The 286017-nt window shown below is 47.0% G+C and overlaps 5 protein-coding genes across 10 annotated transcripts; 3 read left to right on the plus strand and 2 right to left on the minus strand.

Moving 5' to 3' along the window:
• The first annotated feature begins 12880 nt into the window (after nucleotides 1–12880).
• Nucleotides 12881–34925, plus strand: Rab15 (RAB15, member RAS oncogene family). Of its 2 annotated transcripts, none has more exons than XM_063241494.1 (7): nucleotides 12881–13127; nucleotides 28647–28707; nucleotides 29506–29566; nucleotides 30036–30113; nucleotides 30987–31076; nucleotides 32188–32253; nucleotides 32458–34925. In XM_063241494.1, exons 1-7 carry the CDS (start codon nucleotides 13004–13006, stop codon nucleotides 32581–32583), a joined length of 606 nt encoding a protein of 201 aa, XP_063097564.1. In that variant the 5' UTR covers nucleotides 12881–13003; the 3' UTR covers nucleotides 32584–34925. The 2 variants fall into 2 exon arrangements, with proteins under 2 accessions (XP_063097564.1, XP_063097563.1); XM_063241493.1 differs by having other exon boundaries at nucleotides 12886–13127; nucleotides 32425–34925.
• Nucleotides 34926–37500: 2575 nt separating this feature from the next.
• Nucleotides 37501–41300, plus strand: Gpx2 (glutathione peroxidase 2). The gene is made up of 2 exons (XM_005004774.4): nucleotides 37501–38625; nucleotides 40662–41300. Exons 1-2 carry the CDS (start codon nucleotides 38404–38406, stop codon nucleotides 41010–41012), a joined length of 573 nt encoding a protein of 190 aa, XP_005004831.2. The 5' UTR covers nucleotides 37501–38403; the 3' UTR covers nucleotides 41013–41300.
• Nucleotides 41301–49465: 8165 nt separating this feature from the next.
• Churc1 (churchill domain containing 1) lies at nucleotides 49466–67492 on the minus strand. Of its 2 annotated transcripts, XM_063241515.1 has the most exons (4): nucleotides 67336–67492; nucleotides 59610–59745; nucleotides 57749–57819; nucleotides 49466–50574 (listed from the first exon to the last, which is right to left on the minus strand). In XM_063241515.1, the coding sequence occupies exons 1-4, from the start codon at nucleotides 67372–67374 to the stop codon at nucleotides 50482–50484; spliced, it is 339 nt and encodes a 112-aa protein (XP_063097585.1). In that variant the 5' UTR covers nucleotides 67375–67492; the 3' UTR covers nucleotides 49466–50481. The 2 variants fall into 2 exon arrangements, with proteins under 2 accessions (XP_063097585.1, XP_013010637.3); XM_013155183.3 differs by lacking the exon at nucleotides 57749–57819.
• Nucleotides 67493–98319: 30827 nt separating this feature from the next.
• On the plus strand, nucleotides 98320–220132 carry Sptb (spectrin beta, erythrocytic). Its single transcript, XM_063241051.1, has 36 exons — nucleotides 98320–98766; nucleotides 149940–150144; nucleotides 167974–168125; nucleotides 169366–169539; nucleotides 171151–171242; nucleotides 171625–171705; nucleotides 171990–172105; nucleotides 172434–172546; nucleotides 173333–173520; nucleotides 175383–175500; nucleotides 176118–176276; nucleotides 177508–177810; nucleotides 178470–178620; nucleotides 179209–180079; nucleotides 181047–181184; nucleotides 186803–187655; nucleotides 188076–188278; nucleotides 188372–188462; nucleotides 189559–189705; nucleotides 190496–190763; nucleotides 191118–191302; nucleotides 191683–191772; nucleotides 196183–196461; nucleotides 196977–197107; nucleotides 197936–198140; nucleotides 198400–198774; nucleotides 200075–200319; nucleotides 201692–201830; nucleotides 202185–202269; nucleotides 203189–203385; nucleotides 203614–203666; nucleotides 204154–204232; nucleotides 214583–214845; nucleotides 216829–217002; nucleotides 217221–217263; nucleotides 217344–220132. The coding sequence occupies exons 2-36, from the start codon at nucleotides 149997–149999 to the stop codon at nucleotides 217509–217511; spliced, it is 7077 nt and encodes a 2358-aa protein (XP_063097121.1). The 5' UTR covers nucleotides 98320–98766; nucleotides 149940–149996; the 3' UTR covers nucleotides 217512–220132.
• Nucleotides 220133–222318: 2186 nt separating this feature from the next.
• Nucleotides 222319–263396, minus strand: Plekhg3 (pleckstrin homology and RhoGEF domain containing G3). Of its 4 annotated transcripts, none has more exons than XM_013155315.3 (18): nucleotides 263143–263396; nucleotides 237028–237393; nucleotides 236029–236126; nucleotides 234923–234992; nucleotides 234483–234529; nucleotides 234218–234368; nucleotides 234003–234134; nucleotides 233675–233857; nucleotides 233431–233523; nucleotides 233101–233187; nucleotides 232899–232932; nucleotides 232510–232608; nucleotides 229694–229732; nucleotides 229362–229396; nucleotides 228537–228914; nucleotides 227950–228063; nucleotides 224105–225521; nucleotides 222319–223620 (listed from the first exon to the last, which is right to left on the minus strand). In XM_013155315.3, the coding sequence occupies exons 2-18, from the start codon at nucleotides 237352–237354 to the stop codon at nucleotides 222890–222892; spliced, it is 4035 nt and encodes a 1344-aa protein (XP_013010769.2). In that variant the 5' UTR covers nucleotides 237355–237393; nucleotides 263143–263396; the 3' UTR covers nucleotides 222319–222889. The 4 variants fall into 4 exon arrangements, with proteins under 4 accessions (XP_013010769.2, XP_063097122.1, XP_013010768.2 ...); XM_063241052.1 differs by lacking the exon at nucleotides 263143–263396 and adding an exon at nucleotides 258297–258315; XM_013155314.3 differs by lacking the exon at nucleotides 263143–263396 and adding an exon at nucleotides 247067–247456.
• Nucleotides 263397–286017: the final 22621 nt, after the last annotated feature.

Below are 286017 nucleotides of genomic sequence, written 5' to 3' on the forward strand. Positions count from 1 at the left end.
TATTTAGGGTAGTAGGTTGTGGGAGAAGAATAGAAAATAAAAGATGTTCTAGGGGCTGGGAGTGTGGTCTACTGTAGAGTACATACTTAGTATGTGTGAGTGCCTGGGTTTAGTCTCTAGCACCACAGCATGCACACGCACGCACACACACACACACACACACACACACACATCCAGATGTTCTAGATAGACATAAGCTGTGCTTCCTGCTTAGAGCATTTTACTGTCTTCCCATTCAATTCCAAGGTACGTACCTAAGGCCACGTGATATTTTACAACTGGCCATCCCTCTTTTCAGTCTCTGGTGATAAATGGAAGCTCTCAGAATCCATAGATGACCCTGGACAGCACAGTGTTCACATATGAGTGAACACTATCACATGCCCATGTTGATGATAGTGTTGCCCCATTGAGACTTCAGGAAATCAGAATGTTACCAAATCTGAGAGTAAGACCATGGGTTTTAGGATCATGGATGTAGCTATAAAACATGAAAATGGGGGGCTGGGGATTTAGCTCACCTGCCTTGCAAGCGCGTGGTAGTGAGTTCGATCCCTGGTACCAATAAAAAAAAAAACATGAAAATGTTTGATAATGTTAGGGTCATATCTAAGGACTCAAGCTTCTTAAAGAGTTCTTGTGCTTAAGAGCTAGAAAACTGCCGTTACAGCCCACATCATGTATCCTGAATGCAATGTGTACTTTTATCTTTGCTTTTACCCTCTTTTTCTGTTTATTTGGCCCAAGCTCACTCTGCAAAGCCAGTTTCTCTCCCACTCTTCATTTTTACTTTCTCAGATAAAGTTTGCCACTGCTTAAAAGAAAGCTAGAAACTTTGGGTTACTAAATAACCGGAGTGATTTTATAACAAATTGTTTTTAGATGTCACAGGTGTACTTGAAACAATTACAAATTATATTGTACAAATAGAAATTCATTTCTGAAATGCGCTGTCTGTGCAGTGGGTCCCAAAGATGCTCAATGGAGCCTGGCAAGCATCTCCTAGAAGACAGTGTTCACTCAATAAACAGTCATTGGCTGGGGATATAGCTCAGCGGCACAGCGCCTGTCGGTCCTGAGTTCGATTCTAATACCAAAAATAAACATTTGTTGAATATCAGTTATGTGCTGCACACTGAGCTAAGTGCTAAGGAAACCATGGTGAAAGTCGCAGTCTACCTGAGTCTCTTACCAGAAGAAACAGACTTCAGATAATAATTTTAGTATCGGTTGTTGCCTTACAGTTGGGGAAAATGGCACGAGGCAGAAAGAAGCATAGCATATTGCAAGATAAGAAAGGAAACCTAAGGTAATCTGGAATAACTAGAGAGGCTCTGATGAGAACACAGCTAACTAACCCAGGGGAGGGAAGAGTCAGGCAGAGGAAACCCACTGATGACCAAAAATCTAGGGCAACCAGAAGCAAAGTCAGGAGGAGTCTGTACCCTACATAGACACCAAGCAGACTGTTCAGCCTTGGCTCAGTGATGGGCTGCTGGTTGTCTTTCCTCCTCAGGGTTGTTTTTTCAAGAGGATAAAACCAAGGAAAATAAAACAATAAAATCAATCCAAATAAACCAGTGTAAGTGATACAGGTCTTCAAAACCTTACAGAATCAACAAAAGTTATCATAATGCCTTTTGTTGTCATCAAAATAGCTGCAGATACCTTCAGACATAGTAAAAATTAAACAGAACGGAATAGAATAGAAACAATAAAAACAAAACAATGCATTAAAGGACTTCAAAACAAGCCAACAGTAAATCCAAACTAGCTACCATAATATGTCTTACTATCTTTTAAATAGCTGCCATCAGATTTAACATAAATAAAACAAAACAAAAAAGAATAAAACCCAGCCCAATAAAACAATGAAAATGACATGGTTTCCAGTGGGGATGGCTTCCTGGTGGAGCCTTGTTCTCTCCCTCCACAGTCCAGGAATGGTGCTCACTCTCGGAGAGGCTCAGGTCTGGCTGTCCCCACTCCAGCAGTGGCTGCACATGGTGCTGCCTTCCAGGCAGGGATCACCTCCTGGTAAGAACTGGTCCTCTACCCCCACAGCCCGTGAATCCCCACAGGGTTTTATTAAACCACTCTTCAAGAAACAATAAACATCAATATTGGCGATGCTGCAGAGAATGATGTACTTACTTAGGAAGCGGAAGTCTTAGTAACAATAATTAATCGCAATTCCACTTTGGACTGAAGATGACTTGGGCTTATTTTACTCAAATGCTTGATATTATTTTTCTAAATTAAACTGTGAATTGTATTACTTTTAAAATAATATAAAATGTGGACAGTGCTAGTTTGCACTTCCAAAAACAAGGAAACAAGGACAAACAGGCGGTCTAAATGAACCGCTAGAGGTCGCTTCTGACCCTATGGCAAGTGCAGGGAGGCTAGCTCTGAGACTTCTCTGTAAGTCACTCACACAGGCCCTGTGCAGGAATGAAATGTTTCTTTTAATATCTTGTAAAACCATGTAGCAATACAAACTGGAACATTTGGAAAGTGGAAATAGCTCATCTAGCATTCTACTGGATAGTTAATTCCCTCACCAATCTACACTCGTGTCATTACCTGTGTCTCCCAACTCCTATGTCCTTGTCCTTCTTGTTCCCCAACAAAGGAATAACTGCCCCAGCTCCTGGCTAGATCCAGCCCCTCTAGTTCACCTAACACCCGACCCAAAGTCCAAACACGCTATTTTTCCATTCTTCGGTGGGATTTTTCTTTTAGGAAAGAGGTCTTACTATGTTACCCAGACTGCCTCAAATTCCTGGGCTCAAGGGATCCTTCTGCTTCAGCCTCTGCAGTGGCTTGGGACTGACTACAAGTGTGTAACAGCCCAGTATGTGGGTGTGGGGGCAGGAAGTGCATTTTAATCCTCAGTTCCACTCCTCTGGCTCCTCTGTGTTATTCACTTGCTTTCAGGGCAGATGTCCTTGAGTCAGTCCTACAAATGTCTTCAATTCCTCTCCAGCTCTTTTGAACCCATAGTAATCCGGCTTCCTAATCATTACTAAGTCCAAGACCCATTCTCAGTCCTCATCTCATATTCCCATTTGGCTTCCCAGCAGCCTTTGAATGGCTGATCTATACTTTCTGAGCGTTTTCTTCTTGCAGGGCCTCACACTGGTTTTCCTCCACTGCCCTGCCATTGGAATGCCACAGGAGTCGATGCTCCGCTGTCTCTCGGTCCACACTCACTGCCCTGTGAGCTCAGGCAGTGCCAGTGTTTTAAGTATCACTGGCAAGTTGAAAACTCCCTAATTTGCATCTCCAAACTGCAGAGTTCATATCTCATGCCTATTTTTGTCCCCACTGGGATGACTAATAAGCATCTCAAAATGAACATAACCACTACAGAGTTACTGGCTTCTCTTTCAACCTGTATACTCGAGTCATCCCTATCTCAGTTATGATAAATCCTTCTAGTTACTCCACATACTGTTGGAGCTATTATCAATGCCTCCCTTTCTCTTACTCTGCATATGTCCAGCATCTGAGCCCTGCCTAGCAATTCCACTGCTGCCATTCTGGTCCAAACCACCATTACCAGACACTGGATTCTTTTTTTGTTTTGTTTTGTTTTGGTCTTTTTCATTTTTATTGGTACCAGGGATCAAACTCACGACTGCCTGCTTGCAAGGCAGGAGCTTATGCCGCTGAACTAAATCCCCAGCCCCAAGACATTGGATTCTTACACTAATCTAATTGTCCTGTTTCTACTCCTGTCCTCCATACCCAAAGACAACGTGATACTCAGTGTTTGCATGACCTCCAGATTCATATGTTGTAACATAATCCTCAACATGAAGGTGTAGGAGGTACAGCTTTTGGTAGGTGAGTTCGTTATACGAGTGGAGCCCCATGAGTGGGATCAGTGTCCTTTTATCTTTTTTATCTTTGATTTTTGTGTTTTTGAGATGGGATCTGTCTATGTGGCTTAGGATGACCTTGAACTCACTATGTAGTTACAGACTGGCCTCAAACTTAGTGACCCTCCTTGCCACCTCCTGAGTGCCCACCATGCCTCCCTCAGTGGTGTTTTAAGAGATCACAGAGTTCTCTCGCCTCTGTTCTTTTACATGAGGACACAAAGAGAAGGTGCCGTCTGTGAAGCCAGAAGCAGACCCACTCCAGGCACCAAATCCACAGGCACCTTCATTTCAGATTTCAGAACCTCTAGAATGTGTTTTAAGCTACCTAGTTTATGGCATTCTGTTATAGCAGCTCAAAAGGACCAAGGTGAAACAGAAGCTGGACCGACCCTTTTAGAGCATAACCAAAGTCAACCCTGCTCTTCATCTCACTCAGACTCTTCTGTGACCCAGACACTTGTCTGGCCTCTTTTCACCTCCCCACTTGCACATTCTGCCCCCCCACATCCTGCACCATCACGCACATATGTGCACACGCACCCACACACACCCCTGGTCTCTTCCGTTCTTGCACAGCCTGCGCCAGCCTCAGAGCATCTGTGTCTGCTGTTCCCCGTCCCTCCAATGCTCTGCCCTCATTCTTATAGCTTTGAATGCAAATTCTTCAGCCTAACTCAAATTCCCTTTCCTTGAGGTCTCTTCTGACCTCCCCACATACCCTGGAAGTGCTTTCTCCCTCTAGGGATGTTCTGTCCCCTTCCCCTGCTTTCTTTTCCTCCATCTCACTTATTATCAGATCACAGAGTTTCTCTTTCATTTTGTCTGCAGTTCTGGAGATTAAACGAGGGCCTGGCACATGCTAGGCAAGCGCTCCATCACTGAGCAGCTGCAACTGGATGTATTTTATTTTCCAGTGGTGTTTCCCTTTCTAGAAGATACCATCTACAAAGCAGGGATTTTTGTATGTTTTGTTCATTGCTATAGTGCCTGGCACAAACTAGCCCCTGAATAAGTTAAGGATGGAATAATTTCCAGCCATTGTAATGAACATTTGAGATACTAGCGTTAACCTTCACTAGTAAATACAAAAAGTGATATCATTTACTATTATCAAGTTTGCTTTAAACAAATATGTTAAAAATAAAAACATAAAGAAAAATAGACCATAACACATATAAAAGATATGGTGGAAGAATATATAAAGAGTTAATTCTCATCTATTTAATGAAGATGGCCTTTTAATATGTAACATTTTTGCAATAAGGTAAATAGTCTCCTATAATAGTTTTATTTAAAATTTTCTAAATTTTAATTTCTTTTTCTTTTGCAAAGCTAGGGACCAAACCCATAGCCTCATGTATAATAGGCAAGTGCCCCACTACTGTGCTATATCTCTTGCCCACTAATAATTTTTAAATGATTACATTAGAATGTAGAAATTTATTTTTTGAAGCTGGGTCCTGCTAGATAATTCAAGTGGGCCTTTTACTCACTATGTAGTCCAGGATGGACTTGAACTCATGGCGATTCTCCTGCCTCAGCCTCCCAAGTGCTGTGATTACAGATATGCAACACCAGGCCCAGCAGAATTTAAAGATAGTGAGATTTTATTTCTGTTTGTATTTCTGGTAGTACACAACAGGAAATATAAAGTTTCTAACAGAATAGTTTTCTAAACATAAGTTTATGGCACAGAAAACAACAGTGCATGAGCTTTTCAGATATCAACAAATTACCAGCTTACCATACCTGCATTATTTATGTTGTTATATTGATATGAAATAAATCACATATGTCACTAATCACTATTCACTACTGACAACCATACAAAAGTATTTGCTCTCAGTCCTATTGTGAGTTTAGGATAGTGAAAACTATTTTGCCAGCAAATACAAAACTGTGGTCACCTAACTAACACTGTTGACACTAAAAACCTGGGAATAAGCTGGGGGTGTACCTCAGGGCTCCAGTGCTTGCCTGACAAGCGTGAGCCCTGGACTCCATCCTCAGCACTGCAAAACAAGCCACAAACAAAACAACCCTAGGAATGCCTTCTCAAACTGTTGAGAGGCAATGCCAAAAGAGTACCCTGAAGAGCAGATTGGTGGCTCTAGAGCCTGGTTGTGACTCAGGATCACTGGAGACCCTTTGAAGATGAAGACTCCAGCAGGTACCAAATCACCCTGCTGGGTCAGAATCTCGGGTGTGGGGCCCAGGCATACACACTGTTTAAAAGCTCCACAGGTGATGCTGAGAGGATCCACGTGAGGCTTTTTTACATGTGGCAGAAATACTTCCATGAGTCCTGCTCCTCTTCCACAGGGAGGTCTGCAGGTGGGAAGTGAATGGCCATGTACCCTCCGTGCACTTAGACCACTGGAACCCGGAAGAAGGATGCTCACTGTGGCAGTCAGCCCTTCCGTCCTTCTCTCTGAGGCTTTCTTCTTTCTCTTACCCTCTGCCAGCTGCATGCCAAGGCCATTGGGCAGCCCTCTACCTCATGGATCATGTTCAACAGTTACAAATCTCAGTTAACAAAGAGGTCCTTTGGTGATTTATTCCACTGGAAAAATGTTATTCCTTCGTAGATTTCAATTATTTTGCAAACAAATATCATGATGTCTTTTAAATGTACTAACACTTCTTTCAAACAGCTTTTCTGAAGTCTGCTAATTTAGGATTACAGGGTAGATTCTCTCCTGTTGATAGTTTTCTTTCCTGGTATATAATTCCCTTTTCAAAGGAAGCCTGGGATTTTGATGAGTGAGGGATGTGAAGGGTTGTATTTCCTTATCTTTGATGGGTACCTCTCTCTCTCTCTCTCTCTCTCTCTCTCTTTTTTTTTTTTTTTTTTTTTTTTTTGTCTTTTTCGTTTTTATCAGTACCGGGGATCGAACTCACGACTCCTGCTTCCAGGCGCTTATGCCACTGAGCTAAATCCCTAGCCCCGAAGGGTACTTTTCTCCATCCTTCTTACAAGGCAGATCTACAAAAAGCAGGGTCTTGTTTTTAAGTACAGCCCTTGTTGAAGATACCACAGATTTGTACTCTGGGTGCCTAAATGACCTTGTGGAACAGAGCTGCCCTTACCCTCCCCGCTTGTTGCCATTTAGAAGTGAGATCATTATCTCAAAAAAAAATTGTTGGGTGTGGTGGTGTACACCTATAATCCCAACACTTGGGAGGCTGAAGCAGCAGAATTGTTGTGAGTTCAAAACCAGCCTCAGGGGCTGGGGATTTAACTCAGCGGCATAAGCACCTGCCTTGCAAGCAGGCGGTCGTGAGTTCGATCCCTGGTACTGATAAAAATGAAAAAGACAAAAAAAAAAAAAAAACAGCCTGAGCTACAAAGTGAGCTCAAGGCCAGCCTGAACTGCATAGTGAGACCCTGTCTCAAGAAAAAAAGACAAAAAATAAAATAAAATTTAAAAAATAGGCTTTACAGGACAGGGAAAGAAACCTGTATGGTATGAACCCCCAAGTTTGAGTTTATGTGCTAGCATTACCTTAAGTGATACATACGATGACTCATTCCTACCTGCAGTTATATCTTGCCGCCCCAAACCAAATTTGAGTGAAAGTTCAGGATGACATACAGTGCATGCTTAATGGTTGCTAGTCCTGTCTCTCAACTCTAGTTTCATAAAGGGAAGGATCTTTCTTCTGAGACTTTCCCATTGCAAAATCCCAGATGGTCCCTATCTAGACCACCTGCTAGGAAATTGCATGAAAGACATCAAGGTTTTCATTTCTTGCTTTGCACGAATGAAGTGATTCCTAAAAGCTATATGTGCATAAGAAATCTGATGAGACTTCTGGTTTGGTGCTTGTTATAGGCTGAACTGTGTTCCCCCAACATTCATGTTGAAGCGTAACTCTACTACTGCTGCAGATGGCTAAATTAGGTAGAGGCCATCAGACAGAGGCCATCAGACAGTTCCCATAGAGAGGGAACAGGACCAAGACAGAGTCAGCAAAGATGAGGCCCACCAGGCCAGATTCAGTTGGTACAAACTAAGGCCCAAAATGGAGACAGGATGAGTAGCCCCGCCCCAGCCCCCAAATAAAGAGCAGGCCAGAGCTACTGTAACTAGCTTGGCTGTCCCTAAGCCTAAACAATGTAAAAAACAAGCAGAAACAATGTAACGCACAGGAAGCTCACCAAAACACTGTGAGGCTGCGAGCTGCCTCTTCCAGAAATGCCTTCCAGGCCAGGGGTTTAGCTCAGCGGCACACCACGAAGTCATGAGTATGATCCCTGGTACAGAAAAAAAAAAAAAAGCCTCTTTCTCCAAGCTATGTGCCCTTGTAATTCCGTAGTTTGTTCCCTTAGATCAATATTAGCTAAGTAACTGTACTTGTAATCCTGTAGGTTGGTTGCAGTCTGACCTCAGGTAACCTGTGATGTGATTTTACTGTATTAAAAAATAAATAAATAAAACCTACACAAAAAGCCTCAGCGGCAGCCCAATTTCTAAACTCCTCCTGCCTCTCAGGAGCTTTCTGTTAGTAAAACTTTCCTGCTCTTCGCCTCCTTTGTCCTAGAGTCCATTTTTTGGCATCATGAGACTCAAACTCAGCACACCAGACTGTATTTTAATAAAAATAAAAGTCAAAATGACTACAGAATGAAGTCTCAAGAGTTTTGCTGCCAGGAGGAAGAGCTCATTGCAGACACCCTGCTGAGAACTGAATCCACCAGGGGGAGCAATTTTCTGGACTCTCACACCACCTGCAAGGTTTGGGGAACACTGGAGTGACCAATTTTGCCTCTTAATCTGAATATTTCAATATACATATCTATGTCCATCCTCATTTATGACAGTTTTTAACCAGTGGACTTGTCAAGAGCTCAGTCCACTTGCCTTCAGCTGAGCCCTGGTGTGGTCTAGCCAAACCTGCTTTTCTGGATTTGCACATCTGTTCTGCAATAAAAGCTGAATAAAACCATCTTTGTTTTATTTTAACCTCTCTTCTGATTTCTTGGTTTACCATTTCTGGAGAAAGGATCTTGAAAGAGGTAATTAAGATTAAACAAAGTCATATGTATGAGGGTGGGTTCTAATCCACATGGCTATGTCCTTAGAAAGAGGAGATCAAGCTGGGTGTGGTGATGGCCTGTAATCCCAGCACTTGGGAGACTGAGGCAGGAGGACTGCCGTGGGTTTGAGCCCAGCCTGGGCTACATAATGAGTTCAAGGGCAGCATGAACTATGTAGCAAGACCTTGTCTCAAAGAAAAAGTTAATTAATTAAAAAATAAAATAAAAATCGAGACATAGATGTCCACAGAAGGAAGTGCCTGTGGGACATAAAGACAGCCATCTACAATCCACTTTCTTTTTTTTAATTTTTTTTTTTTTTTTTTTTTTTTTTTTGTCTTTTTCTTTTTTTATCGGTACCAGGGATCGAACTCGCGACTGCCTGCTTGCAAGGCAGGCGCTTATGCCGCTGAGCTAAATCCCCAGCCCCTACAATCCACTTTCTAAAGCCACCTGAGAGCCCCCAGAAGAAACCAACCCTGCTGACACCCCGAGCTCAGCTTGTAACCTCCAGACTTCTAAGAAAATGAATACCTGTTGTTAAGCCACCAGGACTGAGGTACTTTGTTATGGCAGCCATGGCAACCTGAGGCAGTCCTGAAGGTGTCATTAAGGACACCCTGAGATGGTGCCATGGATCATTTTGTCCTAACATGAATCATTGTCAGAATTATTTCCTTTGGTTCCCAGTCCTGAGTTGCATATGTTTTTGACATGTTGTTCTTTGTCACTTCAGAGTCTGTCTGCCCCATTCTCTAGTTACTGGATGGGGAGGAAAAAGGACGTGAAAGGAGAACATTCTGAGGTGATGGGGGCAGGTGCTGTGTTCTGTTTTCTTCTGAGTCAAGACAAGATGGGAATCCTCCTGCAAGGTGAGCATGTCACTGTCATGCAGGGTTGGCCCCTTGAGAGTGAGTCTGGAAGTCAGTGAGTTTGGCTGAGGAGCCTGTGGCCACCTGTGCCACCTCGTTGTGAGTGGGCTCCTCGCTGAGCGTCTCCCAGGTTCCGCCGTTGCTATGGCAGATCCCACAGTGGTGCCCTGGGGTGGGAGCATGCGCAGTGTGACTGGAGTGGGGGCGGGGTGAGTAGGGGGAATTGGATCCCTAGGAAAAGAATCCACTCAACTGAGTGACTGATTTCTTGTGGGAAAGACGTTCAGCATCCGCTCCTCAGATGTCTCTCAGTTCTACTGAAATTTGGCTCAGTTCATATTGACCACAGCTGGGGAGGATGTCAAACTGTCCCATTTGGTGACTGGAGAAAGGAGATGGATTTGGGTATTTCATTTACAAAGACCCTTTCATCTACGTAGTTCTTCTGCTAACTTTGTCCCAAAATCTTAGCTGAAATGGTGATGGCCGTACTCCCCACGCTCGGGGTCTCTGAGGCAGGAGGATGGCAAGTTCAAGCCCAGCCTGGGTAACTTAGTGTCTCAGTGAGACCTTGTCTCAAAATTAAAAATTAAAAAAGGGCTGAGGATGTAGCTCAGTGTGAAAGCTTTCAATTTTTAGTACCACAAACAACAGCAACAACAAAACAAAATTAGCTCCTCCAATCACAGAACACACACAGATGGGGGAAGTATGGGAGTGGGGAGAGAGCTGATCTAGGGGAAGATCTCCCATTGCTTCACAAGTGGTTAAAGCAGGATAAAAATGAATAACTGGGGCCGGGGACATAGCTCAGTGGCACAAGCACCTGCCTAGCAAGTGCAAGGTCCTGAGTTCAATTCCCAGTAAACAAACAAACAAACAAAAGAAGCTTGCACTTCTGTTCCATCCCCCCCCCCCCAATCTCTTAGACTGTTTGTTTTTGAGACAAGGTCTTACTTTTTTTTTTCCCCCCGTCTTTTTCATTTTTAGCGGTACCGGGGATCGAACTCCCAGCCCCAAGGTCTTACTTCTTACTACGCAGCTCAGGAAGGCCAGGAACAATGGAGATTAAGCATAGGAAAATTTATTGAGACAGCTTCAGAGAGACCAAAGGGGATCTGAAAGTGGGCTACCGGGGCGGGGCTGAGGATTTAGCTCAGCGGCATAAGCGCCTGCCTTGCAAGCAGGCAGTCATGAGTTCCATCCCCGGTACCAATAAAAAAAAAGGAAAAAGGCAAAAAAAGAAAAAGAAAGTGGGCTACCTTGGACCCCACCTCACAGAGGAAGTTTAATGGAATTAAATCCCAAGATGGGCACAAAATCATGAAGTGGGTACAAAGTGGGTCAAAACCATGATCAACCAATACGATTAGAAGTATAGCTGCTTAGGTAGTATTGATCCAGTGGGGAGGCAGTGAACATGGGAAAAACAACAACCTTTTAAGGAAGGGATGTATCAGGAGATCCTGGTCACCCATTTGAGTGACTGACGTCTAGCTAGACTTTATTGACCAAGTATAGTGTAATCTTCAATTACTACTTATCCCTTCAAGAGGCATGTAGGCCTGGTCATTTTGCCTTTATCTTGAGCCCTATTTTCGACAGATGTGCCTCTAGGCACAGTTATAGCATGATCTTGTTTTCGGTACTGACTCTCTCAAGGGCCTAGCCTTGTCTGACCACCTATAATATTTTTCCCTAACTCAGCTGCCTAAAATAAAGTGATATGCTAACGTTCTCTCTACATACTATCTTCTTCCATCTTTCCAACCATCTTATAACATTGTTACCTTTAATATAATAGTGCTGGTAATTGCACCCAGGGCCTTCACAGAGAACTACATCCCCAGTCCTTTTTTTATTTTTTATATTGAGTCGATCTCACTAAGTTGCTAAGTTACCTAGGGTGGGCTTAGACTTGCTTGTCTTCCTGCTTTGGTATCCCAGAATGCTAGGATTACAGGACTGGCTTACATATCTCTATTTTGAGATGAGGAAACCAAGGCTTGTGAGCTCGAGATTGCATGACTGAAGAGTGGATCCAGGACCACGCTGAGCGAGCCTACCTTAGAGCCTTAGCAGGTGCCGGAAGCCCAGAGGAAACCCTGCATGAAGCCTTGATGGAGCCCACAGGATCGGCTTCTTTACCTTCTAGTGTAACCAAAGTACCTATCAGGTTCAGGATTTTAGAGTTTGCTCTTCAAGTCAAGCCAGTGGTTTAACTTCTTTCCTTGACCTACACCTGAAAAAAAAATTTCCATCTAATATCCAGCCTGCAAGACAGACAGACAGACAGACACACACACACACACACACACACACACACACACACACAAACGCACACACCCATTTTCATTGCTTTTTAAAGATCGAATGGGAAGACATGTGCTCCCCTAACACTAGTCCTTAGGAATGGGAATTTTCTCAACTCCGTGGGGCATTTCGTTCTCTCTCTCCAGGGCTAACACATTCCCTGCCAGTAAATTGGGTCTCTAGAGAGAGAGGCCCATTCATTCCTGATGCCACTGGTGTGCGCCCGCATCCTAAATGTAAACTAGGTGGAAAAAACGCATTGGCATCCCAAGAACTGACCCTGAACAACTCGGATCCAAAGCAGACTCCCGCCCCGAGCTGTTCTGCAGGAGTCCGCATTTGGAAACGTTTTGATGGTCATCTATCTTTTCACCCTGGTGACCGAGACCAGCGGACATCTCCCCACACACCGCGTTTAACGACAAAAAATGGGCGCGGGTGTGTGTCTCAGTCACAGCGCTGTGGGGAGGCAGATGGCAGCGGGGGAGGATGGAGCCCGGGAGGAGGCGGCTGCAACTCAGATCTTGATCGAGGCCTTGCAAGGCGGGGTGAGCCCAGGTGAGGGCGGCGGGGGCCAGGTGGGGCGGAGTTACAGGGCCGGGCCGGGTGGGCTGGGGAGGAGCGCAGCGGCGCCCGCCCCCCCCCTCCGGGCGTCCCCGCCCCCCGCCCGCCCGCCCGCCCGCGTCCCGGCGCCCGCGCGCTCCCGGTGGCGGCCAGGCAGGGGCGGCGCCCCGCTGCGCCCCGCTCCTCCCCGCGCCGCGCTCCCGCCGCCGCGCTCCCCGCGCTCCCCGCGCCCGCCCGGCGAGGCCCGCGCCCCGCTGCTCCCTCCGCGATGGCCGCGGCTGAGCGGGGCTGAGCCACGCCGCCCGCAGCGCCCCGGGCCCGCCATGGCGAAGCAGTACGACGTGCTGTTCCGGCTGCTGCTGATCGGGGACTCCGGGGTGGGCAAGACCTGCCTGCTGTGCCGCTTCACCGACAACGAGTTCCACTCCTCGCACATCTCCACCATCGGTGAGGGAGGGGCGCCCCTGCGCGCCCTGCGGACCCCCGAGACGGGGTGGGGCCCGAGCCTGGGCAGCGAGACGCCCAGCCCCGGAGCGGGCAGGGGGCAAGCTCGGGCTGCGGGGGGCGGGGTGCGGGCCCTGGGGCGCGCTCAGCTCGGGGTGACCCGGCGTGGAGCCAGGGCGAGGAGGGGCGTCTCCCGGGCACCGGAGTGAAGGTGAGCCGCAGGGTGGGACACCTGGAAGGAGGCGTGGACGCTCGGAAGCCGAGGACGAGGCAGGGACTGTCAGGGGGCCGGAGCATTTGTTTCCGAGGAGGCCAGGAGGATGAGGAAGGTCAGCAGTGCCTCTACTGACCAGCGGGCTGTGGCCCTGGTCTGCCTCGCTGACCTGGCGGTGGTTAAAGGGACAAGGCCTGAGGCATCCTGCACAGTGCCCTGCGGAGGCCACCTATTCTGGCAGTAGCTCTGTGGCCGCTCCTCAGAGGGAATCTCTCCCTCACGGGTCCTGAAAGGCCCCCTCCTGTGGGAAGCCTGACTTGAGGGGCTTCTGTCCCCTGCGTGGCTAGCAGTGAAGCAGCCTCTTCGTGGTCCAGGCGCTGTTGCTGGAACACCTGATGGAGGGAGTGTCACCCAAAGCTCTCCTAGAAGCCCCCTGTCTTCAGGAAGGGCTCCAGCCCTCAGCTTCCTCCGGAGGATTCCTCTCCCCACTCCCCGCCAACACACACTCTGCCAAGGGAGAGGACACACGTAGCCAGGAGGAACAGAACCTTGTGAAAGGGAGGAAGAGAGGTGGGATACAGGCACCCAGCTTTGGGCAGGGAGGGCTGTGCGCCCCTGGGGAGGCTCCTCAGGGAACAGGTGTTGTGGAAAGGGGTGGGAGGGAGCCAGGGAGTGGCCAAGAGGGACCAGATGGAGGATGAGGGTATGTTGGTAGGCTTGGGGACAAAGGTCAACAGGTTGCCTCTTCCTGAAACTGGCAATGCCTATTTTGGATGTGAATCTGACGCCAGGAACTGGCGAGCTCTCTGCAGAGAACCATGGGCTGCCTGGGGCCTGGCCTTTCCTCGAAGAGCAGATGTTCTGCTTGTGCTTGGTGTTCTGGCCACATCCCAAGTTGCAGGAGTGACCTGTCTTTTCCCTTTGAGAGTTTCACTCCCCTTATTGCAGGTGCACTCAAGACTCCTTCCTAGTGTCAAGGGAGTTAGCTTCCCCTAGGAGACACATGTCAGCAGATGGACAAGGGAGCCTCTATTTCTGAAATACTAGGATAGACCTTCTGAGGATCCCTTGTCCCACTGTGCTAATCACTAACCCTTCTTGTGTCTTTATCCTGGAATCTCCCTTGTTAGATGCCTCCTTCCTGCCAAAGGTGAATGAGACAGAGGCCAGGAACTTCCCCAGAATCCCTCTGGGGAAGACCTCCTTGGGAACAGAGGTGAATCAGAAAGCTCTGTCAGGTCTGCTCCAGACCCTCTTCCACCCAGGCCCTTGGTGTGTTGGCAGGAAACCTGAAGAGAGTTCTTGGAATTCTGTCTCTGCTGACTGCCAGGTCCCCTGTCCACTGGATGCAGAGGAGGCCTTAGAAGTTTGGGTTCTGTGCAGAATGAAAACCACCTTTCTTCATGCCAGCCTGGTTAAATCTGCCCCATTGGGCTTCCTAAGTACTTTCTTATTTAAAGCTTAGTGAGGGCTTGTGATTCTTCCTCATTTTGGCCAAGTTTCTCAGCATTAACTAAAACCTAAGGGAAAGAGTTGGATGGTTAAGAAGCTTTTTCCTTAGGTGACTTGAAAAGTTTTCTGAGGACATGGAAGGGCAGCCAAGAGCCAAGGAAAATGGGGTGGCCAGGTCATATTCATTCTTGTATCTGTTTCCCAAAAAACAAGTGCTCTGTCTACTAGTGTGGAGGCTCCAGAATGAATAACATACCATCACCATAGTCAAGTTGCATCCAAACCACCTTTCCCCATGCTGGGCATCAATCTAGGTACCAATCTAGGGAGTGTTCTGGCGCGATGTCTTTTTATGTGTGTGAAAGGGGAAAACAAGGCAGTTTGCCAGTTACTGCCAAGGCAAAGTTCGGATTCTTGGCTCATGTGGATGTCATCTAGGCTGGCTCTTGTGTGAGCTGTTGTGTACTGTGCTTGCTGTGACATTTCATAGAAGAGCCTGCTGGGGAGCAGTGAGATCTTGTAGGTAGACAGAGGCACGGACTCTCCCTCCTGCATCTTTCTGGCCAGCAGGTGGGCAGGTGGCCTTCAGCTGGGTTTGTGCCAGTGTGATTGTCCCTTTCTCCTGCAGCTGTTTTCTCAGATGGGGACTCGTGCAGAGGAGGACAGTCAGAGCCTTCAGTTCTCTGCCTATTTCCTGACAAGACTGCCTAGCCTGTTGCAGTAATTAAGCATTCTACCAAGCACCAGTGTAGGCATTTTAGAGACGTACTGCAGTCCAACTTTTCCTTTTCCTGCCCACAAAAGCTTTCTAGTTGGGAAAGAACACACACACACACACACACACACACACACACACGCACGCACACAAGACTATTGCCAAAAGGAGGTAATAATCAGAAGTACTTGGTGAAGCGCTCTTCAATATACAGGATCAGCCATTAGCGCTCCTCTTAATGAAGGTCTCTTGAAAGGTCTCATGGTGGTTGTCCATGTGAAGCATGGAAGACGTGCCCTGATGAGAGGAGTGTTACTGCTTTTGGCAATCAGAGGAGAGAGGCCCCTGTGACGTCCAGCTGACCAGCGGGGAGGGCCGAAGCTGGGCCTGCAGTGTGGGCTGTCTGGATGGTGCCAGCAGAAGGGAGCAGATGAACAACAGTGAGCAGAGATAGCAGAGGTGCAAAGTGCGTGGGTGCTCCTGGACGGGGGCAGTCTGGCTGCAGGCAGAGGGAGTCTTTAAAGGAGGATCAGAACATTCCTCTGCTTATTGCTCTGTCTCCCAAATGATAGGTGCCTTGAGGGTAAGACCCAGTCTTATCCCTTTGTTTTCCTAGGCTCCCGTCCAGGGCAGGCCGGGTACCATCTCCATACATGTTGTTAAATCACAAAAGAATGCAGATTGAGCCATTGGCAGAGGCATGAAGGGCCTGGCAGTGGATAAAAGTGTTTTGGAGAAGGGTGCTCTTGATGTTGGTTGAAAGAGGTGGGTAGGACTCAAAGCAGGGAAACAGGTCAGGGGCTGTGCAGCTGTGCATCCAGGCTCAAGGAACCTCTTAGGCACTTCTCCTTCCCCTCCCACCCCATCTTATCTGGTGGTTCCAGTGCCAACCTCCACTGCTTAGATTTCCTTTCAGGTGAAGGAAGGGGCTCAAACCTGTCAAATGACCAAAGGGGCTCATCTGGCCTGTGCCGTCTACTCAGGCAAGAAGATGCCCTGCATGGACATCTTCATCCACAAGCCTTGTGATGCCCTTTCTGGTTGGTGACCCTGCGTGGTCTGTAAGCCACTAAACTAAGCTGGAGGAATTGCCCAGGGGCTGGTTTTCTCATCTTTGTCTACCCTGAATAGACCTCACAGGGTCTCTGGACCTTTTGTTTGAAAAGCCAAGCTTAGGCGGCTCCCCTTGTGGTTGAGGAATCTTCTTGGCTGTGACTTTCTGGCTGGACTGGTTGGACCACTATGGCCTGAGGCTGCTTTCTCAGCTGGGTCCACTGCTGCACCCTCAGCTTCCTGAGGAAGTGCTACCAGAACAGCTCCAGCTGCCTGAGGTGCTGGCTAGGTGGGGTGGCTGAGAGAGGCAAGAAGGGAAGGACCCGGGGCTAGAGCTGAGCAGAGCACTGAGTGACCCAGCAGGCGCTGGGGTGCCTGCGGGGGCACTGCAGCCCTGGGATCTCAGGAGTATGTACAAATGCAGGGCGATGTGGGGGGCAGGGTGAGGGCAGGCTCTGCGCTCTGCTGCAGGGCAGCTGGTAGTGACTAGGCTCTTCCCACCCTGCTCCCCAGTGGAGATGATGGGCCTGCGAGCTGTGGTGAGCAGAGGCCTGAGCAGAATGGAGAGAGCCTGGTAGGATAGGCACATTCTCTATGTCTTTACTGGCTCCATGACCTGCAAACACTTATTTAACATCTTTGTGCTAAGTTCTGAATCTCTAAATTGAAGACAGTAACAGAATCTTTCTTAATGGTCGTTGGGAAGATTACAAAAGCTAATGGATAAAAAGCACTTATCAGTGCTCAATAAAAAGAGAGCTGCCATCATTATATTATTATTCTAAACTCTTAAGAATGTTGCAGAGACCAATATACTGTCTGCACCGGCCATGAGGTCATCCTACTCATCCCTCATGGGCTCAGCGCTTACTTACTGAAGTGTCAGGTGCCAAGTGCTCAGAATGGGGGGATATGTGAATAGGATCTGTATTCACTTGTTTTTGCCCCAGTACCCGGCTGGCCCTGGCCATCCAGTGTCTGAGGAGGAAGAGGGACTTGGTGAGGACAGAGGTGGTGCTGCTTCAAGTCTGGGGCCCCTTCCAAGGCATCGCTCTTCCTCCAGCCTCCATTTGGGTTCCTCCTTTTAACACAGGCACAGACCTGGCCTCCCACACTCTTCCCCAAAGATGGAGCCCCTGGGAATGAACACATCTGAGGCCACAGAGGGTTTCCACTGATGTACACATTTGCACACCTTCCCAGATCTGCAGATTCCCTCATGGCCTTCCGGGTGGTTTTCCTCTTCCCTCCCTGAACTCTCTGCTTTCTGTTCCTCCTCCTCCTCCCCCTTCCTTGGCTGCTTGGTGAGGAGCTTTCTAACATGAAAGTCGATCTTAGGCCATTAGCCTTCTACCTTGATCGCCAGCTCTTCTCAGAATGCCTCCTTCTGTAATCTAATATTTGTTCCTGTTTCCCTGTAAAACTGCCAGTTTTCTGTGTGGGCCTCTGACCTCTCCTTGGCCCTTCTGCCTGGTCAGGGAGCTTTGCAAGGAGGCAAGGGCTTCCTGGACATTTAATTCCTCCGCTGAGCAGGGGAGGGCTAGTCATCCACGCTGCTTTATACCTGGGAAAACCAAAGCTCATGAGAGCTGATGACTGCCCAGACTAGAGCCACGGCCTCCTCTCCAGTTTCTCCAGACTGCTGCTGGGCGTGCCCGTCACCCCAAATGTCCCTCCACAGGTTGCCAAGTGGAATCTTTGTCCCACAAGCCAAAGGGGAAGGGTATGTGCCCTCCCCCAGAGCCCTGCCCCCTTTACACTGAGTCAGGGGTGAGGGGCCCTCGAGTGGGAATCTGAGTGTTGCCCCCTATTGCCATTGGGATGCAGAGTCACTGAGAACTCTGGTCTACCAGGAAAGCCAATGGTTGCTTTGAAATATGGATCGTTCCCTGACTCTCTTACCTGATTAAACTTTTCTTTTTTGCTGTTCTCACACTGTTTGTGTATGTTGGCTTCATTCTTTCACTCACTGATTCACTCACTCATTCATCATTTTCCTGTCATGTATTCAACTTCCTTGAAGAGTATTTCATGATCCACCTTCTGCTAAGCAATGAGAATGGGGCATGGAGAGGCGGCTGCTCTGTCCTCTGGGAGCTCATAGGGTACTCAGGGAGTCAGGCTTCCAAACAAACCGAATAATGTTACAAAAGGGATGTCAGATGCTTTGGTATCACAGAAGAATGAGAAGCCCCTCCTGGGAGCGGCATAGAGGTAGGGACATGTGGGTGGGATCTTGAAGGCTGAATAGGATTCCCCAGGGAACAGGGGTCCCAGGAGACAAACATCCTCTCTTGGGATCTTCTCACCAATTGGGGCTGCTTCTAGGGATGGGGCCAGCTAGTAGTGGCCGCACCATGGTCATAGCAGGTGCAATTCAAGTAGGCCCTTGCTAGGAGTTTGCTGTGCACGCTCTGTGTGAGAGCAGATGCGTCTGGAGGCCCAGTCTCTTCCTAGATGTTTGCTGCTGGGGCTCCAAGCTCCAGTGTCTCCTTCGCTGAGCCTTCAGTGGAGATGCAGGCTCAGGCACAGGTGGCTGGAGTGGGGAGTAGCCTGGCCAGTGTTGATCACCTTCACAGTGCCCTGTGAACACCCAGCACCAAGTGAGAGGGTAGCTGAGTACACTGGGATAGAGAGCAGACTTCTGCTAGAGTGAACTGTTCCCAGTGGCTTCCCGCTTTTCTTCTCAGACACATGTCATAGGAGAAGCTCAGACCAGGAGGACAGTGGTTCCCCTGATCCCCACGTGATCAGGTGCTCTGGTGGGTGCAGAGATGAAGAGTCAGTGCCTTGTTGGTCGGATGATGTCTCTTAGTTCAGCCAAGCTCCTGGGGTGACCTTTCAGGGCCACCTCCTCAGCCAGTGCACTCTGAGGAAGGAGGTTCTGGGGCTCCAGCCCTGGGGCCATCCATTCCTTCCAGTGTCTCAAGGGTCAGTGTTAGACTGGGAAACCCATTTAACAACAGCCCTCAGCTTCTGGGTCTTGTGTTTCCAAAGACTGCTTCTTCCAGGTTCTGTGTGAGGGTGACAGCCTCCAGAATGGTGCTATCCCCTTTTCACCGTGGCCCTTCTGTGAGGAGTATGTGTGTGTGTGTGTGTGTGTGTGTGCACATACGCGTGTATGTTTGAGTTTTGAAAAAGAAGGATGGAGTGCCAATGTGAAATCTCCAAAACTATTGTTGATGGACATATGAATCAGAGTCTTTGATCCCAGTACTTCTGAGGTCAAAACACAGCCTTGGCTGAGTCACGGGATCAAGATTCTGCCTGTCGAGACCTTCTTATAGATTTCTGTTTCTTGTCACTTGTGGAGCAGGATAGCGTGGCGCTGACTAATGCATTTTGCTCTGAAAGCCACGTGCACCTTTTTCCGGGCAGAAAGGAACACTTAGTGCCTGAGAGGGGAAAGTCAGCATGCAGCTCAGCCGACAGTGAGACCAAGAGTCACCCTACAGAAGGCAGAGGGAGGTGGCCAGTGGCAGGTGTGGGGTGGAATGTTCTTTTCCTCTCCCCTTGCCCAGTTGCCAAGAAGGATAAGGTGTGTGCCAGGATCGTTGGCCTTGACTCTTGGCTTCGTCTGTGCACTGTCCTCTGTGTTGTTTGTTGGCTGCTTTTCTCCTCCTGTGCCCCTTGGTTAGGGAAAATAGCATTATTGAGATCCTGAGAAATACTTTGCCCAGAGTTGGGGGTTTGGGGAGGGCGATTACTATGATGCTTTGTTTAGGTAGTAAAATCAGACAGTTGCCCCTACAAGATCTAATTTTGCCTGAAGCTTCTCTTGGTTGCTCTGGAATGACCTTGTGCCACACCCCAGAGGAACTCCCCACATCCAGCACAAGCTGGTCTCCTACAGGGGCGGGGGCCAGGGGCATTCCTGGGACTGGCACTGGGTAACTGGAGCCAGTGTGGCCCCAGAGATTGGGTGTCTGCCTTGAGTTTCAGATGTATTAAATTGTTCCTTGTTGTGGAGTCACATTGCTAACGAAAAGGCTCAGGTCACACTGAAGGTCCTCTGGGCTGTGGTTGATCATGGTGATGATATTTGGCATGCAGAGGCAGCCCTATTTCCACTGAGGCATGTGGGTGGCACTTATGTGGCAGGTGGTGGGCAGGCACCTGACATTAACCCATGAGGTACTGGCAGGAGGAAAACAGGTGCTGACCTGCCTACTGGCACATGGTAGCTCTGCCAGGATTTAGGCTATAGCTGTTAGTTCCACAATGAATGGCATTTTCTGTTTTGTTTCTGTTTTTGTGCCCACTCTTTGCCTTCTTAGCTCTCTGCCCATTCTCCTTCCTCTCCTGTCAGGAGCCCCTTCCAACCCTTAGAGTTCTTTCTGTCCCTTCAGGCTGAGAGTTTGGATTCCCACAATCTCACCCCCATGCCCTAGCCTTTAGCTAACATTTCCAACAGCTCAGCGTCGGAGTCATCACCACCTGCTAACAGTAAGGAAGCAGAGGCCAGGAGAGGTTAACTGGTGTTGCCAGGACACAGGTAATCAGTTTCTGGTAAAGGCAGGATTGGAACCAAACTCTGACCTCCCATGTGTACCTAGTGGCCATGCTCTTCTGTCTATCAAGCTGTACTCATGGTGTGCTTTCTAGGGCTTTCTTTGGAGGCACACAGCAATAGGAAGGAATATTCTTTCACCCAGTATGCCCTGTTACCTTCTTTCCAGTCTCTACTACCTGACCAGGGGGCAGTAAGCTCTTTTCTAGTTGTCTGTCCAGGGCAGGGTATCTTCAGGGCCAGCTTGCCTTCCTTCAGCTTGGGAGGCTGGGAGACCTGAGATCAAGGTGCTGGCAAGCTCAGTGTCTGGGGAGGGCTTGCTTTCTGCCACACTGTGGCTTCCGGCTGTGTCTTCCCATGACAGAGGCAAAAGGAGCCAACGAGCTCCATCAGGCCTCATAAGGACCACAGGGCCCAGAGGTGGGCCTCACCTGTCCTTCCAGTTCTCTGCTGGCAGTGCTGTCACTGTGCTCCTATACTCTAATTATGGCTTGGCAGTCACTGGGAATCGCTGCTGGAGGGGAGAAGCCATGCAGCTGGGACAGCACAAAGAGCTCGAGGTCTGGGGCTGCCCTGGGCTGCAGGTGCATGGCAAGGGCAGCCTGTCCACAGGCATTACCAGGACTGGCCGGAGCTTTTGCTGCCGGTGTCTGTGAAGTGCTCCGGTGACAGGAAACATCACTACCTTTGAGGGACAGGCTCTCCGGGGGTCTGGGACTCCACGTGTGGAATTTCTATTTTATGCCTGGCACTGTGCTTAGACAGAGGCAGAGATATTAAAACCAGCAAACAATCAGAAAGTTGGTCAAACACAAAATATATTCTCTAAACTTAGGTACTTTAGTGGGGATAGAAGACAGAACACAGGAGCAGGGCTCATTGTTTTTGAAGTCCTCCTCCTTGAAGCATCTTCCCAGCAGCTGTGGAGCCATTAGGTGGAGGTGGACAGTCACAGGCTGGATTCTAGGCAGTGCTGAGAGGCTCCCTGTGTCACTGAGGGGCCGAACCTGGGGTCCCATGTGGATTGACAGCAGTGCCAGGATCGAGCCCCCAGCCCCAACTCCGCCAGCATATTCATCATCCCCTCCCCTCTGCATATCTCACGCTCCTATTGTTGTGACCTGGCCAGTGTGCCACTCTGTCCCATCTGGAGGGAACTGGCATGTTTTCCTTTTGAGATGGGGTCTTGCTTTGTTGCTAAGGCTGGCCTCAAGCTTTTGGGCCTAATCATCCTGTCTCAGCCTTCCTCAATTTGAGATTACATGCCATCAGGCCTGACTTAGAGGGAGCCAGTCTGATTGGCTTAGCTCTCCTTGCTGTGCTTGTGGGCCAGCTCACTTTGATGGTCCAGATTGGAGCTGTTTCTCTACAAAGAACACATGACGCCCAGCTCTGCTTCCTGAGGAGGGAATATTAGCCTGAAAGGGCGCTGGTTGTGTCAGGCAGACGTGTCAGGTATGCCGGCACAACCACTAATGTGAGTACACAGTCTCTGTGGATGCGTCCTAATCACCTCCCAACACCATTGCACTGGAGAGTGCTTCACCCTCTGGATTCTGGGGGACACAGACATCCATACAGTAGCAGTGGGTTTGCTTCTTGTGTTGACTGCCTCACTCCTAGATGCTCTAAAATATCAGAACCGGGATAGACTGGGGCAGGGTGTGAGTGAAGACTTAGTAATTTCCTTGTCCTCAAAGGACAAAAATGCCTGGGTGAGTTTTAAGGGATCAGTGTCTCACCTCTGGCCCAGCTGCAGGATGTGAGGATGAGGGAGCTGGTCTCTGTGCCTTCCCAAGCAGTACCCTCTTACACCTGCTTCACGGGACTCTGTGACTAAGGAGTGTGCTAAGGCAAGCGTTTCTACGAGCCTTGGGTGTGGTTCTGCCGAGGGGTGTGCAGAGGTTCAGTGTGCATCAGATTTGGTAGGTCAGCAGAGTGTGGTGGCACACATCTGTAATCCCATCACTAGGGAGGCTGAAGCAGGAAGATCACGAGTCAGATGCCAAGTTGGGCTACATAGCAAGTTCAAGGCCAGCCTGGACTACATGGCAAGACTCTGCCTTAAAAACCAAAACAGAGCTGGGGATGTAGCTCAGTGATAGAGGACTTACCTAGCATGCACAAAGCTCTGCGTTTAATTCCTAATACCACAAGAAAATAAACAAATAAAAAGTAGGTCTGGGGAGCCCGAGGATCTGCATCTCAAGCTCCTTCATGAGGTTAGACGTGGCAGAGTAGCCAGGGCCTCGACTGGTGATGGGAAACCGCTCAGAGCTTTCAGTGATAACAGACAGCCTGCTGCAATGCGCGTGTCATAGGTTCGCCAACCTGGGCCTGGAGCATGTAAGGCCTTTCGGCATCAGCCTCCTCTGGGTTTCCTCGCCTGACTGCCCCCAGGGGAGTCTTCATTCAGCAGCGGAAAGGTAGGCGTGAGAACGAGAGTGAGTCAGGTACTTTATGTGCACTGTTTAATTATAGCCTAAACAAACCTCAGGTGGCAATGGAGTGCTCCTTCCACAGCGAAGAGTGGCCCAGAGGCACAGCAAATTCCCAAACCAGGATGCAGACTCAGGCTCTCTAACCCTGTGCCTGTCCATGTATCTCCCGCTACATTGTGGCTCTGACATTCTTCTGTGTCTGCTCACCTACCCTGCTCCCCAACACTGGTTAAAATACAGATTCCCGGGCCTCACTCAATTGTGATTCACAAAACTCAGCCTGAGAAGCAGAGATGTCCCTGCCACCTCTCCTGACGTCCAAAACCTTTGCTCAGATGCAGTTGTTGCCTGGAGGACTGCTTGCTGTGGACCCCAAGGGTCTGGGTCTGTAGGTATGAGTTAGGGCCCAAGTGTTTGCCTTTCTAATTTAAAGCCCCAGATGCTCAGGTCTGGGGACAGTCTGAGAGCCACTGTCAGTGAATTTTGCTGCTCACAGAGAGATCCATGGACCAGGAGCCTTAGCTTCACTGGAAGCCAAGTGCAGCTTGTCACACACCTGCTACACCCTGCTGCACCCGAGTCTGCATTTTCACGATGTCCCCAGATGGTTTGTGTTCACCCTGAGCGTGCCTTAGAGAAGCCAGAGAGAGCAAACAATGGGGGAGACTGACAGTGTCCTCTCTTCTTAAGGATCTGAAAAAGTAGAGGGGGGGCTGCTGGTGTGCATTGGGCAGAGGAGGACACTGAGTGGGCCCTGAAGGACAGGAAGGCAGAGAGAGCAGAATGGGAGAAGATGAGGTCAGCAGTGGGGCGCTCAGGTGGGAGGGCCGGGGCTGCCACCCTCCCCTTCTTCCCTGGGTCCCTCTCAGTCAGGGAAGAGCTCAGCTGTGGGGATGGGGAACCGCATCTGAATAGACAGTCACTGAGCGCCTGAGGACCCCAGAGCTGAGAAACCCAGGGATTCAGTGTGTCCGCCCTGGCTCTGTCTTGTGGAGCAGTAGTGGACGGACCAGCAGCCAAGCTGGAGGGAGAGAAGGTGAGGGCCTTACTGTGGCCGTGGTCTCAGCAAGGCTGACCTGCGTGGGATGGAAAATAGAAGAAACAGGTGCCCTGGGAAGATCTGTGGGCTCTGAACCCTTTTTTTTTTTTAACAAAAAGCTGAAGGAAATCCTTCATTTGTGTGTGTGTTTTTATATTTTGGTTTTGTAGTCCAGGCTGGCTTCAAACTCACAGCAATCCTCCTGCATCAGTCTCCTGGCTGCCAGAGTTACAGGTGTGCTCCACCACACTTCAGAAAATTCTTCAAAAGAGAGACGTACTGTTTCTTCCATGATATGTCTATGCATATGAACAGCCTAAATTGAAGCATTTAGGCTGGGTGCAGTGGCATATGCCAGGAATCCCAGCACTTAGGAGGTTGAGGCAAGAGGACTGCCGTGAGTTCAGGGCTGGTCTGGGCTACATAGCAAGACTGTGTCTCCAAAAAAAAAAAAAAAAAAAAAAATTGAAGCATTTTACTTCTCAAACATGATAAGCCAAAATGTATTGGATGGCCAGCAAGGTGGGGTTGTAGGATGGTGTGTGTTGGCGTTGCGGTGAGCCCCAGAATTCCCTTCCTGGCCGCACGAGGAAGTGAGCAGGAATCGAGCACTGCATTCCCCTCCAGGGTAGCTCAGCGTCTGCTTGTCCCTTCCACCTCTTCTGACAGCTGCTTTCATCTCTCCCTCCCTCCTTCCCGCCTCTTGTCTCTCTCAGGGAAAAGCCCCCTGAATAGCGACATTTCTCTTCCAGAAGAGCCCTCCTTAAGTTCCCACAGGGAAGCAAGAAATCAAGCATGGTTAAGTCTTCCGTGCCAGTCAACTCTCGCCTCTTTCCCCAGAATCAGTGCAGGAAGAGCAAGGGCTGGGACGCCAGGCTGACCTGTGTCTGAATCTCTGCTGCTTGCCAGGCCAATTGTGGGGCCGTTATTTCCTGTCCACGCCCTTGTTTCCATTCCTCTAGCCCTCCGAGTGCAAGGACCGTATGTTGTCTCTGCTGCTCTGTTGACACAAAGTGGTGCTTGGGGCACAGTGTTACCATAAACACTTGTGGAATAAAGAAGAGAACAGCATCTGTCTCCCCTCTGTCCTTGTGACTACTTTGGGTAAGGCACCCCCCAAATGTGAAATAAACTTTATTATTCATATAGTATATCACAAAAGGTTCACCCTGGAGAAGGGCTTGTGTTTTCTCTGGAGTGGAGTGAGGAAGGGGTTGGCGGTTTGGTGTGTTTTTCATGATCAGGAGTAGAGCCTGGATAGGGTACCCTTGACCTGCCAGTCAGGGAGTGCTTTGAAATTTCTGTGGGGGAGATGGCATTTGTGGACTTTCTTACCAAGTTCCCTGGAGGTGGGCCAAGGAGGAGAGGGGAGGCCTGAAAGCTATCAGAGGTCAATGTCAAAAGTAGAGCCTTTTTTTTTTCATTCTATTGGTGGTGAGCACATTTGTCTGTGCTTATTTCCTTACATGTGTTGATCCTCTTGCCTCAGCCTCCCGAGTGCTGGGATTACAGGTGTGTGCTACTATGCTCAGCATTGTGTGCATCTTGTCTATATCATGGTCTGTTTATTTGCCCATTTTTATTTTATTTATTTTTTTAAATTTTATTTTGAAAGTAGTAAAATGCAACAGCACAAGACAGAACAAAGCCAATCGAGACAATGCAGTGAAATTGGTACAAGATTTCACAGTAGGATGCTGGGATAGTAGTAATATGTACTCTGGTATATCTCTTTAACTTCACAATAGTTATCCAGTCAATTAGGTATAGCAAATTAGGGGCTGGGGATTTAGCTCAGTGGCATAAGTACCTGCCTTGCAAGCAGGTGGTCATGAGTTCGATCCCCGGTACCGATAAAGAAAAAGAAAAAAAAAATAGAACATTATAAAACCAGTTGAGAATACTGAATAGAGCAAAAGAAACATAACAAAACAAAACAGTGCAAACAACCTTTGCCTTCAAACAGAAGACAGAAGGAAATCCCCCATATTTGCTGTACTGCATATGGTCATCCTCCCAAGAGATGCTGAGACATCTATCCCCAGTAGCATGGGGGGGGGGGCGGGAAGAGGAAGGGTATTTGATTTTCAGCCCACGTGGCAGTAGGCTCACAGGTAATGGTTCTCCTCCAGGCCCACTCCGGAGGTGCTTACCAAGAGGGCGGGTGAATAAGCTGCCTGAGTCCCTCCATGGCAGGATCTCGGGAGTTATTGTTCTCCTCCTGGCCCACACTGCAGGCTCTTACCAAGAGGGCAGGTGAATCTATTTGCCCATCTTTAAATTGTGTTGTTTTTGAGAGTTCTATGATCTGGCTATAAGTTTCATAAATATTTTTTCCAGTAGTTTGATGGCGTGTTGGTCTTGGAAGGAGGTGCTATACCATCAAACAAAAATTTCTTGATTGTCTTCTCTGCCAGATACTAACATGAAGCAAATTCCTGATAACTGTTTGTCTGGGGAGGGAGCAAGCCTCCTCCTGCTACCACCAAGGCCAGGTGTCCCTCTCTTCCCCTCCTCCACTTGTCACTCTTTCTCTGTACACAAAAAGGATGCTGCCAGACACTGCCCATTTGGAAAAGTACAGCACAGTAGATGTGAATCAGCTTGGGCAGGCGAAAATGATTCATGCATGACCGAGTTTGCTTAGTTCAACTGGCCTGTTCTGAGTCTGTCTCTGCCTTCTAATTAAATGATGATTTGGCTTGATGTTGGGAAGGGAGGCAGTGAGTCTGATCTGTCTACCTTTGAGGAAAGCTGGGACAGGATGGATGAGAGGAAATATTTTCCCGCTTGGCAGAGCATGCTGTGGAGATTGAAGAGTAGTGGTGTTGGGAGGCTTTTCAGTGTGGTGACAGATGGTCCTCAACCCTGCCTTTCCCGTGTCCCCTTGTAACACGCACTCTGGACCTGCCTCTGGGAAATACATTAAGACTGGCTTATGTATGCTGCTAGACACAGCCCTTGAATACTGAGCACAGTGCGGGGGGAGGCCTGAAATATCACTGTCTTCCGTCAGTGTATATGTTGTAGGAGGGTGCGGGCTGCTTTTGCGGCAAAATTTTCTGAGTGTTTCTGCCTTGGGCAGGTTTGCAAATGCCTGGTGTTTCCTGCATCTTGGAGCTTAGCTCCTCTAATCCCTGGACAGAACTGCCCAAGAACTCGGCTTCCAGTGCCTTCCCCTGGACACTGCCTGCCACACTTCTTCAGGTGGGCGGGTGCCAGGGGCTCCTGTCCACCCACTCTGTCCACCCACTTTGCTAGGACCTGATGATGGCTGTAGTGGATTGTGCTGCAGGTGTTGGATTTCGCGTGGTCTGCTCAACAGCCGTCTGAGATGACTCACGAAGTCCATTTTTACTCCTGAGAAAATGGGGGCTTGAAAAATCAAGGTACCCAAGGTATAATGGTGAGTTAAGTGGCTAAAAATCGACTTAGGCCAGCCTGCAAAGCTCCTGCTCCGTGTAGTAAACAACAGCGCCCCCTGTGGTCAAGGGGGTGGGTCAGCAACAGAGATGCGCAGAGGCCTCCTGGTGGGCCTTTGCGGTGCTGTCTGTGCACAGCCTCGGGCTCCAGAACAGTCCTCTGGCCCAGGTCTTCCCCGGACTGGGATTGTGTCACACCCCCTCCTGGTTTTTAATGAGACAGAGGGGCCCAAAGGACACAGGCAAATGATGTGAATTGCAATTTCTAGGGATTCGGGAAGGATAAATGCAAATGTTCTCTTCAACAGTATAAATAAGAAGGGTTCGTGCGTCAGTAAAATGAAACACAATTCCACAGTCTCTGCCTCTCTGCTTCCCTCAAGTCCTTTACTGCTGGCAACTTTCAGTTCAGGAAGGAAGGGAAGCTCTGAACACTTCTTAGGATCAGTTTATGGTTCCAGAAGGCCTTTACCTTATTTATACCAATGGTGGCCAACCTATGGCACGCGTGCTGCAGCCAGCTGTTTGTTATCATTGACAGCTCTAAAAGGTTCACCATCACTTATCTCTACCACACTGAGTCAAAAGGAAATCCCTCGCATGTGAGCACCTCGGGGTCCTGATCAGGTCTCTGCAGGTGCCCTTCCTAACGTTTTTGCTTGCTCTCTTTCCTCAGGTGTTGACTTTAAAATGAAGACCATAGAGGTAGATGGCATCAAAGTACGGATACAGATTTGGTGAGTTGGGCAGGAGGAGGCAGGTATAGGGGGAGAGGATCCCGAGCTGCTCCTTAGCTGCCATTGCCATCAAATCCCTTGTTCCTCTGGGATAAGTGGACACCACTATGAAGAAGTCCAAAAGCCTGCTCCCAGGAGCTTAACCTAAGATCTCATTCTTAGGAAACTGTGGGATTGATCACAAGTCACAGAATGGCAGGGATGAGAAGGAATTGGTAAACTGCCCATCTGTGGGCTGGTTTTAGAATTTGGCGTTACCCTCAGGCTGTACCACACTGTGGTTAGGGATGGAAAGCTCCACCCCATCCCTTAAGGTGGGAGTCCAGAGTTCATCTGCGCTGCAGGATGCAGTTTCCAGCAGTAGCCACCAGGGGCTGCTGTGACTCTGGCCTGAAGGACTTGGGCGGACTTTTCGTTGTGGAGCTCGCTCTCTGTCCTAGAATGGCACAGGCATTACCTTCAGAGGTCCCATGGGCACTGCCTTCTGCCATATAACCAAGTGTGGTCACGATGGCCAAATTCCAGAAGAGAGTTGTTCAAAACTCAGTTATAACCGGTTGTGGGTCTGGATGTGGACAGAGGCCAAGGGCCTGCAGGTCTTGTCGGTGCTAGTAGATGAGACCGGACCCCTCACTACAGTCAGATATGTTCAGACCACTTTGGGAACCAAAGCAACAATGATTTTTCACCCTGTAGCTCCGCAGTTTCTCCTGCAAGGGCACAGTCTCCCAGTCCCCCTCCTCCTCCAATCTGTTCCTATGGTTCCTGCTCCTCTGAGGGACTTGCTTTCTACTGCAGGGACACAGCGGGCCAGGAGAGATACCAGACCATCACAAAGCAGTACTACCGACGGGCCCAGGTGAGCCGCCATTTTCAGGGTTTAGAGGTGGGAAGCTGCCACCTGCACACCCAGCTCTGGGGGTTTGAGGTGTCTCTGTCACTGACTCTGAAAATAGGGCCCTCAGCTTGCCTGCTAGCAGGCAGCCTCAGGGCAGTGTTTCAGTTGTTGGAAGATCATTCATTACATAACTGACTGTGTACTTACTATAGGCAGGTCTCTCTTTCTCCTCCCAATTTCCACCTTGGATTCTGGACCAAGGGGCCAGGTCACAGTGTGTGGTGCCTCCCTACCCGGCCAGTTCTGTGATGGTCGTTGGAGTGGCAGCTGTGGGGGCATGAGGGAAGTGGGCATTTTTGGATGCCCATGGGTCCTTGCACAACCCAGAGAGAATGGAGGGGTCCGTCGTAAGGGCCCCACTCCGGCCCCAGCTGCATTGCCTGTGTGCATCTCCCGCCCCCAGCTCCCTCTCTCTTTCTCTCCCTCTCAGGGAATATTTTTAGTCTACGACATCAGCAGTGAGCGTTCTTACCAACACATCATGAAGTGGGTCAGTGATGTGGATGAGGTAGGAGATGCTGGCTCGTGGCAGGGAGGGGGAGGCAAAGCAAGGGTCAGACGGGAAGAGTGAAGTACTCGGGATCGGCAAGTAAATGCTGCCAGGACATCTTACTTCCCACACCCCTGGTGAAGACTGGCTGAGTCAGTCATCTGGAGGAACTGACACCGCCCTGCTCAGTTCTCTGGGTCTCCCTGGAAAGGAGTTAGTTCCAAGCCTACCCTGCGAGCACCTTCCTGAACTCTCAGGAGCAGGTGGGACTGCAGGTGTGCAGGTGCTGTGCATACAAGCCTTGGGCCTTCGGGACTCCCTTGGGCCCTACTGCGCTGTCTCCCAGAGGGGGCTGATTTAAAGTCCAGTGTCCCTTCCACTTCAAATAGCATTTATTAAACCCAACAAGGCATTAACATCAGCCAGCGTGTCTTCTACTCTGGGCTATCCCTGTGACACTCTTGGGATCAGCCATGGCATGTAGTGCCCCTTACCCGCCAGGGAGACAGTCCAGAAGCCCAGGGGATGACCTAAGCTTGTCATCTACTGTGTTTTCTTATACATGCATAGCTATGATAAAGATCTATAACTACAATAGAACCATTATGATAACTAGTGAAGGTTACCAAAAACTTAGGAATTGTTTATTTCTGGGATTTTCTGGTTTGTATTTAGACCATGGTTGACAGCAAGTTGACTAAAATTGTGGAAAGCAAAACTGTGGAGGGGGGAAGAGGGTCTGTCCTCAGGACAGCTGGCACCTGCATGCAGCCAGCCTTCCTGTCCCTGTGCTCTTAGGCACAGCAGGGTTTGCAGGCTGGTGTAGACCCTGTGGGTGGGACAAGAGGGAGGGCAGCTCTCACCAGCAGCACTGCCTGTCCTTTGCTGTAGTACGCACCAGAAGGCGTCCAGAAGATCCTCATAGGGAACAAAGCCGATGAGGAGCAGAAACGGCAGGTGGGGAGAGAGCAAGGGCAGCAGGTGAGTGAAGCCCGTCCTCAGGTCTGCTGCTGCATGTCCAGCAAGCAGCTCCCCATCACTGCGTCCCCACGTGTCCACAGCACCCTCGAGCAAGGGGCTGGGGCCATCCTCGGAAGTCTGTATTCGGTCCTTCAGGACAGTGATACAAGGTCACACAGAAACAAACACCTCTCTGGCAGCAGCTCTTGTAGCGCCAAGTGCCCCCCAGCAGTAACCTCTGTGCGGGAGATGGTCCCTGTGGGAGAGACAAGGATGTGCATCTGGCATCTCCTCTGGCAGCACTGAGTGTAGCTACCACCTTCCAGGCAGGAGCCCCATCTCCCCTACGTTCCCTCTGTGACCCCCACCCCTCATGCCTGGTAGAGGGCTGGAAAGCAAGGGCGGGTGAGCTCATTGCTGAAGCAGAAAGGGAAGAGGATGGGGTGAAGTACTCAAGCACTCAGGAAGGCCACTCTGCCAGAGGACAGAGAAAGACTGATGCTGAGACAGGAGGGACCACCTACTCTAAGGGCCTCGAGGGTTTCCCTCACTCTCTTCAGTCAATACCATTCCATTAGCCCATAAAAGAACATTGATTTTGGGGGTGTAAAAAATAATACACGGTCACTGGAAAATGCCAAAGTAGAGGCGAGACTCCTGGAATAGTATTTATCGAGTGCTGTGTGTGTGGTACTGCGCTAAGTAAGAGCTGTCAGGTGCGTGGCCCCACTTACTTCGCAGTCCTCCCCTCACAGAGGAGGGGCTGGCTGAGGGAGGGTAAGTCTCCCCCAAGGCTGCTCAGCCTCGAGTGGCAGCACCAGTGACCAAGCCTGTCCTGTCCGCACACTCTGAACCTGGGTTTTCATGAATCAGGCTCACTGCCACTACGTTTTGCGTCTTTGTGTCCTAATGTCTGATGACGGTGTCTTAGGGGGTGTCTGGGTAGGTCGGGGGGATGGAGCGCATTTGGGGAGCACCCCCTCTTCTCTGCCAGCCTGTGTCTAAGAAGGAGCATTCAGTCTCTAGAGAAACTGTCACAGCACAGTAGGGTCTGCGAGAGCAGTGGCAGAAGTCCGTGCCAGGGCTGGGCGCCTTCTCTTGACTTTCTCTCAGCAATGTCCTCCTCTTGCAGCTGGCCAGGGAATACGGCATGGACTTCTATGAAACAAGTGCCTGCACCAACGTCAACATCAAAGAGGTGAGAGCCGGGGAGACAGCGCCCTTTGCTGGCTGAGTGCAGCGCAGGGGGCAGGCAGGAGGCGGAGGGGGCCCTAGGAGTTTCACTGAGGGGGGACTGGCCCCTCAGTCGCTGTGGGGCTGCCAGGGGACAAAGAGGGGACACTGGACTAACTGGGCCCCTGGTTTCCAGTCGTTCACACGTCTGACGGAGCTGGTGCTGCAGGCCCACAGGAAGGAGCTGGATGGTCTCCGCACGCGTGCCAGCAACGAACTGGCCTTGGCAGAGCTGGAGGAGGAGGAAGGCAAACCTGAAGGCTCTGTGAACTCTTCGAAAACCTGCTGGTGCTGAGGGACCTACGTGGGGCACCCCACACAAACCCCTTCCCTTGGGAGGCCTCTGGGGAGATGAGAGCCTGGCTTGGCCCACCGCTCCCCTCTCCTTTGATGACCTGTTGAATCAGTAGCTGCTACGTGCCCCTGCCTGGCCGAGAGCAACTCTGCTGTCATTTCCGAACAGCCTTGGTCCCTGGCCCCCCTACCCCGCAGTGCTTTCCTTCAGCCTGCTATGACCCTCACACCCCAAGCTCCTTGGACGGTGGCTGAGACTGAGTGGGGCCGGTTAAAGGCGCCTGCTGTCTCAGTGCATCTGGCCTCCTCCGCTTTCTCTCCTGCCCCTCTCCCCATCGCCTTCCTCCAGTGCTCTGTATTGAGGCCCTTCCTATGCACTGCCTGTGTCTTGCTGTGCAGCTGCCGAAGCAACTCCTTCCTTCCAACCCCAATCAAGGGAACAGACCCAGGCTCATGGGGACTCAGCTCTTGGCCCAGGGAGGACCCCACCCTGCTCGGGTAGGCCAAGGCTGAGGGTGCTTCCTCCTCCTCCCCTGCCCACTGCCCCTTGCTGTGCCATGCACCTGCCTCCCCGAGGACCTTGGAGGTAGGAAGGAAATGCTGTGGGGGTCCTCAGGCCTACGGCTCTCCTGCCTTTGCCTGTTCCCCGAGCCTGGGCTCTGGCCCTGCTGAGCTGCCCCATCTCTGGGGAACTGAGCTCAGAGGCTGCTTCAGAGGAGAGGAGAAAATGATGAGGGTGGCAGGGATAAAACGTCACCTCCATGCGCTACCTCTCACGCAGCACGTACACAACTTCTCTCCACCTGGGCTCCTGAATGTCAGACAGGGCAAGGAGAGCCTTGGGGCCGGTGACATGGTCAGGCCAACCTCACACTCTAGAAAGGGGAGGGCTTGAAAGTGAATGCCTAACTCTTAGATGCCAGAATGAGAGAAAACAGTCCAGGGGCAGCCAGTCACAAAGTAGAGGGGACAGGCAGCAGCAGGGCCTCCCGGGCCCCTCTTCCTTGCTGCTATAGGAACTTTTCCTCAGACCTCTGGCAGAAGTGAGAATGGCGTAACCACATCACTCTTTTACTGAACCCAGTCTTTGGCAACCAAGGCTTTCCTGGGCCCACACCGGTGGGGGAAGCAGCGGCTCCGCAGGAAGAGAGAAAGGCACCTGGTGCTGCCCTCGCCGCCTTCCAGACGAAGTGCTTATTGGGCCCTCCTGCTCCTCTGCCGGCTTGAGGGTCTGTCAACTGCACTGTGGCTGCCAGGCAGGGCAGAGGACCCTTCCTCCTAACTTTATGTTCAGGAAGGTTCTTTTACCCCTGTAGCCCAAGGGAGCTTGCAGGCCTCTGTCAGTTGTCGTGACAACTGTCAGCCCTGCTTGGGCTCCTGCTCCTTTCCAAGGTGGAGAAGCCCAGGGAAGAGGGTCATTCCTCAGCTGCACCGCATGGCTGGGGCTGGAGTCAAAAGGAGGAACCAGGCACTGAGCATTCCCCAGCCAAGACCTGGATCAGGAGCCACTTCCTTATTCCTCCAAAGAAGGAAGTAAAGACACAATCACAATCCTCCCGGCTCTTACCAAACCTGGGAAGAGTCAGCGGGAGAGGGTGGCTCAGGGTTTAGTGGGAGGGAAAAAGAGAACAGGAATAGAATAGAAATAAGTTACTGGCAAATGAGAATCTTAGAGCTGATGCATTAGGATGAAGCCATGACTGGCTTGGGCTGCTTCCGTGAGGGTTGGCTCATGCAGCCCTGTGCTGGAGGGAGCAGGGAGGGGATGGCAGGCCTCAGGCTGCCCTCAGCCAGGAGCCGAGGAAGGAGAAGTTACATCAGGCACTGCTCCCACCTGGGGGCCAGTGTCTCCGCTTTCTCTGGAGATCAGACAGCACCACTGTCTTTCTCCCCTAGCCCTCAGGAAAGAAGGATTATATATATATATTTTTTGTACCCTAATGGTCTGGGAGGGAAACCATGGACCAGTGAGCCCTCACTGTGAGGGCCATGGCTGGGAACAGGTATGGAAGCAAAAGAGGGCTGGGATTTTAGGGTGCAGCTGCACTCACCAGAACCAGTGTTGGCCTCTCACCCCTGCATTCCAGTCCAGGAGCCGGCTGGGCTGTGTCATTTGGCCGAGACTGCTGAGCAGGCTTTCCTGGCCTGTCTTGGTACCACCTCTGCCCCTGTGTCTTGAGACTCAGCCCAACTCCTGGATACGACCTGCTCCTGAGCCCCACCATCTTCCTGTGACAGGTGAACTTTGTGTACTGTGTCTCGGGTCCATTATATGAATCGTGAGCAGGGTTCATCTATTTTAAACACAGATGTTTACAGAATAAAGAATACTTCAAACCACAAGTGTGGCTGCCTGTATGAGGCCCAGGGAGGAGGTCTTGGTGGGAGCCTGCTGGTGAAGTGGGAGCAGGAGAGGGAGTCCTGAAATGAGGCCCAGAATCCTAAATCAGCAGCAACAGAGTGACAGTGGAAGTGGCAAATTATCTCTTCGGTTTTGTACCTTTCCTGGTGCCACCTACAAGGAAGCCAAAGCCCAGCTTCCATTGCAGAAATAAGACTAGGCACAGTTAAAGAAGTCAGGCATGGTGGTGCATGCTTATAATCCCAGCATTTGGGAAGCTGAAACGGGGGGATTACTGTGAGTCTGAGGCCAGCCTAGGCTATGAAATTAGCTGAAGGCCAACCTGAACTGCATAGCAAGACCCCATCTCAAAAAAAAATTTTTGTTTCAGCTCAATTTGTAAAGGTTTCAGTGCATCATTGGCTGGCTCCAAGGCAGGGAGGCTTGACAAAGGGGCATCACAGAGGAGAAAAACAGTTCATAGGGGCAGAAGGCTACAAAGTAACAAGCAGCAAGTTACAAGTGACAAGCAGCAACACATTCTGTTCCTTATATTCTGTGGAGGCTGCATGCCTTTAGGGCTGGTAGCCCTCACATTCAGGGTGGGTCAGTTTTAATCCCAGCATCATACCCTTGATACCAGCAGCACATACCCTAGATCCAGCCACCTCTAAAAGCTTCACTTATGACCACATGAGGCTTCTGCGGTGGGGATGGGGGACATTTAGACATAAGGCATAACAGGGGTCTTTAAAGCTAAGCAGTTTTCATCTGTCTGGGTTAGATGAGGAACAAATCTCCGTGAAAGGGAGGAAGGACTAAGTCACCTTGCAGGTTGGTGACTGGATGCCTTGAAGGAGTAGATGAAGACTTGGAACCTCACATTCTGTAGACAGAATTTCCTTTGGATATGGCATTGCTGGGAAATGGGCACTTGCAGTCTAAAAAACTTAACCATATTTTATAGTTTGTGACACTTCATCTCCTCTGATCCTAATGATCACTGTGTAAGAGGAGGGTGGAGAATTTTGAGATCAAGGATTTGCCAGAGGACCCTAAAAGTAACAGTAACAGAATGATTCCTGAAAACTACTGCCATGGCATCTCTGGAGTAGGAAGCTTTTGGCATTTCTATTTAGAAAAATCCCTATAAGCAATTCTCACTTGCAGTCAGAATTGAGGTCCACCCACCAAGCAGCCAGTGCTGCTTCCAGAGCAACCAGCACCCTGCAGAAGACTGAGGGCCACACAGCTGCCCGGGAAAGCTAGGCCAGGGGGAAGTAACACGGCAAACAGGTAGTGTCAGAGCACCCTCTCAGCTGTAGCTAATTGTAAGAAGTGGGAGACTTCAAAGTCAAGCTGGAGTTTCTAAAGGGAGAGCGTGTTCCCAGTTCCTCTCTCCTCACCCATAGAAGGCTTACAAAGGAGCAGCAAAGAGGATTCTCTGGAAGCCTAGGGTACTGGGAGGAGCCCTAGGCAAACACATAAACCTGGCAGATTAATGTTAAGGTGTCACCCACTATCAGTGCCAAGTCCCTCTGACTCAGGGGCTCGAAAGGGACACTTGTTGGCTGTCTCCAGGAACTGTACCCAACCTCAGCAGAAAACACACTTCACAGTGTAGTTCCTGTCACTACCTTTGGTAGCAAAAGATTCCATTCCACTTGGATAATGGAAACTTGTTTTTAGGGAGTTGCCAGCTGAGATATATGGTTCCCATGAACTTGAAAAGCCCTGGAACAAGCAACGAGATGGAAAAGCAGGGTACTCCCTGGTGGGTAGTTTTTCCATCTCCTCAATAAGTCAGCTTCAAGACCAGCTGCTCCCAGCCTTGCTTATGTCTTGTTCCAGGAGACAGTTCCCAGTGGATGGCTACTTGTGAAAACATTCTCTGGGAAACATCTGCCTTCCTACTGAAAATTTTCTCAAATTTTCCCAAAGCCTGGAAAGGCCTAATTACTGGTTTCAGTGATGGAGATGTCAGGCACTTTTAAATAAACGTGATTTTGAAAAGTGATTTGTTTAGTTGGAGGATGTTTGAATTATAAAGTGATATCAGGGTCTTTTTAGTTTTTGTAGGCATCTGGGCAGGGTGGGGGGCGGCTCCATGCTAGTCCTCAGCTGGTCCTGAGGTGTCCTGTGATACACTGCCCTCCTTGGTCAGGCATCTCAGTAGCTTCACGTCCCTGATAGATCCCCCCTCCCCTGTCTGAGAGACAGCACAATCATCATGGTGACTGTTCGAAACTGTGCCATGATAATGCATACCTCCTTCCCAAAAGCCCCTATGGCTTTTCCCTCCCAAAATTCTGTGCCAAAGCTCATGCATGTAAGGGTTTACCCAATCCCCTGCACTCTCACAAAATAAATCAGCTCCGTACCCGGAGCCCTCCCCGCATCAGAACCTGTATCAGGCAGAACCTGCCCTTTGTCTGCAGAGAGCCGCCACAGCAGTCTTTGTGGTGACGCCCTCTGTGCTTTCGTTAAACTCTTTCTTATTTGGTTGCCTCCTCTTTTTTAATATTCTGTGCTGCTCTAGATTGAGTACAAAGTTTCAACTCAATGAGTCCCCACGCACTTCCTTCTGTGGGGAGATGCACAGCACGAGGGCGCTCTGAAGTCTTGGATTGAAGCTTATTCTGAGGGGAACAGGGGTAAACGGTTCACCTCCAGAGTTTACCCACCTGTCCTGTGACTGGTCAGCATGATCCCAGCAATGGCTGCATCTTATGATTCTGCAGTGGGGGTCAAGGTGGAGGGAAAGGTGTAACAAGGAGATGGTAAGCATGGGGACAAGGGCAGAAGCGCTCTGCAGGAGATGGAGTGCCATCCCCTGAAAGACTTTTCAAGACAAACACAACTGCACCTTTTCTGCCAGGTGACAACTGAGGCATTTGAAAGTGACACATTTTCCTCATGGGCCCTTGGACGTTTGTCTCTTTGATTTTATAGAGAGCAACAGCTAATGAGAAACATGTGAACAGTTATATAGATTTTAGTGTTTCTCTTCCTTATCTTTCAGGTCTTGCCAGACTTTAATCTCTCACGGCACAATTCAGAGACTGGCACTCAATAAATGTACTCAATGTACCTGTGCCAAAGGAAAGTAACTTGCTGGGGCAAGCAGAAGTCAATCTTGCATTTCTCCCTCCCTTTTTTCCTCCCCATTTGACCTTTAGGGCTCTGGTTTCCTGCAAGTAGTGAATTATTCACATCTGCTCATAGATATCAAGCTGGTCTTTTCCAGGCTACCAGCAGGGTGGGGCAGTGAGGTGGCTTTGTTCAGTCTCAGAGGAGGAGGAGCAACCTCCTTGTTCAAACAACACACACAGGTGGGTGCTTCTTTTTGCAAAGTCATTCTGGGATCCTTCAGAGGCTCATTGTGTGATTCCTTTTTGTCCTTTGCAGCTCCTCCTCCTCCCCACCTTTTCCACAAACCCTTAAGAGGGCCCCACCACTCTGCACACTCTGCTCTGCACCATGGCTTACATCGCCAAGTCCTTCTACGACCTCAGCGCCATCAGTCTGGATGGGGAGAAGATAGATTTCAACACGTTCCGGGGCAGGGCTGTGCTGATTGAGAATGTGGCCTCTCTCTGAGGCACAACCACCCGGGACTTCACTCAGCTTAACGAGCTGCAATGCCGCTTCCCCAGGCGCCTGGTGGTTCTGGGCTTCCCTTGCAACCAATTTGGACATCAGGTGAGCTGATCCTCTTGTAGTACCAGGGAACCGGGCTGACATAGTTTGATCAGGAGGACACTGGAACGGTTTTGAATGACCATGTGTTTTAGAGTCAGGAGTTTGTGCCTTCCCAAGCTAGGATTTTAGGTGCATGTGAAATACCAAGGGGAATAGATAATTTTGAGGTTAAACATCGAAAGTGTGTGTTTTTATTATTGCCTCTCTGTTCTATTCCATGAAGGCTGGTAACGAGTTATGGTCTTTTCTCTATTGTGTTCTCAGTGGTAGTTGCAAAGGGTCTCATGAAGTATTTGTTGAATGAGTGGAAGAAAAAGAAAGTTAAGAATCAAACCAGGGGAGCTGGGGATTTAGCTCAGTGGCATAAGCACCTGCCTTGCAAGCAGGCAGTGGTGAGTTCGATCCCCGGTACAGAGAAAAAGAAAAAAAAAAAAAAAAGTAGAAAACAAAAAGAATCAAACCAGGATTGAACTGTCTCAAGAGATCTTAGTCCTACTCTTTAATGGCTCTGTCTTTTTCTTGGAAAGGGCACTCAATTTTTCTTACATTATTCATCTGTAAATTGGAGATAATATCAACTCCAAGGGCTATTGCGAGGTTAATGGGATAAGATATATGGAAGAAACTAGAAAAATATAAAATACTATGTGAATAAAAGTTCGTTATTTATTTATTTTTTATCGGTACCAGGGATCAAACTCACGACTGCCTGCTTGCAAGGCAGGCGCTTATGCCGCTGAGCTAAATCCCCAGCCCCAAAAGTTCATTATTTAGATTGAAGATTCATTTGTTTAAATCAGCAGTGGAAAGTGAATATGTAAAAGGGAGAAAGGTTTGCAGCAGGGATGTGTCTCCTCTGGGCATCACATGTTTGAGCTAGCTGGTTGCCGGAAGGAGTCCATAACCTACCAGGAGCCAGCCAACCATGAATTAGGAGATAAGAAGTCTAACAGAGGTTAGCTGAGGTTCGGGAGTGCCATGATGGCCCGGAATTGACTGTACTAATCGGTTGTATAGGTGAGAGGCAGAAACTTTCTCAGAAGGAGGTACTGAATTTCAGACTGGAGAGGAGAGGGCAGTAAATAAGGGTTCTTACAGGCCTGTGGGGATGTTGGAGTGCTATCGGTACAGGATAGGAATGGCTGTAGGGAGGGAAAGACAGGTAAATGTTTCTAAATTAAAGTGTTCATGGTTGAATATAGTGAGTGAAGATGCATAGCAGACTAGAAGTGGAAGGAATAATTAAAATAAACTTTAGTGCTCAAGCACTTATTCTCTCAGCTGCCACCCCCTCCACACACACATATTCTAGTGCCTTAAACTCTATCGTATTTGACTCATTCCTGTTGGTCACTATGCAGTTTTACATACAGAACATGTGTTACTGTCTCTAACTTGCTTTATCGTTATAGTACTGTTGTAGTTCCTTAGATGGACTACAGACTTGCTCCTATTTGCATGTGAGTTCTAGGACAAGGTAGGATGAGAGCTAGAAGCTATGAATCCCATTCCTATGGGCCTTACTTAAACCTTTGCTTTAAGAAGCTCAGTGGAGCAGAGTCAAAGATTGTACTCAACACATGCGATTAGGAGCAAGAAAGACCCAAACTGGGAGAGGACAGAAGTGTGTGTGTGTGTGTGTGTGTGTGTGTGTGTAGTTGGGTAGGTTCTAGGTAGTATGACCTGAGCCCCTTTCCTTTTCTTTCTCTGTCCTGAATTCAAGGTTCCTTGAAGATTCAAACAATAACTCAAAGACTGTCCAGGGACAGCTGGGGTCAGTTTGATCACTAAGTACAAGAATAACCAGGTTAAGAACTGTAAGAGTTCAGAAGTGGCCTAGCCCACCATAAAACAATAATGGGAGAGGGAAAATTCCAAGAGTAGGGAAAAGGAAAGACAAAAAGAAAGGGAGAAGGAAAGGAGTGGGAGGGAGGGCAGGCTAACGACCTTGGGAAGGGAGTGAAGGAGGCTGAAAGGTCTGCAGTGGCGGACCCTTCATTTCCCCCTCCCTTATTCCATGTTGTCTTTTCCCCCAGGAGAACTGTCAAAATGAGGAGATCCTCAACAGTCTCAAGTATGTCCGCCCCGGCGGCGGATTCCAGCCCACCTTTACTCTTGTCCAAAAGTGTGAGGTGAACGGGCAGAACGAGCACCCCGTCTTCGCCTACCTGAAGGACAAGCTCCCCTACCCTTACGATGACCCGTTTTCCCTCATGACTGATCCCAAGCTCATCATGTGGAGTCCGGTGCGGCGCTCAGACGTGTCCTGGAACTTTGAGAAGTTCCTCATAGGACCAGAGGGGGAGCCCTTCCGCCGCTACAGCCGCACCTTTCATACCATCAACATTGAGCCTGACATCAAGCGCCTCCTCAAAGTTGCCATCTAGATGTGAGCCGCTGGGCACACGGAAGCAGGGTGTCCTCGGGGCGCTGCTGGACCAAGCTTTCCCTCCATCTCACCCCGTTCACCCAATAGCCTTGCCCTTTCTGTCTCCTGTTTTCTTCTCCATTCTCCACTTTGTAGTTGGTGCATCCACTTGGAGCCCTAGGACAGGTGGCTCTGGGCCTTCACAGAATGACGGCACCGTCCTAAACGCTATGGGTGGTATCTGAGAAGTGTGAATGGCTGGAGCCAGCCTGCTGGATGAGCCCAATAAAGTGCAGGTGTGCAAATAGCCAGGCTTTTTGTCTCGTCTTCCTTGTTAGAGGCAAAGTGATAGCACAAACTGGGGGAGAGGTGCTGGCAGCAAGCAGAGGTTTGGTAGAGGGAGAATGATCAAGAGGATATACTAATTATGGCCAGAAAGCAGGTGTGGTAATGGTTTTCAGCAGCAGTTTATAGCGGCAATTGCAGGAAATGTGGATGTGTGATTTTATGACTCTTTTCTAGAACTGGGGAAAAAGAAGGTAACAAAGAGTAAAGAGTAGGCCCTTTAGTTGAACATATTGAGAAGCTGTTGGAAAACTGTAACTAGGAAGGCATCACATTACTGTGGGTACTAAGCCAACTAGATACCACCTTAAATTTTTTTTTTTTTTTTTTTTTTGAAGACAGCTTAGTCAGCTTTCGAGGACAGAGTGTAGTTACTGGGAACAGAAAGATCATTTTATTTTCTTGTTTATTCTATTATTCTTTATTCTATTATTGTTGAGTAATATAGCTTTGATCTTTTGCTGAACTGACTCTCACTCTTTAAAGTTCACAATCTCTTAAACCCATATAGTTGCAAATTCAGGCACAAGGCAAACAGAGGTGTGAACTACTGGGTTTGTTTTCTTCCTCCAAGAGGGTAGAGATGGAGGAAGAGCCCAGTAGCCTTCAGAGTCAGACAGTTCCAACCTGCCGACTGACTGCATTCATCGGGAGGACAGAGTGCGGAGTGGCTCTGGAAGAATGGTGTAACACATTCTCAGGCCAGCACAGCATATTCAGAAAGCATCGACACCCCCATGGCCAGGCTCTGTCATGTTCTGGAGAGAACAACAGCTCAGAGGCCAATGTCCTGTCACTTTTTGCCCCACAAAAGCTTCTTCCTGGAACCTCCTTATTCAGCTTTCCCTTCTCCCATCACTAGATGGACTTTCTGGTTTCTCTTCAATGAACACTGAAGGGACAGTTCTCCAAACTGCACCCACTATTTGAGAACCACTAGCTGAATGGGAAATGTTATTCCTTTGCTCTGCTCCTGATAACTGTTTTCTAAGCACTCCCATCATCTGAGAAGGAAATGTGAAGTAGAAGTTAAGGATGTCCACTGTTTGATTTTTTTTTTTTTTGTCTTTTTCATCGGCACCAGGGATCGAACTCACGACTACCTGCTTGCAGGGCAGGCACTTATGCCGCTGAGCTAAATCCCCAGCCCCCACTGTTTGATCTTTAACAAAAAGCTCTGTCATAGAGCTTGTTCATTTTGAAAGGATAACCTGAGTAATGTAGTGGAAATCTGCTGGCATCCTCTATAGGCCTTCTGCTAAATTAAGGCTGACCTTAATTTGACTCTTGACAGCTCAAGCCATTTGGATTCCTCCTTTTAAAGCCAACAGCTGTGGAGTAGGTTCTTTTGAGGTAAGCCACTGATTTCAGAGCAATAACTACAGAGACAAATCATTTCTCTGATTAAATGAAATAGGTAATTCACGTTGGGTGCTGGTATGATGTGTGCATTATCTTGAGTGCTGTACTCTGTTATACACAGTGGCAGAGCAGCTATCTCGGAGGTGGGCAATGTGCCACAGGCATTTTAGGGCCCCACAAGCCAGTTTGATGTTTTGGGTCTTTCCAATGTGGATCAAGTAGAAATAATTGTTTAGGGATTTCCAAAGAAATGGGAAATTCAGAAAAAGTGACTTTGCAGACACAGGCAAAGCAGCCTTGGGAAGGGGACATACCATCTGCTTCAGACAAGACCTGAGGGTCTGGCTCAGAAGACAGAAGAAACAGCCAGGAGAAGCCTGTTTCACAAAGATCATTGGTTTTATTTATTTTTTATTTTATTTTGAAAGTAGTAAAAATGCAACAGCACAAGACAGAACAAAGCCAATCGAGACAATGCAGTGAAATTGGTACAGGATTTCACAGTAGGATACTGGGATAGTAGTAATAGGTACAATGGTATATCTCTTTAACTTCATAATAATTGTCCAATCAATTAGGTGTAGCAAAATCAAACCAAAAATAGAACATTATAAAACCAATTGAGAATACTGAATAGAGCAAAAGAAACATAACAAAACAAAACAGTGCAAACAACCTTTGCCTTCAAACAGAAGACAGAAGGAAATCTCCCATATTTGCTATACTGCATATGGTCATCCTCCTAAGAGATGCTGAGACATTTATCCCCAGTAGCTATGGGGGGAGGGGGCAAAGGTGCTTGATTTTCAGCCCATGTGGTAGTAGGCTCACAGGTAATGGTTCTCTTCCTGGCCTTCCCAGGGGCGCTTACCAAGAGGGCGGGTGAATAAGTTGCCTGAGTCCCACTGTGGCCGGATCTCGGGAGTTCTGGTTCTCCCCATCATTGGTTTTATTAAATCTTTCCTTGTTCCTTTCATTTCCTCATCTTATTTATCCCTTTTTGTCCTCAGTCACAGCTTACGGTCATCAACAGAAAAGGCAAAGTTTTAATATTACAACTTTCCTGGATAAACACAATCATTTAATCAAATTTCCCTGGGGGCACTTAGAAGTAGAGTCTCATTAACAAGTTCTGCCAGAAGCACTGAGAGGCTACTGCTCGATTTAGGGGAATGACAGAGACAGTTGATTCTCTAAGGACTCTCAGAGACAACAGCTTGGAAGAAACAATTTTAGGTACTGCATAAAGACTGAAACTGGTGATTTTTTTTTTTTTTTCTCGAGACACAGTTTTGCTCTATAGTTCAGGCTGATCTTGACCTTGTAAAGATTCTTCTGCTTCAACCACCCAAATACTGGGATTACAGGCATGCACAGCCATAATTGGCCAGTTTTTTTTTAAAACAGGTCTCTCTATGTTGGCCAGGCTAGTCTCAAACTCATGATACTCCTGCTACAGCCTCTAAGTAGCTGTAATGGTGGGTGTGTGTGCCAACAAGTCTGGCACATTATTATCTTTATTATTATCTTTATGACTATATTGCCATAGTCCTTAGTGGCACTGAGCCAAGCCCTAACAGGCATGTCCAATCTGTGGTCTGACGATTGGACACACTGAGTTACACTTTTTTAAAAAAGGAAGATTTGTTACTTAGAAACATAAAGTATAGTATACATTTTATATGTAGCCTTCTTCACTCAACACGGCCCTGGAGGACCAGACATGTCTAAACCAGGAGCTCATACTGGACACAAATGCCTAGAATCATCACAACCATCATTGAAACTATAAATTACTTGGTATTTCATACTGTGCTGAGAACTTTATAGACATCAGATTATTTAATCCTCATACAGATCCTATGAGGAATTTTTATCTCTACTTGGAGAAGATAGTTGGGGGGATGCCTACCAAAGACACACAGGTGGTAATAATGACAGTTAAAAGCTAAAGCCTGGCCTGAGGATTTAGCTCAGCATCATAAGCATCTGCCCAGCAAGTGCAAGGTTATGAGTTCGATCCCTAGTACGCTCCCCCTAAAAAAGCTAAAGCCTGACTCCAAAGCCTCTAATCTTAGTCATAATAATGTTTTCTTCTAGTTCAAATTTTCCCTCATATAGACCACTGAGAGCCACCTGCACACAGCACTATACAAATTCAAAATATTCTTACTTTTATTTGATTTTAAAACTTTGAGGCATGTTTCCATTGTTCCTTTGGAGCAACTGAAGTACAAAGGATAACTTGCTATAATGCGCCCCCCCCCCCACTAACAAGCAGCAAAGCCAATTCTAGACCCAGCTGTCTTTCCTTTCTACCCTATCACTTTGTAACTAGTCAAGAAGTAACTAACCTCTCTCACAAAAATGAGTGAATGAAACCAAAAGGACTGGGGAAGGGGTTCCAAGAATCAAACACAACCTTACACTTGCCAGGCAGGTGCTGTACCACCTGAGCTAAATTCCCAGCCCCAAAAGAATTTTTGATATGCTGAAATAAAGAAATGTGAACATATACTGTTTAGTGATAACTTCAAGTAACAGATTATCTGGTTTTGTCCAAGCTGGTCACATAACGATTAATTAGTATTAGGAGCTAAGACCATCAGAGAAAGAGATAGCTAAACCAAAGCAAGACAAATACAAGGTGAGCTCTTAACTTCAAGAGCCTTCCTGGCCAGACATCAGACATGTGTATCATAGAGTAAAGGAAATGAGGGCTGGACCAGCCCACATTTCCAGTGACACTCACGGGTGATTCTTTTCTTCTAAAATCTGAGAGAGAAGTAAAGATCAATCCTTTTGTTTAGTTCCCCTTTATTTGATCAGAAAGTAAAAATCCAGTTAATTGAATTCAAGAGGTCTTTATTCCATTACTCAGAATTCTAGATGATAAAAATATCACAAGAGCAGGGTGTTGTGGAGTAGGCCAATAATCCTAGCACTTGGGAGGCTGAGGCAAAAGGAGCTGCAAGTTCAAGGCCAGCCTGAACTACATAGCAAGACCATTTACAAAACCAACTAACCAAATAAACAAAAAAACCAAAACAAACTATGAATAATTAAATAATGAAATGCATGGATAGGATCTTATGTAATAATGAAAGGATACATGGATAGGAGCTTAAGTTTTAAAATTTTACAATTTATAGTCTAAAACAGATAACTATACATTCTGCATTAGATGATGTCAGCAAGGGCACATAAAATTATACTCAACTTTTGACTAAATGGAAGTATTAGCAGACTTCAGCAAGGGACAATTCAAAGCTACAAGAGGCTTAGTGCTGCTATTTAAAGTAATGAAGCATTTTCTCTTTTTGGATTCATCTCACCAAATGATTTCCTCAGCAGGTCAGACATAGATTTGCAGCAAAATGGAAAATTTTTTCCAGGACTAAAACAACCGATCCCTATAGAGCAGCTGACTTAACTTTTCTAAGTAATAAATCTTTATCTGACACACCTGGATTCCTCAAAGCTGTCAGGGATATCATCAACCTCTTTCCAACTTCGCCAGATCCTTACATGTACCTCGTGTTTATGAAACAACCTTACTGAGAGGGCATCATATAGTATCTGTGTGATCTTAAGCAAGTTACTTCATGTCTGCATTTTTTGTCTCTAAAACTAAAATAATAATGGTACCTATCTCGTGTTGTTAATGAGGATAAAATAACTGCTTTACATGGTCTTGGCACACATGAAGCACTTAATAAATTTCAGCTAAAGCTGGGCATGGTGGCTCACGCCTGTAATCCCAGCACTTGGGAGGCTGAGGCAGGAAGATCGTTCTGAGTTCAAGACCAGCCTGGGCTACAAAATGAGCTCAAGGCCAGCCTGAACTACATAGTGAGATCCTGTCTCCAAAAAAAAAAAAAAAAAATTCAGCTATTATTATAACTGCTGTTATACAAAAAAAGCTTTTTTTTTTTTTTTTTTTTCCCCTGGTATCAACAATGAAGACCTTTTTTTTGAGACAGGGTCTTGCTATGTAGCTCAGCCTGGGCTTGAATTAGTTGTTTTTTTTAACATGGCAAAAGTAAAAATAATTTATTTGCCCAATACATTGAATATTTGGCACATACTTTGACAGTTTAAAACTACATAAATTGGAAACTTTAGATGTAGCTTAAGAATCTAGTTTGCATTTAGTTTTATTGCCTTACATGTAACTATTGTAGACTTCATGTTAACTACTAAGTATTTATTTTTCTTTTCTTTTTTTTTTTTAATCAGTACTGAGGACAGAACTCTCGACCGCCTGCTTGCAAGGCAGGCACTTATGCCATCGAGCTAAATCTCCAGCCCTAAGTATTTATTTTTGAGACAGGGTTTCACCTTGTAGTGCGGGCCAGCTTTGAACTCAATGGAGATCTGCTCAGCTTCCCAAGTGCTGGGAAAATAGGCATGCGCCACCACACTTGGCTCTTAACTAGTTTTAACCATCAAATCTTTCATACAGTTCTCTCTCTACTGTTTTTGTCTATTGGCTGCAATAAATAATTCAGCAAAATTTTCAGAGAAGGTTATTGATTGATAAGCTTTCTTAACCCTTAGGTATCTGAGAATGTCTTCGAGTTGCCTTCATACACAAATATCACAAATATTAACTTGGCAGGGTGTATGATTCTTGGTTCAAAATTATATACCCCTAAAACTCTGTAGATGTTCCTTTGGATCTGTGCAAACTTTTTTCTGTATTCATCAAATCAAATGAGGATATATTAAGATGCTGTCCTCTTTCATTAAAATTTAAAGAAACACTATAAGCCTTCTTCATTTGCAGGCCTACTTTGCTCTTCAACTTTGGATAGTCTTTCTCAATTATTTCCTTACTGTTTCAACTTCATTGCTTTGTGGTTTCGGGTATTCCTATTATACGTAGGTTCTATCTTCTGGAGAGGCTCTCTGTATTTTTTCCTCCTCTTTTCTCATTTTAATTTCTTTGATCATTTCCTCTGCATTCTGTGAAAATTTCTCACTTTGCATTTACTTCAGCAATTTTATTTTGTGACCGATCTTGCTTCCGTGCTTCCAAATGGAAGGCCACAATCTCTTCCATGTGGTCACATGTTGCCTGTTCTATAATTGAGCCCACACACAGATACTAAACTCTTTCATAGGACATTACTTTGTAGATGACTGCTGTAGACCAGTATATTAATATCAAGGTGTGTGGGGGGGTAATTTCTCAATTACTTAGCTCTATTCCTTTCTTCTGAACCGTGGTCTTACGATCTTTGAATAGCTCTTCACAGTATGGTCCAAAAATGTGCTTTTCCCAAGCACAAGTTGAAGAACCTGCACTACTGCAGCCCAGGCTGGCTCTGATCTTACGGTGATCCTACTAACTCAGTCTCCCAAGTGTGGGTAACACTTGTTACCCACCCATACTTGTGCCATGCCTGGCATCTGCTTTTTTTTTTTCCTTCATCCTCATAAAAGCAAAGCTTTAACAAGGAATTTCCAAATCTCTTAAATATGATGAACAAAAAACTTTGTTTCTAAGCTTGACCCATTTAATTTTGGAGAGTAGAAGCTACCCAATTGAATACTATGCTGTTTTCCAAAGTATATTAATGCACCTGAATCTTCTAACATTACTGTGAAGAATAGCCCATATTTATAGCAATGAGACAATGAAGTCTAGAGTAATGCTATGTGTAATGGTTACATTGGAGCCAAATGGCAAAGGCCTAAATCTCAGTTTATGACCCTCAAGCCACTGTTCTTTCACCAATGCAAGTTAAGATATCCTAACATCCCTTTGAAGCAGTTCTACTTGTTTATACAGTATTAACTAAAGTCCACACTTTGATTTCCCTTTTTTGGGTGCAGGGTCCCAGTAAGGACATCATGTCTCCTTAGGCTCTTTTTGCCTGTGATAACTTCCTCAGGCTTTTCTAGGTTCTGATGACCTTGACAGTCTCAAGGCATATTGGTCACATATTTTGCAGAATGCGGCTCAATTAGAATTTGTTTTCTTCTCATGATTAGAGTTATGAGGTTATGGCTTTTTGGAAGATCATGGGGTAAATGCTATTATTGTCACATCAATGGTACATGCTACCAACCTGGCTTAACATTGGTGATGCTATCACCGGGCTTAGCTATTGTTTATCAACTTTCTTCATTGTAAAGTTATGTTTCGTCTCCTCTGTACTTTTTGGAAACAAGTCATTATACACAGCACATCCTTAAAGAATAGAGATTATCTACGGAAATCATTTGGAATTCTGCAGACTTGTCTGCTCTCTCCCATTTATTCATTCATCTATCCACTTATTCATGTCAGTGTGAATTCATATTTAGTAAATGGTGTAGGTTATAAATCCACTCCCATTTTATTTGTTTGCTCAAATTGTTCTGTTGCCAATCAACCTTGGGTTCTTTTGCTCAATTCAGATGGAAACTGTGACTTGGCAAAGTGCAGCTCTGCTATAGCCCTGATGTCACCAGAAGATACCAGGTGATGCTGGATACCTACAGGTGACACAGCTAGCTGCTTGCTGGATACTGCTGCTGCTGACTACCACTGTCTGATGTCAGCTTGTGCTGGGCACTGTACATTGACTTTATTGGATGTTAGTTTCTGCTGCTGATCTTCATTGGTCGCTGGTCTGTGGAGCTCCTTACTGTTAACAGCTCTGGACTTTTTTTGGTCTTTCTTTAAAATGACTGCATTCCAAAGATAATAATCTCAAATAGATTCATAGAATTTTTGGAGCCCACACTACCCAAAAAAATAAATCATGAGCCAACTTACAGGAAAAACAAAACAAGTCTTTATTTTAACAGGGACTGTGCTACAGCACAGGGTGAGGCAAGTACATAGAAAGGAACCCTTTCAGATCAAAACCTGGGAAAAGGCTGGGGAATGCTGCTTATATAGCAGCTTGCAAGCCTATTTCAGTGAGGGTGAGGGCTGAAAGTGAGATATGAATGTTAGGTATGCAGAGGCTGAGATCCCCCTCCTTCCTAATCCTATCCCCTCCAAGGTACCCTCCCCGTTCTTTAGCATCGTATGAAGTGGCAGGTGTGGAGAATGGGCACCATGCTCTCTGGTTGCACTCATGCTGGACTGGAGAATGGTGGTTTGACAGTCAGTGAGGATACTGAAGCAAATTGTCCCAGTCCACTGGCGTGTAAGGGGGAGCAAAGAGAAGAATGCAAGAGAGGCATGCTGGTAACCAGCCAAGTCACGTCCTCCTTTCAGATGGCACAGGGAAAAATGAGAGAATCACACGTCCTCCTTTCAGATGGCACAGGGAAAAATGAGAGAATCAAATGCTTCTGTCTGTATCTGTTCCAGCTCTATAGTCACTGGGAGTTCCTTCAGCTGGCCCCTTTGTTTGACATATCCTCAATCACCGATTTAAAAATTTTCTTAGTACTTCACTTTTTGGTGGCCCAAGATGCTTCAGGCTTACCTTGCATATTTCCTGTTCTACTCCACCAATCATTTTTCTAAGAAGTCCTGGTTCTTTTTATGAGAAACCAAGACCTAAGCACTAAGTATGCATTCACTGAAATTCTTTCTGGCCAAATGACTGCTAACAAAAATGTTTCAGTCTGGTCGCACTGATGTGAACTGGCAACTTCAGCACTAGAACTCAGTTCTAAGGAACAACAATCCCTTGAATCACTTTTTCTTTCAAAGGACACGCAAGCCTAAGAAAGAAAGAAAATACACAAAGAACATTGTTTATGAGATAAAACTATCTGGCTTTCTGTATTGTAAACCAATCCAACATGGGTTCAACAGAACTGGAGGAGTGTTAGAATAAGAGAGTCATTTGTCGAGGGTCATCAGGGAGAATACTGATAGTATCTTCAGCTTTGCCACATAACAGACACAGCATGGTATACTCCTAGAACAAGACAAAGTGCAGAATTATCTCAAGGGACAGTAAGATGCTTCCTAACTCACTCTGGTAAAGTTCTTCTCTATAAATTGTTACAGATATGCTTTCTGAACATTACAGAACTGACTTTCCTTCCTTCTTTCCTTTTTCAGTGCTGTTGGGGATGGAACTCAGGGGTGTTGTACTACTAAGCTATATCCTCACATGGATTTATTTATTTATAAAATTTGAGGCAAGATCTCACTAAGATGCCCAGCTGGCCTTGAACGTGTGATCCTTCAAGTAGCTGGCATTACAGGGATTTGACTCCTCCTCCCAGTTTAGATCAATTTCTTCAGCTTCTTTAAGCAATATTTCAGGTTTATTCTGTAATCCTCCATCTTTTATTTATATAAGTGAATAGACGTTGATGCTATTGTTTAACATGTATATAAGAGTGACACCTTGGAAATACACGGGTTATTTCTTAGTCTTAGCACACACATTTAATTTAGTACTGTTATTTAAAATAAACAATTTGAGTGTAGGTCTCTAAGGACAAGTTTCTGTTCTTAGAACTGTTCTTTTCTAGAACATTTAACACTAATATACAATAGGAGAGAAAGGGGGAGAGAGAGAGAGAGAGAAAAGAGCGAAGAAAATTCTTGAATTGAAAATGCTACTTTTATCTATTCTAAAAAACTAAACCAGCATATTAAATTTACTAGAATACCATACCTGATACTTAACATCTAAGTGCCCACAATTTTATGTATTTAAGTAGTTTTATGTTTCTTGAGCTGAACAGATGTCCAGATTGGTGACAGAGGTATTTTATTTTTTAATTTTTTTTGATACCAGGGACCAAAGCGGTATTTGACTTTTTTTTTGTCTTTTTCCTTTTTATCGGTACCAGGGATTGAACTCATGACTGCCTGCTTGCAAGGCAGGTGCTTATGCCGCTGAGCTAAACCTCCAGCCCCCAGAGGTATTTTACTTTAAGTAAAAATCTTTAGAGCAAAGTTCTATTCTTATAGCTGTCCTTTTCAGGAATATTTAATAATGGTCATAAACTACAGATACTTGCTTCTTTTAAATGTTTTAATTAAAATTTTTTTCACTTCTTTAGGAAAACATCTGTGTTTAATCTATCAATATTGCTTCACCTAAAGCTGCTAGCTGTGGGAACTTAGCCAGTCAAGGCAGTCTGTGTTTCTTGGGTCTAGTGAACAATCACTAGAAAGGACTGTACAAATAAGCAGCAGCAGTGGTGCAAGTACTGAGAAGCAGACAACGGTTTTCCATTTCCTACCTTCCATTTTGAGGGCAAGCAGGGGAGCACAGCTGTAGCAATAGAAAGACTGCTTCTTTAACACTACAATTCTTAAGTTTATTTGTGGTGCTGGAGATTGAACCCAGGCCCTTGTTCACGTATTCTACCACTGAGCTACATCCCCAGTTCTTACATTGATTTTTAAGTCTATTCTATGCACACAGAGTTCAAGAAAACAAATACTACTCCTATGAATTAGAATAAAATAAAAACCCACACTAAGATCTTTTACTGTTCTCAAGTACTTCTACTACTTTATCCTATGACTCATTACTAGTGGGATGGCAGTCTCTTCTGAATAAGAAAAGTAATAGAATCAAAAAGGGAAAATGTGAGATGCTAGACAAATATCTGAGTTTTCATTCTAATCTTTGCCATGTTTATACTCAGCCCCTACAATGTGCTAGGTGCACTGGCAGATGTAAAAGAAGGCAAGGACTACATTTGACCTTACAAAATTTACAATTTATCATGGAAGAAAAAAATTAAATAAAATAGATGATAAAATCTGATAAGATTACTAAACCAGTGAAACTGATTACACCTGTAATCTTTAAAACTTATCAGTTATCTGGACAAATTGTATTGTATGTCTCCTGGTTGGAATTCAAAAACAGTTTCCCACAGAAATAATGTTATGTATATGGCACTTAGGTTTCCAGGAATATCTGAAATTCTTAAATTTCTAAGTATGAGTGCTATAGACTCTAACCATATATAGCAGTGCCATGTGGGAAAGTATGAATAGAATTCTAGCATGGGATGCCTGAAGCACAGCTCCCTGTGTTATCAGGATATGGGCAGGATTAGGCCACCTTTTAGCAAAACTGACCAAGTTGGGAGAATAAAACCCTACAGCCATCTAAGGGACCCTCAGAGGTGCCACCTTGGCAGGGCCCAAGGATAAGGACCTGGGAGTTAGAGTAGTAGGGTAAAGAGACCTCAGGGGAATGCCTTTGTTTATCTGGAAGGTCCTCTGGTCCTTTTCTCTCTATTCCTCCCTGCTCAACTCCTTCTCCTCCTTTCCTTTTGTAACCCATGGAGGACAGACAGCAGTTCCACAGCTCCCCCCTTGCTTCCAGGGTAAACACATAGGGTCCATTTAAGGGGTATTTACCAAACAACAATTATATTTTTCATTTCAACTCCATACCTCTGTCTCCACCTTCACTTTCAGTGTTGCCATCACTATGCAATAATTGTATTATGATTGTTTTAAAAATTGAATTCTTATCTTTTAGAGATATACAATGAAATATTTATAGAAATAGTGATATGTTTTGGATTTACCTCATGATAATCTTGTGGGGAGACACAAGAATGGTGAAGTACACATAAAGTAATCCGAAGCTAGCTGGTGGAATTAATATACCATTCTGTCTACTTTTGATTATGTGTGAATTTCCCATAAGAATGTAGAATACACCAAAAGGGTGGAGTTGAGGATGTGTCACAGCAGTTGAGAATGAAAAGTGAAGGGGGTCATCAGGCTGCAGCAGAAGTGCTCAAGTAACCACTCACTTGATTCAGGACCTGGTACAAGTACGAGAAAAGTTCAGAAAAGGGAGAACACAAAACAAGCTGTACCATTAAGGGCAAGAAGATGATAAAATTTAAGAGCCACGAGAAAGAGGTAAGATTTAATTGGGCTGAAGGTAAAGAGGACAGTTCAAATGGATGAAAAAGCATGAAAGACAGCAACACAGAAAACAGGAAGCAGATCCCACATGGAGTAAGAGGGAAAGAAGTTGCACTTGGAGCTTTGTTAGCAGGTGAGTGCGGGATGACCCTTTAGGAAGAGTAATTCCATGGCAGTGTGGAGGACTACAGTATATTAGGATTGAGTTGGTATGATCCTTCAGGTGGTAGATAGAGGCTTGGTGTCAAGCCTGAAGAAAGCAACAGAGACAAAGGATGACAGGAGAACAACTCAGGTGTTAGGGTCAGGGAAGGAGATTTGGAAGACAGCTCATCTGAGAGACTGAGTACTCACATGTAGCCTCCATGAGGGAGAATAGGGAAGTTTCAGACCAGAGAACAAACTCCAGAGAAATCAGAAAGAAATGAGAGAAAAAGCAAAGAAGCAGCACAGATGATTTAAAAAGTGTCAGTCAAGCACTATGGAACCCAAGGATTGAAATGCTACAAAAAAGTATAGTTAGGGCCAGGGATTTAACTCAGCGGCTTAGGCCCTTGCGTGGCAGGCACAAAGTCAGGAGTTCAATCCCCAGTTTAAAAAAAAAAAAAAAAAATCACAGGGTTTGTTTGGATTTTAGGAAACCTCAGGATGCCTTGTTTTAGTCAAGTAAAAATGAGAACCAGTTTGTAGGTAGTTAAGAGGAGTGTAAAAAAATATGGAAAACAGGGTAAAGATCTATTCAAGTAAAGAAAACAAAAGGAAGGAGACAATTGTGGGTACATTACAGAAGTATATGTGTAGAAGAATTAAAAACTTTTTTTGTTTGTTTTTTTGTATTTTGAGACAAGGCCTCACTATGTAATTCAGGCTGGTCTTGAACTTGTGGCCATTCTCCTGTATCAGTCCCCCAACTTCTGGGACTATGGGCATGTACCACTATATCTGACTTTTAAAATCTATTTTTAATAAAGAACTCATATATTCAATGATAAAAATAATTAAATCAGGATGTGGTGATACATGCCTATAATCCTAGCACCCAGGAGGCTGAGGCAGGAGGACTGCCCTGAGTTTGAGGTCATTCTGGGCTAAATAGTGAATTCAAGCCCAACTTGGACTAAGTGAGAGACTATTTAAAAAAAGAAAAAAAAAGGGGGCTGGGGATTTAGCTCAGTGGCATAAGCGCCTGCCTTGCAAGCAGGCAGTCGTGAGTTCAATCCCCGGTACTGATAAAAAGGAAAAAGACAAAAAAAAAAAAAAAAAAAACCCCACAAAAGAGGGTGCTAACACAGAAGATATGATTTTCCTCAGGAAATAAGGTAGGGTAGCATTGGTGAGGAAATAAAAACCATCCTATCTAAAAAGACAGAAGGATGCTGGTCCGATGGCAGTGGGTTATCAGAACTTATTAACATTAGTGTCACTAAAGTTGGTATACCACCCCCCTACTGCTAAATTTGACTGGAAAAAAAGAAAAAAGAAAAAAGAAAAAACAAATAAAAAGACAGAAGGAAGAGTCTAAGGTTGGGACAATGTTGCATATACAAGGTGTACTTAGGGCAGACTCACAGAAAATGAGATGTGAATGGAAACTGACACAGTCCAGCCAGTAGGGACTGTGGGTTAAGAACTCAGGTATCATATTACAGCCTGAACATCATTTAAGAAAAATCACCTGATGACAGTGTATAAAATCTGCCTGGACAGTAGATGTTCAGAGAGAAAAGACTGGAGGTAGAGAGCCTGGTTTTTTTTTCTTTTTTTGGTTTGAGAGACAGGGTTTCCTTTTGTAGTGCAAGCTGCCCTTGAACTATGTAGCCCAGGCTAGCCTTGAACTTGCAGAAATATCTTGCCTCAGCTTTCTGAGAATGTACTACCACATCCATCAAGAGTTTGGTTTAAAGAGTATTTTTAAATAATCTTTTGGTGGTACTAGGAATAGAACCCAGCACCTTCGAATTAAGCTATAACCCAGTACCTTTAAAATTTGTTTTTAAATATTAACACAGGGTCTTATTAAGTCACTAAATTACCTTGACTAGGTTTGAACTTGAATCCTCTTGGTTCAGCCTCCCAGGGTGCTGGGATTACCAGTGTGAGCCACCACACTCAGCTAAGAGTTTCTCTAAGGGAAAGTCACACTATCTAGGCACTGTAAATACTAATCATCTTCCTTTACATTTATCTTCTTACCCTATCTAGAAATCTCCGAGACACCTTTGAAAATGGCCACATTCAATCAAAGGAAAATTAAGCAGACTGGGATCTCATGGCAATGATTGATGGCAGGTCAGTGAGAACATAAGCAGACAACTCAACACACATTCAGGGCTCCAAAAGGTTCACACAGGCTTATAGAAAATTACTGTGAGTACTCCTTTCCTCTCAAAAAAAGGTAGAGCTATGTAAGTCCATGAAATGTTCACCCTTGTATTCTCTCTCTGCTCATTCATATGATCTTAATTTTTGCCTTAAACCACACATACCACATAAATACAGTGGCACCTCCATTAATGAACTTAATTCATTCCACAACTCTGGAAAAGATGGCCATGATTATGTTCCTGTGGGAAAGATGGCCACAGTTGTGTTTGTTACCTAATGCACAGTTCTCACACAAAACCAAAATTTTGCCAAGTGCTTCTGTTTGTAAACCAAAGTTGTTTACAAACAGAAGCATTTGTGAACTAAGGTATCACTGTATGGTTTTTCTGGGTGTGAGAGACTGAACTCAAGAGTCTCAAATATGCTAGGCAAGCTCTCTACCACCTGTAGCACTCTAGGTATTTTTAGTCATAAGTTTTGAATGCTGAATAGTTAGTACTTATGATATTGTTTAGATTAACTACCACATATCAGACCAATTATGATAGGTAGCTAAATACTTTCTTCTACATTAAAGAAAACATAAATAAGAGGACTTACACTATTTTATTACTTTGTTATGGAAGGCTTTTTCTTCCTTCTAATTAAAGTACTACACAAATTTGAAGGACTAAAAAGACAAAATTATCTTTATAGTTTCTTTTTCTCTTCTTGTCAGTGCTAGGGATTAAACCCAGGGCCTTGTGCATAAAAGGCAAGTGCTCTACCACTGAACTATACCCTCAGCCTTTCCCTTGACTGTTACAAGTTCTAATCTGGTAAGTTATTTTGGGTATTTTGAAACAGGATTGCCCTATGTAGTCCACCCTGGTCTCAAACTTGTAATCATTCTGCCTCAGCCTCCCAAATGCTAGGTCATAAGTGTGAGCCACCAATATTAGGTATAACCTAATGTTTCTATCCTATGGATAACTATGTACTTCATACAAAATAAAGTAGATTCATAATCTAACAGCTTGAAAATGGAGGTCACAAGGGAACCAAAGGTTCCAGTTTGTCTTGGCTACTGGTGGCAAACCAGTGGCACATGAGATGCAGCTGGCTGTTTGTCATCATTGAAAGCTCTATAAGGCTCGCTATCACTGTCCTAGGCACTGCCTCACTGTCCAGTTTTCTTGGGACCATGACATTTATGAATGTTCAACTTCAGGACTATACTGTAGGCCACAGAAGCCCATAGAATTCTTCTACTGCTCTCACAACTGCATGAAAACTAAACCTTATACTAAATTCGTTATTCTCTAGTAGTTCAGTTTTCTTCTTCTACACTTGATATACTCCCTTGTAATTTTACTAAACAAATGATACTAAGATATCTCTGTAGGCTGTACTATAACTACAGAGCAGTTCAACTCTACATGCCAGGCAGGAAAATAAAGATAACTTCTTTATCAAGACTTCCAAGGCCAGGTGTGGTGGTGCGGATTGCTGAGTTCTAGGCCAATCTAAACTGCACTGTGAAACTTTGTCTCAAAAAGCAAAAAAAAAAAAAAAAAAAAAAGAAGACAAGACAAGACTTCCATGCCCAGCAAGTATGGTGCTATGGAAAGGCCAAAACTTACAGCCAGCAATTGCATAGTGAGCAGAGAAAAAGGATGCACAATAATCATCTCACAAGAAGCCATTCGGGTTATCTTTTATAAATAAAAGACAGAACTAAATAAATAAATAAAAGACATGACCTTACAGATCTATCTACATTTGAGTTTTTGTCTCAGTCTGCATAGGTGGAAGAGAGGAATGGTCTTTAACAGTTATTAGTACTTCATTTATTAAAAACTATACCTAGATTTTCAAGGTTACTTTTATTATTCCCCCATGACAACCCATACTCTTACATTTACCTGAAATTCATCCATGATACTGAATGTATACTCATGCCTGGCCACTACATGATGACAGTTTTTACACAGATCTGCCAAAACAAAAAGATACTTACATAATTAAGTCTTGGAAAGCTTCTTAGAAGAGTAAAAATTGTACTCTCAGCAAGATATTATAAAAAGAATATTAGTTCTGTCACAAGTAACACAGCAGAAAACCAGTTATAATACTGACTTTCCTAAGAACTTCAGAATCTGTCACATAGCAATACTATAAAATTAGGATCTGAATTCAGAGGCATAATGTGCATACATTAATTCCCACCAAAAGCTCTCCAAAATAATCAATTAACAGACACATGAGTGTGGTATTTTTTTACATTTTTGTCTTTTTCGTTTTTATCAGTACCAGGGATCGAACTCACGACTGCCTGCTTGCAAGGCAGGTGCTTATGCCGCTGAGCTAAATCCCCAGCCCCATGAGTGTGTTTTTTAAACTAGCTGGATCTATCTAAGTATGTGAAAGATTTAATTCTCAGGAATGACAGTAACTGTGCTATCATCAATCATTAATAAAAAACAATGCTGGAAATTAAAGTGAATTTAATGGTAATGAAAGAATGGAGGAAAAACAATGCTGTAATAACTATGATTTATTCAGTATTTCCTGTGTGCCAGATTTTTTTTAAAATATATTTTGTGGTACTACAGATTAAATATAGCAGCTTTGCCCAAACCCTTTAGTGACAGGTTCTTGCTAAATTGTTAAGCTGCCCAAGCTGGGGTAAAACATAACTGTCTTATCTTGGCCTCCAAGAATGCTAGGATTACAGGTATGCCACCAGCACAAGATACTCTTTTAAGTATTTTTCACCTATTTATTCATCAAATCTTCTAAAAAACTCAATGAGTTAAATATTATTATTGATTTTTAAAAAAAATAAATAAGGAAAGAAAGGAACATGGTAGTTAAGAAAGTAAGACAACCACTAAGGGGTGAGGTGTTGAAACCAGAGTTCAAGCCCAAGCAATTGGGCTCCAAAGCCTCTCCTCGTGAGAACTGTGTGCTACTGCCTAGAACACAACACAGTTTCAGGAGAACATAAGCTTTGTATCTCTTTCAAAATGTACTAAAAATATGCCCAAGAACGAGGAGACAAGCAAGAAGGGAATGTGAGCAGTTTAAACACTATGACAATATCCACGCATACATAATGTATACATATGACTTAATTTACTCAGTCATTCTTATCCCCCGGAATGGAGTTATTTTTATTAATTTGGTTTCCCAATATTGAGGATAAGGAATAGCATGTGAAGATAACACATTTACAAAAGCAAACTCAAGAAACAACAGACTGATAACCAGATAGAAATAAAAAAAAAAAAAAAAAAAAAAAAATTCAAGCAACAAGTTATAAAAGCAAAAATAATAATGAAAAAACATAGCATCCTGGAGTCATCTAGTTTAGGGCAAAGAGCCCCAAACACTTTAATAATTGTTAGAAGTCATCACTGCATGTGTTATAATAGAAAGTGAAAACTCTGAGATGACTCTATAGGTTTAAAAAAAAAAAAAGTGTCTGTTTCTTATCTGAGGTAGTAAAAAAGTCTTTAACATGTTGCTGAAGAAACGATTTAATAAAAAAATGTGGTACCTGAAGCACAGGCTTCAGTTATCTGCAAAAATCATTTATGTGGAGAATCTGATAATATTAAATAATAAGCTGTTAACTACATTTTACTGTTAAAAACCTAACTAGTGACAGGTTGTAGCAATACAATATGCTCCAAAATATTTATATAACATATCAAACCTCCAAATCTGACACCTGTTAACAGATTTGCATTAAAACACAAACCAAAAAAGTAACCCACTTACGATCATAGGTCACTATTTCTTCTCCATCTTCCTCTTTTAGGGATTTGTTTGTGATCAGCATAAAATCCCGCTTATTGCACACTGCACAGCCTGTAAAGTTCAGTAAGAAAGATCCATTCTCCAGACAGGTGTTACCCTAAAATATTAAAAATAGGAATTTAATTCTCTTACTTTTTGATATCTTTTGTGAAAGTGAATAATAGATTTATATTCTCTAAAAGTAAAAAACATGGCCAGAATTTACTTGAAGTATGCATCAAGTAGTTCATCAGCTTTCCTAAAGACGTGCTATTCATGATTAACAAAAGCTGAAGTACTGTTAAGTCCGTAAGTCTCACAAGACAGCAACTGTACACAAAGGAGCAAATCGCAAGCAGACAGAAACACAATGAAATACCTTTTTCTCAAGCCTTAATAATATCACAAAACAAACCAAAGCACTCAGATCCAGAGATGTCAGTTTTGAAAGATACACGTGATTCTGGCAGAGAATACCAATTCCATGATGCATTAGCCTGATGTACAGCACTGAAGAAAGACAAGGTTTAGATTCACCACTAAGAAATAGTAAACAACTTACACTCCTGGCTTAAAGGAACTCTACTAAGGTCTTAACCGTTAAGGATGAAGTTGTTTTACAAATAATCTAGCCTAACCTATTTCTGGGCAACAAATTTAGAGTATTTAAAAATAGTAGGGGGCTGGGGATTTAGCTCAGCGGCATAAGCACCTGCCTTGCAAGCAGGTGGTCGTGAGTTCGATCCCCGGTACCGATAAAAATGAAAAAGACAAAAAAAAAAAAAAGTCAACGTGACTAAAATCATCTAAATCAACATTTCCCCAAAGCATTTATGTGCCTGATACTACGTAAAGCATCATGGAGGATTCAAGGACAAGCCAACAAGTGTTTTTACCTTCAAGGGGCTTAAGAATTAATCTCTGCCCTAAGACCTACCTTAATGCCACAATAAGTCTTTCTGGATTCCCGCACCACATTAATCTCTTTCTTCTAAGAGCCTTCTCAGGCCTATGTATGAAGGAAGAGATTAACCTTGGTGGGGGGAAATCAAGACACTAATATCTAGTTTAGAGATATTAAATCATTGACTTAACTACAAGTGGAAAAGAAAACCTTGGAATTAAGGTATAAACTTACTTGTAGCCATCAAAAACAAGTACTCTGACTTGCTTATTTTTTTAAATGTATACTGAGGTATCATTTACAGACAATAAAATTCACATATTGTAAGGACAGAGATGAATGAGCTTTTAAACAAACACATATATCCATATAGCCACAACCCTATCAAAATACAGAACATTTCTTCTTCCTTAGAAGTTTCTTCATACTTTAAGCATATATCAACTTCTATTCCATACCAGGGACCCAACAATCTGATTCTTTCTCTACATTCCTGCAAGTCCCACCATTTCATAAGGAGTATACCAGTGTACAAATTCATCTGTTGAGGGACACTTGGAACATCTTCAGTTCTGGATTATAAATGAATAAAACAACTATGAAGATTCGTTGGAGTACTACTCAGCCATTAAGAAGGATAAACTGGAGACTTTATTGTTGCATTAGTATGAGAAGCTGAAAGAAACAACATATGTATATGTAAAAGATAATTAACATAGTTATACTAGTGATTTCTGAGTTCACTGAAGAGGATGACTTGTGCTGGTATTGTTCAGACAACTGAATGCAGATGTTTTGTGCTCTGGGTTTTTGTGCAAAGTATGTACCATTGTTGCCCCTGATTGGTATGTTTTGAAATTTTTAGGATTTTTTTCTTTTTCTACTTGAAATAAAATGGATTTGGAAAAAAAAGATTTATGCCCAAGTGTGTGGGTGTCTTCTCTCAGGTATCTGGAAAGAGAATTGCTGAGTCCATCATCTGGTTAAAAAAGTACATTTAACTTTGTAAGAATCTGTCCAATGGTTTTCCATTTTAAAGGGCTATCAACAAGGTGTGAGTTCCACTTGCTCCAGTCTTTTTTACTTTACCCAGTCTCATTATGAAGTGGTAGCATCACTATAGTTCTCATTTGGGTTTCCCTCATGATTAATGATGTTGAGCACTTTTTCTTTGTGCCCACTTATGACTCCTTTAGTGAACTGTCTATTGAAATCACCAAGTATGTGTAGTCACCAAAGTATATGCTCCTTTTTAAAGTTAGGCTGCTTGTCTTCTTATATTAAGAATTCTATATATATCTTGGATACAAGTTTTTTTTTTTTTTTTTTTTTGCCAAATAAAACAAAGATTTTCTTGTCATTAGTTTTTTTTAAAAATGATGCTTTTTGAAAATCAGTGTTGAATTTTATAAACTTTATCATTTTTTCTTGTCCCCTTAGACATCTTTGCTTATTCCAAAATTGCAAAACTGCAAAGATTTTCTCCCGTTTTCTCTTAGAAGTTTTATAGTTTTAATTTGTAGGTTTTGGTTTATGATCTATCTTGAAATAATTTGGTATGAGGTAGGGATCAAACTTCCATTAAGATACTCAGTTGTTCTGAAAGGGTAATTAAAATTTTAAATAAAATCCTGTCAAGAAAGCCTGCCAAGACCAAGCAGACATGTCTGGACCAACCTGATAATAAAACATTCCTGTTTGTGTAAGCTGGTTTAACAGATGGCCTTGAAATGTAACTTGAAATGTTCCTCTGTGTAACCCGTCTCTACTGCCTTTCTATAATTGATGACCTTCCAATGCAACTTAAAGTGTAATAGGACATTGCTTCCTCTGTATAACCCATGCTCTGTACATCTTCAGCCTTTCCTTCATTTTCATTTTCCTTTTCTGTTTCTTTCCTTCTTTTTGGTACTAGGGCCCTTTATTGAGCTACATCCTCAGACCTTTTTTTCTTTCTTTTTAAAGATAAAGAGTTTTCCGTAAGTTGTCCAAGCTGGCTTCAAACTTGAAATCCTCCTGCCTCAGAGTACTGGGATCACAGGCATGTGTCACCATGCCTAGTTGAGACTATGGTTTTTAAAGAATCAACTTCATATTTTGTTGGGTTTTTTTCCCCTGTTTTTCTATTTCTTATTTAATTTCTACTTTATTTCCTTTCTTCTGCTTATTTTAGGTCTAGTTGGCTCTTGATTTTCCATTGTTGTAGTGTTTGCCTATTGATTTATGATTGTTCTCTTTTTATTATAGGCATTTATAACTGTAACACTTAAAAATGCAGAATAGCATTTTAAAATACCCAGTCACATATGTTTTATGTAGTTATATAGCCCACTCAGCATTTAATTAAAATTGGCTTAATCCTATCTACTAAGCAAGAATTTGAATACATGAACTCTGGTAGCTTACTTTTAAAATAGGTATAAAACACGTAACTTTTAATTTAAACTTATTCATTTATACTGATTAATCTAATGACTTATGTCTCCATTTCTGTCATATTATTTCAAAGTTTATAGCTAACACTTGAAATATATGAAATGTAGGTTTCATTTGAATTTGATTTGTAAAAAGTTTTGTTACAACTGGGTGTGGTGATGCATACCTATGATCCCAGCACTTGAGAGACTAAGGCAGGAAGATTGCTGGAGTTTGAGGCCAGCCTGGGATATATAGTGCGTTCAAGGCCAGCCTGAACTACAACAGCGACACCTCGTCTCATAAAACCAAACTTAGGGGTCAAGGATTTAGGTCAGTAGCATAAATGCCTGCCTGGCAAGTGTGAGATCATGAGTTTAATCCCCAGTACCAAAAACAACAAACCCCAAAAATTAGATTTAAAAAAACTTATTACAGTTTTGTTCTGTTCAGTTATTTCAGAAAATGCAATATGGTTCTAGTTCTAAATGGTTTTCTAAATACTTTTTTGAACAAAAAATATTTTTGGTTCACAGTTCAGTCTAAAAATTTAGCTTTAGAAAATTAGTATGGTTAATTTCCAACTATATTCACGTTTGAGTTCAAGTTCTCAGTGTAACACTACAAGTAGGGCAGAGCCCTGTTAGGAATTCAGTACTGTGTTATTTCTAGTCTATGAAAAACATCAATCAGTAAACCCCAGCTACTTTATGTAACCAAGGATAAATAATTAAATACCACTTACTTATTGAGCACTTACTCTCCCGACAAGCTAATCTATTTTCTCTGCCAATTTTTTTTTGAATTAGGGAACTATATTTGCTGCTTCCATTTTATTACCTTTTCTTTTGCTAAGCTCAAGCAAAGTGGCTTCTACTTTTAATGTCCTTAAAAGATGATTTCAAACTGAAGAGAGTCCTTAATATTTCAAACAGTACACTGAACAAGGGGGCTCAATTCCTCTAAGTTACCCATCTCATTTTAGAACATCTGCTAGCAAGTTCTTTATTCTGAGTCAAAGTCTATCATAACCCTGAATATCCACCCACTCACTGAATCTGCCTTCTGAAATTCCAAAGAAAAGTTAATTATTCATGACAGCCTTTAATTATTTCAGAACAGAATAAAACAGGGAAGTGCTTTGGAAAGGCACTTTCCTGGTTTTCCAATCATCTTAATCCTTACTCTTTCTTTAGATTTTAAATTTTTTTTATTTCTAATTTAATTTATTCTTTGAAGCTCAGTCTTTAGTTCTCTACATTGTTTTCCACAAGAACAAATCTTTTCTATTTTGACATTTTTATTTTGCCTGACTCATATTCAAACATATCTTCACAGCTCCTTAGATGTTACATTCTCAACCTCAAATGAAGCATGACAAAAAACAACTTCACCATCTGCAGCCCCAATTTTGCTGCTCCTTCTCATATGCCTCTAATGTCTGTGATATTTCCAATTGGCTGCCTAGTTTGGAAACTCTCAAGATCATATGTAGCTTTTCCCTTTTTCCTCCTACATGAAACAAAGTTCCTTCTCTGAAATTAGGCCTACACCTTCCCATGCCTACACTGTTGCCTCATTCTGTGGGGTCTCTTTCACACTCCAAACCCTATTCTACTGCCCCAATGTACAGCCATGATTTGTATTTCCTAACAACAGATTTTGGAATCATTTCCTATACAAAATCATTTTGATGGTTGCCTATAGCTACAAAAAGTAAAATCTAAACTTCTGAGTATGACTGAGTCTTTCACTTGGCTCTACTCTGAAGAATTCAACCTAATCTCTTTAGTAACCTCCATTGAAAACTTTTCCCTCATGGTCCCTGTAATATGCAATAGCCCTTTCTAAATTAAAAAAATGTATGAAATAGAATACAGAAAACCATGAGACATAAGCACACAGAGTAATGAATAATTGTGAACATCTGTAGAACCATCACTCAAATAAAACAATGCTTGCATACCAAAGCCTTGTCTTCTTTCCTGATCATGACCCTAATCTACTTAATCCAGGGGTTGCAAACCTGTGATACATGTGCTGCATTGGGCTGTTATCAATGAAATCTCTAAAAGGGTTGCTGTCATTGTCCTAATCCACTAGCAATAATCCACATCACCACTTTATGGTAAGTGCTTGCATTCCTTTATAGTTTTTACCACCCAGGAACATTTTCCTTTTTTTGGGCAGGAGTGTATGACTGGAAGTTAAACCTAGAGCCTTCCCACAGAGCTTACATCCCCACTCTTTTTCAAAATAATTTTTGAGACAGTTTCACTAAACTGCCAAATTACTCAGACTCAACTCAAACTTGGAATCCTCCTGCATCAGCCTCCAAGAGTGCTGGGATTATAGGAGTGCATCCCCAAGCCTGGAGTTACGGTTTATATTCAGATGTCCCCCCAAAACCCCATGCAGTCATGGGTGGGGCTTTTCAGAGATGCTAGAGTGTGAGATGCTGTGATCAAGGATGTGATGCTTGATTTATGGTATGATGCTAGCATTAAGGGTGTTCCACCCTGAGGGTGAGTGCTACCTGTGCTAAAGATGGGTAGTCTGGATAGGTTATAAGGGACAGAAAGAGGGCTGCTGCCGTTGCTGCTTGTCACTTGCTACTTTCTTGTTACTTTGCTGCCTTCCTGCCTACTGCTTGCCACAAACTGTTTCTCCTTTGCAGTGTCCCGCTGTAATGCCATTATGCCTTAGAGCCAGCCAACTATGAACTGAAACCTCTACAAACTGTGAGCTACAATAAATCTTTCCTCCTTTAGCTTTGGGTGTCAGGTATTTTGTCTCAGCAACAAGAAAAGTAAGACACCTGGCTTACCTTGTCTGTGTCTGAATTATACTTGATTTTTTTTTTTTAATCACACAGTACTGGTAAGACCAGGTTGTGTGTAACTTTCATTCATTTTAACTGTTCTAATTCAGTTTTCCTTACCCTCAGCTCTACTGACATTGGGTCATACAATTTTTTGTTGTGGCAGCTGTCCTGTGTATTATGGGTGTTTAGTAGCATCAATGGCCTGTATCCATTAGGTATCAACTGGTATTCCCCACTGTGACAACCAAAAGTGTCTTCAATTATTAACAAATATTCTCTGGAAGGCAAAACCGCTCCTGGTTGAGAATCATTCCTCTAATTCACTCACTTTTATTTCTTATTCTTTCCAAGTCTGCTACGGAATATTCTTATACAAATCTCCAGAAATATATGCACATGCATTTTTGCTAGAATAAGAATTATGGGGTTGGGACTGGGGATTTAGCTCAGCAGCATAAGCACCTGCCTTGCAAGTGTGTGGTCGTGAGTTCGATCCCTGGTACCGAAAAAGACAAAAAAAAAAAAAAAAAAAAAAAAAGAATTTAGCTCAGCAGCTCCAGTACTTGCCTGGTAAGCTCAAGGTCATGAGTTTGATCCCCAGTACAAAAAAAAAAAATTATTGGATCATTTTAATGTACATTCTAACTTCATTTGACATAAAAACCTTTTTTTCAAAAGTGGTTTTTGACAATTCATAGTATATAACTTTCTCAAAAGACTAAACTATTAAGAAGGTAGCAGCTGTAGAGAGCTTCTACCTCCCAACCAAAGCAAAAATTGTTACTTTCCTCCAGCTTCCAGCTCCTTTCCTACCCTAATGACAACTATCCTTCAAGTCATAACTCAAGTCCACTTTTTGGGGGGAAGTACAGTGCCATCCTATTCCCTATCACTTTCCTTTCTCTAAATTTAAATAGCATTTACGGTTTGTCCTATTCATTTCTGTTAATCACATCCACCGCCTTCCTCCCAACTTGTAAGCTTTTAAGTTATTCCTTTATGGTTAGCAAAGTAATCTAGCTATATACATCACATCTGCTGAAAGAATAAGAAGAGACAAGCTTTGAAACTTCTCGGGCCTGAGGGGAACAGAGACTACAAAGAAAGTCACAACTAGAAAAACTGAATTCTCATCTTGCCTCTAATATTATCTAGAATGTGACCTTGCGCAAAGGATTTCCCATCTCTGGGCTTTACGTCTCATCATCTGCAAAACTAGGTCAGAAGTTCCTTTTTGGGCGGTATGGAAACTGAACTTCATTAAGACCACCTCGAGGTTTACAGCGAGGGTGGGAATGGGAGGTTACAGTCCATTTGGGTGACGGTGCTATTTTCTTGGTTGTCCCCAAGGGCTGCCGAGAAAGGGAATGTTGGCCCATGCTAGCTGCCAGGACCGGGACTCGCGGGCACTGACTGCCACAGGCCGCGCCCGTGACCAGCGCCTAAGTATAGACAGGGCACCGGAAGGGGCCCAGCCTGTCTGCGAAGACCGGCCGTGACGTGAGGAGCCTCAGGGGCAGACCATGGGGCAGGGAGGAGAACGTTCTTGGTGCCTACTAGCTCACCCGGTTGGGATATTCCTTCTCCACACAGTCCCCACACATCTCTACGCGGCTGACCGGGAACGACCTCTAGCGCTTCCGGGAGACAAAACCTCGCGAGAGCTGAGGGACGGTGGCCGCATGCGCCTTAAATACTCTACTAGGTTCTTTGGCCTTGGTAATGTATTCGAAGTCCCGCCCCCTAGCAACTGTCGTTAGGGCAAGGAACACAGAAGTCTCTCCAGCAACAGAGGTAGGCAAGGGTTGGGAGCTCAGAAATAAATTTTGAGAAAGAAGAAAGTTCCGAAGACTGACAGATGTGGCCGGAAGGGGATGTACATCTCGGACCAAGGGAACTTCTAATAGGCGCCTTCCTGAGCTTAGACTGACGGAAAAGCAATCACGACTACCTAGAGAGGAAATTGTTTCTCACTGCCTCTGCTTACTCTGTGCATTAAAAAAATAGATAATGCCTTAAATAGCTTTCTGTATCATTTCTTAGAGCAGACAGACTGATCAGAGATCAGATCTCGGCGGGTGGATTAAACAATAACTGAAGGATTTTGGAAAGAGGCACTAAGTTCACAGAATCTCCCAAGGAACATGTTAAACAAGTGACCATCCTAGAGTCTTCTGAGGACATAAAGATGGGAAACTTCTTCCGCCCCCCCCCAAAGAAGTGTATTGGTGCTTGTATTGTCACCATGTCTCTTCCTTTCCCTTTGCGTTGAAAGCATTTTATTAATCACAACGACATAATTAACTTGAATCAAATCTCCAAAGTCTGTCTATGTGCTTTTGATAAACCTGTTTTCATCATGTTCAACTACTACACCATCCCTCCTAACAGTGCTATCAAATCAGGGAAGAAAAATTAGGGAACATGAAACTCTGGGATCTAGACTCTTCAAAGTAAGCCAGTTTAATTGGGTTTTCTAATGTAAGAATTATGTCTCCATTGGAGAATTTAAATTATAACCTTTAGTATCCCAGCCAATGATAAAGATCTGTAATGCTTACTGAAAATCAAAGATGTACTAAGAAACACTGCATGAAATAGAGCCACCAGAGTTTAGTTTATTCTTGGGATAATTATAATACCTTCTATTTACATGACATTTTCAACATTTCCAAATGCCCTCATTTAAGTTTCTAATTTGATGCAACCACAGTCCTGTAATATTGGTGAGAAGTGTGTCCCTTCTTTTCAGATGAGGGAAGGAAGAAAGTAAGTGGTTAAAGGTCTTGTTTGTGGTCCCAAAACTACTCAGTACTCAGCCAGGACTAGGACCATGATCCTATTCTCAGCGCAATTTCTAACACAAAACCACCGGCCACAAAGGCTATAAAGCACTTTAAATGTGACAAATTTGAACTGACATTTGTTGAATGTATACTAGATTTCAAAAAGTATGAAAAGAAGGTCGAACACCTCAAAACTTTCAATCAGTAGTTTATTTTTATGGTACTAGGGATTGAACTCAAGTCCTTTGCCCTGAGCTATATCCCCAGTCCCTTCCTTTTTTATTTTTTATTTTGAGACAAGATTTCCCTAAATTGTTAAATTGCCGGGGCTGAGCTTGAACTTTTAATTCTCCTGCCTCAGCCTCCCAGGAGTGGTAGAATTACAGGTGTGAACAATTACACCTGACTGCATCTCAGTATCTTTGATATGATTACGTTAAAATAATGTTTTTGATGCATTAAGTTAAACACATTGATTAAATATTTTTTGGCACTCAATGTGAAGTGGCCCAGAGAAAATGAGAAGACAAAGATTAAGAGCGGCCTTTAATGTGAGAGGCTGCAGAAAAAGTTCTCGCTGCAGCGAGGTCAAAGAAGTGTAGCTACTTTTATCCGATTTGGCTGGAGGAGGAGTTTGTGAGGCGGGCAAAATGACATATTAACAGCTGATTTGAAGGAGCATATGCAAAGCAGGAAACAAGGGTTTGCTGGGGAATGGGGATGGAACACTTGGGTATTTGTGGAGTCTTGGGATAGAAGAGGTCTCAGCGCACACACACAAAAAGGGAGCGGGAGGTTTAATGGAGTGAGAAGCAGAATGCAGAAGGTACTCTTGGAGAGATACGTTGTTTCCCTGGGTCTGGTACCAAGTTGGGCTGATGTCATGTTACAGATAGCTAAGCCCCAGGCTAACAAAATCTATCAAATATATTTTTGCTTTTTTTTCCAAATCCATTTTATTTCAAGTAGAAAAATAAAAAGAAAGAAGAAAGAAAAAGTATATATAATTGAAGTTAACTACATGTTTTTGTTTTAATAGAAATGAATATTTAACCCCCACATGCAGAGTAAGCAAAGCAAACATCATTACTATTCTTGATACATCAAACTGAATTCAAGGAATGTAATAAAGTCTGCTTTAGAAATATTACATATAAATCTGGGTGTGGTTGTGAACGCCTGTAATTCCAGCACTTGGGAGGCTAAAACAGGAGGATTGTTTCTAGTTCAATACCAGCCTGGGCTACATAGTGAGTTTAAGGCTTGCCTGAACTGTCTCAAAAAGAAAAATAAATATATAAATGAAACATTGCATAGCAAAAGATTGAATTAACAAACAATTGCATACTTTAGTTTTTTCTCATCATTATACATTGACGTCTACTTATAGCAATACTGAAGGTACACATTTTTAAAAAATATGAATACTGGAAAAATTTTAAGTACACAGGTAGCTCTCACTTTATTCCTATTAGACAAGATTGGTCTACACAGTTCCCTCATCTTTAAATTCTTTTTGTTTTTAAAATCTAATAACATCTTTTAACTTTACTAAACCCTGTGCCTATTCTCTTCATTTCTATAGATAGTTACTGAATGCATTTGATGTGTGCAAAGAATTGAGTAGACAAGATGAAAATGACACTGTTGTTTCCTACTTTACGGATTCTTAAAAATGCTCTGAGATATAGAATGAGCACAGACCACTATAAATTATTGGCAGATTGTGAAATAAGAAGACAAAATGGAAAGGCTACTGCCAGGTGGGGAAGTGGGAAAGAGGAATTTGATCCAGCAGAGTGCACAGCATTTGAAAAAGCGAAGTGTAAAAACATTTCAGGTGGACAGGGCCAACGGTTTTGGATCTTACTCTGCAGGTGCAGAGAGAGATGAGGATTTGAGCAAGAGAGTGACGCCAGAGTTGCTGTTGAAGATTATTGTTTTATTATTGTAAAACAATAATATTAGGTAAATAAAAAATTATACTGCAATCACAGATTTTGAAGATTATGTCATTTGACGTGAACCAATTTGATATTCTTGGGCATAAAATATAATCTACATATTTACAAGTGTTATTTTACCTTCCCAGGAAATACAATATCTTGTTATTAAAATGAGCAGGTAAAAAGGAAAAAAAGTTATCCCTATTCATATGCTCAGAAGTTGAAGAACTAAATGCTGTCCATTCAAGTCTTCCACTCAAATCTAGCCACATTCAGGGAAGAGAGGCAGCAAACAAAACCGGCGGGAGGAGGTAGACAGGATCAGAAATTTAAACATATATGAAGGTGATGGTTTATAGAAAGGAAAATAGAGGCTACAAAGTAAGAGATTAGCATCTAAAAGGAATGAATAGATAATGATGTAAAATAAACAAAACACTAATAAAATCTACTTTCTTTTTTCTTATAGGTAATTATATAAAATAAAGTTGCATGAATCCTTTAATATCATCTTCTACTAGAACTTTCTTTGAGACAATGCCTTGCTCATATGAGTCTTTAAAAATATGCAATGTGAATAGTGCACATCAAATATACCCAGGTGTTCTAGCTTGGGTATGAGATTCTCTCTTGATAAATGGAATCAATTTAGGAAACTCTGCATGTTAAAATGTTACTATTTGTTGGTTCAATTGCTAAACTATATCCCTGGGGCAAGATTAAAGCTTTCACTCAAAAGTGCAGTTTGAATTTCCTTTTATTATTATTTTTTAAACAGGCAAGAGAACACACAAACTTTATTACATGCCTGATGTGTAAGAGGGTGACTCTCCTTTTAATGTTTTCTCTTACTTTTTTTTGTTATGCCCGAAGCAAAGAAGCTTGAAGGATGCAGTGCTGATGTCTAGCCTGTCTATCATGTTAAAGACATGCTCCCCATCCCAACCTTCAAAGTAACAATTTTAGAACACTTTCACAGAAAGAGGGAAGGATGCTTATCTGCTTGACAAATGTCATTCTTCTTTCAAGGAAAGTCCAAGCTAGGAGTCTGTGGTTGTCTTTATCTGGTGACATCTGCCTGGCATGAATAACTAACGTGGCCAAGGACAGATGCACCAGACCTCCTAAAAGTGTAGGGTCTGTAGGGTTTTGATGTTGTTTGTTTTCTTAGTTCAGTGGCGTAGTTGGACTTTCTCCTCTTTAGGGCTCTGAAGGGTTGCTTTGGACTGTTTTCTCCTATTCAGATTGTAAACCTCAGTCTTTCAAACACATGGTTTCTAAAAGGATTGACCTCATTTCCCTTTGACTCCAGTTTACTCAGTTCTCTTCACTTTCTTTTCAAATACAGATATTCATTTTCATATAAAATTTTCATGATATATGTCAAAAATCTCTTTTAAGGAAATACTCTGTCAAGCCTTGCATGGATTGGAATGAATTTAATAATCAAAATGCAACTGGGTTACATTGATCTATATCCTTAACAGGATAATTAAATAAATAGCACTAGCAATTATGCTATCCATTTTCATGAGTAGACACAGATAAATCTGTATTTTACAACTAAAATTCCTACAAAAATCAAGCCCTAAAAGATTTTTCCCCTAAGAGAAAAATGTCTAACCTTACATTTTGGAGAGAGAGACAGACAGACAGACAGAGAGGGAGAGACAGAGAGATAGAGAGACAGAAAAAGAAAAGCCAGGGATGGTGCTGCGTGCCTGTAATCCCAGCCTTTAGGAGACTGAGACAGGAGGATCAGCATGAATTCAAGGTCAGCCTGAACTAAGACCATATCTCAAAAAACTAAAAGTAAATGAAAAGGAAGAATATTGATGAACTCAACAAGAAATATGTTGTATCCCATAACATTGTGTGGTCAGTTAGGCACATTATAGATAATGTGCCTAGTGATGATGTGAACAAGATAAAGTCCTGAGTACAGTGATTTTCATCTAATCAAGACTTTAGCTTGGCCAGGCATGCTGGTTTATGCCTGTAATCCCAGAATTTGGGAGGCTGAGGCAGGAGAATCACTGAGAGTTTTAGACCAGCCTGGGCTAGTGAAATTTTGTCTTAAACAAACAAACAAACAAATAAACAAAAGTCAACAGTCTTACTTGTAACTTAAGAGAATGCATGAAATTAATAAACTCTACTTGTCATAGATGAATACTGCATATTTTTCATAAAATATAAACAGTGTTCCTAGAAATTCCATGAAGCAAAACTCAAGTTTTTATATAAAAAGTGCACAAGTTTATCCTGTGTATAAAAGTCTCTTCATTTGTGTGCCTATTTAATCCAAAGTTATTCATGCCACTTTAATGTATTAAAAGACTATAAAGGCACACCAACAAAATATACGCACTAATAGCAAAAGGAATGATTTCCAAGGAGGCTAGAAATGAGGACAAGAGCAGGACAAGGACAGGGCCTCCGATATGTCCAGAGGATACTTTTTGATTGGCTATAAAAGCTGAGCAGTTTCATACACTACACTACCATAGGCCAAATTCTGTGGCCAAAAGCAATCATCATCCACCTGTCACCTTTAGACGTTGCTCACTTTATATCCATGCTTTCAAAAGGTTTTAACATTTCAAAGGGAAAGCAACAAAAAATATTGTGTATAGTAGAAATTTTAAATACAACATCCTGTTCTTCTATAATTCACCAAGAATTTATTGCTAGGTCATGTCTTTATTATACATCCATAAAAGGAAGATTTTGCCAAGGCAAAGAGATCATATGACCCCGTATTATTTCATTTAACACCTCCTTCCACTCTAGCAAATGATCTGTAAACTTAGAGTTCAGCTTGTCACCTAATTCCTAGAAGTTTAGCAATAACTTCCTGACTTCCACTGGTTCTTTACACTATTCCGTGTTTCTCTTTTGTGGATCATTGGATCCATAATGGTATGACTTTGGATATGGTTGGAATGTGTCCCCCAGAAGTTCATGTGCTTGGGATGGGGATGTGGCTCAGTGTAGAATGCTTGCTGAGCTCAGTCTCCAGCACAAGAAAAAGAATGTTTATGTGCTGGAAGCTTGGTCCCCAGCATGGCAATGCTGAAAGGTGATAGGATCCTTAAGAGGTAGGGAAGAGCAGAAATTAGCTATGTCACTGGGAGCCTCGTCCCGAAGTTTCCTATTCACAGCTTCAATTTTCCGGAGCAGATAGTGAGTTCAGAACTGTAGGAGACCCGTTGAGGAGACCTAATTGTCCTCCTCTGTGAGCATAAAGGAGAAAAGCAGCATGCAGGGATAGTGGTGTTGCAGGTTCTAGGGAAAAGTCAGCTCAAATCAAGTTAGTTTCTTGGGCAAGCACTAATGGATAATGGAAAGCAGATGATTCTTGTGTACTTTAGTTGCTTGCACCCATGGTTGAGGGAATAAAAGTAGATGAGCCAGATGCTTGGTGCTTCTCTGCCACTATAGGCAAGAGCCCCCTGGCTACCTGTATGCTAAACTGACTCTATGTCTTTGTCTTTTATTCTTGTTCACACCTGAGTCAGGGTGACACACTAGCAGGACAAGGCCCCCACAAGTGGCCAGGATTAAGGATTTTGCTTTTAAGGATATGATGTGCTCTGTATTACACTATAGATGGTATTTTATTTGGTTAGAATAAATTCTAAGTCTTCGACTCCTTCATGGGATCTATCTTTGAATTTCAAAAAACTTTTTATAGCATGGAAGGACAAAAACACAGGTGGGAAAAATATTGCTAAAGGATTCACAAGTGGTCATCAACAGGTGATTCAAATAGACGTAACCTCTTTCATGCAGCTGGACCCATCCAATCTCCTTTTACTGGGCCTTTGCACAGACCTATATTCCCAGCCCATTTTTTATTTTAGAAGGTCTCATTAGATTGCTAAATTCCCTAGGCTGGGCTTGAATTTGCAAACCCCCTGCCTCAGCCTTCCAGAATGCTAGAGTTAAAGGCCTGTGTCACCACACCTTGTTTGGAGTCCCTCACTGTACAGGCAGAGTACAGCATCTATAATTAGGGCAGACATTCCTGTAAGGAGAAGAAATCTCTAAACAATTGAGGAGCAGGCCTGGGGGCATATAAAACTCACTGGTAGCGAGCTTGCCTAGCAGATGTGAATCCCTAGGTTTCATCTCTTGTACACCCAAAGAAATACATAAATACCGAGGGGTTTGTTGGCTTACCTGGTTTTTATTTTAAATGTTTTCTAAAGCCCCTAACATCCTACATCCTGCTTTCTTGGCCACCATTCTTATTCAGGCCTCCTGGTGCTGAGATTACAGGCATGTGCCATTAGGCCTAGCTCAAAATATTCTTACCCCTTCCTATTATGAAATAAATATTTCTATTTTTATTTTATTTTTATTTTTTTGGCACTGGGAACCGAACTCATGACCTCACGCTTGTGAGGTAGGCACTGTGTCATTGAACTACATTTCTGGCTCAGTGTTTCTATTTTTAAATGTAGCATCTGTATATTCTTTACATGGGTATAAAAATATTACATGTTAGATTACAGGCAGCTAGGTGGCAGGCACTTTTTACCATTTAATGTAGCTTATAAAATGCTCAATCACAGACTTACATAAACTTATCCTTTAAAGTGTTTTATAGTAATAATTTTTTTTTTTACACTTTTTTTTTTTTTTCTTTTTTCTTTTTATCGGTACCGGGGATCGAACTCACGACCGCCTGCCTGCTTGCAAGGCAGGTGCTTATGCCACTGAGCTAAATCCCCAGCCCCTATAGTAATAATTTTAATGAAAATCTATTTACAGGTTATTTTAAGAAGTGATCTTAAATGAGGATAGGGTTACACATAAAATTATGTGTTTGTGTTATAAATGTCCATTTTTTTCTGGGTGAGGGTCCACAGATTTCATCAGATACTCTGGAATCTGTCTCCCAGAAAAGAGTAAGAACCATCCTTATGACTCAGTGCATCTACAGAAATGTTTTTAATTTGTCTCTTTTGATTATTGGCAAGAGAAATTTAAAAAGTATCAGTAGTTGTTCCACAGGTAACAGAATGAGCTGCAGAGGAAGTTTTTAAAGGATAACTCCTGAAGATGTTTCTACAGCTCTATCCTGTCCTTGCTTAGGCTCTGAATGTTGCCTTTGTTGGAATAAAGAATGGCATCATGCATGCACAGACCAGATGTTTGCAGCCTCACATCTGCCACCTACACCCTCTCTTTTCTCCTTTGTTTGGCACTCGAGACCTCTGTTATTTTCTTTTTCCTTTTTTGAGACGGGGTCTTGCTACGTAGTTCAGGTTGGTCCTGAACTCACTATGTGGCCTATCCTATCCTGAAACTCAGGGCCAATCCTCCTGCCTCAGCCTCTCCAGTGTTGGAATTACAGGTGTGCACCATGCTGTCTGGCACTCTTTGCTATTTTCAAAGGACATTTTTATCCATGTGCTCCAATATCAAAATCCCTAAGTGACTCTTCTCATGTCAACGCTGCTGGCTAATCCCACAGTCATAGTTATTAATTTACTTTAAGACAAATGAAAGCTCTTCTCACAGGGCCAGTCTCACACACTGGATCCATCAACTCTGACAGGTGAACTTTAGTAAAAGGGAACAGGACGTAAACTTTGGGTGTATCATTAAGAACTAGCTTCTTGATTAGTTTTCTGCAAAAACTCCTTCTTTCCCTTGACGATTATTAATGATTTTTCTATTCTTTCTCTTATTCTCTTTGACATGCATTCTTCCCTAGTGACTTAATTTAGTTAACATTCTAATTTTAGTACAACCTCCACTGCAGCAGATTTCCTGGGCTTTCACATTAGTGGTTTTCCATATGGTAAACTCCATTAACTCTATAAATATTCAAGAAAAAGGAAGCCCTCATTTAATGCAAAGGACTCTACCTGGTTTGCCCCGTTGTCTGGTCCAATTTTCTTGGCTATCCCAGAACTTGCTCAGCAGATTATTCCACCAACAGACAATTCAGGTTGAGCTGTGTCATCAAGGCTGGTGGCTGAATGAACTAGTGTTCTAGTAGGTACTGTCCACATCATAAATACAGAAGTATTTTTATACCCAAGGAAAACATAGTCCTTTGGAAAGGTTTTAATTTTTTAAACGCAATTTTCTCAGTAGCGATGTAGATTTGTCCTGATATATTCATCTTTTCCTTCAAATCTCCAAAGCTTATCCAGACACAATTGCGAGTATAGTATAATCTGGGATATAGACTAAAAAGAAATTAGATGAACCACAATAGACTATTTGAGTTGACATCCTAACAACAGTGCTTAACCTTGATGGTGCATTGGGATCATTTGGGGGGCTTTTATGAGTTGATGCTTGGATCTCACCCCCAGAGATGCTACTTTGATTGGTGTGGGTGCATCTTAGGCAGTGGGGACTTTTAAAAGCTAATATAGCTGCAGGCAAGTTGAGAACCCGCATTCTGAAGTAACCGACAGGATTAATGCAGTCTGCTTCAGTGAAGAATGTCATAATACTGTCAGAAGACAGCAGAGGGCAGAGTTGATTTAAATTTATGTAGAGATTGTTTTAGGAACTAGAAAGTAGTTAATAATACAATTTTAACTTTGTACTTTGCTGTTGTCTTTTGCTAAGGGTTTATTGACTGTTAAAGCCAAATTATATTTTATATATTGGAATTTACTGAGAAGGCTCTTGCTGGTGGCTGATCAATAGATCATTACACATTGTCTGAACCAGAGTGAAGTGGAACACTATTAATGATGTTGAGATAGTAGGTGCAAGCCAGGGTTTTCTTAGGTAAACAGGGATGTGTGATCACACTTTGGTCACCACCTCTCCTGTGGAGAAGAGCTAGAATTTGTAATGAGGCTTCATCATTTAAGGCAATAGGTAGTCGCTGTTCTGATTATTAAAATTTCTAGTGCTATTTTTATGTATGCCCATCTATCACTGCAGAAAAGAAATTTAAGGGAATTTTTTAAATGTCAAGAATTATAGGTCTCAGTTGGGAAGAGAGCTCTGATATAGGGTGTTGCTTTGGTTTAAAAAAAAGATAAGAACTTTTAAAAAATTCTTCAGGGAACAGTGTATGGCATATAAAAGAAATAATCAATTAGTAAAAAATACTATATTGAATTATGTGTAGGCTGCCTGTGAATCGGAGTGACTTTTCTCACAGTTTCCTGTCATGGTCCTTGTTTATTGACTCCAGTACTTTGGTATGTAGAGATCAGCTGATTTCCTCAGATGCTCTGGGTCTGAACCTTAGAAATTCTCCGCCTTATAGCCAAGCATGGTGGCTGTTGTAGTCAGGGGCTGTGCAGAGAACAATTAGAATAAGGACATGGAGTTTATAATATCATTTTATGATGGTCACCCAGAGTTAACACAAGAAACTGAAGGAAATCTATCCACAACACTAAAGACAGAATATTTAGCCAAGGGCCTGAATCCCACAGCAATGTTCCACATGAGTCCAGATGAAGACCCAGAGCTCATGACAATGCCTCCCATGAGTCCAACTGGAGATCCAGAGCCCACAAGAAGGGGACTCATGCCAGTCTCTTTTATGGATCTGTGGGAAGGCCAAGGTCAGCAGTGGAAGCCAAAAGTCCATGCCAGCATGGTGAAGGAGCTATACTGACAGAATGAAGATTCTATGCTGGAGCTGAGAAGTCACACTCACAACGAAGACCAGGACTATCCTGAAAAGCACCACCACCATCCTCAGTGACACCGAGGCCCCGAGCTTCTCCGATGATAAGCACAGTCAAGTACATGTCAGGAAGCCAGTGTGACGAGTTCATCCTGGAGACCAAGTGGCACACATCTTCCCCTCCAGAGCCAGGAAGCAATGCTTGATGTGAGGACCAGAGCTTCTCCAGGAGAACCAACAGTTCAAACAGCAGCTTGTAGGAGAACCCACAATGCCTCAACACCTCAGAGCACCTAATGTCTTCCTTCTCCTTCTCCACGTCTCTATTTATGTAGCAACTTCTCTCAGGTGGAACATCTACACTCAGCGCCATGCTGATACACTTAACGCCAGCTGGCATTAAGTTGACCACCAGTTCTTAATCCATAAGAGTGGCACATACCTGTAATCTGAGCACTCAAGAAGTTGAGACAGGAGGGTTGCTGCAAGTCTGAGGTCAGTCTCGGCTACATAGTGAGTTCAAGGGCAGCCTAAACTGCATATTAAGGGTCTGTATAAAAAAAAAAAAAAGATATCTCCCTTGTGAGCACAGCTCCTTTCCTAGGTATTTTCTCTAGCTACTAGATGGTTAGCCTATATAGCCATTGATTCCCCAAATCAAGGAATTTAATTTCAGTATGGAAAGCATGACATAATTCGTGAAAAGCAAATGCTATACCATGGAATTGATCATTGAAGTCAGAAACAGAAAGTACAGTGCACCAGAAGTGAGCTGTGATCTCTCATTCCATGCTGAGATCTCTCTATTGGGTATTGTGCACACCCCACATTTTCTGAATAATGACATTTATAAGGCTGACTGTATTTGTGACTGCCTGTGAAATACACCATATATCCACACATGCACATACCCCATTGGTCTTTACTTTGGGTCAAAACTGTCATTCACTCTTCTACATTTAGGAAGCTTATTCTTCTTTTGCTGAAATAGTTCCATATTTGATTCAATATATCTTCGAATATGGTAGCTCTGCATTTTTTCATGCTTACTTGAATCATAAATATAATTATCAAGATTGTTCAGACATCCTCAAGGAACTCAAATAATTAAAGCACAATAGTACAAAACACAAAGTTATAAAGATCAATCTATTGTAAAATGGGTAGGATTATTTCCTTCTATAGCCTCAGTTGGATCCAAGGACTGGTCAGATGGTTTGACTAATCTTTCCCTGCACGGGGAATGAAGGCCGGTAAGGAGAACAGTATAGGTCGGGCCAGTTCATCCCTCGACCTGTTGATGGTACCTCTGGCTGGGGAAGCAGAGCAGCTGTGCTGGGTTTGATTAAGAAGAGTTCTTGTTACCTTCTTAATACACATATATTTCATTGCTGGGTGTGATGGCACATGCCTGTAATGCCAGCAATCAGGAGGCTAAGGCAGGAAGAGCATCAAGAGTTTAAGGCCAGCCTTAGCTACATAGTGAATTCAAAGCCAGCCTGAACTACAGAGCAAGAGTTTGTCTCAAACTAAACAGAACAAAACCAATTTATTTCATTATCCAAGTTACTGATGAAATATTCAGATATCATTTTCCTTGAGTTTTTGTTATTTTGTTCTTGAAAGAGTTTTGCCCTAGAATAAATTACTGTATGGTTATGACAGTGGTCTAACATGGTGGAAGGCCAAAGCAGGACTGCTTACCACTTCCTGCTTCTCTTCCTCAGCCCTAATTGCAACTCCTTTCCTGTTTGCACGCACAGAGAATTCCCATCCGTTACTCACACGTCACCAATGCCCGCCCTAAGCACCACCCCGGGTCAAAGGTTACATACGTCCTACACCCCATATTCCTGTGGAAGGAGACAGCCCAGCCTCCATGGGTTGTGTGCTCCTTCCCACGTCCTCAGCTCAATAAACCTGTTCATTTTGTACTTTTGCTTCTGTATTGCATCAGAATAATCTAACAGTTCTTGCCCTGGTCTTTCCTGGTTATCAATATTTGTTTAGAAGAAAAGAGCTAATACTTCCTACTTGAGTTTTACTATATATTTTCCCACATTAAAATAGCTTTGTTGTTTATTTATCATGAAAATATTCATGATATTTCGGGGCTGGGGATTTAGCTCAGCGGCATAAGTGCCTGCCTTGCAAGCAGGCAGTCGTGAGTTCGATCCCTGGTACCGATAAAAATGAAAAAGACAAAAAAAAAAAAAAAAGAAAAAAAAAAAAGAAAATATTCATGATATTTTATGATTATAAATTTTATGATTATAAAATATACATACATTATGAAAAAATAAGGAAATATGAATTACTCCAAATCCTTCCATTAGAAATACCTCAATACTGATACAAATATTTTTACTAATATAAAATGTTTTCTTAGCAATTATTTGGAACTGTTTTAAAAAATTTCAACAGTATGACATTTCCCCTATCAATAATTATAAAACCAAATCATTATTTAAAACATCATTTATGTTTATGCCTATTTACCTTAATTGGTGTTAAAAGGGAAATGCCATACACCAATTAGATTAAGTAGAGTTCATTTTAGCAAAGAACAAAACAAAAATGATTCATGAATCAGACATATCCAAGCACTAGAAATCATTTTGAAAGAGAATTATAGTTAACTCTATCAGGCAGCATTTACAGAAAATGCGAAATGAGGCAGAAAAACAACTATTGTTTCTAGGCAGCAACTGTCTACTGCTCAGTTTGTGCCAGTTAACTCAGTCTTTGCCAGTGAGGGGTGCAGGTAAGTGGACAAGCTTTACTTCATGACTGAGTTCCATGCTGGTTCATGTGTTGGGCCCAGTTCAGGTATCCAGTTCAAATCTATGGCCTCTGACAGAGTTTATTTCACGTTGGTTTAATCAATTCTATTGTGGTTAACATTGTATGAACTACAGTTTTCCACTACAATCTACATTATTATGATGAACATTTTGTATATTCTTTTGTATGTTTTTAGTATAAGTATAAAACAGCAAAAACTACAGCTGAAAGAATTCTTAGAGGCTAGCTAGTCTCATGCCCGCATTTTACAGATGAAAAACAGGCACGGGAATAAACAGAAGTCAAACCCAGATCTTCTGACTACATCTAAAGATTTTACCAACCTATCCTGCTACTATCTTTTTTTTTTTAAAACCTATTAACATGCTGCTAAGTGGCACTGATTTTCTCATTCCAATTCCAAGGAGTAGTACCTTAATAACCTTCCCAGGGCCTTGCATTTGGAGATTTTTAGTTACGGAATAAGGTAGTAGATTTCTGTATATCTTTGGGCTGAGGGTACCTTAAATCAAATGGGGAGATGCCTACTTTTTATATCTGACAATATTTTATAGAGGTGAGGGGTAGGAGTTGAGAAATAGGGTTAAGTATCTACAACTTTAAACTCCTACTAAAAGAAGGGTCCATAGCTTTCATTTAGGTTTGTTTCTGCTGTGGAATGCCCAGAGCTGGGTGCTTAATTAACTTATTTTTAATGGTTCAGATGATGATGGAAAACAATAAGCAGCACAGAACTTTTACTGTGTACATGTTCAGCAAAAATTAGGGCTAGGGGCTGGGGATTTAGCTCCGCGGCATAAGCGCCTGCCTTGTAAGCAGGCAGTCGTGAGTTCGATCCCTGGTACCAATAAAAAAGAAAAAGATAAAAAAAAAATTAGGGCTAAACTCTTGAAATAACTATTGACTTAAAATATTAGACTGTACTATGGATTTTCTACATTAAATGTCATAAGAGCTGGTTAATTTAAAAATCATGAGATATTGCTACCTGAATAGGCAACTATACAAAACCAAGAATTTGGAATTCTATGTGATCTTTGGAAAATTACTTGGACTGTGAATTTCTTGGCTTATCTAGCAGTAAGGATAATGATAGCACTTTACTTCATAAAATCAAATAAAAATCATCATGAGGCATTTCAAAAAAGAAAAATGATAAAAATGATAACTAATCTTAAAAAAAGAATTTTCCACACACCAAAGAGTGTGAAAAAAATGTTGATCAGCATGTTATATTCTGTATGTATTGTATAAAATACATCATGTTGAGACTTCCAGGAAGGTGGCAGAGTGGTGAACAGCAGAGAAACAGTTTCTCCGAGATTTGGTGTCAGACTGGAATGTTGAAATGTTAAAAAGAGAAGGAGGGAAGTGGGTCCTCAGGACCCAGCATGGATCTGAAGTGAGAACTGAAGCCCACAGGGAGAGCAAAGAGAGGGACTTCAATGCAGAACAAGCAGGTGGCAAGCAGCACTTTCTCCCTGAGCACTGATTCACTGTGTAGGAGAGATGGCTTGAACTGGTAGATGCATGGTGATTACTGGTGACCTCAAAGGCCTTGATGGACAAATGTATCAGTGGAACGGAGCAGTAGGCATAGCAGACTGCAGTGGTTGGTGAGTTACTTGGGTTCAGATGCCCTATGAGAGGACTATTGGCTGGGAGTCAGCTTGGGCAGAGGCCAACTGAACTTGGAATTCAGAGCAGTTGCAGGCTGGGTCCATTTAATGGCTCCCAGTGTCAGGGTGAAGTGGAACCAAGTTTAAGTCAACACAAGATCAAGGAGCCAAGTTCAAGCCAACAGGACATGGAGGCACACAGAATGTTGCAGGCTGACCAAGTTGGGTTTCAGTCTCACAACCAGAAATCAGCTTGAATTTTAGGGGAACTAATGATGCAGGCTTGCTGGGATTATCCACTGCCCCACAGGAACTCTACAGCTGGCTTGCTGGGATTAGTCAAAATGGATCTGAGCTCTGTCTGCCACTCTGGCTGCCAGTGACAGCAGAGATATGCCCTAAGGTGGAAATTTTTTTCCTTTTCTTGCCCCTGCTATTGTTTGTTCTTGTTTTTATATTAGTGTGAACCCTGTTTCTAGTTTTCCTGCTGATCTGCTCTGTTTGGTTGTTTTTTATTTGTCCCCTGTCTCTTTCCCTTCTGTCTTCTTCACTATTTTCCAAAGTTTATGTAATCTTCCTTTGTCATCTAGTCTTGCTTTTAATCTCTTCCTCTGCTTCTATTTCTCTATTTTTCCCCTAACATCTTTTAAACTTTTTCCCTGAGGGTAACATTGTCATACTGAGGGCATATTTACTGTATAAAATGTTCAGATTTGTTTTAGATTTTGTTATATAACCACAAATATAGTACATGTGGTTAAGAGTGGTAAATTAATAGTCACCATAGTTTGTCATTTTCTAGGCTGTGTTCAGTGCTATTGTTATTGCTGATTGTACTGCTTTAACCAAAGTGATATAATTGTAATCAGCCGTTCTTTCTGGTATACCAAGATCTATTGCCTAAGGATCAAAAATAATACTATAGATCACCACCAAAGAACCAAGGGCTGGGCCAAATAGGGAGCAATTTCTCATCCCCAGTAAATTGAAGCAGTAGGATCTTGCAACAGACTGAAAACCCAAAAGCCAGCTACACCTGGGAGACATCTCTGAGAAACACTCATTTCCTAAGGGTTCTAAATAGTAGCAATGAAGCTGCCTGCCATAAGTAATTTACAAGTATCAACCCAGGAATTAAACTAAAAAAAGAAAGGAGAAGACACTTCAATAAGATGCAGTCCAAAACTTCAAGCTCACCAAAGGCAAATCAGAGGCAATGAGGTAGAAAAATTTGAAAGTCACCAATTTGGGCTCTTTGAAGTGGTAACAGTGAAAATAACAAAGCAGGTGAATGAGACACTAGAAAAAAATCAAACCAGAAATAATCACTCAGATAATTCCAGGGATGGTGACTATGCTTAGTGACTCTATAGCAAATACAGATAAAAATGGAAGAATTAAAAAAATAATGGAAATTGTGTATTCTCAACACAGGAAAGAAACAGAATCAATAAAACAGATTCACACAGATATACAGAGGATTAAAAATTCCATTGAAAATATATGCAACAGAATGAGCCAATGTGAGAATAGAATATAAGATCTAGCAGACAGGACTGTGGTTAGCAATCATGAGAAGAAAGATTTCTTTCAAAACAGTAAGAGACCATGAGAAATCAATCCATTAGCTCCTAGGTGATGGAGACAAGAATAATAAGATTGGTCAAAGTCAGTGAAAAAAGCAGAGATAGCACAAACAAACAAACAAACAAACAAACAAAAAAACCTGCTCACAGAAGTAATGGCAGATGACTTCCCAAGAAGGGAAAAAGAAATTGACATAGATAAGTGAGGCATATAGAATTTCTTTTTTTTTTAATTTTATTTAAGGAGAAAAAAAAGCAGAGAAAGGGTACAAGATTTACAGAAAAAAATAAACAGTAGGAAATCACTAGTTAATGGATTACATATTGTCATCCTAGAAATAATTGTTCAAGTCACAAAATTAAAGCTTGTAAAGTGGACATTCCAACAGTGGGACTGCAAACAGTTCCGTTCAATGATCCAATAAAACTCAGTGATATCATTTTCTATCTTATACACTTAAATATACATGCAGTTATATCATTTAGAGCACTTTTTTTTCCTCTCTTTTGTACAATGACAATTACACATTTTGGGTTTTGTTACTCCCACAGTTCTTATTACTTTTTTGGAAGGGAGTAGAACCAAATGTGACCTAACAGAACAGAGTCAATCAAATCAAAAGGGTGGACATAATAGATAATGTAAAAGCATAATACAAGGTGATCAATAATGGGTACCATAACGCCTCCTGCTATCTCTAATAGAATTGCCTATATCATCAGTCACAATAAAATTGAACAAAACAGTAAAGAACAAAACTGACAAAACCAAAACATTGGAGACATTATAGGTCTTCAAAAGTAGATAAAAGTCAATGAGAATGGGCCTCATAATGAATCTCACTATCTTCACAGCTGTTGCCTAAACTTTTGGACCTGGTACTATCAAGCCAAACAGAATAGGGGGACATCAGTCAAAAACAAGATGGTGAGAGTAATACAGGACTTTAAATCAAGATAATGGAAAGTCAAAGTGGGTTACTATAATATATCCTGCTTTGTTATTTATTTTTCCTTTAATTAAAAGGATAAAAATAAAAAAGTAAATAATGAAGTGGAGATTGAGATAAAAGAGGGAATAACAGCAAAACAGCGCAGATCAAAACATAACCATTTAAGCAGAATAGTGTTTCACCACAAGATAATCCTGACATAAAAGTAGTTACCATATTGTCTCTTTCCTTGAAATCTTTGAGTATAATTTCGTATACTGTAGCATCAAATATATCAAAACAATGTAAAACCATTTAAGAGAATGACAGCATTACAGGGTATTTAGAATCAACTAACAGAAAATGAACAATGGTTTCTGTATAATCTCCTTGTCTTTAAAAGGTTTTTGCTTATACTATCGTACATAATAAAATCCAATAAGATACAACCTGTTTAGACCAATGGAGACAGAAGAACAAAAGCTTGATGAGACTTCAAAACAAGATGATACTAAATCAGTATTACCTATTAAGATGTCATTTTCTCCAAAATAGCTGTTCCTATCATCCAATCTTCTCTGCCTCTTTTCTGTTGAGCTCTTTTTCTGTCATTAGTTGTCAGTTTGTCTTCTTCATTTTGTTTTCTGCTCCATTCATTGTAGCCTCTCTGTCACTATTTCTGGATTCTTTGTATTTTTCTTTTTTAGAATATCCTGCAGTATTCTCTGTAGAGTTGAATTGGTGGTTGCAAATTCCCCTAGTTCCTCTTTATCCTGGAAGCACCTTGTTTTTCCATCAATTTCCAGGGATAGTTGTGCAGGATATATCAATCTTGGCTGGAGATTATTATCTTTCAAAGCTTGAATTATTTCCCCCCATGCTCTTTGTGATTTGATGGTTTGTGCAGAGAAATCTGCTGTAATTCTGATGGTTGTTCCCTTGTAAGTGGTCTGTTTCTTGTCTCTGACAGCTTTTAATATTCTGTTCTTGTATTGAATTTCTGGAATTTTTATTATTTTATGCCTGGGTGTTGCTCTGTTTGGGTTGTAGGTGGCTGGGGTTCTGTATGCCTCATACATCTGAGTATCTTTACCTTTTGCTAAATTAGGAAAATTCTCCTGGATTATTTCTGTGAGTAGCTTTTGTAGCTCATTTGTTTGTGTCCCTACTTCTTCTTTTATGTTCTTAATTCTTAAGTTATGGATCCTCTTATCATCTTCTAGTCTTTGTATTATTGCTGTTTGTTTCTTTATTACTTTTAAGAAGTTTTTCATTTCATTCTCCCATATTACAAATCTGCTCTCCAGTTCAGATAGTCTGTCCTTAGTTTCTTTCAAGCTGTTACGCCAGTTTTCGATAGAGTTTTTAGTTTCCTGGTAATCTCTTTGAACCTGCTTCACGTATTCTATGCTTTCTCTATTTTCTCCATCAAACAATTCTCCCCTCTTTTTCTGTTCTTCCATTCCACCACCTGTTTTTTCTTGGGTGGTGCTTAGCATTTCTCTAACTATTCTGCTTATTTCTAGCTTCAGGTCATTAATAACTTCATTCCTGAACTGATCTATGAGGCTCTCTGTATGGCGCTTTATGTCTATTGGTGCGGTGTCCGCTATTGCCTGTTTCTCACGATTGGGGGCCGAGGAGCCTTTCTTGTTGCTGCCTCTTCCCATATTCTTTGTTCCTTATATATGCAAGCTTATATAGGAGGCCCAGCTTCCCTCCCTGTCAGCCACAGCCTGATCGAATTGCGCCGGCAAGGTGTTCCCGCCCACCGCAGCACACCAGGAAATTGTAGACCAGGCAGCCTACGTGGGGCCCGCCCCTCCAGGCCACCCTCAGGCTCTGGGATCTGGGTTGTGCCAGCCTACTGGGTCTCTACCAGCAGCGTCACGTAGGCCAGGCACTTCTCACCAATCCCGCTTGAGAGGGGGATACGTGGCTGAAGTTGCTGCAGCGCCCCGCTCCCGCAAGTCTGCCCAATCCCAGAATGTCTTCCGCTGGGGTCTCATTAAACTGTGGAAGAGTGTCAGTTTCTCTCACTCACCTCACCGCAAGTCAATGCACAGCTCCCCGCCTGTCCTGTTTTTGACTCTGTTTGCCAATTCCCGTTCTCAGGTCTCTCTCCCTGCCGAGCCGATGTAGACGCAGCTGCCGCGCGGTGGGAAACCCAAATCGCGGCTTCCAATGGCGCGGGCTCCAGCCTCCACACTGAGGCTTTTCTGTTCCTGTTCAAGCACCAGGACTGCATTCCAAGTTGTTTTCTCTCAGCCCAGTTCGTTCCTGGGTCAGCAGAACATATCTCCACCTGCTTATGACTCCTTATTCCGCACCATTCCTGAATTCTAAGCCGAGTCTTTCAGAGAGCCTCTGTAGCTGCTGCTATCTGTCCACCATGTTCTCCCGGAAGTTTCGGCATATAGGATTTCACTAGCCACGGTTAAAAAAAAACTACACGAAGGAATATAATAATCATGATTCTGGAAACTCAACAAAAGAACAAATATTAAAAGTTACTAGAGAAAAGAAACAAATCACCTATACAAGAAATCTCATGAAAACCATAGTAAACTCCTCAACAGAAACCCTCAAGTCAAGGACAGCATGGAGTGAAATATTTCAATCCCTGAAAGAAAACAACCCCAACCCAGACTGGTGTACCCTGAAAAACTGTCTTTCAGAATTGATAGAGAAATAAGATACTTACATGACAAAGAATATGACCACCAAAGAAATTTATGACCAGCAAACCAGCACTCAAAAATGTTCTAAAGGACATTCTTGAAAGAGATAACAAGGACTACAACTCCATGAACCCCAACAGAATGAATCCACCACGCAAGGTAAGTAATCAAACAGAAGAGGGAGAAATGATATCAAGAATAGTAATGAAAATAATGACAGAGGTAAGTCAATACATATCATTTATAACCATCAATGTAAATGGTCTCAATTTACCAATCAAAAGAAATAGAATAAAAGAATAGATCAAAAAGCAAGATCCAACAATATGCTACATACAAGAAATACATTTAATTCAAAAAGAAATCCATAGACTAAAAGTCAAAGGAAGAAAAACAATACTCCACACAAGAGGAACCTGGAAAAATCAGGTAGCTATTCCATTTGTAGACAAAGTGAATTTTAAGCCAAGACTGATAAAGAGAGACAAAGTTCTCATTTGTTTGTGTCCCTACTTCTTCTTGTAAAGAGAACACACATCCTTGTAAAGAGAACAACATCCTTGTAAAGAGAACAATCCGAAAGAGATAATAATTACAAATATATATGCAGCAAATACCTGTGTATCCAACTATATAAAACAAATATTAATGACATGGAAAATCAAATATATACTATTACAATTGTAAAGGGGGGATCTCAATACTCCACTGTCACAATTAGATCAATAGACAAAAGTCAATGAAATATCAGAAATAAAACAAACTTTTGAACACATAGACTTCGTAGAAATCTACAGTGTTTCACCCCACAACATTAGAATATATATTCTTCACAGCTGCACAGATGACATTCTCAAAAACAAACCACATTCTAGCTCATAGAACACATTTAAGTAAATGTATAGGGATTGAAATTACCCTATGAATATTATCAGACCATTATGCAATACAATTGCATAATTGTATTGAACTTAATGACAAAATAAGCCATAAAAACTTCATAAACACATAGAAATTAAACAACAGCCTTCTGAACAACAAATGGGTCACAAATTATATTAAAGATTAAATTAGACAGTTTCTACAATTAAATGATAATGCCAGCACAACATACTGAAACTTAAAGGACACAATGAAAGTAGCCTTATGAGGGACATTTATAGCAGTGAATTCTCATATCAGAAAAATAGAGCAAGCTCAGATACAAAATTCAATGTTGAACTTCATGCATCTAAAAAAAGAAGAGCAAGTCAAGCTCAAAGCTCATACACAAAGAAGGAAATTATAAAGATCAGAGCAGGAAGTAATGCAATGGAGCCTAAGAAAATAGTACAAAGAATCAATGAGTCAACTTGTTGGTTCTTTGAAAGCTTAAATAAAATTGACAAATACCCAATCTTACATAAAAAAGGACACAAAACCATGCAATTAGGAATCACAACAGATCTTGCAGAAATTCAGATCATCTGTATCTACTTTGAGAACCTGTATTCTAATAAAATGAAAAACACAGAAGAAATGAACAGATACATATGAATGACCAAAGTTGAATTAGAAGATATAATTTCTACATAATCCAGTATCAGTCAGTAAGATTAAATATGTAATTAAAAACATACAAGAAAGAAATGTCCAGGCCCTAGTGCATTCACTGCTGACTTTAGGGATATCTAATAGCACTACTTCTCAAATTCTAATGAAATTAAAAGAGAAGCAGTACTCCTAAATTCATTCCTGGAAGCATTACATTGATACCAAAACCAGAGAAGGATCCAAACAAACAAGACAATTAAGGCCAATCTCTCTAATGAACATAGATGCAAAAATCCTTAATAAGATACTGGCAAACAAATGCAGCAAATCATCAAGAAGATTATATACTATGACCAAGTTGGATTCATCCCAGGGTTGTAAGGCTGTTTCAACACGCAAAGCAATAAATGTAATGCACCATATTAACAGAGCCAAGGAAGAAAACCATATGATCATCTCAATAGATGCAGAAAAAGAATTTAACAAAGCCCAACAGCAATTCATGATAAAAAAAAAACCTTACAGAAAATTGGAATAGATGGTCTTTATCTCGTCTGATAAAAGCCATCTATGACAAACCAATAGCCAATGTCATACTAAATGGTCCAAAACTGAAAGCTTTCATCCTGAAATCAGAAACAAGACAAGGATGTCCACTCTTACTACTTTTACTCAATATAATTCTAGAAGCATTAGCCAGAGCAATCAGACAAGAGAAAGAGACAAGAGACAAGAGAAAGAAATAAAAGGAATAAGGAAAGGAAGGGAAGACGTTAAATTATCATAATTTGCAGATGACATAATACCTGACATAGAAGACACCAGGATTCCACACAAAGATTTCAAGATTTAATAACCAAATTCAGTAGCACAGCTGGATACAAGGTTGAAACTCAAAAATTGATAGCATTCCCGTACGTGATTAACAAACTCGTTGAGATAAAAATTAGGGAAATGACACCTTTCAGAATAGCATCAAGAAGAAAGAAAGAGAGATAGAAAGAAAGAAAAAGGAAAAGAAAACCTAATGAGGGAAGTAAAAGACCTGTACATTGAAAACTGCAGTATTCTGAAAAAGGTGTTGAAGAGGATATTAGAAATGGAAAGATACCTCTATTCTTGGATAGGAAGAACCAATATAGTGAAAATGGCTGTACTTTCAAAATTGTTATATATATTTAATGCAATTTCAATCAAAATACCAATAGTACATCTCACAGAATTAAAGAAAACAATGCTAAAATTCATTTGGAACCCTAAGGAACCTAGAATGGGAAAAGCAGTTCTGAGCAACAAAGGCAAGGCAGAGGCCATCACTTGCCCTGGCTTGAAGTTATACTATGAAGCTACTCTGATAAAAACAGCATGATATTCAAAAAAACAAAACAAAACTCAAACACTTCTGAGGATTAATGGAACATATTAGAAGATGTAGAAATGACTCTAAACACACTTGATCACTTTATCTTTGACAAAGGAGCCGATCACTTTCATTGGAAGAAATATCACCTCTTTAGTAAATGGTCCTGGAAAAACTGGCTTTCCATGTGCTAAAGGTTAAACCTACACCCAGATCTTACATTATGCACTACACTAAAATTTAAATGGATCAAAGATCTAAATATTAAAACTGAAACACTAAATCTGCTAGAAGGTAGAATAGGTAGAACTTTTGAGGTCATAAGTGTAGGCAAAGACTTCATGAACAAATCTAGTATGCTATTGACACACTATCATGATTGCACCAAAAGCATCATAAAGAATCAGCTCCACTCCTGGGGCCTCCTCTTATTAAAAAGCCTGTGCACAGCAAAAGAACCCACCAACAGAGTGAATAGACAACCCACAGAACGGAAAAAAATGTGTCCTCTGTTCCTCAGACAAAGGACTAATATCTAGAGTATATGAAGAATTAAAAAAATCAGACCCCCAAAATTTAAAGATCCAAAAATAGGCAGTGAATAGACACTTTTCTGATGAAGAAGTAGAGACATCAAATATATTTTTTAAAAAAATGTTCAATATCACTGGTTATTTGAGAGATACAAATTAAAACAATGCTGAGAATCCATCTCACTCCAGAAAGAATGGCTATTTTCAAGAAATCAACCAATAACAAATACTAGCAGGGTTGTGGGGGAAAAGGAGTTCTTCTTCAATCATTGGTAGATTGATGCAACTACTGTGGAAATCAGTATAGAGATTCCTCAAAAAACTAAAACTAGAGGTTTTATTTGACCCAGGTGTTCTCCTTTTAGGTATCATCTTGAAAGAATTAAAAATATCATGTCATAGCAATATATGCCTACCAATGTTCATAGTGGCACCATGTGTAATAACTAAATCTTGGAAACAGCCCAAATGCCTATCAACTAATAAATAGACAAAGAAGAAGTGATTTTTATATGATGGAATACTACTTTGCTAAGAAGGCTAAATTTGCCAAGTGTAGTGAGTCATGCCTGTAATCCCGGCACTCAGGAGGCTGAGACAGGATGACCACTGTGTTTGAGAGCAGCCTGAACTACATAATGAGTCCTAGGCCAACCTGAACTTATATAGCAAGACCCAGTCTCAAAAAAAGAATGATAACTTTGAGACATTTCTACCATCCATTTAGGATGCACCTTGAGGTCACACTCTTTTTTTTTTAGTATGGGAGAGCATGAATATAGTCTCCCACTACCACAAATTATGTAGTCCATTTTCCTGCAGAGGTCAGCACATCTGGGGTACAATGGATAAGATCCCTCACCTGGGGGAAACCATCTTCATGGTCATTGTATCTCCCCTGTCAGGTAAGTATTAGATCATACTCTTAAGGAACAATAAATCACACATGCGTTTATATACCACATTGTTTCTCTCGTGTGAGAAACTGAAAGTGTAAATAAGGATCAAAATGTATAACAGATATTGAGAAACAGGAAGAAAATGTTCAAGCGCGAAAGAGAACAAGGGGGGGCTAGGGATTTAGCTCAGCGGCATAAGTACCTGCCTTGCAAGCAGGCAGTTGTGAGTTCGATCCCCGGTACCGATAAAAATGAAAAAAAAAAAAAAAAAAAAAAAGAGAACAAGGGATGGGAAAGAGCGGGGAGAAGGAAAGGACCAGAGAAAAAAGGATACAAGGAAAAAAGTGGAAAGAATTTGTAAATTCAGGAAGAGGGTTTGAGGGGAGGGTAGAGGAATGGGAAAAAAAAGCAGCAAGACATATCATACATGGATACAAATCCCCTACGATGAATGTAACATCATGCATATCTAAAATGTACAGTTAAAAATGCATCACAGTTGAGTTGAATCATAGTTTCTTACAGACTTTAAATATATTGAAGAAATATTAAACCAGAAATTGAGATGCTGTAGAAATACCCCACAGAGCAGAAAAATGAAATGAATTTTCAGAGGTAATAGAGTCTTTTATTGAAATAGCTTTCAAACTTTGTTGATAATTTCCCAAAGGTCTTGGTTAATGTTATGAAAAAAAAATACTTGTAAATGTGTATACTGCCCATTAACAAATAAAAGCAATTAACAAGACCATTTATGCTGGAAACAATTAGCACATAAACACAAAGTTATTTAATTGGTTGAACTGTTAGAATGTTAATTATCATTTCTTATTAACAAACTGATTTTTGTATTTATGTTCCATTTTATTGTTTTTAAGAATTAAACTGCCACTTCAGTAGTCTTGAGAGAAACATAATGAAAATATACGTACATTTAGACTTATGTCCATCATAGTTTCAAAGATTTTCCTGAAATAAGACTGGGATTCACATCTTTTTCCTAAGAAAAGAAACCAACAGTAACTTTGAACAAACTAACATTTAAATTATATTCTCCCCTTAATTTGAGATTCTGGTTTGATAAATGTTAATGAAGGAAGAGAACAATGGCTTTGGGATTCTTGATTATCTACATATAAACTGTGGAGTATTCAAGGTAGAGTAGCAATGTCAAAACAACGTTAACTCTGTCCTTATGATGTATGTTGATCTATGTCCTTAATCCTGTGTGCTCAAAATCTGGGCATATTTCAACATGGAGATTGGAGCAGGGCCACTATCAAGGCTGAAATCTAATGATGGTACTGAGAGGGTAGAGCTAACAGAGACACGAGCAGCCTGAATCATTGCTGTTTGCTATCTCTCTTTATGAACGACATGTAGGTGAGGTAGGTGGTACCTGTGAGCCTCAGACCTACTTAATTGACCCAATTTCTCAGTCAAAGACAGTAAGTTAGATATGGATGTTCTAACATGGCTGAGAAAGTGAAATTAGGCACAAAAATAGCCAGTTGTTTTAGGAAAGTTAATTCCTTTATAACGTCATTCAAATGCAAACAGGAAGCTGAATTTCCTGAAAGGGGGGCATCACAAATATGTATATTTAAGCCAAACAGAAATGACGTTAACTTACTTATCTGGTTGATTTTCAAGACTGCAACCCCTTAGTTTTCATGAATCATTCACTCATTCACTCACTCATCAGGCCTTTACTGAGTCATCTTGTGTGTCAGACACCATACTAGGTGCTGGAAGATTCTATCCTGAAAGCAACAAGGAGCCACAGAATAATTTAAAGTAGCAGAGTAACATGATTAGATTTCCTTTTCAGAAAGCAGACTTTGATTTTAGGTAGAACTGAAGGAGAGTGAAACTGGAGAATGGGAGAGGAGTTTGGAGGCCATAAAAACAACTCTGAGGCATCTGAACAGGAAAGTTTGACTCCTACTCCTCAGCTCCTATTATAAATAATGAATTTATTTTTTTGAGTGAGCCTTATTGCTTCTTTATTCCCTCCTACATGCTCCACCCTCCAGCTCTGTACTGGAGATTGAACCCAGGCAAGTTCAAACATTGAGCTACATCTCCAGCCCCTTTTATTTGAGACAGAGTCTCATTAAGATGCCCAGATTGGCCTTGAATTTGCAATCCTCTTGCCTCAGCCTCCAGAGTAGCTGCAATTACAGATGTGTGCCACCTCACTCAACCTTTTATCTTTGAAAGTCATGGAGGGTATGAGGCTTGTAGATGTTTCTAGACATGGAATGGAAATTTAACCTTAACAAGATAAGCTGTATCTCAACAATAAAAATAAGGAAGAAAGAACTAATGTTTATTGAATGCTGGCTACTGAAGTGACATTTTCTGTGCATTATGAGTTTTTGTTTGTTTGCAGTGTCCAGGATTTAACTCATGCTCAGGATATCGTAACTTTTTTATTCCTTTATTGCTATTAGCAGAGATTTGAACTGCAGTTTTGCTTGACTTAGTATTTTTGTTTTTTTCTGACATACACATACATATTTTTTTCTACTTATCTATTCAAAAAATCACTTTGGGGCTGGGGATATAGCTCAGTGGCATAAGTGCCTTTCTGGCAAGTACAAGGTCCTGAGTTCAATTCCTAGTACAAAAATAAAATCACTTTTGTTCTGTGACCCAATAAAATAAGTCTTTTTAGGATCGGTTTAACTCAAGGCACAAGTTAGTCTAGTTTATTATGGTTTTGGTTTATGATTTAATTTTACCTAAAGTCTTAGGTTTTATAAATAAAAATCATAAATTTTAAACTGTCCCTAAAACTGCAACCTATATTCGAGAAATTTTAATTTAACTTTCAACTCAGTAGGATTTTGTAATATGAAATTTGTATTTTCCTTCAACTCAAAAAATTTACTTTTTCCTTACTGTTTTTTCCTTCTATTCTGGTTTCTTTCCTTCAGCAACCTCTACTACACAGATATCAGAACTTGATCTTAGCCTTAGGGTTCTCAGCCATGTTTATGAGCTTTTGGTCTCCTTGTCCTTTGCCTTGCATTTGGGGAAATTTTTTTTGGCTTGTGCTACCATTAATCTATTCCTCAGTGTGGTCCATTCTGGTTATCAGCTAATGAATTTTTACCCTCAGAAATTACTTTTTAAATATGCAAAACTTTTTGTAGATTGTCACGAATCTAATGTCCTTTCAAATTTTGCTAAATATAATTAAATTCATTTTCTGCTTTCTTTATTAACTTAGTTTCCTCTGATGTTATTTCTACTAATTGAGTTTGGCGGTTCTCTTTCATGGTTTTGCCACTCCTATCCCCATGTATGATGATTTTGTTTCTGATCATCTCTTACATGAGAATGGATGTGCCTACCCATTCTGTCTATTTTAGATTGTTTTCAGAGGCTGTAGTCAGTCCAGTCACAAAATACTACCCTTAGAAAGTGAAGGCTCCCTCTCATTTCTGGGCTCTGCCTTTAGGTTCCAGAACCCCAAATACCTTCTTTATCAAACAGGTAAACACTTGATACTTAATATTGTATCAAGCAAGGGAGAGGAGTCTCCTCAGCGAATCATTCTATGCTAGGACCCTCTCCTCTTCTTCCTATATTCTTTGGCAGTTGCCTACAACTTCCTGTATTCATTTTTTCTGCTAATTAAATCTCCCCTCTTTTCTATAGTTCTAGATTTCCTACATATTTTTTGAACATTGTTCACCCCCACCCCCATTTCCCTGTGCTTTTAGTTTCCTGCTCTCTTCACAACATATCTTTGTGAAATTTAGAGAAGCTAAATAGGGTGTTCAATCCACCATCTCCATCCAACCTTTATCTATTTTATTGTTTTTGCTTCTTATCAAATAATGCAAGCTCACTGTGAAGCCTTTAGAGAGTAGAAACAGATAAAGTCCTCTGCTCTGTTAGCTCCTCTGGTGTCCACACTTACATTCTCTTGGCCTTACCTCTTGATTTCAGCTGCCACTGGGTAGACAGTGCTAGCAGGGGTCCCACCTCCCTGGATGATGGTGTCTGTTGTAGTCTCAAGGGCACAGCTCCTCTGCTGGCCTCAGAACTCTTCTGAAGCATTAGATGGGTGCTTAGATGTGAAGGCGGCCCACAGGTAGGGATGCTAGCAGGGGGAGCCTCTTAACCAATCAGGATGCAGGCCTATCTTCATCCTACACATGGACAGTTCCAAGAGGTACTCACTACCCTTCTGGGGAAATTCCTGCAGACTTGACCCTCTGTTGCTCACATCAGTGACCTCCATCACGGACCCCTAAGGTCACTTTACCTTCATCCCTTTGCACTCTCTTCAATTTCTCATTCTTCCTCTCAGAGCTCTGCCTTTTTTCCTCCCTTATTTGACAATGTTCTTGCTCTTTGTAGTGCTAAACTTCCCCCCCTCTCTTGATTTTGATTTATCATTTCACTGTAACTCTATTAGCTGTAAAGCATTTAGGGCTGCTGTCAGGATATCAGGATCTGTAGCAAATGAGGTTGAATTGAATTATTTAGCTTTCAGCTAAAGTGGAGATAACTAAAGCAGCTGAGCTGGTTTGTAAAATCTTGGGATAATCTGCTGCTTTGGAGCTTTTAACATATTATTTTTTGCTTGTGATTAAAAATTATAAATTTTAAGGCTACAAAGAAAAAATATGTGTGCAACTTTATAGTTCAGTGCCACCAACCTAAAGCAAAATAATTATCTATTTCACATAGTTTATAATTATGTAGTGTCAGAACTGTAATTCTGAGGAATCATGAATTTAATAAGTTTATTCACACAAGGTTTTAAAAAACATAAATATATAATTTCCTTTTTTCTTTCAAAAATAGGCCAAGGATTTCTGCTTGAGAGACATAACAGTCTCTGCTTTTGAAGTTGTCCTGTTTTTCTTGAGTTCTCCTTGCCAGAATTTGGTTCTAAAAGATATTTTTCATCAGAAAGACCTGTTTTAAACTCAGCAATAAACAAACGGATTTTTTTTGTGTGTGCTGTGGGTTGAACCCAGGGACTGCATGTTAAGTACCTGCTCTGCCACCAGGCAACATGTCATCCCTACAAACAGATGCTTAAATGTTACCAGCAAAGGGGAAGGGAATGACTATTAACCTGCTGGATGACCGTGACTATTCTTGTACCATCTCTATTACTAGAGTCTTGGGGGAAATCGAACTGTAAATAGGGGCCAGACAAGAGGGGCGGGAGTGGTCTGAAGAGTGCTGTGCCTTTGTAACACCCATGGAGTTTGCCCCCACTTAAGACTTCTCATTGTCCAAATGCCCACTATCAAGATATGTGGTTGCAGAAGGCAGTGAAAGGCTTTCCACGCATTCAGTATATAAACTAAGCCTGAACATCTGGCAATTAAACAGCCTTTTCTTGATGAATCCTGGAAAATGGCATAATTATATTCCCAAGCAAGTAACTCAAGAGTAAGGCTGTTCCCTTGTTAAGAACACCAGGAAGCATCAGTCAAAGTTAATACTCTTCTACATCTGTCCTCTTTTAATCTGCACTGCCATCTCCATAACAGCAGAGATTACCTGGGAGGATGGCTGCTGAGAAGTCCTGCCAGGCACAGCAGGTGGAGAAACAAGAGGAAAGGTACAGCAAGGTGCGCAGCAAACCTCACTGAGCAATGACCTTGTAAGAAAGTGAACTGCCCCTGCAAGCTGCCGGTATTCTTTGGTGTCTTTCTCCCGGGGTGACTCGGAGGTGCTGTGATGTTTCTCCTGGGCAACATCGGTTCTAGTGTTTCCTCTGGCCTACTGTCCCCACCCCACCCCTGTTTGCAGTGAGGAAGCCCTGGCCGGCCCCCAGGGACCCAGGCGTATCAGAAGTGCAGGTGGGCACGTGCGGCGCTTGCCTGTTGATTACGGTGCCTACCGTGGGGGAGCGCGTCGGGACTGCAGGCTGCGCGCCGAGGGCACTGCCCAGTTCGCCCGGACTACACCGGGCGCTCAGGCTCAAACTGCGCCTCCGAGGCGGCAGGTTGGGGGCGGGGGCCTCAGGCCCGGTGCCCACACCCCGAGCTCTCAGCGTCTGCTCGCGCCACCAGTCGGGAGAAGCTCCCTCGGGAGCGCGCTAACACCCCGGGCCCCGGGAACAATCTGTCTCTCTCCAATCCGGCCGCAGGGGGGCCTTCAACCCGGCGCGCCCACCCTGCGGCGTCAGCGCGCCTTTAAACACATTCAAAACAGCAGACCGTGCGCACTGGGGGCGCAAGGCGGGAAAGGCTGCAGGGCTGGTTCTGCCACAGGCTCTAGGTCCGGGCGCACGAATTAGGCCCGAGGTGCAGGGGTTCGGTTAGCAGAGATGCGGGGACGTGCGCGACGATAGGTCCTGGTCCGGGAGGTCCGCGGGGAGGCCGGGCAGGTGCCCCCGGCGCGGAGGCTGATTGGCAGGTGCAGGAGTGGGTGGGGAAGGCGGGCGCTGGGCCTGGCGCTGCGGGAGCTGCGGCCCCGCCTCCCCGCCCCCGCCCCCGCCGCGGGACTATCTGGTCCCGGCAGCAGCGATGTCCCCCGGCAGGAATGTCCCTCCTCAGATAATGTTATTTATATCTCTGGGCGGGTCCGCGGCTCGGCAGCACCAGGCGCCCGGCGGCCGCTGTGCCAGGAGCCCCGCGCTGCCCTCCTCCCCCTGCGCCGCCGCTGCCGCCCCCGGGCTCCGGGTGGCCGCCGCTCGGGTCCCCGCGCAGGTGAGTCGCGAGAGGGGCCGGCGGCGGGGAGCGGGGAGCGGGGCGCGGGGGCGCAGGGCTGGGGCGCGCGGCGCGGGCGCTGGGTGCGGTGGGCCCAGCGTGCGAGTGACGCGAGCTGCCGGGGGCGCTGCCCCAGGTGTCGGATGTGGGAGCAGGAGGGGTGCGGGGCCCCCGGAGGCCGAGGTGGGGGAGGCTGCAGCAGCGATCACCCCAGGACGCGGAACCCAGCCCTGGCGCAGGGTTCTGAGGCGCGCAGCGAGCTGGGCGCTTGCTTGGAGAGCCGACTCCTAGAGAAAGAGTCGCCCGGGCGCGGGGAGCCGGACTGAGGGCAGTTTTGGCCGCCGCCTGTAGGACAGCGCCTGGGCGCCGCGGGTGTCTCCTTTTGCGTGTCCTCCCTTCGCTTTGCTTCGTTCGACCCGCGCTGCCCAGCTCCTCAGCCCCTGGGCTGCTTTGATCTTCTTCTGGAACTTGGCTGCATGCTCCCTGGGCTGCCCAGAGCCCAGTGCGGAGAACAGGGCAGGGCAGCGGAGGGGTCCAGGCCTCTGGGCGATGGGCACGGCGTCGCCCCTGTGGACTCTGGAAAGAAGCGAGTGCCCGGAGCCATACTCCACGGGTCGCCTACACTCTATGTCTTCCAAGGAGTTCCTTTTCTCCTTCTGGTCCACTGTCCACTCACCCCCTTCACCAGTTTCTCCTCGGCCACCAATTTGATCCCAAGAAATAGCAGAGAATGAGAAAATAGGGCTTTAACAATCCCCCTTTCCCACCAACTTACCTAGACTTTGGAGGGGCTTGTATACGGTTTCCGTGACAACCAGCCTCAGGTAGGGGCTAAGTTTGTAGCCTATTAATATCTAAACTACTGTTATAGTGAGCAATTAAAGTGCTAGGATTAATAATAACATGCTTAACTTGCAGAAGGAACATAGAAGCCTTTTCTTTCTTTTTTCTTTTTCTTTTTTATAAAATTGTAGATGCATCCGGTTGGGGTGAGGGTACAGTGAATCTTTTGTCCTGGCAACTTCTGTGTGGAGAGGCTGGGTTGTCACCTCCAGGCAGAAACAGCCATACAAAACCCACCCCTGTGGCAGTTACCACCTGTGCTTTAGTTTCTAAGGAGATCATTCCCGCAGCTCCTGAAGGAGAGGCATCTGCAGTATAAAAATGCTAGGCACATCTGAACCGTCTGCTAACCTGGCCTTAGTTCCACAGGTGCACCTGAATTTAACTTTAGAATTCCCTCCTTGACATCCCTCCTTCCTCCATGATTGAGGGCACTTGAAAACCTCTCCCAAGGTCAGAGTTTTGGTCTTTTGCTGGGAGCTCGGAGTTCCAGGGTGCATTGGAAATGTTTATAAGTGCAAAGTGTTTGTTAAAGTGTACTGAATTCCCTGCACCCTAAGGAGGTAAGCCTGAGCTTAAAAGTTTGCAGGTTGACTAGCAAAAGGGATGCTTAGCTTAAGATACAGAAGAGCCTATCAACCTTGGAGACTCCAGAGATGGATTGTTTATACAGAATTTTATCAAACTCTAGCATAATGTACAGTTAAAAGACATAAACCGTGTACAGTAAGTTGCCGACTTACAAATAAGTTGTCTTCTAGGAGGACATGGATTTGTTTGTAATCCAAACTTACTCAACAGAGTGAGTCTTACGAGGTACACTTGTGAATCTAAAACAGCACACCTGTGAGAGTTCACAACACAAAGTTCCTAAGTCGGGGACTTTCTGTATTATTAAAATATGACCCTTCAGCTGTTGCACTTTATCAGAGGCCCAGTGGCAACACTTGGGGATGAGCCAGTCCTGTTAATCTTGAGTTCTCGGAAGACTCAGAGTCCACTCGTGGAATTGAAAGCACCTGAAAACTCCCAGGCATCCGGGGCTGGCCTGGTAGCACAGGCATATCAAGTTTTCCTGAGTGGCTTGTCCAGCAGAGAGCTGGGATATCACCTTTTGCTCCAATAGTTGCTGCTTCCAAGTGCTCTGAAGGGGGTCCTGTAGCAGAACACCTGCTTGATAATTAGCTTCAGAAGTGAAAGCATGGCAGAAGGCAGACCCTCACCTGGGATTATATTTGGAAAAATACAATGTCTATTTCAGGCAAACAAGGTGCAAGTGAAAGTTTGGAGTCTGTCACAGCTCTAGTAACAGATGGTTTTGTGTAAATAAAAATAATAATGACATCCATTTATTCTACTTTTTATGTAGCATTGTCTAGCTCAGTGCTGGCTGGTCATAGAGTCTCAGTTAATCTTTGTTGAATGAATGAAGTAGTAAATAATTGAAGACTCAGAGTTTTCTTTATGTTATCCAGCTTGTCACAGTAATTATGCAAGGTAGCTTGTACTATCAGCATTTGAAAAGTGAGAAAACAAGTTCGAGGAATTAAATTACTGGTCTCACATCACACAGCGAATGAGAGATATGAGAGATGGGACCAAGACTCAAGCTCAGTTGTTTGTTTCCACTGTTTTTTGTAGGCTAGATACTCAGCAGGGGGTGTCAAGTACAAGTTGCAAAGATTTGGTTGAGGTTGTCTTTTAGCTTTACAGTCTTCACTCCAAGGGCTTTGTGTAGTAATTCTGGTTAATTCAGAGATGCTTCAAAATATTGTGTAAAGACAGTATTGGATGTTCATTTGTTCAGAGGTTTTTTTTTTCAATCTCATCTTTTACTTTGAGGTCATTGTTTCAAGGACAGAATTGTAACTTTGGCAGTAATCAAAGCGTAGATTTATTTTTGTACTTTTTTTTTTTAAACAAAATTTCCTTTCAGTCCTGGAAATGGCCAGGAGGGCTTGATGATGCGTCAGGACAGTGTGATAGGACAGAGGATGTCTATAAAAAATTCATGAGGCAAACACTGTTAGAGTTGAAAGAGACCTTAGAGGTCACTGAGTCCAGCCTTCCATTTGTGTAGTTCCTGGTCGAAAGGTGAGACCCAGTGCAGCTTACCTTGTTGTCCATGTGCTTCCACATTTATCACTCTGGCCTGTTTCTTTCTCTGTCTCTCAAAGTCAGTATCGTTTATTTCCTGAAATTCTGCCTAACTGAACCACTAAGATTTTCTTTTTCCTTTTGAGGAGATTATGAGAGCATACATACTTTTTTATCCAATACTTTCATAATGAAAGTTTTTTTTTAAAAGCTATTTATGCAAAACAGAAGACATTTGTGAACATTAAGCTGAACTGTAACCTTTTCATTGCTCGTCAGGTATACAAGTGGATTAACTTTTTATTTTAGATTTTTTTTTTTTTTTTTTTTTTGGTACCAGGGATCAAACTCATGACCTCACACTTACCAGGCAAGCACTTGAGCCACTGTGCTAAAATCCCTGGCCCCTGGATTAACATTTTTACAGAAAGGGCATACCTACTACTTCTGAGATAGTATGACTTTTTTTTTTTTTTTTTTTTGGTGTTGAGGATTGAACTCAAAGACCTCACGCTTGCCTTACTTATGATAGTATGACTCTAGTTTTCTAGGGAAAGTGAAGAAGGGCCTTAGGGAACAACTGGAACTATTAGATGCCTGTTTTAATCTAAACCTAATCACCAAATTGTTCTTAGAGAATGTTGCTTGAAATTTCAAAATCAAACACTGAATTTTACTCTCTACCTAAGACTCGAAAAGATGAGAAACATGACCAGGAGGAGGTTTGCAGTCATATCGAATAATTTCTTCATTATCCATAATGTTTATTTTTTTGTAACCTCAGGCCAGCAGATTAACATTTACCAATTGGCTTGGAAGGCTCAGAAGGGAAGATAACTGTGCTCATGAGAAATTTGATTTTATGAGGAGACTGGTTGGAGAATCTTTGGATACACTGGGCTCTGAGAGATTGTGGATTATTACAAACTAAAACTAGAGGACAGAGAATAGGTATTTTCTCCTCCAAATAATTTGTATTGACTCAGTTGGTTTTTACAGACAGATCTTTATTTACTCCTTTATTTTAGAGAAGCATTTTGGGGATGAAGTGTACATGTAGAGGTCATTATGCCAGAATCATCTTGTAGCCTTAGCTGGGGTAATCACAGGTAAATCTCTTTCCTCTGACAACCCTAGGAGGGGAAGATCTCCTGGCTTTAGGTCAGGGCAGGATGTAGGAGTGAGCAGGAGAATTCACTGTCGCCTCTGGCTCCTCTCACTGAAAAGCCAACTTCCCTTGGTAAATATTGAGAAAATAGCATAGCATGTTTTCCTTTGTTGCTGTGCTTTTTTCTTAATTCACAGACAAGTCATCTAAGTTCTTCCATTTCCAGCCAGCCTTAGCTGAACATCAAACCACTGGGGGATCGTCAGCTTTGCAATTTACAGAGTTTAAGGCAGTCATAGACAGAAAATGCTTCTTCAGTGAATTGTTTGGTTAGCTTATGACATTTCCCTGACCATCTCTCATTTTGTTCTTTTTTTCTTCTGGTCACAGGGACTATAACAAAAGTGTCTTCTCCCTGTGTCAGCAAGGCTTTGCAATAATGTTTAATTCCCACTATATTGTTGCAGACCTGGCTGAGGATATAATTAAAGGGCAATTAAAATTCAGATATATAGTAAGTATATCATGTTAGCAATGGGGGCAATATTGGATGTCCTTTCTTTCATTTAAATGCTATAAATTAGCAAGTGAAAAGACACAGGGCTGGAAAAAAAGACTTTGCATTGAACTGGGCTCAGATCACCCAGAGTATTTATGAAAAGAATAACAGGGCACCTTGGCAGTCAAAGAGCAATAATTGCTTTGAATTATAGTCAATTCAGGAGTTTCTACCATTATGAAAAGAGCAGAAACTTGGATAATCCTGGAAATGAATAAGTTGAAAATTATTTCTACTTGTACCAGATTCAAATATGGGTGTGTCTCATCTCAGAATTCATAGCACATCTGGGAAAACAAGGCAGATTTAACTACTTAACTTGAATGAAAAGAGGTCTGGAGCCTCATTCTGCCCCTGTGCTCAGGTCCTGCTTGCTTCCAGAGGACCCTGAGAAATGGTGACTCAGTTTTACCTTCTAACACATTTCCTCACAAGTACAAAGGTAAGAAAGAACCTTTCATGATGTTGGCTCTGAGCCATAAGTCTTAGAGAATCAGAGCTGGAAAGATCTGAGAAAAGTAATTGGGTTGCATTCAAAATGAGCAAACATTGAGGATCTGTGCCTTACCCTGCTATGTGCTGAGGGCACAAAGAGTGTCAGATGGAGACTGACTGACGTGTTAGGCAGATGGACTTGTAAACAAGCAGTAATCCAACAGTGTGGTTGAGAGAACCATGTTCCCAGGAGAAGATCACAGGAGGAAGGTCCTGCTTTGTTGAGGTTTTGTATCGTGGAAGGAGGAAGGATGGACATGGGAGAGGGAGGGCCCTAGGTCTGTGGACCGACACACGTAGGCAACGAAGTGTGATTAGACTGGGGAATGAGGAGCAGCTCCATGCGCTTGGAGTAAGACCAGATGATGAAAATGATGTGGGATCAGCTTGTGAAAAACTGCAGAAGTTCATATTGACAATAATGCAGGTTTTTAAGGGGAGGTGGGAAGGTGAGGTGGAGGCCTGATGCAGGTTCCTGTTTAGACAGAACTCCTCAGTGGTTGCAAAGACAATGTCCAGGATAGGGTAGACTTATCATAGTACAAGGAGGTGATCACACAGACAATGTGGAATCATCTCATTTTTCAGGATGTTTTTATATATTGCCTCATTTTATTTTACAGCGACCATGTGAAGGGAAGAACTCATTATTCCTGCTTTAGCATTGGAAAAACAGGATTAGAACTGTACCCTGATTTGCCCAAGTTCCCTATAGTACTTCATGACAGAGCCTGGCTTTCACCCAGTTTCTCACTTCCATAGCTGGGGCTTTTCCCAGATATTCTCTTCCATGGGGTAATTGAATATTCTGGGCCTCTGGTTGAGACAGTAGTTGCTTTCTTTCTTTAGAAGAACTCTTTATCTAAGTTCATTGGAGAGAGAGAGAGGGAGAGAGAGAGAGAGAGAGAAAATTGCAGTATTTACTCCTTTACATAGCCACAAAACCTCAAGAACAGTTCTGTAGAGTATATATTTAGGACGTTGCAAAGCTTGATGTAATGGATTCTGAGCAGCATGCCACAGATAAATGATGGGTTTATATGCTTGTCAACTGATGTTTTGGCTTTTCTAACACTTTGTCCCAAGTTGACTAAGTATCCATATACTTATGCGTCATTTTGAGCTTTAAGATCTCTCTTTGTCCAGTGATTTCAAGTGCCTTGCTTTGTACTCAGTCTTCAACAGCTAGATATTTATCGAGCTCTCATTTATTCTAGGCTCAGGGCACATAACAGTGAATGTGGTAAACAAACAAAGTCTGACATCTGGAGCCCACAGTTTAGTTCAGAGAAGCAGGTACTAAACAACAAGAAGAAACAAATGAATATGCACCATGATTTCGGTATTCTAAGGAATGAAGCAGCATGAAGGGCACGTCCGAGAGGATGGTCAGGAAAAGGTTCTCTGAGGAAGTTTCATTTCAGCACAGGGAAGAGGCTCTGGGATGTCTGGAAAAAGAGATTGAAGTTTGGATTGTATTCCTAGTGAGACAGGAAGCCACCGGAAGTCGTGGGCGGCAGAGTGACTTACTCAGATTTGTGTTTAAAGGTGAGCTGTTGGCTCACCTCCTAGTCAGGGAGCCCGGTGACAGCTGCCATAGTGGGCCCGCCGAGAGATACTGGATGGATCAGGGTGGTGATGGTGGAGATATGAAGTTGGATTTGGGGTACATTTTCAAGGTAGGGTTGATGGGACTTGGGTGTAGAGTATCAAAAGAAAAGACTAAGTCAATTATTTTTGAACAAATGGAAGAATAAAAAGGCCATTTACTGACCTAGTGATACATTTTAGCAAATACACTATCAGTTTTGATTTCTGTTTTTATTGTGGAGTTGATTTGGACTAATCTCAGGCAGACTTTTAATTTAAATATACAAAAAAGGAAGCATTTTATTGTGGAAGATTCATGACATCTGTTTGTTTTGAAGTGAAGCCTTTGATGTGCTGTATTTTTTGTAAAATTTCTTTTAGCTCATTCTCAAAATATCTCCACTGTGTGGTAGGGAATAAGACAGGACTGAAACAAAGTCGAAATATATTTCACTTGATGATTAGAAATGTTTTGAATTTGCTGGTTAAAGCCCAAAGATTGTTAATGCTTTCTGGTTTTCATATTAAAGAAAACTTTTTAATTTGTGAAATGAATACATGTGATGATTCAGATAGATATCCACATTATACAAGAATATACAATAAGAAATACATCTTCCCCTACTTCCTGACTTACTCTTATTAGGTTATCATGTCAACCGTTTCCTGTACATCCATTAAGAAAAGGCTTACGCATATCTAAGCTAAGCATTGGCCTGATCCATTTTAAAGTCATTGCTTTAACCTAGCAACAGCACATACTTTTTAGTTTTATGTATTTAATTAATTCATTTATTTATTTATTGGGAGTACCAAGGATTGAACTCATGACCTTGCACTTGCCAGGCTGAGCTAAATCCCCAGCCCCTTGGTTTTATTTTTATGTGACTTTTTTTGAGAAAGGATCTCATTAGCTCAGAATGGCCTTGAACTCACAATGATCCTCCTGCCTCAGCCTTCTGAGTGCTGAGATTGTAGGTATGCACCGTCACACCTGGCTACTTACTAGTAATTTTTGAAATGTGTATATTAGCAGCTGCCCCTTTATGAGATGGTGCTGCTTGTCAGGTGTAATATTAACTAAAAAGTGATGGATGATGTCTGCCCATGAAGTCACCTTCTGTTTTTTTTTTTTTTTTTTTTTTTTTTGTCTTTCTCATTTTTATCGGTACCAAGGATCGAACTCACGACCGCCTGCTTGCAAGGCAGGTGCTTATGCCGCTGAGCTAAATCCCCAGCCCTGAAGTCACCTTCTTAATGAGTTACAAAGGTGTCCATCCTCAGGGAATGATAACTGGACACTTTTCCTTCAGCTAGAGTCTGAGTCGGCCAGGCTTAGACTCACGCTGTCAACCCTCCTTACATTGCATCAGCTGTCAGCCACAGAGTGTTTTTATTTGCCTCTAAATGATGGAGAATAGTGATCAAATGGGCTTGACCACTGTGCTATTTAAAAATTGCAATAAACATGTGTAATAGCAAATTTAGCCTTCCCCATTTTTAAGTGGACAGCTTGGTGGCATAATTACATTATCTTTTGCTTTGTACTAATCATCATCATCCATCTACAGAAACCTTTTCATGTTAACGAAACTCACACACTCTGTCCTGTAAGTGCTGACTCCCAATCCCACTCCTCTCCATCTGCTGAGACCCTGGCTGCTTCCTCCTTTGCCTGCTGTGGATGGAGCTGCTCTGAACATGCGTGTTTAAGTGTCCTTTCCCTTCTTTTGGACACATCTAGGAGTAGAGTTACTCGGTCATTGTATAGTCTGTTGTTACCTTTGAGGAATCTATCCATCCCCTGATGTTTAAGATCTCCAAAGGAAAGGGCAAAAGCTGTATTAGCACCTTCACCTCGGAAACCACAGTGAACTTGGCGGTGTTGTTTGAGAATACTGTCTTGGGGATAGATTGTCATCAGGATTCTTGGATGTATCCACAGACTGGCTTGCCTATTTTTAGACTGTAGACTTTTAGAGGACAGGCAGATGTTTATTTTGCTTTGTAGAGCATGTAGCCCCACTCAGGTGGAGAAGGTGTAAATATTACATGATGATGTGTTTCAGCCAAAAAGTCTCCTTGAACCGGATGATGAGTGTCTGGGTTGCTTCCAGCTCTTTTTCTCTTGCTGTTTGCCCTTGGGCAAAGAACTTCCTCTTTCTCTAACATTTTTTTCAGGTTTTTATGGTGTATGATGGCACCTTAATATTTATTATTATCCTCAAAAATTTCCTTGCCCATTTTCCTGTACAGTTGAAGAGTTGTCTCATCTCCATGGCCTTGACGGGTAACCCCTTCCCTCAGCAGGAGCTGGGCGGCGCAGGGAGTTTCTCCTTCCTGCTTTTAAGGTGGTACATTTCTCATCCCTTTGCTATAGAATGGATCATTCGTTTTGCAGATGTCAACTTGCCTTCTACAACGTTTAACTAAGCGTATTGTGCTAGGAAAACTGAATCTTTATAATTTTAAAAAAATATTTCCAGTACTGGAGCCCCACTTTGTGCAGAAGGAAATGCTTCAGATATTTATTGATTAAACAAAGAATGAATGTTTGAAATTATGTGTAACTGAATTAATATATATTTTAACTTGGAAAGTGAACCACCATTTTAGTGAGTTTATAATAACAGTAAGTCAAGATTATTGAGAACTTACATACTAAACTGAAAGCTTTTATGTGTATTTGTGTAATGTTGTATCCATACTATTATTATCTTAATTTGACAGATGGGAAAATCAGCCTTAGAGAAGTTAATTTACTCAACCACCCACCTAGACTTGAAGCACCCCATATTCATTTGTTTATTTTTACCCCATGTTTAATCTATAGTTCTTGCTTGCATGCCCAGATTTAGTCGAGACCAACGTCACAGTACTTTTAATTCGTTTCCTTTTTATTAAATCCTGCATTTTTAATAGTTTCGGATTAGAGGGCTGATTCATTGTCTACCTTTTATATGTTGTTATATATTGGCAATTATTTAACCTAATGGCTTGAATCTCCTTATTAGCTTTTAATAAATAATTAATGTTCTGAATCCTACTTCCAACATATTTCTTTGACATCTGAGAATAGAGATGCTAATTAGAATGGAGATGCCGTACAGTCTACCCACTGTCGCGAGGCAGCTGAGTTTGACACTGCTGTGGAGAAGGTCTGAGCTGTTGGAAGCAGAGGTCTTCTAGTCCTAGGTCTCCTGACTTCCCAGCATCTGCCCACTCACTTTGAACTAAGTCCAACCTTGGATTCTTTGGCCCAGTTATTCCCTCCTCCACCACTCCTCCTCCTCTGTTTCTCCTCTTCCTTCTCCTTTTTCATCTCCCATCCCTTCTCTTCTATCACCTGGGCTGGAGCTGCTGCATATCTAAATCCCAGTTCATAGGTCTGCCTCCCTCCTCAGCCCACACCCGCCTTACAGCTTTCTCCTGGGTGCACTTGTGCAGTTGTAGTAAGGTGTGTCACACTCACCGTGTGGCAGTGGGACCTCTTGGCTTTCTCCTTCAGCCCTGACTCTGCTCCTCTGTCTTTTCTCAAAACCAGGTCCGTGTTGTCACCATCCCCAATAGAAACCTCTGCAATTTTTAATATTTCTTTTCAAATTTTCACATCCACTCATTTTCCAACCCCTGTTTAATTTTCCCCTGAAAAAACTCAAATTAGTTCCTTTCTTGTATTTTCTGCTGTCAGTATTATGTTCCATTTGAATGATTGACCTTCAGGTATTTAGTCTTTACCCTTCTAATCTGTCTCTCAGTCTAACCTCAGAAATAATTTTAAAAACAAAAGTCTTCAGTTGGCCCAGGCCTCGTGTCCTTGTATTTATGGAGAAATAAAATCCATAGGACTTGCCAAAAAGAGTCTGACCAAGTCATTTTACTGCTTTAAAACTCTTTATGGTTCCCCAGTGCCCCCAAACAAAGTGTGAGGGTGCAGATGGGGACCATCACAGTCTGTTCCAACCTCCCTCTTACCTTCATTCCTCTCTGTGTGCCCCTCCTTGGATTCCATGTGTATTTTCACCCCTGTGACTTTGCTTATACTAGTATCTTTGTCTAGAGGGTTTCTCTAGTCACAAAATCTCCTATGCATATTCCATAAGACCCTTTCAAGCATAGTGTCTCTGTGCAGCTTTCTTGAAGGCTCTTTCTCCACTTTCAGGCCTGCAAAGGTGTGTCTTTCTCTGCTTTTCACAGTGGTTGGTCCAGTGCAGACAGGTCTGACTCACTGGCAGATGCTAAGTTCCTGGAAGAAAGGGCAGTCTCTGTTGCCCGTAGGGACCCTGTTGCCTACCAGCTCAGCACCTGGCTCATGTGTGATGCTCTAGCAATCCTGGTTTCATGGGGTGATGGGGGAGGTTTCAAGCACATGCAGCACTGTGCATGCTGCAGAAATTGATGGCCTGCAGGGGATGCTGAAGAAAGGCTGATGAAAAGCACTTATTGTTGATGGGTGGGCCAGGGGGTGAGAGGAAGACATCAGACCTGAACAACAGCGACCCCCACCTCCATGTCCTCCAGCTGCTTTTCATTCATGCAGGGAAAAGTGATGCTGTTTCAACGCGCATTGTGGAAATATGTGTATCGCTAGGAAAATGTAGTGGATCATCCAGCATCCAGTCACTCCCACCTCATTTTTCTGTACATGCTTGAGGCTGACCCTCAGAATGCAGCTATGAAAGGCCCTTTGATGAGCAATACAGACCCTTAGTACAAGGTTTATTCTATAATAATAAAGGGAGTTTAATAAAAACATTTCAGAAAAAAGATCCCGTATAGAGAATTTGATTTTTCTGAGTGTGTTTAACCTGTTGGGTTGTTTGTCCTTAAGGCACGTCAAAGGGGAAATTACCTTGTAAAATGTTAACAGTACTTACTGGTTTTGCTTGTTCTTGCCCTGATTTCTGCTTTATCCAGACAAAAAGTGAGTTTTACCAGTGGCTGGACTCACCAGCATTCTGCTTGCTCAGGCCTTTGAGTGTGTTTTGTTTCTTTCAACAAAACCCTTTGTTATGGACACACTCCCACTGCAATCCAGCCGCTCTCGTGCTCTCTCATCTAGCCCTGTTCTGTGCCCAGTGATTGATAGGAGCTGGTGTTGAACTGCCAAAGGCAGTCAGTGAAGCTAGGAGGCCTTTGTAAGTATGTGGGGGATCTGAGATGAACTGATAAATGGAAAGTCTTCAAAGCCCTTAGGGAGATGGGTGTGAGGTAAGGAAGGGCAGGACACAGCGTTTGGCCCTGGGAAGGGAAGGTGAAGCAGAGAGGGAAGGGAAGGGACTCAAAACAACTGACTCAGACCCCAGTGAATTCTGAGGGGCAACATGAGGCCACTGAGAAGTGGACAGTAGTCATCAGCTTGATCCAAAGGAGACAGTGAATGTAGGATAAACCAACAGCGCTCCTGGAAGCTCTAGGATGCTGTGAACATCAGTGATATCAACCGCTCTAAAGGATTACCAGGTGCCACAGCAGAGGGGGCCCGTAGGCTGACTATTGACTGGTAGCTTGGCTGCATCTTTTTGAGCAAATAGTCCTTTTCATGCTCAGAGATGGTTTGCTTTGCATTGTTTTAGCCTTGCTCCGGTCTCTGTTTTTCTCCTGTAGTCTCTAGGCTACCGCTTGTGGAGTCAGTAGATCAGGCTCTGTCTTCCTTTGCAAGGTAGATATGTGCATTTGAATGTGTTTTGTGTACCCGTTAGGGAGTCTGGATGCCAGAACGGCCAGCTTAAAGTCTGAGGCAGAGGCTCCATCATCATGTGAAGTTCTGAGAAGAGTAGAGAGAGGCATTTGCAGGTGTAGGAAATGAGATACTCTGGAGAGAAAGTCAGGATCTCTGAGTTGAGACCCATACCACCAGGACAATCCAGGTCATTTGCATTGCAAAGCTGTGTGGTCACTGTGCCCAGAGACTGGAAAAATACTCGACTGATTCAGTCCAGCTGAGCTCCTCACTGGGGTTCCTGTGTGAGCTCAGGGGCTATGTAGCAGAGATGTTAACACAGTCTCAAGCCCTCAGTGTAGCGGCTCCACCTGCAGCCTCTACTGCTTCTGACCTAGAAACTGTTCTGAGCATGACTGCAGTGAAGCCCTCATCTTCAAGGTGAAGCTCTCAGTCCAGGTGGGGGAGGGATGCAGAGCTGATCCCAGGAGTTCAGTACTTCCTGACCGTGCTGCCAGCTTGCTTTGTTTATGCTGTGAAGTCACTTTACATCTCACCCGGTTTCCACCAGCAAAGAGAGCCTTCTGCTTGTTTTGCGTGAGACTTGCGCCTCCTCTGCAGAAGAGATACAGAGTGAACTGGGAGTGAAGAACTCCTGGCAGTCATAATTCTTTGCAAACAGCAGAGTCTAGTGAACGGTGCCTTTGGCTGGCAAGTGATCATTACAGTCTGCACTTGGGTTCTCTGTCTGTACAGCAGTGAGGGTGCTTTCTCACTGCATTGTGGAGGGGGTCAAAATGAAATTGTGCCTGCATTTTTCTCATTTAATACCTGATGCATAAGGCCTCAGAACGCAGAGAGAGATGTTCTACAGGTAACATGTACTTGAAGCAGACAGTGTCTAATAATCTAACATGTTCCCTGGAGAGCATCTGGTTCTGCTTCTTTGTTTTACCGGGAGAGAGATTTACCAAAATATTTGCCAATATTTTACCACAGAAGGGAGATGATTTGCCTCAAGTGGCCAAGAGTTAGCTGCAGGATTCTAAGTCCTTATCTCCCTACCCCCAGCCCAGACCTTCCTTCCTTTCTGCCTCTCCTTGCTGCTCCTTCTCCTCCATTATTTTTACAGCTTTGTTTTTTTTAGAAATCCAGTTTTTAAATATTATAACATGAGTATATAGCCATAATTTTAAAAGTCCGGTGGTGCAGAGAGTATAAATGGCACTGCTAGACTCTCTACTGGTGGTCACTGCTGTTAACAATTCCTTGTATATCCCTCTAGAGATTTTCTAGGCATATACACATAAAGACAGGCGAGTATTTGTGTCAGTAGATGTTTGTGTATACACACACACATACTTCTGTGTGTTGTGGTTTAAATTTCAAATGATACTGCCCCTTCCCCTTTTGCCTGGTGATGAAATACTTTGGGCATCTTTCTATATCGGGACAGACAGACAGACCTCTTTCTCAATAACTGCATAGTATCTTAGGCTCTTTCTGTTTCTTCATGATGACTAGGAATTATAACAGCATGTTAGAATTAGCATCCTGAATTTGTGGTGCTGAAGTTAGAGTCTTTATTTTATGAGTTTCCAGGAAGGATGCTTCTGACAAGGTCACATGGCCCGAATGGTTTGAGGAACCTGAGACAGCTGCTATTGCTGTTACTACTCCTGAGTCTCCATTCACGTGCCTGGGGCCTTGTGAGGGGCTTTCAATGCCCCAGACTTTTTTTCATTCTCACACCAGACCTTCAAGTGAGGTATAATTCCCATTTTACTGATGAGGAGGCTGAAGCTCATAAAGCCAAATTTGCCAGAGATCACACAGTCAATTGAGTGCTAGACTCCAGGTTTGAAAAAGTGAAGTGCTTGAAAATGTAGTTCCATGACTTCCAAATTTGATTGGTTTAGACCCAGTTAGGTATTCACATAGCAGTGACCTGGGGGACCAAGTAGCAGTGGTGAAGCAGAGACAGAAATGATGCAGAGGGAGGTGAGGGCAAGAAAGAGCTGTTTGCTGGTGTGGGGGTTCACACCTATAATCCTAGCACTCAGAAGGCTGAGGTAGGAGGATAGTTGCAAATTCAAGACCACCCTGGGCTTCACAGTGAGTTTGAAACCAGCCTGTGCTATATAGCAAGACCCTGTTTTAAAAAAACAAAAGCAAAACTGGGCATGGTGGTACATGCCTATAGTCCCAGTACATAGGAGGCTGAGGCAGGAGAGTCACAGTGAGTTCAAGACCAGCCTGGGTTACAGTGTGAGCTCAAGGCCAGCCTGAACTGCATAGAAAGACCCTGTCTCACAAAAGACAAAAATAAATAAATAAAAAGCAAACAAAAAAAAATAAAGAGCTGGTCTTCAGGATGTGTCATCTCCTAGCATGTGCTGGGCTGTATGGGAGTCACAGAGGTAATCAACAAAAGCACATTCTCTGTCTTTGAGAGGTTTGTGGTTTCACAGTGGTACACACAGAGGCAAGACTTGACTGCAGCATGAGGTAAAATGGGCAAGTGCCATCATGGAGCCGCAGAATGCTCTGGGTTCTTCAGGAAGCCAGGATTGGTTGGGCTGGGGAGCCAAAGGAGGCAGCCTTCCCAGGGAGCAGCTGTCTGAACTGGCCCTTGCTTTCCACTGGCTGAGCAGGGGAGCTGGCTCTCACCAGTCAAATGGGCAGCTGGTGCGTGTGGCGAGGCTAAGGGTGGCTTTGGCAGGAGAATGAGTGGGAGGATGTAAGTGATGGAAGAGCTCAATAGTACGAGGCTAGATTATAGCAGTCCTCAAAGGCCATTAAAAAAGCTGGTGGTTTATAGTGAAGATCCCAGGGGCACCATCAAGACTTTTGAACAGCAGAGTGGTACACAATCAGTGTGTATTAGGGCACCCTGCCGGATATAGCAAAGGGCTTAAGAGGGCTCAGGCGGGCCAGGGAGACTGGAACAGATGAGCCAAACACAAGAGCTTCAGTGAAGTCATTCCTGGACTTCCTGTGGGAGGCAGGACTTACTGGCCCAAAATGTAAAGGACCAAATGTATTACCATTTACCATATCCCAGATTAAGTGTTTTTCTGTCAAAAAAAAAATTTTTTTTTGAAAGGATTTTGAAATTCTCCTTTTTCAAGTGCTGAAACCAGGACCTCACACATGTTAGGCAAGCATTTTAACTTCTCAGCTATATTCCCAGCCCCTAGAACTATTCTTATTTATTTTACTATCTTCCTTTTCAACGTTGAAAGCAGCCCTTTTTTCCCCCCTCAAATCTTAAAAGCAGCTTTGCAAGTTCTTCAGAAACTTGTAGGTCCATAGTGCTACTGGCACCAGAGAGAGGGGAGAGAGGGCTCTTGATCGTGACCGGTTTTCTAACTCAGGTGAGGAGGAGACTGGTGTCACTCACTTCCAGAGAGTTAAGTCTGAGGAGAGGAGATGCTCTGGGACTCAATGAGAGAACCCAGTGTGGATTGTATGAAGCTGGAAGTCTCTGCAGTGTTTCTGAGGAGCTTTAGCTGTGTATCTGGAGCCCAAAAGAGGCTGAGGAAGCAGGAATTGACTCAGCCTCAGTCAGCCCTGAAAGGGGACAGGATCCTGCGAGGGAGTAGAAGAGCAGAGGCCTTCACTGTGGGTGAGGCCTACATTTAGCATGGCAGGAGTGCAGGGAGAAGATCCTGTAAATGTGATCAAGTGTGACATTGTGCTCTGGGTGAGGAACCAAGAGAAGACAAAGCCATGGAAAGCCAGCTTCAAGAAAAGGATGGTTCATCGGTCTCCTACAGGTGAAAGTTCACCCCAGAAGACGATAAAAGGAGGCCATTAGCCTTGAGAGAGGCTCAGGCTCCTCCAGGAGACAGTGTTAGTGGAGGACCAGGACTCAACCACCAGGAATCACAGAGGGAAGCCATTATAACTTTGGACTGTTTTCTGGGAACATGAAGGGGAAAGAATGGGTTGAGACACAGGGCATGGGGAGTTCCGTGTGGTGGAGATGAGAGGGGGAGGAGCCTGTGGGAGCAGTCATGGGCAGAGAAAGGGTTGAGGATGCTGGGAGTCTGGAAAGCATCAAGTGTGGGCAAGTTAGCCCATCACAGTGGAGGGAAGGCCCCGCCTTATCTATGCTCTGCAGCAGATGGACAGTATGATTTTGACAACAGTTGCTGAACGCCTGCCATGGGGTGGGTAGTGCAGTGACACCACATGCCAACTGTGGCTGGTAGCACAGCGAGGCTCCCCACTTACGTGAGACTATGAGTTGACTCTGTGCTCTCAAGAGCAGGGGCTTTTGGTCTTTGTGGTTAGATTGTGTGTTTGTCAGCAGACCAGTGGACTCGGACTTGTCGCACCAGTGCTACAATATCCCCGGGCTGGCTCCTTCCCTTTTTCTAGTGTTCCGCTGTGGGACATCGGAGTCATGAAAAAGAATATGAGTAACACATGTGAGTTTCAAAGCACAGGTAAAGTAAGCTTTGTGGTCACATTTTCTGTCTATCTGAGTGCTCCTCCTTTCCCAAGGTCCTGCCCCCCCTGTTACTCATGATAATGTAGACAGGTCATTTTTTCCCAGATTCCTCCTGTGTCTCTCAGTGCCGAATTCTGGGGCACCCGGGTGTTGTGTGGATGCGGGAATGAATATATGATGGTCCTTTAGGGGAAACAAAGGGGCTTATTGAGCATGTTGGTGAAAGATGAGTGTCCTAGGTGATGGAGATAAGAGGGGATCCTGTTTCCTGAAAGCTCTCTGGGTGTGAATGCACTTTCTTCACTTGGTTCATGTTCACAGGGGGGATTTCCTCCAACCAGCAGGAAGGCTCCTTGCTGAAAAGCTCAGCTCCTACCATCCCAAATTCTGTTTTGGGGAAGGGCTGAAGCCCAAGGATCAATCCACATTTAGTGTAATTCTCTTAGCTGTTGAGTTTGAAGTATTTTATTCAGTGGAAGCATCAGATTTTTTTTTTTTTAACTTTTAGGCAATTTTACTTTTTCTCTTGAGATGGGAGGGAAAAATTTTTTTTCTGACAATCTTTTTGGGAGCACACAGATTTTTCCTTTTCTTTCTGATTATACAAAGTTTAAATTATATACAAAGTTTAAATTATATAAAATACTGCAGAAATACAGACCACAGAAGATGACCGCTCCCCAATAGTCACCTTCCTTGTCCCATGGATAGTTATTATAACTTGATAGATATTCCTGTATTTATTGACAAATTCAACTGATTGTGGTAATGGAGATTGAACCCAGGGACGCATTACCACTGAGCTGCCTCCCCAGCTCTTTTTAGTTTTTATTTTGTGACAGGGTCTAAGTTATCCAGACTGGCCTTGAGCTTATAATCCTCCCGTCTCAGCCTCCTGAGTGACTAGTATTACAGGTGTGCATTATGATGTTCAACTCTTCCTTTAATTAAAGACTGTATACTGGGCTGGGGATTCAGCTCAGCAGCATAAGCGCTTGCCTTGCAAGCAAGCAGTCGTGAGTTCGATCCCTGGTACCGATAAAAAAAAGAAAAAGACAAAAAAAAAAAAAAAGACTGTATACTAGTGAAATATAGTTGCTGTTTATTTTTACAGAACAAAGTTTTAAATTTATATATTTTTAGCAGATACTGAGATACTGTTTTATTAATATATAAAGATCATCCTTCTACTTGTACATACCTAGAATGACCTGATTTATGTCATTCAAAATTGTTTCATTGTATTCCATTGTATGAAGAACTGTACCTTAGCCTTTAAGTGATAGCTAATTAGGTTTTTTGTTTTGCTTTTTTTTTTGTTTAGTTTCTTTGTTTTGCTTTTGTGCTAACCAATAACAGAGTGCGTTTTAAACTGCTAGGGTCAGGCAGTGTGTTCTAGCTGAGGAGGTCATGAGTCTAAGTTCTGTGAGGAAGTGGAAGGCTGATTCCCCAAAACTCTTCCCATCTTCTCCTGACAGGCAGGCAGGCAGGCAGGCAGACAGGAGAAGGAAAGACCTTTCCTGCGGCCCAGGAGAATCCCCACCTCTTTATCTCTGCAGAGGCAAGGCACCAGCCTTGTGTCCTGAAAAACATCCGACCAAATGATACTGCCATTTTGTCTTGCTTCTCTGCTTCCCTCCCTTCTCCTCCTCCCCGCCTTCCCACCTTCTCTTCTGTCACTGACTTGGTGACCCATGGCCACTTCCTCTCCAACCCTCCCTTCCTCTCCCAGTCCCCTGCGGGTGTCCAGGGCTCTGCTCACTTCCCATCCCCCAAAGCGGCCTCCCCTGCCCCTGGCTTTGATCTCATTTTCACCCCTGCTCGAATTTCCAGTCTCTAGATGGTGCCCTTGTTAGTGGCTGCTGGCTTCTTTTGTGATCTCCACTGTGAAGCACGTTAAGCCTACTGCTTTTCCAACTAAACCATTCAAAGGCATTAGGTAAAAGTCAAGCTTACCACAACTCCCCAGAAACCTCTTTACCTCAATCTCCTAGTACTTTCCTCTCTGTCTACTTACTGTTGAGTGAAAAGTACATGTCCTTTCCTTGCCAGGTGACTTCATTTTTAGGAGAGACTCCTGCTGATGTCGCAGGGAGAGTACATGGCTTTGGCTACAGTCTGGCCTGGCTACAAATCCAGGTTCCTACTCACTAGCTGAGTGGTCACAGCAGGTGATTTTATTCACACACGTGTGCGCACACACGAGAGCAAACCCAGGGCTGTGTACATGCTATACACTGAGGTATATCCATGACCCATTTTTAAGCTTCGTTTTTCTCCTCACTAAAATAGGGAATAATATCCATCTTGCAGATAGGATTGTGCTGTGATGTGGAAGAAAATGTGTGTCTGATGCCTGGCACAGAGTTAGCGAGCCAAATTCTTACTAGTATTGTCATTGTAGCTTGGCTTCTCTTTAGCAAATTTGTTAGTGTTCGGTTGCTCTCATTATGTGTTACAAGGGACGGAAGAATCAAAGCATCCAAACTCCTGTTAGAGATGGATCCTACAATAATGGAAAAATCTGAGCATAAATATTTTTGGCAACTAATAGTTCTATTTCTGGCAGTGGTAAATAACATAATTAGTAAAAACAAAAATTTAGGATAAGAATTTGAATACCTCATTGAAGGCTTTGTGCAAAAAATAAATTGTATTTTCTAGAGAATAGCTGTTCCCATTAACCTCAGATGGTTTTTAGAATCTAGGCTGGCTTGTTTATTTTTTTCTTCTTTGCTAAGGTTTGGCAAATGTTTCAAGGGACAGTCTTTGTAGTTTAATTACTGACACATGCGTGCACTTTCTGAGACTCTAAGCATTAAGACTTTTCCAGTTTGGTTGGGAGTTTGTAGAGGATGGTGACAGTTTTCTGGCACCCTCAATTTCAAGTCTGTGTACCCTGTTTGCAGAGGGAATGCCAGATTTTAGGATTTCACGTCAAGCGTTTTGGAGTTACTTGATTGGAGGTCTAGTCTTTGCTTACCGGGTTCTGATGATCATCCCTTAAGCAGTGTGTTCACTGACTACATGGAGAAATGATAAAGAAATCAAATCATGGAACTTCCTTTGTCTTTGAATACCAAAGGAAAGCCAAGAACTTTTGTTCCCCTAATGCCAAACTATTGAACTTATCCAAGGTTTCACAGCTTATCAACAGCTGCAAGTCACATTTGATCTATTGATCCAGCGACTTCTTATGGCCTCTAACAGGAGTTCTCTCACACATGGGGCTGGGTCATCGTCCTCTCATGTCAGCCAGACAACGAGTTCGTGAGGACTCTTGCGTTTTGCGAGAGCCCATCTCCCTGGAGGAGCCTTGAATCCCTGTACAGATGGGTACTCCATAAACACTGCCGCATAGGGAGAATGCATCTGCTGGTGGGGGGGGGGTGTGCTAACAAACTCGGGCATGTAGTTTGTAATGTTTGCTCTTGCTAATCCTTTTGGAGCAAGTTGGGTAGTATGACTCTTTCCTCTTCAAATGGAAGAAAGCCTTTTGAGAAATGACTTGTCCAGACTATACTGAAGTTATTAGCAGGTCTAACTTTGAGTTTTCCCTTCAAAACCTTGAAACTCCAGCAATGTGGGAGGTTGAGGCAGGATAATAAAGAGTTTGCGGTCAGCTTGGGCAACTTAGACTCAGTGTCAAAATAAAAATAGAAAAGGGCCGGGGGGGGGGTGTCTCAGTGGTACAGCACCTGCCTAGCATAAGTGAGGGTTCAATCCCTAGTACCACAAAAACCCACAAACCTGACACTCTTACCTCCCTGCTGAACTTTGCTAAGCCTCTTGGGAGGTCACCTGCTGATGGCTCAGAGCAAGGAGCTCTAAAACTTGGATGGTCAGATGGAAGGAGAAGTTGGCAATGAGCGCCTCTTTCCCTCCTTGCCTGCTTCTGGCCGGATGTCCCCTCTCAGGCGGCTGCTGTGAAGAGTCCTGGAGAGGGAGGGTCAGGAAGGGCTCTCACCCCAGCCTTGTAGACTTTGTAATTCAAGCGTGAGTGTCAGGAAGCACTTTCCGAGGAGCTCAGCTGCCTGATAAGACAGCTTCAGTCCTGTGTGCCCCTGCAGCAAGGTGCCCGAAGCTTCAGGATTCTGGGCTTCACTGAGTTGTTCTGCTTAAACCAGCTGGAGATACTGATCCCAGCCTCAGCACATTGTCTTGTCATGCAAAACCCCCATTTTTTAAAAACCTCCTTTTCTCTCATTTCTTCCTGAACCAGGCAAGGAGGCTCTGAGGCCAGCGAGGCCATGTGTGTCCTTTGCCATCTGCCAAGCCCCACTCCTCAGGCCAGGGCCTGGGCTTTGGCCAGTGCTCCCACAGCTCCGCTGTCCGTCCCAGCCCTGTGGGCCTCTCAGTGGCGCTGAGCAGGTACCAGGGACTGGGCACCCTGATGCTGGCCCCTGCTCCAGCCCCACAGTAGGGACAGGGGCTCTAGCAGGCTCTCCTGAGGCTGCAGCAAAAGGAGCACAGAGGATCTCAGGCATGCACTGCACTCCCTGTTTTCTTCCTTCCTTTGTTGTTGCATATTTGTTTTTCATGAGTTTCATGGTCCCAGTGGTTTCCAGAAGAACTGAGTGGAAATTCTAAGACCGGAGGCCATTTATGTAGGAGGCCATTTCTCTTCAGTCCATTATGCTATGTTAGAACAATGATGTTTGATATCTTGTGACAGAAAAATTTTATTTAATAAATATGTCTGTCTTCATTAATCTCTTCAATCTATAGAGAATAACTTACAGTGTATTTTCATATTTCCCAAGGAATGATGTATTAGAATAAATTCTCCTCTGGTGATGAGCCTAGATCTTTAGGTTGCTGCCCCCTCTTGATCTACCTGTGCTGGAACTAGTAGTTCTTGCTAGACTCTGACTTTATTTTTAAAAGAAGTTTGACTGTTTTTATTAGTAGTCACAATTGACTACATTCCTCATGAGGAATTAGTTACCTAGACCTAAAGGCTTTTTAAATTTTTGTTATAGACACCTCCTGACTGTCTCTCTTCCTCTTTTTGTGTTCCTAAGCTTTTGTTGCTTTCTGGAGCCCTCTTGGAGGATGGGCTGGGTTGTATCAATTGCTTCTCCGAGCTCTCTCTGGCTGATCAGACAGCCGTTTGCCTAGTTGGTGGAGCATCCCTTCCTCAGAGCCAACTGGTTCCAGGTGTCCCTGCTGTCATTTGACCACAGAGTAGTTGTAAAAGGCGCCTGCTTTCTGGCTAGCTGCCGTAAATGAAGAGCAAGAGCCCCAAGGATGATCTCATGCAGGCGCCACTTCCTGAAAGGGGTGCTCACAGAGCCAGGCCTGGCTGAGCGGTATCAGTGGCCCTTCTCCACCAGCCGCTGTGTGCACAGAGGCCCGGTTTGTAGGTGAGTTTCTGGGGTGAAGTAGCACTACTATTTTGTTCACTAGGAAATAATACCTTGTTTCTCAATTTTCCCCTTCTTGAAGGGCAAGGCCTTGGCCTCTGGCAGGGGTTGAGCTTCTCAGCCTCCTGGAGGTGGGTTGGAGTGTAATGTGAGGAGATGACCTCCCACCCATGTGACTTTCTGAGCCCTGCCCTTCCCTGCCCCGCTAGTTAATTCTGTAAGACTCGAAGCCTGACCGATACAGAGAGCCCAGAGTTGGACTCTGTGGTAGAGATGAGCGCCATCTCCAATCAAGGGTCTAGATGGCTATTGCATGCTTTTGCCCACTGATTAAATTTTACTTAACTCCGACTGGGTCCTACTAGTTCTTATTAGTCCCACAGGTGTCCTTAAAGTCCACTCTGTCAGCAAAGCCTTCCATCATGCCCCTTGCTAGGCAAGGCTTCTTTTTTGGCCTGGTACTTCCCTGTAGCACTCTGAAATTTATAAATTACCAATTATTTGTAAGAATTCATTGGCTGTTTGTCTTCCTTTCTGGACTGAAAGAGCCACACAGGAGTAGGGTTTCTCCACTTCACTGTTAAATTCCCAACACCTAACATCATAAACATTGAATATTTTTGTCCTACTCAATGCATCACTTATCCCTGTAGATATCCTTCTTTCCTGTAGGCACCACACTGGTTGATAAAACCTCCATCCATTTAGTCACCCGAGGTGGGGACATTCTTGACTCTTCCCTTCCTCTGATTACCATTTCCACTCACTTACCAGGGCCCCAAGTCATTTTGTAACTTGACCTTTCCTCATTATATTGGCTACACAAACCCTCGTTGGTGCCCACGTCATTTCTCATTTCAGTTACTGCAGTAACATCTTAATCATTTTCCTATAATCCTGTCCCTTCCCATTTTAAATCAATCTCTATCCACCTGCTAAAGGTATGTTTCCACAATGCAGAGCTACCCATGCCATCCCGTTGAGAATCCTCCATTGATTCCCCATTACTTGAGTTCCTTGGCCTAGCACTGAAGTACCCACTGGTGGACTGTCATCTGTCTCATGATATTAGAGCTCAGTCTGTGTTTACAACTTTTTGAAATCCTGAAGTATGAATTTCTGAGGTCAGGGGCAGTCCTCCTTGTAATTTGCATCCCTAGGACATAGCATTTCTTTTAAAAGAGTGAACAGGAAAAAAGAATAAAAAAGAGTGAACAGGCAAGCTCCAGATAATGGGATTGAGGGTCAGGCTCGTAATAATACTATTGATATTAATAGGCATTTATTGTACTCTTTTCTAAGAGCCAGATATTAATCCAGGTATTTCAATGTATAAAGACTTAAATATTCCCAGCTTCCTAAGATAGGTAACATTACGCTCACTTCAGAGAGAAAGAAACCAAGGCACAGAGAGCTTAAATTTGTCCAACATTATGCAGCTCACAGACAGAGCTGGGTTTTGAACCCTGCAGACTATTCTAGAGCCCTGGCTCATCATTCTTTCTTGTATCATGTTTCTACTATCAGAAGTCATATACAAGAACATTAAAAACTACCATCTAGCCCAGCGTGGTGGTGCACACCTGAAATTCCAGCACCCAGAGGCTGAGGCAGGAGGATCTCTATGAGTTTGAGGACAGCCTGGGTGAAGTAGTAAGAGTCTGTCTTAAACAAACATTAGACATGTAACTGTTTTTCCTGTGTTGCTTCATGAGTGCAGTAGAATTCTCTATCCCTGCAGTGTAAAAAGAATTCAAAAGTAGTTACCGGGGCAAGCAGCGTTTCTGTACATTTGTATGGGGATAGGTTATTATCTGGGAAGTTGTCTAGGGTTTGTAAAAAAAATAGATAGTCAAAGAACAGCCAGATTGGAGCTAGCTTAGTCCTGTGTTAAAACGTCTTCCTCCTGTAATGTCACAAAACCCATGTTTAATGATTTAGTCCTCCACCGGCCTCCCACTGAATGGGGTTGGGAGCATATCAAACTGGCTGTCACTGGCATCTCAGAAAATGGTTTGGCTGAGGAAGAAGGAATTATGGACTCACTGGGAAAGGAAGCGATTAAAAAGAAGCTGCGTCTGGTGGCACACTCGTGTAGTCCAGTACTCAGGAGGCTGAGGCAGGGGAATGGCTGGAGCCCAGGACAGCCTAGTGAGACCCTGTCTCAGAGGGGGGGGGGGTGTTACCATAAAAAGGGCCTCATTTACTGCACAGTTTTCATACTGACAGGCAACCTAAGGCATGGGGAGAAGGTACAAAGTGCTGGTGTTCTGTATTTGGCTTTTTCCAAGAATTCAAATCTTCTCTTGGACAACAGGGCTAGGGGCATGGTGTGTGAGCCCAGGCCATGGTGACCACACAGGTCTGAAAGAAGCCAGGGTTTGTGAGGGAGCCCTGGTGAGAGGCCTGGAGCCTGAAGATGTCCACCAGTGCGCCTGTGTCGAGAGAGTAGGGAAACGCACTGTGAGGAAACCGGGCTGTCATAAAAGTAAGTCTAAGATTGAGTCACCTGGTTCTAAAGTCCTGCTGGAGTTCCAAGGCAGCTACATAGGAGCCACCTGCAGGTGTGTGTGGACAGGGAGGCATTATCCTGAGATTGCCATGGGGGTCACTCACGCACCCACCTGACATCCCTCTCCTGCATCCCCAAGGTGGCGAATCCCCTAAGCTATCAGACATGTTGTCATGCCCTCAGAGGCCTTGATCAGCAAATCCTCTCCCTGCCCTCCTCACTGGCGAGAAAGCAGATGTCAGCAGACTAGCCCTGCAAAGGGTTAGGTAGTAAATAGCTTCAACGTTATGGGCCACAGGTGGTCTCTGTCACATGCTCTTGTTTGTTTTACAGTCCTTGGGGAATGTAGAAAGCACTCCTAGCTTAGCACCACACAAAACATGACAAGTGGACACTGTCATTTGATGACTCCTGTTGCTATTACTCCTGTAATAACAACACTGTACCTTCAGTTAATACTCTGGAAGAGATGTCTGCAGAATATAGCATTATGGGTCAGTTCTGGAACTCATCAAGGTAGTTCTGGTGAATGAAAAAAAGTCTTTATATCTCTCTCAGGTGACGTCACACTGGTAATGGACTTCATTGCAATGACTAGGATGTTAATCCCTGACATTGACATTGGGAAAATGGCTTGAAATGAAGAAGATTCCATTTAGAAGTGAAAATTCAAACTTCTACTCTTTTTTTTTTTTTTAATCTTTTTCGTTTTATCGGTACCAGGGATCGAACTCATGACCGCATACGTACAAGGAAGGCGCTTATGCCGCTGAGCTAAATCCCCAGCCCCCAAACTTCTACTCTTAAGAAAAAAAAAAAAAAAAAACACCCCAGCCTGCAATGGCATGTGTGACTGTAATCTCAATCCTCAGGAGGCTGAAGCAGAAAGATCAAGAGTTTGAGGCTAGCCTGGGCAAATAGTGAGATTCTGTCTCAGTGGGAAAAAAACATTGTTTTGTTTAGAATCCAAGTCTTCCTCAAAATGGAGGCAAAATTTCTGATTATACTGGATTGTCATTGTTCCCCCACCCCGCTTTGTTTTTTTTTTTTTTACAAAGGGACTAGGTAAACTTAAATTTTGCTACATCATTTGGTTCATTAAATATACCGCAGGTATTTTTTTGTTTTGTTTTTACACATGATGCTGAGAACTAAGAGAGTAACATAAAACTCATCCTTTGCCTAATCCTCCACTAAATCTATGAGAAAATCAGACTTAGGCTGTTTCCCTTTTCATGCAGATTTTCAGGTCTGTGGTCCCATATCAGAAGTCATGAAAGTTTTGCAGTTCCAAATTTTTTAGATTTAGAAATACACAATATTTGACAATCATGCATGTTATTTTCTTGCAGCAAGAGTCATGAATATTTATGTAAGAGGAGCATAAACAAAGATCACAACTTAGTCTAGCCTCATTCAGGGCAAACATTGTCCCTAAATAGATGACAAAAACTTTTGTGCTTTTAGAGTGTTTTCAACTTGAGAATTGTTGCAGAGAGTTGCTTGAGAATTGAGAGAGACCAGTGCCTGTGAGTGCAAAGGCCATATCTCCACAGAGCCTTGTGCAGTGCAAGCACATGGTAGGTACTCGTTGAAAGCCAGCTGCTGCTTATTAACATACTCAGTCACCTCAGTCTAGAGTATTATGTGGCTATTAAGCAACCAGCCCTTATTTACCTTTTCATTTTTTTAAATTTAATAATGCATTTTTAAAATGCTGGGACTCCTCTATCAGCTGTAATTAAATCAAATCTGCCTCATAGGTCGATGAATAGTAATAAGGTAAAGACAGATGGGATCTGGGCTGTTGGTGGAGGACGGACTAGTTAACTTGTGGCAGAGTCTTGCAATTTTCTAATTTTGTAACTGTACTTTGTACAATAATTGACTTAGCAGTATTGGTGAAAATAGAATCTCTGAGCAGATTTAGTGTGCCCTACACCCAACTGGTTATTCACACTGTGAACTGAAAATGACCAAATGATGTAATAACAATGTTGAAAATGATATCATCTGCAGAAAAAGAACAGCAAGGTCATCCTCATAGAACATCTGGCAGGTTCCCTACACAGGGCAGAGTCTCATTAGGAAGCTCCTGTCAGAAAGGAGAGGAATCAGAAGTGTTCACAAAAGCAGAGATAATGACTGTGGTCTTGTCTTTTCTTTTTGGTACCGTGATCAAACTCATGACCTTGCACTTACCAGGCAAGTGCTTGTGCCACTGAGGTAAACCCCTGGACCTAAATACGGTGTTTTCAATGAGGCCCACCAAAAAAAGCTAAAGCAATTTAGATCATGACATTAGAAAGCAAAAGTGTATGCCCACGGCTGCAGATTTAGCTCAGTGGCATAAGCGCCTGCCTGGCAAGCATGAGGTTGTGAGTTTGATCCCCTGTACTACAAAAAAAAAAAAAAAAAGTGTGTGCCTAACATCAGATTTCATCTTTGTTGAACATAAAATCAGAGGAACCATGGTTATTTGGTTATTTTTAAACAGTAGATTTAAATGGTAGTGAAGGAATGAAAGCAAAACATAAAACTTATAAATGTGACGCCTGTGAGTCACTAGACAAGATTAGCAAAGAGGGTCATGGACTTCTCTATTCTCAGAAGGTATTTAGAGTGACCTTGGATGATTGATCAGTGTAAATATGAGGACACCAGTGAGAGGGAGGGAAGCACTTCAGAGCTAAAGAATGCCTGCTGTCACCCTGCAGGCCACAGACTGAGGAGGAAGCAGAAGTGTGGGTGTCCTCCTCCCACAGCCTGGCAAAGACGTGCTGCAGGGCTGTGAACCCCAAAGCAGCAAGGGGTGCTTCTTTGGAGAGCTCAGGATACCACAGCAAGGGCGGGATGCTCCTTTAGGCATGAACTCTGCAGTCAGTTTCAAGTGGTTTATTTAGAATCTGGCCGGAAAGGGAAGCAAATATAACAGGTCAGCATTTCCCGCCAGCTGGCTTGGTGTCTCACGGTAGTCAGTGCTGTCATTTTAGAACTCTGTTGAGTTCTGCGTTTGCTGTTTTGGCTTAGGAGTAGGGTGGTTCTTCTGAGACCCTAGATTTCCACTTCCGGGTGAATGTGGTGATACCCAACTAGTGTGGCTCGAGAGGAGCTATAAGCTACCTGGGAAGGGAAGCTACGGGCAGACAGACTTCCCTACTCATCCATCCTGTTCCCTGTTCCCAGTGGGCACAGGTTGGAACCCCCACCCACACAACACCCCTTTAGGACTGTCTGAGGCTGAGGCTCCCTACTGCACTTGGAAAAGGAGTGTTAACAGATCCGTCCTGCCTGTCCCTCTTCATGTGGGAGAACACATGCCCTCACATAATGTTTCAGGGGTGAATATCCACAGTCTATTTGGGTTCTCGTCACAGCTTGTTGGATCAGAGTTTCCTACAGAAATTCCAACTTAGTTTTTCTGCATCCCAAAGTGACTCCTGAGTGGCTCCTAAGAAATATAAGGCTAGCAGCATTACAGGTGGGTGCTTGGCTTCTGATAGCTCAGATTGCAACCACCCCCACTTCCAACCTTGACCTCCATGCTGCTGGCAAGCATGTCCCTTGTTATATCCTTTCTGTGCTTCAAGCCTGTGGCAGGAGCTCTTTGTGTTCCCATTCTCCTTATCAGCACGACTCCAAAGCAGATTGGAATCTGGTGGTCAAGCTGACTTCTTTCTTTTGTCAGCATCCAAGATGGTGAAAGATCAAGCCTCTTCTAATACATATTAGGCCCACTTTCAACAAACCACAAATAGAAGTGGTTCATATGGTACCTGAATAGACTCAGTTCTATCCCTTCCCTGCCACTGTCTTACTGTAAGTCTTTGAAGACAAGAAATGCTGTCTTTGCCCACCTGTGGGCGAGGAGCCCACAGGTGCTCAGTAGATCTTAATTGAATCAATCAACTGCCACAACACAGGTGCATGCATTTATCTGCCTTGTGCTTTTCGTTCTGCCACAAATACTGACAACCTGTGCTACAAGTACTGACAACGTGCAACTTGTGCCCTGGCAGTAGATTCCACCTTTCTCTTGAACCTGCAGAAGTGTTGTGAAGCTGTGTGCTGTTTAGCTAGTTTAATCCAGCATGCTTTGCAAAGAATGAGGAGGTCCTGTTAGCCTTGTTCATACAGCCTGAACGTATATCCCAGTTCTGGGGCTTTCTCCCTCTCTCTGCCTCTCCTGCTTGTGATGTTTCTGACCTTTTCAGAGGGTTTATGGAGAATGAAGTCCACTCCCTCTGCTTCTGGGGCAGGGTGTTTAATTACCGTGTAGCCTTTGTTCTATGGTTGAGATCAGGCTTCTCTGTGGAGGGAGAAGGGAATTCCAGCCATCCTGCTGCATTATAATCAGGTTATTTACCACCAGTGAGGAGTAACACTTCTCTGCTTTCATTTTGATCACAGGTGATACAGGGACACGGTGTCTAGTGTTTCACTAAGTGCTTTAGGCTGCAGAGGCAACAGTGCTTTACGGTGGTGGTTTTCAATCTTCAAAGACCTTGAAGTCATTAAAAAAGACCAGTATTGGCTCAATATCCCTGTACATGGAATATATTTAATAAACTGCACATGTTAGAAATTGAATTGTAAATTTTGATATAGTCAAAAGTAATTTGACTTAAAAATGAAGAGAGTGGATGAGCCTGTGGCAGAGCTCACCATTTCGGTGTCAGAAACTTGTGATCCCTAAAATATGATAATTCCATGTTGTCAAAGGCTGCTACCACTCGGCCAGTCTGTAAGCTGGGTGATCCTGCTGTCTCCTAGTGCTCGGTCACAAAATCGGGGTAGGGAAAAAAGGAGGGGCATAGGACAATCTTTGGCTTTTCATCTCTGGAATCCTATAGCTTGGTAAAACTTCACATTTGAGAGTAGAGATGACATCTGTGGAATGAATTAATCATTTCTAGCCCAGTTAATATTATAATCATTTTCTAGTTGGTGAGGAGATAAGAGGTATTGTAGTGAAAGGACTAACACCGTAGCTCATAGATAGGTTTGTAGCTTCTGAGGATGTACAGTGGCTGGAGCCACACAGTCCGCTCCGTATCCCTGGGCTTTGTGTATGTGTTCATAACACGTTACCAACAGGCACGCTCAGCGTTATTCATCTTTTGGCGGGCTACACAGCCACTTCTGTTCAAAGACACAGACTTGTTAAGTGAATATTTTCTGATAAGGATGTCCACATGCAGTGGGTGTAGCAGACTGTGTAAAGCACAAGAAGATAAGTGAGGGGAGCAGGGCAGTTCTGCCAAGCCTAGATAATGGAATGAGGGCCTAGGAGGGCAGCCCAGCCTGGTTTGGTTATGGGTTACTTTTGATCTTCCATTTCCCGGCATTTGGCTTGTTCTCCATAAGTGTCTGTCTGTTCAACAGGAGAGGGTTATGGGTAGTATTCCAGCAGCAGTTCAGAGGCACAGGCCTCTGGGTCTTATTTCTGGTTGGGTTGGTGACATGAAACACTCAGGCCTTTTAGGAGCTTCCCGTCCATTTCTAAAGTAACATCCTGTGGTCTCAAAAGGAACTGGAGCCAGACAGCTTTCCCAACACTGAGATCAGATAGAGTCTCTGGAATGTGATTTGGATGCATTTTAGAAATATTTGGTTATTTTTGATAGAAATGGAGTGGGGAGTATATTAAATCTCACTTTTATAAATAAGAGGTATTTCTGGGAAGCCCTAGCATCTTCTTTGTGTTTCTTCTCAGTTACAGCCCAGCAGGGGCTGCACAGTGAACCCCTCCTAAGCATAAATGTGAATGCCTGGGTTGTTCGCAAAATTGAAATTTACCATTTGAGGCAATTCATCTGGAAGTTATGCTGTCAGACCAGCATCAGGCAGATGGAAGTCACACTTTACCCCTTGCGTCTCACAGTTGTGTGGTCTTGGGCAAGCTTAACTTCTGCAAATTTTAGCTTCTGCATTCATAAAATGTAGAAAATGGACATTGCTCTTAGGAATGCACTGGTAATGAAAGGAGATGTGTATATCAGGAACTTTGCATTGTACTGCACACATACTAAATATGGTTGTTGTCACTGTTTGGGGCAGTTGCTTTGTATTGTTGGAAATATAAATTCCTGTTATGTGATGGAATGGATCCCTTCACATATACATAGGTAATTGATGATTAAGGCACTTGTTCCCTGACAACCAAGCATACTATAAGAATAAAGCCAGGGTGGTTTTTTGAGCACATCATTTTTATGTCATGCTTTGTGCTAAGCCACTGCATGTTCATCTTGATAATTCTCTTCTGTGCTGGAATGTATCATTTTGAGGATGGATTAAACACGGTTATTGAATCTCAATTGCAGCCTTTGAGGGAGGTTTCCTAAGGGCTGGCATACATTATTTTTATAATTAAAAGCCATCTGATGTATTAATGTGTTAAGTTGGCAGAAAGGAAATATGTGAAGTTTGTAATGGTCCTGACTAAACGAAGGCTAAGTGGCAGTTGAGTGCTGGGATGCAAGCTGCTGTTGGTGGGTGTCTATAGGGCAAAGAGTAGGGAAGTTCTGACTGCAGTCTGGAGTGGTTTGAATCCTGTTCATAAGCTGGTGTTGATTCCTCCGAGCCTGCTGACCGGTGCAGTGAAGTGTCCTGCTGAGGTGAGCCAGGTGGCCTTCCCCTCCTCTCAGACCTTGGTCCTCGGGGAGCGGGGGGACTTCACAGCAGATGACCTTTGTGCCAAGAAGGTAGCCACCATGCAGGCCCCAAGACTGACCCAACTCAGCATAATGTCTTACCCATGCCTTTCTCTTGCCTTGGAAGCTAAAAGCTGTGATGGGAATAGAAATGAGAAAGTTAGGAAGTTATGGTGTTTTCTGGGAAGACTGTGCCACACGTTAACATACTGGTTTTGCCTCAGTGGAATAAAAACATCCTTCTCCCTGTGTTGGAGGAAAGGAAGTGGACAGCAAGGTGACAATCTTGATGGTGACTGCAGGCCACTCTGCATCCGTGTCCTGAGCATCTGCCCTATGGATGGGTGTCAGACATTGTGGTGGGGAGAAGGATGGCCCTTAAGTCTATCACAGGTGCTAGAAAAGCCTGGAGTGGTGGAAAATAAAGGCTGCTTGTTTATTAAAAAATCTGTCACCAATATTCAAAGGCTCCACCATGAGGCAAAGTAGGTGAGGTGGTCAGGACCTGTGTAGGTGCCACGAGATACTGGATAACATGTTTCTAATGATAAAAGCAACTCTAGCTCTATTTATATCCTCTTTTAAGTGCCATGTGCAGAGAAGGGAATAGTTACTGTGTTATAACTGGAGAAACTGAGGCACAGAGAGTGGCTAATGATTTGTTCTTCCAAGACTTAGAGCAGCATTAGTTACCCACATGTATATGGGACTTTCATGCCTGGCATTGTGGCAAGGACCCTAAATACATTATCTCATTTGATACAAGCAGCAGTGCTTATGACTAGTATTAACTCTGTTTTACAGATGAAGAAACAGAGGCTTAAAGCATTTAAATAAGTAGCCTAAGACCACAGGCAGCCAAGCCAGTAGGTAGCCAAGCCTAGAGTTGCTCCCAGCAGTCTAACTCCAGATGTGTCTAAGTATTGTATGGCACTGCCTGGTTTGCTTTCCTGGATCAAAGTCACCTTAGTCTACTATTTCTTGCACTAAATCCCTTGCGTGCCACCCTCTGGTTCTTTTGTGGAAACTGGCTCAAGCCCTTACAGAAGGAAGGAATGTTGCTTCCATGTATTAGGGAACATTGGGGCATGGCAGGCCTTTTGGAGTTGCTTATGGACTATTTTAGCAATGACCACTCACTTCTATGCACCTTTCAAATGACCTAACCTGGCTCATGTGTCAATGCCCTGGCCGTACACACATGCCTTCCCAGGAATGGCCAGCATTCAGTGGCTCTTGTGGCTACTTGCTGCCCTAAGTTCTTTGGACTCAGGCCCCTGTAAGGGAGGAATGTGGTTGCAGTTGCATTGAAAGCAGCTCTGCCTGATTATGAGGGAGGCGCTGAGTTCCAGTGGGAGCTTCTGGGTAGCTCATTTGCATTGCTCGGAATTAGGGGTACCCTTGTCCCAGGTGTTTCCAGATGATAACGCTTGCTGCGCTCATTAACAGATGCAAGGAGAGTGCTATCAGACCACTGCACTTTTGGGAAACCTGCTGCCAGAAGCCCTCTTCCAGCTGCATGTCCTGGGGCCCCCTTTCTGCAAATAGGCAGATAGGTGCTTTGTTACACAAAGACCCACAGAACACAGAGGTGGGACTTAGGGGAGCTGGGATTTGAACAAGACATTTCCTTTCTTACCCACTTCTTGTCTCTCCCAGGAAAGTTACTCCAACTTGCTGGCTGTGATAGGAGTAAAGGTACTTGGTGATCCTTGCAATAAATGTAGATCAGGTGCAGGCCAGAGAGCCAGACTTTGTGTTCTGAAATCTCCGAGTGTGGATTAGCTGTGACCCTGAAGAGCTTCTTGGACCTCCCAGTGAAGATCATCTTTCTTTCCTGTTGCCAGCCTTGCTGTTCTTGTTGCCTGGTGTTACTCTGGATGTGGAAGAATTCATCTCCGATGATTTAAAAACTGTTTATAACCTCCCTGCCCCCTTGATCTCCACATTGCTTCCAGCAGAGGGCCTGGCTCAGGCAGGGCTGCCTGGGCAGTGATCACTGTGGCTAAGGGCAGGGGCTCATGCCAAACTGCCTGGGTTTGGATACTGGCTCCATCACTTACAGGGTGAGAGAATGATGCAAGTCAGTGAGCCCTGTAAGCCTGCGTTTCCCGACCTGTCCAGTGGAGATAGTTACAGTGGCTGCTTCTCAGGGATGTTCCTAGGATTTGACTTGATGGTGCCTCTAACATCCAGTGCCTGGTACCAGGTAAGCAGTCAGTAAATGTATGATGGCAACAGCTGCATGGCTGGAAAACTTCCTTCCTTATTAGCCAGCCAAGGAAACCAGGGCACAGAGAGGAGGAGACAGGTTTTCTGGCTGTACCATTGAGGAATGTTTAAGCTACCTGCTTGACTGTAAGCGCCTTAAGGACAAGGATGTACACAGCACCCCATCAGGAAGTACTTCACTGATGTTCATGATGGTGCTACCTTCTTGTTTTTTCTTTTCTTTTCTTTTTTTTTCAGTATTGAGGATTGAACCCAGGACCTTAACACTGAGCTACATCCCCAGACCTTTTTTAAAAATTATTTTTATTTTAAAACAAGATCTCATTAAGTCTGTAAATTGCTCAGGCTGGATTCAAACTTGTAATCCTCCTGCCCCAGCCCCCCAGAGTGCTGGGATTACACACTTCTCCTGTGTTATTTTTTCTCTTAGCAGTGGGCAACAAGGATGGAGACAGCAACAGGATGTTCGGGCTGTCGGCATCACCCTTCTGGCGCTGCAGTCTGTCCCCGAGGGAAGAGCTGCTCTGCTGCCCTCCCTTCCAGTCAGCCTGGTGTTTGGCTGTAACCAGGCTCCAGAAGCGCGGAGCTCGGGATGTCAATGGCCAGGTGGAAGGAACAAAGCAAAGAGGACTCTGGCCATACTTTGGCTGCTAAGTCCTGTGAATGTGCCCTTCCTTGGGTGGAAAGGATGCCCCCGGGAATAGCTGTGGGGTTTTTTTATGGGGGAGGGGAACTGGTCCCCTCTAAGTGTGAGTATGACTTTCTGAATTTGCACTACAAGGTCTGAGATTGCATCTTGAATTATTATAGGGTCCTGTTGATGACCGTGCATTTGGGGCAGTCAGTATGATCCTTGTGACTTTTTGTTTGTTTTTTTTTAGTCTATAAAAGAAGCTTGAGCCCTTTAAACCGTGAAACAAAACCAATGCCCCAAATCCCTCCACTCTGCTGGCTCTCATGTCCATAAGCAGGAATGTTTCAAATAAGTATGTTAGTCTTCTGGAATAGCCCCAATGTCTAGAAAGGCAAGGAGTAACTGATTCCCTTGGAATCCCCAGATGAAGGATAACCATGAGTCATCTCCTTCTGTCTCTGAGAAGAAAGAAAGACCTTTGCCGCTGGCTCTATGCACCACAGAACAGAGCGCAGACCAAGCTTGCAGAAGAGCTCAGTTTAGATGTTGGCTCTCCCACCCAGATCGTGGGCTAGGAATGTGGTCTCCAACTCTTTGCCTGTTTAACTGCAGTTGAGATTAATATCAATCTTAATCATCTCAAGCATGGTGGAAAGAATCAAAGGACTACTTGAGAAAACTTTCTGATAACCGTTATTTGTATTGAACAGGTAAAAATCGTCACTTCCTGTTATCAACTGGCTCTTCTAGTGAAGATTTCTCTAGTTTCTCAGGCTGGAAATCTGGATTCAATTCCTAATACTGGAAAAATCTATCTTACCTTTGAAATGCCAGGATACTAAAAAAATTTAAAAATTTTTTAAAAAAGGAAAGAAAAGAAAAAAGAAATCCCAGGGTACTTACTTATACCTCCCTTTTGATGTTTGCATAATTCTGTCTTACTCTGTCTTTACACCATGTTAAGCCACCTGAGAGCAGAATTCATGTTTATACCATTATTTGTTTATTTATTTATTGTATAGGGAATCAAACTCATGACCTCACATTTGCCAGGCAGACACTGTGTCACTGAGCTATATCCCCAGCTCATGTTTAGAATCATATTTATAGCCTTCATTATGGGACCTTGCCTGAGAAACACAGTCTCTCATTACTTAAAAATGTTTAAGTGTCATTTTTGGTTTTGAGACATGATCTCCCTGTGTAGTTTGGGCTGGTCTTGGCCTCACTACATAGCCCAACCTGGCCTCTAACTTGTGGTGATCCTTCTGCTTCAGCTTCCCAAGTGGTGGGGTTATAGGTAATATGCCATCACTTCCAATTTAGAAATAAATCGTAATACTTATTTTACATTATTTTTACCACAGCAGTTAATAGCAGTGAACCTACCAAGCAATAGGTAACATATATTTTTATTCTTTTCATTTGTATTTTCAATGTATTCATTTCATTTTATTGGTATTTAATTGATATATAGTGATACTGACTTTTTTCATTCTTCATATTTATAGATTTTATGAATATGTGTATTTGTATTTATATGGTGCTACCCTGCCATGATCACCTCTGGGTTTCTCTCACGCTTATTTGATGACAAGCCCTTCCCAGACCCTGATCCTTTGCAACTGCTGCTTGATTTTCTGTCCTATAAGTTTTACCTTTTCTAGAATGCCATATAATTACACTGTATATGGTTTTCCAAGTCCAGCTTCTTTTTTACCTAGCATAAGGCTTTTGTGACTCCTCTATGTTCTTTGCATTCTTATATATTTATCACTGAGTCATTAATATCCCATTTTGTGGGTGCATGACTTAGTTTATCCATTCACCAGTTGATGAACATTTAGTTTGCTTCTAATTTTTAATCAATTGATTTCTAATTATTATTTCTAATAAAGCCACTGTAAATATTTGCATAGAGGTTCTTACATGAATAGAAAATTTCATTTCTCTTGGGTAAATACCTAGAAGTAGGATTGCTGGGTCATATGCTCAGTACATGTTTAATGTGGTAGGAAACTGCTGGACAGTTTCCAGAGTGGCTGCAAACTATTTTGCATTCCCACAAACAATGCGTGGGAGTTTGTTTCTCTGCATCTTGATCAGAACTTGTTATTGTCAGTCTTTCCTTTTTTTTTTTAACTGTTCTAATAAATGTATAATGGTAGCTTATTGTGGTTTTAATTTGAATTTCCCTAATGACACGAGACTGAACGTCCTTTTATGTCCTTATTTGCCTTTCATATAACCTTTTTAGTGAAGCATTGGTATAAATCTTTTGTTATTTTTCACTGAGGTTTTGTTGTCTTATTAATGAATTTTAAGAGTTTTTATGTACTCTGGATACAAGTTCTTTTTTGCACATGTTTTGCAAACATTTCATCCAGTCTACTGTTCATATTTTCATTCTCTTAGCAATGTTTTCTGAAGAGCTTATGTTTTTAAATTTGGTGGTCAAATTGATTAATTTTTTTCTTTTGTAACATCCGATCATTTAGTGATTGTACTTTTGATGTCATGTCTAATTAGGTTTGGAATTGCTTAATCCAGTATCACTAAAATCTTTTAATGATTTTAATGGAATGTTTATGGTTATAATTTAGTCCATTTTTATGCATAGTATAAGATATGGGCCAACAGTCACTGTTTTTCATGTGGATGTCCAGTTGCTCCAGCATCAATTAAAGGGTGAAAAAGCCTTTCTCTGGGAAGTGGATTTTACACCCTTTTTTTTTTTTAAATTTTATTTTGAAAGTAGTGTAAATGTAACAGCACAAGACAGAACAAAGCCAATCAAGACAATGCAGTGAAATTGTACAAGATTTCACAGTAGGATGCTGGGATAGTAGTAATAGGTACTATGGTGTATCTCTTTAACTTCACAGTAGTTGTCCAGTCAATTAGGAAGCAAAGTCAAACCAAAAATAGAACATTATAAAACCAACTGAGAGTACTAAATAGAGCAAAAGAAACATAACAAAACAGTGAAAACGACCTATGCCTTCGAACAGAAGATAGAAGAAAATCCCCCTATTTGCTATACTGCATATAGTCATCCTCCCAAGAGATGCTGAGACATCTAGCCCCAGTAGCTATGGGGGGGGGGAGGGTACTTAATTTTTCAGCCCATATGGCAGTAGGCTCACAGGTAATGGTCCTCCTCCAGGCCCACGCTGCAGGTGCTTACCAAGAAGGCAGGTGAATAAGCTGCCTGAGTCCCTCCATGACCAGATCTCAGGAGTTCTGGGTCTCCTCCAGGCCCATGCCGCAGGTGCTTACCAAAAGGGCGGGTGAATAAGCTGCCTGAGTCCCACCTGGCCGGATATCAGGAGTTCTGGTTCAGGTTTTACACCCCTGACCATAGATATTGATCCTACTTCTGGACTCTAGTCTATTGAAGCAGCATATATCTGACCTTTTGCCATACTTTACTATCTTGACAGTAAGTGTAGTTTTTGGTTAAGTTTTGAAATCCGGTAATGTGCCTCTAACCGTTTTATTCTTCCTTTCAAGATGCTTTTGTCTATTCTCTTTTTTTAAAACTTTCTGTAGAAAATTTTTACTCTTCATTAATTTCTACCAAAAAGCCCTGCCAGAATTGTGATTACCATTGCATTGAATTTATAGGTCAGGTTGGGAAGAACTGACATCTTAACAATATTGGATCTTCCAATCTCTAGGCATGATGTATCCCCATTTAACTCTTTGATTTATTCCACCTGTTCCAAAGTTTCCATCCTACTTTGATATAGTTATAGCATATTTTGATGCATTTATAGCTAAGTAGTTCATGGACTTTGGGGATGCTATAGTTCAATAAATGTTTGTTGAATTTATGAATTAATGTCAACCTACTTCTAAGTGCTTCCCTTGGTTCTGTGATCAAATGTGTAGAAGAGACTAGAGTTGGAATATTCATCAAACCTCTGGCCATGACAGCAGAAGGGCGAGCAGTGAGTAGTGATTTGGTGTGAGTGGAGAGAGACGTGGTGCTTCCACCAGTAGAATAAGTATTACGATTTATTTCTAAATTGGGAGTGATAGCATCTACCTATAACCCCACCACTTGGGAAGTTGAAGCAGGAGGATCACCACAAGTTGGAGGCCAGGTTGGGCTATGTAGTGAGTCCAAGACATTCTAGAAAAGGTAAAACATAAGAACAGAAAATAAACCAGCAGTTGCCAAGGGTCGGCTTCGTTGTTTTGTGGCTCATTCTCTAGGTTCTAAGAACTTTGCGGAAGGACTAGGAAGGTATTTTCACAACTAAGACCTTCAAATGGTGCATGTCACTAGTGCTCACTGAGTTATACAGCCTCATCACAAAGGTGACTGAAAAATAGTTTTGAGCTACTTGTGCAGAAAGAAGTTAATTTGAAACACTGGTAGCCCAAACTATCTCTGTCATAGAAGCTGAAGGAAACGGAGGTACAGAGTGGTCAGGTGACTTTCAGAAGGGCATGCTACTATGTATGGAAGTTAGGGTTTCAATCTAAGTTTTCTGTTTGGATCAAATGGGGTAATAGCAGCAGCAATCATAATAACAGCAGTATTTAACAGCAGTGAGAGTGGGTGTGCACTAAATGGGCACTGTCCATAAAGGTTTTGGTAATAATGTCCATGTTCCCTCCCCAGCCCTGGGCTCCCCTAGTCCTACAGAGAACCAAGCATCTTTCTGGAAAACCATAGGTGTCACAGTGGCTGCATGAGCCAGTGGCTGGGAGTCTCATCCATGGAGCCCAGGGGAGGGGTTGAATAGACAAGTGGCTGAGGGGTGCTGTCCCTGCAGGCTTGGGAGGTTGGGCACTGCGGGAACTGACACCCTAGAGCTGTCCCTTCTGGCACCTTTCGGTACACCCTAGAGGGTAGCCCTACAGAGCCAGGCTTAGTGCTCTGGCACAGGATGGCAAAATGTCTTTGCCAGTACCTGCTCCCTCAGAGTCCTTGTGGCCTCGGGCAATTTTTAAAAGGCAAATTTTAATTATTATAAAAGCTCTACCATGAATGAATAGCTAAATTGGCACCCACAACTTATATATTATTTATGGGTTGGCCATTTGAAATGGCTCTTTTCTTTGTGTAGCAGAGATGTCGGAACAGAAGGCATTCCGTGACTGATACTTCTGTGATGTGCAGTGGGGTGGGGCTCCTTGTCAGGAAGAGTTGGAGTGAGAAGTGGGTGCTTTTTTCTTGGGGGAAATGACATCCAGATGGAGAAATCAGTTGGAGCTGCTTGGAGGAGTCCTCAGATGCAGAGAAACTGGTAGGAGTTTGGGCCTCGATACATTGCCCATACCTTCTGCCACGTGGTCCAACAACAGAGGGTGAGGTGGCCGGGCACAAGTGGTGGCAGCAGCAGGAGCCACAGTGACAACAAGAAGTGGCATGCTGAAGAAGCCTTGCTCTTCTGCCACATGTCACACTACCAAGTCCCCTTGTCACGTGGACCTCCAAATAGTGGATCCTCTGTATAAGCCACTCTTAAGGCTCTTCGGGAGCAGCCTTTGCATTTCTCAGTTCTCATCCATTTATTCTGCAAATGGTTTTTGGCCCTGCTTCTGCTACCCGGTGTGACACTGGGCCTGTCACACTACTGTTCTCCCTCTCCTTGTCACCATCCACACCTGGTGTCCTCCAGCTCCTCTTGCCTGCCGGTGAGATCTCGTTGCATGTTTCGGTCTCCAACTAGCTCTTTGTGAGGCTTCATGTGTCTGGGTCTCCACCTCTATGAATTTTCTGTCCTTGGTTTTGGGCTACTTTGTCAAGAAGTTTGGCTCTGAGAGGGAGGAGAAAACGGCAAGCAGGAGATGTGTAAGATGGGAAAGCGCTGAGTGTGATAAATGAAGGTGGAAGAGAGAAAAAGGTGAGCATTTGCCTTTCTCCCAGGATCTAGGGATGGGCAGAAGCAAGGACGGTGAGGACCTGGCCTTACCAAGCACTGACAGCAAGGTTAGGGGGAGACTGGGGAAGGGAATGGATACTGGGGCAATCGCTACCTTTCCCTGAGCCTGTCTGGATGTTCGCTTCACTTGGGAGTCAGTGGAAGACTGTGGGATTGGAGAGGAGGGGGAAAGGTAACCATGTGAAGATGCTGTACATTGTGTTTATAAATGCCGAAATTTATATTATTTTAAAGTGCAAAGGGAGAGGAGAGATGGCCGAGTTTTGGGGTCTGAGGGGCCCAGGGATCCAGGACATGATGGAGGGAGATGTCCACAATTGACTACCCCTTGGTTGAGCAGATTCAGTGTACAGGAGCATACAGCATGGCTTTGGATTGGCCTGTGTTTCTAAAGACTTACAGAAGAGAGCTGTGTTGTTACAAGAGTCTGTGGGGTGGGTTAAAGGGGCTGATCATGGGCAGAGGTAGACAAGACCAAACAGGAGGTGGTAAGGGCCTGAAGCAAGCTGAAGGTCTTAGAACACAAAGGGATGACAGGTGGAAGACGCCTTTCAGAGGCAAACAGGCTAGCCATGGTGATGAGTAGATATTGAGTGAGCACTCAGGACACTGGCTGGCACAGTGAGGAAGTGAGGGCAGTGGTCAAGGAGTGTGGTGGCCAGAGGCTCCAGAGCTTGAGATTAGGTCTCTAGGAAGAGGATAGTATTTACTGAGCACCAACTGTGTCCTGGGTGTAGCAGTGAAGAAGAGACATCGCCACTACCTACAAGGAGAGGAAGGCAGGGTAAACTGGCAGATATCTAAATAAGCACAGCTATGGTAAATGGTGTGGAGTCAGTCAGGGTGCCAGGACCAAGGGTGACAGAGGAGGACCTAGTTAGGATGGACTCCCTGGGGAGGACTTCCACCAGGTAGAGGTGTCTAAGAAGACACCTGGGAATGCGGAGTCAGGCATGCAAGGATGCTCCAGGAAGCACACCAGGTCGAGGACCTCGGATACATGAGAGCCCTGAGCTAGGACGGAAGAGGCAAGTTGTTTGTCATGAGGATGGGAATTGAGGCTGGAAAGGAAAGCAGAAGCTAGACCGTGCCAGGTGAGATGACAGGGTCACCATAAAAGACTGAATTTTATCGCAAGACCATTCTTTTCCTCTAGGGCAAGTGGTGACGAACATTTTTAGATAATGAGTGCCCAAACTGCAACCCCAATCCCACTTACCTGTTGCCACACAAAGTGCTAACACTGCCATTAAACCCGAATACTGAGGTTTTAGCTTAGCAAAAGCAAATCCTCCATCAACATCTTCTCTCTTAAGAGAAAAGCACAATAACGGAAATTTCAGTGGGACAAACAGCTGTTTACTGAAAGGTGAAAGCTGGCCTTTGGTGTGCTTCAGCACAGTTAATGCGCTCTTTGCTGCGTGTGCACGCTGAAGACTTGTCAAACCCACTTGACCCGGATGCTGACAGAGAGGGCTTTGTGTGGCCACTGTGGCACAAGCGCCATAGGTTTGCCATCACTGCCCTAGCGCGTGTGTTCCCTTGTCATCATTTCACTGACCCATGGTCAGTGTGGCCTGAAAATATTAAAGGAAAATTTCAGAAACAAATAACACTTAAGTTTTAAATTGCATATCATTCTGAATGCTGTAGTGTGATGAAATCTTGCAACTTCCTGCTCCACCCCAGCCCGGGCGGAAGTTATCCTTTGTCCCTGGTATCCACAGTGCATGTGCAGCTCAAGCTCTCATTTTGTAGCCATCAGCAGCAAATTTACTGCAATGGTGTTGCAGCACATGTACTTGAGAAACTTTTACTTTACTTAATGATGGCTCTAACATACAAGAGTACTGATACTGGCAGTTTTATTGTAGAATAGTGTTATAATCATTCTAAGTTATTTTTAGTTACATTGTTAATTTATCAGCATGCCTAATTTACACATTACGCTTTCATATGTATGCATATATAAGAAAGATCATGTGTGTATAAGATTTGATACTATCTGCAATTTGTTAGAACACATATCCTTGGATAAGGGAGTGTCTCTGTATTTTATAAATTAATTATTAAATGTAAAATTTTTCTGGCAATACTAGGGATTGAACTCAGGGCCTTTGCACTGAGTTATATTTCAGGCTTTTTAAAAGTTTTTTTGTGACAGGGTCTCACTAAGTTGCCCAGGCTGTGCTCAAATATCCAATCCTCCTGCCTGAGGCTCCCAGAGTGCTGGGATTACAGGCATGCCCACCATGCCTGGCATTACATGTAAATTTTATCTAAACTTTTATTCAATGTTTCCAGCATACATAAAAGTAGAGAGGATAGCATCATGATCACCCCAAGTTAGTCATAGGGGCTCCCCACTTACTTCATCTGCTTTGTTTTGTGGAAATAAATTTAAACATATCCCACATTATGGTGCCATGCTTATCACTGTACCCTTCAGCATCACTGAAAAATATGCGGTGTTTATTTTTCTTATGTGTACCTCCTGGTGTTATCACACCTAACAAGTTGGTTGTAATTCCTGGCTATCATCTATCATGATACTCTTGATTATCTCAAAAACGTGTTTGATAGTTGTTTGATTCAGGATCAAGTAAGGTACACATTATACCTGGTTATTACATCATCTGAGTCTCTTTTAACCTATAGCAATCCACACTGTCTGTCCCCTTTTGGGAGTGTGTTTTAATGTCATTCATTTGTTGAAGAAATTGAATTGGTTGTGTGCAAAGCGCTCCCATTCTGGTTTTGTCTGTTTCCTTATGTAACTTGACTCGATTTCCCATAATTCCTGAAAGTGAGACGGTAGCTCTATACATTCGTTTATATTAAGGTCCGACACCTTCGGCAAAAATATCACAGTCATAATGTCCTTTGTGTTACTTCATATCAGTGTCTTATTGTCCTGTTCCCTTGTGATACTAACATTCATCAGTGACTTCAGATGCTGAGAGTTTTATCCCTCCATTGTAAAGTTTTTTTATCTTTTCTGAGCCAAGTATTTCACTGGGAATAGGTCTCGGTTATGTAGCTATTATCCCCACCTGCTCTTGACCACTTCCAACACTGAGACTTCAGTATGGTGTTAGGATTGTCACTGAGTCCCTCAGCTCTCCTCAGGAAAAAGAAGTTGCTGAGAGTGTAAAGCCGTTGTCCTCAAGAAAAAAGAAAAATTGGATCTTTAACTTTTCAATTCAACTGCTATAGAATGCTACTCATTCCGAAAGCAAAGGCCTGTGTTTATCTTGAAAGAACTGAGTCAAGAGAAAGAAGAGGATGTGGGATTAGGCAGTAAAAGCTTCCTGTAAATGTAGATAGTGAGCCCAGAAATTCCAATAGGATTTAATCTTTGAAAACTGTGTGCAAACTGAGGATCCTGTATCTAAAAAGCTTGGGAACAAAAGTGTTTGGGATTTGGGGTTTTTTTCCTCAGATTTTGGAATATTTTCATATACATAATTAGGTATCTTGGGAACAGGAGCCAAGTGTAAACATGAAATACACTTACACACATTATATTCATAGCCTCAAGATAATTTTAAACAATAGTTTTATGGAACTTTAGTTTTGAACCATCATGTGAGATCAGGTACAGAGTTTTCCACTTTCAGTGTCATGTCAGCACCCCCAAAAGTTTCAAATTTTGCAGCATTTCAGATTTTGGATTGTCAGATCAGGAATGCTCAACCCTCAGATTTTGGATTGTCAGATCGGGGATGCTCAACCCTTGTGGCAGGACTGTCATCTTTTCTCTTGCCTTTTTTCCTGGTGGATATTTTGCTTCTGAGCAGGATGCGAGGTGCTGATAGATGCTGTTGTTAAGGCAGAGGACTGATGTGCCAACCCCTGCATCAGAGCTGAGCAGCACTTGTCCCCTAACAAATCCCTGTAAGAACTATTGGAGCCACGCTACCACCCATCCCAACCTTATTCCAGCAGCTGCAGCATAACCAGAGCCAGTTCTTAGTAGATTTTTTTTCTCTTAATGACAGTGGACAAGTTGTGACATGCAGGCCTGAAGTCCCTGACTATTGCCAGAAACTGGAGCAGAAGGCATCTGTGAAAGGCCTCACCAGCCAGCAATGAGCACAAATGACCAAGATATTGCAGATGTTCATGGCTTATGGTACAGTCAGGAAACTTGGACACTTTGAGGACCCCAAACCACACACCTGTTACAAGGCTGGCAGCCAAATGGAGTTAAAATGGGAACCATGTGGTGTGGAAAAGCACAGTGTGCTCTGGTGAGGAGGGATAGCTTGTCTAGGCCTGGACTGCTGGTGTCCAACTACTAGAAAAGCCACTGACACGTAGCATGTTTACCTGGTACCATCCGCATGGTGCTGAAACTCCCATTGTGCTGCCCCCAGCACTGTGATTTCTAGGTGGAGAAGTCAGGGAGGTGGATGGAGGTGCCAGACTATGACTACAGCTTGGGATGGACAGGAGGTTAGAGTTGCAGATAGATTTAAAGTACTTTGTGGCAGCTACTCATTGATTCTTACTCTGTTTGAGCAAGCATGTGCTGTGTGTTTGACTGTTCTGAGTTTGCAAGAAGATTATAATGAGAGGAAGTAGAGGGAGATGTTCTCTCACTGATGGTGCATTGGCAGAAAAGTTGCCAAAGTGAGACCTCAGGATTTAATCTCCTGATCTGGGTGGTCACAGTACCAAAAGCAGGTTAGTGGTAGCATCTTGGACAGGACTAGAAAGCAAGTCAGGAGGCAAAGCTTACAGAGGATAAATCAGAAAGATATGTGCTTTGTCCCTTCTCCCTTTCCTGTAGCCCAAAGAAGAGAAGAGATCCTGGTTACGTTCTGGGGGTCTGGGGAAGGGAGAGAAGAGGGCCCATTCTGTTTAGAGCTGTGGGAATGCTGATATGAGACCCAGCTCGACCTGCCAGGAGCATACTATGGACACTATCACTTCCTCAGCTCCTTGCCGACCCAGCGATTCTCTGAGCGTAGTGCATGAAGCCGAGATTCTAAGGCTCCATCTAGGAGCAGATGGGTTCCCAGGATGCATGGGAAGGGTGGAGCTGTGAGTTGCAACAGCGATGTTGTGAAATCCCTATACAAAGTGGGCGTCCCTTCAGGAATGAGCTCTGTGCAAACAGATGAGCTTTTCAGTTCTGAGCTGTGGATAAGCAAATGTCTAGAGCCCCATCTTTCCTAAAATATAACATAGGGGCTGGGGCAGTAGGAGCTCAGCTCTGCAGATGGGACCACCTGGCTGGTAAACAGGCAGGTAGATTGGGCAGTTAGATTGCTCTGGACACAGAATCACATGAACCAGGAAGGCCCACTCAACCTTTTTCCAAGGGGTCTGGTGGCTGTCTTAGGGGCTTGAGCGTGAACTGGGGACAAGGAGTTATTTTGTATGCTCTTTTTTCCTGGGTTTCTGATGGGGATGTGAAGTCTAGTTTTAGCCATGTACCTACTTGTGATCTTCCAGGAGTCATGGAGGTCACTCCAGATGTGCCGATGTCATCTTGATAGCCTTAAAAGTACGGCCAGATCACCTTGCCTTGAGTTCCCTCAGGTATCAACCCCATTGTCATTTCTGTGGCTCCTCATTTAGTTAGGCTCCCCCTGAGTTCCCAATGTACACTATTCTTCTTAGTCACAGTGGTGTCTTTATAGTTGGGCCTTTGAAGAGTTATTGAGACTGTAATAGAAATAGATGTGGGTGACACTGAGGGAGCCCTGGGTTGAACTTGGTTCAGGCCTGGTATAGGACTTTTCTTTCTAGAATAACAATCTGTAGCTTTCCTGTTTGCTTTCTTTCTGCCTGGTACACTCAAGTCTTTCTTGCCTGAGCCCTGTGGCCCACCTAGCCGGCTCACCTGATGAAATGCCACCTGGGCAGGGGCTGATATGCTACAGAGGAACAGAGGAGAAAGAAAGGCTCACTTTCGCTTCTGTGCCTTCTTTTTCTGGTGTTTGCCTTCCAAGACTTGATCCTTCTGAAAACAAACAGTTCAGATTCATGTGTTTCTTCACCTTCCTGGCAGAGCTACAGCCTCCTTGGAGCTGTGGTCACAGGAAGGATGGTGTTTTAAAACAGGATGAATTGCAGTCGAGTTGCTGCTCTCCTGCACCCAGGGCCATCAATCTTGCCTTGAACACTGGGTCTGCTGGTCTGCTCTCCCAGGCTCATCTTTCTGGGGCAGACTTATTTACGGAGCCATAGCTAAGTAATCTCACTCCCTGGCCCCAGAGCCTGGGCCTCACTTGGCCACTCTTAAAAATAGCCCAGGATGAAGAGAGAGAGGCAGGGTCTGGTTACCTCCTGTGCTCAGGGCCTGATCTCACTGTGCCTTCTCTGTCTGCAGCTCAGTTCTCAGAGGCTGCCGGACAGGCTTGTGGCCCTGCAGGAGGTGGTGAGCCTGTCTGTCCCTCTCTTGCTCAGTCATCCAAGCCAGTGGCAGTTCCCTTAAGGGAAGGAATGAAGAAAGGAGAGTCCTTCCCAGCTGTGTTGTCCAGCCAGTGGGAAATCTCAAGACTGGAAGCAGCAGCCTTGGATGAGGACAGGCTGTGCACAGAGACAGGGGTGGCCTTGGGCCCAGGCCTAGCCTGCTGGTGCTGTGTTTTGGATGCTGACTTTTTTCCACCTTATACTTTCTCTTATTCCAAATGGCAAACTACTTTACCCTGCCTGGCAGCTGGGGAGTGTCCTCTGTCCTCATGGGCCTTGTACTGTCCCACATGTTGTCCTAAAACACATCGGTTGAGGGAAATAAACTGGACTAGTTTGGCTTTGGCCTAAACTGAAGCAGTTATTCCCTACATCACCTCAGGGAGGCCTCTTTTTGTGGTAGGCCTGGGTTTCTCCTCTGTGCAATGAGGGTGGATATTCTGGCTGCTGTCTTAACTCAAAGGGATGTGGAGGGTTTGATTAATCAGGCTGGGGCAGGAAAAGTCTGGAATGACTGAGTCTGAACAGGAATAGCTGCATCACAGCAGATACACTCAGCGGGTGAGCAGAGTCTCTTCTGCATGTGTGTGCGCACGAGCATGTATGTGAGCTTGTGCTGGTCGAGTGGATGTGTGAGGGTGCTCCATGTTGTCTTTACAGTCAGGCCCTTGACTAATTGTCAGTACATTGTCTGCCCCTACCCCAGCCTCCAGCACCACCATCCTTTACTCTCTTGAAGATGAAGGTTCTGAGGCCTAGGTTCTGTCCTACAGACTTGACCTGTGAGTCCTGTAAGCTTGCAGGGAAAAGTCTGAAGGGCAGATACAGAGGAGGAAAGCTTGGCACTTTCCAAAGACTCAGTGCATCCAAGACCAAGCCAGTCCCCGCAGCCTCCTGGATCACTTTCTTTCCGGGCCCATCCTCACCCTCCAGTTCATTCCTAAGGTCCCTCAATCTTGGAGTGGCCTTATCACCTCCAGAACTTTGCACCTGCTTTTTATTTATTTATTTGGATTCTTGTCCAATTCTTCCAGTTCCTTCACAGACAGCTTCAGACTTCTCTTTAGCAATCATCCAAAATTTCCCTGCCCCAGACACCCAGCCCCACCTCATCTTGCTCTCTCTCAGGCATGGCACACAATGCACCTGACTGCAATTGTTCATTTAATTGTCTCTCCCCTTCTGGAAGAGTATAAGCTCTGTAAAGACACGGCCCATCTCATCTTACTCATACTTGCCTGGCACAGTGCTGGCCACCATATTGGAACTTGATAAAAATTGACTGCACAGTGACACCTCAGTTCACAAACTTGATTCTGGCCATGATTCTTCTGATTGTGAAATGAGTTGGATAACAAAATCAAATTCAGTGGTCAGGTTCAGTGTTGATCTTATCGGGAAATGTGATTTGGTTCTTGTCCAGTTCAACTTTAGTGTGTGTGCTGCCAAAGCGAGCGCTCTCATCTAGTTCAGTTTGTGATCAGAATTGTGGAGAGAATTCAGTCTGTAAACTGATGTAGCACTGTAACTGCATGAACAAATGAAGTGCTGGGTGACTGAGTGCTTGACACCTGTTCTGGTTCACATCCAGATGGCTCTCCAAAGCCACCTGTGCTCACAGATGGGATTTTGGGAAGATGATTGGATGGATTGTGCATAATACTTATCTGTGGATTAATCCACTGAGTTTATAGCTAAATGTGATGCTGGGAAGTGAAGCCCATTAGGAGGAAGTGGGGCACTGGGGGCGTGGCTTCCCTGATCTCTCTCTCTACTTCCTGGCCCCCATATTCCTCTATCAAGCCACCCTGCCTTGGCACCAACTGAGTAAGGACTGAAACTTCTACAAACTGTAAGCTAAAATAAATCTTTCTGCCTTAGAGTTGGAGGTGTCAAGTATTATGTCCTAATGATGAGAAAGTAAGATTTTGGTGCTCTAGAAGTGAGGTCGTTGCTATGAGGTTGCACCTGACCACGTGGTTTAGAAGGCTTTGGAACTGATGTGTGGGAGGAGTTTGGAAAGGTTTGGAAATGGCCACTGAAGAAGCAACCCTAGAATGTTGTAAGCCAAGTGTGGTGGAAAATTCTTGTTGGAGCTCAGACCATAAAGTTAACTGCAATATAACCAGAAAGGACCAGGCTCAAAAGGTTTCACTTGAGAAAGACGCCATTGGCTGTTGGACTGCAGGCCATGTGTATTATGCTCTGACTGAAAATTTGTCTGGATTTTGTTCAGTGTCCAGAGACTTTGTGGAAGACAGATTGAGGGTAAGAGACTAATTAATCTAGAGGAGAAAACTTCAAGGCAGCCAAACATTCATGCTACAGCTTGGATACTATTGTTAGGGGCTTTTATCTAGCTCTATATTGTGAATTAAGAGCAAAGAACCCAGCAGAATGACTTAAAAAGTTTTGAGTTTGGCCCAAGGGGAACATTAGTAAAGTTGAAAATAAAATAAAATAAAGTTGAGACCTGTAAAAATGGAGCAGAGGAGACCTTGGTAGCTGAAAAGATTAGCATTAGAAAGAAGCCAGGTACTTTGGACCAGGACAATAGAAAAATGCCTTGAAGGAACATGAGGAACCAGCAAAGCTTTGTAGGCCCAAAATTACAAAGGTAAAAGATTCTGCTTTGAAAAACACAGAAAAGCAAGAGCCTAGGGAATGGAAATTGGTTTCCCAGGATTCAGTTCACCATGTTCAGCCACTTTGGCACTCAGGTCCTTGCAACCATCAGTGAGATGTAAAAGGGCTCAACTACTGCTCCAGTTGGCAGGAGACATCCACATGGTGTTCATTCTACACTCAAAAAGAGTGCAAGAATTGTGGGGTAAGGGAGGCTTCCACCCAGATTTCAGAAGAAGGCCTGGGAGGCCAGGCAGTGCACCCCTGAGAGAGAAATGTGTGAGGCTGTGAGTAGGAAGCTGAAAATGTAGGGGAGACCCCAGCATGCTGGAGAAGCCAGCAACATGGATTGTCTGAGGAAAAGTACAAAGAATGAGCAAAGCCAGTCTAGAGGAGAGGCCTAAAGGGCTGTAACAACCAGCAGTGCCACAGGGGAAGGGGCACCTAAACCCTTTGGCATTCACATCTTGCCACAGATTGTCCACGTGCTAGATATAGAACTATGGGATTTATTGTTTGCCCTGCTGGGTTTCAGTCTTGTTTTAGTCCCATTCCTTTCTATTCCTCTATTTCTACTTTTTGGAAAAGGAGTGTTTACCTTGTGCCATTGTATGTTGGAAATGTTTAACTTTTTCATTTTGATAGGGACTCACAGCCAAGAGTTTGCCTTAAATCTCAGTGGAGACTTTGGACTTGGACATTTTGGCAATGCTGAAACTGTTAGGAATTTGGCAACTCTAGAGATAGACTAGGTGTATTTTGCATATGGGGATGGGCATGAGTCTTTCACGGTCCAGTGGCAGAATGTTATGGTTTATGTCTAGATGTCCCCCCAAAGCCTCCTCTGCTCATAAGTGAAAGGCAACTGGATCATGGGAGCATGATCTTCACCTGTGGATTAGTCCACTGATGAATTTGTAGCTAAATGTGACATTGAGAAGTGGAGACTGATTGGAGGAGATGGGCACTGGGGTGTGGCCTAAAAGGGTGTGTCTCCCTTCTTCCCTTAATTGCCCTGTGCATCCTGCTTGCCATGCCATGAGCTGTTCTCCTCTGTGATCTTCTCTGCCATGCTACCTTGCCTTGGAGCCAGCCAACTATGGAATGAATGCTCTACAAATGGCCAAAATAAATCTTTCCTCCTCAAAGTGGTGGATGTTGAGTGTTATGTCCCAGCAATGAGAAAATAACTAGGAGTGCCTATGTGCACTGCATAGACACGTGGCGTAAGTCCTACTATCTGTGGGATTCCTTCACCACTCACTCCTCACCCAGCATTTCATACTGATCACCCTGATGGGTCACAGGCTCTTCTGGGTTGCTTGGTCAGGCTGGGGATTCAACAGATCTTGTCCTGGCACCCAGGCACACTCAAAGAGAGCAAAAAGAACAGCTCAGTTTCTGGATGTTGGCTGCTGTCGAGGAATTCAGGGCTCTTAGGTGGCTTTAGTGAGCCCTGGACCAGGGGTTGTGGCACCAGTGGCTGCTTAATTTGCCCCCAACCAACACCCCTCCCCTGTTTGACTTGGACTCAGGTGACTTTCAGGTTTTGCTCATCCCTTGCCTGCCTGGGTCTCCCAGTCTGGCTCCTGGCCTCAGTCCACAGGGTGGGACTGCTCTTCCAGCTTCTTCCCCACCAGCCTTGCTCCTGCTGCCCAGGATTAAGAGCTGCTGCTCTGGCAGCTCCAATGCTCCCTGGGGCGGTGGCACCGGGTTTGGAGGAAACAGGCTCACAGCGACTGATGTCTCCACCTGCTGGCCGTCCTGACCCTTGCTGCATGCAACGCTCAGTCTCCATCCCTGCCACCACGCTGTTATTGTTGCTGCTGCTGCTGCAATATTTTATAACCCAGATCCAGAGACCCTGGGTCAGAAGCATGCTCCGGCAAGTAACACAGCTTGCCCCTCCCACCAGGATTTGCTCCTGCTGGATGGCCCAACTAAGTTTCCCCTGAGAAAAAGTACGAGGGGCTGGGGAGCTAACCCTCTGGCTGTGTTGCTGTCCCCAGGGACCCTTCCATGAAGACTGAGGCAGGCGTAGTAGCTGCTGAGAAGAGCCTGCTGACATGACATCGGCCACGGAATTTGAAAACGTGGGCAACCAGCCACCATACAGCCGGATCAATGCCCGGTGGGATGCCCCTGACGACGAGCTGGATAATGACAACAGCTCAGCCAGACTCTTTGAAAGGTCCCGGATCAAGGCATTGGCAGGTACCACAGGGGCACAGGGGTGAGAGGAGCGAGCTCACAGTCACTGGGTCCACACCCTTCCCCATCCCGCATACCTGTGTGTGTGTCAGGGAGCCTGGTGTGGTGGTGATGGAAATGCGTTTGCCTGGCCTGGGGAGGCTGCTTCTCCTCCCTGGAAGAGGGCACAGGCTCTGGCAGCTTTGCCCTGAACATCTCTCACTTCCTCTCTTCTGAGAGGCAGGGAGGTGCTGGACGTGTGCTGGGGAAGGGTGGCGCCTGCTCTCTGCTCCTGTCTGGAATAACCTGTGCCCAAAAACAAAGTAGGAGAAAGTCTGGGCCAGGGAGTGTCTGAAGGGCTGGACAGCCTTGCAAGTGTGAGGGTCTCCTGTGTGCCCAGACTCCTGCCTGGGCCCAGAGAGGGGAATTTTCTTTGTCAGCTCAGGGGTCCTGGAAGTAAAGAGTGGCTCTGTGGGAAATTGTGAGCAGTTAGCATCCTCCCTGCACTGCCTCAGCAAGGAAGGTTTCTGCATGGAACCTGGTTCCTATGCTGGGATTAGATCCACAGCTAGCAAGTTTGTAATTATCTGTCTCTGCCTCTCTTTCTGTTTCGATCCCCAACTCTCTCTGTCTCTGTCTGTCTGTTTCTCTCTCTCTCGCTCTCAAAAAAAAAAAAAAAAATCTTACATCTCTAACAGAAATGGCCTCTTCTCCCTCTGCTGGCTGAGATTTAATTCTTGAGTCTCTCTCTCTCTCTCTCTCTCTCTCTCTCTCTCTCTCTCTCTCTCTCTCTCTCTCTCTGTCTCCTCTCTCTCTCTCTCTCTCTGTCTCTTTCTCTCTCACTTTCTTTCTCCCCCACTTCAATCCTTGTAACTGTGATCTCCCTGGAACTTAATTCAAGGTAACTATATGCAGGGCTTTAACCCTGGGCCAATAAAGCAAACTTGAGTTCTAAGGCAGTGTGCAGTGTGTGATGGAGCTGCCTTCACCTGGCAGCCCTCAGCAGTGCTCTCTGGACCTGACCCCCCATCGCTGATTGCTGCTGTCCTTGGAGGGACATCACAGCCTTTCCATAAACTCTTCTTGGAGCAGCCTTCCCTCATCTCTTAGGGACTTGCCTGAGGTTCATGGAGGTCCTCTTCTGCCTCCTCCCCCACCCTCTCAGCCCTGGGGTTCTTGGCTGACCTTGGGACATGAGCCTTAGGGCCCTCTGGAACATAACGACCTCCCCCTCAGCAGGACTAGGTTTTCTGTTCTGAACAGGAATAGGCTGTCCTTTCTCTGGAATCATATTCTCTGGTGTCCACTCTGGTCTTAGGATCACCCCGATCTTTCCAGGAAGCTCCCTCTTCTTCCTTCATCTTTTATCTTCTGCCTTGACTTTTTGGGGGGACTGGCAATAGCAGCGACTCCTTGCTTTTGATTGTATAATTTTAACCTTTTTAAAAATTTAATTTAATTTTTATTTTATTTTTAACCTGTACTGGGTAGATCCACAGTGATACAGGTGAGGGGAGAGAGGTCCCAGCTGCAATAAGATTTGCCAAAGGACAAAATGGACAGTGGGATTGTCCTGTGTGGGGATTTTTGAAACATAGCCTATTTTTTAGGGAACCAAGGTGAATTGCATTTTAGCAATTATGTATTATACTCCTACAAAGTTTAAATTTAAACCACCAGCCAGCCATGAAAGGAGAGGGGGGAACCACAGAGATGAATTCAAGATAGCATCTGTCTCTAAGGAGTTGATAATCTATTAGGGAAAAATGAACTATGCTCACAATTAATTAGCATGAGTAGAATTAGAGAAGAAGGATGGGAAGGCACATGAATTATACAGCAAAGCGAAAGCAAAGGAGGGAAAATCAGTAAGATTGTGGAGGAGATAGTGGTCAAGCTGGAAACGAAAGAGCGTGTATGCCCGGGACAGCAGAAGATGTGAAGGTTTTCCCAGCCAGCCTGCAGTATGGCAGCCTGGTCTAATGAGCCTCCAGGACATGGGCGGAGACGGATTAAAGGGGCAAGTTCAAGAGTTCACAGCATGAGAATGTTTGTGATCAGCCCTAGACTGCTTACCAGAGAGCCTTGGCTACCCTTTAGCGGGCCTGGTTTGGCAGATGTGTCTTGTCTACCAAAGAATCCAAATGCCCCTGGGCAAGGGGACACCAGTGAGAACAAACCTAGACTTCAGTGCTTCAGAACAGCTGGCTAACAAGTGGCTGTGTGTGTAGGCCTGGGTCTTTTCAGAATTTTTACAAACAGAGTGACTCTGCTGTAAACTAAAGCTTTACAAAGTCCCAAGTGGAGAGGCCAGATGCTCCCACCTCTGCTGGGCAGGCAGCATGGAAGAGGTGTGTGTGAGGCTTCCTCAGTTCTCACTTCTTGATGTTTTCTCCTGTAATGCTGTCTTCATGGTGACCTTAGCAGTCTAGTCAGAGGCCAGCCTTCTTAGCAAGACCTTAGGAGGTGAAAGTGACTTTTGGTCCCATCATGTCAATATGCTCTGTGCCAGCTATCCATTCATGAAAATATGAAGGCCCAGAAGGATTCAACCCTGTACTTCTTTTTTGTTGTTTGTTTTGTCTTGTTTTGCTTTTTTGAGACAGGGTCTCATTAGATAGTGCAGGCTGGCCTCAAACTCACTATGTAGCCCACTATGTAGGCCTCCTGCCTCAACCTCCCAAGTACTGGAATTGCAGGCATGTGCCACCATACCCAGCAGGCCTGTGCTGCTTATGTGATGGTAGTAATCTGCCTGTAGGTATATGTGCAAGGAACAGGGTGGCCTGGCATTTTCTTTCTGCAGCTGAAGGACTAGAACAGTGATGGCAAACATGTTAGAGCTTTCTGTGTTATCAAACAGCCCACTGCAGCATAGGTTCATCACCCCTAGTCTAGGGTATGAAGAAAATATTGCAAAACCAGATTCAAGTCCTGATTCCACCTCTAATGCCACAGCCATGGAAGATGACTGGCTTTACTTCCTGTTTTATAAAATAGGACTGTAGTACTTTCCCAAGATGGTTGCAAAGATAAAATAAGTTAAAGTTTTTGAGAACCTTTTAAAATCAATCACAAATGCTAAGTGACTGTTAGATGTCATTATTACTGAGGAAACTTCCTGCAAGTACTCTCTGCCCTCTTCTGCCCTGATGACCTTGGGCATCAGCTCCATCTTGTCCCGGTTATCTTGGCCTTTTCCCAGGCTTGTTTCTTCTTTCTTAACTTCACCCTCCTTTGCCTGGGCTGGGCAGAGTTGGAAGAAAAATCCAGGGACCAAGGAAGTTAGGTGAAGTCTTGTGCTTGGAATCTCGGCTCCTCCCTACCCCACACCTTCTGCTGATGAGGACAAACACTGCGCAGGTCGCTGTCTCTGCAAGGCATCAAATCCAGCTATGTCACGCAGTGGGGTGACATGGGGCCTCCACGCCTGCCCTCCCCACGTGGATCCCCTCTAGGTCCTTCTCCACCTAGTGACTGGTGATGAGAAAACCACTGGGTTAACTGGACTCCCTCTTTTCCGCCTCTTAAATCAACTTGGTCTCAGCTCTCAAGGAAATCCTTCCTATCCTGCCTTTCACAGCATTCCCAGCTCCTCCTCTCTAGGCCACCTGCTAACTCTACTCTCACGTGTGAAAACCTGACCTGTCCCCAGGATGAACAGCTTGATCTGAAACACAATCAGGCACCCTAAAGGGAAGGGGAAAGAAAGTTGCAGAGGAGATGGATTTGACCTTGGTGATGCCAAGGGGAGACTTGGAGGGTCCAGCAGAATTTTTTTCCCCTTAGGCCCTAAGAAGATTTTGGCTTATTGTCCATCTCTGCTGGCAGCACTTTGTGAGGTTAAGTAGCAGGTGACCTGGAGGTTTCCTTCTGAAAAAGGGGCCATCTTGCTCTCCTTTGATGACTGCTTCTGGTGCCTTTCTGCTTTTTGGTATGTGCTTTGAGGGATTAGAGGCAGGAGAGTGGCAAAGCCCAAGTCTCTATCCGTCTACAAGATTCCAGCCTTCAGAATTCAGTGAGAACTCAATCACTCACACCCCATTGTGATTCCTTCCTGTCTTCATCCCGGGAGCTGCTGCTAAACATGTGGCTGTGGGGATGAGGGCAAGCACTGCGGCTGTACAGTTAGGAGCCAGATCGCAGGCCTCTGTGCTGTCTCATTCCGGAGGCCTGCCTGCCTGCATGGCCTTCCCTGTACCTGGGCAGGCAGCCCCGAGATTGGATCGTGGTGATGACATTTCCAGGCAGATGTGACCCCTCTGGGAGAGGGGAGAGTGGGGCAAGTCAGCAACAACAACAAAAATGCTTAAAGGAAGGATGTGCATTCATTCTCCTTCCTTTCTGTCTTCCAAAACCGTTCCTCTTCCCCACACTCCCTGCCGTGCGTGCACACACAGCTTGCCTCCCAGCATCCCATGTGCTGCCCACTGCGTGATTTATAGCTCCTCGGTACCAGAGATTGCAGTATGGAGAGCAGTCCAGAGCCTCCTGCAAGGAGTGGGAGGAGGAGAGGGCCCGCGTTTTGTCTCAGTCTTTCTCCTGTTCTTTGTCCAGCTGAGCAATTGCTAACGGAGAAACTAACCAGAACGCCTCCCTTGGAAACCAACCCATGACATCATGTAACCCACTCCCTTCACCTTTAAGTTGAGACCCAGGGATCTTTCAGCTGGATGCGAGCTTCCTTTGTGCGTTAACTCCTGGCAACAAGATGGGACCAACTCTGAGAGTGGATGGGGACAATTCAAAGAGTGTGACAGGTACCAGGTGCAGCACGGGCTGTGTCCTTGTGCTCTAAAGCACACAGTTGTCACTTTGGTCTTTGACCAACCTCCTGCCTCCCTGTGCCCGGCCCAGGGTCAAGTTCTGTGGTTGGCAAATATTCTGTCAGCACCTTGGGACCATGGTTCGCAGACCCGCTGTTCCCTGCCCACCCTCCCCAGCTGCCCAGGAGCCACGCAGAGAGGGAGTCATAGCTCTTCCTTGGCCAGAGGCCATGACAGTCTTCTCAGAGATGTTAGTCCTCTGAGGCCTGTCTCCCGAGCTGCCCAGGACCTAGGCACAGCTGTGTGTCCAGAGAGAGAGTGCTTTCCCACAGGGAGCAGGAGTTCATTTCAGTGGCTGGGGGTCCAGCCCCTCCTGGCAGCCGAACTCAGGGATTCTGACCCAGCTGCCAGAACACAGGTGCTAGTTCTTTCTGGTCCCTCCTCCCAGCCACCTGTGAGCATAGAGACGTGCTCATGCAAGGGAGGTTTAATGTTTTTTTCTTCTCAGATTTCAAAACATAAAATGAAAGCCCATATACTGGGAAAATATACTAGTCAAGGAAATATCTGTAGTCATCAGCAATCATTTTAATGTACTGTCAGAGGAAAAGAAAACAATTGGATCAGCAGCTTTCTCTTGGAAGTCAGCCATTGTGAGACTCCCACCCCTACCCCAGGCCACTGCCTGGATGAAGCTCACACCCTGTGCAGGTGACCCCTGCAGGAGGACCAGGCAGGTCTCCCCATCGTGAAAACTGTTATTCCTCTTTGAAAACTCTCAGCAGAGCCAGGCCATTCCTCTTCTACTGGTGATGGCTATCTATCACTATGAAGATCTTCATCAAATATTAATACACCAAGGTTAATAATAAGACAGTTTCCTCCCTATGTGGTACAGTCCGAGAGAGCCGTGTTAATAGTCTCCTCCAACTTTGGGACATTCCTGAGGGCTGTCAGCCTCATTCCCAAGGCAAGCTCCAGACACCAGGCCTTCCTGGAGCAGCCAGCACCCCCTGCTCCCCACAGACCCCTTGCATTCTGCATGGCAGGTGAGGTATCAAGCACAGAGCATCTGTTCATTTTGTTGGTTTTCCTTTATTACTGTGTCACTGAGAAAGAATGACAGGGAGGCTTGTGGCAGCTGAGTCTCTGGGAGCAGTTTGCCTCCAGACCCTTTGGCCTTGCGATGCTGGAAACTAGATCGGCCAAGGACTCTCACCTTACAGACCAGTGCAAGAGAAGTAGATCAAATAATCACACTGGGTCTGTCTACGGACACATACTGGTCCATGCTGATGAGAATGGAGATGCTGTGAAGATTTCCTAGAAACCATGTGAGTTTATAACATAAACTAGAGGCCAAGGAGGGGCTTGTTGGAATCACAATGAGGGTTAGTGGTGGCCCGAAGAGAGCAGAGGCAGGTCCAAGGAAGGCACCTCCCTGAGGGCTCACCCAGCCCCGGGAAGCAGCAGGGAACTTGAAAGGAGTGGCTGAGGAGGTTATTTGCATCAGAGGAGGTGAAAGGGCCAGAGGGAGGGAGTTGTTCTCAAGGGTGCTGTCAGGGATGGCCATGGGAGCTGTGGCCTTTGGTAGAGGCTGGAGGGCAGAGCTGTTCCCAAGCCATGGCAGTGCTGGTGCCTGGGAAGTGGTTAGACAGTTAGATGTGGATTTTAGAGATTTGTCTGACTTCGGTGGAGACAGGGTGTGGGAAGGCTGTCGGGGAACGAGGAGACACAGCCCAAGCCTGCTGTGTCGCCACCATGAGGGAAAAGGTGGTCCATCCCAGCAGCAGCATCCTTCTGCCTCCCTGCCACTGTCACCTTCCCGGGGTGACCTTGGCCAAACCACCTCTCTGCTCCCCAGCCCTCTACTTCCTCACCTGAATGCTAGGACCTGGAGCTAAGGCCTTGAACTCAGTGTCACCCATGGCCTGTCCAGCTCTGATGACCTGAGAAGCCACCAGTGTGAGAGCACTGACCAAGTACTGCTCTGTCCAAGGTGAAGGAGCTTTGGGTCTTGGCTTGGGGAAAGGGAATTGATCCTGTGTAGCAAATCAGTGGATTCTCCATAAATCCTGGCCTGGGCTGAAGCTGTGGCATGGACCATCTTGACTTCTCTGGCCTCGCATCCCCAGTGAGTGCCTTCTCTCGAGCAGCCACTGCAGCTGGTGTGTGGCAGCACCTGGTGTATGTGCCCTGCCCTGTCATCATATGCTTTATGAGACTGTCACTCAACCTCCTCTACTAGGCCCTCCTGACTGTTCTGGAGCCCTGCGTTATCTCCACCTCTGTGTCCCGTCTGAGACACCCCTTCTCGATTCTCCTTCCCTTACCAGCCTCTAGAGAACAGTTGATCCAAGCCCTCAACTCACTGCCGTCTCATATCCTCTAAATACAGTCACTCACTAAGGCCAGCTGACCTTCGTTCTGTGGCATCCTCCAGCTCAGCTTCTGTTCTTTCATTTCCAGAGTTAATATGTCACTGCAAGCAGAGACTTCCACAGCTGCCTCTGAGGTATATTCCTGTCCACTCCCATGCCCTTGGGCACTCGGAATCTTCATCCTCCAACACATGTTTAGTGAGATGCTGCTTGACCTAAGAACCCCCAGGATCTTCTTTACCTGGAGTATCGAGTTCAAATTCCCTTCACTGCCCTTCAGTGGTGTCTTTGCCTGGATCAGCTAACAGCTTCCCGTCCCCATCCCCAACACACATACTACACACACTGGCCAGTTCCCACTGAGGGAGCCCCCACCCCTTGGCCTATTCTAAGACCATTGTCATCTTCAAACTTCACATTAGCTTTCTTCAAAAATAAAAACTTTTTTTAAAAGCTAGTCTATGTAACCTGTTTTCTTTGCTATAATGTATACGAAGACCCTATTTTATTTTTAAAAGTAGAGCAATAAATAGCTTTTATATCTTTTTGTGGTACTAGGGATTTAACTCAGAGCCTTTTTACTGAGTTACCTCTCTAACACTTTTCTAAGACAGCATCTCACGATGTTACTGAATTGTCTAGGCCCAGCTAGAATTTGTATTTTTCCTGCCTCAGCCTCCCAGAGTGCTGGGATTACAGGCATGTACCCCCACGCCTGGCTAACTCTGATTGTTTTAAAGGTAGAGTTACGTGCTTTTATATTGCTTTTTGCATTCTCAAATTTGGAATAAGCATCCTAAATTTCTATCCTAGGATCAACCATAGCTAGATTATAAATCCTCAGGGGCCAGGCAAGTATGTGGCAGCAGTTCACAGTACCAGTGTGATAGAAATTTGTTGTAGAAAAAGAAATTCCTCCCCAAAGTGCCCCTGAAGTTCTGCCCTTATGCTGTGTCATCAAGGTTTGTCACAAGTTTATAAGAGTTAAAGCGTGGGCCACTCTGGGTCCCTAAATGCTTGTCTTCGTGGCAGGAAGAGGAGAAAAATCCCAAATTGTGAACCTACAAAGGCCTCCATATGAAACGATCATCTTCTCACGGAGCCCTTCCTCCCATATGACCTTCTGAGCTGCTGGTTTTACCTATGGCTTCAAGCTATGAGCTGAGTAAGAGGCAAACATCCTCAAGAAGTCTGTGTTTGACTTTTTATGCCTCGGAGTCTGAGATTTACAGTCCATCCTTTATGACATTGCAGTTTCTTATTACTAGAAGTAATATGTGTTCATTGCAGAAATTTTAGAAAACAGCTAAACAAAAAGAAAAACAATCACCCACAGGCTTGCCCCCAACTTTAACATTTTTCCTCTATTTATGAAAGTCTGTAAAAGTAGGACCATAGTGCATATGCTTTAATAACCTGGAATTTCTCCTTTGTTGTCACTGAAAGCTCTTCCACAACCTTTTTGATAACCCCACTAATGTACCAAAAGTATTAAATAATCCCCCGTTGTCAATTATTAGTAGGTTGCTATTCTTTATTCTTTTTTTTTTTTTGTCTTTTTCCTTTTTATCGGTACCAGGGATCAAACTCACAACTGCCTGCTTACAAGGCAGGTGCTTATGCCGCTGAGCTAAATCCCCAGCCCCGCTATTCTTTATTCTTGAGAGCATATTTTAATAGGGAAGAGAGGGAGAGCATGAAGGAAGCCAAGGGAGGAATGAAGTGTGAGATGGAAGTTTCCAAAAGAAGATTGGGCTCCTGGGGGCTTGTGTCAACTGGCTTCCTAGATGACTGCTGTAGTCAGGGGTTGTGAGGAGAACAATTACAATCAGGACCCAGAGTTTAACACAAGAAAGTGCAGGAAATCTGTCCACAACACTAAAGACATAGAATATTTAGCCAAGGGCCCGAATCCCACAGCAATGTCCTACATGAGTCCAGATAAAGCCCTACAGCCCATGACAATGCCTTTCACGAGTCCAACTGGAGGTCTAGAGCCTATGAAAAGGACTCACGCCAGTCTGTTTTATGGATCTGTCCTGGGAAGGCCCAAAGGTCAGTGGTAGAAGCTAGAAAGTCTATGCCAGCAGGGTGAAGGAGCTGTGCCGGTGGGTTGAGAGTTCTACACTGAAGCCGAGAAGTCATTCTCATAATAAAGACCAGGGCTGCCCTGAAAAGCACCATCCTCAGTGGCACAGAGTCCCTGAGCTCCTCTGATGATAAGCACAGTCGAGTATATGCCAGGAAGCCAGCATGATGAGTTTGTCCTGGAGATTAAGCAGCACACATCTTCCCCTCCAGAGCCAGGAAGCAATGCTCAATGTAAGGACCAGAGTCCCCCTAAAGTGAACCACAGCCACTCACACCAACGAGGTCCTCTGATGACAATGGTCAGACTCACACTGGGGAGGCATACATGACGAGCTCCTGCAGGAGAATCAATGGCTCAAACAGCAACACTTAGAGAAACCCACAAGGCCTGGCCTCTCCTTCTCCATGTCTATTTATGCTGGCAACTTTCTTCAGGTGGACCATCTACATTCAGCACCATGCTGATTTAATTCAGCTGGCTTTAAGTTGACCACCAGTGCTTAATCCATAACAAAGACAGAAGCATTATCAGAGTGGGCAGGGCTGGAGGCTGGTGTGCAGCTTGCCAGGGCGGGAGGAGAGATCTTGAAGGCAGAGCCAAGAGAAAGTCTGAGGAAGGAGTGGCACAAGAAAGGGGAAAAACTGGGCATGATGACGCACCCCTGTAATCCCAGCACTTGGAAGATCGAGGCAGGAGGATCACTGTGAGTTCAAGGCCAACTGGGCTACATAGTGAGTTCGAAATCAACCTGAACTACACAATGAGACCCTGTCTCTGAAAAAAGTGGAAAGCCTAGACCCTCTGGGGACACAGTTAAACTCTAAAACGTCTAAAGAGAACACTGAGAGGGCCAAGCTCTGAGAGCAGCTTGTGGGGTCAGGAGGCAGAGAGCTTCACTGCCCTCCCTCCAACTAAAGACTTCATGCCCTTGACCAGCCCCTTGGGGTGCAGGGGTGTCCCACCCTTCAACCTTCTTGCTCCCTTTAACTTCTCTTGTGGCCTCAGGTGAATAAAAATGCTTATGATTTTTGCCGAAGGAAATCCACAAGGCAAAATAACAATAAGAAAAACAACAACAACAATAATACAACAGGAACAAGGCTATCTTGGAAAACAGGAAAGTGAAATATTTTAATACTTTCCTTAAAGTGGGACTGCTTTGGCTGGGCGTGGTGATACACTCCTGTGATCCCAGCACTCAGGCAGGAGGATCCTTGCAAGTTTGAGACCAGCCTGGTCTACAAAGTGAGCCCAAGATCAGCCTGAGCTGAACAGCGAGATTCTGTCTCAAAAAGACAAAAAAAAAAAAAAAAAAAAAAAGTGAGAATGTATTTATTTCTCTTTTTCATAAAAAATTAAATAGTTTCACTTCCACCTCAAACTTTCCAGGATTCAGTTCTCCTGTAACCTGTGTTAACTATTTCTTTTTTTTTTTTTTTTTTTTTTTTTTGTCTTTTTCTTTTTTATCGGTACCAGGGATTGAACTCACAACTGCCTGCTTGCAAGGCAGGTGCTTATGCCACTGAGCTAAATCCCCAGCCCCTGTTAACTATTTCTTATATCTCTTTCTACAAATGTTTTATGTACATATATACAAATGGTCTGTATTGTTTTCTTCCAACTTTGTTTTTGTACATTATTTTTTACTGACTATATCTTGACATTGTTTTCTATTAATATGTTAACAGCTTCCTCACATATTTTTACAATGATGTAGTGTCCACTGTATGGAGATACAATTTTATTAACTAGTCCTTTATCGGTGGAAATTTAGATTATTTCCAGTTACCAGCTATTTCAAATAACTCAACATACAGAGCTAGCTGAGTTCGTGAACTTGATCCTTTCCACCATTCTGGTTGCAAATCGAGCTGGATGAGAACCGAATCTAATTCAATGGGGGTCAGTGTTGACCTTGTGAGGAAATTTGATCCACTTCTCCTCCAGCTTGCAACCAGAATCATGGAGAGAATTGAGTTCTTCAGCCGAGGTACCACTTATTTTGCAAACATACAAGAGCATCTGTAGGATAAATTCCTAGAAGCAGAATTACGAAGGCCACAAAGTGTATGCTTTCATAGTTCTCTGTGGCTTTGTCAAGTTGCCTTTCACAGAGGGTGCCCGTTACACCCTGCCCAGTGACGTGTGGACACTTGCTCCCTACATTCTGGCCAGCATCGTATTTTCTCAGGCTCTTTGATGTTTGTCCATCTGATAACTGAAGTGTGGTACCTTGATATGCTTTCATTTTACTGTTTGACTTTTGCTGTGAAAGTTTTCAAATATTAAAGCAGAGCTGGAGGGTCAGGGGTTCAGCTCAGCAGTGTAAGTGCCTACTTGGCAAATGCAAGGTCGTGAGTTCGATCCCTGGCACCAAAAATAAATAAATAAAGTAGAGCTGGGTGTGGTAGTGCACCCCTATAATCTCAGCACTTGGGAGGATGAGACAGGAAGGTGACCTCAAGTTCAAAGCTAGCCTAAACTATGAAGCAAGACCCTGTCTCAAAAAAATAAAACAAAACAGTAGCAAAGGTAAAATGAACAATCACCCAAATATAATAATTTTTAATATTTTGTTATGTTTGCTTATTTTTTGAGGAGTCAAAATATTTTAAAAATTAAGATCTCATGATGTTTTACTTCTAATTAGTCTGGTACATATCCATGGAAAACATTTACCACTTTACCATATGTAATTATTCTATTTAATGCAGTTAATTCCTTAATCTATTACCCACTGGATATTCAAACATTTCTACTTGTGTCACACATGTGTTTTATGATTAGTTTGTTCAAACTAAGGGCCATCTATTAGATTGTGTGTGTGTGTGTGTGTGTGTGTGGGTGAGTGGGTGGGTGCTCAAGGACACGCACTTTAACTTGTAATTCTATGAGTAGCATGAACAGCTTTTTTTTCAGTTTTTATTTTTTATTAGTGCATGTTTAGAGTACATGATGATCATGTTCCTCATGGGGAGCTGGTTTTGTACGTAACACATCTCAATTGGTTTTTCTCATTCTCTTCTCCTCTTCCTCCACCCTGGACAACTTTTTATATGTCTGAGACTTTTATAATCTTTTCTGTTAACTATTTACATTGTTGGTCTTTTTCCTTATTAGTCTATAGGAATTTGTGTTAATTAGCTTTCTGACAATATAACAAATGGCCGAGGGAATCAACTTATAAAGGATGTAAGGCGATTTGAGCTTATGGAGGCTTTGGTTCATGGTTGGTTGTTCAGATTGCTTTTGGCAAAAACACAGCACGTGGCAAGGATGGCACAAAAGAGCTATGGACTGCGTCCATCTGAGGGCAGATGACCTAAAGACCTCGCACGAGACCTGTCTCTAAACTTTCCGCCATCTCCCAATAATGCTGGGCTGAGGACCATGCCTCTGACACACAGGCCTTCAGGGGCCTCCAGACCCAAAGAAAAGCAGGGCTTTTTATATCTTAGTGAGTTGCCCTCGGTGGTGTGTGCTGTAAATACTATTTCACCAGTTTCACCAGTTTGCTGTTGGTGTTTATCCCGCACACAAAAAATTTTAACATAATTGAACTTTCAATCTTTTCTTTTATGAATTTGAATTTTGTGTTAGCTTTAGGAAGCCTGTCCTTAGGTCAATATTATATTTTAAAATTGCACCATGATTGATTTTGTCATTTTTATGGTTTTGGTTTGTGCATTTCAGTTTTCAAGCCAAATAAAACGTATTCTGGAGTATGAGATGTGCATTCACGTAACATTTCCTGGGTGGTCGTCTAGTTTTGCCAACACCTTTAGTGAGATAGTTCATCTTTCCCCCTCATGTTTGAAACGCACCTTTATCAGATAGTAAATGCTCATATATACTTGGTACTATTTCTGTTTACTTTTATATCCATCTTTCATCTTCCAGCACTGCACAGTTTCACTGTAAGTATATGCTGCTCTTTAATAGAAGAAAAATCTGAGGTTGGGCACAGTAGCTCAGACCTGCAATCCTGGCTACTCGGGAAACTGAGACAGGAGCATCACATGTTCAGGGCCAGTCTGAGAAACATGTCTCAAAATAGGCTTTTTAAAGGACCAAGGATATAGACCAGTGGTAGGGCACTTGCCTAGCATGTATGAAGCCCTGAGTTCAACTGCTAATATGACAAACAAAACAACCAAAAAAGAAAAAAGGAAAAACAAAAACATCTGAGAAGACTGTTGCTTGTCCCTTTTAAAAAATTTTCCTTGCTGCTGCTGCTCTTGTGATTATTTTGGTTTTCCTTGTAACAGGTCTTACTGTGTCATCCAGACTGGCCTTGAACTCATTACGTAGCCCACACTGGCCTCAAACTGACAGTGAGCCTCCTGCCTCAGCCTCCCAAGTACCAGGATTATAGGCATGCACCGCCACACTGGGCATTCTAGTTATTTTTGTCTGCTTATCATTCCATGAACTTTTGAATCATTTCTCTAGTTTTCCCCTGAGTTTTGATGATTTAAATACTAGTAATATGACAATTGTTACATTAAAAATATGTAATGATTGATATTTAAATCTATTAATGTATTAATCTATGATAAATTAATACCCTAATGATACTGAGTTTTCTTATTCAATAATTAACATAAAAAACCAGATGTGGTGGTGTGCTCCTGTAATATAAGAATTTGAGAGGCTGAAGCAGGAGGATCACTGTGAGTTCAAGACCAACCTGGGCTGCACAGTGAGTTCAAGGCCAGTCAGGACTACATAGTGAGACCCTGTCATGAAAATCAAAAACAAGAATGAAAAACAAAAAAAAGATAACCCAAAACATTCTTTTGTTATCCTTGGGGACCTTAAAAATAAGGATGTCAGGAGTGACCCTGCCAAACCTTGAAGGTTCCTTTTTGCCTCTGGGATTCAACGTGGACTTCTAAACTTCACATCCAGGGATTTCCATAGACTGTTGACACCTGTTTTCCACACGTCTCCTTCTAACCTGTAGCTATTCCACAGTCTGTGAACAAGCTTGAACTTGCATGGCCATCTGCGTGGACTCATTCTGTCCCTGCCTTCCCACTGCCTGTCCAAGAGCTCTTCCCCATGAGGACCCCTTGACAGCTTGTGTTAGAAATGACCTCTCTTCCTTGACCTCTTCAGCATTTATTATTCATGCCATTTGCCTGGAGACGCATGCAGGATTACTATTGAAATGAATCGACATCACGCCTTGAGTGGCTGGTGATGGACTGTGAGTTTAGATCTTGTTTCTTCGGTGGGTGGTGAGTCGGTGGCGAGTGTAAGCCAGTCTTGCCCCGGCAGCCTCTAGCAAGGCCCTTGCCCATAGCAGTAGTAGAGGTGGCAGGGAGGACACTAGTTCATGGGACAGCACGTTTTGCATACGCAGCACCTTCCGTGTGTGAACACTCTCACCAGAGCATAAATACTACAGTAACAGTGGCCTAGTGGAATAACGATGGGCAGTGGTCTTGGTGTCATGAGTATACCTGACCTTAGCTAAACTTTTGAAAGAGGTATAGAGAATTCCCCGAGTCAGGACACCCGGACAATAATTCTGGGCCAGAGCTAGTCGAGGAGGAAGATGGGTTTTCTGGGGGCAACTCTAATATATGTGGGGACTGAGAATGGGCATGGTTGGCAAGGAGGGCCAGGAAGAGGGGCAGAGAGGAGGGCAGCAGAGTGGGCCTGGGGGTCACAGCTGTGCAAGTCCATGCTCCCCCACCCTTCATGTGTGGCCAGGGTGTGGGCTCTGGAAACATGTCCCAGCCTCCTTCCCACAACAGGTCCCCTGCAGGATGGCATGGGTCCTCTGGGGACATCAGGCCTGGTGCACAATCATCTCCTTGCTGTCCACAATCCCAGAGTTCCCAGCCCAGTTGGCCCAGAGCTACCAGCCGCCCTTGCACTTGGGAGGCTCCGGAGCGGCATCTGGTTATGCAGGGTGAATGTGCTGAACACACCAAAGTGGAGCAGCCAGAGCGAAAGAGCTAATGGACATTAATCCCCAGCCCTGGGCCTTTCCTCTCCTCTTGCTCATCATTAGCTTCTTGGAATCTGTCCTAAGTCTCAACGCTGAAAAGTGTTTCAGGTGCTGGGGATTCTGGGTAACCATCCCCACCTCCACCTTCATGTAGAGGCAGCCTGGAGCCACCTGCTGGGCCCTGCACCTGCAGCTCTAGCATTTGAGGTCCAGGAGGCATCTTCATGGGCTGAAATCTGGGGTGACCTAAGGGTGCTTGATGAGACTTCTGCACTAATACATGTGCCAGCCCAGCAGCCTGGGATTAAATTCTGTGTCCCCAGCTAGACCTACTTCCCTACCCTTTGCCAGGAATAGGTCAAGGTACCCATGTGATGAAAGTTTTAGATTCTTAAAGACAGGAAAGAAGGACTTGCAATTCCTTAGACAAACATTGCACATCAGATGGGAAGAGTGACCCACTTAAGGAGCAGATGTGGCTTCTAGGGGAGCCCTTGGGCATAGGGACTGGCTCTGTGGAACCTACACTGCCCCAGCATAACTGCAACTGCATTGTGCCCAATGTGTCATCCAAACTTTAGTCATGCTTTGCTGAAGCAACCCTTGAAATTGGGAACACATTTTAGCGTGCTGCTAACAAAAGGGTAAGGGTAGATGCTTCCCCATGCAACTCTGCCCAGAGGCCCAGAACGAACAAATGCCATTTTAAGTTTGCATTTACTTAAGATTTCTATAGCTCAAAATATAGTATTTTTCCTCTTCTTAGAATTCTTATTTAGGTGACTGCCATAGACTGCTTTATACATGGTTCTCAAACATCGTTTCTATTTATAATGGCCTTTCTGCCTAGGGGTTTGGGGATCACTGTGGTGTCTGTGAATTTCCTGCCTCCATCCAGGGCCTGGCATATGATGGCTGTTCAGTAAATATTTGCTGAATGAATGAGCAGATGAGTAAAGAGGCTGAGTTCCTAACACTAAAATAGCCTTGAAGTTGGAAGGAATTTAATGCTGCGAGTCTCAGGAACTGCCAGCATTATACCCTTGAGGCAGTCCTGGCTGGGCTCCTCTTTTTGTTGCTGTTAAGCCATATATTTAATAATTTTAAAAGCCAACCATTCCATGGTTTGGGCTCAGCTGTGTGCACATGCAGCCTGTTCCCACAGCGGCCCGACATTCTTTCCTGTCCACACCTCTCTGCGTCTGGCCTGCCTGTGACCTATACCCCACACGTCCTCCCTGGGTCCAGCAGGACCCAGGCCCAGCCACGCTGCTAGGTTAGCTCTGTCCTGGAGCTTCAAACCAAGTGTCCAGAAGCCAGCTGCCACAGACTGTTCACAAAACCCAACAGAACAAGCTTTCACATTGTCTTTGATATTTTTGTCCATTCTTCTCTTTTTGGTTCTTTTTATAATTTCTTTACTTCTATCAATCCATGTTTGGGGTATAATAATGATCACGTTTGTCCTGGGAGCTGGTGCACATTCAGGACACAGCTTGGTTCTTTCCCCTCCTCTCCTTCCCATTCTCTTCCATCTCTTAGGCCCCTTCTCATTTGCAAGAGATCTGTCTCCCCGTTTCTTGTCTTCTTCCTTTTGCTCTTTAATTTATTTATGCTAAAAAAATTACTTATACCCTGGGTTTCCCATGTAAGAGAAACCATGTGATATTTAAGCTTTTGTGCTAGTTTATTTCACTTAACATGCTTGTCTCAAAGTATTGTTTCTATCCTTTTCCTTCTCTTATGTCACTCTATTCTCACTCTCTTCTGCCGTGTAATCTCAGCACTCAGGAGGCTGAGACAGGAGAATTACCATGAGTTGGAGATCAGGCTGGGCTACATAAGTGAGTTCAAGGCCAGTCTGCACTACATAGTGAGACCTTGCATCAAAAAAAAAATTAATAAATAAGGAAGTGCCAGTAGTAAGTGCCCACCTGAACTGGTACATCATGGGTATTTTGGCACTGTCCCAGGGATGAAGATAAAGAACCCCTGCCTGCCATTCTGAGGGTATGAAAGATAACATAAAGCAGTGATAGCCCCCAGCCCGCTCCTTCATTTCCTCAACCCTGTGTGGACTCTTCCTTGGCTCATCATTGTCCTCTACCTACGTGGAGGGCAAGTTTGTGTCACCTGTCATCAGGCTGAGCACAGACCTGCTACGTAAGAAGGACTGAATAAATGTTTGTGCGTAGCTTTGGGGAGCCCACCCCAATAAGGAGGTTGGGGCAAGCTCTCCTGAGAGGTCCACTTACACTGAGTCTTACAAGGTGAATGGGAGTTGGGTGAAGAAGATAGAGAAGAGTGGAGTGGACAAGAAATAGCGTGCTAGGCAGAGAGAATATGGGATGGATGGATGAACAGACGGACCTGGTGTGGAAATCTGAATTTGATGGTGCAGTGGTACCGAATATTCTGACTGGTGGCTGAATCTGGGGTGTCTTGCTAGAGTGTGTGATGAGTGGTGATGGCAGGAGAGATGTCTCGGTTGCCTTAGTCCTGATGGCCCGTGGCCCCGTGTTACCAGGAGTCCCACACATGCCAGGAAGGGGTGGCACAAAGACACCAGTCTGTCTGCCAGGCCTGGGGAAATTAAGGTAAGCCCCTCAGCCTTGTGTCAAGCAGCTCACCCAAGGCTCCTCTCCCACCCAGATGAGCGAGAAGTTGTGCAGAAGAAAACCTTCACAAAATGGGTCAACTCCCACCTGGCGCGTGTGTCCTGCCGCATCAGTGATCTCTACAAGGACCTGCGGGATGGGCGGATGCTCATCAAGCTGCTGGAGGTGCTCTCGGGAGAGATGCTGGTAAAGCCCTGCCCTGTGCTGGGCCCACTCCTGGGACCCTCTCCAAGAAAGACAGGGTCAGGACTGTCTGCAGTTCTCGTGGTCTGCCAGGATACATCCCTGCTCCTTTGGGAGTTTCCATTACTTTTTTTTTGTGTGTGTGTACCGGGGATCAAACTCAAGACCTCACGCTTGCCAGGCAGGTGCTTATGCCGCTGAACTGAATCCCCAGCCGTTTCCATTACTTGAAGTTTCCATATAGCGCTGAGTTCTCTGTCCCCTTCCCAGAACTTCTCACGCCTTCTGACCACCCTGCCCCTTCATGCTTCTCCTCCAGGCATGGAGCACTCTGTCCTCCTGCAGGGGGCTGGGCATCTGGAGCAGCCTACAGTGGCCTGGGCCTCAGGCTTTTGCATGGGCTGGGAGGTCTAGGTTTCTGGGGAAGCTTGCATCCCTCTTGGAATGAAGAGGCAAGTGTGGAAGATAATTTCTGCATGTTTTACCACGTGTCCAAGCAGAGCCCTAATAGAGGCCCTCTCAGTTGGACTTCCTGGCAGTATGACTACCCCTGAAGGAGATGTAGGTGAAAGGGCATTTGTGTTCACTTATTTCCTTTGTGACCTGGAGCCTCTCAAGCAGGACTCTTTACCTCAATTTCCTCCACATGGAGAATCAGGGCAGTGATACCCATTTCCAAGGTATTCTGGGGTCCTCTAGTTTGAATAAAACGGTACCACATTTGGCTTTTCAACTCCAGGCTGACATTCTGCCTCTTACCTTGAATTGAAATTCTACTTGACTGGGTAGCTGGAGTAGTTTCAGACAACTCAGTTGACATCTGTGATGATCCCCCAGGGTTTTGGCTGGGTGTCTTAAAAGGAGGGAGGAGATTGGTTGGTAGGGATGGGTCCATTACCAGTCATGAAGAGTCATTCTTGCCGTCCATCAGTGGTAAGTAGTTGTGAGAACTGTGCCTGGTGCTTAGTAAGTGCTCAGTTAGCTGCCCATCATGGTGTCATGTTGGGGTATCATTCACACCCATCAGAAGGTGATGTCAGACTCATGCAACCTAACTGCAGAGCTCTGAGTGTTGAGGCAGAGGCCTCTGAACTTTGCCGAAGGAAAAGTTTGAAAGTGCTGGGAGTGAACCTGGAGTTTGGCCAACAAAGTGGGGATCAGCAGGGATCTGTCCATGCCTTAGCCACCTCCAGGCTGACCTTGTAGTCCCTACATGCCCACGGAGGCCACTACTGTCCCCCAGCCCAGGCCAACCAAGGGGAAGATGCGCATCCACTGCCTGGAGAATGTGGACAAGGCCCTACAGTTCCTCAAGGAGCAGCGTGTGCACCTGGAGAACATGGGCTCCCACGACATTGTGGATGGGAACCACCGCCTGGTGCTAGGCCTCATCTGGACCATCATCCTTCGCTTCCAGGTAGGTCCCAGTGGCCTCTCAGAGTCGGCCAGTGCTCGGAAATCTTCTGCAGTGATGAATGTTGTGGGAGGCTTGTCAGAAGAACCCATCTTCTATGTTGTTCCCCAGTGCTGACAGTGGTGGCCACTTCTGAGTCAGTCTTTTGAGGGAGGAGACCAGAGCTTAATGAAAAGCTGGGTTTTCATCAGCTGGAAGATCTGCTTTATATAACCCTTTTACCTGCTTTTGTGTGTAACTTTTTTTGTTTTTTGGAAAAATTTGATTCAAAAATTGTACAGGGAAATACATCTGTTTTGTTTTGTTTTGGTACTGGGGATCAAACTCATGACCTCATGCTTGCCAGGCAGGCACTAGTGCCGCTGAACTAAACCCCAGAAAATATACTTTAAATCAGATACTTTTATCAGCCTGAAATGCAAGGCCTAGATTATTGGTAAGGAAATTTAGAAGGACAAGGAAAAGAAAGCAGGACCTCACAACCACTGGCTTGAGGATGGGAAGGACATAACCCGAGGAGGTGATGGAAGGAGGAAGACAGCAAAGCATCCCACAGACCAAAAGCCTTGTCCTTGTGGTCCTGGATGTCTGGTCTCACTCCCTAGGAGTGCAAAAGATGAACAATAGCAGCAGTCTGGGCCCAGACATGGCACACACCTGTAATCTCAGCACCTGAGAGGCTGATGCAGGAGGTTTACAAGTGCCAGCCTTACTTTTCTCATTGCTGAGACAAATTACCCAACACCAAAGATAAAGCAGGAAAGATTTATTTGGCTCACAGTTCATGGAGGTTTAAGTCCATAATCAGCTGGCTCCAAGACAGTGTAGCATGGCAAAGGGGCATCGCAGAAGAGAAACAGTTCACGGCAGGCAGAAGGCAGCAAAATAAGGGACAAAACAAGCCTCTCTCTTCTCCTTATATTGTATCCGGGCTACTGGGATTAGGGGAGTGCCAAACCAATTAGTGAACTGATTTACTAATCACACCCTTCTCCCAGTACCCTTAATTCTGGTGTCTAACCAGGAATTAGTCACTGTAGATTCAACCACCTCTGAGAAAGCCCCATCTATGATTGCATGAGGGTTTAGGGGGACAATTAGACATAGCCATAACACAGTCCAGCCTACGCAACTTAGTAACTTAGTGAGGACTCTGTCTCAAAACTTTTAAAAGGTCTAGGGATAGAACGCATTGTAAAGGCTGGGTTCAACCTACAGTACTGCAAAAATGAACCAAAACCACAGCAACAAAACCCAGCAGAACTGATGAGAGTAAAGGCAAGGAAAACCGCTGATGAAAAAGTTTTGCCATCTAATATTCATGTTATTCTATCATTTTGTGGGACATTGTAGCACAAGACGAGGAACCGAGGCATGTTTTCATCCATCCTCAGCTTCCTATTCAAGTGGTCTGATTAAAGCTGTATCCTCTGGCATGAGGAAGCGTCCCTATGCCCCGCTACCTGACTGAGGCTGGGGCCCAAGGCCTCAGGGTGGTGTTGCTGTGGTCCTGGTGCGGGTGGTTGGCGCAGGAGGAGGAGAGGGAGGGAGCCACCAGGAGGCGGGGAGGCAGAGTCGCACACAGCTGACTTTTGTCTTTTCTACCACCTTCAGATTCAGGACATTGTTGTCCAAACTCAGGAAGGCCGTGAGACACGCTCAGCCAAGGATGCGCTGCTGTTGTGGTGCCAGATGAAGACAGCAGGGTATGTGTGCCGGGGAAATCTGCCATCACTGTGTTCCCTACCGGCTCGCTGCCTCCAGGGGCTGCTGTCCCTAAGAGATGCCTGACATCCTTGCTGAGAACTGTAGATGAGTCGAGTCTGTCCTGGCCTGATTCTTTGAGGCCTAGACTACAGGATTCTTTTCTGGAGTTGCCTTGGGTCAGCCCATGGGGCCTGTTGGTTGTACGGGCCACCGTTCTTGGGGGTGTTGTTGTGTGCTGCCACTGCTATACCCTCTGTGTTGAATCAGCTCAAGAAGACAGGACTTTTTCCTCTCCTAGTGTATTGGCCTTTGCTTAGGTCACACAAGCTTGCAACTGCAAAAGGATCTATTTCTTAGGTCTTATGTCTCTCTTGACCGTAGCTACCCCCATGTCAATGTAACCAACTTCACCTCCAGCTGGAAGGATGGCCTGGCCTTTAATGCCCTGATACACAAGCACCGGTAAGAGAAGGAACGCCCCCTACTGGTGGGATGACACATCACGGGACTCTTGCCTCTTCCATTTCTTCTCCCACCCTGAGCACCACCAGTGGCCCCCGCTTCCTTTTGGTCACACCTCCTGCCATTTCCTCACCAGCTGTGATCCCAGCTGCCCACTCTTCCCATTTTTCCTGCCCATTTACTTCCCTGTTCTGCCCAGAGTCCTTGCTTGCTGCCAGCGCTGCCCTGTAGATGGGGCTGCTACAGCCAGCCACTCCTTTTTAACAGCCCAGCTTTGTCCCCAGGCCTGACCTCATCGACTTTGACAAGTTGAAGGACTCCAATGCCCGGCACAACCTGGAACATGCATTTGATGTGGCTGAGCGCCAGCTAGGCATCATCCCGCTCCTGGACCCTGAAGGTGAGCCGCACCCCTTGCTGTCCTGGAGGGGGCTGGGCAGGTGGAGCTCCTAGAATTTGATCCAGGGCTCTCTGCTAACCTGCCCTTCCATTCCCCAAGGACTCCAGGGCTTTCCTGGCCCATGTGGAGTCCCCCCTTCTTTCTCCTTTTGCACTTTGTGGTCCTAATAAGGATTTTATCACCATCTAAAGTCGCAGACCTTCTGCTGCTCTGTTCTTGTCCCAGTGCTTATCACTGTAGCTGAGCTTCCTGCACAGAAACAGGGTTAAGCCCTTGGATAATGATTCTGGCTTCCGGGCTGGTGCTGAGAAAGTACCTCCCCCTTCAGATGTCTTCACAGAAAACCCTGATGAGAAATCCATCATCACCTACGTGGTGGCGTTTTACCACTACTTCTCCAAGATGAAGGTGCTGGCGGTGGAGGGCAAGCGCGTCGGCAAGGTACAGAGCTGTTCATCAATGCACTTGACACTTTCCCATTTACCACAGCCGGGCCTTGAGTGAGAGGTCCTTGCCATTCTAAGAGCTTTAAGTCTAAGCCCCCAGATGCATGAGGGGTGCCGAATACTTACCCCCATCTTCCTTTAAAGATCTTGAGCTGACTCTGAAGCAGGACTATGTCTGCCCCACAGGGTGCTGCAGACTGCATCTCTGAGGCTTCCACCTGAAAACTGCGTCACCAGCCTCCCTGCAGGGCCCATTTAGGGCCCTCATTTGCTGGGCTTCTTGTGGCTCCAGGCCTCTCAGGCTCCCACTGTATACCAGGAACCCATTGCTCTGTAGAGGGCCTACTGCCTGACTGCTTTCTCCCGCTGGGTCTTAGTGCCTCAGGGCCAGGGACCATTTCTCATCGCTGTTGTGTGCATGACACATAGCAAAGTCAGTGCCTGGCCGACAGTTTCTAGTGAACCATTTTAAAATAAGTGAAGACCCTGACCCTGCTAGGGTCTGGTGTGCTTGTGTGGCAGGCTTACCAATATTAGGGTTCAGCTGCTCCAGAACCCCAGCCTGGCCAGTTCCCTGCTAACTTTATCAGTGCAAGAGGAGTGTGCCACCCATTTTCAGGCTACCTCTTTTGTCTTAGCAATGATCAGGGACTCAGAACACACCAGTTTCTCAAACCCCAGGGTCTGAGAGATGGAAGCCCCATTTCAACTGTGGTGTCGTGGGGACCCTCCTTGACAGCATTGTCCTTGGGATGGAATGACTAACGAGGAGCTTCCTTAGGTCATTGACCACGCCATTGAGACTGAGAAGATGATCGAGAAGTACAGCGGGCTGGCCTCTGACCTGCTCACCTGGATCGAGCAGACCATCGTCGTCCTCAACAGCCGCAAGTTTGCCAACTCACTGGCTGGTGTCCAGCAGCAGCTGCAGGCCTTCAGCACCTACCGCACCGTGGAGAAGCCACCCAAGTAAGGGCCCTGGCACTCAGGAGGTGGCTGTCAAGAACCAAGAAACCTTCTTCTTTTCCGGGCTCTGGGTCTTATAAAGGTGTCCATACGTCTCTCTTCTGTCACCTGCCTCATGCCCCCCATGGGCCATCAGCTTATAGGAAATAGGCATTGGTGAAAACTGACTCACAGTCAACCCTCTGAGGACTGGGAAAGGACTGACGGTCTCCTATGTCTCTCTCATCTGCACCCTCAGCAGCAGATTTCTTTTCTGGTGCTGACCTCTGTATCCTCAGTCCCTGAGCTCTGTGTGAAGCCGTATGATCATCAAGTACATCTGTCTTTTTCTGTCCTGTCTGTCACTGCTCAAGAGCACAGCACTAACCCTGCTTCTTAGATCTCTGCACTGCCCCTCACCACATGTGCCCACACACAATCATGCAGGCATATAGCTTTGTGCACAGATAACTATGCATGCACAGGTATTCATATACAACTATGCACAAATAATAGAACATGCAGTCTACAGCTCCACATGTGCATAGGCATGTACACATAATTATGCAGGCATGCACATACAACTATGCACACATGTGCATACACAGTACACATGTACAATTATGTGGACACAGCCATACATGTACATACAGGAATATATCCACAAATAAGCACACACATGCAAATATGTGCACACACATACACTCATGAGACATTCCAGCTTCTCTGCCAGTAGGCTGACCTGCTGTCCTCCAAGAGGTTTTGCAGGTGATTGATGGTATCCTTGGCCTTGTCCCTCCCCTCTCACCTCCTACAGTCTCCATTCAAGAATGATGTGGGGAGAGTGAGATGCTGAGGATGTACTATAAACAAGTACCTGGTTTCTAGTCTGACACTGACCTACTTTTAAAGTCCTAAATTAAGTACAGATTCTCTCCCCTGCATGTCTACCTGGCACTACTCACAGGCTGTTACCTCTTGGCCATGTGGATGGGATAGCACTTCGGGGCCTCAACCTCAGCTCCTGAGAACTGAGATCTGTTTGGCTGGGCTTGCAGTGGAGACCTTCCTCAGTGGCCAGGTCAAGGATGTAGGAGTGGGTAGGTTCTTGGGATCACGAAGAAATATGAAAACGCCTGTCACCTAAAACTCAGAGCCCACCTGGCAGACACCCACCCTGCTGCCAGTTCTCATCCATTGTGCCCACTTGCCGGAGACATGGCTCATCAGGACTGGGGCGAAGGTTGCTTTCAGTGCAGTACATTATCAGGTAGACAGCACTGCTTCTAAGGCTTTACTGACTTTCTCAATAACAGACGAAACTGTCTGAAGGGCTAGGAGAAGCTTTTATCATTGACAGAACAGAGAGAAATCTTTTTATATCGGTTGGTGAAACTCAATGTTTCACCAAGTTTACTGGTACTCCTGTTTACTGTTCCCTGGTGGAAGCAAATGGTAGATGCTGTGGTAGCCGTGGTTTGTATGTAAAGACCCAAGCCCTAAGTAGATCCCTGTGGGGGACAATAACAGACATTGAAACAGGTAAGCAGACCTAGAGTTTCTCTTTATTTTTTTCCATTTTTAAAGGAAATACATATATATATATATATATATATATATATATATATATATATATATATTTTTTTTTTTTTAACACATACAGCCTTTTGATATATATATATATTTTTTTTAATTGGTACCGGGGATCAAACTCACGACCGCCTGTTTGCAAGGCAGGTGCTTATGCCACTGAGCTAAATCCCCAGCCCCAAGAAATATATTTTGATCTCCAAGATCCAAGGTGTCAGTATTCCACACTGACTTCAGTAAGCGATTTGGCTGTGGGGATCCTGACACCAGTCTCTCTACTCCTGTTTACCTGACAGGTTTCAAGAGAAGGGGAACCTGGAAGTCCTGCTTTTTACCATCCAGTCCCGGATGCGAGCCAACAATCAGAAAGTGTACACACCTCACGACGGGAAGCTAGTGTCTGACATCAACCGGGTACGGCGGGCGGCGTTTCCCTTTCACGTTGCAGTGGGCTGATGGAGTTTCTGAAACGGCCGTGGAGAGCATGCACTGGGCACTTCCTTCGGTGTCGTTACCCACATGCCGGTTATTTAGGGAGTTATCTGAGGCCCTTCTGGGGGTCAGTCTCCACCCACTGTCCTTCAGCCCAGCCCCCTGTTCAGATGCTGAGTCCCTTGTTCAGAGCCAGTTCCCTTGTGTGTCCTCTGTGGAACCCTGGGTTTGTCTTTGAATCTGGAGTATCATAACAGAATGGAAATGCCCTGTGACACTGCTGAGGTTTGGAGACTTAGCCCCACCCTGAAGTTCTGCTACTAGTGTTAAGTCCGAGAGTGAGAAACAGTATATAAGGCCAGCAGTCTGAGGCAGGTTTATCAGAAGAGGGAACCCAGAGGTCATGATCTGTGCTCCTTGGCACTTTAGCCCAGCCATGAAACCACAGGGCCATTACGGGGCGCTAATCTACCAACCCTTCACTCGTGAGCATCCCGCTCTACCTCCATCCCTGAAGTTGCTCAGCATTCAGGGAGAGATGGGATCCCAAGCTGAAGTACTTCCCATGCACCCCAGAGATTTTCCTTCTCCCCGCGCAGGCCTGGGAGAGCCTGGAGGAGGCCGAGTACCAGCGGGAGCTGGCCCTGAGGAGCGAGCTCATCCGCCAGGAGAAGCTGGAGCAGCTGGCCCGGCGTTTTGACAGGAAGGCCGCCATGAGAGAGACGTGGCTCAACGAGAACCAGCGCCTTGTGACACAGGTAATAGGGACACCCCTGAGGATGGCAGAAGGTGGGGAGTGCTTTAGAGCCCCAGCTCTCAATTGAACTGGGACCAGGCTGGTGCCTCACAGCAGCCGGTAAACCTCTTCCTTGTGGCCTAGCTCCCCGTGGTCTGCCAGATCTAGAATGTTCTCGAAGGAAAAGCTCTCAGAGATTTATTAAGTCTGAGGATTAAATCCAGTACCTCATGCATACTGCTGAGCTACCCCAGCCCATATGGTCTCATTTTTAGGAAGGCACCTGCCCATCCAAAGCTGCTCCCTGAAGTTATCTTATGTGGGCCACTAGTATCAGTAAGAATGGCAGGCAGAATCAACATCAAATGATGCTTCTCCAGGGAGAGGATGATATCTGTCAAATGTGCCTTTTTGACTCTGACCTCCAGACCTGGGATGTATTTCACTGAGAGCTTACCAAGGGCTGATCCTTCATCAGAGCATCTGTTCCCTCCTACTTAGAGCTTGGAATCAAATTAAATTCTGTCCAGAAAAGGAATAGTGAGATTCTGAGATCATTAGAGAGGGTACGTGCACCCCAGATAGCACGTGGGTAGACCATCTGCTGCAACTGCGTGGTTTCTAGGTACAAGCAGCCCCTGCTCCTCAGAATCAGACTGGTGAGGTGGGGTGGGAGTGCCAGAGACCATCGGACAGTACTAGCAGAGTTGAGTGAGAGGGAAAGAAGGGAGCAGAAAAAGAATTGGGATGAGCTGGGTACATGTGCCCATCCCCCAGGACAAATGTAATCATTATATACTGCAACCATATACTACGAAAAACAGTTTTTAAATTAACAGTAATAACTCAGTGGTGCAAGTGCATGCCTGGCAAGTACAGGGTCCTGAGTTTGATTCCTGATACCGTTAAATAAAGTAACAAAGTTTGGAACACAGTGTTGCTGGTATGTGAGGTATAGGGAGTAGAATCAGGCTGCTTTTAGAGATTCTCATGAGACATTTAGTTTTGGGAATGTAGCTCCAATAAGATAAGCTGCCAAAAGACAACAGAAACAACCCTTTTACAAGAACTTTCTGGGCTGGGAGTTAACTCAGTGGCATAAACTTCTGCCTGGCAAGTACAAAGTCATGAGTTCGATCTCTGGTACCAAAAAAAAAAAAAAAAAAAGACTACTTTCCAGGCCAGCAGCTGGGTGCACATCTGGGGAGGAGCCTGGGGCACCTGACTAAGCTGGCTTTTCTCCCTGAGGACAGGATAATTTCGGGTATGACCTGGCAGCTGTAGAAGCTGCCAAGAAGAAGCATGAAGCCATTGAGACCGACACTGCTGCCTACGAGGAGCGAGTGAAGGCCCTGGAGGACCTGGCTCAGGAGCTGGAGAAGGAGAATTACCATGACCAGAAGCGCATCCTGGCCCGCAAGGACAACATCCTGCGCCTGTGGAGCTATCTGCTGGAGCTGCTGCGATCCCGGCGCCAGAGGCTCGAAACCACCCTGGAGCTGCAGAAGCTCTTCCAGGACATGCTGCACAGCATCGACTGGATGGACGAGATCAAGGTGGGCAGGGTGCTGGCCTCGTACGCCACCCCTCAACATTCACCATGGGCCTCAGCAGCCCTGCAGTTCACGTCTGCATCCTTACAGCTTCCCTGCCAGCCATTTCCCTGAGTCACAGTGGAGAAACTGAGTCAGGACAGTGTCTGACTGTATCTACCTATCTGCTGTCTGGCTCACTGTTCTCCATCCAGCAAGTGTCACCAGTCCAAGTCCAGAGTATCCCCAGTGACCAGTGATTTTATCTTCATGGTCATACAGGGGCCAACCTGCAGGGCCGAGGAAAGAGGGACATTAATCAGGGGCCTGGAGAATCAGGTTCTAACTAATTACAATTTCACGCAGGTTGGCACCCAGATCTCTCAGTACAGGGCAAACAGAGAAGTCTGATGCACACTCTCCCTCTACTGTAGTGGTCTCAACCGAGGGTGCACATCAGTCTGACCATGCAGCTCTCTAAAAATGCATGTGTCCAAGCCCTAAGCCTTGAGGCAGATATAGTAGAGGAGCACAGGGCTTGAGCTCCTGTAGGGCATCCCTGGGCATTCTGAGGAACTCTTGCTGTGCCACTGGTTCCTCCTGAGCTGCAGCTTGACTCAGATACCTGGCCACAGGGGTCCCTTCTCTTCACTCCTCTTCATCCCCACTGATCCCTTTGCCAGGCTCACCTCTTGTCTGCTGAGTTTGGGAAGCACCTGCTGGAGGCTGAGGACTTGCTCCAGAAGCACAAGTTGATGGAAGCTGATATTGCTATCCAAGGGGACAAGGTGAAGGCCATCACCGCAGCCACCCTGCCGTTCATTGAGAGCACAGGTGAGGCCCAGGGGGTTCCTCGATTGAGACCTTTGATAACAGAGCCTGTTTTCTGATCCATCACCCCTCCTAGGAGGTATCTTATGCAGCGGCCTTTAGAATCCTGCTCCTTTTATCAAATAAGCAATGATGCCCAAAGCAGGAGGGATGGCAAGGCTCTGCAGAGAACAGGCAGCTGCTTGGTGATCTGCAGTTATGTGTTTATAAGCACCAAGCAAACACCGTCCAGCTCTCATTCTGTTTGCTACTTCAGTTTACACTGAGACGATTTGTTTCTGGCTTCTGATCTTAAATAGGAGACCTCACTAAATTTATACAGTATCTGAGAACGGTTTAAAAATGATGTAATGTACATTTCTCCTGAGAATTGATTCAACTAGTAATTTCCCTTATTCCTGAAGATTGTGGGAACTAGTGTTAAAGAGTCTGGCTTTCCCTCTGGGTAACTGGGGTCCCTGCATCCAACCCCCAAACCTCAGGAAGATGGCAATTTTGAGACTGTACGGTTCCAACCTGGCAGATGATCTGAGACTTGCTCATAAATGAAGCCATTCCCATTCTTTATCTTCCCATTTCCTGTTCTGCCAGGGTACCAGCCTTGCGACCCCCAGGTCATCCAGGACCGAGTCAGCCACTTGCAGCAGTGCTTTGAGGAGCTGAGTGATATGGCCGCCGGGCGGAAGGCCCAGCTGGAGCAGTCGAAGCGGCTCTGGAAGTTTTTCTGGGAGATGGATGAGGCCGAGAGCTGGATTAAAGAGAAGGAGCAGATCTACTCCTCCATGGACTATGGCAAGGACCTGACCAGTGTGCTCATCTTGCAGCGCAAACACAAGGCCTTTGAGGATGAGCTCCGAGGACTAGATACCCACCTGACACAGATCTTCCAGGAGGCTGAGGGCATGGTGGCACGCAAGCAGTTTGGACATCCGCAGATCGAGGCCCGAGTCAAGGAGGTGTTGGCCCAGTGGGACCAGCTGAAGGACCTGGCCGCCTTTCGTAAGAACAACCTCCAGGATGCAGAGAACTTCTTCCAGTTCCACGGTGATGCAGATGACCTGAAGGCCTGGTTGCAAGATGCCCACCGGCTACTCTCAGGTGAAGATGTGGGGCAGGATGAAGGGGCCACACGGGCCCTGGAGAAGAAGCACAGGGACTTTCTGGAGGAGCTGGAGGAGAGCCACTCCGTGATGGAGCACCTAGAACAGCAGGCCCAGGGCTTCCCTGAAGAGTTCCGGGATTCCCCCGACGTGACCAATCGGCTGCAGGCCCTACAAGAGCTCTACCAGAGGGTGGTGGCCCAGGCAGACTTGCGCAGACAGAGGCTACAGGAAGCCCTGGACCTGTACACTGTGTTTGGGGAGTCAGATGCCTGCCAGCTGTGGATGAGGGAGAAGGAGAAGTGGCTGGCCCAGATGGACATCCCAGACACCCTGGAGGACCTGGACGTTGTACAACACAGGTCAGAGTGGCTTGGCCTCTCCTTGCCTCCCTACCCAGGTCTGAGTCCCATCTCCCACCATTAACCCAGCCAGGGATCTCTTTGAGAGGCCATGGAATCTCTTGTTGTACAATCCAGTCATCAGGAGTTGTGACTTCTATCTGGCTCTGTGGCCTTGGGTGCTACATTCATGGAGGTCTTGGGTTCCTCAAGCATAAGAGATTTTCTAGGCCAGTGATTGAGTTGTTCCTAGTTGCAGCAGCCTTTGCTCAGTGAGGTCTGTGTGGAGCCCCATGCCATGCAGAAGAAAGGCGGCGCTGCTGTGGATGTGGTGGGGGGTGAGAGGCTGGAACACTACCACCTCTGGTTTCCTGTTTTTCTATGGCTGTCTGTAAGCCCTAGGTGCCATGGAGACCACTTTGTAAACCACCAGTCTCTAAGGCTACCCTGCCTTGCAGTATTCTGATTCTATCAGCACCTCAACAGGAAGGTATGCTTAGGTTATGCAGAGTCCAGACATCGAGGAGGAGTAGAGGAGCAGTGTCCAGCTGGACAGTGGGTCTTGGGCCCTCCCCCAGGAAGGGTCAGCCCTCATAACCACATACCCCCAGCAGCTCTTCCTTACCCTACCTGACTGGGAGGACCCGGGTATTGGGGTCATGGAATGGGGGTCTGGGCAATGAGAATGCAACAGGTGATCTTCACCTCACAGGTAAACCTCTCTCCCTTTATCCTCTGTGGAGCTGGAAGCCTGTGCAGTCAATAACAGCTATCTCCTGACCCCACCCAGGAAATGCTAAACCGTGGCACTGGACCAATGAGCCAGCAAATAGAGTATGGCAGCACATCTGTCCCTTTCCCCTCACCTGGATAAATGCATCCAGGAGTGGAAGGAGAAGGCGGAGCTCAGGGATGTTTGGAGATGGGACCACTGGCAGTCAAGTGTCTGCTGCCACCTCACTGTCCCCATTCTCTCTGTTGGTATTAGGTTTGACATCCTTGACCAGGAGATGAAGACTTTGAAGGCTCAGATTGATGGTGTGAACCTCGCTGCCAACAACCTGATGGAGAGTGGCCACCCTCGCAGCAGAGAAGTGAAGACGTACCAAGACAGCCTGAACACCAGGTGGGGCGTGGGCAGGGCTTGGGGCTGGGAAGATTTTCTCCCTACACCCCAAATTCAGGCCACTTGCCATGCACTGCCACGTTTGCACCCCGCAGTGGGCTGGGCTTTGTCATCACAGTCTTATTCCTAGTACTGGGGCTGCAGCAGCCAAGCAGGATAGTCAAATGTGGTGAGCAGCAGGGTTAACACCCAGGAGAGAGAGTGACATGCTCTGAGCTTCAGGTGCTGCATCTGGGGAGGGGACAGCCGCACTCAGTGATGAAGAGCATGGCCGAGTGTACCCATGGTTAGAACAGGCTGCGTGGTCTCAGGCCCTATTTCCCTGGACAGTCTTGGGCAAGGCAAATTGCTTTCTGAGAGCTATTAAGTACTGTGCATGAAAGAATGCTCCTGCCTGTGCCAAAGTACAACATGGATAATAAGGCTGGCTTGAATGAAGAGGAGAATTAACAGGGAGCCCAGAGCAAGCTTCATGGTCAGAACAAAACACAGACCCTGAGGAGCCTTTTGAGAGCAGCTGCTTTCAGTGCAGGCTTTAATTGCCCATTAGCTCCTGGAGGATCTTTGAGGACAGAGCCTGCATCCCACTGTTACCCTGGGCCCTCTCTCCTTTACCCTGTTCCTCACTGGTGCCTCACCCATGCACTGCCTGGGGCAATCTGGGATGTAGGCTCAGGGAGGACCTCAGGAAAGAAATAGACTGGCACAGTGGAGAGGGCCAAAGAGCAGCCATGGGCAAGGAAGGTGCTGCAGAGCCACTCAAACGGGGCTGCTTGTCTCAGGGTGATAGTTCTCTTGTAAATCTGATGTTACGCAGAGGATTGGAGGGAGGGAGCCTCTTGGTTCTTCTTTACACAGTAGGAAATGAGTGTCTGTGATGTGTGTGTGCATGTGTGTGCGTGTGTGTGTGTGTGTGTGCAAAAAAGAGAGAGAGAGACAGAGACAGAGAAAAACAAAGACAGACAGTAGTTATTACAGCTGCTGTTGGAGGAAATTAGAGCACTCTAAACCAGAGAAACCCCCAGACAGGAAGAACTTGTCAGCTATGCAAGGAGCTAGAGTCGGAGAATATCAGTCTTTACAGACCTCTAAACTGCACCCCATCCCAAGTGAAAACCAGTACCTCATATTCTTAGGTAAGAAAAAGTCCGGAACTTGAAATGCTAAGAAGGGTTTCTGGCAAGTCTGAGAGGTGCCGGGACCTCAGCCGCTCATCCCATTTCCGGGCAGCTCCTTTTGGCTGGAGTATTTGGTCTCCTGTTGAGTAGGATTCTGCTTCCTTGAAGCTTGTACACATTCATTCTGGCTCTGCTCCTAAGAGGGAGCAAAGCTTATCCTGATTCACATACAACCCTTCAAATAGTTTTTAGAACAGCTGTCATTCGACCTGTCAGTTCCAGTCCTGTGGCCCTGCCTCCACCCTCCCCCGTCCTCACGACATACTGCAATCCTCCCCACCTTTAGGCTGGCCCAGGCTTCTCTCCTTCCCCATCTCCCAGGTGAATCATTTTCCCTCCTTTGTACTAGTTTTAAGCTCCACCCCCTACTTGTATCATATGGTGGACCCGTAAGTTAGGACTGGCCTGACATATGAACAACCTGGGCTGGGACTGGAATTTTAGTTTTAACTTACAACCAATATCTTGAATTATGACCTAAATGCTGGCTGTGTGTGCTTTCAGAAGGTCTTTGATACCAATTTAACACTTAAGGAGTTCTAGAAGTAATTACAACATCCTTTCTTGAATGTGGTTAATTGAGAAATCCTGGGCCAATGTCTCTCTAAAGACACTGAGATCTCCTTGTATAGAGGAGAGACTTTGAAGGCTGTGTAGATTTCAGTTGACAACTTGAGTTACAACCAGCCCCCGGGGACAAACGGTGTTCATAAGCTGAGTGTTCACTGTAATTACAGTCCTGTGTTGCTCACTGACAGGGCCGAGTTCTGAGAAATTAGTCATTAGGTGGTCTCATCACCATGCGAACACTGTAGAGTGTCCTAGCGTAACCTGAGAGGTACAGCCTACTGCACGCTTAGGTTGTGTAGAAAATATATAGTGTAGATTATTGCTCCAGGAGCCAGGCTGAACAAAACACCATGAGAATAAGCTGGGGATATAGCAGCTCAGTAGCGTGTGCTCAACGTGTGCAAGGTCCTGGATTCAGTCCCAAGGGAAGGAGATATTAAATGAAAGATGAAGGCAAATACTGCAATCAAGAGACACTATAGGCTGGGGATTTAGATCAGCAGCACACGCACCTTCCTGGAAAGCAGAAGGTCGTAAATTCAATCCCTGGTACCCGCTCTCCCCCAAAAAGATGCTGTAAACATGAGATGTATGAGAATGCTGCCGGGTACTATAGCATATGCTGTTTGTTGGTTGGTTGGTTGGTTGGTTTAGAAAGGGTCTCACTATGCAGTTTAGGATGGCCTTGAACTCGCTATGTAGCCTAGGCTGGCCTTGAACCTGGGGCAGTCCTCCTGCCTCAGCCTCCTGAGTGCTGGGGTTACAGGTGTGCACCTCCATGCCTGGCAGCATTTAGGTTTGTAGTAAACTTATGAGTATGCTCTAAGATAAAGTATGGAACACAGCTGCATGTACTGCACGCTTGTATACCGAGCAGCACTGCAGGTTTGTCTACACCGTGTGATAATCTCCTGAGACCATGTCATGTGTGTGGCCCATCACTGACCAAAACCTCCTCTGTTGGTGCATGACTGCATTTTTGTGCTGCAGGATTCCTTGTTCCCTACACAGACACGAGAAGTTGTGTCTCTTTTCTACTGCCCACAGTGGTTTGTGCACCAGGCTCATTCCAGTCTGAGGTCCCTCTGTTTGGGATATTCTCCTCCCAGAGACCCATGTGGCTGAGTCCAGACCTTTATTCAGGTGTCTGCTCACATGGCAGCTTAGGGGAGCAGCCCTCACCCAGCACCCTCCTGACAGAAGCACCTCCCCCTACTCGCCAGCCCTCGGCCTCTGTCCCGTTCCCTTGCTTTCCTTTTCCCTGTGCTTCTCATCCCTTGATGGAGGATAGGTTGTCTCCATCTGCTTGAGTGATGGCAAGGACGTTGCTCTGTTCAGTGCCCAGGTAGGCGCCCAGCATAAGGTGTGTGATAACTGCATGACAGATGTTTAGTGAATGAGTGACCACGGACAAAACTGAAATGTTCCTGCCCGCTTAGCCCATGAATCACCCAAATGCATGTTGAATGTGTGGTCGTCCTGCATGGTCCAACATTAGTTGGCACAATCCGGGGCCCAGGACCCAGCTGGATGCTCAGTGTTGCCGGACAGTGCTCACGGGAGTAGCTGTGCCACTGTCCTCCTCTCAGAGACAGCACAGTGTATGGGGAAAGGATGAGGCTGATGGGGCACACCAGACCCAAACCAAGACCGTCCCCTGCGTGGTCTTTCCATGGAAGGACCTGGAAAATCATCACCAGGCCTCTTGCCTTGGGCACAGGCGTGCTGGCCCTCTGGTGGGAAAACCTCACTGCCCACTCTCCAGTGCTTCAGACCAACTTGGTTTCTTCACCTAGCAGCCTCAGAGCCACAGCTGTACACCAGACATGGACATCCCAGAGCACAGGGCTTCCCAGTCCAGGAGAGAAGCAGGAAGCCCTCTGTTTCCCTCTCTTGTGTCTCCTGGTCTTCCTGCCTCTCCCTGGGTCTCGCACTTCTCCCTGAAGACCTGTCTCCCCAGGGAAGCCCACAGTACACCCACCTGGTCCCTCTGACCAGTCCCTGTACCCCCAGTGGGGTACAGAGATGAATGGTACTCTCTGTGTCCCATTCTTAAATAGTTCACCCCAGTGAATGCCCTGAAGGTGTCGTTCTCATGATCTCCTTGAATGCTGCCACCACCTCCTGCTCCTCCTCACTGTTCCCTTGTCCTCCCTGCCTTGTACATAGTCCTTTAGTCTACAGTTATTTCAAAATTTGTCTTAATTTATATACTCTGAGGCAAGATCTACTTTTGTCCATATTCTCCCAAAGTCTAACCTACTGCCTTAGGCCCTGCAGGTGTTCAGGAGAGATGGTTTCAGTTAATGAAGGAGCTCACATGTGCTTCTGTGTTGTAACAGTGCAGAATGGGCAAGCCGGGCCAGAAGGGGGTGTCCCTGGTGGTCTGGCATGGGTGATGGGCAGCCCTTTAAAAGAGGCTTATTCTGTGCTGCACACCCACCCCAGGCCCCAGGGGTATATGCCTGGCCTGACACAGTGCTGGCGAACCTGTTAGCTACAAGTGCCCAAGCGGCAGCCTAAAACTGCTTCTTTATGGCAAAGAGCCAATGCTGCCTTTAAACCCAAATACTGGAGTTTTAGGATGTAGAAAACAACTTAATCATTAACATCTTTGGTCTTTAAAGAAAAACACAGTAACACTGTGCCATTGGTTTGCCATCACTGCTGGTTTCATAGCAACACTATAGTTGAGGTTAATGTTATGTTACCTGGGTTAATTATAAACTCAGATTTCCTCTCTTTCCTCTTTTTCACCAGGCCTCTTTTCTTTTAGACCCAAGGTGAATTTTTTTATGGCCTTTTTACATGTCCTTGGGGCTAGGGTAGCTGGGCGTACTTCTGTCCTGAGTGTTCTTAAAGTTGAAAATGTGTGCTTCCTAATTATTTTCAATATTTCTAAAATGCTGGGGAAATTGTATACAGATACTCCTTGACTTTAGATAGAGTCACACCCTGCTAAGCCCATTATCAGTTGATGATATTCTAAGTAGAAATGCATTTATGGCTGGGCATAGCACTAGTCTTACCTACTCTGAGGCTGAGGCAGGAGGATCACTTGAACCCAGTTCAAGACCAGTCTAGGCAGTTGAGAGCCCCAACTTTAAAATAAGTGTATAAATTACGCTTAATCTCCCAAACACCCTCAGTTAGCAACACAGCATGGTGTTAGGAATTTTTTTTTTTTTTTCCTTTTTTATCGGTACCAGGGATTGAACTCATGACTGCCTGCTTGCAAGGCAGGCGCTTATGCCGCTGAGCTAAATCCCCAGCCCCGAAACTCATTTTTTTTTTTTTGTCTTTTTCATTTTTTTTATCGGTACGAGGGATCGAACTTACGACTGCCTGCTTGCAAGGCAGGCGCTTATGCCGCTGAGCTAAATCCCCAGCCCCTTGCATGGTGTTGTCTACCCTAGGGACCTCATGGCTGGCTGGGAGCTGTAGCTCACTGCCCCTGCCAGCTTCTCTAGAGAGCCATAACTTATACTGCTAGAGGAAAACAGTAAAATGTAGAGCTTCTAAGAATGTGTATTGCTTTTGGGAAAGCCATCCTATCATAAATCCCAGCTTGTTGGTATTTGCTGAACCCCACCTCCACACATAGTCTTTGCTGTCATGTTCCCGTACATGTGTCTGGGTTACTATCCCTGCTTACCTCCTGTTACTCAGGAGATCTGATCATCAGTTAGACGTGTCTTGAGTAAAACTAAACAAACGAATTTTGCTCACCCACAGTTTGCTAGGTAGAAAATTTCTTTCAACACACGAGAGCTGTAGGGGAGATGCATGGGGAAGCTGGGAGGGGCCTTGTGGCAGGGCTAAGGCACTAGCTGTCTCTGTTCCCTCCCGGGCCTTGCCCTCCTCTGGCAGGTGGCAGGCCTTCCAGGACTTGGTGTCACAGCGGAAGAACGCAGTGGGCTCAGCCCTCCGGGTGAACAACTACTGTGTGGACTGTGAGGAGACCAGCAAGTGGATATCAGACAAGACGGAAGTTGTGAAGTCTATAAAGGACCTCGGGCGGGACCTGGCAGGCATCATCACCATCCAGAGGAAGTTGTCAGGGTTGGAACGTGATGTGGCGGCCATCCAGGATCGAGTAGGGGACTTGAAGCGTGAGTCACAGCAACTGATGGAGTCTCACCCTGAGCAGAAGGACGACATTGGCCAGCGCTACTCCAATGTTGAGAAGCTTTGGGAAATCTTGCAAGAAGCTCTAAAGGACCAGGAGGCCTCCTTGAGTGAGGCCAGCAAGCTGCAGGCCTTCCTGCAGGATCTGGATGAGTTCCAGGCCTGGCTGTCCATGGCACAGAAGGCTGTGGCCTCTGAGGACATGCCCAACTCAGTCCTAGAGGCCGAGCAGCTCCTGCAGCAGCATTCAGCCCTCAAGGATGAGATCGACAGTCACCATGAAAACTACCAGAAGATCCAGGCCTCTGGGGAGAACGTGATTGAGCAGTTCCTACAACAGCATGCAGCCATCAAGCAGGAGATAGATAGTCACCAAGATGACAGCCTGCCAACAGAGGCCTCTGGGGAGGAGGCAACCGAAGCCCAGAAGTACCCAGAGTACCAGCTCCTGCACCAGCGGCTGGAGGGCCTGGGTACTGGCTGGGATGCCCTGCGCCGGATGTGGGAGAGTCGTGGCCATTGTCTTAGGCAGTGCTATGGCTTCCAGGAGTTCCAGAGGGATGCCAAGCAGGCTGAAGCCATCCTTAGCAACCAGGTAGAGAGAAGCATGCAGGGGTGGGGTAGGAGGCTCCCAGGGAATCAGCTCCAGTGGCAAGTCTGTTAGTGAGCTACAGGGCTCTGGGAATGAGACAGGATTTTCCTGGGCTTTTTGTAGTCACTAATGGGGGGAAAGGACTCCTTTGTTCCTCTTCATGTGTGTTTCCAGCCCTAAACTATGTCTTGTTTTGGGGTGAGTCAGAGGCTAGAGGAATGCCTCTTGCCCTGGCTGATTACCCCTCCATGTGGCTTTAGACCCACTGTCTACTGGTGCTCTGGGGTGGCGGAGGGACCAGGCCAGGGGAGTAGAGCATGCCCTGTGCACAGCTCTGAGGCACACCATACATGCTGTGGCTCAGCCCTTGCCCCCGGCCTCCTTAGCTTGTCTTCATGCCTTGTCTGGAAACTTCTTCAACAGGAAATTACTCTGGAACATGAGAAGCCCCCAGAATCCTTAGCAGCCGCAGAGGCTGGGATCCGAAAGTTTGAGGATTTCTTGCTGTCTATGGAGAACAACAAGGATAAGGTTTTGAGTCCTGTGGACTCTGGAAACAAGCTGGTAGATGAGGGGAACCTGTACTCAGACAAGATCAAGGAGAAGGTGCAGCAGATAGAAGACAGGTACTCTTGGCCCTGAGTGCCCTGGATGGCCACGCCGTGGAGGGCGGGAGTGGGGGCTGGGCACAATCGTGACCAGAGTTGGCTTCCTTGCAGGCACCAGAAGAACAAACAGAAGGCCCAGGAGGTCTCGGTTCTCCTGAAAGACAACCTGGAGCTACAGCACTTCCTGCAGAACTGCCAGGAGGTGAGGCCAGTGGGTGGGACTGCACTCCAGGACCTCCGTCAGAGCCAAGTGCTAGGGGCACCAGCTCTCTCACAAGAGCAGTGGGATTTCATAGGTGGGGTACTCAGTCATTTAGGTTATCCTCAAAATCTTCGGTTCTGTGACTCTTTTGTGCCTCTCAAAGCTGAAAAGTCATCCTTTGATTTTCTAAGTCAAGGACAGAATGTCTCAGAGAAGGTCCGAAGCCTGTCTCTGTTGCAGTCTGCCAGAGCCTGGCCAGGTCTGGCCTCAAGGGCATGCGACCTTCGAGTTCTTCCGCATAGGTACCTGCCCCGGGCTTAATGCCTTGCTGTTGCCATTTTGAAGCCCATCTGTAGGGCATTTGAACATCTTTATTTTGCCTCAGGCCCTGCAAATTGTGGATCCAGACTCAGCCCTAGGTAGAGTAGATTCCTATGAGTCAGAACTCTAAGGAGTGAGACTGAGGAAGAGGCATTTTAAACAAGCCTCCCAGTTGGCGGACTGCTGGCTTAGGAGGCCCCCACTCCGCAGGAGCACATCGCATAGGGAAGGTCTTTAGTCTGCTCTCTGAGCCCCTCCATTGGCAGCTTTCCCTGCCTCCTCTTTTAGCCCTTTCCTCCAAGCCCTTGTCTTTGCTGTCATCCACCTCTCCCCTTGATACACACCAGGCCTGGGATGGCACCAGGACATCTTGGAAGCACTGGAGGGTATCACACTTCTTCTGTCCTTGTTAATTATAGGCTCTGTCCCTGGCTTCTTCCTCAGAAAACACTTTCCCCATGTTTATTAATGATGTCTCCCCCTACCACCAAAAGATAGATTTAGCTATCCATCCAGTAAAATCTCACCAACTTCCCATATATGCCCAGTTATGGAAATAGGAAGAGAATAACTTATTCTTGGTTTCATGTCACATACCTACTGAGGAAGACACACCTGCACCACACTGTGGCGCTGGCCTGATGCTGGACCTAGGGATCTAGAGATGGAGATTTGTTCTACATACTCACATGCACATTGCCATACACACCCCTCAGCCTTCTTCCACAGCCAGGGGTAGAACCAGGCACCATCAGCCTCCCCCTTCTGCCCGCAGCTCACTCTCTGGATCAATGACAAGCTGCTGACATCCCTGGATGTGTCCTACGATGAAACACGCAACCTTCACAACAAATGGCTGAAGCACCAGGCGTTTCTGGCAGAACTGGCTTCGCACCAGGGGTGGCTGGAGAACATCGACGCAGTGAGTAGCACGAGTTGGGGCTGCTGGGGCTGCGGCTGAGGATGCTCTGTGACTGGGCTGCCCCCGTGGGGTGGACACTGGGTCAAAATTTGCTGGGTGGTGTAGGACTGGGCAGGGAAGACACTTCTCTAAATCATGGAGACCACAGAGCTCCTGAGATAGCCAGTCCTGTTTAAGTCTGATTGGAGCTGGTGCCTCTTCTGGGTCACTTGTGTCTGGGGACAGTCCAGGACTCTGAGAACACCTTAACTAGATCCAATGCCAAGACACCAGTTATTTCCATTTGCCTCCATTTTCCTTACTAGGGCTCCAGTGCTGTCCTGTCCAGGGCCAGGGAACCATGTGAGGTGCCCAGAGAGGCCCAAGAGAGCCATTTACTCTCACTGGGCAAAACCACTAGGGAGCAGCAAGTCCTTTGCCACCCTCTAATGGAGGCTAGGGGACCCTCTCTAGTGGGCCTGCACAATGGCTGGTGTTAGGTCCAGGCTCCACATCTCTTTGCTCTCCCTGCTGGGGCTGTCCAGGCAGAAACAGGCCCAGGACACACATGAGGCCAAGCCACATGAGTGAAGGCACAGCCTTGAGAGTCAGCCTGACTCCAGAACCTCCCTGGACCACAGCTGCTGCTTCTCCCCAGACGAGACGAGTTATGGTGCTTACCCATCGAGTTAGGAGCGCTCAGTACTTGAAGACAGATACCTTTGCTTCACTTTTCTCCCCTTGCACAGCCTTCATCCGGAGTAGGGCTGTTCCAGGCCTCAGAGGGTAAGCTCTGCTCCTTCCCCTACAGGAAGGGAAGCAGCTGATGGAGGAGAAGCCGTGGTTCAAGCTCAGGGTGGCCGAGAGGCTGGACGCCTTGCACCGGCTCTGGGATGAACTGCAGGACGGCACCAAGAAGGTGACCCAAGTGCTCTCGAAGGCCAGGAGTTCTGACCTGCGCTCACAGACCGAAGCTGACCTCAACAAGTGGATCAGCGCCATGGAGGACCAACTGCGATCTGATGACCTGGGCAAGGACCTGACTAGTGTCAACCGGATGTTGGCTAAGTTGAAGGCATGTGAGCAGATTGTAGGCTCAGAGTATTAGACAAGCAGGGATCTTGGGCACAAACCCGATGCCCTAAAGTAAACACTTGTTCCTCTTAGCTGCACGTTGCTTTATGACACAAAAATGTCTCCTGGTTCATAATCCATTTCCTCACCCTTTTGCAGTGGGCAGGACAAGGATCCAGTGGAAGCATGCCTGGGAGATATAGGATAGGCTCTGAAAGGAGGAGGCATCCAGGGAGACTTCCTGGAGGAGGCTGAGCTCATGGGCCTTAGAGGATGCTGAGAGGCAGGTGGATGACAAGCCAGCAGGGGCTGCCCAGGTGCAGAGCCAGTCTGACGCTGTCCCCTTGTGTCTCAGCGAGTGGAGGACCAAGTGAATGTGCGAAAGCAGGACCTGGAGGAGATGTTTCAATCACTGGAAGAAGATGCAGACCTGAGTGTTGAGAAGCGGTTCTTGGACCTCCTGGAGCCACTGGGGAGGAGGAGGAAGCAGCTGGAATTATCCAGAGCCAAACTGCAGATCAGCCGGGACCTAGAGGATGAGACGGTGCGTGAGCTACAGCCCCCAGCTATCATTAGGGTTCTTGGCAGCAGGTGACTGATCATCTCACCCCTTAATTCCTGGGGTTGCATTAAATGGAGGCACAAAGCCAGTATTTTTTGAGTGGCAACTCACTGATCACTTGCTAATGTCAGTGGTGCTAAGTGTGGATTGGAGGTTCATTCACATTACTATGTTACTTTTCCATCATGAGATCAGCAACAGGTTATTTGGAACCTTAGTGCAAAATAGTGCAATGCCCCATCTATAAAATGGGAACAAGACCCTGGTGGGTAGGGTAGTGGGAGGAAGCAGGGAGACACTGCCAGCCGCCCTCTGTCTGGCTCTTTGTGGGTGCTCATTGGCTGTCCCCCTGGTCTCTGTAGCTCTGGGTGGAGGAGAGGTTGCCACTGGCCCAGTCAGCTGACTATGGCACCAACCTGCAGACGGTGCAGCTGTTCAAGAAGAAGAATCAGGTGAGTCCCACGCCACTGCCTCAGCCCCCTTGCTTGACCCTGGGGGTCCCGTCCAGCCCTGCTCTGTAAAAAGCCAATAAAGCCAACTATTGCTCCTGTTGGTAGCTCTGGGGTATTTGAAGGCGGGCTGAAAGGCAGGCTTGGTGATCACAGAGAGAATTCTGGGAGGACTAGAAAGGAGAGCGGATCTGTGATACTCCAGACTTGGGGCCATTCAGACTCCCCCAGGAGCACTGACCTGAGCGTAAGGTGTTTTCATCATCCTGGATTCTGTGGCTGCCCCAAGAGGGTGCCAGTCACTCCTGATTTCTCTCCCACGGCACTGCCTTGGCCCCCTTCCAGGGCTGAGCTTGGCATGTGTGGTGACCTCAGGGTCCATAGACCCCTTCCTTCCTTCGGCCATGTGAGGATATCATGGGGCTCAAAAACCATCAGAAAGCCACTGAATATGGATTCTTGAGCCCCACCAGAAACATCACCTGTGTTCAGTGATCATAGGCCAGACTGGAAGTGGCTAAGACCGTGATCTGAATCCTGGGGCTAGCAGATGCCAGATGCTTGCTCTGCCAGTGCTGTGGAGGGAGCCTGAACCTCCAAGGAAGCCAGCTGTGTGGAGTTACAGTGGCCTCATGCATGGCTGGGAGCTGGCCCCACACCCTTTCTCTCAGACAAAGAATCCCTGACCCTGCCAGGTCAGCTCTCTGGGTCAGCAAGGAGAGCTTGGGAATCTAGACCCAGATTAGAGGCTGCATCAGAATTGCGCCTCCCTAGTAAAGAAAAGCAATTGCAACTCCACAGCACACAGTGCTCCCCCCTCCAGTGTGGCTGCAGCAGACACCTGTTATCAGGACCCTCTGAGCCTGGCAATCGGCAGTGGGCCGCACCAGACCCAAAGCAGTTTCTTCAAATCTCCCTTGATCCTGTGCTCCCAGTTAACATGATCTAGTCACAAAGGCTTCTGTAACTGCTTGCAGAGAGCTGAACTAAAGCTAAGATCCAGGTTTAGTTAAGGCCACAACCTGCAATGAATGGACAAGGCTGGTGGGAGACAGTGGCCTCGAGGCCTCACTTGTCTCAGTTGTAAAATGAGCCAGCTCCTGTCTTTCCAAACCTAGAGGCTTTTGCTTCTGTTGAGCCTCAATAAGGATTAGTGTGCAAAGGTTTCCAGCTCCCTTGGCTGGCAGCTGCTATTTTGGGAAAGGAGAAAATCAAATACGGATGGGGCTGCCCTCACCAAGAAGGAAAAATAACCTCTGGGGAGAGGGCAGCTGCCCCAGTGGAGACTATTTTAGGCTACCCTGGCTAAGTGCTAAGCTAGTTGCATTTTCTCCTGAAAACCATCCATCCAATGTGCATTCACCCGGAGGCCTTGTGGAACACAGCTGACCAGGCTCCAACCCAGATCCACCACTGAGTCAGACAGGGACAAAGCCTGGTCTTTGGCATCCCTGACAAACTCCTGCAGCCAGGGAGATTCTGATGCCACCGATTGACCCCTGCTTTGAGGACTACTGGTCTACCGCCTCCCATCGCAATCAGAACAAATCTTGCAAGGTGCACAGGACTTGTTCCCATACCTGACTGCATGTTAAAATCACCCGGGGAGTTTTGAGATCACAGATGCCCATCTGTCTCTCACCTCAGATCAGTCAGAATCTCTAAGAATGGAGCTCAACAGTATGCATTTTTGCAGTGCATTGTTCAGTTAAGAACCACTGCCTTGCCTGCTCTGGCTCCTGCCTACCTCTAAGCCACACCTTTTTTTTTTTTTTCAGTTTTAATTTGTATTAGTACATGTTTGCATTACATACTGATTATGTTCTTTGTGGGAAGCTGTTATATGGACAGAATACATCTTCATTCTTTCTTTCACCCCCTTTCTCTTATCTCCCACTCTCTCCATCTCTCGATCTCCTTCCCATTTGAACAAAAAGTGATCTCCCTGCTTCCTATTATCTCTTATTTTGTTCCTTGTTTATATTCCAAGTTTCTCATATAAGAAAAACTATGTGGCATGTGAGCTTCCCTTGTCTCCTTGCTGCGGTGTGAGGTCTTTAATTCTTTGGAGAGGATGCCTAGAAGATGAATAGCTGAGTCCAATGGCACTTCTAGTTTTAGTTTCTTAGAGAATTTTCATGCTGATTTCCATAGTGGTTGCACCAGTTTACATTCCCACCAGCAAGGTAGACTTGCCCCCCGCCAACCGCTTCATCAGCATTTATTATTATTTGATTTCTTGGTTCCTTGATGATAGTTATTCTTTCTGAGGTAAGATGGCATCTCAGTTTGTTTTAATTTGCATTTCTCTGGTGGCCAGTGAGGGTGAACATCTTTTTTATATAGTTATTGGCCACTAGTGCTTCTTCTTTTGAAAAATGTCTATCCATTTCAATTGGCCAACTTTTCACTGAGTCTTTTATTTTGGGGAACCTAATATTTTGAGTTCTTTATATATTCTAGTTATTAGTCCTCTGTCTGAAGAATAGCTGGCAAAAATCTTTCCCATTCTGGAGATTTTATCTTTACTCTGTTGATTGTTTCCTGTGCTATGCAGAAACTTTTTAATTTCACATGATCCATTTTATATGATTCTAGGTATTATTTCTTGTGCCATTGGGGCTCTGCTCAGAAAATCCTTGCCTATGCATACACTTATTTAGCCTCCCTGTAGGCTAAGTGTTTCTGTTTTAACATTTAAATCTTGATCCATTTTAATGTTTGTTTCATATATGGTGAGAAAGACGGATCTATATTCAGGCTTCTGCATGTGGAGAGCCAGTTTCCCAAGCACCAATTACTAAAGAGGCCGTCTTTCCTCTGAGGTATGTTTCTGTCTCCTTTGTCAAAGGTCAAACAGCTGAATGTGCCTGGCATTTATGCATCCTCTGTTTTGTTCCACTGATCCTTGTGTCTTTTTTTGTACCAGTGCCATGCTGTTTTTCATCCCTGTATATTTGTGATGTAAGTTCAAATTTGGGATCCTGATGCCTCCTGCTTTGCTCTTGCTTCCGAGGATTGCTTTTGCTATTCTGGGTCTCTTCTGAGTCCAAATGAATTTTAGGATTTAAGCCACATCTCTTACCACTTCCCCTTTCCTCACCAGCTCTTTTCTCCTAGTCCTTCTGCTCCATTCGCTGCCTTCTGGCGGCCCAGGCTCACTTCTATCCAGGGCTTTTGTACTAGCTCTTCATTCATCCCAGGAGCGCTCACCCCAGATGTTTGTGTGGGGGCCTCCCTCTTGGCATTCACGTCTCACTCGGGTGGCAGGAAGGCCCTTCCTGATTCCCTAGCTGGAGTAGCCACCCCCTCATCTGGCAGGCATCCTTCATCCCATTGTTGAATTTTCCTTGTAGGACACAGAGAGGAAGGTGTGTCCTTCATTTATTTACATGTTTGCCTTCTACTGCATCTGCTTGATAATAAGCTTTATAAGAACAGGGATTTGCTTCATCTCACTTCCATTTTGCCCCTGGCACCTGGAACAACATCTGACACATAAGCAAGAACTTAATGAATGTGTGTTGACTAAATGAAGACAGACAACACATCACAGCTAAGCTCCCTCCACAATAAGCTAGAAAGGCTTCAAAACAGGAGAGAAACACTTTTTGAGAGCACCATGCAGAGGTCCTAAGATCTCAGGGAAAGCAACATTGTCAGCCTTGTTGACATTGCCACTCCTGTGTATCCTGAGTGCTGGAAGCCACTGCTCTATCCACGTGGACTGCTCTGGTTTTACAACCGTGGGGAAGTTACCATCAGGAATGACGTGAGGTGTAAGGGGCCCAAGAGCCCACATGTAAGCAGCAGCCAGCCTTAGCCTTGAGGACCCAGAGCAAGTCCCAGCCACATATCAGGGCCTCTTGAAGAAAGACATGGTCTGGTCGCCAGAATGGAAGGAAAAGGCCATTTTGGTGATCAAAGAGTTCACAAAACATTTGGGAAGTAGAAATGGAGAGAAACAAAGCCAGAAATTGTACCAAAGAGGCAGATGTCCCTGTTCTTTCATCTCCAGCTAAAGGTGCTAAAATAAAATACTAGGTGGCCATGAGAAATGATTTTTCTTTCTTCCAATACATGTACCTAAGCGATCAGGCTCTGCCGTCACATAATAAAAACAGGAATGAGTCCAGAGCACAGGCGTGGAGTCAGGTAGCACTGTGTTCAAGTCTAGCCCAGCCACCGCCATGTGCCAGTGTCCAGCACTTCTCTCAGGGACCACCTGAGGGCGAAAGGAGGGTGCCCATGGGTGCTTAATATCCTGCTGCCAAGAGGCCCAGGCAGTTTCTGGTACACTGCCTGCTCTGCTCCAGCAGGACAAGGGGAGAGTGGTGAGGGAGTTAGACCTGGGCCCATGGCAGCCTCTGCGGGTCAGAGGACCCGCCTCTGAGCCCTTCCTTCTGGTCACAGACGCTGCAGAATGAGATCCAGGGCCACAAGCCACGGGTGGACGATGTGCTGCAGCGAGGGGAACAGCTGGTGGTGGCAGCAGAGACTGACCTGCAGGACATCGAGGAGCGCCTGGGGCACCTGCAAGCCTCATGGAAAACGCTGCAGCAGGCAGCAGCTGGGCGGGGGCAGCGCCTGCAGGACGCCCATGAGGCACAGCAGTACTACCTGGATGCGGACGAGGCCGAGGCCTGGATCAGTGAGCAGGAGCTCTACATCTTCTCCGATGAGCCCCCCAAGGTCCGTTGGGGGCAGCCTTGGAGTCCAAGTATACAAGGGCAGGGCAAGGGTGTATAGTGAGCCGACTGGATTTCTGCTGCTCCTCGGTGCCCCTTCATGGGACACCCCTCTCGCTGCCAACACCCCTGCAGTGCACATGCCACACCAGGATCCCCGCTTGCATGTAGACATGCTCCAGCCCAGGGCCATTCACCCTCTGGCTGTGATTTGGCACTGGCGAGCTTCCTGCTGGATGGAGTGAGAGGAGAAAGATGGGGGTCTCAGAACTGGAGTGACTTGGGAAGGTTTCATGGGGACAGAAGCTGTGGGCCCAAAAGGAAGGTCAGAACCCAGCTAAGACCTGGGGCAGTGGAGAGAGGAAAGCAGGGCCCGGGCAGTACTGGGGACTGGAGTAGCAGAAAGGGAAGACGTGTGGCTCTCCTCCCCGCCTTGCAGCCTCACGAGCTAGTCTGGTGACCTTGCCTGGCTGGGAGCGTGGCCCGGCTGGGCCTGGTCTAACCACCTGCTCCTCCTAGGATGAAGAGGGCGCCATTGTGATGCTGAAACGGCACCTGCGGCTGCAGCGCACAGTGGAGGAGTACGGCAGGAACATCAAGCAGCTGGCCAGCCGGGCCCAGGGCCTGCTGGCTGCTGGCCACCCTGAGGGGTACGTGTGCTCCTGGGGGATTGACAGATCATGGGCGTCAGGCCAGGGGCCCCACCATCCATGCTGGTGTCCAGATTGGCCCGGCTCCATTTCCTGCCTAGGGTTTGTGTGAGGAACCTAAAGTGGACGCCAGGCCAAGTGTACAAAAAGATTAGAAAATGGAATAATAGTCAACGCCATCTTGGTGACCTGAGAGCTCCATCTTTTAAAGAATTAGAATATGAGGCACTGAAAACTAATCTTGCTTTTCCTTTTTTGGTTTAGAAGGTGCTACGGGACCTCACAGGGTCTCAGCATAATCCGTAGGTAGGAGTGACGGTAGAGAAGCAGTACTATCTGACCTGACAAAGTAGGAACCCACCAGCCAGACTCCTCAGTCGTGGCCTGGCTCTAAGCTGCCTTTAGCATACCCATGACTGCATGTCCTCCGCAGCCACCCCAGCATGTCTCCTAGGGACCCCAAGGACTGAGCCCCTGTCTGTCTCTCCCTGAAGAGCTAAACAGGTTCAAAACTGGGGCCCCACTCACAGCTCTGCCCTCCCCCACCACCACCACCACCAAGGCTCCCGGGAAGGAGAAGTTCACCTTGTGCACTTTGAGAGAGGATTCTGAGAGAGGAGCCCTACTGAAGCCTACATGAGGCCACAGTCCTGCCGAGCCTGGCAGCATCGTGACCTAAAAGCCCGCCCCTGCACTTTCCAGCCCTTCCCTGGGCTTCATACCCCCATGTGTCCCTGCCAGGCCCTTAGGGGCCCAGCCTTTTCTCCAGAGCTGCCTGCTGTGAGTTTTTGATGGCCATCTTTAAGGGATTTCTTGGTTCAAATCCAGGGAACAGATTATCAGACATCAGGGTCAAGTGGACAAGCAGTACGCGGGACTGAAGGACATGGCCGAAGAACGCAGGCGGAAGTTGGAGAACATGTACCACCTGTTCCAGCTGAAGAGGGAGACCGACGACCTAGAGCAGTGGATCCTCGAAAAGGAAAAAGTGGCCGCCGACCAGGAGATGGGGCAAGACTTTGACCACGTGACTGTAAGTAACTATAGCCTCCGCTTTCTGTGCCTTCCATTATTAGCATGGGCAGACACGGACAGATGTCCTTCCTGACCCCTGTGCCACCCCTGCATGGGTCAGGCATGTAATAATACTGGGTGGGATGCGGCCAGCAGGCTCAGGCTGCCTGGGGAAAGTGTGAGGTCAGGCTAGGCAGTTGCAGTCCTAGGAGAAAGCATAATGATGTCCACCTGCCCCTGCACCCCACTGAGTCTGTTTCTGTCCACCCCGAATCCAGATGCTCAGAGACAAGTTCCGAGACTTCGCCCGGGAGACTGGGACGATCGGGCAGGAACGGGTGGACAATGTGAATGCCATCATTGAGCGGCTCATCGACGCCGGGCACAGTGAGGCGGCCACCATCGCTGAGTGGAAGGACGGGCTGAATGACATGTGGGCGGACCTGCTGGAGCTCATCGACACGCGCATGCAGCTGCTGGCGGCTTCCTACGACCTCCACCGCTACTTCTACACGGGCGCCGAGATCCTAGTCCTCATTGACGAGAAGCACCGGGAGCTGCCTGAGGACGTGGGGCTGGATGCCAGCACGGCTGAGTCCTTCCACCGCGTGCACAAGGCCTTCGAGCAGGAGCTCCACCTGCTGGCCGTGCAGGTGCCCTAGAGCGTCACTAACCCCTTCCACCCTGCAGGGTGTCTGAGTCCTGTGTGGCTCCTAGAAGAAAAACTAGAATGGGCACTCTAGGGGAGATGTTTCTCGCCCCTAGAGAACAACAGCTCAGCGCAGAGAGCAGCGATACTCTAGCTTCAGAAGTAACTTCTTAAAATGACTTCACAAATAACTTCCGGTCCAATTTCTCTGCTTGCTCAGTATCTTTAGCTAATGGATAGCACTTTTTTGGCCCTGGTGCTGTTCTAAGCTGTCGAGGCAGTCATCAGATTCTCCAGCTGTCCTTTCGAGTAGGTGCAAACATTGCCTGCATTTAGTAGATGAGGTCATCAAGGCAGCGTGTGAGTGGCCCGGGAATCTGTGGGTGTGCAGTGGAACCAGGGTTCAGAGCTTGGTGGTCCAGTTGCAGCCCTCACATGCTTAGTGGGATTCCAAGGCCTGCTGCCTAGCCCACCTTTCTGATCACTAGGATATACCCTGAGGTTCCTCTGTGACCCTAGGATTTCCCAGAGTTCAGTGTTTGTAGAAAGGGCAAGTGTGCAAAGCCCCAGCTGCTGAGGGACACCTCTCCCCTCACCCCCAGCTTCCATTGGAGTAGAAAGAAATGCACTAACTGAGCAGTCCCAGGCTCATACGGGGGTTCAGGGATAGATGTCAGTGCAGGGTGGGCCCTGGTTCTCTTCGAACGGGGTCCCTTAGGGTCTGATGCATCTAGAAGCTGAAGGTGGAACCTGGGATGTGGCTGGGCTGTCATGCTTGGAGCTGCCAGAGCCCTTGAGACAAGTATAACCTGACTGAGGTCTCAGGAATGTGAGGCTTCACTCTCTGGGGTTGGCCCCAGGCAGGGGAACAGACACAGTCCCTTCCTCGGAGAGGCAGGAGGCACACTGGGGAAAATAGAGACCCAGGAGCACAGTTCCAGCCCCACTGTCCCCTGGGCTAATGTGAGGGACTGGGGCCGACAACTTTGCCTGCTTGTGCTTAGTTGCCTTGTCTTAAAGGCAGGTGTGGTAACAGTACCTCTTTCATGGGTTGCTATAAAGATGAAGAGAATTGATAGACATGAGCCCTGCCCATCACTGTCTCTTATTGTTACTTCTGAGGCAATCGAAGTGCAGAGCCCCTCTTACTTCAAACTCTCCCCACAGCCCACGGGTGCTTTGGGTAGGTGCAGGTGCCAGAGCAGGAAGCCTCTCCAGGAGACTCCCTGCTGGGTATCCCTTCTGGTCCAGGCCCGAGAGCCCTCTGTCCAGGGAACAGTGTCCGTTTTCACCTGACTGTGCAGGTGCAGCAGTTCCAGGATGTGGCCGCGCGCTTGCAGACGGCGTATGCTGGGGAAAAGGCCGATGCCATCCAGAGCAAGGAGCAGGAGGTGTCTGCTGCCTGGCAGGCACTGCTCGATGCCTGTGCTGGGCGCCGGACCCAGCTAGTGGACACAGCCGACAAATTCCGCTTCTTCAGCATGATCCGCGACCTCCTCTCCTGGATGGAGAGCATCATCCGGCAGATTGAGACCCAGGAGAAGCCCAGGTGAGGAGGCAGCCTTAGGACAGCCCCACTCTGCACCAAGGCCCCCCTGGGAACTGGCCTGGACTGCTGGGTGTGTGAGAGTCCCCTAGGGATGCCTGAGACCTCACCTGGGTCCTAGAAGAAATGGAGTTGCTCAGTTTTGATTAGAACTATTTCAGAGTAAGGGGAGAATGACATGTGTCACCACATGCTCCCATAGGGGTAGTGACCCCTGTATCAGTGAAATAAGCAACTCACACATCCAAAGCTGGGCAGGTCCAAGACTGTTCATTCTTCCCCAGTGCTGGAATAATGGGGGCCATTCCCCTGAAACTCAGGATGGAGCTGATTGTCCATGAAAGATGGGGCCAGGCACATGACAGTGGTAGCCACACAGGACTCAGCTCCCTACCCTGTTTGTGTCAGCTCAGCAATTACTGGTGACCCATGTCTGTCCTGCTGCCCCTCTGATGCCTTCCCAATGGCTGTATTTTTGTCTTTAATATCTTTGTCGAAATATAAATCGCATACTATATCTACTTAAAGTATGCCACTCAGTGATTTTATATATTCCCATTTATACAACTAACATCACATTCTGAGTTTAGATTTTCCTCAAGCCAACCCCTCACCACTTCCACTTCCATTAGAGTCGCTCACTGTGCCCTTTGCCCCTGGCAGCCTCTGTTCTACTTTTTGTCTCTAGATTGCCTGTGCTGGGCTTTTCATATAAATGGAATCATGTAATATCTTATATAAATGGCTTCCTTCATTTAGCCTACTTTTAAGGTTCATCTATCTTATATTATGAATCAGTACTTCAGTATTTTTTTATTTCTGAAAAATATTCCCAGGTGTATTAGTCAACTTTCCTGTCACTAGTACAAAATACTTAGTACTCACAACTTAAAGGGGAGATTTAATATGGCTCATGGTTTCCAGGGTGTCAGTCCATGGCTGGCTGGCCCTTAAGACAGGAACATCATGGTAGAAGACAGTGGTAAAACAAAACCCGTAGTTCATGGTGGCTAGGAAGCACAGAAAGGGACCAGGGACCAGATATAAAAGATATAAATCCCCCAATGTGTCACACCTCTGTGACACACCCAGGCATGGCCAGAAGTGTGCTTTCACTAATCTAAGTGACTCCCAAACCAATCAAGTTGACAGTGTAGTTGACTCTTGGTTTTTTCTGGAATCCCTGTACCCCCCGCCCACACCTTGGCCAGTGACCAATGGAAGACAAAAGGTATCAGTGAACCTGCTGCAGCTGGCCACGCAGATGACTCCCTAGCTGGTCAGGGAGAGGACAGAGTGGGGACAGGTGGGAGGTGGCCCCTCTGCCACAGCGACTCCCGAATGGTCCTCTCTGTGCTCATCCTCCTGCCCACAGGGATGTGTCCTCTGTGGAACTGCTCTTGAAGTATCACCAGGGCATCAAGGCAGAGATTAATACCCGAGCCAAGAACTTCAATACCTGCCTGGAGCTCGGGGAGTCCCTGCTGCAGCGGCAGCACCAGGCCTCGGATGAGGTAAGCCTCTGCCTGTCTGTGTCCCCACTCTTGCTGGTCTGGCAACTTTAGAGGGTCTTAGCTTTCACCTGTGGAGCATCAGGCTGCCCACAGGCCAGGAATCAGATCCGCACCGGAAAGCAGATCTGTATCGCCCCCCAGCACCCATATGAATGCATAGGAAGGCACAAATAGGGGTCTCAGAGAGGTTAAGTGACTTGCCCAAGGTTGCATAGCTAGAAAGAAGCAGGGTCATAACTTGAAGCCAGGACTGGTGACCAAGCCTGCCCTTCCCTGCAGCAGCCATCTACACGCTGCCTCAGACAGAGGGGAGGTTCACCAGTGCCTGAGCTGCTCTCCCTCCCTTCCCTGCAGATCCGAGAGAAACTGCAGCAGATGATGGCCAAGCGCCTGGAGATGGATAAGAAGTGGGAGGACCGGGATGACCGGCTCCGCATGTGTGAGTGCGGCTCAGGGCCCAGAGAGCCTGGGGGAGTGGACCTCTACCCCACATGGCAGAGGCGAGGAGAGGGTGGTGAAGATCCTGGGGCCCAGGGCCTCACACATCTACCAAACTCTGGGCTTCAGGTCTCAGGTCCCGGCAGAAGGCCCCTGTACATGCTCCCTGGGAGTTCCCCCAGCAACCAATATGCCCCACTCCCTGCCCACCCTGCCCCCCTGCAAACCAAAGCCTGCTGATCCCTGCAACTGTGGCCTGGGAGGGGTCAAGGCATGGCTTTAGTGCACCCTGAACACTGGCTCTGGAGCACCCTCCAGCCTCTGGAGACCCAGGATAGGTGAGGGAAAGCTCGATTTTCTGTTTCTTAGCCAGGCATGGTGACACATGCCTGTAATCCCAGTGTTCTGGGATACACAGGCAGGGGAATCTCAAGTTCAAACCCAGCCTAGGCAACTCAGTGAGTTAATGAGACTTCGTCTTAAAATCAAAATTAAATATAGGACTAGGATGCTTGGCATGCAGCTGCTGGGTTCAATCCCTAATATCTAGTTTAAAAAAAAAAGGCTCAGACTGGTACCATGGCTGCTTGTCCAGATGGTATGAGATGGCCAGGGCAAGAAGAGAACACCAGTGCCCCTCAGGGAGAGGCCCCTAACTGCATCTGGTTTCCCAGAATGGTTTGTTCTGATGAATGTTTCAGAGATAGACCATTGGTGGAGGTGGGGTTGGACGGAAGGGTGGGAGGGAGTGGTGTTGGGCAGGGTGTCCCAGCAGAGGTCTAAGCAGGGTATCACCGTATGAGCGTCCTGCTTGGTCACTGGCCCCTGTGTGTGTCTGCTGTGCCACCCCAGTCACTTGGACCAGTGAGCGCTAACAGGCCCTGCCTGGTGGGTGGCTCTGGGGCTTGTTCCCACTGCAGTGCTTGAGGTCTGCCAGTTCTCGAGGGACGCCTCTGTGGCTGAAGCATGGCTGATCGCTCAAGAACCCTACCTGGCCAGCCGGGACTATGGGCACACGGTGGACAGCGTGGAGAAGCTGATCAGGAGGCACGAGGCTTTCGAGAAATCCACAGCCACCTGGGCAGAGCGCTTTGCCGCCCTGGAGAAACCTACCACAGTAAGCAGAGTGTCAGGGCCTTCAGGGTGGCAGGCTGCCAGGTGAAGGGCTCTTGACTGTTGTCAGGTACCCAGACTGTGGTAGGGATGTGAGAAAGTACTAACCTTCAAATGCCAAAGCCAGAAGGAGGACTGGGGAACAGACTGGGGTGCAGAGCCATGCTGATAGGGAGGTCCTCTGAGAGCACAGCTGTAGCTACACTGACCCTTTGGCCTTTTCCTCCACCAGCTTGAGCTTAAAGAACAACGCCAGTCCCCAGAGAGACCCACAGAGGAGCCTGGGTGAGTGGCCGCTATGTGGTGGGGACATGGAGCTGGCTGCAGAGGGGGCCGGCTAGGGAGGAGGGCATAGCTTCCGGTCTGAAACTGGGGGTCTGCATAAAACACCTCTGACGTCTCACTGCTGGGCCCTTCGTCAATGCACTCAGAGTGTGCAGAGGCTGAAGCCGGATCACGTAGTCCCAGCCATGGTGGCCTGAGCCCTGGCCAGAAAAGGGTGGCCGGCAGTGGCTGCCATTAACCCTGATTCCTTGGTATAGCCCTGATTCTTTCCTTGGGAAACCGCCAACTGCAGCCCTGTCACATGGAAGGCATCTCTTCCTGGAGTATCTGCCTTTGCTTTTCCTAGTGAGGCTCCAGGAGGTACCCTGCTGAGCACCCCCGGCTGCCCAGGCTGGCAGGGCAGCACCTTCCCTATGGATACGGGGCAGCTGAAGCCAAACCTTGTGGGGCAGCACCTGTCACTACACAGAAACTGTATCTTCCTTAGGCCTCAAGAGGAGGAAGGCGAGACCGCAGGGGAGGCTCCCCAAGTCTACCGTGCGACCACCACCGAGAGAACGTCCCCGGTCAGTTTTCTGACGGGTTGGTCTGGTTCAATGGAGTCATTGCTGCCAGAGCCCTCTCATCCCTAGTAGGCTGAGCCAGGGCGGAAGGCAAGGACAGGGCCCAGCTGCCCTCGTCCCTCCAGGACCGCCTTCCAGTCTACTTTTTTACTTAGGCCTATTTGAGTCTTAAGGAGAATTCCCCTCTTCCTTTCCACCCAGAAGAAACTGACATGCCAGCTCACTGACATGACTCTGCTAGTTTGGTTTTATCTAGTCTAATAAATTTTATTGTATAAACACATCACCATCGACATCAGGGCGGCTCTTCATCCACACAGACTCACTTTTGTGCACCCCTTCCTACCTAATTCCCTCCTGGACACAGCACCTCACTGCATGCGCACACACACACACACACACACACACACACACGCACACACGCACAGGCACACAGGCACGCACCCCCACACAGACATCAGCCAACACCCACCCCGCCCCAGGCATTTGGGGCAGTGAGGTGGACACCCCATTCTGGCAGAGTCTCCCTCCCTCCCATACAGAGCCCGGTTTCCTTTCTGCTGCCTTGGCTGGGGTCAGTTTGGATATGGAGCTGGTTCTGCACCAAGAACCCCATGGGAGTGAAGGGAAACCCCAGGACTTTCTGCAATGGGGGCAGCCCCCCAACTTACAGAAAAGGAGGGTGAGGCAGAGGCCTGGAGGTGGAAGGAGGGAATGAGGGAGGGGCCTGGGCTCTGCCAGGGGCCGGAGGCATATGTCTTCAGGACCTTGCCTAGGGTGCCTTTGGGCCTGGGAGGACCTTCTGGGACCCTGGGCACTGTAGGCCTGGGCACTGTTCTGGGGAACAATTAGGAAGAAGCAAGAACCAGCATGCAGCTCGCTCGGCTTCTCCACTGCATGGACTCCCTGTGCATGTGGCTCGGGGTGTCAGGGGAGCAACAAATCATTCACATACCCAGGCACCCAAGTGGGTGTGCCTGACCCCTGGGTGAGGGTTTATAAAGATCAAGGTTCTGCACAGAAATGTCTGGTACATAAGCCACCCCAGAAAACACACGTATGCGCACATGCACACGCACACGCCAAGCCCTGCCTCTGCTGGACTCAGATGTTAGCCCTCCCTTGCCTTTGTGCAGTGACACGTAGCTCCCTCTGCCTCCCTCCTAAACGGCACAGCCCATGGTGCCCAGCAGAGGGCACCGTGGGCCTCTCCCTGAAGTTCTCTTGAATCTCCTGTCATCCCTGTCTGTGTATGATAGACTGTGTGTTCTAGCTCCTTTTTCCCTGCACCAGCCTCAGCCAGAGGGAGAGAAGTCTGGGCTGACAAAAACCGCGGCCACAGGCTGGAGCTTCCCCCGCCTTCTGACCCCAAATGCGCTTCTGCCCTGGATCCCTGTGTGTCTGCATGCCATGGTGTTCCCGGTGTGCGGGCTCCTTCGCGGCCACCTGAGCAACTTACCATGTGTCATGTCAGTTCGTGCAAGTGTAATTATGAGTGCATCAGAGCCGCTGAATGTCACAGGGCCAGGGGAATAAACCTGCTTGGACCTGAATGTCTCTCGGGGAAGGAGGCGTGAGCCCACATCTGAGAGCTTCCCAGAGAGCCAGCCACTCCACTCTGCCAGATGGGAAAATTGGCTGTGCCTCACACCAGAAAGAAACCAGATGGCACATCCACTGAACACCAGGCCAAGGCCTCCTGGACACAGATTTCCCCTGCGATCCTTTCTGAGCCTCTGAGTTTTCATGAGCTCTGTGAAACACAGAGGGAAGACCACTCAGTTGCATTTGACATGAGAAAGCGGGTGGGAGCCTTTCCGGCTGGGAGAGCCTGGCCTGCATGGGAAGGCTCCTCCCCTCCAGCCGGCCCCATCCTGCCCCTGTCCAGGACCCTGGCCCATCTTAGCAGGCTTGGGACAAGCCCTGGGTGCGGTGGCTCTGCTGCCTGTGCTGTGTGTGCGCGGTTGGCGTCCGTGTCCTGTAGGTTAGACCCACGCCATGTCGCTACATGTAAAGCCCCCAATAGTGCATGTTGCTTCCTGCTGAGGGGGATGGACTGGAGTGGCCCCCACTGGACAGCCTCATACTACAAGGCAGCCACTCCCGTCCTCCCCTTCCCGTGTGTGTGCACACACGTGTGTGCACAGTGACCACGCTGCCATGCCATCTTCGTGTGATGCCAGTGCCCTCCCTCACCTCCAACCTCTCCACATCAGAGCAGGCCTGGTAAAAGGCAGTCCCCTCCTTCAGGTAAGTACCGGGGAGACGGGGCTGGAGACACAAGTGTCCCTGGGCACCTGGGTGCTGGTCCCTGCTTCTGTTGGGGACTTCTCAAGGGTTAGCAATAGCTCCTGAGCTTCACCCCAGGGAGGAGGCTTCACTGCTCTCTGGTCATCTTTGCTGTAAGGCACCTAGCTGGTTTGCTAGGAACTAGCTGATGTGAGGCTGGGAGGGGGAAGAGGAGGCTGGGATACCTCCTTTTATCCCTGTTTGAGAAGAAAGGCCAGGTTGGATCTCTATTGTTACCACCAGAAAGGGGCCTGCTGGCTTCCACTCTGTGCCCAGAGCAGCAGCAACCAGGCAGACCTTCCCAGAGCCTGGTGCATGACAACATCCTGGCCAGCAATGTCCTTACTCTGAGTCCCTCGCCTACTGTGCCTCTGGTACTCTTTCCCTGTGTCTGGCCCTGGGAGAGTCTTTCAGGTCCTGATGAACGTCCCTCATCTTCAGACCCTGGTTGCCTTGGCCTCCCCTGGGTAGCATCTGTGGCAAGAGGTTTTCTCCAGGAGGGAAAGGGGTTTCCAGGGCACTAGAGAGGACCCCCCGCCAAGGCCTCAGCCTCTCCTGTGCATACCCTACACACTGCCTGTGCCAGTTTGGGGGCAGGATGCAGGGCTGCTGTGATGACAGGATGGTTTGGCACTCCCAGGAGCAGTGATAACTTCCCAGTTCCTTCACTGTTTGGGACAAACACAGCCTGTGAGCCTCCAAGCACCAGCTGGATCCAGGCTGTGGGGGTGACATGAAGCCACCCAGGTACCTTTCATAGCTGTCAGCACATGGTCAGGAAAGCTGCCTCCAAGGGCAAGCTCCCAGCCACATGGCTTCCCAGACTGCTTGTAAAGCCAGCTTCCCTGGAGAGGCTGAGGACAGGGAGTCAGGACTCCTGGGTCCCTTGTCTCTCCTTACCAGGGTCTTGGGTTTGTGTGGCTTTGGGGAAGTAGCTAGCCCAAAGCTATGTGAGTCCTGGGCTTGCAGTCTGGACCTCTTTCAGGCAGGGTCTGGCTGTCTGTAGCTGCTGTCATTCCCCAAACACCCCAGCCACCCCACCTCCATCTCCATAGCAGCCTCCCTGGGAGCAGCAACCTTGAGCTTTAGTCAGCAGCCAATGCAGGGCCCTGATGTCCTCAGAGGGAAGTGCTGGGGGCAAGCAGCCAGTAGCTGCTCCTCCGACCAAGCTTCCCCAGTCCTCCTACACTGGTAAGAGCTTTTTCAGACATTGTGCAGTACATGCAGATTCTATGTTTGTTCTTAATGGGCACTCCCAGCCTGGAAAGGACGTCAGCGTTCTCCCAACCTGGGTGTGTCCCTGTCTCCTCAGGATGCCTGAGTCAGTGTGGCAGGGGTGTGGCAGCCTGCAGCCTGGCACCCCGCCTGGCTCCCTGGAGAAACCTGCTTGGGATTCTTTCTGGCAGTTTGCCTGCTGCTGGGTGTGCCCAGCTCTCTTTGCCATGGTCAGATGTACTCTTCCCACTCCAAAGACTCTTCCCAAGTTTGTTCTTTCAAGCTGTGTTTCAGAGCACCCCAGATATTGATGGACTCAGGAGGAGACTGAGTAAACACTGGAGGCATCTCACAAAGGGGTCTGGAGTGACGCTTGAGCATTGGGTAGCTGGTCTGTGTGCAGGGCTTGGCATGTTCTAACTCTCTCTGGTCTTGCTAATGCTGAGTGGTGGCTCCAGGGCACCAAGAGAGTAAGCAGCTACAGCTCCTCCAGGACAGGGACCCAAGGAGACCACACAGTGGTAGGCATGGACTCAGTTCTGGTGGGAGCCTTCTACTTCCCTGCCCCCTGGCAGTGGGCAGGTCTCCTTCCTTCCAGTGTGGGGGAGCCTGGAAACTGCCATTCCCTTTCACGCTCACCCAATTTACCTGCTGGCCTTTTGCTCTGCATCCCCTCCTATGCCCTTGCTCAAGCTCCCCTCTTGCTGTCTTGGACTGATAGCTACCCCTTGGGCTGCAGTACTCAACAGCTGGGCGCCCCAACCCACTTCTCATGGGTGCTGTCGCTGACCCCAGATCCCACTCCTCGCTGGCTCTTCCCTCTTGTTTGGCACAGGCTCAGGTCTCTTACGTGGGGCATTTGTCTCTGCTGCCCTACGCTGCCACCTCTTCATTTCTTTATCTCTTTGGCTGCTTTCAATTCAGCAAACCATGGTTCTCCTGCACACAGCTGTCTCTGAACAGCCTTCCCCGACCCACCCACACAGCCCTGTCACAAGGAGCACAGCACCAAGACGGCAGATGCTGGGGTGGGGAAATGTGCTTGGCCAGAGTGGCCAGCTGTGCCCACCCCACCGTCCCCCAGCACGGTTAGCTGCCTGGGATCTGATAGTGGGCCCCGTCTGGCCTCAGGCCCTCCCTCTTCCAGCTCCTTCCAGCGCAGCCCTGATGTGATCATGCTGCTTAAACTGATCAGCCACATGTCTTATATAAGCTGGGTGCATCTCATTTAGCTCCATGAACCATCAGATTGGTGCCGTCCTCCGGAGTAACGGTCCCCGCCTCCCCTATCACAACAGGACTTAGTAGAGAAAGCCAAGTTTGGAGTCAGATAGGCTCACTACACCTTCCTTCACTAGATGCCTGGAACTGTGAGAAATAGACTTACACCTCCCCACCTCAGCCCCCTCATCTATAAAATGGGCAGCAGCTGCATCTGCCTTGCAGGGAGGCGGTGAGTATTGGAAGAAAGAATGTAGCTAATGCAGCTGGCTCTGAGGGTGATACTGAGGTCTCTTCATTTGCTCCCCCGTTCCCCAGCCCTTCTCTTAAAAGAAGTGTCCTGTGCCAGGCATGGCCAAACTGAGGCGCATGGGTTGGATACACCTATCTTGCCTAGGCCATCTTGAGTAAAGAGGAATTGTCTTGGGCCACATACAAAATATAAAAGATACTGAATACATAACAAAACTCCCATTTAAAATTTTTTATTGTAATATTTTAAAAGAAAACGGCCAAGCTGGGTGTGGTGGCACACCCAGCACTCAGGAGGCTGACACAGGAGGATAGAAGTGAGTTCAGGGTCAGCTTGGGCTACACGGTAAGTTCAAAGCTAGCCCGACCTTTGTAGAAAGACCTTGGCTCAAAAAACCAAACAAAACAAAACAAAAAATCTACCAGCCCAGCTGCAGGCTGTGGGCTGGACACACCTGTCTGTTTGGAGCTCTCCCAAGTCATCCTGCCCATAGCCTTCCATCCTAGAGACCCCTCTACGCATGAGCTGGCCTTGTGTCACATAACTCATCGCCTGGCCATGGTCAGGCCGCCTGTCTCGGAAGTGCAGCCTGGTTCTCACCAGCATTATCTGTAGAGAGAAGACCCCATTGCTCATGTTCCTTCACTTGTGAAAAGGTCCAAGTTCCCTGAGCATCTCCAGACCCTCCCCGAGGCCCTGTGGTCTCCAGCCCGGTTATTTTGGCTGTTGTCTATGTGCAGTGCCCTGTGCCACCTGCTGGCTGATCCTGGAAATACACCTCATCTCCTTTGTGCTGAGAAGAAATTTGCCTATTCTGCCCATCTCCCCAACCATCCAGCTTCTGAACATCCTCTGCGGAGGGGACCCTCAAGCCTCTGTCTGCTTCCCCAGTTTCCCAACAAGGCAGGGCTCATGCAACTTGTGTTTGACTTCACACATCTCTTCCAAGACCGAAGCTGCCACCCACCTCCTATTAGGAGCCCCTGGGCTCTCTTCCTTTTAACCTCAACCCTGTCAGATCTGACAGAGCTCCCCTCAACCAGCAGCCAAGGACACCTGTGTGACATGGTCCCGGCAGCTGGCATGCATGCCTTCCACTCGGAGGCCTCCCCTGCTGTCCCCTGGATTGCAGTGCCTGGCTGTGCAGCAGGCAGCCCTCCCCTCACCCCAATCCCAGCCTAGCCACTTGCCCTCATGTTCTCACGGCTGCTTATGCTGCAGACTCCTTGCTTCCCCAGCCCAGGGCTCAGGATTGCTCTGAGCAGCTGGACCCTCCTCCTGAAGGTTGTCCCAGCTCTATGCTGAGCACCCCTCAGCAGTGCCCGTGGGGTGGCAGCCAGTGTCTACCTTAGAGCACAGAGCACAGTGAGGGGCTCAGATCTCTTCTCTGCCCAGTGCCTGATGACAGAACCTCCTGTCCCTGCAGCCACACCTCAGCCACGTGTGTGGCCACATCCCTTGGTTTCTAGCACTCTCTATCCTCTGAGGGACAGAGTAGATCTCCACTGGCAGTAGATCTCCATGGCATGCTTCCAGGGATGGCAGGAAGCACTGTCACCTCTTCCCTGCTCGCCCCACCAACAGGTTACTTACCCTGGGGTCTGGACAAGGCTGGCCTTTCTGTCCACACCTTCTGCCTGTGTGACCCCAGCTGCCCTGTTGGGCTGGGGTCACAGCCCAGCTGCTAAACAGGCAGGAAGTAGTTCGTCAGCACCGTGGCTTCGCCTCACTAGTCAGCAGGTTCAAAGCCCCGGGCACAGGTGGGTCTCTGCCCAGCCTCTTGGCTCCCTCCATGCCTCACTACCCTGCATGCCCAGAGCCAGCCAGCAGCCCTGCGCCACATCCCTCTGTGTGTGAAAGGCTTTGAGCGGACAGGGTGGCAGAAGCTGTGGGTTCTGCTCCAGCTTTGCTGCTAACCTGCTCTGAGGTCCCAGCAGTCCCTGGAATTGTTCCCCATCCACGACAGAAGGAACTGAGTCAGTGACCCTAAGGACTCTTTCCAGCACTGAGTTCTGGATTCTGAGTTCTCTTGCATTAGCTTCCTCTATGCCCTCCATCAAGAGCCAGCCCAGCCAGCTCCTGCTTCCTAACAAGGCCCCCACGGTGCTTTCTACCACTATGGCCCTCCCAAGGGCATGGCTGCACACAGAAGGCCCAAGAGCACGAATTACAAAGCAAAGCTCTCCGCCCCCACGTACTGCTTCCTGTACCACCATGTGCAAGATTTACCCAAGGGAGCAAATCCCCCCCCACACACACACTGTCTGTGAACTTGCCCCCTGCACATCAGAACCCCAAGAGTGATTTTTCAAAGACTGGTTTGCTTCAGAAAAGAATCTGACCACCTGGAAAAATGTGTAGGTACAGTCTTCCTCAGAGTCTTGTTTGAGGGGAGAGGTGGAAAGCCGGGGTCTTGCTCTCTCAGATTTCTGGTCTTTCTGCCTCAGCCTCCGGCGTACGGAGATCACATGCTGCAGGCACCATAATCCACTTTGAAGCACCATGGCTTCAGTCTCTTTATAAAGTTATGAGCCCTTTGTGAAGTCCAGTTCTGAATGACCAGAACCTGTTGTCCTACACCCTGTGTAGAGACTTCTGCCTGGCCTTTGTGGGTGCCACCTCCTAATTTCCCCTGCAAGGGGCCTGCCACTTCTGTGCCGCTGTGTAGTGACTCAGGCAGGCGCCCTAATGACAATGAGTAATGTCAGCTCAGCCCCAAGCACCCAATCCTGTGGGCAGAGGACATTTGAGCTGGGCACTGTCATGTGACCTCTGCTCAGGCACCTTCTGCCCCAGAAAGGAGGTGATGTGGTGGGGGCAGAATGAAGGATCACAGCAGAGCCAGCAGCTGCAGACCCTGTCATCTGAAGTGCTCCAAGCCACCAGTGAAGGAGGCACGGGTGACCTCCAACTTCAGGCAGCACGAGGAGGGTTCGGTGACTGGCCAAAATTCTGTCTATTCCCCTAGACACACAATGGGGGCTTTGCTCTAGTCCTGCCTGAGCCGACAGCTGAAAAAGCAGGTGCAGGCTGCTCAGGAACCTTAAGACCCATATATTGCAGGGTGCACAGAGATGAGGGTGCCCCAGTCACAGCCCTCAAGAGTTCTCAAGATTGACAAAATGACCACATCCTTGGGGCTCGAGGTTTAGCTCAGCGGCATAAGTGCCTGCCTTGCAAGCAGGCAGTCGTGATTTCGATCCCCGGTACTGATAAAAAGGAAAAAGACCAAAAAAAAAAAGACCATATCCTGAAGATGGAATTAAAAGCTCAGGCCTAGGGGGCTGGGGATTTAGCTCAGTGGCATAAGCGCCTGCCTTGCAAGCAGGCAGACGTGGGTTTGATCCCTGGTACCGATAAAAAGGAAAAAGACAAAAAAAAAAAAAAAAAAAAGCTCAGGCCTAGGAATATGCTCGGGGCATATTCCTAGTTGCCTCTATACTTTTTTGTTTTTTGAGACAGAATCTGGCTTTGTAGCCCAGACTGGCCTCAGACTCACTATCTAGTCCAGGATGGTCTTAACTAGAGGAAATCCTCCTGCCTCAGCCTCCTGAGTGCTGGGATTATAGGCCTGTGCCACCATGCCGGCTCTTGTACCTATTGTGTGACTGTGATCTCTCTGAACACCGGTTTTCTCATTATATATAGAAAGTACCAGACTAGGTTAATGTTTCTGAACTTTTCCAGCCACATTAACCTTCTCTGTATAAGCTGTTAAACCCCCACTGACAGCCTGTTTGCTGAGCAGTTCTAGTTCGGTGAAGTCCAGACTTCTCTGTTGAGTCCTCCCTTCACATTCCTTAATGCCACTTCGGACAGAGCTGGGTCATTTCCACTGTTAAAGTTTGCCCAGCTGGGTGTGACTGTCTATAATCCCAGCTACATGAGAGGCTGAGACAGGAGGATCACAAGTGTGAGGCCAGTGTGAACAGCTTGGACCCTTAGAAATCAGTTCATACAGTTTCTTCAGTGTGGCCCCCAAGGCAGCGCCCACACCCTCCCCACCCGCTTTCCTCTCCTGTGGGTTTGGCTTGGTCTGGAGCATGCACTGTGAAGAGAATGCAGTTGGCTCTTTCCTGGCACCTTTGCTCTCCTCCCCAACCGTCTCCTAGGCCTGCACACAGTTGCTGGGGCAGGGCGGAGGGAGCAGAGGAAAGGGCAGAGTCCCTTGACTGGCCAGGGTGGGCTCGGGTCCTCCTGGGCCATCCACATCCCCAGCCCTTCAGGCAGCTGCCAAGGCTGCTTGGAAGCCTTCCGGCTTTGTGCTCCATGGTCTCCAACAGTGGGGCGCCTGGGCCGGTGCTGGCCGGGTGGCTCAAGTGAGGCTGCTTTCCTTGGTGCTCACACACCCAGGACTCCCCCCACCCCTGCCCTGCCCTGCCCAGCCACTGCTGGCTGTCCTGTGCCAACTCCTTCTGTCCTGCTGACTTCTGCTGTCCCACCAGCCACAAATGCAAAGCAGTGAGGCCTCTTCAGAAGGAGATGCCCAGCCAGGGACCAGGAGGTCACATCCGTGCTCTGGGGTCCCTGTGAATATTTGAGCAGCTCCTTTAAATGCCCCTCATTTGGCCTGGGTAGGGGTTGGGGACCACCTGAGCCTCTGTAGGGAGGAAAAACCCGAGCACTTCCCCAAGTCAGAGTTTGCTTGTGCCAGCGATTCTCAATCCCTACTGTGTGATAGAGTTGTGAAACACTAACCAAGAGCTGCCAGCATGCTGGATCCCACAGGGAGGCAAATGACTTCAGGAAGGGGCCTGAGAATATTTCTGTAAAGCTGTTGAGATCATCAAGAGCAGCCAGGGCTAGGAAGCACTTTCCTATCCCAATAACAGATCCCACTGAATGGTGGAAGGGGGGCCTGTTAGGCCTGATGAAGGCCCACGAGGGGCTGGGGTGTCCCTTTATAAAAGGGGGAGGAGACTGGTCCCCTTAGCTCTAGGGCTTTGGTCACAATGGGAAGGTACCCAAAGAGTTCCTATTTAACACCCTAGTACCAATGCTTTGCAAACTGATCTTAGCCACCAGCCTCTTCTTTTCATAAAATCTTGCCAGAGTCCCATAAGTCACATATTAGGAAATTGGAGGAAGCACAGATGAGCCCTGGTTCGGAACTTTGCCAGCAGTCTCAGGACCTGCCCTGGATGCAGTGACTCCTCAGGTCCCGCCAGCCCCCTCTGTGAAGCTGTTGCTATGTTAGCTTGAAGGGATGGATGGAGGAGCCAGGGATGGAGCCAGGAGCAGGGGCAGAGGCGGGGCAGGCCCAGAGCATGCAAAGCAAGGGGAGCAGGTTGGGGGCTGGGGGTGACTGCCAAGAAAGGCCGTCCCTAGGCTTGAGCCCCCAGAAATATGTGCTCCTCCCCTGTGGCCCTGAACAGGGGGAACTGGAGCAGTCATGGCCTCACGACCTACAGCCACCACCCCTGCCACGGCAGCATGAGGACAGGCAGCAGGACAAGTCCACTGGGGATGATGGGCCCGCCACGGAGCCCCTCTCAAAGGTTTTGGACACTCCTCTGAGTGAAGGCGACGAGCCCACAACGCTGCCAGCCCAGCTGGACCACGGGCACAGTGTGCAGATGGAGGGCTATCTGGGCCGAAAGCACGACCTGGAGGGGCCCAACAAGAAGGCATCCAACAGGTGTGTGGGGAGGGGCTGCGCCCAGGGCAGCTACACCAGCAGAGCCTTGGTGACATGGAAGAGTTCTGGGGCACCCCAGGTCAGCTGGGGGGTGCCTGGCATTGTAGGGAAAGACTGTCTCGGCTCTGTCACGGGCAGGGCTACACATACATCACTCAACCTCCACTTCCCCATTTGTAAAATGAGGACGATGACAACTGTGGGCCTTGGTCACGCAGGCTGTGTGCCTGGCACTCGGTAGGCCCTTGCAGCTGTTGATGGCCCAGTTACTTGGCCAGGGCTTGACCAAGCCCTGCTTATACTGATCCAGACCTCAGTTTGCTCTGCTGTAAAATGGCCATGACTTAGATGCCTTTGAGATGGGATTTGTGCAAATCTGTTTCTTTACAGAGTACTGAGACAATACACTGGGCATAAATCATTTAAACAAAAATCACATTCATCAGGCAAACCCAACTCTGTTCAGTTCTTTCCACAGTTCTATAGTGAGAAACAAGTACCTCATGAGTATAGAAATACTTCAGAAAGTTAAGTTTATATGTTTGCCTTAAAACTGTATAATTCTTTTTCTAGAAATGTATCTCAACTTAAAAGCAGAATTAAAGGCAAAGATTTATAAATAGGAACATTAATCACATTGCTGTTTAAATTGTACATAAATTTTCCAGCATTATAAGGTCCACCAACAAAGGTACTGTGTGTGTGATGGGAAATCACAAAACTGTTTTTAAGAAATATTTGAAGATACAGGGGTGATCAGAATATATGAGCCAGGTGTGATAGTGTATGCCTGTAACCCCAGCACTCTGAAGGCTGAGGCAGGAGAATTCCCTCTAGTTTGAGGCCGGCCTCACTATGTGGCGAGACCCTGTCTCAAAAAATCAAAACAAAACAAAACACTCCCCCTTGTTTCAAACACACCTATCCCATCAGTCTGCCAGAGTCCTCTTCTATGAGTGTCTTTATGAGATGTGATAAAAAATACAGTGAATCTGCTGCCAAGTCCCGTCCCATGGGAAGGCAGGCTCGTGAAACATTAGAGTGGCCTCACCCACCTCATTCACCAGATCCTGCACCATGTAACCAGGAATGACCTCGAAAAATAAACATTGTAAACCAACCAGGACACTGAGGCAGCCTCAACAGCCCAACTAGTGACACAAACGAGTCTTATATAAACAATACTCATAGTGTTAAGCTTGAAGTCTGCACTAGCTCAGTGTGGTAGCACTTCCCTGAAGGCTAAGGCAAGGAGGGTCACAAGCCCAAAGCCAGCCTGGACAACTTGGCAGCTTAGGCTTTATCTCAAAATTTAAAAAAATTAAAATGTAGCTCAGTATTAAGAGCACCCTTGGGTTTAATCCCCCAGGAGGACCCCCCCCCCAAAAAAAAAAGAAATTAAAAAACCCCAAATAAACAAAGCAGGGTATAAAATACAGGACTAGGAGTCAAGGGTAGCTCAAGGGTAGAACATGGGCTGTGTGTGCATGATCAAGGCCCTGGGCTGACACCAAGCAACACACACACACATACACACACACACACTGGACACACGGTGCAACGTGATTGTTAAAAATAACATGCTTTTTTTTGTATTCTCCCCCAACTCTTCCAGTACTAGGATTGAACCCTGGGCCTTTTTTCATTTTTATGTTGAAACAGGAACTTGCTAAGTCATTAAGTTGCCGAAGAAGGGCTCAAACTTGTGATCCTTCTGCTTCAGCCTCCCAAGCACTGGGTTTACAGGTGTGAGCTGCCCATGCCTGGCTTTAAACTACCCAGATGTAAAAATGTCTTACTCTTCCTTGTAACTTTTTTTTTGGTACCGGGGACCGAGCTCACAACCTTGCGTTTGCCAGGTGGGCACTTGTACTGCTGAGCTATATCCTCGGCCCATGTGTGTTACTCTTCATGAGGGCAAAAATGAAGCAATTAAAAGAAACCATTTGGACTGTGAGTGACGTGCCTGTCCCCATCTCATAGGTCCTGGAACAACCTCTACTGCGTGCTCAGGAACAGTGAGCTGACCTTCTACAAGGATGCCAAGAATCTGGCTCTAGGGGTGCCCTACCATGGGGAAGAGCCCCTGGCCCTGAGGCACGCCATCTGCGAGGTCGCGGCCAACTACAAGAAGAAGAAGCACGTCTTCAAGCTGAGGTGAGCCTCCTGCCCTGGAGCCCTTACCCCCGCAGGCACAGGGGCCGAGCGGAGGCCCACACAGGACCAGCTGGCCTGAGCTGCTGCTTACAGTTTCATATCTGCAGGCTCTGGCCTCTCAGAAAGTGCTGTGCTGGCTCAAGGGGCCTGGGATTCGGCTGGGGGATGACTGGGTCCCAGCTGAGGGCGTACCCATGACAGGAAACCCTTTGTCCTAGGCTGAGCAATGGCAGTGAGTGGCTCTTCCACGGCAAGGACGAGGTAAGTGCCCAGGGGCCCGGCCCACAGGAGGGGCAGCTGGAGACCCCACCTGGGGTGGTTCTGATTCTCTGGCCCCGCAGGAGGAGATGCTGTCCTGGCTGCAGGGCGTGAGCACAGCCATCAACGAGTCCCAGAGCATCCGAGTCAAGGCCCAGAGTCTGCCCCTGCCCTCCATCACAGGGCCTGAGGTCAGCCTCGGCAAGAAGGACAAGGAGAAGAGATTCAGCTTCTTCCCCAAAAAGAAGTAGCAGCGGGCAGCCCCAAGGGAGGGACATGCAGGGACCTGGGCTGCACCGCTGTCCCCGCCTACACCTGCCCTGCTCACCGCCTGTGGGGCCCCTCTGCACTGCGCCCCAGCACACCTGTCTGCCCCAGCTGGTGGGCTCTCCTAGTCCCCCAAAACTGGAGCAGGCAATGGGGCTCCTCGAGCTGCCCACTCCCCAGCAAGCCCTGCTGGGTTACGCCCACCCAGCCATAGCCAAAGGGAAAGGGAAGCGGGACCTGGGCTGACTGACCTGTCTCCGAGGGTCAGGGTGCTGCTAGGGACTGAGGGAACAAGGGATGCGGGCCTGGGGTCAGTCAGTGACCTCCCCACTGGGCTTCCTCAGAACGGGACATGGTCCTCAGGGCCTGCATGCCCTTCCTCTCTCCTCACCTGAGGCAGAGCCCCCTGCCCTCGTTTAGTGGGTCCTAAAGGAAGAGCCTTCTGCTGCCCCAGCACTCGTGGGAGGAAGGACCAGCAGCCCTCAAACCACTCCTCCGGGAGCCCTGGTTAGAGCTCAGGGCTCCAGGCTCGGAGGAGAAGCAGGGCCAGACAGGTCCCAACACTGACTGCTGGAGGCTCTGCCTCTGGCCACACCTAGTAGCAGCTGAGCCAGCAGAGGCAGGGTCCCCAGGGAGCAGTGCAGGCCCCTGATGCAATAGAGGTACCCCAGTGCTGGGGCAAAGCCTCCCAGAGAGCCAGATGCCTGCTGTGTCCTGCCTGTCTGCATCCGATACCACCCAGGAGTACTAACTGGGCAGAGGGCAGAGTTCCCACTCGGTGTGGTGAATGTGGCCACTCCTAGGTATCGCCATCATGCAACAAGTCTACCATGAACAACTAGGACTAATGCTGGGGCCAGAGCAGTAGGAATGGCCCTTCTTGATCAGCTTCTCCTGCAGGCCTGGTCTGGAGTACTGGGGGTCACACACAGAGGTCACTGAACATCTACCACCCCTATATCTGAGCACCAAAAGGGATGCTTCTTTTGGTGGGAGCACAGGGAGAGACGTCCCCGTGCTTCTGAAAGGGGATCCACTGGACCCGTTAGTGCTGACGGGGCTCCACAAGGACTTTCCCCGATACTACTCTTGAAGGCAGTAGAGGTCCAGCAGACACCTTCACTAGGCCATAGCCAAGACAGGCCACACTGGGGCAGCAGGTATCTGCCGAGGGAGAGTCATAAGGGTCCCCAAGGCCCACAGCCAGTTTCTGTGACCTCCCCATGGGAAGGAGCCTTGGCTGTGTGAATCAGGCCGAAAGGAGAGACAGTGGGAGACATCCAGTTATGAGGCCTCTCAGGTGATCTTACTGCTGGCATGGACTGCAGCCCCAACACCATCAGTGACACCAACTCCAGCAGACAGGAAGCACAGGAGGGGAAAGCTCGAGTGGAACTGGCATCCCCAGGCCGGGTGTTTCACCTCCATAGCCAGGGTCTTCATTTGGCTGCAACTGCAGGACCCTGTAGCCCCCTGCTGCTACAGGGAAGCACATCTGTAGTGTTTGCCAGCCTTTCTCAGCCAGAAAAGCAGGGCAAGAGGCAAGGAGGTGACTGCAGTCCCGACAGTGCATTTGAGAGCACTGTCCATCCCCGGGGCAGACAGGGCTTCTCGCTGCAAGGTGGAAGGTAGCAAGCAGCTCTGGTGACTATTCCCCTGGGCCAGTCTTTAGGGAGCCACAGTCCACCTCTCCCCTCCAAATGTGCCCAAGTAGCACCTGAAGTGATGCATCTCCAGCAGGTAACAGCACAGAGCAAGAAATCGGGCTCCAATGGAAAGCTAGGATTTCACCACCCCAAGTCCCACCAGATTGAGCAAGGGCAGCCAGCTGCATGTGACCCATCATGTCCCGCCAGCTTCCCATGCATCATACCCACGTCACCCAGGCCCCAAGACACTCGACCAACTGGACTGACACTGCAGGAACCCACCCCTGGGAGACCCTGTGCCACTCTAGGGCAAGGCTCTCCTGGTGCCTCAGCAAGGGATCTTGTTCTTCCTTCCTGCCCTCCTCACGTTTTCTACTCTGCAGTCTTTTCCCTACAGTATTCCCAAACTCTGTTGGCACAGCTCCAGTCCACACCAGCATAACGGGCTTCCTTCCCGAGCGGGTCTAGAGGAAGCTGCTCCGGGCATGGCCAGGCAGTCCTTCCCGCTCTCCTTCCTTGTCTCTGGCCTCAGCTGACTCTGGCTGAGGGTGGAACTGGAGGCATCTGGGGCTCCCGGCCCCACCGACTTCCACCAGTGAGTGCATCACACAGGAGACCTGTGTTGGCTCGGCTTCCCTCCACCTGACTCCTGTCTGCATACGGAAGCACAGCCGAGTCCCCTAGGCCGATCCTAGGTCCCCTTCCTCCTTCAGTGGGAGGAGGCAGGGATGCAGAGGATGAGGTCAGCAGGTCACATGGCTTAGTCCCTTGGTCAAGCAAGCTCAGGGAGGTTGCAAAAGAGGTGACCACAGAGGAATACACCCCTGTTGGACGGACCATGTCATCTGGGGCTGGCTCTAGGGCCAGCTGGGCCTCATCCTCCACCTGCTCAAATGTGCTTCCACAACCAGAGGACACTCATTTACTAGTTTTTCTAATAAATCAATAACGCTCTACATTTGTCTGCTTCTTGAGTAGCCTGGTTTCTCTCTGCACAGAGCCTTGGAGGGCTGACACCAGGAGACTGACAGCCAGACTCTGGCTTGTTTCCGTGAGTCTTAGGACGCTGCAACTGCACAGGCTGAGCCCCCTGAGGCCCAGAGACAAACTCCATCCTCTGTGCTGATCAAGCGGAGGGCCTGCTGCAGGGCAAAACCACTGCCAAACAAAGCTCCAACCAGGCCTTTGCCCTGGGAGTTCCAGACAGAGATTCCGGCCCTCACTGGACATCAGAGTCCCCAGTTCTGTGCCTGGGGACCCCTCTGCAGAGGTGCAGTTTCATGTGGCCTGGATGGATGAATCATAGGCGCTGCCCCCCTTCAAGAGGCCCCCAGGGGATCTGAGGGGCAGCCAGTGAGAATGGCGGCCCTGTCCCAAGGTCCCACAGGGGTGTGGGCATGATAAAGGAGAGAGTTGGTCAGCAGCAACTATCTGATCCCATCCCCAGAAGGGCAGTCAGGGGGATTGAGAGCAACCACTCCTCTGTAGATAAGAAAAGGCACGAGTTGGGGTGACTCAGCTGACTACTGGCAAGGCTGGGACAAGAATCTGGGTCACCTGTCCATGTGCTTGTGGTACCCAGCATTGTGTCCTGGGACTCACCTGGTAGGAGCCAGGTGTGTCTCAATGCCTGTGGAAGTGACCACAGAAGACACAGGGCAAAGATGGACGTGATGGAGCCTGCCTGTCATTCCAGCCCGAGGTAGGAGGGCCATGAGGTTATAATGAGAGTTCAAAGCCAGCCTGGACTGCAGAGTGAGACCCTGTCTCAAGCAAACGCAAATAAACAAAACGCAGGGCAGCTGGCAGAACACAGAGGAGCTCTGCCACATTGTGTCTGCACCAGAGAGCGCCACTCACCTCCAATCTTCCCTTCACCTCTGAGGCTCAGTGGACGCGTCCAGGCCGATGGGTCAGAAGACTCAGAGGCCCTAACTCTGCACAGCTGCAGGGAAACTTACCGACCACTCTACCACCTGGGCCCTGCAGCCCCTCCCTTCTTGGCAGCAGCCAGAACAAACCACGCAAAACCAGGCATGGAGAGAGCACAAAATCCAACTAGAAAACAGGCATTCCTGGCCCTTTTGAATCACAGATCTTCTCCCCTGTAGTATGGAGGCTTAAATCCTAGCAGTGTTACTCCAGGGTAATCAAAATATATAATGAACGTTTAATTTTATAAAACATTATTACAATAAAAGACACATTCCTATTAATCCCTCTCAAAATACCATCGCTTATGGGGTCAGGGATTTAGCTCGGTGGCATAAGCACCTGCCTGGCAAGTGCGAGGTTGTGAGTTTGATCCCCAGTACCAAAAAAAAAAAATACTGTCCCTTGCTTCAAACATACTTTTCCCATCATTCTTACATTTTGTTTTTTTGTTTGTTTTTGGTCTTTTTGAGACAGGGTCTCCCTATGGAGTTCAGGCTGGTGTTTGGTCTCACTTTGCAGCCCAGGCTGGTCTCGAAATTGCAGCAACCCTCCTGCCTCTGCCTCCCAAGTACTGGGATTAGAGAGGTGTGCCACCATGCCTGGCCTCTTCCCACTGTCTGCAGCAGTTCTGGAAGTCCTCTTTCATGAATGTGTTTATAAGTTATGATTTAAAATACAGTGACTGGTATGGCCCCAACCATCCAACAGGAAGGTGACTCACAAACACATCACATGTGTCCTCACCCCTCTTATTCACTGGTCCTGGTAAGCTGTGCAACTTCTGGCTCTTCCGCAGAGTCAAAATGGTAAACATTTTGAAGGGACTCTGGACGTGAAGGCAGCCATGACAGTGGAACTAAAGGAGGACTCAGGGAGGACTTCCAGAACTGCCCAGAGAATGATGGGGTGAGCTTGAGTTTTGGAGGAGGAGCGGTAATGTGCCTTTCACTGTAACCACTTTTTAAAAAATCTTTTACCATCACAGTATTCTACAATCGCACGCTCTACACATCCCCAGCCCTTTTTATTTTTTATTCTGAGACAGGATCTTGCTAAATTGCCCAGGCTGGCCCCCAGGAAACTTCTGTTTCTGGAGCCTGGATGATGGATGAATGGATGAATGAATGAGAACCAACACTTCACTCCCCCTAAGACATTCCTGGCCCACGAGCGACACCTCCCCTCCAGGAAGAAGGCCACACACAAGTCAGTTGGTCAGCAGTGGTTATTGCACCATTGGCAAATAATGAAACGTGTGTACATTAGCGACAACAGCAGGATCAGCAACAACTCTCCAAAGTACCTGCGCCAAATCCGTTACATTCTTCACAGGAGAGGAATAAACAACACACACACACACACACACACACACACACACACACACACCACAGGATGAAAAGCAATAAATTATTTATCAGCCTCCTCTCTGCCCAAGTCCTAAGAAGAGGCACAGTTAAAGAGTAAAGCCTGCCCAAGCCACTTCCAGGATCTCCCCTGTCCTCAGCCTGGCAGTGACCAGCCAAAGCCAGAGGCTGGGCAGGGCTTCCTCTCCCTGGGCAGAGGCGAGCTTAAATATCTGGCTTCTTACCAGAGGAGAACTATTTACAAGGTAGGTGGCCACACCAGTCTGGGCCAGAGAAAGTTAACACAAACCCTGGGGTGTGCCAGCCACACCTCATACTACTGCCTCCTTCCAGGGCAGCAGAAGGGACAGTCTCTGTGGACATGTCAGGTTCTTCTCCATCTCCAACATGGCTCCTCCGTCCCACAGGACTCAGTCAACCCACAGAATTCAAAGCCTGGAATTTTTCTCTCAAGTTTCTCACTCGGCCCTGCTTGGTTGGGTCTGCCAGTTCCTTGGCACCGTTTTCCTTCAGCCAATACGCTGACAAGTCCTGGGAATCTTGGCCCTGTCCCTCCTGGGCCTCGGGTGAACTCGGTCCCTGTGTACTGCCCTCCTCCTTGGGCCCTGCAGTGGGGCTGGGAAGGGGCCTCTTCTCCAGGACAATCACGCGCTGGTTGTTGTCCAGGGTGAGGTCTGCAGTGACGTACAGGGCTTCTCCATTCAGCCCGCTCTGGTTCTGCAGCTCAGGAGGCATGGGCTGGGCATCCGCTCCACCTTCCTGGCTCCTCCTTGTGCGCAGGCTGCTGCAACGGCCCACCCTGCCCACCACAGGCGGCTGCACCATGTTCTCAGGCACTGAGCGACTCCGATTGACTGGCAGGGGACGGGGCCGGCTGCTCTCACTCTGGGCTGCCCCGTCACGAGCATACTTGGAGCAGAGCTCACGGACATCAGGCCAGTGGAAGGTCTCAGCATCCAAGGGGCTGAGGGGGCTCCGGGTGGAAAGCCGGGTGCCTGGAGAGGTGGTCCTCGCACTGGCCGCAGGGGGACTGAAGGAGAAGCGTCGTGGTGATGTCTCCCCCGCAGAGTAGGATTTGGGAGGGCTGTACTCCTGGGCCACCAGTGGCTCACAGCTGAACAGGGACAGCCCAGGCTTCCTCTGGCCTGTGAGGAGAGAAAAGGCTGCATGAATTGCTGTGCAAGAGGGCACAGCCAGGGAAAGAGGCTTCTGTCCCTGTTCTCAGGCTCACACTCCAGGCAAGACTGCTTTTGCATGTGAAGAAAGAGAAATCCAATCTACCACCCACTGCCCCTTTGTAAAGAGGGATTGGAAGAATGGAAAAAAAAAAAAAAAAATAGCAGTGAGGGGAAGGAGCCAGGGATCAAAGTGGGGGACAAGAGGCTGTGTTTCTGCTCCTCCAATGGGTAGAACACTGACAGGGCTCTACTGAGTGCAGGGCTGGCCTCAGGGTGTTAGACTGGCTGCCAGGGCTCACCCCTCTCTTTGGTATGACCTTGTCCCCAGCCCCATACTAGTGCTCTACTGCTGAGCTACACCCCTATCCAGGGCAGAACCTCTTTGAAAGTCACGTCCCCCAGGGGCAATGGCTACTAACTGACTTTTCCTAGACCTGCCGTTCCACCATACCTTTGCCGTCAGACAGCTCCGCAGACTCCTCGTGCAGGCAGGGAATGGTGGAGTTCTTTCCATCTGTATCTGGAGCCGCATTCTCCCACTGTGGCGATGGTCTGGTCGGTGTTGACTTGATATTCTTGATCCGGAGGCTGTACTGGCGGGCCAGCTGGTAGACTTTGTTCTTGACGCGCTCACTCACGTGGCCGTCCATCACATGGGACAGCTGCACGATGCGTGGGTGCAGCGGGGTGACCAGCTCCCCCTGGGCCCCACTGCTCAGCTCCCTCACCAGCTCCTTCAGCTCCCGGGCCAGGCAGGCTTGGCTGGGCTGCTCAGTGGGTGAAGCACTTTCCGGAGAGGCGGTGACCGACTCCTCAGTGATGGCCCCCAGCTCATGTTCCTCCAGGATAAAGAGCGGCTCCTGTAGGTCAAACCCATTGGCCTGACCCTGACCTGGCCCAAGCGGGTGGTTTTGCTCAGCAGACTCCATTCTCTCCCACATCTTAACAATTTCTGATGACGGGCGGAACTCAGCATCTGTGACAGGGGCTGGGTCCTCTATGGCCACCTGTTTGGGCCCTGGGAGGTCAAACAAAGCCCACGATGCCACCTTTGAGCTCGCCTGTCTCTTGTACCCTGCTGGAGCTGCTGGCTTCAGGTCTGGCCCTGGAAGGTTGTTGATCCTGGAAACGGAGCTCCTCACCAGTCCTTTAGGGATGTAAGAGAGACTCTCCCGGCGCCGGACACTGAAGCCTGCATCATGATGCTCTGCGTTCTCATAGTAGCTCTTAATTTTATCCAGCAAAAGCCGATCTCGGGTGGAGAGAGCTGATTCTTTCTTGCAGGAAGATCTGTCAGGCTCCCCCGGGCAGCCTGCATTTGGGGTCTCTGTCCCAGTGGCAGCAAGGCCACTGTCTGTGGCCATCCCTGTGTTGATGCCCACTTCTGGGGCACACTGGGAACCCAGGGAATCTGTCGTGCTGCCCCACCGAGCCAGGCCCTTCTCACTGCCCTCCAGGCTGAGCACGCTACTGCTCCGGCTGACCAGGCGCGGTGTCCCGAAGCCACTCGACTTGCCATTGCCATCCTCCAGGGACAAGCTGCTGCACCTGGAGAAGCTGCTGACGAACCGCTCAGCAATGACGCTGGCCTGGTCTAGCACAGAGGGTGGCAACAGGCTCTCAGGCTCCTGGGCTGCCCCCACCTCCTCCTCCTCACTGCTCAGGGCCTTAAGGTCCTCAGTGCTCTCAGCCCCCACAAAGTCCACCATGTCCACCGGGGGGTCCATCCCCAGGAGCTCCTGGTGGGTGTCAAGTTCTATTTGCGGGACATCCGGTGGCTCTGTTTCTGAGGGGATCTCCTCGGTGCCAGGGCCTTTCGTGGCAGCAAAGACCTCCTGCTCAGCCCCAGGATCTGGGTCTGCTTCAGCCTGAGACAGCAGAGAGAGCTCACATGAGTAAAAAGCCTTCTTCACAAGACCTGGCAGTGTAAGCAGGGAGTGGTGGCTCATGCCTGTAATCCCAGCACTTGGGAGGCTGAGGCAGAAGGATCGTTGCAAGTTCGAAACCAGCCTGGGCTACAAAGTGAGTTCAAGGCCAGCCTGAACTGCATAGTATGAGATCCTGTCTCAAAAAAGACAAAACAAACAAACACAAAAAAACAAAACCTGGCAGTGAGGAAGGCATAGCCAGCTCACGGTGCAGCGAGGAGCCTTGCAGTTTAGGGCCAAAAGCAAGCAGGATGAGTGACTTAAAAGTAGGGCGACAGGCCCTGAGAGAGAAAATGCTCCTGTTCTTCAATTACTCTGCAGCTGGGGAGTGAGCCCCCGGCCTCACGGCCAAGGAAAACCCTAGAGCAGAGGAGGACAGTGGGACCTCTCGGTGGCAGCCTGCCTGGGAGCTACTGGCACAGGGTGAGAGCATACGACACCAGGCTAGGCACTACCCCGGTACCCAGGGAATGGCTCTCACAGGCACCTCGAGTCACGGCACCTGTATGTCCCTGCCTGATGGCAAGGCAGCTCCTGAAAGCCTAAACGGCTCAGGAGCTAAAGCCTAAACCCAGGCTTGAGCCCCACAAAAGGATACCTCAGCTTCCCCATGCTTGTGGGAGCAGGGCCCTAGGGCAACACAGCACGTGCTGTCACCACAGAAGTCAGGGCAGGAAAACCAGCTCCAGCCAGCCAGCCTCCATCCATAGGTCCCACAGAGACCAAAGAAAGCGCATCTGAAAACTCCCTCTGGACCACCTCAGAGGTAATTTGAGCCATTACCTGGCTGGCACAGCTTTCTAGAGAGGTGCTTAGGGAAAAGAGCGAACAGTCTAAATTCTGAGGAATCAGACCTGATTCCATTACTTCTAATCCAAAACCTGCAGTGCAGACTCATGAGCTAGGCTGCCACTATCCGACACAGTAACTACCAGTATTGTGAACAACTCCAGCACGGCCAGTTCGAATCAAGACCTGCCGGAAGAGTAGCACACACATCAAATCTCAAAGACTTTGTATGAAAGAAGGGATATGACCAGGTGTGGTAGCATACACCTGTAATCCCAGCACTTAGGAGGCAGAAGCAGGAGGATCACTGTAGTCTGAGGCCAAGTTAGGCTACAAAGTGAGTTGAAGGCCAGCCTGAACTGCACAGTGAAATCCTGTCTCAAAAAGACAAAAAAAAAAAGGACCTATGGGATCAAAGAAAATATACTAGAATTAATTTCATCTGTTTATCTTTTTTTTTTTAATATGGCCACCAGAAAATTTAAATTACACATGGGGCCTGCGTTCTAGTATCATAGGGCAACACTGCTTGCCCTATGATGGTGTCCCCACCATGACCATGCATGTTAGAACCTGACATCCAATGTGACAGGATGAAGCAGCAGGACCTTTGAAGTCAGGACTAAGTCACAAATGGGATTAGTGACTTGTAAGAAAGCCTGGCTGGTGCCCTCATTCTGGACTTCTCAGCCTCCAGCACTAGCAATATATTTCTGTTTTCATAAACTCCCAGTCTAAGAGGTAGCTGCTTCAACAACCTACAGCGCCAAGCTTCATTCTTATCCAGTGCCATCTAGATTCTCAGGATTGTCCTGCCTGTGACATGTACCCTGGGATCTGGCCTGAGCTCCCAACCTGATCCTTATAATGTGAAAAAAAGCAAAGCACTCACTCAACAGCACACGCTACCAACAGCACAGAGCAGCAGGAAATGGAGAGGGGGTCTCTGAGTCAGAGACCCAGGTTTGATTTCAGCTCTGCCCTCGGTGCCAGGCCCTCCATTCAACCTCTCAGAGCCTCTTTTTCCTTCTAGAGATGTTGCATCGAGCCAAAGAGATAAAACATCAGGCATGCAGGAGGTGTTCGATCAATACTGACAGCCTTCCCCTTTGACAGGTGGCTGCAGGCCTGATTGAAGTCTAGCTGGCAGGCAGAGCTGGGGTCTTGTGCCCTGTCCAAAGCTGCCTGGCTGAGGGGCATAAAACCTGGTGCACTAGGGCTGGGGATTTAGCTCAGTGGCATAAGCGCCTGCCTTGCAAGCAGGCAGTCGTGAGTTCAATCCCCGGTACCGATAAAAAGAAAAAGACAAAAAAAAAAAAAAAACCTGGTGCACTTCCACTAGTTGTGACCCTTGGCATCGCCTGCAGCTAATCTAAGGAAGGAACGCCTTTTTCTAACTCATGGAAAGATGTCAACTCACTAAACCACATACATACCCAAGCCCGCAAAGGCTTCCCAAAGAGGCAAGAGCCCCAGTGGTCCCAGAGAGACACCCCAGGCCTCAAAGACCTGCCTGCTGGCCTGGAACTGGGCTTCAGCCACCCCTGCACTAACTCCACCCCACCCGCCATCCGCTCACCTCTGGCAGGGAAGAGACAGACTCAAAGCTCATGCGCTTCCCAGCACTGGTTGGAGACCGGTTGCTGGGCCTTCTGCAGCTCTTGGTACTTTCAGACTCCCGGTGTCCCTTTCCCTGCAGCAGGCAGAGGGCAGCGTCAGCTCCAGGACAATCAGGAGCTGGTCCCTTCTGCGTTCCAACATGGGCAGCACCTCCCACACCCCACATCTGTGCCGAGCCAGTTCTGGACCTGAGCTATTCCAGTGCAAGCTGAACGGCCAGCCTGGGGCTGCAGGAATCCATGCAGGTATGAGAGGCCCAGCCTGCCCTTCCTTCAGGGCCAAGGGGACAAGCTCTCTCCTATCCCTGCCATGCCACCGCCCCAGCCCAACTCGTCCTCCTCAGGGGTGGTGTACTAGTTAGTGCCCAGTCCTGGGGGAGTGCATGCCAGGGGCTTACCAGGGCGTGACAGTGAGTGAGGAGTTAAGAAGTGCTGACAGGAGTGAAGGAGCAGGCAGGGCAGGGAGGGGACAAGAAAGGACTCTTGGATGGGCATGCACAGGCCGGGGAACATGCAAGGAGGGGGGGAGATCAAAGAGACACCTCACCATAGCACCCCGGGAGAAAAGTAAAGCGTTGGCCCGATAGTGCCAGCAGTAGAGGGCGGCCAGCAGGGAGCTGGCAAAGTCGGCTACCTGCTCTGCCACTGCCAGACTCTCCTCCACCTCCACTTCCTCATCCTCCTCCTCTGATCCTGGGGGCTCTGGCCTGGCCCCCTTCTTGCTGCCTCCATGCCCTGCCAGGTCCTCCAGAGAGACAGGAAAAGCCTGCTCCTCCTCTTCCTCCTCCTCCTCTTCTTCCACCACTTCCTCCTCTTCTTCCTCCTCTTCCTCCTCCTCTCCGGCCACTCCCTCAGCCTCAGGCTGCAGGCCCCGCGTCTGGGATGGCCGCCCAAAGTCCAGGAGGGCGCCAGCACTGCCTGCATGCTGTTCAGAGCACAAGACACCATCGTGACCCACCTGCTGGGGAACATCCCCCTTCTGCAGGCCCGGTGGGGGCCACTGTGCAGAGGCTATGCCTAGGCACCCAACCCGGGGCTCCCCTGGCATCTGCTGAGGAATGGGGCATTTCATGGGGGAAGGCTGGGTCCTGGTCAGAGCATAGGCCCAGGAGAGGGAAAATGTGAGGTCAGTGCTGGGCGGGCACCCCAGGGTATGGTGCCAGGAAGAGGGTAGAGGGGGTCCCCGTGATGAGAGCCATCATAATCTCTGCTACCCTCACGCCAGAGCCTGCACACAATAGGTAGACAGGTCTGTGCTGAGTGAGTGAGGTAAAGATGAGGAGCACAGAGGCCAGGATCTAGATGTGGCCACCCCACCCACCCTCGCTGCACAGTGTGCTCATCCCCCAGCCTCCCCGTCGTCCCTTCTCACCTTCATTCCTGCTGCTCTGGCTGCTGATACCACCACTGGGTCCCCAGCACACGGGTGAGGGGCGGGGAGGGAAAGAGACCGGTGAGCAGGAGAAGCCTCCCTACAGAGGCCTGGGAAGCCTCACTAGGGGCTCCTACTCCTGTCCAGACTTTGAAGGTCAGGAGACCGAGCTGACCCGGGAAAGCGGGCGAGGTTGTGCGCTGGGGTTGATGCCAGGGACCCTCTGCAGATGCAAGGCTAAGACCCTCTCTAGGGACCCCCTAACCTGTTCCCTACTCCCTGCCGCCCCCAGAGCCCCTGGGGAAGGGCCGTCCACACCCCCCTTTACTCACCTTTGTCACTGAGCTGCCTGAGCAGGTGTCTGGTCGGCTCTGAGGAGGAACAAACACAGACAGGGTGAGTCAGGCCAGGAACAGCTACCCCTGGACGAGTCCCAAGCTCACAGTACCACCAGCCAGTCCCCAGTTCAAGGTCCACTCCAGCTTGCCCCCAGCAAGCCTGTGTCACTAGGCTACCTAACGGCTTCCCAGCAGGGAGGCAAGGCCTAGGCACTCTTACCCCACTGCTGAGCCCAAGCCCGAAGAACGTGGCCCTGGGCCCTGCATTAGTGTGTCTGCCACAAGGTCCCCAGGGTTCCAGAGCTATGGGGAGGGGTGGGCTCAGTGCCACCCCTTCAGAGCAGCCAGCTGTGTCGCCACCTCAGGCTCCACTGCCTCCCTTTTGAGGAGCACATCCACACCAGCTACACCTACATCCAGCCCCTCACAGCACCCCAGCTGGAAAGCAGATTGCACCCGACTTCCTACCACCCTTATGGCCTGCCATTACCAAGTCTCACTGCCTGCGGGGGAGTGTGGCCCTGGTGACAGGTGATGACCCAGCTCTGGGGACAGGACAGAAAACATCCATTATAGCTGTACACAGCCTTTCTGGAGACAGACTGAGACAGAAGGAGTCAGAAAAGAAGACCTCATGTCAAGGGCCCTTTCTCTAGAGCCCTTAGCCTGTCCCTATCACAGTCCAGCTGGCCTTGAGTAGGAGGCTCAGGGCTGGTTTTGAATGTCTATGAACATGGAGGCAAATGGTCTACCTGTGTCTGAGCCGATTCTTAGCAGGAAGCAGACTGAAGAGCTCCTTCCCTAACATACACACACATATATACTCACGCACACACACAGGGCACACCATACACACAGTCTCTCTGCATCAATATACGCAAACACCTAATTGTTTCTAAAGTGGAAAACAAGATGTTTTAGTCTTTTGTTCTAAAACATGTAATTAAGGATATTTAATAAGTCACAGCTAATCTAAGATGGAACAACAGATCCTGGCAGCCTATGGCATGCTTCTCTGCCCAACACAATTCTCTGAAGGAAGAAGCAGATGAGACCCTGGGCAGGCAGAGCAGACGGCTGAGCCAGGTGCTAAGTTCTCATGTGGCCAGAGCCTCCCTGTCTTTGGCTCCTCTCCTGCTTCCCAAGTGTTACCAACTAATTTCTAACATACAGGAGGAATAAAAGGGACACCAGAGATAAGCACACTAAACTCAGCAGGCGGAACACTGTTCAGTATTGGCAAGAGTTACATGATGGACACACCCTAGATGCAAGCTGTCTCTATGGCAACCCAGCCTCCTCACCCCCACCCTGCCCCACAGCACCTGGCGGCTCACACGGCAGCAGCCATGCTGCGGCCCCAGAAACAGAAAGGTTTGGCCCTGGCCAGCACCCTCTAAGCTGAGCATGAAGCATGTTGCAGAAACATGTCTACCTCACAACAGGTAAAACCAAATCACGGAAAGAAGCCAACAAATCTCAAAAACCCAACTCTAAGCATCTTATAGGCTCAAACCTAACACTCATGTCAAAAATTTCCATAAAACAGCTCATTTCCTGAGTGCCTTAAATGGCTAAATTTTTCAAAACAACTCTACTGAGGTGTAATTCTCTTACAATGCACAGTTCAGCTGGTGGCTTTAAGCATACTCACAGAGTTAAACACCAGAGCTAAAGCACTGGTGCTTATGTCATGGTGTTATCACTGCCACTACCATCACTTGGGCACTTCCATGTGCCAAAAGTGTCCCATGCTAAGCAATGGCAAGTAAAGGGTGAATGGGAAAGAAAAAAGTGAGCTGCAGGTTGATTCGAGGCTTTTGGTTTTTGAGACAGGGTCTCCCTGTGTAGTTCAGGCTGGCCTTGAATTCACTAAGTAGCCTGGGCTGGCCTCAAACTTGTGGCAATCCTTCTGCCTCAGCTTCTCAGACCTGGGATTATAGGCTTCAGTCTGGTGCTTCTAACCATAAAACTTCTGTAACCATGCCAAGTTTGACCAGGGTTTGAAATCTATCTAAAGTAATACCAAAGAACACAAAAACACAAGAGCTGTCTGGAGATCACCTGCCACCACCTTTTTGAAGGTCCAAGTTCAGCCCACATGGTGTTCAAGGGACCTAAAAGACATGGCCCATCAAAAGCCAATGCACTTGTGGGTCCAAGCCAAGACCCAGAGAGAGGATGGTCTCATGCCACCCCGGTGCCCCTGACCTAACCCAGATCAGACCCTGAGCCTTGGGCTGAACGGCAGAGTGAAAACAGATATAGAAAACACACACACTCATTACAGCAGAACTGAGAATAAAGGCAAGGTTCTTTCTTTCTAAATAGACGATTCTTTTCAATAAATCCAAGAAAACATTAGCAAGTCCAGTAATGGAAGAAAACCCAGGGAGGGGGAATGGAACTTTTTCCTGAGACCTAAAGTAAATATTTCCTGTCTGGATCTGGTGCCACTTGTCTAACTCTTTTTCCTTATGTCCTGCTTCTACTCTGCTGGTCCAGAACCCAGGTTGGGGACCATGCATGATGTCCAAGTGTTATTCCTGGCCAATGAGGTGCAGACTCTGTGAGTGCCAAAGAAAGGAGGCTCAGATGGAGGGGGAGCAAGACGAAATGCCAAGGCTCAAACAAACAAGTGCTCCTAGGGCCTTGAACAAGAAGGCCCAGAGGAACATGTGCAGAATGGACACAGCAGATGTCCACTGGCCCTTCCCTGGGTTTATTGGAGAGGGAAAAACAGCAACCCCATGTGATGTCCTAGCAGGCCTACCAGATCCTTTGGAGAAGCTGTGCCCACACTCTCTTACCAGACTGCCGGCGGCCCTGACACATGTGAGTGGACACCTCATCCTGGGATGACCAAGCTTTCTTCAGCCGCTCTGGGCTGCGGCGATACCGATTGGGATCTGCATCCAAGAGACAGCTGATCAGGCTTCTCCTGATTCCCCAGCCTGGCCCCTGCCCATAGTGGCCTGCCCATCCCAGCTCCAGGGCCACATGCCACCAGAGCTCCAGATGTCCTCTGTCTCCTCCCACGAGGGGCTCCAGGCACTGTCCCTCATGTGCAGCTGACCCCTAGCCCTCGATAGAAGGGGCCCACCTGAAACAAGAGTCCCAGGCAAAACCTGCAAGGGACACAGCCTGACCTAGCCATGAGCACAACTAGGGACAAAACAGGTAGAAAAGGGTAACTTACAATAGGAGTCCATTTCCAAGATGGCTTCCTTGGCCTGGGAGGGAAGGAAAGCCACTGAGTTACCACCTTGCCAGATCCTGGGCCTCTCTCACCCACCAGGACACCCCACAGCACCGTGCTGAGGCCTGGCACTGTTGTGCCGATGCTGCCATCACGCCAGACATGTTGTCCCCGCACCCCCTGGGGCACCCCAGGCACCGACCTTCTGAGGAATGGTGGCGTGATGGTTCTCCAGGATGAGCCTCTTGATGTGGTGAGTCCAGGTCCGTTTCTCCTCTGCTGTCTTAGCCTATAAGAGCCCAAGGAAACGGGATCTGAGGTTACAACTCCAGGTCAGAAGCTGCCCCGTACAGGTACTACTTCTGCTGGGGAGAAGAGGTGGAAAGAAGTGCCGTGCTGGGCATCACCTCCCCCAAGACCCCAAGGGGTGCCCAAGATGGAACAGTGGGGCTGTGGGCAGCCAGGTGAGCCCGGGAGCCAGGAACCAATGGCAGGCGTGCCAGAAGCTTGGCCCAGCCCTGCTTCCCCTCACCTGGATGTTGTACTGCTGTTTGTTGTGCTGGTAGTGAGTCACGGTGAAGCAGAGGGAGTCTCTGGTGCTCTCAATCAGCATCAGTGAGGAGCACTGTGGGCAGAGGCAGAGGGTCGTCAGGTAGGGCAGGAGGCCCAGGTCCCCGCAGGGCTCAGAATCAGGATGATGCCAGAGCCCCGGAAAGCAAACAAGAAGCAGAGGAGCCGGGGTCCCTGGAAGGGAGAAGCCAGGGCGGCCTGGTTACCGGGATGTGACCCTTGTAGACAAAGTGATCTCCCCGCTTCTTGGTGATGAGCAGTGTTTTGTCGAAGAGAAAGAAAGTTCTCTCGTTGCGCACACGGTGCACACGGAAGGTGCCCTCCAGGACAAGCTCCCCATAGGTGGTCAGGTCAGGTCCCTTCCAATTGATGAGCAGAGACTGAATCTCCTGCAGGATGAAGGCCCGGCCCAAGGGTGAGGCTTCAAGGGCCCTGAGGCTCCCTACAACTCACCCAGCGGGGCGCCACATTCCCTCTTCCCAGCCCCACCAGGCCCTCCCATCCCTGTCTCCCCAGCCTCCCAGCCCACAGCACCTGGAGCCGGACCGCGTGCTCGTGCCTCCTCTTCATGTCATTGATGTACCAGGCCACACAGGTCATGGTATCAATGGCCTCTTCCACCACCTCAAAGCCATCCTCTTCTTTATCAAAATGTTTGGCAATTTCCTGCTCAGGAGACAGGTGTAAGCAGCTCCGTGACGCCTGGGTCCTCCTCGGACCCCGCGTCCTCCGGAGGTGGCCAGGCCTACCTGGAGGAGCAAGTGGTACTTGAGGATGCGCTGGACTGGCTTCAGCAGGTAGGAGCCCAAGGGTAACGAATGCTGCAGCAGCTCCTGCCGCTCCCGGAAGAACTTGGCCTGCTGCTTGTCCCGCATGCATTCCGTCAGCGTGGCCACCGAGCTGGGAGTGGGGAGAAGGGGGCATCATTGCCTGGAGCAGCCTGCCGAGGAGGAAGGGGATCCAGACTCGCCAAGGGGCTCGGCCTCCCTCCTCTCAGGGGTTCTCATTACTCACTTGGGGTAGTTGTTGCAATACTGGGTGTAGATATCAAACTCCTGGCTCTAAGGAGAGACCAAAAATAGTGACTTCAAGGAGTTTCTTATATGACGGTAAACCTGGGAGGACCAAAGACAGGTCTCGGTCCCCTCCCCCAAGTGCTGACAGAGCGATCTTTGTAGTCATTTGTTTAGGACAGTGGTGGGGAGCCTACAGCATGTGTGGCACAGCGCACTGTTTGTATCATCAAGAGCTCTGAGCTCACCGTCCCTGGTCTAGGGCACCCACCTTCCCAGGAGTCCCTAACCCTATACCAGGACTGCCTTCCATTCAAGGCACTGTGCCCACCCTTTCCCCAGTCCTTTGCCTTAGAGAGGGAGCCCCAGGTTCTATCGGGCATTCCTGTCCCTCTGCATGTCCCGCAAGATGACAAGAAACAAGGACCCAGGCCTGCTTACCCTTTCCACAAAGCAGCTGGCCACAGCCACCGGGTCACTGTTGCAGCTGTCCAGGTCTCTGAGCAGCTGGCTGGGTGGAGAGAAAGGCTATCAGATGTGGCCTCTGCAGCCTCCTGACAGAGATGTGCCACTCAGTGTCCCACTTGCTAAGATGCAGCCCTGCCAGCCCTGCAGTCATGCTAGGAGCCAGGACTTCCACCCTGAATGAGCCCTGCCCTGGGCAGCAACCACAGAAGGGATCCAGCACAGGACAAAGACAGGAGCCAGGGAGCTCCACATGCTCAGCAAGCAAGCGGGACAGGAAGGGGACACTAGTACCCACCTCAGGAGGGGACAGCTCCTCTGTGGGCAGGCGCAAACACATGAAAGCAGAGATTAAAGGTGGAAGAAGAAAAAGGACTAACAAAACAGGTCCAGGTGAGATGAAGGATTCGGAGAGAGATAGACTGAGCTCCAACACCCCTTTAGAGGGGGCCACCGTGGAAAAAGCACTCCCCTGCCTCCTCTATCTGTGTGCCTCTCCCACCCAACCGCCCATCTCCCTGCTTCCTAAACTCCCTCAGCCCCTGTCCATCTCAAGGGGACGCTATTCCCCAGCCAGTGCCCTTCCCTGAGGGTCTGCGGTCCCGCAGCAGCAGACCTGGACAATCCCCGCTAGGCCTTGTTCAGCCTCTCCCATCCATCTTGTCTGCCCTCTGCATTCAACTAACAGGCAGTCACCTCCAGGGAGCCCCATTTTTCTTGGAATCAGTGAGAAAGAGAAGAAATTACAAGATGTGCAGAACAAAAAGACAAAGGCAGAGGGTCTAGTGGTCCCCTGAGAGGGTGCTGTCTTAGGCGGGACCATCAACAAGCACATGTCCTCTAATGATCTCACCTGCCCTTCATCAGCCCCGGGCACATTTTCCCAGTTGCTGTCCTCTCTCCAGCACGGAGCTAATTATGCCTCGTTTAGACAGATCACCCTTCCCAGTCCTCAGAGATCCAGACCCAGACGCACATGTCAAAGGCCAGAATCCCAGGACATCCAGGGCTCCTTCTCAAGCCTCCCTGAGAGGCCCTGGGTAGCAAAACACAGTGAGGGTCACCCCTACGCCCTCACATACCTGTTCAGCGCATAGATGCTCTCTATGTTCCCAAACAGAGCACTGACTTGTTCTGCCTTCAGCAGTCCCGGCGTTTCAATGATCTTCAAGAGGTAGTCCTGTGTGGACAGAGGCACTCGGCACCTGGCTGCTCCCATGTCCTTCTTGTCCCCTAACCTCTTCTAACCACATGTCGACTCTGTCCTGCATTTTACAGCTATGATGCAATTTCACAGGCAGTGCCCACTGTACTGTGTTGGAAAGTGTCCACCCCAAAATTCATGTCCACTTGGCACCTTACTTGCAAATAAGAGCCTTGCAGATATCATTAGTAAGGCTTTTGGAGTTTTATCATATAATAGAGTGAGAGCTAAATCCAATGACTGGTGTTTGCATAAGAGGAGAGGATGTGGAGACACAAGAAAGATAATGGGATGAGATGGGGGCTGTGTAGCCACAGGTCAAGGAATGCCCAGAATTACCAGCAACTCCCAGAATCTAGAGGAGAGGCATGGAAAGCATTCTCCCTTGGGTCTCCAGGCCATCGCCTTGATTTCGGACTCCAGGGAGGATTGATTTCTACTGTTTCAAGCTACCTGACATGTGCTAAGCTGGTACATGCAGAGGGCAGAGGGCTTCTCAGAAGCAGCCACACAACCTCTTTGCCTGTGTTTCCCGAGCAGTATAAAGCCCTACCCCAGAGCCCAGCTCTGGGGGAGACCCGAGGCTCAGGAGGTTATAAGCCACAGCCAGGAAGTGGTAGAGCAGGGACGTGGATATGCCTGTCTGGGATCAGTCCCCACAGACACCCCCGTCATTCTGGGGCCCTCCTGTCCCCATCAGTGATGCTTACACCCCAGGCATCAGCAGGAAGTGTTGCCACCCAAGCTGCCAATGTGGCTTGGTGTCCTGAGGACATAGGAGATGTCACAACCTCCAGGGACAGGAGCCCAAGTTTCCCTACTGCTCCATGGGAGGCGGATGTGCCAGGAAATGCCCTTCCCACACCTCAGCACTCACCTCCACAATGCTGCGCAGATCCTGCACATACATGCGCTCCGTTTCCACGATCTCCCGTACCACTCGGCCCAGGTAGCTGAGCTTGTGATGCACAGTCCCCGCTGTGCGGCCGCTGAGTGGGGAGAGGGGTCCCTTCGCATTCAGCCAGCCGCTGGAATTGTTATTGCTGTTGGGGCCATGCCCGTTCTGGGCTGCAGCCTCAGGACCAGCGGGCTCCTCCATGGTGCTATGGCTGTCACGGGAGGAGCCAGATGAAGAGGTGGTGGATGTCAGGCTTGCTGGCCGCTCCTGGCTGCCATCTTGGTGGAGGGTGGCAGAGACAGGCATCCTGGCATCGCTGCCTGGGGAGGGCACCTCGGGGAGATTCTGGAGCAAAAACAGACAGAAAGTCAACCTCTGAGTCCTCACAGAGTCAGAATGTGGAAAGGAGATTGCCAGAGATGGGAGAGAGCAGAGTGGGAAGGTGTTGTTAGTGGGAACGGAGTGATGGATGGAGCGACAGTGTGAATGCACTTAACATGTTTGAACTGTTCTCTTAAAAATGTTTCAAGATGGTGCAGGGAACAGTGGCACACATGGGCAATCCCAGCACTCAGGCGGCTGAGGCGGCAAGGGCATCCCTATAAGTTCAAAGCCAGTCTGGGCTACATAGTGAGTTCAAAGTCAACCTAGACTACATAGCAAGTCCCAGTCTCCAAAAAAGCAGTTAAGATGGTAAGTTTAAGTTACATCTATTTTATCACAATTAGAAGAAAACTGAATGTGAGGAGGAGGAGGATCATTCCCTCAGACCCAAGAGTACTGCTATGAGTACAGGGTACCCTGGTGACACCCCTTTCTGATCCCAGCAGCCTCACCTCCATTCTTCTGGGAGCAGGAAGAGTGGCCCACCTGTAAGATGAGGATACGTATGGCCCACCCCAAGGCTATGTCCTCAAGGACAAAGTGACCTGATGCCTACAGACCTCTAAGCATAGTGTGCAGCACACAAAATTTCCCAACATCCATGAGTATGGTGATGAGCTGACAGGTGTCAAAAAGCTCATCCCAAGTGCGTGCCCAGCAGGGCCAGGGCTAGGGTCACCATACAGACTGGTAGGCAATCTCCCCAGGGCTACAGCATCTCAGGGCACTGGTGAGCTCACTGTGCATCTGAAACCCTCTGCATACTGATGTTAGGAAGAGGAGAGGATGATTCTCAGAAGACTGAGCCAACTCTGCTACATCCTGGCCCCTGGCACAGGCAGGCCCCTGACGTAGCCAGGCCAGGAAATTCCCCAGAGCTGAGCCAACTCAGAGTTTCTGTGAGCTCTCTCAGCACCTCTGGGTCAGAGCAGGAAACTGTGCCCAGGTAAGAGGCTCACTAGGCCCCAGGCAGACTTCAGAAGGCACAGCTCACCTGGAGCCCAAGGGGGAAGGCACAATGGCCAGAGATTGCATAGGTCATGGCCTTTAGGAAACACAGGACACCTCATGCCCACTGCATAGGACAGGAGTGCACCAGCTCTACTTTCTAGAAAGTTCATTTGAGTGCTATTACCACAGGGGAAAAAGAGTCTGGAAATCCTCATTCCTGCCGACCCACCCAGAACTGACAAGCAGCCACACCACAGACATGGCCTGAGGCCTGAGCCACTACAGGACCTAAGGCTTCACTCCAGAGCCCGTCTACCTCTCCTGCCTCTGCTCTCACCTGAGAGCTAGCACTTCTGGCTTTGGTGAACACTGTCCTCTCTGCCTGGACATTATTTGCTCTCTGCCCTCCTTTTGCTCTAAGTGCAGACCTACAGGTCTCTGATTGCAAACACCCTCCAACCTGGGCCCCTGCCTCGTGCTCCTACAGCCCCCCAGTTTCTCTCTTTAGGCAGCACACACCATGCTGTGTGAAGTCTGAGACCCTCCGCCTTGGACAGGCAGTTACTTAAAGGCTAACAGAGGTCATAAGGGCTGTTGTGCCAAATAACATAGAGAACAAATGGATGCTTCTACTAAGCTAAAATCAGGCATGTCCAAACCTGCTCACCTCTACCACTAACTCAGCCAGAACTTTCTCCAGTCCTGTGTGACTGTGTCTCCACCACAAGCAAGGTGGAGAGGATTACCATGCTGAGTGCGCCCCACATTTAATCAGCTGCCTCTCTCAGGCCAGGCCAGGCAGCGCCATCCATCCCAGCACAGGGAAAGACAACAGCTCATCCACACCTCTGCACTCCCCCTGAGGCCCTGGCCCAGCCCACCTTGGCCAGCACAGCCTTCAAATCAGTTAAGCCCCGAGTCCCTCCTCTCCATCAGTCCCAGCTAGGACAAGAGGGCAGGAACTTGTGGCCTAAGACCTTTCCCAGATTAGCCCTAGGTCAGTCAGCTCCCGTGGGGAGGTTAAATGGGAAGGGCATGAGTCCCAAATGGATTTTGCAGCCAGCAGGTCACAGCCTGAGAGTCACACACACACACACACACACACAGGAACACACATGGGGAGATCTGTCTCTAAAGGTTGCCTCTGGGGCCCCATTCTTCAGGGGTCCTGCTGTTTGAGGTAACTTCAACCCCACTGTGTGAGCCAACTTCAAGCCCTGAAACAAAGGCATCTTTTCTACTTGGAAAAGTTTTCGAGGTAGAACACAGCTACCTGCCTGCAAGTCCAACTTTCATTTCAAAGTTAAATCAGCCTGGGCCACATAGGGAGTTGAAGGCCAGCCTGGACTATATAGTGAGAGCCTATCTCAAAAAAAAAAAAAAAAAAGAAAGGAGAAAGGTTAAAAGTTAAAAGGTCCCCAGACAACATGGTAAATTTCTCAAATGGTAAAAGATGCTCCAGGGATCCACCCATGATTACGAGGGCCTCTCTTCTGGACAGGAGAACTCAGGGCCAAGAAAGAGAGGGTGGAAGGGAAAACAGGGCTGAAGGCCAGCAAAGGAGCTCTGAGTGCAGCCTGTTAGGAGGGACGCCGAAATGATGAAGACACACACTGCCGTGTTTGAATGCTGGTGTGTGCTTGTGTCCGTGTGTCTGTGCTACTACCAAGCAACGTCCCCGGCCCTAAGCTCCTGCTATGTATCAGCAGGTTCTGGCTGCACAGGCCAATCCGAAGCCCTGCTGTGCACACAGCTGGCTGGGCAGGGCAAGCTTCCTTCCTGCTGGACAAGCATCACCTAGTATAAGACACACCTCCGAGCAAGGGGCAGAATTTGGCTCCTCATACTCATCTTGGAAGACTGTGCTGGGCACGGGGTGAGGTAGGCAGCAGCCACCCTTGGCGGGTTCACCCCACCTCACCCCGCAGGAGCCCATAAGGTGTCCACTCCACTCCCATTCCCTGGCCAAGATTGCTTCCCTCTTTCAGCATGAGTCAGTCCGTGAGTCCAGTCGTTATCAGCCTGTGAATCGTCGTCTCTAGAGAACTTGACATCAAGTCTTTTTTTTTTTTTGGAGGCAGGGTTTCGCTGTATGGTTCAGGCTGGCCTAGAACTCACTTTATAGCCCAGGCTGTAGAAGCCCTCCTTAAAGAGGCTCGCAAAGACCTTTTTTTTCCTGATGGGTCTAAGATGTACAGATGTTCACCTATTTTCAGGCTCCAGGCACAGGAGAGGAAGACAGCTCAGTCACACTGGCTCCTTCTCACTCTTTCTCCAACTTTCTCTAAATTTAAATGTAATCTGCAACCTTCCTCCGCCCATCCCTGCTAGGCTCCCTGGCCCCACCCACAGGCCTCAATCTCCCCAGCGGCAGCAGGCAGGCTACAGCAGGCCCCTGGGATTCTGGGCACAGGGGACCAGGCCAAGTCCCACATCCTTCCCCTCCCAGCTATGCCTCAGCACCATGCCCTCAACCTGACCCTGCAGAGAAAAAGACACCCCGCAACATGCCACAGAGACAAAGGGGACAACTACTCCCTCACTCATTGTCCCTTCAGAAAGGGTCTTCCCAAGGGGCACCCATGTGGAGTCTTGGACCTCTCACTTCTGGTGGTCCTGCAGATCCCCAGGAATCAGCCACATCGCTGCCCCCACCACCACCACAGCGGGCCGCAGCGGGAGAGGCAGGGAGGTGACATCATTGTTTCACCTACTGCACTTCACCCCACACGGAAGCGCCACAGCTGTGCAACTGTGAACAGACAGGTAGCGTGGGGGTTCCCCAAAGGCAAGGCTCCAAAGTCCGTCGTGGCACATGGGAAGTCTGTGAGAAACAACAGGAGCAGCCTCCCCCCACCTGACTTCTGTACCTCGGCACTGCTACGTCCCAAACGTCTCAGAAATCAGCACAACCAGAGACCCTCCGAGCTTCCCTGGAACAATCCCCCAACTCCACTTCCAGAAATGGCCTCTGGAAGAGAGCCAGAAGGAAGCCACAGGGAGCAGCCACAACTTTTCCAGACGACAGGGTGGGGAGCAATGTGAGCTTCCACCAAGATCTAATCGGAAGCCTGGACAAACTCAGCCGTGCTCTCCCCGGGCAGCACAGCACGCCCCATGCCCCACGCCACACCCCGTGCCCAACTGTCCCCACAAAAGCCCAGCTCTGCAGGCTCCCTGGGAGGGAAGCCCCCAAGGGTTCTGGCCCTTGTCTCTGGCCCAGCTCATTGCTCCCCGACTGAACCTTCTGGAGACTCAGCACAAGTGACTGTGTCCAGAGCGATCCATTTGTCCTGCAGAGGCTGCACTAACGGTGTGTCAACCCACGATCCGGGGGCCACCTGAACCAGCCCAACTGGCTCATTCATTTTCCTTGAGGAATTTGCTTCCCACAGCCTCAGAGCAGCAGGGGATGGAAAAGGATTGTGGCCACACCCCGGAGTCCTCCCACCTGCATTCCAGGAGGAGGTTGGAGCCTGCACTAGAAGCCCAGAAAACTCCCTTGGCTGTACCTAGAGAAGGAAGGGAAGCCTCCTGGCACCTCTCTTCAGCAGGAGGATGGGTTCTCCACACCCCCAACACTTACTCATGCTGTTTCTCAAACCTGGATTGAGTCCTTAGGGTCTCCACCCCTACAAATTTAGCCAAATCAGTTTGCACAGAAATTTCTCAACCATTTCCAATCCTTCCCAACATATACGTAGGCTAAATACCTACAATGGCTGCAGCCTAACCCTCAGCGCCTTATATGGCAAGGAACTTTAAATGTAATTAAATTAAGGAGTTCTCTTTTCCTGCAGTACTGGGAGTTGAACCCAAGGCCTTCACACTGAGCTATATCCCCAGTCCTTTTTATTTTTATTTTGAGACAGTCTCATTAAATTGCCCAGGCTGGGCTTGAGTTTGTGCACATCCTGCCTCAGTTTCCAAGTGCTGAAATTACATGCACGAGCCACCACACCTGCCTCCAATTAAGGATGAGAAATTACCCTAGAACATCTAGGTGGGCCCAAAGTAATTAAGAAGGCCCCAGCAGGAGTCAGAGTCAGACAGTTTATGTGATGACAAACACAGCCCGACAGAGATCAGAAGATGCTATGCCGCTGCCTTTGGAGATAAAGAAAAGGGGCGATGGGCCAAAGGACAAAGAAACGGATTCCACCCTGGAACACCCAGCCAGCCCTGTGGACCAGGCCTAACTTCAGGCCTCCAGAACTTTAAAATAATAAATACTTATCATGTTAAGCCCCTCCGTTAGTGGAATTTGTTCCAGCAGTAAAAAACTAGTACACATTCTTCTTTGAACTCAAGTGACCCTGGAATCACTTGAAGCCCAGGCCCAAGCTATGCAAGCATTTCTTTTAGACCCGCCATTGAAACCCGGGGGAAAGGCATCACTAGGTGCTCAGTCAGGGCCTGCTGGGAGGACTGCAGGATCCTGCCTGGAACTCCCCTGGCGACGCCCACAATCAGGAGAAAAGTAAACAGTGAGGAGGTCAGGACAAAGCCAGCTCCTTCTCTCTGGACTACAGAGTACCCAGCAGCAAGTCACATTAGTCACCAGCAGCAAGTTTCCGGTGCACCCAGAGGTACCCAGGCCCAGGGACTATTCATTCACCCCAGCAGTACTGTCCCACCTGGTCCCCGCCAAGGGGCGAGTGCAGGCTATAGCTGCCCAGCTATGCCACATACCAAGTGATCAGTCATAAAAGACCAGGAAGGAGGGCAGAGTGCCAAGTTTGAACATGGAACAGCAATGACAAAGTCCCCCTACTAATGTCCCAGGAAAAGCTGCCTACCAGGAAGTTTCAGAAGCAGTTAATAAAGTCAAACGAGGGCAGCTACTATTATGAGAAACGGATGCTGCTCACAGATAAAGCAGGCCAGATTAGCTTCCAACACAGCTTGTCACCTCACAAGGGAAAGATACAAAGTTCCCAAAAGACAGGATAGAAACAGGAAGCCATAAAGACACTGTTACAAGTCACCCCTGGACATGAGACAAAGTCTAAGTTTGCAGGGGCCCTGGCTTTCTCTTCTCTTTCTTTTTTTCTTCATTTGGTGTGCTACTTGTGTGAGGGCACTAAGAAAAGAAAGGGAATCATCCTTGCAGAACTACAGTATCTACCGCTATACCGTGTGAGGCACCGGAGAACACCCACATGAACAGAAGGGCTCCACTAGGTCCTGCCAAGCTCTAGGCGAAGAAGAGAAAACGCATGCACACACAAGGATCTATAGAAGATAAATGCACTCAGTTCATCCTCAGGCATGGGGTCAGGCTGATGTGCTTTAAACTCAGGTCCTCTACTTTCCTGTCTGTGTGGAGCCAGGGACAAGTCACCTGATCTCACTAGGCTTCAAGTTCCTCATTGGCAAAATGTAACAGTGGCACCCTGTCTGGCTTATCTCCAGGATGATGATGATACAAATAAATAACCAGTACAGCCAATCCAGAGTAAGTCCACCAAGAATGATCATGGTGACCTTGGTGACAATGATGGGTAAATCTCTTATTTGTTCCATCAGCACCAGGATAGGAGCTTTTTCTGACTGGTAGCTATTTTTTTCCATCCATATCTTAAATTAGTATAAAGGTACAAGTTTCTGGCACTTGGGAGGTTGAGGCAGGAGGATTACTATGAGTTAGAGGCCAGCCTGGGCTACATAGTAAGATGATGCCTCAACAAACAAAAAACAAATATACATATATTTATGTGTGTGTATATATATATATATATATATATATATGAATATGAATATATCTTGGTAAGCCAGCATAATCCAATCCTCCCTCACCAACCCAGTATTAATCATTCCTCTGCAGTCCCAATATTGGATCAGACCATCCTCATATAAAGGGCAAACACAAAGCAATTCAGCTGGAAAGAAACAGCCTGATAGCCATATTCCACAACAGTGTGCATGAGTCAGAGTCCCACTGTGGTAGGAGGCAGGGCACATTCCTCAGCAAAGACAGCAGTACCACTAGGAGCTCGGACAGGACAGAGCTCTGAAGCATAGGCCTTGAGTACAAACACAGGTAAGGCATTCCATGCAGCAAACGCATAAAGGAGTGACCAAAAATAACATCCTTGACACTGTCTTGGGTTGTAACTCCAGCTTCAGGGTGTACACCGGGGAGAGCCAAGGCATGACACAGAGCAGGAAGAAACGGAGAAGGCCTGGGCCTGGGGTCCACACCCAGGGGTCCACATCCTTGAGTCCCAGGGGATATCAAATAAGGAAAAAGAGAAGTGTGTGTGTGTGTGTGTGTGTGTGTGTGTGTGTGTGTGTGTGCACGAGCTGGGGGCTAGAGCCAACACTCCTCAAAATGTGCCCCAGCTCTGCTCCTGAGGCCTAGATACAGTGCGGTTCGGCAAGTGCTTTGTGCCTCAGTGGCTACTTTCTCATTTGTGGAGAACCCTAGCTGCCCTTGCTACCAATTGTGAGCTTCGGAATTCAGTCTCTCGACAACAAGTATTCATCAAGTAGCTACTCTGCACAAACACACTGTGGTGGCCTTGTGGCAGAGACAATGATGAATCACACAGTTCTACTCCCAAGAGCTCAGATTCTGCTAGGAGTAACAGGATCAGCCCATCTGGAACAAAGGAGGTAGAGAACAGCAGCATGGCGCCCGCAGGGGACTCAGTGCCAGAGGCTCCGCACTCCAGCTCCAGCACCTCAAAACCAAACCAAAACAAAAACACAGGCAGTGTGTCAGGAGAGGTTTGGGAGTTCCCGGCTACTTTCAGTTTCTTTCAACACCAGTGAGCTTGATGCTAGGCCCTGGGGAGACCTGAAATGAATGACACATTGTCTCTGTGTTTGAGGAACTTGAATTCTAGAAGAAAAACCACCATATAAACAATTCACAAAACAAGGGTGCTGGTACAGAAGTGTGAATAAATACACAATGCTAGCCAAAGCAGCAGCCTGTAGCCAGCAGGCGAGGCATCCCTGGAGGAGGAGGCGGTCAGCCAGTCACAATGACAGGTGAGTCTCTGCCAGGTGAGAGGACAATTGAGGGCACCTGATGCCAAGAGAGTGGGGCACATATGAAAGCCAAGTCCTACGGAAAAGTCCCCCCTCCCCCCGACACATACCACTCAAGACCCACCCTCTGGCTGGCAGTTAGGCTGCGGACAGATGAGGAAATCTTCCTGGTTTTGCTTGAGAGGACCAAGACTGGTGGAACAGGGGTCCACGGGACCAGGCACAAGAATGCATCCCTGACAGGTACAAACCGATACGTGGGGCTGTGGCTCCAGGTCCTTCCCTAGAGTCAAGCAGTGTTGGAGAAGAATGTAGAGGTCGGAGGGTGCTGATGGTTTACGGAACATTTGTGGGAGAAATAGCGCCTCAGGAAAGGTGGGTTAGAGGGAGGAATGAGACTAACCCCAACCCCAGGGGAGAAATGACCAAAATAAAGGTGAAAACCTCAAAGTATGCATACATTAGCTGCTTCTAAAAGAGGTAAGGTGCCACTTACTCTATAAAACCCAGATTCCAGGTCTTAGCAGGGGGTCTGAGCCCTATGGGACGCTGCCTCTGGGGTGCCCCCCTGGACTGCGGAAGAGGTGTCAGGGAGTGATCCCTCAGAACACAGCTCCCTTCCCACTTCTGCCCAGAAACGCCCAGATTCAGTGAATTGGCATTTGAGCAGCCCCCTTCCCAGCCACCCTGGCCTTCTCCTCTCAGGTCTCTTCTTCACAGGTACCACCAGGGCAATACCTGAAAGCCTCTTGCAAAGCCCTGGGCTCTGAGTGGGGCCTAACACAAAGAATTCTGGGCACTGGAAACCGTCAGCAGCCCAGCTGCCCCGGGGGTCTGCATCCTAGAGGGTGGAGGTTTTCCCTGAGAGCACCTGCCCCCATCCCCCCACCCCCTCTGCTCCCCAGGGGCCTCCACCAAGGAGCGCCAAGAAACTCATCCAACCAGTTCCCAGTGGAGGAGAGGAGGAGGAGAGATTTGTCCCTGAGCTGAATTCAGACAGGCGCAGCAGCTGCCACCAAACCCCAGATTCTGGGGGATTTGCAGCATGAGAATCACAGTGCCAGAGTCTGCTCCTGGAAAAGTGAGGCCTCTACTCTGGGGTGAAGGAAACAGCCCAAGTCAGGATAACAATCTGCCACCTGGACCTCCCTACACCTGCTGCCCGGAGCTACAGAGATGGTAGGGGCTGGCCCCGTCTGGCTCGGTGTCCATGAGGGTAGGCGACCTGCTCTACCAGCTGCCACTAGATTTGATCCAAAACAACCACCCCCTGTGGATTCTGGGAAAAGGAAAGTTCAGGAAGAAATGGGAAATTAACTCTGCTTTGCCCAGGGAACATGTGAATATCTGTGCTCTGGGTCATCTTCCCCTAAGCATTCCAATCTGAAGATTTAGGAGGCAGAGGCCCTCTGAAGTCCCCTAAAAAGCATTTGCAGTCACCTCCAAAAGGAACAGTTATCACCCAGCTGGAAATGGCCTGAAACAGCAGGAAAGCCCGCTGCTCTCCCACACCTGCACCTGTACAGGCCCTGGGCTTCTGAATGTGGGAGGGGGGCCTGCCTGTGGCCCCAGATCTGTGGCTGGCTGCGGTTCCTGGGGTCAGCAGGCAAGGCTTGGCAGCCTGGGGCTCAGTCCCAGTGACACCCCACCTGTGCCCGCTGGCCTGGTCCCGAGGATTACCTACCGCTTTCCTCAAAAGGGCTCCCATCAAAGCACCTGGAGGGCGATGGCAGGGGGCCAGGGCGCTGCATCCTCCCAGGACAGCCAACCGGCAGCCCAGCAGTTAACAGGCCGAGAGCAGTGCGCTGCCACCAACAGCCTCGGGAATTAAAGCGCCCGCGCCTCTGGCGGGACCTCTTCTGTAAGCGTCCTATTCAGAACCAGTTCTGCGTGTGGGTCATACTTTCTGCATTTCTCTCATTCCTGACTGCTGCTGGGGGCCCAGCAGGGAATGCAGCTTCTCACTACGCTGAGCTGGTGAGGAAGGACCCAGGCCACCATCCCAGGACCTTCACACAGCTAAGCACTTGCAAATATCTCCAGCCATGAAGCACATGGAAATTCAGGAAGTCAAACACTGAAGACTCCTAACAAAGCCTGATCAGTCACCAACACAACAATGCTCCATTTATGTGATACCTCCCCCACCAAGCCCTCAGAGCCCAGGACATTAACCCTTGTGTCCTCCCAACAGCCAGGGCGGGCAGTGGCGTGTGCGGCAGGTGGCCATCAGGAACCATTCCCTGGTTTACAGGTCAGGAAAACTGAGGCACAGACTGCAGTCACCTCAGCCAACATTTGTTGGGGTGCACCAGACACTGTGCTGACACTCTGTGTGAGCACACATCACCCACTCACCGGTGGTCAGGCAGCCTGCGAAACGGGGAGAGACATGGTTTCTGGAACCCAGGGCCCTTGCGGGCTTCACCCCCGAGAACCTATGGGGCCCAAGAGCTAGATGGAGCCAAAGAATGAAAGGGTGCCATCCCCAGCCCTCCTCGTGGGAATGCCCCAAAGCACTTTCGGCCCTTTTACAAGTTCACACTTGGCTCAGAACAAGTTCCTACAGTGCAGGGCAACCTCAGAAGGAAGCTAGAATGGAGCTGCCTGAGAATCTGTGGCTCACCTGTAGATGCCTCTTGGGAAGCCAGAGTGAAGATGGCAGCCCCTCGGGAGGTCCACACACTGTCACCTGGACGGGCATCTGCACAGTGGCTCAGCAGGGGCCATGATGCTACACTGTTGTTTTCTATGGGTGCACTTTAACTTGCACCCCCTGAGGTAAGACCCAGGGCTTTGCACACTCAAAGCCTACAATTCTGGCAGCTGTGTAAACATTATGTCACAAGACTGAAGCCAGGAGGTGGAGGATACATTGTGGGTGCTTCTGATGCTCCAGTGAAGGCATGGATACAATTCTGAGAGCACAAGCACAGACTGTTCACCTCTTCTACCCGCTCACACTTAGCCCAGACTTAGCCGAGACAGAACGGTGGCTGAGAGAACCTCCTTCCTGAAAAGACTACTCAAACTCACTCTTACTTTTTCTATTTGTTTGCTTGTTTGCTTATTGCGGTACTGAGAATTGAACCCAAAGTCTTTGCCCTGAGCTACATCCCAGTCCTTTTTTTAAAATTTTGAGACAGGATCTTGCTATGTTGCCTAGGCTGAGCTCAAAATTGCCATCCTCCTGCCTCAGCCTCCCGCTGTGCTGGGAATACAGATGTGCACCAGCACGTTTTTTGTTTGTTTTTGTTTTTTTGTCTTTTTCATCAGTACTGGGGATCGAACTCACGACTGCCTGCTTTCAAGGCAGGCACTTATGCTGCTGAGCTAAACCCCCAGCCCCTCAGCACGTATTTATTGACCTCCTTAATCATACGCCAGGTACTGGCACACACAGCACTAGGCAAGAAGAATCCCTGTTCTCATAGAATTTATACTTCAGTGGAGAAGAAGGCCACAATGACAGGCAAATTAATACGCTTCTGGTTGTCTGGTTGTTTTTCCTTTGCAGTGGAATCTAACTTGGTCTTGGCACGCCAGGCAAGTGCTCCACTACTATACTGTGTCTCCAGGCCCTAATACATTTCTGGAAAGTGCTAAGTGCTATGCATCCAACAGAACACTGAAAACAGTGTGCCTGGAGCATGGAACTTTGTCAGCTACGGAGGCTGGGAAGCTCTAAGAAGGTAGCCCCTGTGCAGAGACCTGCTTGGTTGAAAGGGGCTGGCCTAGACCTCACCATCACAAGGTGGTCAGAAGATGTAACAAACTGGCACCCAAAGGGCTAAAGATTAAAATCTGAAAAAGACTTTTTAAAACAAGAACATGTTAAAATGAACACATCTGTAATCCCAGCACTTGGGAGAATGAAGCAGGAGGGTCCCCTCTAGTTCAGGGCCAGCCTGGGCTACATAGTGAGACCTTGTCTCAAAAACAAACAGACAAGAAATAGCTGGGTGTGCCTGCCTGTAATCGCAGCACTCTGGGAAGTTGAAGCAGACGGATGAAAATATTGAGCCAAGCTTGGACAATTTAGCAAGACCCTGTCTCAAAGATAAAACAAGTTTTTAAAAGGGCTGAGAATGTAGTTCAGTGAGAAGGCTCTGAGTTCAACCTAGAGTACCACACATGCACACAAATAAAGAACAAAAACAGTATTGGGGGAACAGTTTAAAGAATAAACTCAATGGAAATGAAATATACATTATCATTTAAAACCCAATAGTTAGATTAAATAGAAAAATTAAATACAACTGGAGAATTAGTGAAGTGAAAGATAAACCAAGGAAATTATCCTGAAATCAGTTCAAATATGTAAGACAGAAAATATAATATTATGTAACCAGATGTGGTGGTACACCTGTAGTCCCAGAATTCAGGAGGTGAGACAGGAGGATCGCTGTGAGTTCCAGGTCAGTCTGAGCTACAAAGCTAAGACTTTGTCTCAAATAAATAAATAAGGGGCCACAGATATAGCTCAGTGGCACAGCACCTGACACAGGTGGCACAGCCTGGCAAGTGTGAGGTTGTGAGTTCAATTCCTGGTACAAAAACACAGAACACTCAAATTATCAAATAAATAAAGCAGATTTCAAAGAAATAGTGTGTATGAATTTTCAAGAACTGAGAATAGACATTATCCTCAGGTTGAAGACACATGCCAAGTTAAATTTAAAAGACATCTACATTTAGATATACTGTAATGTAAATGCAGAATATATATATACACACACATCTTAAAAGATTATATGGAAATACCATGAGCATTTATAGCCAATGAATAACAAGGCCACCAATTGATTCAGGAACAGAAAATCTGATGAGACAGATAACAAGAGATTGAATTCGTTTTTCTTTGTTTAGTTTTGGTTTTTTGAGACATATTCTATAGCCCAGGGAGGGCTTGAACTCTGGTGATCCTCCTGCCTCAGCCTTCTGAGTGCTGTGATTACAGGTATATACTACCACACCTGACCTGAAATAGTAATTCTAAAATTTGCAGGTAGGCATGGTGGCATACATCTATTATCCCAGCCCTCAGGAGGCTGATGCAAAGGAACACACACTTCAAGGCCAGCCTAGACTATGTGGTGAGTTCAAGGCCAGCTTGGACTACAGTAAGACAGTCTCAAAAAACCAAGTTAAATCAAATGAAACTTCCAATAAGAAAAAGTCCAGGACTAGATTTACTGGTGACTTTTACCAAACATTTAAAATCAATTCTTCACAATTCATCTAAAACAAAAAAATAGGAGACGCCAAGCAGAAAGCAATCAATTAACCAATCATTCAAAAAGAATGCCTGCTGCAGTGGCACAGGCTTGTATTTCAACTTGGGAGGCTGAAAGACAATCTCAAGTTCAAGGTCAGCCTGGGCAATCTGTCAAGACCTTGTCTCAAAAAATAAAGAAGGCGAAGGTGACGGGTACAGATCAGCAGGCACAGCACCTGCCTGGCAAGCATAAGGTCCTGAGTTTGAATTCTGGAACCAAAAATAAATAAATAATAAAAATAAAGCAGGCTGGAGGATGTAGCTCAGTGGCATGGCACTCTTGCATTTATCTCTAGTATTAAAAAAAAAAAAAGCCACCAATCATCTCAGTAGATCCAGAAGACACATTTAACAAACTCTTAACAGCACTAAGGAAACTAAAACTAGACTACAATATTCCCAACATTATAAACAGCACCTGTAAAATCCACAAGAGTTTGACAAAATTAAAAACTTAGCCAGGCATGGTGGCAGCATGCCTGTAATCCCAGCACTCAGAAGGCTGAGGGGAGGGAGGAAGATCCTGGTTGAACCCAGCTTGAATAATTTAAGTGACATCCTGTCTCAAAATAAAAAGGCTTTCTTTTGTTTTGTTTACAAGACAGGGTCTCACTCCGCAGTTTGGGCTGGTCTTGAACTCACTTTGTAGCCCAGGTCAGCCTTGAACTTGCAGTGATCATCCTGCCTCAGCCTCCCCAGTACTGGGATAACAGCTGTGTGCCATACCTATAAAGTTTTTTTGTTTTTGGGGGGGGGTTGTTTTTTTTTTTTTTAAGGTGGCAAGAAGGTGAAGGGTGAAGCTCAGTGTGAAGGCCGTAGGTTTCATTCTCAGCCCCACATAAATAAGTAAATAAACACACGGGATGCTAGGGATGTAGCTCTTAATTCTAGAGCACCTGCCTAGCATATGTGAAGTCCTGGGTTTTATCCCCAAAACTAGGAGGCAGGGAGATGTAAAAATACAAACCAGAGCTAGGGGTTTAGCTCAGCGGCATAAGTGTCTGCTTGGCAAACACGAGGTCATGAGTTCAATCCCGGCACCAAAAACTAAAATTAGAATTAAAATTTTAAAAAATACAAACTAGAGAGAGAAAATATGTGTAAGTCACATATTCACAATGGACTTATTTGCAAAACATATAAAGAACCCTTACAATTCCACAATAAAGAAAAAAACAGCCTAACTTAAAAGGAGATAAATGATCTGCATAGAAGTTTCTCCAGAGAAGGTACAGAAATGGTCAGTAAGCACATAAAGAGATTCTCACCATCATTACTCATTAGGGAAATGCAAACCAAAACCCATAGTGGACGCTACTGTGGAAATACCAGGATGGCTAAAATCAAGACACGGTGCTAACAGGTATGGGGAGGACTGGTGAAATCAGAAAGCTTAAGCACTCTCGGTGGGAATGCACCATGGTGCAGCCTATTTGGAACAATTCAGCAGTTCTCAGAAAGTTTAAACACAGTCACCATATGACCCACCTAGGTACAGGTATAACAAGAGAACTGAAAACCTACCCACACAAAAATGTGCATGGAAATGTTCACAGCAGCATTATTTGAAAGTAGGGGGAAAAGGCTGTTTATCAGTTTACAATAACCTGATAAGCTTCCTACAGACGTTCCAGGGACCAAGGGAACTTCAGATTAGTCAGTCATGTTCTGTTTCTTTGCTGACTGTTGCAGCAATGATGCTGTGAGGCCAAATGTGCAGCAGGAGCACCCTGTAATCCTAGCATTTGGGAGGCTGAAGCAAGAGGATCCCCATGAGTTCAAGGCCAGCCTGGGCTAAAAAGTGAGTTCAAAGCCAGCTTGAACTTCATAGTGAAACCCAACTCAAAAAGACAAACACACAAATAAATAAATGGAGCAGCAGTGACAGGTGCAGCCCTCGAAGTGAAAACCAGTATCGAATCTCACTCTCAGTCTCCAACTTCTGAACACCTAGGTGCAACAGAACCCAGGACACCAAACCGTATTTTGTCCTACAGAATAACTGATTTCATAAGAGAAAGTCAGAGAGGAATAATATGAATGGGCTGAGTGTGGTGACACAGGCCTGTAATCCCAGCACTCAGGCGGCTGAGGCAAGAGGATTGCTGCAAATTTAAGGCCAGCCTGAAGTATATGAGTTCAAGGCCAGCCTAAATGACTTGAAACCCTGTCTTAAAAAAGAAAAGGAAAGAAAAAGATACTAAAAAAGAATAGTATAAATGGATCCTTACATTTGTACAAGGTACAACAGCAGGAGTGCCTATTATTTCAGTTTTGTGTGCGTGCGTGTGTGTGTGCTAGGGATCGAACTCAGGGCCTTGTACATGCAGGGCAAGAACCCTACCACTGAGCCACAGCTCCAGCCTCTATTTTTGCAGTTTCTGCCCAGCTGAAATACAGTACTGAAGTTGTCTGTGAGTACACAGTCAAGAAAACACCAGTAACTTCTAGAGACTTACTTCGGGATCTCAAGTTGCTTGGCATCACAAACCTGACTTCGAGGCCAGTAACCTTATGGAGGTGAATTTTTCCTTAAGGGAGGAGGCTGTATTCTAAAAAGAGCACTGAAAGTGGGCCAGGAAATATCAGTCAGACCTGCACTACTTCCAAAGACAGCAGTCTCATTGGAGTTGGAACAAAAGTCAACCACACTTGTGCTGAGCTGATGGAATGGCAGGGCAGGTACACAGGGCAGGATCTCCAATTTAGAAACTTCCTGGCTTCTACTTAAACACCTTCTAAGTGTAGGCACTGCCAGTAACAGCAAAGCTGTGAAGAGCTGAGCGTGGTGGCACATGCCTGTAAGCCCAGCACTTGCAAGGCTGAGGCAGAAGGATCCTTGTGAGTTTGAGACCAGCCTGATCTACAAAGTGAGCTCAAAGCCAGCCTACACTGCAGTAGTGAGACCTTGTCTCAAAACGACAAAAAAGGGCGGGGGGGGGGGGGGCAGTGGCACAGCACCTGCCCAGCAAGCGCAAGGTCCTGAGTTAGATTCCTGGTACCCAAAAATAAAAAAAGAAGAAGAAGAAGAAAGCAGCAAAGGTCCAGAAGCTGTCCAAGAACAAAATGTTTATGGTCAACACAGGATCTTTATCTACAGTTAGTGCTTCAAGACTGACAAGAAGAGAATCGTTCTGATAAGCCTGTGTACACAGAAGTGGAACAAAAACTACCCTGTGTCAAAGAGTTGAGAAGTGCTGGCATTAGACTGGTTGGGGGTCAGACAAGAAGAGGACAGGTAATGAAACCAACAGTGGCAAAGACTGTCGAATCCAACGAAATGACACATCTGGATGCAGCTGGAATTTCTCTTTGACAACCTAGGGGTATATTTCACAGCAATACAAAGGAATGAACTTCACAGCTCATTATCTTAGTAGGTAGCTGTAAGATTATCCTCATTTTTGGGTAATAAAAATTTAACCTCTAGTACTAATATAAGGTCTGCAATAATGTAAAAGTGATGTTGGGTTCTATCCACATTTTAGCAGAAGTTAAGTATTCTCAAATCAAAGTTATATATCAACACAGGTTTGGAATGAAACTGCTACCGCCAGCCTTCTCTGTAGCACACATACCATTGAATCTGTCTGAAACAGTTTTTCTTTGAGGAAGAGCGGGGAGAAGGGAAAGGGTTTGGAAGGAAAGAGGAACAGAGAGGGGAGGGGACAGGAGGGAAGGGGACACAGAACTTTCTGCAACACGCAGACTGCTGAAGTTTGAAAACATTAGGCTAAGTGAAAGACACAATCACAACAAACCATATAACTTATGATTCCATTTATATGAAATGTCCAGAATAGGTAAATCTATAGGGATAGGAAGTGCATTCATGGTTACCTGAGCTGGAAGATGGGGAACAAGGGAGATGATTGCTTCTTTTGGGGAGTGGTGAAACATCATAAAATTCGATAGTGATGGCTGTGCCGTACTGAATACACTAAAAATCAATGAACTACACACGGCACCTGGGTGACTGCAAGATGTAAGAAATACATCTGAATGAAACAAGAGAAAAATATTAAGTATCGACCCAGTAGGAAGGGTATAGATCATTCAATAACCAATGCTGAAAAACTGGCTACTCTTTTGGAAAGAAGAAAGTCAGTGCCATCTTACAGAGTTGAGGGGTTCCCAGCCCAGCTACACGGCAAAGTCACCTGGTGCCAGCGTGACCCCATGGGCCGGCACTCTGATTCTCCTGGACGCCTGCAGTGCAGTCAGGCACCAGCGCTTTAGTTATAAAACTCCTCACGTGCCTTTCATCTGCACCCAGGCCTGAGAACCAGAGGGATTTAAAGTGTGGGTGTGGGAGGCAAAACTTCCATTTACAAGAAAACATATGGATGGGCTGGGGATTTAGCTCAGCGGCATAAGCACCTGCCTTGCAAGCAGGCGGTCGTGAGTTCGATCCCTGGTACCGATAAAAATGAAAAAGACAAAAAAAAAAAAAAAAAAAAAAAAGAAAACATATGGATGTTTACATAATCATAGGAGTAAAGGATTTCTTTTTGTTTTCCTTTTTCTCCTCCCACCCCAGTTGTTGGGGATCAAACCCACACTTGCCTGGCAAGCACAAATCCACTGTTAATGAGCTACAACCCCAGACCAGAAAGGATTTCTTACCAAAAGGCAAAAGACTGGTAAGTCTGTCAGCAAGAAAATTAAGACTTTCCTATGACAATGACATTACTTAATAAAATTAAGGTGGTCCACAGAAGGTATCTGTATCTACATAATGTATAATAACTTAGACAACTATGTAACACACGCACACTCGCACACATAGAAATCAAGAAAAAGGCAAAAGCAGTTGAGATGGATAAAAAATAGAACCAACTCCAAAAAAGTACGCAAGAACCTCTACCAAGTCTCAGGATGGAAAGCTGAATGGCTCAAAGTCAGAGGTGGGAGGCAATGAACATTTCCCCTTTTAGGTTTGAATTATGTGTTATCCAGGTTTCTTCTTCTTTTCTTTTTTTTTTATCATGGAAGGAAACAGACATGAAAAACCCTCATTTACACCTGAACCTAAGTGTCAATTTTTTCTTTCTTTCTTTTTTTTTTTTTTTTTTTTTTTTTGTCTTTTTCCTTTTTATCGATACCAGGGATTGAACCCACGACTGCCTGCTTGCAAGGCAGGCGCTTATGCCGCTGAGCTAAATCCCTAGCCCCCATTTTTCTTTTTTTCCAAGACAGGATCTTGCTATGTAGTTCAGGCTGGCTTTGAATTCGTGGTGATCCTCCTGCCTCGGTCTCCCTATTTTAACAAAGGCAAGCTCCCTTTGAGATAGCTGGTGCTCCATATGGGTGGAACTGAATTAAGATTTGATTCATAGGCCTCCCCTGAAACCCCAGCCACCTCAGCTGGCAGGACCCCTGTGAACAGAGAGCTGTCCAAAATGCCACACACAGCGGAGTTCCAAAATGGTCTGGGACAGAGCTAAAGGGCACACAGACCTCAGGCTGGGCGTGTGGTTCCGTGGTTAGAGCCCCTGCCTGGTTTGACCCCCATACACACTGAAATAGAGAAAACTTAAAAGTTCAAATCTCATCTCTACCAAGGGCAGGGCTGCCTCAATTCATGAGCCATTCTGGTTGCAAAGCCAATGGTTATGCAGACTTTATGGGCAAGTTTGACTTGGTTCTCACCCAGTTCTCTTTGCGACCAGAACGGTGGAGAGAACTGAGCTCGTGAACCGAGGGCACCCCTGTTTCCAGTTGAGTGATCTGGGATGAGTTACTCTACCCTACGAAGACTTACGGGGACTCAACTTCTGAGTGGAAAGGCAGGGTTGTAACATCACTTCTCTGTCCTGTTGAGAGCACTGGTGAGATTACCTAAGGATCAACAGCTTTTTACAATTTTAGCCAACCTGATGGGGAATCTTTTAAAAACATGTTTTACACTCCTCTGCTTTCCTAAGCAGAGGCAAGAGAATATAATTTAGCCTTTCAGTGATGACTCAGGGTCATGATTCCCACCAAGGCATCCATTACACACTTACGATGCCCGAGGTTGTGCGCCAGGCAGTCCCCCCTAGTGAACCTGGGACCCACATCTCCTAGCGTTTCCATCTCAGCCTATCTCGTAGCCAACTTCCACTGCACTAAGGTCACTGCTCCCCCCACTCTGGTTTCTTTCTTACCTTTTTCTCCCTCACTCCCATATCTACCCCCAGCACTGGAGACTGAACCCAGTGCCTTCCCACTGAGCCATTTATTTTCATTTTGAAACAGTCTCACTAAGTCACCTAGGCTGGACTCAAACAGGTGGTCCTTCTGCCTGACCCTCCCAGATTACAGGCATCCGTTCTGGTTTCCTTACCTTCTTTCATTTGCTGTCTCCTATCTGCTGTGGGTTTGGAAATAGATGACACGGCTTCTATAGAGAGGCTAAACTGGGCCGAGGATATAGCTGAGGAGCACAGCACCTGCCTGGCAAGGGGAAGGTCCTGAGTTCGATTCCTGGTACAAACAAAACAAAACAGCTAAAGCGGATCAGAGGAGCTGCGTCCTCAGCTGGTGCGAGCTAGGGTGCAAGCCTGATAGCAGGAGAGTGCAGGACTACTCTCCAAGGGCAACAGCACACCCCACCATCCACTCTGGCCCAATCTGCAGAGGCACAAACTGCAACAGGCGCAGAAACTGAGCCCCCACTGCTGGTTCCCTACATTCCAAAGGCTGGAGGAACACTACTTTTTTTTTCCTTTGTACCTGGGATGGAACTCATGACCTCAAGCTTGCCAGACAGGGCCACTGAGCTAAATCCCCAGCTTGGGAGGCACATTTTTTTTTTTTAATCGGTACCGGGGATCGAACTCACAACCATGCACTTACAAGGCAGGCACTTATGCTGAGCTAAATCCCCAGCCCCAGGAGGAACACTTCTTAAAAGCTTGTATGCAGAGTACTTTCAGACAGAACAGAACATCTGCAAAGAGTATAAAAATGTCTCTAATTCCACAGCAGCACTTTGCTTGAAAAGTATTTAATGGAATCCTACAACAATGCAGCAATGAGCTGTGTGAACAGAGGCTACATGAATATGGTCTCCCTTTTCAAGATATAAGATTGCTGGGCTGGGTGTAGTGGCAAATGCCTGTAATCCCAACACTTGCGAGGCTGAGGTAGGAGAATCTCCAGGAGTTTAAGGCCGCCTGCACTACATAGCAAGACCCTGTCTCAAAAAAACAAAGAAAGTGTGACAGACAGACTTGCATCTGTTGCTCAGAAGCCTCAGTTTTTGCAGTCTCACAGCCTGGAGAGTACAAGAGGAGGTTTTAAGGGTTCCCAGGGCCTGTAGAACCCATCCCTCCTCTTGGCACTCTGATACAACACAGACTTCACTCATTCCTCTTGCACCCCTCCCTCTCTTCTCAACTCAACTCTCTCAATAGAACCTCTAGGACCTTCATACTCTGCAAAAGGCCGTACATATGACTACCTCGGAACCTGCCAGAACTCTGCTCAGGTTCTGCATTCAACCAGAGTCTGCCCAGCATGAAATGAGTCCGTGAGCTTCAACCCCAGCTCCTTCCCCTCAAGCCAGCCAACAAGGCTGCACAGAGGTGCCCTCCCGCTTTAGTTCAAAACCCAACAGCCCGCCAGGGTTGGACTCCATCCCTAGTATTACCTCCTTCCCTAGCTCAATGAGACAAAAGCCAGGGTGGATGAGACGACTCAGCCCGGATTACTCTCAGGGTGCAGCCCAAGCCTGAGCCCACCATGCCATTTACCACCCTTAGAACCACACTTAACGCTCTTCAGGAACAGATGGATTCTGCTCCCACTTCAGGCCACCCAATGTCATAAACATGCTTCAAACTGTTCAGGCCTCTGCAACTTCCTCTGAGGTCAGATCACACTGGGTTTCGCCCCAAGTGGCTGTGGGCTCTCTAGGGAGTGGTGTGACTGATGACTGGTTCCTTAAGCCTACCCCTCACCACCCATCCCTCACTTCCTGAGCCAGAGCAGGGTCCCCAGGAAACCACTCACCACAAAGTCTGACAACAGAAGTTTAGATTACACCCCTCTGATGCTCGTATTTTCAGCTGAGAGGAAAAACACCCATCACATGAGCTGGTTTGAAGCTGAGCTTCCACTGTATCAGTCACTCTGTTGCAGAAGCCTACAACAAGGAGGCTGAGCAAGAGGATGGCCAAGTGTTTGAGGCCAGCCTGAACTACATAGCAAGACTCTGTCTAAAAACAAAGTTCAGAAGCAAGTACAGTAGCAGACACCTATAGTCTCAGCTACCTGAAAGGCTGAAGCAGAAAGATCACTTCAATGCAGCGAGTAGCCGTCTCAAAAATTAATTAATTCTGGACTCTAGTGAACCCTAATGGAAGGTCTGTGTGGCACGGCCTCACAGCCTTCCTAGAATCCTCCTGCCACCTCCATGGGCTCACCAGGAACAGCTCCTACATGTGACCCTCTCACTCTCTCCTCCTCGCCCTAGTTTTCTGCCATATCCCCAGCACAACTTTCCTGTGCAAGGTTGAGGGTGGACAGCCTCATGGCCGTGGGGCCAAGAGCAGAGGCCAGGGACACAGGCGTGATTCACCCACTGGTTGGAAGGAGGGGGAATTCCAGATAAAGGACAGGTCAGGGCTGCCCCGGTCACCCGACCCATCGCAGGGGTAAGGGCCAGCACACATCTGGGAGGCCTGCTTCCTCCATCCGCAGCCAAGGCTACGGCTCACTGCTGGGAGGGATTCGCTTGGATTTTTAGTTCATTGCCTTTGACGTTTCCCCTTCTGCCTCAAACATACTTAAAATGAAGAAGCTTCTATCCAGAGTCCTTAGCCCTGGCATGATACAGAGCTGTGACTGAAAACTATTGGTGACTGTTTAAAATGTTTTTTAGTATATTACAGTAAAAAGCACATCACCATGAGTGACTTTCCAAATACTCCTCCGTGTTGGAAAACACTTTCCCATCCTTCTTGCCGCTCTCTGAAGCAGTTCACAACTACTTCAAGTCCTTTTCTGTGTTTATAGTTACACTCTTCTAGCTGCTTCCATGTCCTGAATAAATTCAAAGCATTGACCTTTCATGGTCATTGTGACTGGGAGAGAGGCAGAAATTACATGGTATTAAATTCAGGAAAGTGGATGAGAACACAGCGCTGTTTTTATGAGGCTGCCTTTCCACGGATGGCACTTGGTGATCACACCTGGACAAGACCCTCATGGAAGAGGACTTCGGGACTGCATCAGAAAACACAAGAACAATGGGATCATGAAGGCAGTATTTTGAAGGGGATTAATGGCAATGTTTGTTTTATCACAGTAAGTTTTTAATTTAAATATTAATTGTATATTTTAAGCATTCACTGTATCTCAAGTTCCTCCTTCAGAATTTGGTTAGAGAAAGCATTTCTCACACCCTCCCTAGGCTTTGCTGGACAGTTAACATGCATTATTTCATCGTTCATTCTCACAATGCCACCCATGGTAGGCAGGGTGACTAACTCCATTTTACAGGTGAGAAATGCAGGTTCAAACGAGTTGGGCTGCCTGTCAGTGTGCTGTGGGCTAGGGTTTGAACCCAGGTGTCTCTGACTCCAAAGCCTCTGACTAAAATGCTTCAGTGACATGCCCAGGTGAATTTCAAGGAAGAAAAACCAGGGCTGACAAAACAGCTCCTGTGGGCATCAGCTTAAAAGTCCTTTCCTTAGGGAAACTTTCCTGGCTACCCCACCTGGACTGTGTCTCATTCCCTCCCTGACAATTCCCATCTGCCTGCCCTCTAGTACCTGTCTGGTTATCACTAACAAGCTCTTTGTGTTGTCTGTCTTGTTTGTGGTCAGCTCCCCAAGGTCAAAAGTTGTTGAGAACTGTATTTTGTTCCCTGCTGAGTTCCCAGCACCCAGCACTCATACACAGGGCTAAATAAATGAGTGTTGAATGAATGAATCAAGGACATAAAACAGCACTGAGAGGCAGGAGTCCACATAGGGGGAAAAAGTGGATGATCCATTCATTCAGGGGAAGAACAGGAAGCTGAGAAAAGACATAGAATCTGGCCAGAGGCCAGCTGGGGGCCCCAGAGGGCCTGAGGAGAGGAAATGAAGGTCTAGGCCCCCTGGGGGCTCCCAGAGAGCTTCCGGGTGGCAGTGGTGACTTCTAGCTGCCAGAGCCCCAGCCTGCCAGGGAAGAAGGGCAGTGGGCAGGGTGACTTGCAGCCCTGGAACAAAGGCCTGCAGACATGGCCATGCAGCTGACCAGAAAGGGGCCCAGAGCAGTGGCCTGAGCCAGAGGGGCCGCCTGGAGTAGGGGAGGGCGCGTGGATGCTGAAGACAGCCCTCAGTGGAGCTGCAAAGGCGACACCCTGTCACCCAGAGGCTCCCCCACCCCCTCTGCAACAGAGAAGAGCTCAGAAGAGCCTGCACAAGGTAGTGAGGCAGGACAGAGGCAGCAGGGCAGCCAGACATCTGGCACACTGACCCTTACCGCTTCGTGCTGGTCACCCCAGCCTCGCCCTTTGCTCCACTCTGCTGTAAACACTGTGACCCTGGGACAGCGGTGGATTTGGTAAGGTCCATGTTTACTCTGGAGCAGAGATACTACAGGCCAGGGAGTAAACTTCCAACATCGGCTCCCCGTGGTGTACACGCATGAACTGCAAAGCCCTGGGAGACCCTCTCATTACTCTGCTTCTTTTTTTTTTTAATGTAGTTTAGGGAACACTGATCCCCCATGATGCTCCCTCATACTTTTACCACAGCCCCTTTTTTTTTTTTTTTTTTTTTTGTATTTTTGTATTTTTACCGGTACCAGGGATCGAACTCACGACCACACGCTTGCAAGGCAGGCGCTTATGCCGCTTAGCTAAATCCCCAGCCCCCACAGCCCCTATTTTTAAAACATCTGGCAAGTAAATCCCTCTTCCTTCACATAGAAACTGAGTCAGGAAAGATGTGCACTGGCCAGATCGTGCTGGAAAAAACAGGTGAGACCTTGAGGAAATATTATATATCTGGTCCCTGTTTGGCCAATAAACTGAAATCCTCCGACTCTCAGGGCTTTGGGGGGGGGGGCGCTAATCTGAGAGGCCTTCCAGCCCCAGTAACTCCCTCAGTCTTTGCTGCAATGCAGTAGAACTGAGACAAAACTTCAGGCCGAAACCCAGGCTGGACTCTCAGTCCAGTGCTCCTTTCATGCTGCCTGCTAGACCACTTCTAATCAAGGGAATGGGAAAATTCCAAAGCAGCTCTTAAAGCACTGGCCTGGGAGTTTCCTTCATCCCCAACTCCCAGCCCCACCCCCAGGGATCCAAGGGTTGGAAGGGAGGCGAGGCAGGAGCCTCTACAGCAGATGTACCAAAGGGAGATGAGGTCCAAAAGATATGGGAAACATCACGACACAGAAAGATTCACCTCTTCTGGCCTCTTACTCTCAGGTTTTTCCGATCAAAAGTTGAGATTTAGGAGCTCGGGACTGCATTCCCAGTCCAGCAGAGCAGGAGGGTCTGGACAGGCGCTTTCCTACAGGTCGGCAGCTGAGGCGTTGGGCAGGGAGCTTCCCTCTCTCTGTCATTACTCTCCCTGCTTATTACGTTTTGAGCAAGGGCCACGTGATGGGACTGCAGCAGAGGCCCAGCTGGGGAGACTCTGTGGACCCCTTGCCAAGGTGCCCTGGAAGTGATGCCCTCTGGGGCTCCGGCTCGGGCTCGGGCTCAGGGCAGCGCAAAGCTCTACATCAGCCGGCAGCTTAGTGAGTGGCCCAGAGAACGAAGCTCCCACTGGGTTCCCACTTCCCACAGGCCACACCTCCCAGCCTCCAACCATTACGTTTCTCGATCCCTTTCCTCTTTTGTTTTGGAAAGCAGCTCCAAAGAATCAAAGTAGCTACCTACACAATGTTTAGAAATTTTCCGGCTTGGACGCGGTCTCCTGGCTTCCCCGCCAGGGGACTGGGCTGCAAATAAACCGAGTTCAAGAGTGGGCAACCGCAGCGGGTGCGCGCAGCGAGCGGCTCCGCGCGGGTTCTGGTACCTACTCTAATCCGGCCTGCGCGGGGAACCGGGATTTCCGAGCGCGAGCACCGTATGGCACCAACCCGGAACAGGCTGCGGGCAGCTCCCGGCTCCCGGGACCCAAGGCTCGGTCTTTCCCAGAAGGGACGCGGCCCCGACCAGATCCGGCTGCCGGCGCGCAAAGGGAAAGGCTGGGCGCAGCCTCGCGAGCTTCCCGGTCTCAGCCCGAGCCTCGCAGGGCCCCCGAAATGGTCCCTCTTTTTCTTTCTAGGTTGGGAGTAAAACCAGCAGAAAACGTCCCTCCGCGCCCTCAGCCCTGCTGGGACGGTCGCCCGGAGAGGAACCAACAGCCCTGAGCCACCTCGGCTGTCGCAGGTCCTCACCCCGCAGGGGGCTGAAACGGGGACCCCGGGAGGGCAAGGGCCCGGCGCGCTACGGGCACTGCCGCCTTCGCCTCCTGCGCCTCGGCGGCGCGCGAGGACAGCCGAGGGACACTCACCGCGCGGTAGCCGCTCCGCAGCTCCGGAGGCGCACAGCGCGCGGGGCTGCCCAGGTGGCGCCGCGAGGCGGTCACAAGTTTGAAAGTCGCTCTCGGAAGGGGCCGCAGCCGCCGGCTGCTCCCGCCCCCTGCAACCGCCCTGGAGTCCGGAACGCGGGACTAGGGACGTGGGTCCGCGCGCGGCGCCCCAGCGCGCCAGGAAGTCAGAGCTAAGCGGGGCCGGGCAGCGGCCTCGGCCGGCGGGCGGACGCGCGGGAGCGAGGGCGGGGCGAGCCGGGAATGTCTCCGGGGGGTGGAGACTCGGCCCGGCGGGAAGGCTGCAGCCTTGGGCCGCTCCGCGGGCCCGGGGTGGGGGGACTTGCGAGGTGCTGCGAGCTGGGCCGGGATCCGGCAGCGCTCCAGATTCAGGCCCGCGGGTGGAACGCCTGCGGCCCCGTGTTGTGGACTTCTCCGGCCCCCAGTACCTCCCGAGCAGCCTGGATGCACAGGGACGCACGTGGTGGGGTCACCTTGGTGTCGCCAACCTGGCACCACCGCCTCCTGATACGGCGGCGCGCCGCTGAGCCCTCCCTGTGCGCTTTGGGAGCAGCAGGCCCAGCAGAGGGGGTTCTGTCCCCAGCGAGGCGCCCGTAGGAGTTGGATGTGGAGGACCTGGTCCCACCCGGGCAGGTCATCTGGCCTGAGTCAGAAATGGCGTGTCTCGAATTCCTCACCGAAACTACGTAGTCTCGTGGCCCTTTACAGATAAAATCCAAACTTGGGAGAAGCCGATGGGAAAGAGATTAAGACGCGCATAACTCGGGGGTGGAGCTCCAGCACGGACAGCTAGTAGGAAAAACAACGTGCAGAAATCTTGCAGATAGAGAAATTTTATGAACAATAACACGCCTGCCTGGTTTTTGGTTTGTTTGTTTCATTTTGAGACAGGCCTTGACCTTAGATCCAGCTGGCCTCGAACCTGTGGTAGTCTTCCTGCCTCAGCCTCCCAGTGCTGGGATGGATTACAGGTGCGCGCCAGCATGCCCAGCCAGAACCGTCTGTCTTTGAGTCTCCATGTTCGCGTGCGCAGGGAAAGACTGGAAACTGGAGAGTAGGGATCAGGACGTTCAATACAGACCTTAGCATAAATCTAAAATCTTACAATAAGGCATTAACAATGATCCTTGAAGAAAGATGCCCCCCGTAGACAGGCCAGGGGAGCAGAGCAAGTGGACACAGCAGCACCAGTGGGTATATTTGATAGTTCAGATGGGAAACAACACAACCCTCCTCCCCCAAAAGAAAACGTTCCAGGCAAAAGCAAGGTCCAGGTGACTTACGGGGAGGGGCGGGGCGGGAGGAAATGGTTTTCAGGTGACTTTGAAACTCGATCCCGGCAGAGGGTGGGGTGAAGACAGCCCGGCAGCCTCGCTGGGCTTTGGGAAGGCGCTGGGGGTGGCAGCCCGATTGCCAGCCCACATTCCTGGGGTGGGGGTCGTCCTGGTCCTGCAGAATCCAGAGCCGAAAACTGCCCTAGGGTACACGTGGCTCCGCTGCACGCAGCCAGCCGGTCTCAGAGCTGCAGTGAAAGTGGAAAATGCCTTAACCCAGTCCTGCCCGCCTTGGAGGAGCTGGCCCTACTCAACACTCCGCCTGCCGTGATTTCTTTCTTCTCAAGTCACCTGAATCCTGCTAGGTCCTTGTACCCACCTCAAATTCTCGCCTCCCCAAAAGTCCCCTTTCTCAACTAGGCCTGTGCCCCTCATCCTCAGCCAGGATTCAGAATAGTGCTGGTGATGGTAATAAGAACCAATGGTTAGCCAGGTGTGGGGGCGAGCTCCTGTAATCCCAGCACTCAGGAGGCTAAGGCAGGTGGATCGTTGCAAATTAGAGACCACCCTAGCTTACAAAGTGAGCCCAAGGCCAGCCTGAACTGCATGACCCTGTTTAGTGGATACTGAGTCCCACTTCCTGGGGACTCAGCCTGTGCTGCCCTGAAACCAAGGTGACCCTGGATCTCCATCACGTTAGGGGTTGCACCCCCAGGTTGCAGCTGAGCCCAGGATGGGCACCTTGGCCAAAGTCACAACAGCCAAAGCACAGTCCCACAAGGATCTGTGTACATGGTCCAGCGCTGGAGTGCCCAGCACGTGTTGGCTAGTATTCTAAATGCACAAGAACAGATACAGTGAGGAGGGAAACTGAGGCAAGTCCTACTAGTGGGTGGGAGGCCTAAAAGTTATAATAAGGAAAGGTCTCTGCTCTTAACTACCACTTCCTCTGCTCTTTTGTCTTTTTTTTTTTTTTTTTTTTTTTTGTACCAGGGATCAAACTCACAACCTCGAATTTGCCAAGCAGGCATTTATGCCACTGAGCTAAATCCCCAGCCTTGTCTTGCATTGTTTATAATTGTTTTAACTTATATCACTTATTTTCTCAAAAGATTGTCATCTCCCTATAGCAGAAGTCATAAAGGAAGCACTCAGTAAAGCTATGCTAAAGTCAGGTGAAACAAACCAGTTTGTGAAAAATGACACAATTTCACCTCCCAGGTTAAAAGCCTGGTCTGGCCCCACAGCTCCGGCTGCAGCCCCTCCACAGTCCGAGCTCCCTCCTTCCTACCAGCTCTTGCTTCAGCGGCCTCGCCCTGCTATTAAATCATTTATTATAATAATACCTTGAATCTCAGGAAAGCCTTTCATCTAAGATCTCAAAGTGTCCGGACAAATACAGATTAATACATCTTCACGGTACCCAAACGGATGGGGAAAAGGAGGTGTTCACCCCATTTTATGTGTGAGAAAACCAAAACAACCAGGATGACTCACGGTGGAAATCAGTGGCCGAGTTGCTCTCATCTCTTCCCTCCCCTCCTCCTTCCTGACTCTCAGCTGCCAACACTTGCATGAAAATTTCAAATCCCACAGACAAAGGCCATTGAGTTTTTACAATAAAGGACATCTCCAAACTGTCATCTCAGCTGCTCTATTGTGGTAAACCTCAGGGGAGGGAGGAGCTGTCATCACAGCAAAGATTCCCCCAGGCTGTGTTCCCTGACTCTGAAAGAAAGAGCCAGGGTTTGCTAGGACTGAGGAAGGAAACCCCAAGCAAGGAAGAAGTCCTCCTCCAAGGTAACCCTAAAGACCTACTAAGCTCCAAAGTCAGTGTTTCCAGAATTCCAAATTGTATTTTATTGGTGTCCCTCAAAGTGGGAACCACATGTATCATAAGAAAAAAGGAGAGAAATTGGGTGTCATCAGATTTTCAAATTTTTAATGCATCATAGAACATCAAGACACTGAAAACAATGAGAGAAACTCTTTGAAATGATGCATCTGACAGTGCAGGGTTTACACTAATGCATAAGAACCCCTACATCTGAAGAAGGTAAATAGTTTTAAAACGGGCAAAAGTCAAGGCCAGCCTGGACTACACAGTGAGATAGACCCTGACCAAAAAAAAAAAAAAAAAAAAAAAAAATATATATATATATATATATAAATGGGCAAAAGGCTGGGCATGGTGGTGCCCATAATCCCAGCATGCAGGAGGCTGAGGAAAGAGGATCACTGCAAGTTCAAAGGCCAGTCTGGGCTACATAGTGAGTTCAAGGGTAGCCTGAACTGTAGTTCAGCCTGAACTGTAACGCTTATCTAAAAAGACAAAAAAAAAAAAAAAATGAGGAATAGTTCTGAATAGACATTTCTCCAGAGAAAATATACAAATGGCTGATGAGCACAAGGAAAAAGCCCAGTATCATTAGCCATCAAGGAAATGCGGGTAAAAAGGCACAAGGAAACAGAACTTCATGTCTCCTGGGTGCTGTATATAATCAAAAGCATGTAATAAATATTGATGAGAAGGTTGAGCAATAAGAACTCTCCTGCACTGCCAGGGGAAATGTCAGATGGTGCAGCAGGAAGTTTTTTGACACAGATTTGCTGTTCGATCCTACAACTATCCAGTTTCCATCAACTGATGAACAGGTAAACAAAATGCAATTGGGATGTTTATCAACCATAAAAAAGAATGCATATCAATGCTCAGATGAACTTAAAAATGTTATGCTAAACAAAAGGCCTCAGTCACAAGGGACCAAATATTGTATAATTCTGCGTATATGAAGTGCTCAGAACAGATAAGCTTATACTGCTGGAAGCAGATTAGTGATTGCCTCAGACTGGAGTGGAATGGGGGAATAAGCAGACTGCTATCCAGCTCCAGATTTTGGTTTTGTTTTATTTTCTTCTTTCAGCAATTATGCAAATGTTTTAAAATATTGTGATGGCTGCACAGCTCTGAACATACTAAAACTACTGAATTCGGTTTGTCATTGGTTAGCTGGTTTTGGTGCTGGAATTGCTCTGTAACTGAGCTATACTCCTAGCCTGAACTGTAAATTTAAATTTTTTATTTAACTTAATTTTTTTGAGATGATTCTCACCGTGTGCCCCGAATTGCTCCTGAATGCCTGGGCTCTGTGATCCTCCTGCACTGGCCTCCTGAGTAGCTGGGACTATGGGTAAATCATGCCTGACTGAGTTGAACATTTTAAATGAGTGAATTGTATGGTATTTGAAATATATCTCAATATAGCTGTTACATATTTTTTAAAAAGTTACGATGGCTACCTTTAATCAGAATCTGTGAAATTCAAAAGGTATGGTGGCTCACACCTGTGATCCTAGGACTCAGGAGGCTGAGGCAAGAGGATTGCTGAGAGTTCCAGGTCATCCTGGGCTACAAAGTGACTTCAAGGGCAGCCTGAACTACACAGGGAGATCCAAAAACGAAAAAGAATCTTTAAGACTCAGCCTTTGACAGGCCCCAGTTCTCTCCATTAGAGAAGAACATGCTAAAAGAATTAAAGAATCTCTGTACTAAAAAGCTTTAGAACTCAGTGATTCAAAGCCTGGTGGCCTCAGGCTTCTTTGAAAGAGTAAAAGGGAAGGTTTGTAATAAATTGAGAGGCCATGCTCTGGGGGGAAGGAATCCTTACTTGAGCCTCTATATTAATATCTCCATCTGGGCTTTAAGTGACATTAAAAGGGGAAGAATCTGGGGCGTGGGGAAGAAGGCAACTTCCCTCCTGCACCACGCTGGGCTTGTGGCCTCTGCCTAAGGAGCTGTGGGGGAAATGAGCTGTTAGTTTGAGTTGTCTGCAACAAAGGGTTTGCCAATCACTTGTGGTTTTTCAAAGGCAGGGAGCCAGTAAACCATTTCTTATGTTTGCCTTCCTTATCAGGAGATGGGGAGACCCAGGCAGCCCTCAGGCCTTGGCTCCCAGCCTTTAGCCTCAGGTGCTATGCGGCTACCCGTACCTGAGCCCCTGAGCCGCTGCTTTCACTCTCTGTCTGGCTTCTGGCCTGTGGATGGTTTTTCTGAGTGCATCCTCGGCTTCATACTAAAGTGAAAGATTCTCAGGAGTAGGGATGACATCATTTCATTATCACTTGGGTGGTGGCAGCCCATGCCTGTCATCCCAGCAATCAGGAGACTGAGGCAGGAGGATACCTTGAGTTCAAGGCCAGCCTGGGCTACAAAGTGAGTTCAGTGACTGGCTGAATTATTTAGCAGGACTCAGTGTCCCTAAGAATCATGGGACTGTTTCTGACTGGAGACTAATGCAGAAAATCTACATGTGTAAGAAGTCAGTGTACATGTGGTCAGATGGAAGACAGGTGAATTCATCTCCTCTACAGTGCTCCCTTCCTGCAGCTCCCCTGAAATATAAGGACCAACAGAAAACCCTGCATTTCTTCTCAGCACACCAATGATGCTGGAATTAGGCTGTTATATTTCTTTCTTTTTTTTTTTTTTTTTTTTTTTTGTCTTTTTCCTTTTTTTATCGGTACCGGGGATCGAACTCACGACTGCCTGCTTGCAAGGCAGGTGCTTATGCCACTGAGCTAAATCCCCAACCCCAGGCTGTTATATTTCATCAGATGGGTGATTCCACCTGGCTCCTGCAAAACGCTTCATCTTCAACACCTTGGTGGAAAGCAAGGCAGGGCACATCCACAGAGAACTAGACAGCAATCCTCAGGGACAGACTGATGCCAGCTGATTAGCTGGGAATTGCCCGGATACTCGCAGGTGGAGGCAGTCCTCCGCCACTGTCATTGTGGTTGTTTTCTTCCCAGGAAGAGGCCTGGGTGCCCAGCTCTGGCTTCTCTGGCTCCCAGAAGAGGACAGGCAGGTGGGCCTAGGAACAAAACCCTTCCTTTGGTTTTTGAGCCATACTGTCCCAGAAACAGGGTAGCTTGTAACCAGACTAGATTCCCGGAGTTCCTAAGTCACCAGTAGCTCCTCCATATGGAATGAGGAACTGACCCAAGACTGGACGGGATAACTTTGTTCTTGCCCCTGAGCTGGGAACAGCCTCAGAGGCCTCAAAGCAGTCCTGTCCTGTCCTTGATGACCTCAGGTCCTTCATGGGGGGGTACATTGTGGAGGTCACCCCAGCCTGCCCTTCATCAGTCTCCTGAAAGAGCTGTCTTCTTCCTATCTTGAAGGATTTCCAAGATTTCTTCCAATGCTCAAAATCTTGGATTCTACCATCTTTTTAAAAATCTCAAATGGGGTCTTCCCATCTATACCAATCATTTTAGGTTTAGCCTCCAACCTCCTCTAGGGAGGACATCCTGGCTCCTCGAGCTCTCGTTCTGTGTCCAAGCTCATGGGTCCCAGGCAGTGGCTGTCCCAGGCCTGCCACAGAGACTTTTCCTGTCGCAGCAACAGCCCTCTGGAGAGTTTCTTGCCTCACAGATGTGGACAGGGAGGCTCAGAGAAGTCACATTGTATCAAGTGGTCCTTAATGGCAGAGCCAGGGCACACCCTAGGCCCCTCTGACAGAGCAGAGGAATCGGGGACAATTTAAGTAAGTTAAACTCACAAAAAGCATTGCCCAGCCAATCCGCTTTGAATATACTCGCTAGAGCTGGACAGGACAGCACAGGCCTTTCGTCTCAGCATTCTGGAAGGCTCCAGTGGGAGGATCACAAGTTTGACACATGCCTAAGCTACTTAGTAAGACCCTGTCTCAAACAAAAGGCAAATCTGAGAAATGCAAATGCAAATCAAAATATTTTAAATTTTTAAAAAACTGATCTGGGGATGTAAGGATGTAGCTCAGAGCAAAGGCCCTGGGTTCCATCCCCAGCATTCCACTCCCCAGCCCCTACCACCAAAAAAGCCTCACCAGAAAGACTTCTAAGGTTGCAAAGTGCGTTACAAACCTGTTCCATCCAGGATCTGGTAAATGAGTGGCAGGAAGAGGAGAAAGAATGTGTGTTCAGGGTCATGAGAGAACAAGAATGAGTCTCTAAATCCTTGAGACATCCAGAGCTAGACGGCTGTAAAAAGTGAGAGAGGGTCTGTGCCTGGCAACCACAGCTTTTGAAGCCCTAACAGTAGCCCTCCTGCCTCGTGGTCCTGCTGTAGAAATTCAGAGCTGAGGGTTACAAGCACTGTCAGTGCGCTGCTTCTGCAGGCCCCCAGCAGCCAGGCCACTCAACTCATCTCCAGCTCCAGACTTGTCCTGCACTGCAGGTGCCCTGTCTGCCCCTCCTGGCAGTGGGTCCTGCAGTGCAGCTGATGACTTCCCCTGCTGCACCTGCTCAGGTAGGAGGCTTCGCAGCCAGTCTCTTTGGAGGTATGCTGATTGAGCTCAGATTTTGGAGTCATCAGACCTGAATGCTGGCTTTGCTTCTTAAGCGAACCATTTAACTTCCTGATGCCTCAGCTTGAAATGAGAAAATATTTGAGTGCCAAACATGGTGGCACATGCCTATAGTCCCAGCATTCAGGAAGCTGAGACAGAAAGATTGCTGTGAGCTCAAGGCCCGCCTGGGTTATGTAGTGAGACTCTGTCTCAAAACTAAACAAAACAATAACAATAATACCTTAGCAAAGGTATTTAGCAAAATACCTAGATCACAGAATGAGTTAACTAGTTATGTTATTTTATTTCAGCTTCTGAAATAGGTTCCTAAGCTCCGTTTCAGAGTTTTAGTTTCTTTAGTGCCTCATCAAGAGAATTTTATAGCTAGAAGAGGCCCTAGAAGTTGCCTCATATTCCTTTGCTCTGTGTAATTTTCACACGCACAGGTCGCTAAGAAAGTGATAGTTAGCTAGCTCTGGTGGTGCAGACATGCAATCCCAGCATGCTGGGAGGCTGAGGCAAGAGGGTGGCAAGTTAGCCTAGGCAATTTAGCAATTTAGTGAGACTGTCTCATAAAGGGGTGGGAGGGGGGTTTCAAGGCCCTGTGTTCTGTCTCCAGGACCACTGAACAAGAGAGAGAGACACAGAGATAGAGAGACAGAGACAGATCTATAAGTAACATGCTAAGGTTTTTTATTCCTACTGTTTTCATATTAGGTAGGCCTTTATTGAATATCCATCTGTCCATCTGATAAACCACTCAGAGTCCAGGTTGCTGGGAAGTGTACACCTTACTCTAAAACACAGCATTGCCCTGGGAAAGAAATTTATAACCAAATGGAATAAATTCAGCCGGAAATAATTACAATTTATTTGAGGTTCTGTGTTTACTAAACTGTATTTTCTGTGTGACCGTTTCTCGCTGGAACTGAAGGAAAGGAAGAGATTCCCTCCTATCTTAACAATGACTTGGAGGGGCTGGGGATTTAGCTCAGTGGCATAAGCACCTGCCTTGCAAGCAGGCGGTTGTGAGTTCGATCCTTGGTACTGATAATGAAAAAGACAAAAAATGATTTGGAATGCTTAGATTCAGATGGCACTGCCTTTCAAAGAATAAGAGTATGTGCTTAACCTGAAGATCTTCTTATCACTCAAAAGTCCTCGCGAATTTATTTTGTTTTGTTTGACACAGAGTCAGCATGCTATGCAGCTCAGGGTGGCCTTGAACTTACTACATAGCCCAGGTTAGCTCAAACTCATAGTGATCCTTCTGCCTCAGCTTCCAATTTCTGGGATGACAGGCATGTACTACCATGCCTGGCTTAATTATTATTATTGTTAGTGCTTGTTTTATTAAGACAGGATCTCACTATATAGTTCAGGCCGGCCTTAAACATTCTATATAGCCAAGATTGGCCTTGAACTCATGAGATCCTCCTGCTTCAGCCTCCCAAGTACTGGGATTACAAGTGGAACCACCATATCTGGCTTCAATCTTTTTTTTTTTTTTTTTTTTTTTTTTTTTTTTTGTCTTTTTCCTTTTTATCGGTACTGGGGATTGAACTCATAACTGCCTGCTTGCAAGGCAGGCACTTATGCTGCTAAGCTAAATCCTCAGCCCCCACTTCAATTATTTTTAACAGCTTCAGGATTGAAAATTTCTCGGCTTTTTCAGGTTGGGATAGGATGTTAGGGAAATAACCAAGCACCCTTCCGACCATGTCTGGTCGGAAATCCCACCTCAACTGTATTATCCTGGATCCAGAATATGGGGTGACAATGAAGAAGGTACTGCTTTCCCCACCATGGCTCCACCCCAGCTCTGGAGCTCCAGAGGAGCTGAGTCAGACCATCCCCCGCCTCTAGGTCTTCCTACTCCTCCCCTTCCTCCATCCTCACTTCCCGATAGGCAGGCGTCCTCTGCTGGAAGATTAGATAGCTGTGATGGAGGGATGTGGCAGGGCGCCCTGGGCACTTGCCTGTTGAGCTTGCTTTGCATCAAAGGAGAGGCGCGGGGAGACTTTACTGCAGTTTCTCTCACCCTAGCTGGGGTGGCTGTGACACCCCAGCCACTGTCTACCTTAAAGCTGTGTTCCACAGCTAGCTTTTCTAATCCCCAAATGCTCTTGGAGGTGTGTTCTAGGCCAAGGACTCCACGGGCTCCTGCCAGGGACACAGACACACACCCATGCTCTGACACTGACCCTGCGGATTTTACTGTGAACAGCAATATGGTTCAAGTGCCACTTGAGCCAAATGGTAGCAGATGTCACTTAGCTCAGTTTGCCACCCTTTGACCACTGGACCCCAAATCACGCTCCCTGGGTGGTCAGAGAGGCTTTGGGGTGGAAGGCCCTAAACACAGCCCTGAGAGAGGGGGAGGAGTTGGGAAGCTGCCGGGGCGGGAAGCGGAAATATCAGGAGCAAAAGATAGCACAGGAGATGAAGATCAGTCTCGGGCTTCCTTGTCCTATTAGGCTGACCAGGCCTTGTAAGAATCCTGGTGAAGGGAGCTGGAGATTTAGCTCAGTGGTATAAGCGCTTGCCCTCAAGCAGGCAGTCGTGAGTTCGATTCCCCGGTACCGATAAAAAGGAAAAAGACAAAAAAAAAAAAAAAAAAAAAAAAGAATCCTGGAGAAAACCCTACAGGGTCTTCATCCAGAGGCTTCTTCCCTCTGGGTTTTCTAATGGACAACTCCGGGTTAGGATTCCTTTGGGTGTATGCGATGGAGTCTCAGCTCAAACTAACCAAAGCAAAAAGGACTGTTATAAACTGGAAAATTCAAGAATGGAGGGACAGTGGCTCATACAGCATTAGGGCCCAGCTGGCACTGGGAGCTATGGGGATACAATGCAATTCTCTGTTTTCTCTTGTTTTCTACTCTACTGAGATCCACCTTATGGCCTGGCTGCCCATAGGAGGCCGTGCTACCTGCCTACTCCCTGAAGGTGGCCACCCCAGTGAAAACAGAGGCCATTTCCTTCCAGGTTCTCTCCTTAGCCCCATCTCAGACTCCTGAACAAAGCAGGTAAAGTGGATTCAGTGAGGGACTCTTGCCACCATCCTGTAGGGAACAGGGACAAGGTGGGGTGAACTGGAAAGACCAAGACAGCACCGGGCAGGCCTAGGGAGGAAGACCAGGCTGCTCTGTGTTCTCCGGGAATCACATCCTCCATCCTGATCAGACACAGGTCCCTGCCACTTCCCCACCCCAGCTCTTCTAGGAAAGGCTGGCGACCGGCAGTTGGTGGCAGGTGGGAGAGCCTGCGTGCAGAAGCAGCTGCCTGGCCAGGTCACCACCGCAGGTCCACTCCTGCATGTGCATTGAAGGAGATGAGGTGTTTTATGGGGGTGACTAGAGTATAAGAGCAGGTGAGGCTAGCACGCCCTCACCACCTGCCGCATGCGTGGCGAGCCAGTGAGTGGGGGCAGAAAGCCTACTGCAGGCCAGAACTCACCGCAAGGGCTTGGCAACTTCTGCACTGAAGAGGCCACACTCAGGAAGAGCAAGATTTGAGAGCCGAGCTCTGCCCTGGACTCGATGTTGAATGGGGACCAAAGGCATTTTCCACCCTGCCTGTCTACCTTGAAATTCGCCTTAGGCAGGGAGCTCTGGGGACCCCAGACTGGGGTGGGGGGCAACAGCTTCTGATAGGTCCAGGTCAGAATCACAGAAGAAGGCAGAGGCCCAGGCAGTGACGTCCTGAGGAACTTTCTGTGACCATGGGAAAGTGCTCCACCTGCAATGCCCATTTCAGGAGCCACCAGTCACGTGTGGCCAGTGAGCGGTTGAAATGTGGAGAATGCAGCTAAGCAGTTGACCTTTTCATTTCATTTCACTGAAATTAATTTTGAAACTTCAATGACCACACGTGGCTAGTGGCTGTGTTGGGCAGCATGGTCCAGTGAACATCCTTTCTCTACCCATCTATAAGGCCTAGAAGGGAATAAAGATAAATGGGAATGGAACGTCATCGGAGGCTGCATCAGGAAGGACAGATGTGCAGGGTGGGAATTGGGAAGACCCGGTGTCACCTCCTTCCTACCCACAGACACCAGCTGCCTGACCCTGGTAACTGTCACCCAGCCCTGGGAGCCACTGCCTATGAAAAGGACTTTAGGAGAAGTCATCTGAGGCTACCAGGTGGCCCAGAGCCACACCTAGTAAGGAAGGAAGGAACTTCCACACCTCCCAGTAGCCCCCAGGGACCCGTGCTCCCACCACTGCATCCGGAGACCCCACATCCAGACTCTTTCCGCACTAGAAAGCACCTCAGCTGGGCCTGAGGACTCATTTCTGTGAGTGGCCAGGTCCCTGCTGGATGTCAGCTCCGGCTTGTTGATTGTATGCCTCCCAGGTCATCAGAGGAAAAGTGGAACTTGGATAATTTCCTGTCCAAGGACAAACTGTCACCTTGCACAGTGGGAAACCATCCAAGTCCTGAGAGAGCAGAGCAGCCCTGGACTCCACCCACAGCCTCCAGCCCGGAAAGGGTCAGCCCTCTGGGGATGGTCAGGGACAAGGCAAATGGGTCCTGATAACCCAGGCAGACTTCAGCCCTGCGTCCAGGCCCAGGTTCAGGGGGAAGGGCGGGGGGACAAGTTTATAGAAAAAGCAGAATGGACATTCCTGTTAAACTCTCTTCACAACTACTCATGGCCACCAGAAGCAAGGATACTGGGCACTGCAGAGGCCCATGATCTCAAAGAGGACTCTGTGCCAGGTGGGGGCCAACTCGGCTCCCTGAGTCCATCATCTGTGCTGTCCCATGACTGCTGTCTCACACTCCCGCCAAGCACCCCAAGATATCCAGCCGCAGCTGACTCAAGGGTGAAGGGAGAATCCCCAGTTCACACCCTGGCCCTCTCCTGGTCCAGAAGGGACTTAATGAAGTTCTGGATATCTCTGACCATACTTTAGACACGCGTGCTTTTAAAAAGAAAATTAAGCTTGCACAAGGGCATGGTGCCACACCCCTGTAATCTCAGCACTCAGGAAGCTGAGGCGGGAAGATTGCCATGAGTTCAAAACCAAATGAGCTACACAACAAGACCCTGTCTCAAAAGAAAAGCTTACAACCCATATGCATTGCACCATTATTCACAACAGCCAAGAAGCACAAACACAAATCTCCAGAGATAGTGGAATGGATAAGAAACCATGTCAAATAAATACTGCGTGATGCAATATTATTCCTGTAAAAGGAAAACAATTCTTGCCAATGCTGCAACATGATGAATCTTAGGGAGGTTAAGTGAAAAAAGCCTCTGAAGAAACAAAAATACTGTATGATTCCATCTATATAAAATAAGTGATACAGTCAAACTCATGTCAGGGGATTTGCTCAGTGGTAGAGCACTTGTCTAGTATGCTTGAGCCCCTGGGTTCAATCCCCAGCACTGTGGAATAAGTAGATAACAATAAAAACTAGCCAAGCTCACTGAATCAGAAAATGGAACTTGGAGGAAGTAGAAACAGGAAGTTGGCATTTAATGAGTATAGTTTCAGTTTTACAAGATGAAAAAATTCTACAGAGCTGTTGTATTGTAACATGAACTCATGACTGAGCTGTATGTTTAGCTCAGCAGCATAAGCGCCTGCCTTGCAAGTGTGTGGTCGTGAGTTCGATCCCTAGTACCGATAAAAAAAAAAGACAAAAAAAATTTTTAAATGGTTAAGGTGATGGGGCTGGGGATTTAGCTCAGCGGCATAAGCGCCTGCCTTGCAAGCAGGCAGTCGTGAGTTCGATCCCTGGTACCAATAAAAACGAAAAAGACCAAAAAAAAAAAAATGGTTAAGGTGATAAATTTTGTCATACTTTAAATTTTGCTTTATTTTTTGTTTTTTGAGATAGGGTCTCACTATTGATATATAGTTCATACTAACTTTGAGCTCACTATGTAGCCCAGGCTGACCATTAATTGCAGTAATCCTTCTGGCCCAGGATATAGCTCAGCAGCACATCTGCCTGGCAAGCATGAGGTAATAAGTTTGATTCCAGGAACAGAGAGAAAGAAAGAAAGTAAGTAAGTAAGTAAGTTATCCTCCTGCTTCAGCCTGCCAAGGACTGGGATTACAACCATGTACTACCACGCCTAGGTTTTTGTTTTGTTTTATTTTGCTTAAAACAAAACAAAAGAAAAGACAGAAATGATACAGAATTTTTTAACCATAGTAGAAAATTAACACTAGTTAATATATTGCATATTGTTATCTTAGAAGTAGTTGTTCAGGTCACAGGATTTAGGCATGAAAAAATGATCAGACAATGAGAGCACAAACTGTTCCTTCTGATGAACTTATAGACATTAGTGCAGTTATCTATCTTGTATAAATATGCATACACATGTATATGTATACCTACATACATGTAATCTTTTCCTTTCTTTCTTTTCTCCTTTTCCCTGTCCCAATTATTTTCCCTTTTGAGCACTTTCTTACCCTTTCATTTTCACACTATCTATTGTACATTTTGGAGCTTCCTACTCTTTTGTTTTATTTTTATACTGGGGAGACAATATGATCTTTATACATATGAGTTTGATCTATTTCACTTATGAGTTAGGTCTTAAGTTGTATCCATTTACCTATAAAAGCCTCAAGTGTATCCTCCTTTATAGCTGAGTAATACCCATTGTATAAAAATACATACATCTTTTGTTTCATTTTTGACAGGGTGGTACTTCGTAGGTCCGGCTGGCCTTGAACTCATGGCAATCCTCCTGCCTCAGCCTCGCACCTCAGCTACTGAGCTACTAGTGTACACCACCACACTTGCAAATCCTCTTGTCTTAGTAGCTGCATTTTTCAGTTATTCTGTTGGTTATTTTTGTAACAATACCATGTTCTTATAGTTGAGCTGATTTCTGGTTGAGTTTATTCTTTTTTGTTGATGTTGTTTTTAAAATTTTCTCTTTCTCTTTATTGAATAAAACTGACAAATAGAACCACAAATATTTGCAATGTTCTCCATCAGGTGTTGAAGTATATATATGCTGTGATGGACCAGTCTTCAGCAGTTTCCATGAGTAATCAAATGAGCTCACAGCGGCCCTGTCTGTCCTTGGACCCCGTCCTCTGTCAGCTGTGTCTCCTGATAGCTGATAACATTTCCTTCAGCCATATGGTCTTATTCTACAGTAGACTGACTCAGAGGTTGAAAACCAAAGACATCATGTTTATGCACTGTGATTGTGTCAGTGTTGTTTCCTCTCTAGGGACCCACTGTGACGGTGGATGCATCCTTTATCAGCCCCAGGGAACACCTGATTATAAAAACATCCGATAGAGATGAGCATCTCCACTTCCCACACCTAACCAAATGTTTGGTGTCTGCAGAGTCCTCTGGAGAAAACAACAACAATATCAACGCTGCGGACAATATCATCTTAAACATTCCAAATAAGGTAGACAGTGGCCAGTGTGGGAAGGTCCCTTATGAGGCACTAAATAAAACCCTCCCACCTGTCTCCCTGGCCTCTATAATTAGCGGTTTTTTCTTTGCTGTTAATAAAGCGTTCAACCACACTAAGTGGCTAAGAGGCCAGCCATATCAGATCTCTGCCTTCCTGTGTGTCATGAAGGGTGAGCCTGGTTGGATAAGCACAAGCCACAGGCCAAGGGGCCCTGCGTGGTGGCCAGGAAGGGAAGACAGCTCTTCCCTGACTTCCCTGCTCTCGGGCCAGCCCTCCCTGCAAGAGCAATGCATGACAGCAGAACCCTCCTTGCTTCAGAGTGTACACTCCCACAATGACACAATGACAAACAGGCTCTCCAAGGCCTTGTGGGCGGCAGTGGAGACGCCTTCAGTGGCACCACAGCTCTAGCTGTGCCCAGAGGACAGCATCCACCTCTCAAGGCTGGCTCACAGGCCTGTGCTTGGAGCAGGTGAAAGAAAGGAGGGACAGCTGGGAGGAAGACCCTGGGATGGCTCTTGGAAAACTTAAATGGGTTCCAGGAAAAAGGAGTCAGAGCTATGGCCCTTCTGCTACAGAAATGCGGGTTCACCTAAGCCGAGGTGCACCATTTGAGAATTCTTTGCTCTGCATCTGTCTCTACCCCACAGCCGCAGGCCCCGTGAGGGCATAGGCTGCCCTGCCTGATGGCCACTGTCCCCACACCCCCCATATGGTAACAGGTATGGGGCCACATGTGCTGGCCAAATGAAGCAATATGCAAACACATGAGTGATGCGCTCTTTGATTTGCAAATGTGCTTCTCTCTGGCAGGTCTGTAACTATGTTTCTTGGTCCTTCCACATCCATTCAGCAATAGCTCATTATACATGCATGAAATGCTTCTGAAATTCTAAGAATCAAAGCAAACCCCTTCACCAAAAGCAAAGGTCTTTGGAGTCAGTTTTGGGCACTAGACAGCCTAGAGATCTCCCGAAGACCTCTTGGGGCCTGAGTTTATCGAAATGAAGGGGGAAGAGAGACCCAGAAAAGCTCTTGGTGTCTATTTTACAGCACTTAATATATTAATGAGCACACTCTGTGAGCACGAATGTTTACACAGGCTTTTCACTGCAGCTTTGTCTGAAGTGCTAAAAGGTTGGAAACAACCTAAATGTCCCATCTATTGAAAACTGGTTAAATCAATGACACATTCCATATAATGGAATTCAGTGTGCCCATGTAACAATAAGGAAGCTTTTACGTGCTGTTGATAAGGAACAGTCTCTAAGATACATTGTTAAGCAAGAAAAGCAGGGCACAGAGCATGCGCCATTGTGAGAAAAGGAAGAAGAAGGGTTGTAAATGAAAATATAGCTACTTGCTATGTGCAAGTATCTCCTGTTAGAAATGTAAGAATCTGGCAGCATTTGGTTGTAGGAAGGGAGCTATGCAATTTGACAGGTGGGAGGGAACCTTTACTTTTCTACCCTTTGAATTTTATTTTATTTATTTTTATATTTTATTTTTTTTGGCATCAGGGATCAAACTCATGACCTTGTGTTTGCCAGACAAGCACTTGTGCTGCTGAGCTAAATCCCTGGGCCCTACTTCTTGAATTTTAAATCACGTGACTATGTGATACTTATTTTAAAATGTAAATAAAATTGAATTTTGTAATGAATAACAGATGCCCCATTTATGCCAGTCAACCTTTCAAACCCATTCTCAAGTTCAGCACAATTTGTGAAAAAAGACTCAGAGAGATAAGGCAAGTGCCTAGGTGGATATGGGCGTGTGTGTGGATGTGCCAGCCTACAAGAGTATGTGTGGGGGCATACGATTGCACCTGACTGTGTAAAGCAAGTATGTGGATGTGTAAACATCAAACTGCATAAAGCACATGTATGACATGTGTTGTGTAAACTTTGTGTGTGCGTGTGTCTTAGTTACTTTTCTCATTGCTGAGACAAAATAGCTGACACCCAAAGTTACAGGAGGAAAGGTCTATTTAGCTCACATTTGTAGAGGTTTCAGCCCATAATCAGCTGGCTCCGAGGCAAGGTGGCACATGGCAGAGGGGCAAGAGTTCATGGCAGTGCAAGACAAGAAAAGCAGGGGCTGGGGATTTAGCTCAGCGGCGTAAGCGCCTGCCTTATAAGCAGACAGTTGTGAGTTCGATCCCTGGTACCGATAAAAAAGGAAAAAGACAGAAAAAGCAATAAGAAAGACAAAACTCTTTTTGTCCCCTATTTTACAGGCTACCTGCCCTGGGAGGGAGTGTGTGGCACACAAACACTTATTCCAGCATTGGATGGACCCTGAATCATTCGCAAACTACATCCAGCCCCGACCCAATGACCGCATAAAGCTTTGGGGAGAACTCCATATAAAAACCGTAACAGTATGCAAGCACGAGTTGCTAAATAACAGATATATGAGTGTGTGTACATGTGTGTGACTGTAAAGTGAGAGTGTGCATGCACAAATGTCCATGTAACTGTGTGAAGCACATATGTTGTGAACTTGTGTGACCATAAATTGCAGATGCTCCTCAATTTAGGGTTTTCTCACATCCTGACAACCTCATTATAAGCTGAGACTAACACTAAGTTGAAAATGCATTTTGCACCCTAATCTTCCAAACATCGTGCTGTGAAACACAGCACTCAGGAGAAGCTGGGTGGTTTCCCCTGCTGACCATGTGGCTGACTGGGAGCTGTGTTTCCTGCTGCCCCACAGCATCCTTAGAAGAACAATCCTGTGTGTTGCTATCTCGGGAAAGATCATGATTCTAACCATAATTTCCACTCAATGCATATAAATTTTGTGTCATGGTAAAGTTGAAAACTCACAAGTCAAATCATCAAAAATTATGGACCATCTGTTCAATGTATGTGTGATCTCATGCAGTGAAATGTGTGTGTGCCCAGGAGCTGTCCCCCACCCCACCCCCACACCAGGAAGAACCCCAAGGCTACAGTGCAAGCAACATCCCCATGCCCACCTGGGGGCCCGTCCCCACCTCAGCAGACTAGATAAATGGAGCTGTCAGGGGAGACCCAGCAGGAGCAGAGACTCACCAGGTTGGTAACCTTTGAGTGGAAGCAGACAACACAGTCCACAACACAGGCAGTTCTCTCTACAAGGGATGCCCCACCAAGAATCCCTCCTGCACCCAAAGGAGCACTGTGGAGACAGCCCCATTCTGCCCAATTCAGAGCAAAGGAGGCCCTTGAGACCAAAGGAGGAGATAATGACACTGGACCAGGCTGACAGGTTATGGCGATTCGGGGAGAGAAGTGAGGGGTACTTCCCCCCAGAGTCGGGCAAGGCCTCAGTAGACAGCAGTGCTGCTGATGGCTGCTTTCTCTCCAGGGGTCCTGAGGTTAATGTAGCAGCGCAGACTCTGTGCTGATCACGGCCATCCTTGCCAGGATGCTGAGGCTGTGTGTGTGTGTGTGTGTGTGTGTGTGTGTGTGTGTGTGCGTGTGGCCAGCCTGGGCTACATAGTGAGTTCAAGGCCAGCCTGAATTACAAAACGAAACCCTGTCTCAAAAAAAAGATGAGGTCCTAACCGCCCCCAGTACCCATGAAGCTGACTTTATTGAGAAATAGTCTTTGCAGGTGATTCAATTAAAGTATACTCATTGGGGGCAATTAAAGTATACTCATTATATAGTCGTAATCCTATATAACTGGTTTCCTGATTGTAAGGGAAAATTTGGACTCAGAGACATCTTGTGAAGAAAAAGGCACCAACAGGACAATGGATCCACAAGCCAAGGAGAATCAAAGCTACCTGCAAACTATGCTAGCTGAGAGACAGGGGCGAAATCAATTTCCCCTCAAGCTCTCAGAAGGAAATGACCTAACCCTGATCTTATCTCAGGCTTCCAGCACAGTGAGGCAGTAAATGCATATGTTCTGAGTGCCCCAGCTTTGGAGGTAGTGTTAGGGTGGTCCTAGGAAAGAAAAAAATGCTATGGCAGAATGGTCAAAAACATGTAACTGAGTCAGGCTTTCAGCTCCAGCACGGAGCTTGGCCATCTTGGGAAAGTCTCAAATTCCCAGAGATTGATTTTAGGATGTTCCAAGTGCAGGCCACCCAGACTCCCAGAGATTGTAAGGATTCTGCAATTTTGGCAAATGTCAGCACATGCTAAGGCCCAGTAAACCGTGGCTCTTACTGTTAGGAAAAACACAGCTGTTGTTAAGGTCTCTGTCACTCCCAATAACAAAATTACCACCAACCTGCGCAGAGTCCAAACAGGAGATGCTAGGAAAGGAAAACAGAAATGGTTCCACTGTGCCTGGTGCTGCCTGGTGCTGGGCTTTCCCAGAAACAATTTACTGTTTTGTTAGTTTATTTTTGCAGTGCTGGGAATAAACCCAGGGCCTCGGGCATGCCAGGCAAGTGCCCACCTTGGGACCGGGTCCCTGGCGCTTCCCAGAAGCATTGGAGAGGGCAGCCTCTAATGGGGGTACAGGAGATGGAACAAATCTGACAAGGATGGGATCCAGAGGAAAGACTGCCTGCCGTGCCCCTCTCTGCCTAGCCTCAGGCCATACCCCCTCCCCACTCCAGGGAGGCGTCCTGGAGGGCGTGTGGACCATGAACATCCCGCCCCATGGAACCCAAGTCACCCGACCTGCAATAATGCGCCTTTCTGCCCTGGCAGAGACAGAGGGCATTGTGTGCGCTGGCTGCGTCCTCAGACTCTCGGCACAGTCACCTCTCAGAAAGGCCTGATTGTCTCAGGCTAACGCCCAGCACCGGCATAACAAACTCAAAACAGGCAAAGGGACACCCACTCTCTGGGGACAGAGTCCCTAGGAGACTCCAGCCTGAGAGACCCCCAAAGAGCCAGGGTAAAGAAGGGCAAGGGCTGGAGGAGGTGGCAGTTCTGGAAGAGTTTGGAAACTCAGAGCCATGGAACCATTTTGAAGGGCTCCTTGGAAGGCAGCTCACAAAACTCAGATCCAGAACATTGTTGGGAACTGTGTCCCTGACTTCTCTTTGAGAAACCACAGAAAGCTAGCAGAAGAGCTCTTTTCTTTAGAGGCATCCTCTGTCCAGTTGAGAAAAGTGTTTCATGAACCAGGCTTGAACTGCTCTGGAGAAATGATCCTGTTTGCCTTCCCTTCAGGGATGGGCCCTGCCTAAATTGCAGTTGGGAGCTGGTTGTGATGCAGACTAGGGCCGCTGGTTTGCCTGGCCCTGCTTTGCATCTCAATGAATTCACTTCCTGTGCTCTGCCTGAGCCTGGGCCAGGCTCCTCTACCTCATGTCCAGGTGTCTGAAAGAGCCAACGCCCTCACCCCATCACCAACCAAATGAGCTTCCCAAAGCTCTGGGTAGCTGGGCGCAGCCTCCCGGTCCTGCTGGGGACTCTGCAGGAACAGGGAGGGAATGTGCTTCCTGGACCTGCTCCAGGAACAGTTCTGAGTGGGGCCGGGCTGAGGCCTCTCCTCATCTCTCCCGCACAGACACACAGGGCTTTACAGCCAGATTATGCCATGGAAACTATGCACACGGCCTGCCCTGTTCACATGGCCTCGGAAGAAAAAATAACAGAGCTGGCTCTCTCTGCCAAGACCCACAGGCCTCGCAGGCTCAAGCTACCAGAGTGGGCCTCTTGTGTGAGACAGGTCCCTGGAAAGCTCTCAGGAGAACTTGTTTGGGGGTGCCCTCAAATCTTTCCTCTTCTCTCAGCCCACAGCCCTCTGTCTCCCTCTCCTCAGGGACCGGGAGTTCCCGAGACCCACCAGAAGAAAGACTGCCTTTTATGGCAGTTTCCTTCTGAGAACAAACCTCTGCATGGACTTCCCTGGTCCTGGGAGTCACTCTGATCCTCCTCCCACCCTCTCCCTCTGATAGGATGAGGTCAGCATCCTACTCAGTGGACAGGAGCTGCCCAGTAGAGCAATGCTTGCCCCCAGGCCTGTGCTATCCAATATGTAGGCACTAGGCACAGGTGGCCACTTAAAAACTAAAAATTTAAAAAAAAATAAAATAAAACCTAAAAAATTTAAAAGGGCATAAATGCAACTCAATGCAGAGGTCTTGCATTCAATCCTTAATACTGCAAAAATAAATAAGTAAATAATCACAAAATTAAATTTAAAAAGTTTACAGTGCCTGCCTGGCAAGCTCAAGATCCTAAGTTTAATTCTGGTTCACCGAACCGCCCCTATTTTTTTTTTTTTTTTTTTTAATAAAACATCTGGGGCTGGGGATTTAGCTCAGCGGCATAAGCGCCTGCCTTGCAAGTGTGAAGTCATGAGTTCGATTCCTGGTACCGATAAAAAACGAAAAATAAATAAAAATTTAAAAAAAAATCTAACTTTAGTTCTTCAGGTATGCTAGCTATATTTGAAGTACTCAACTTTCACTTTCGGCTAAGAGGACAGCGTAGACATAGAATATTCCCAGCATCCCACAGTGTTCTATAGGATGGCATCACTTCAGCCCAACTAGAATTCCCTGGTTAGAATCCCCTAGTCTACTCAGACCTGTGATGGTGTAAGCGGTAGGTCTGACGGCTCCAGGGTAGACCCTGAGGAGGGGTCCAGGAAGTTGGTAAATTGCCCACTCAGGCTGGGCAGGAATTTTCAATCCTGCTGCCTCAACCTTCCAAAGTACTGGGGTTATAGGAGTGTACTACCAAACAAAGCTCATCACAGGCTCTTAAGGTTCAAAACACAGTGGGTAGGGGTACAGTGTAATTCCCTTGTGCCACGACATTGCCTTGTAGAACTTCAGAGACACTCATAAAGCGAGCTTCAAACCTGGACTTCAGGGTCATTATGAATGAATATATACATGTAGTTTGTTTGTTTGCTTTTGTCTTTTTGAGACAAGGTTTCACTATGCAGTTCAGGCTGACCTTGCTTACGTAGCCCAGGCTGGCTTCAAACTCACATCGATCCTCTTTTGCCTTCTGGGATTACAGGCGTGTACCACTATGCTCAGCAAGAATGAATATTTTTCAAACTGAGAAGAGAATATATTTTATTTAAATGTTACTTTCAAAATTTTAAAAGACTTTATTGAGATTAGTTTACATATCATCCAGTTTACCACTCAGTGGGTAATTCTCTGGGTTTTAGCATAGTCAGAATAGGGCAACCATCACCAGGGGCAATTTGAGAATACTTTGATTCCTTCATGAGGAACCCTTGCAGCTTTTAGAGACCTCCAGCTGGTGGTAGTGGCTTCTGCTGTGGCAGTCAGAGTCACTCGTCCCTCTTTTCCTCCACAGTTGGCTCCCTGAGATCAGTGACCAGGTGTGACCCCTCTGTCCCTCCCCAGCCCACACCTGGTCAATTCTGCCACACAATAGATGCACCTGAGCTTTGTTGGCTTTGATGTTGGTGCTCACTTTGATGTTACTGCTTTTCTGTGGCCTCAGAGAAGATCCTGGGAAGAACGACGGTCTGGGAATGCTGTGAGGCACCAGGAGGCTACTGAGCTTAGAAAAGCCTGGCCACTGCACAGTATGCCAGGCCAAAGATCCAGAAGCTGGACTTCCAGCACAGGGGGAGGTGGCAGTAGCAGGGCAGGGAATAAGACAGTGCCTCCATTCCAGAGCATGCAAGGCAGGGCCCGGTGGTCATCTGTCTGTGTGTAAAGATGAGTGCAGCCCCTTGCTTCAGGAAAGAAAGACTGGGCCTAGATGAGTGCTGAGGCCTCTTCTACACCTGGGATCCCAGCCCTGGAACTGCTAAGGCAGAGGGTTTCTAAGCAACAGAGAAGCAGGACCCGCAGACCTTTGCTGTCTCTGTGTTCAATTTATTGCCAGCAAAATTCTGACTCATTTTCTTCTAACTTCAG

Source organism: Cavia porcellus, unplaced genomic scaffold, assembly GCF_034190915.1.
Source record: "Cavia porcellus strain 051 isolate PalLab524CR breed Dunkin Hartley unplaced genomic scaffold, mCavPor4.1 scaffold_31, whole genome shotgun sequence".
NCBI classification, from domain to species: Eukaryota; Metazoa; Chordata; class Mammalia; order Rodentia; family Caviidae; genus Cavia; species Cavia porcellus.

Coding starts and splice junctions, on each gene's coding strand:
- Rab15 (XM_063241493.1), top strand. CDS start 13,004: ATGGCGAAGCAGTACGACGTGCTGTTCCGGCTGCTGCTGATCGGGGAC. Junction 13,128..28,646: donor CTCGCACATCTCCACCATCG/GTGAGGGAGGGG, acceptor CTCTTTCCTCAG/GTGTTGACTTTAAAATGAAG. Junction 28,708..29,505: donor AAAGTACGGATACAGATTTG/GTGAGTTGGGCA, acceptor TTTCTACTGCAG/GGACACAGCGGGCCAGGAGA.
- Churc1 (XM_063241515.1), bottom strand. CDS start 67,374: ATGTGTGGGGACTGTGTGGAGAAGGAATATCCCAACCGG. Junction 59,746..67,335: donor AGAAGGAATATCCCAACCGG/GTGAGCTAGTAG, acceptor TTAATATTTTAG/GGTAACACCTGTCTGGAGAA. Junction 57,820..59,609: donor AGAAATAGTGACCTATGATC/GTAAGTGGGTTA, acceptor TTGTTTTGGCAG/ATCTGTGTAAAAACTGTCAT.
- Plekhg3 (XM_013155314.3), bottom strand. CDS start 247,090: ATGGGAGCCCTTTTGAGGAAAGCG. Junction 236,127..237,027: donor ATCTGCGCAGCATTGTGGAG/GTGAGTGCTGAG, acceptor CTGTCCACACAG/GACTACCTCTTGAAGATCAT. Junction 234,993..236,028: donor AGCATCTATGCGCTGAACAG/GTATGTGAGGGC, acceptor CTCTCCACCCAG/CCAGCTGCTCAGAGACCTGG.
- Sptb (XM_063241051.1), top strand. CDS start 149,997: ATGACATCGGCCACGGAATTTGAAAACGTGGGCAACCAGCCACCATAC. Junction 177,811..178,469: donor ACTGGATGGACGAGATCAAG/GTGGGCAGGGTG, acceptor TCCCTTTGCCAG/GCTCACCTCTTGTCTGCTGA. Junction 197,108..197,935: donor GCTGCTGGCCACCCTGAGGG/GTACGTGTGCTC, acceptor GTTCAAATCCAG/GGAACAGATTATCAGACATC.